Source organism: Urocitellus parryii, chromosome 2, assembly GCF_045843805.1.
Source record: "Urocitellus parryii isolate mUroPar1 chromosome 2, mUroPar1.hap1, whole genome shotgun sequence".
Taxonomy (NCBI): domain Eukaryota; kingdom Metazoa; phylum Chordata; class Mammalia; order Rodentia; family Sciuridae; genus Urocitellus; species Urocitellus parryii.
The window spans coordinates 142,569,480-142,844,704 of NC_135532.1; the positions used below are offsets into that span (position 1 = coordinate 142,569,480).

The 275,225-nt window shown below is 39.4% G+C and overlaps 2 protein-coding genes, 3 non-coding genes and 2 pseudogenes across 6 annotated transcripts; 5 read left to right on the forward strand and 2 right to left on the reverse strand.

The window, feature by feature from the left end:
• Window positions 1–4,153: 4,153 nt before the first annotated feature.
• On the reverse strand, window positions 4,154–240,745 carry Mcf2l2 (MCF.2 cell line derived transforming sequence-like 2). Its single transcript, XM_077795511.1, has 30 exons — window positions 240,206–240,745; window positions 210,189–210,272; window positions 199,208–199,322; window positions 151,971–152,061; window positions 149,585–149,704; window positions 139,578–139,694; window positions 134,871–135,020; window positions 129,085–129,209; window positions 128,390–128,504; window positions 127,778–127,897; window positions 110,359–110,550; window positions 107,222–107,413; window positions 96,499–96,676; window positions 92,595–92,686; window positions 81,286–81,368; window positions 46,357–46,423; window positions 45,238–45,353; window positions 44,043–44,112; window positions 39,261–39,353; window positions 38,563–38,655; window positions 35,209–35,280; window positions 32,606–32,731; window positions 24,619–24,834; window positions 23,634–23,726; window positions 23,381–23,459; window positions 18,088–18,121; window positions 15,989–16,086; window positions 5,107–5,195; window positions 4,626–4,739; window positions 4,154–4,549 (listed from the first exon to the last, which is right to left on the reverse strand). The coding sequence occupies exons 1-30, from the start codon at window positions 240,279–240,281 to the stop codon at window positions 4,154–4,156; spliced, it is 3,606 nt and encodes a 1,201-aa protein (XP_077651637.1). The 5' UTR covers window positions 240,282–240,745.
• On the forward strand, window positions 60,258–76,514 carry B3gnt5 (UDP-GlcNAc:betaGal beta-1,3-N-acetylglucosaminyltransferase 5). 2 transcript variants are annotated; one of them, XM_026382949.2, is made up of 3 exons: window positions 60,258–60,356; window positions 64,021–64,127; window positions 74,784–76,514. In XM_026382949.2, exon 3 carries the CDS (start codon window positions 75,103–75,105, stop codon window positions 76,234–76,236), a length of 1,134 nt encoding a protein of 377 aa, XP_026238734.1. In that variant the 5' UTR covers window positions 60,258–60,356; window positions 64,021–64,127; window positions 74,784–75,102; the 3' UTR covers window positions 76,237–76,514. The 2 variants fall into 2 exon arrangements, 1 of the variants encoding a protein (XP_026238734.1); XR_003300264.1 differs by lacking the exons at window positions 64,021–64,127; window positions 74,784–76,514 and adding an exon at window positions 60,532–60,676.
• Trnat-agu (transfer RNA threonine (anticodon AGU)) lies at window positions 133,303–133,376 on the reverse strand. Its single transcript has one exon. It is a non-coding gene; the product is annotated as a tRNA-Thr (tRNA).
• Window positions 155,515–155,812, forward strand: LOC113178743 (elongin-C pseudogene; annotated as a pseudogene).
• On the forward strand, window positions 211,250–211,574 carry LOC113178742 (V-type proton ATPase subunit G 1 pseudogene; annotated as a pseudogene).
• Window positions 240,746–256,834: 16,089 nt separating the features above from the next.
• LOC113178747 (small nucleolar RNA SNORA81) lies at window positions 256,835–257,017 on the forward strand. The gene has a single exon (XR_003300266.1). It is a non-coding gene; the product is annotated as a small nucleolar RNA SNORA81 (small nucleolar RNA).
• Window positions 257,018–257,343: 326 nt separating this feature from the next.
• LOC113178746 (small nucleolar RNA SNORA63) lies at window positions 257,344–257,473 on the forward strand. Its single transcript, XR_003300265.2, has one exon. It is a non-coding gene; the product is annotated as a small nucleolar RNA SNORA63 (small nucleolar RNA).
• Window positions 257,474–275,225: the final 17,752 nt, after the last annotated feature.

The following is a 275,225-nucleotide window of genomic DNA, read 5'->3' on the forward strand; positions in this document are numbered from 1 at the left end:
TTGGTAGTCATGTTTACTGTTGTTCACATAGTAAAGGACTCTGTGTGCTTTCAATACTTTTTTTTTTAATATGTTTTTTAGTTGTTGATGGACATATATTTATTTATTTATTTATTTATTTATAGTGCTGATAATTGAACCCAGAGCCTCACAAATACTAGGCAAGTGCCCTACCACGGAGCTACAACACTGTTGAATTAATAAGATTCACAAGCTAGGTTGGATTTAAATAGGTTCCCCCTTTGAGAACCACATCCCTGTAGCCTTTCTACCTTTCTATGGTTGCAGTTGTCTAAAGCAGCTGGAGGAAGTCATGAGTGGTCATGCCCAGAGTCTGCCCTACCCTTACAGATTTCCACAGCAGGTTTCCTTTGTCCCCTTTTTCCTCACCTCCTCTGCAACTGACATCATCACCACCTCACAGGTGGCTGGTCTCAACCTTCCTCTTTCCCTACAGATGTGTAAGAAACTGGGATGAGGAGGTGAAGGAGGAAGGGACTCACCACTAATGGACAAGTAAAAATGGGGGTGGGAAAACACTAAAGCCAGTAAGGAGGGAAGATTCCCAGGAATGTAACTGTGATGGGATCAGGAAGAGCAGGAAGAGCACTGGACTCCTGAAGTTGCTTCCCACTCTCTGTTGGTGAGCAGTGAGGATGATAGGAGGCAGGATCTGCTGAGTGCCAGGGCCAGCCCTAATGTTAAGAGCCTTTCTGACTCTTGTGGCCCAGAGGCCCTTAGCAACTTGTCATCCCTGCCATGCAGGGCTCCTGTATGCCTCTGTGCCTGAGCATGTGCTATTCCCTCAGCCCAAGGTCCTCTCCTCCTTCTCTACCTAAAGAAAGCTTTGGCTCCTTTAAACATAGCTCAGATTATCACCCCTTCCCTAACCACATCAGAAGAGTCCGTGACAGTGTTGGTGCTCCCAGAGTATCTGTCACACTGTGATTGTGATTATCTGTTTCTACATTTGTCTTCCCCACTTGATGGATGATTTCTCACTCATCTTTACATTTCCCTGGGCTCACTTGGTTCTTGAATTTCCCTTAGGACTGAAGTATTCTGAGAGCAGGTGTTGAATCAATTGAATAACATATTATATATTTTTATGGTCAAGATGAAACAATGTGGTTTGAAAATGATGCCGATAACAGAATCTAAGATTATAAGATTATGGGTTTGGGAAGAACTTTTATTGTGTAAATAGTCTACAAAATTGAAACACACATTATCAAGAAAGATACTTTATTGTTAGGAAAGGGGGGTGGGAGAAGGTAGACTCACAACATAGTTTCACTTTCTGAAAAGTTTCAAAGAGGGATGAGCCTCTCCCTTATGGCCTGTCCCTTAGTCTCTACTTTTTTGGCCACCTAAAGGGCTTCCTTATGAATAAAGTGAGACACATGATTTTTTTTTTTTTTTTTGATATCTAAAGTGGTTTCCTTGAGACTCACAGGAGAGGCTGCTCTCATTGGCTCACTCCATTCCAGAAACCGTCAGGGGACCGGAGACTCAGCTAGATCCCATGTCTAGGAAAAACTTAAAACCAAATCATCCCTAACAATTCCAAAACAAACTAAATTCAAAAGTACTCTAAAACTAAGTAACTGCAAAGCTAAGATTGCTGGTTGTACACTGGACTTCCCAGCTTCCAGCCCACCCTTCTACTCTCTGCTTTGGAGACTGGAGGAGGGGAAGGGGACGTGCCTCTTCAGCATCCTGCCTGTCTCCCCCTAGCACCATCTCTACCCAGAGAGCCACAGAGTGCTTCAGCAGCACCAGTGATCCAGTTGGATATTTTCCTTAAAAATCCCATAACTAGCCCATCGTGCCATTTTAGAGACACCAGCACCTGCTTCTCAGAGTTCTGCATCTAGCTCCCAAGTTCCTGGGCCATCTGTATCTTGAGCAGCAACTGCTCCTCAGGGGACAAGCCCTAGCCATGGGGTCACCTCTACATTCCTGGATTTTGATAATTCCAACCTCTGACTTTTGTTCTCTCAGCTCTCAGTTTCCATGATATCTCAGTATCACTTCTTCTTATGTTTTAATTCTCCAACAGCTGGTTAACAATTCTTTATATTATATTTTCTCTGTTAAAATAACTAATATAACATTTCTTAATTGAACTGGTACACTAAATTCTAAACCTAAATAACTTGGAAAATAAATCTGAATGAATTAAGAAAGAAAAAAGACGAAAATTTAAGTGGTGAAGGCATAATTGAAAAAAATGACTGAGAATAAGTTGCTCTGGAAATAATTTAAAAACTAAATATATTAAAAACTGAAAAAATTTAACATGTTTAAAATTTAAATAATTTTGAAAATAAAGTTTTAAAAATGAAATAACTCACACAAGAAATAAAAAATAAGTGAATGTAAAAATAAACAGCTCAAAAAAAAAAATAACTGAAGAAACCCTGGAAAACTAAATAACTCAGAAAAAGTCCTACAGTGATAAGAGCATTGCACTCTGAAAATAAATGACTACAGTAATTCAAAAGCTCTCAATGAGTTTCAGTTAGTCAATTGAGTGTGAAAATAAATAATTCAAAATTCCAATAACTAAAAGTAGAAAGCAACTCAGATACTAAACATTGTAAATACAGGCAATGAAAATAGATAATTATAAGCTAATTAATTTAAAACCTACAACTCAAAACAAAATAACTATTAATAAAAATAAAACATAACTGAAAATGAATAATTTAAAAAAAATCTTTTTTTTTTTTTTTTTTAATCAAAAACTTTATTTCCCCAGATTACCAGCATTTGCAAACTAGGTGACTGAGTATACTCATTTTCACCCAAGCAGTAAATTTAAGCAAATCTGTCATACACATAAATTTCTAATTCTAACTCTAAACAGTTTTCTTATTACCCAGTAGAATGTACATTTTGAGGGTAGAAGTATTTTATTCACCCTGCATAATCAGCACCAAGCTCAGTACCTACAGCACACTAAACACATTTGACAAATATCCTTGACTGAGTGTGAATGTGCTGTTTGCAACCTTTGTGGATTTAGCTGAGAATTCTCACTTGATCTCCATTTAATGTCTCCTGGGCATTTTCACTTGCATGTCTTACAAGCACTTCAACACCAAATTTCAAAACATGTGCCTTTTTCTGTTCCTTTAGTTAGTAAATAGTACAGACACAATCAATGTAATTTACTTTTATTATTCTGCATTTCTTCCTTCTTAATTACTGGTTTCATCAGTTTCTAAGATCTATAGATTATCTCTAAATGCCTTGAATTATTTCACTTTTGCAATGTCTCTTGCCATTCTTCAAGCCCTCATCCCTTATTAACTGGATTATAATTATATCCCCATAATTCTACAGACTTCCATCTCATGGTTGCCACAGTGAGCATTCTAAAATGTAAATTTGATTAGCTTTTTACCTTTTTTTTTTTTTTTTTTTTTTTTTTATTGGTCGTTCATAACATTACATAGTTCTTAATACATCATATTACACGGTTTGATTCAAGTGGATTATGAACTCCCGCTTTTACCCCGTATACAAATTGCTGTATCACATCAGTTACCCTTCCATTGATTGACATATTGCCTTTAAAAAAAATCTTGAAAGTAAAATAAATGGTTATTCACAGGTAACTACAAGTATAAAATTAAGTAACTAAAAAGCTAAAAATGAATGAAATGTTACCAATGAGACTAAAAAATAATTGAAAATAAATAACCTGTATTAAAAAACTAATACATCTGTCGTAAATACTTCAGAAGTAAACTTGGAACCAACCCTCTTTGAAACTGAACAACCTTGGAATGAACACACACACACACACACACACACACACACACACACGGACGTTCTCTTGGGGGATGGGGAGGCGCAGCAGCTTCCAGGTGCTCATCCTCGGCCTGCGCTCGCGCTTAGGCTCCAAGGCTCTTCTAATTCCACTCCCATTCCCGAGAAATCTTGCAATATCTGAAGGAATCTTTGATTGTCCCAATTTGGGGATGGGAGGGTGTAGGGGCGTGTTACTGACCTGTAGCTTCTAGAGGCCTGGGATGCTGCTAAACATCCCACAGCCCACAGAACAGCCCCCACAGCAAAGACTTATTCAGCCCCAAAGATCAAAATCGCCAAAAATTGAGCAGCCCTTGGTGAGTCCTGGCGGCTAAGCTGTGGGCTCCCTGCGCCCGTGGAGGCGCGTGCAGGCACACACAGTTCCTGGGCCCCCGAGCTGGGACCCTTGGGGCGCTTCGCCTTGGGCTCCCCTCCCCCCCCCCCCCCCCCCCGCTACAGACCCGGGGCGCCGAGGCCCGCAGACTGCTTTCTGCTGAAGGAGCGCGCGGCGTTCGTCCGCATCACGACAGCCCCTCCCCGGGATGCAGACGGCACTGGCGGCCGCGGAGCGAAGGGAGCCTGCGACGAGGGTCAGTTCTCCGTGGAGGAGGATCTCGGGCTTGCTGCGATCGCCCGTACTGCCTGCTCTTGGACACCCGTCGTCTCCCCCGCAGGAACGGCCAGGCCAGGGGACACCCCAGCGCGCCCCTCTGTGCTGCTGGATGCCCTGAAATGCCAAGAAGAAAGTCAGAGAAGCCCTGGCAACAGATCGGCTTACTTTCTTCCAACTTTCACACTCACGCTTTCTTCTCATCACGTTCTTCTGTTCCTCCCTCGGTGCTTTCTCCTTTCTCCAGGGAAACCGTTTTGGGGGAACAGGTTTCATAACTGTCCTCAGACTGGAAAAGTCCTGAGAGCTGTAAGGGTGGGAACAGGGACACACTTCAGAGTCAGCAGTGGGGGCAGTGCTCCGCCCCGGCAAGGCCCATTGAGCCTCTCCCACCCCAGATCTCCCACCTGGGCCTTTGGGGTGCCCAGCTGCAGCCCCTCCTGACCCCAAACTAGCACATTGCTAGAGACAGTGATGTGGAGACATGCAGGGCTGGGAGGGTGCAGAGACACTTTGAAGGTCCAGTGATCTAGGCTTCCTGATTAGACCTGGTCTTGATGGGACAATTATGAAAAATGAGGAAGAGAGGGAATAGAGGAGAGGGAGAAGGGGCAGGAGCAGCCCATGAATAGAAATGAGGGAGATTAGAAAAGATGCAAGAAGGAAATAATTACACTCAGCACACTGCTCTCCTTGTCCATATCTCCGCCACCTTCACCACCTTCAAAGGTTTCCGTGGAGACAAACTCCCTGCTGGAGCAGCCTTGGGGAGGGAAAGGGTAGGATTTGAGCCCCTTTGAGGGAGGAGGATGATCCCTCTGCCAATAGCAGGATGTAGCAGGCAGTGCCTGTCTCAGGGACACTTCCACCCCATCTCTAACTTCTATCATAAGGCATTGTACCATCTTTCAGCAAAATGGTCATTTCCTCATCCTCACTGTGCTTCTGGCATAAGGGGACTCCAGGGTTGAATAACTGCCCTAAAGAAGAGTCTCAGGGGGTTTTGTGAAGCCTCACCTCAAAAGTGCTGGGAGGCAACCCAAGAACCTAAAGACAGATTCCAGACACACTGCAGGATAAATGGCACCTTGGGGTGAAATAATTATGGGGAGCATCAAGAACTGCAGCCCTAGGCCTACAGCTTCTGTGGCCCTCATGAGAGACCTGGGTTAAAACTTCCTAGCTGAGTTGTAGCTCAGAAACCGAGATAATAAGTGTTTGTTTTAAGCTATTAAGGTTCAGGAAATTTATTACGTAGCTGAACACAACCAGCACACATATGGGGAGTGAGGTAGGAACTGGCTCAGGGATGGGCCCCACCTCCAATATCCAGAGGCAACTCTGTAGGGACTCCCATTACTCCTCTTTAGGGTGGTTGTCTATCCCTGAGTCTCCTTATGCCAGGAGCAAAGAGCGAGGGCAGGAGAATGACTGTCTTCCTGAGAGGTCTGCAAGGGAGTCTTGGAGGGATGGAGGGAGCTGTGTCCTCCATCACCCACTGTGGGAACCAGAGGGGCTGAGCCTCCAGGGTCCAGTGGTCCCAGTGCCTCAGAGGATGCAGGGACTGCCAGGGACCACAGAGCCCTCTGCTGGAAGGTTTGGATGGTGGCCCTGGCCTGGCTCAGAGGCCTGGCTCAGCCTGGAACCCCCACAGCCCAGGTGGGCAGGATGGGAACTGAGAGGCCTGATGAGTTCCAGCCACTCTGCAGGCAGCTGGCACCTGAGGTGAGGTGATCACCTGCCTTCATTCTCCTGCAGGGCCATGTAGCAATCATGTATCAAATCATTTACAAAAGTAAAACAACAGCTTCCCAGACAATATTCACCCTTGGTGTGATGGCCTCATCTATTGCATCCTACTCCATCTCTGTGTGCTCCGGTTCTGCTCTAGAGGCAAAGCAGGAGAGGTGCTGTGGGAGTGGTTAAGGGTCACCAGAGCCTTTCCAGGGTGAGTCCCAAACTGCAGCTGCTCTGGGTGTCCTCACTTGTGGCCCTGGGCTCTGGGCAGCAGTGACAATGCCCTATTCACTCTCTATCCTGGTGGCTCCTGGAAGAAACCTGGAATTCTTAGAACCTGCAAAACTTGGAGAAGGTCCTGGGGGCAAAGTCCTGGGGAGGAAGGTGTGGCTCACAGGCAACCAATTGCGGTAACTGACCTGTGGGGACTTCTCAAGGCCCAAAGTGGGGTCAGGAGCTGTGGGTCCTGGCTCCTAGATGATGTTCCTCCTTCATCCAGGCCCTTCCAGTTCTTGAGCTGCCTTTTGTTCTAGCTTAAATCACCTGCATATTTAATCCTCTCCTGGAGTTGGGTCATGGGGTCAGCAGTAAGGAGCTGGCAGCATTGAGGGTCCAGAATCTCAGATTAGGGGGTCTGGCCAGTCATAGGCATGTGTGTGGGTGAACACATGAGAGGCTCACTGCCCAGTGGTAGGAGAATAGACTTTGGAACCAGCCAGACCTGAATGCAATTCTGATTTTTCCACTCACAAACTATGTGACCTTAATCTCACTAATAGGTTTATTAAAAAATCTGTTTTTTTTTTTAAATCTTTAAAAAAGGAATAATAATGTCTTGGTAAGAGGATTAGCTAACATGTTAATGAAGTAAAATACCTGGTAATCACATGAATTAAAAAAGTAACAATTGTTATAATTAGTGCTAACAATAATTACAATAATACTGAAGAAAGCTTCTCTGGAGCAGTTATGGGCATTCCAAGTATTCTATTGTTACTTAAATTTGGGGACAATTTGTCATTGTCTCATTCTCAGAAATACTCAGGAGAGGAAACAGATTATAAGGTAATAAATAGCTTTAAAAAGAAACAGCACACACACAGTTTTGTTTTAAATTTTTAAAATTATTATTTGTTATATATGACAGCAGAATGCATTATGATTCATATTACACATATATAGCAAAATTTTTCATATCTCTGGTTGTATATAAAGTATATTCACACCATTTATGTCTTCATATATGTATTTAGGTAATGATATCCATCTCACTCCACCATCTTTTTTACCCCCATGTTCCCTCTCTTATCCTTCCATCCCTTTGCCCTATCTAGAGTTCGTCTATTCCTCCCATGTTCCCCCTCCCAATCCCACTAAGAATCAGCCTCCTTATATCAGAGAAAACATTTGGCATTTGGTTTTGGGGGACTGGCTAACTTCACTTAGCATTATATTCTCCAACTCCATCCATTTACCTTCAAATGCCATGATTTTATTCCACATACACATTCTGAAGAACCAAACCAACACACTGGATCTTGACAAATATTCAATTTGATTACAGCAAAAATTTAAGTGATATGTTCCTTCTTGGAAAATGCATAGAGTGACTAGTCCCAGCTGAGGTCCTGCAATGTGTTGGGTCAATGTTCCCTAAGCCTCCAAGGCCCTCCCAGTTCATGTAGCAGAATACATCTAAAGAGTGTGGGTGGGGAAGGACAAGAGTGGAAAAGGTGGCCCATGAAAATTCATGCTGATAAGGTCTGGGGAGTAGTGTCTTTTCCACTCTTGGATGATCTTCATAGCTCACATCACATAAACCCTGCATGAATCTAGTTTTACCATTTAATGTTTAGAATTCCAAGGTTTTGATTTTGCTTAAGAAAATTGAATGAAACTTATGAACAAGAGAACCTATTAGTGAGATTAAGTTATCCTCATCAGAAAACACATTTTTTGGTAAATTATAGACTTCCAAGGCAAAATCATGGCCTTTCCCTTGCTGAACACTGGATGGCACTAACGGACCAATATAGATCCTGCTAGTTCAGCGGCAACTAATACCGTGAAGATATTAAATGAGTAAATTCTATTCTATTCTCTTCCAAACTAGATTTTTCTCTATTCCTTACAATTAGCACAACCATTAAAGCATCATCTCTATCACATGAATGAAAGCACATTATTTTCTCCTGGGGGTCTGGGAATGGTGGGGAGCTGCCCTAAGGCAGTGCCTGAGCCGCTGACCTTCCATTCCCTTTCCTGGATGTACAGTAAGTAGGTGCTAATGATCATATACTAACAGAAAACTGGGCACAGCCTAAAAGCTTCATCTCATTTAATCTCTTAATCTCATTTAATGTGTGTCTACATTTTGTAAAATAAACAATAAAAAGAACTTAAGCCCAAAGAGGCTAAACAATTTATTAAAAAAGATGGAGATGGTCTTGAGCCTGGGTCTGTAAAACCTCAGGATTATGCTGTGCTGCTAACCAAGGTTTCTGTCTTCTAGGGTTTAACTCATGAGTCACCTTCTGCCTGATCATACTACTCACTTTCCAGAGCTCACAGAGGAGAGGGTGCCAGAATGTTTCCAGGGTACTAGGCTGGATTAGGATCTTTTGTTTGGCAGCCCAGAGTGTAAATGTAGGTCAATCAATCAATCCAGACTAGTCTACAGCTGAAGCATCTATTTTATTTGCTAATGGTCTTTGGCTAAGAGGAAGCAAATCATTCCTAAACATTCAGTTAATTGCTTTCAGATTCCTCATAGTCTCAAGGCACATTTTTCCCTCCAAGTGTATTTTCTGTTGTCAAAGTTCTTTTCAGTTTGTAGGGCAGTTTGAGTTGGCAGTCTTAGAGTTTTAGAGCTGCTTTAAGCTGAGATCAAAGAAACGTCCCAGCTAGGAAATCACTTCCTAGCTCAGAAACCAGCTTCCTTGGATATTCAGTGTTGGAAGAAGCCCAATGGTGGGGGTAAGGGTGAAGAACAAGCTGACATGTCTCATTGGGTCTAGTCTAAGCCTTGCCCGTTTCATCAGATTCAATGGGAATTTTTCAATAAGACTAAAATATAAAGCCATGCAAACATTAGTATGGTTCCATTTTTTAAAAAGCATGCATTTCTATGGACACAAAGTTGGAAAGATTTATATAGTGGTTATATCCAGTTTGAATCTTCATCTGTACTTTTCTGTATTTCCTGTTTTTGATAGCCTGAATGTGTATTCCTTTTTGTAACCAGAAAAAAAAAAATCAAGCTAGCTGGTTAGATATCCAAAATAACCCACAATCTCACTAGAAAGAACTGTTTGCTAGAACTTATTTTATTCATCAATTTACAAGAGGGCATGAAATAATTTTGAATCATAATAATAATGATGAAAGCAAATAATTTATTTAGGCCAAAAAAGGAAATGTCACAAAAGTTAGCAAAGAAACAACCCCTATGTACTATACTAGATAACCCATTTGCCACCTTCAAAACCCTGGGGATCTGACGGGGGTGTCGGGGGGGGTGGGTGCCTAAAGAGAGGCTTGAGAGGGGCCTGTAGCTCTCTGGAGTCTGTCCAGAGGCTCTTCCTCGGTTGCCTATGAGGCAAAAAGCTTATTCTCAGTTTGTGGTTTTTCACATGGCCAGGGCTCTGCAAATCCAGGACAACAGGGAATTCAGAGTTCAAATTTTCATTTAACTCCTTAATTTGTATAGTCAGCAGCCAAAAAGAGGCTGTTCAACCAATGGCATCAGAAATAGCACACCCGCTTGTTCTGTGACTGTCCCACAACTGAACTGCATCAGTCCTTATTCCATCTTTCTTCCTTGCCCCACCCAGACTCTTCCCCTAGTAGAATGAGAGCCCTATCACTTTGTCCTCATGCCAGTAGGCTGGCAGGCAAAAAAGTAGCTGTCACACTAGAGGGAGGATTGATCCTGACCATGGGGAGGAGTAAGACTGCTGTCTGGGAGAGGCAGAGAGGTGATCATTGGGACATCTCTCAGTGCTCCCATGCCCACTGTCACTGCATTGGTGAGCAAAAGAACTATAGCCAGGGATGAGTCTCGGACTGGATGCCATCAGTAGAACTGCCTGATGGGCAGCAGGGGTCAGGGTGTCTAGCATGAGTAGGAGGGAAGTGATGAATTGAAGGCAAAATCCAAACTAATGACCAACTGCAGCAGCAGGTGGCAGATGTAACTTTAAGCTAAGTAGGACTTTTACCATGTTCCCTAGTGGAAGTGTTCCCTTAGGATCCAAGATCTCTAGACTCATTGAGGCTAAAGTTGCAGGGATAAGTGGGAACAAATCCCTCATGTCGGTCACTAGAAGTGATAATGAGCAAGCATGATATCTTTGCTCTTGGATTCATATATTCTGCCTACTGGGGCTCAGCCCTGTAATGTAGCCACAGTTCAAGGCACATACTGCATCCAGAAAGATGGCACTCCCTATCCACAGTGCCATGTCCAAATTGCAGCTCTGCCTTGCCTTCAAAAGGCTGTTCCACTCCTCTATCAGGCCAATAACTTCTGAATGGGGTGGTGGGACCATAGTTCAGTGGTCATTTGTCCATGTTGAGTCCCTTGATGAAAGCAATATTACACACTGTGCCCCTGAGCCTGGTGGGGGCTGAAGAAATCGACTTCTCTTAACAGTACCATACTGAGGGCTCAGCATGGATCTCTCTAGCAGGTTGGACATTCAACAGGCTGGCAGCTAGATAGGACTTTTTTTTTTTTAAATAAAGAAAAGCAGGCTTGCTTATACAGACCCTCATTTGGATGAGTCTGGAGTTGGAGTCTTGGAAGTTTGACTATTTTATTAGCAGGGAAGCACAGTTACCCCTGTAACTCTGATTAAAGAACATCTCTCCTCTATGAGAGCAGGTCATCTTTGTCAACTGAATATATAAGGGACACATGTGGAGTGGTGAAGGAGTAAGGAGACACCCACCTGGCAAGCAAGATCCCTGGTGAACCATGTACCCATGGGAACCAGGGACCCACATTGTAGCCAGATGGTCCTCACATCCCAGAGCAGTCCTGATGATAGGGAGCCCCCACTGCAGGGCCCATGCACAGCCTCCAGTTCTGCTACCAAGATTTCTGTATTAGGAGCCCATGGTTTAGGCTCTAGGGTGCCATGAAGGAAGCTTGCTGACATCTACTGTCCAACTTCTCCAGTTGGATTGGTCTTTTGGTACCTTTTCTATGATGGATCTTCTTAGATGGGCACTAAAGCATAATTCAAAGATCTTTGCCTTTGGAGCTCATGACCATAGGTCCATGTGCTTCTACCCCAGGTCAGGTCATGTTGTAATGCCCATCCTAGTTTCTATTCTAGAAAGGGTTTGGAAGGGAGATGTGGAGAACATGAGGAAGAGCAAACATTGTCTTTCATGCTTCATCTATAGGTTCTGTACAGTCCTGGCGGGAGGGATGGGAGAAGGTCTCTCTCTTAATAAGGGGGAGTAGGTCACCACTGCCAGTCCAGGGGATAAACGGTATGGACCCAGAATTCTCATTTCAATGCTTAGGGTCCTTTTTACGTATCATGACCTGACTTTGTCTCCTCATCTACTGGCTAGGATCCCAAAATGACCAAGTGACAGATTTGCCTTGCCTGAAAATGTATCCTTTTCTTAAATTCTGCCACTGGCTCTTCAGCTCAGTCTGCCTGGAGATGAGGAGCTAAACATTGGCAAGGAGGCCCTCTGATTCTCACAATGGGCTTTAAATTGGTGACTAATGTGGGTCTGTTCCTTTATCTTCAGTGCCTCAGTGGTACTTAGCAGCAGACTCTTAATTCCACCATCCTCTCCAAAGACCTAGCACCAGCTGGCGTGTCACTGTCCACCTATATCTGATCCCAGCTCACCACAGGTGAAGGTCCAGGCAATTGAACCACAGCAGTTCAGGGATCAGGACTCTCAGTACTCTGTAACACCACTGATGGGGTCCTTATTACTAATTGCCAGCAGGTGACCCAATACCAGAGTCCCATTGTTTCTTGGATTTCTCCTGTACTGTCTTAGGTCAGGAAGCAGATTGTGCAAGTATGTTATTGAGAAAGGGCTTTCAGATGAAACCTGTAAGACAGTGAGGGCAGAAAACAGGGCGGGGAAGAAGTAGGCGTAGATGTGGGTTTGGCTGAAGTCTAGCATCAGCCCGATCCCCTAGGAAATGCTAGAGCACACATGGGACCACAAGGGTGTTATCTTGGTACAGAGGGTTGGCTTTTGTACCCTGAACTAGTAACCCATTTGTGGGCCACAAGCTACCCTTGGGGGAGGATGTAGCCTCACAGGCATTTCCTGGCTAGACAGCTCTCGTCAGCTGAGGGCAGTTCTTAGAAGGGCACAACTGTGAGATATCATCAGCTAACCTCAAAGCAATTGGGAAGTAAATGGATGTAATAGCCTGATAAAGAGGAACTGGGCAGGTTCCAACACCATCTAATACAATAATGTGCATGTGGCCTATTTGAAGAAAGTCTTTATGAAGGCTCCTACTTTTTTTAAGCAGAAAATGTTTCATAAGAAAATGTGGAGGAAGGTTCAGAGATTTTCCATAAGGCCCCTGCCCCTACACATGCCTAGCTTCCTCACCATCACCATCATTACCAGAGGGGTGAAGCTGATGGACCTACATGGACACTCGTACTCATCCAATGTCCATTGCTTACGTTAGGGTTTGTTCTTGGTGATGCACACTCTATGGGTTTGTACAAATGATATGTATCCACCATTACAGTATCACACCAGAAAATTTTCAGTGTCCTAAAAATCCCCATTCTGTATACTCATCCTTCTCTTCCACACTAACTCCTGACAACAAATGATCCCTTTACTATCTCCAGATAATAAAAAATTTGAATTTTCTAGAATGTCATAAAGCTGGGATCATATGAATTATAGATTTCTCAGATTGGCCTTTTGCACTGAATAGTATGCATTTAGGTTTTTTTTTTTTTAATGTCTCTTCTTGGCTTGATGGCTCATTTCTTTAGTGCTGAATAATATTCCATTGACTGGATGTGCCAGTTTATCCGTTTACTCACTGAAGGATATCTTGGTTGCTTCCAGGTTTGGAAAATGTGAATAAAAGCATGTAGAAATATTTGTGTGCAGGTTTTTGTAGAGACATAAGTTTTCAACTCCTCTGGGAAAATACTGAGCATGCATGCTGAATTGTATGGAAAGAATATATTCTGTTTTGTGAGAAATTACTAAACTGCCTTCCAAAGCAACTAAGCCATTTTGCATTCCCACCAGCAATGAATGAGAGTTCCTGTTGCTCCACAGCCTCACCTGCATGTAGTATTTTTGTGTTTTAGGCTACTTTTCACAACCCAACTGAATTATTTGTGTATTTATTGATTTTTATGGTGTCAAGCAAACTTCTCAAGAGCTGACTGGTTTTCATGAGCCTAATTAGTGAAAGATCATCTCAGCTCAGATCAACACAATGGTCATTCTACTGCCACTTTTTTGTCCCCTGAAACCAGGCAGCCTTCCCATATTGAAAGTTGTGTATGTCTGAGTGTGCACAGATAATACACGAACATGTACAGACACAGTTCAAACCAAGTGCACACTAAAAGTCATCCTTTCTTTCTTCTGCTCACACCATGCCTTTTGGGCATAATGACCTTAAGTTAGTGCAGAGAGAGAGAGGAAAGGAAGGAAGGCATCTGGATAATCCTCATCCTTATGATCTGGGTAAAAGAGGAATTATAAATCTATATCAGTTAGTTCATATCTCCTGGTGATCATATTTGGACATCTTTGTCATTGTTGACCCTTCTGTCCTCAAACAGATCAGCTCATAAATATCTTTTTGTGAAAACACCTCATGAGCATGACATACATTATGACCTGGCTAGCTTTCATAGGTTCAGTGTTTTAAAGTCCCAGTAATCTGAAAAGTCACCTATTAAATCAACAACCTAATAGGTTGGGAACTGAAGTGCCAACATATTTTGTTGGTCTGTTGGGCCCCAGCTGAAACAGGAGCCCAACTCCAGGCACCTTACCTCACTTTGAGTTTTTCAAAGTAAGAGGAAACTAGAATATGACGCCCTCTAACCACCACAGTAAATATGAGACAGTGTTAGAAGATACGACCAGTTACTTAAGAGATATAAATTCAGCTTTATTTTCCTTCAAAAAAAAAAAAAAAGCTTTTCACAAGCCAACTTGAAATTTCCACAGGAAAATAAAACAAAACCTCCAACCTCCCAGAGCTCCTACCACCTCCCATGGAGGACTAGGCCTGACGAAAGATTTACAGACCATATTCTAGAACCAAGATTTTTCTCAATCCTTATTTTCCCAGTTTGTACTTAGAAGAAAACAGGTCGCTTTTCATTTTCTAAATATAAAATTTTATAGCACCAACATACCCTAGGTGACAATTACTGCCTTATTAAATGGCATTACTATTAATATTTGTTGACCAAGTCTGAACATCTGATTTCTCCATGACGTGGACTTCTTCCTGTTTAATTTGCTACTCACGCTCATTAACATCCAAGAGTCCAGAAGCTTAAAGAAGAAACTTATTCAGTCTTAACCTGGGGTAGATGGGAGGTTCTGGGACTGGACTTGTTTAATGACTTTTGTACTTTCTAAGTGCTCAATAAGTGCATTTTGAACTAATACTTCTTCTAGCAGCCATTGTAAAATAGAGTATGTGCCTGAAGACATATTCGTATTGCACCAAGTTAATCACAAATGGTCTGCTATGGGCTGAATGTTCATGCTCCATCCCATTCACATGTTGAAGCCCTAATGCCTCATATGGTGGTATTTGGAGATGGGACCTTTGGAGGTGAGAGGGTTAATGAGGTCAGGAGGGCAGGGCCTTGGTCATATGGGATCAGTGCCCTTAGAAGAGATACCAGAGAGCTGGTTCTTTGCCCTGATCCACTGAACGTGGAAGTCACATGAGCACACAGTGAGGACAGAGCCCCCTGCCATTCAGGAAGGGGACCCCCAACTAGCACCAAGCATTCTGTTACCTAATCTCAGACTTCCAGCCTCTGGAACTGTGAAAAGGAAGTTTCTGTTCTTTAAGCCACTTGGTCTGTGGCATTTTGTTTCTGGCAACCTGAGTTGATGAAGACATAGTCCAAAAGCCCAAACTTTAAATATTAAATTCCCAAGGTTTTCACTATGGGCAGTTTCAGGAAGCATAAAGCAGAAGATTTTAAAAAAATAATTATCTTTAGTTTAAATAGTTAGGAAAAGATAAGATGATAAAATAACATATTCAAAGCCCCATGAACCCATAACCCATGGTGATGTCCTTAAAATAGGAAATATAAAAATGCCTACACACCTGCTTATTTATTTATCCTGCACCCAATTCTGCCTGTAGGAAATTGATGTACAAAGTTGTTAGAGGTGATATCCTATGGGGAAGTACCTGGATCAAGAGCTCTGAATATTTCCATAGAGAGTTTTGGGAAGCAGCAAAATTCAAAATTCAAAATTCCCAGAGAGAGCAAGAAGTAAAGTGCCTCCACACATCTTGCTTCTAAAGCACAGAACTTCTGGCGCTGCTTTTACCTGCAACAACTACTCCTTCACAGAGCAGCTCTTCTAGAGAGGAGTTACCTCTCTATGTGAGACTTCTGGCCTAATGAGAACACCACAAATGAACAGCAGGAAATTGATTTTATACCACATAAAGGGTGTAGATGCTGTTCTTTCTCCTCCCTCTTACTTCTAAGGGAGGGCCAGGACTCGGGTGTCTTCCCCAGAGGCTCAGCAGTGGTGGCACCCTGCTTCTGTGCTCTGCTCTCCATTGGGTCCTACCTTTCATTCCATGAGTGCTGGAGACTGGCTCTTCCTTGCTAGTTGTAGCTCTATCTGTGTTTTCAGTCCCAGGAACACATTCCACTCCATTGCCTTTGCTTTAGAGAAATACAGAGGAGCACTGAATCATGGGAGAGAACAGCACTTGCATTCCTCCTTCTACCAGCCAGAGCAGCGTTGGTTTGTACTAGGTTATCCCTGGTCTTAAATCTCCAGGTGCAACTTCTCTCTCCTCCTTTACCTGTGGTCTAAGATCTGCCCCAACTCTATGGTAACATTCAACAAGGGAACGTTCAAAGGACATCTCTTGTTGAGTAATAAAGTTAACCTCTAACTGTCTGCAAATCTTTTTTGGCGGGGAGGGTGGGTGGGTGGGGACCAAGGATTGAACCCAGGAGCACTTAATCACTGAGCCACAGTCCCAACACTTTTTTGTATTTATTTATTTATTTTTTTAGAGAAGGGATCTCACTGAGTTGCTTAGGACCTTGCAAAGTTGCTGAGGTTAGATTTGAACTCACAGTACTCTTTTTTGCGCGGCTGGGAGAGGTACTGGGGATTGAACTCAGGAGCACTTGACCACTGAGCCATATCCCCACCCTATTTTGTATTGTATTTAGAGACAAGGTCTCACTGAGTTGCTTAATGCCTCACTTTTGCTGAGGCTGGCTTTAAACTCATGATCCTCCTTCCTCAGCCTCCTAAGCCATTGAGATTATAGGTGTGTGCCTTTGCGCCCTGCATGGCTGCAAATCTTAAAGGTGGGGAGGTAAGGAGGAGAAATCCCCTTCTGGATTCCCAAAAACTATTTCACTGGCTTACTATAGTTCCCTCCTCTCCTGATTATTGGTCTGAAATGCCAACGGTTGTACCAAGTCTTTTGGATTACATTAGATCTAACACCTACTAGACACAGGAGGTCCAAGTAAATGAGATGGGCCTAAGCTAAACCTTGGCACTGCCCCTCCCTACAACTTTGTTTACAGAGTAGTTTGCAAGCTTCACTTGATGCTTCAATGAGTTCTTTCATTCACTAAACATTTACTGAGCACCTATACAAGTGACAGGCCCTTGTATATGAGGCCCAAGGGAAGCTAAAACTAACAAGACAACCTCCTTGCCCTAGAGAAATTTATGGTCTAGTAGAGTGAAAAACACATCATAAAATTATAATACGGTCCACTAAATGGTGTAATTAGAGAGTACTTCATAAGATCTTGGGTGCAAAGAGCAGGGAGAGAAACTCTGCTGGTTTCTAGAGCCTTCACTGACTCCCACCTCTGTTATCTCTTTGGGCAGCTCCATTAGGAGCAGGATAAATGAGCCTAAAAATTTAAGTGGGCTCCTGTGTCAAAACTGGATCACAGACTAAGGTTTATTCAGGAAACACATAGTGGGTTCCTCCTTCATGCCTTGGCCAGGGAGAGGAATTACAGAGAAAGTTTACCTCCTGAAGGGAGTGTAAGTGCATCCTCCTGCAGACTAGAGGGAATGAGAGGACAGTGGTGACCAGAAGAACTCTTAGTGGAGAGAGGGAAGCTGTAGGAATTAACGTGAGAGGATACTGGTATCCACTCAGCAAAGAAGGACAGGCAGGCATGTGAAAATAGGAGTAGAATTGGAAGTTCTCATTTGAATATTAAAAACAAACAAACAAATAGATGCAACAGCAATTAAAGGAGGTTTCAAAGTTGCAGGTATCACTTTAATTGATGGCCCAGTGAGTCAGCACTGGAAAAGCTGCCCTTGTCTGGTAGTGGGGTCAGGAAACTGAAATTTTTTTTTTTAATTGGAAATTATTCATAGCATGTTCAATGTTTAAAAAATTCTATAAGAAGAATCATGCAAAATCAATATGAATTAGACATAGCATTTAACATTTCTTAAAAAAAAATTTTAGATGTTGATAGACCTTTATTTTTTTCATTTATTTATATGCAGTGCTGAGAATCAAACCCAGTGCTTCACACATGCTAGGCATGTGCTCTACCACTGAGCCACAATCCCAGCCCCTTGACATTTCTTAAAAAAAAAAAAAAACAAGCAAATAACAACAAACAAACAAACAAACAACAACAGAAAAAAAACCCACTACTCACCCAGTGGTTGCTTCAAATTGTAGATTCCCTTGACCTGAAACAAAGCAAAACAACACTCTCAAATTTAAGCTATTTTGAATGGATTGTATATATTGATTTTTCATACACGTATACATAGAATACTATAAAATATATCAAAGTGTATAGATCTTTTTAAAAAACTTTTTTTAGTTGTAGATAGACACAATATCTTTATTTTTATTTACTTATTTTTATGTGGTGCTGGGGATCGAAACCAGGGTCTCACGCGTGAGAGGCAAGCGCTCTGCCACTGAGCTACAACCTCAGCCCGTGTATAGATCTTAATCTTATTTTCCTACTTATTCAGAAACAGTTTCTGGCTTGCCTGTCCCTGGTAGCCATTGTTTCTCCCACCCATCCTGCTGGGTTCCCTTTGTGCCTGGACTGTGGGTCCATCCATATTTCAACAATTAGCTCCCTTAGTACTGAATTAAGAACTAAACAGTGTGCCTGTGAAGTACTTATTTTTTCCACTTGAACCCAAAGTATATGATCAGGTGAGGGGTAGATCACAAACCTCTGGACAGTAATAAGAATCACATTCTTTATTTGGATGTCATCCTAGGTGTAAGAAAAATAACACATCTCAACTCGAGTGGCTTCCCCACCTGCCTGCCCCTTTGTTGCCTACAACAGCCTAAAATCTGAACTCTTCAGCCTGATATATGAGGCTTACTCTCTCATCTCAATGGCATTTCTTCCAACTCTACCCATGACCTCTCAAGCCAGGATTCAAATCACCACTGCCTATGTTCTCCCTTGGAGGCAGCTCTGTGGTCTTCGAAGGACTCCAGGGGCATCTTTTATTATCCAAGTGACCAGAACATGTTGCCCAGTGACTAGGATGGAACTGTGGACTTGGTTTCTACCTTGCCTTGTATCCCACCTAAGTGCTGCTATCACAAAGCTGCCTGCCCCGTGGGCTTTCCCCACAGCCCCCTAGACCATCCCATCATGCCACATACAAAGACGTCCCAAACCACAGGGCCCATCTCCCTCTGGACCTCTCCCCATGTATTTGTTAAACATCCCTCTTCCCTGACCAAACTCTGACTCCATAACATCCTTTGGATACAATGCCCTCTGCTGCTAGGCTGTCTCCAATCCCTCCCTGGCTCCCAGTGTCCTTCTCACCCATAACCCCAGGTATCTTATGCCTTGCTTATTGCATAGAATTATTAGGCCCAAGAAGCCCTAAGGATGAAAGGTGCTATAGGGTGATAATGGCTCTATTTCAGATCTTTGTGAAGTGCTAGACATATACAAGGGCCCGATGTTCTTGACATTCCTGAACTTGGAACTTGCATACCACCCTCCCCCACTGCCTGGGTGCCCCTGAGTCTCTATTCTGGCCCTGAGAGTCTCATCTCCTCACAGGGTCCAGCTCAAGGCTCTGCCTCCCACTCACTGTGGGCCTTTCTGAGTTCTTAGAGCCCTTGTGAAATGTCACTCATGGTAAAACTGACCCTCAGTTTGCATATCTGTGAATAAAGGGACTGGGACAACTGTGGGGCTTTCAGGGTTTTTTCTTTCTTTCTTTCTTTTCTTTTAATGGAAACTACATGCTGGTTCTGGTTAGCTTATTATCTGGATTTTACCTTCCTGTCATAACCTAGAAGAGCATGGTGCCAGGCCTTGAGGAGGGTTTGGGAAATGTGTGTCTGAATTTTAGCTGAATAAATACATTTTTACCTTCCAAACAAATGTGTCTTTTTTACTACAGGCCAGGGCTAATCAGGAGAGATTCAGTTAAGATTTAAATTGTAGATTTTGCTTAATATTGTGGAAAAAGTCAATTCCAACTCCATAGTTTTGGGGTAGGGACCTTAAAACCTGTATTCAAGTCCTTTAAGTCATTCTTAGGCAGGTGGTCCCTAAACTCCACTTTGAGAAATGCTGATCTAAGAAGTAAGTATTTCTAGAACAATCTTGTAATGAGAATATTGTTCCTGTGAGAAACCAAGTTACTTTTTCCTACCTTTCTGTTTTAAGCCTTAAGGGCACTCAGACTTAATTACCACATTCAATGTAGTATTAATAGCTGAAAAGCAAAAGTAATCATAGTTTCTATGCAAATTAAAATCAACTTATCTATCCTGGTAGAGGCCTAGAGTTTAAATCAAGAACTTTTGTTACTTTCTTGTGACAAGAAACAGAAATAGTAGTTTTCCAGTCCTACTTCTCAGTGTATCTTTTTCCACATCTAACCATATGGAAAACCCCTCTGTGCACATTCTCCACACCTGCCCTCCTGTCCTCCCACTAGATGATGATCAGAGGAGACACAGAAAGAGTGAGAAATGGTCGAATTCTTGCCAAGTCTCTAAAGATGAAATTTATCTTTTCATTTTTTATGCAATTTTCCTTACTTTATACAACTTTATGTGTGTGTGGTGTGTCTGTGTGCGTGTGTGTTTGTCATAAATCATTGCCAGAATAAATGACAGGGATAGATTTTTCACATAATATTGGCATTTCTCAACCCTAGCAATGTTACCTGACCAATTGGAACTTCATTGATGAAGGCTGGTGTGAATTTCCCCTCCCCTGTTATGAGGAGGATTGAGGATCCTTTAAATGATACAAATGTGAAAGGGTAAAGATGACTTTCAATTATTGTGAGTGACATTAGTGAAAATGGTGGGGAATAAAACTTTCAAAAATTCTCTTTACCATGAAAGTGTGGGGGTAAAGCTGGCAAAAATTGTCAGTAACATTTTTTTTTCAGAAAACTGGAAATTAAAGGTTTGCAGTGAAATCTGGAGATCATTTGTTCAAAATGAACCTCAGTCTGAGCAGTGAGATTTGTGGTGTCTTAACTCACCCTGTTCCTAACTTCCCCTTCCTTCTTGGGGTAGCCTTGGAAAACAACAGTCTACAATGATGGTAAATAATAGCACACAAAAATTAGATCAGGGGCTGAGGTTGTGGCCCAGTAGTAGAGCACTTGCCTAGCACAGGTGAGGCACTGGGTTTGATCCTCAGCACCACATAAAGATAGATAAATAAAGGTATTGTGTCCATCTACAACTAAAGAATTAAAAAAAAATTAGCTCAAAATGGATCAAAGACCTAAATGCAAGAGTTAAAGCTATAAATTATTAGAAGACATCTTAGGTATAAACCTTCATCACCTTGGATTAGGCAATGGTTTTTTAAATATCCAAAATATAAGCAACTAAAGGAAAAAAACCAGACAAATTGAATTTCATCAAAGTAAAAAAAAAATTTGTGCTTCAAAGAACACTCCCAAGAAAGTGAAAACTAACGCTCAAATGCAAAATGTTATTTGACAGGAGTTCTGGTATCCAACTAGCACTACAACTCAGCCATAAAAGAAGCCAATTAAAAATGGGCAAAGGAGCTGGGCACTGTGGCACACACCTGTAATCCCAGAGGCTTGGGAGGCTGAGGTAGGAAGATCATGAGTTCAAAGCCAGCCTCAGAAAAATCGAGGTGCTAAGCAACTCAGTGAGACTCTGTCTCTAAATAAAATATAAATTAGGGCTGGGGATGTGGCTCAGTGGTTGAGTGCTCCTGAGTGCAATCCCAGGTACAAAAAAAAAAAAAAAAAAAAAGAAGGGCAAAGGACATAGATTTTTCTTCAAAGAAAATATATACCTAAGGCCAATAAGCACATTAAAAGATACTTGACATCACTAGTTATAGGGAAATGCAAATCAAATCACAATGAGCTATCATTTCATACCCACTGGGATGGCAATAATAATTATTATTTTTTAAAATATTAAAAAAATAGACATAATATCTTTTTACTTCATTTATTTATTTTTATGTGGTGCTGAGGATCGAACTCAGTGCCTCACATGTGAGAGGTAAGCACTCTACCGCTGAGCTATAACCCCCTTCGGCAATAGATAATAATGAGCATTGGAACCTTTATTTATTGCTGGTGTGAATCTGAAATGGTGCTACTGCCTTGGAAAACAATTTGGAAGCTCCTCAGAAAGTTAACTAGAATTAACATAGGATCTAGCAATTCCATTCAATATCCAAGAAATTTAGAAATAAGGACTCACATTTAAAAAAAAAAACTTACATGAAAATATGTAGCACCACTATTTACAAAAACCACAAAGTGTAAATAACCCAAATGTTCATCACCTGATGAATGGATAAACAAATATGATTGCTATAATTTGAATGTGTCCCCTGTGTTGGAAACTTGATCCCCAGTGGAAGGTGGGTCCTAATAGGAGATATTTGGGTCATAGGGGCACTAATCTCATGAATGGGTTCATACAATTATTGTGGGGTGGTTTTGTTATCACAAGAGTGGGCCCTTATAAAAGGACAAGTTTGCCCTCCTTCCATGTACATACATGTGCATGTGTGTGTGTACACATGAGCGCTCTCTCCTTTCTTTCCTTCCTCTCTCTTTCTACCTTCTGCCACGTGGGATGATGCAGAGAAGACCCTGAGCAGATTCCAGCCCCTTAATCCTGGACTTCCCAATCTCTAGAGCTATGAGCCAATAAATTTCTGCTAATTATGAATGACCCAGTCTATTGTATTCTGTTATAGCAGCAAAACATGAACTAAGACAATGATACATCCAAGCACTGGAGTATAATTTAGCCATAAGAAGGAAGAAAGTACTGATTAATGCTACAATGTGGATAAAACCTGAAAAAAAATGCTAAGTGAAAGCATTTTGACAGGAAGAGTTACTTTTTTATAGTATCTAGAGTAAGAAAATCAAATAGAAAGTAGATTAGTGGTTGCCAGCAGCTGGGGGGGGGGCGGGAGATGGGGAATGACTGGTAATAGATACAGGATTTTTTTAGTGAGGTGTTATAAAAATGTTCCAGTTTAGAATTAAAGTTAGGGTGGGGATGATTAGACAACCTTGTACAATTGTGAATAGGCTAAAACACTGGAATTATACGCTTTAATAGGAGAGCAAATTTTATGATATGTGAATTTTATCTCAACTTTGGAAAAAAGGTAATACAGTTTCTGAAAGGCAATGTTGGCTATTTGACTCCCTGTTCATATTTTCTCAGGTGGCTTTTGGGAGCAGTCGACCTTAGCAATTAGGTGTGTGTAGGAACATAACTAAAAGGGACACTTTAGTGCAACCACACACAACTGTGCCCCTCCCCCAAACCCAGTCAATTTAAAGCAAGCACAGGCATGAACATGTGACCACAGTTAATTTTCTGACAAAACATTCTTTGACAACATCCCCAGCCTGCACCCATTGCAATCAGAATAATGCTCCAGACTGAAGTCAGCAGAGATAACCTACCTTTAATATTGTTTTGTTGTTCCATCAATAATTTACTTATTTCTGAAAACCAACAATCTCTGATTTCTTTTGAGGTTGCCTGCAATTACAGGTAAGAAAATGCTATGAGTATCAGATCACCCTGAGTATTAAGCACAGGGCTTTTGTTCTCTGCATGATCTTTAGAGTAAGGAGACAGAAGATCCCTCGTCGAATTACGGAAACACAAGAGGGAAAGAGCAAAGGAAAACCAAGAACGAGGTGTGGGCTTTACCTGCAGGATGTATTTCTCAAGTCCATTTCGGTTGGCAATTTCAAACTTTTTATTGCCCCCCCTTCCAAGTGGGCGAATTGAAAGTGTCACCAACTATTGTAAAGAAAGAAGTGTTCTGTATCAGCATTTTTTTTGACATTTAAATTGTCAATCTGCCCCTCTAATATTTTTCTACCCTTAACAGGTCCCTTTCATCTTCCTTCCAAATGTTTTTTGCTTTCCTCTGTGCATGTCCCCAAGGCAGCATAAAACATAGTCTGGTACAGCATCCCCTGTTCTGTTTGTTTCAGAGATATGCTTTCCCTGAGGAGGGCATAGCACTCCACCTTTGAGTGAAGAAATCACCTCTTCTGTAACACCTACTTCACAAATCTGTGTTTAATGGTAATTGAATGAGTATCCATTAAGAAATATAAATAAAGAAAACTACATGAATAGATAGCTTTAATTAATCACAAGATATAAGTGAGAGTGTGTGTATGTCTCTGTGTGTGTCTGTCTCATAGCTAGCAGGCTATAAAACATTTCCTATTCAGGTGAGAGACAAGACTTGATGTGGATAGGGGGTTTATGGACCCCCACAGTCAGAGTGAGGATGCTGTCTGCATTTATACACAAAAATATAACATTGAGAAGATTAAGATGAGACCCAGCTTGTGCTTTAATCACCAAATCTGCCCAGAGGAAAGATTCCTCTTTACTTTCACTGATTAGTTTTTCCAGACAAGCCACAGAAAGGTCCCTTTTGTCTTATCTAGCATGCAGCCACCCCTATGCCTTCCCCAGCCCTGTAGGGACTGACGACAAGCCCTGTCTAGAGTCTGGCAGGCCTGGGTATGGATTCCAGCTCAGCTGTGAAGCATTTGGCAAGTTGAACTTCCCCCTCAAAGCTTCAGTTTCCTCTTCTGTAAAATAAGGGGAAACCATCTCTCTCTTCTCAGTCCCCAGATGGTGGTGACTCCAGGTATATTAGGATTCCCTTTACCTTCATCCACTTCTTAAAGCTGTAATGAGGAGATGGCCCCTGGTCACCAGGCTCCATTCGAATCTTACAGAACACGATTCCTCTTTCGAATAGATAGATTTGCCTCTGGCTGGGTTTAAATCTAATAAAATCCTTCATTTTATAACGATCCTTGTGAATTGTCCAGACATTGAAAGGGCCGTGCATCAACAGCTTGCCCAGTTTCCCGATATCATCCTTTTGAAAACAAACACACCAAGAAAGAAAGAAATGCCATTAAAGTACTTGGCAGATACACAATGCTTAGGGATTGGTTTTCAAATTATAAAGCACACTCATTTGAAGTTTACAATTCTAGAAATGCCACTTGGGAAAACCCGTCCCTAAGTCAAAACTATAATTTCGAGGGCTTTGCTGATCATGGTGTCATTTTGTCATGTAAGGAAGTAAGTTCAGCTATGCAAGACACATACATAAAGGATGTTAGGAATCCTGGAACTAAAGATATTGCCACTCTGATATTCTATCTTATAATTCACTTTAGTTAGCAGAATTCTGATTTATCTTCTTCATGTTTGATACATGACAGTCTACTTAAAAGGGACAAGAGAGAGAATTCTTGTTGCATATGGACCTGAGATGGTGGGTGTTCTACCTGTATCCTAACATCTGCTTCAGGGAATAGAAGGTTTGTTCTGAAAGGAAAGAGCATAGCACAGCCTCTCCTTCATAGCATTGCAATAGGAATAGTAATTACATTTTACTCTGTGCTTTTCAGAGTGAGGAACAATGACAAAATAATCCCAAATGACACATTTTTTTTTTTTTTAACAAAGCCTGTTTGTCTCCAGGGCACACACCATGGCTGCCTCTCCTTCCCCAGGGAGCCTGCCTTTCCCATGTGTCTGCTGGAAGTCCACATGAGATAGCGCTGTCCTCTCTCAGCTCACTTCCAGGGGAGTGGGAAGAACTAAAGACTGGTTTTCTAGTATTTTTAAAAAATTAAGTCACTTAAACCAGATAATCAAGAATTTACTTCTATGAATCAAAAGGATTCTTTTCAGAAGGAAAAGAAATTATTTGAATGGGGCCATGACAAAGAAATTTCCCTTAATTATATCTAGCTGAGATAAAGCTCCACAGTTTTTGTTTTTGTTTTGGTACCAAGGATTGAACTCAGGGGCATTTGACCACTGAGCCACATCCCCAGTCCTATTTTGTTATTTATTTATGTATTTTTGTGATGCTGGGGATTGAACCCAGGGCCTTGTGTAGGCGAGGCAAACTACCAACTGAGCTATATTCCCAGATCCCTTATTTTGTATATTATTTAGAGACAGGGTCTCACTGAGTTGCTTAGCCCCTTGCTGTTGCTGAACTTTGAATCTGTGATCCTCCTGCCTTAACCTTCAGAGACACTGGGAACCTCCACAGTTTTTGAGAGTTAATAGTAAAAATATATGTACTGTATTTAGAACCTATTGGGCATGTTTGTGATTTACTGTTTATATAGCAAACAAATTGTGAATATCTTTTTATAAAGCATGGCTGTATTTTAAGAGCAATACATTCTAGTCATTTCTATAGTGCTTGTGGCATATTTTCTGGGTTAATTTTCTCCTTTTGTTTTGTAAAGTTGACAAGTACAAACTGAGGCAAATGAAACCCTCACTGAGGAATGGTGAGCCTCAGCTTTGGAACCTTCTTTCCCACAAGCACGAGCCTCCTGTTCTGTATAGCATGGGCTCCACTTGACCACATTCCTGGACACTTTGAAGAGTTTTTCACTCTGACTTCATCCTTCTGGGACTCACTCACGTGTAATCACCCCACTCCTCAGTAAATTTCTCCTTTACAAGCACTCATTCTGTATTCGATAAAAGTATAAGTAGTGCAGAAAGCACATGTTAGAAGTGGGTATTTAATATTTGCCACATGAACAACTATTACTGATAGTTTCTATTTTTAAATGGTCTTATTTCACAAATTTGATATACATTTCAAAAATACATACAACCTGACCATATGGTGCATAAAATCCATATGGTAAGGCCATGTAAACTCATACTAGTTTCGGTTCTGACTTTCTAGTAGGCAGTAGAGAAGAAAAAGGGGTGAGTTATATGATTCATTATGTCCAAAGATGTATACACACCACCTGTTCAGAAAAAGCACAGCAATTCCTGTTAGTACATGTGAAAAATTCCTCCCACAGGATAAAGGGTTACTGGGTCACCGGTCCAGGCTACATCCTCAACTACATCCCACAATAAATAGATGAATGTATTTTAGTCAATGCTGCTACTTAAAATACACATCAGTATTTAGAACATATTTGGTCAATGTGGAGGTATCACTTCACAGCGTAGCTGTAAAAGCAATTCTAAAAGAGACAGGAGGATGGGGATGAAGAATAAGTCCAATTGTACACTCTCTAATGAATGACCTGTAGAAGCCTGGGCAAAGGCAGGTAGGTGTCTGCCAAGGTCATGCATTGGCTGTTGTATAGGAAGCCTTGACCTCAGCCCTGCTGAAGAGGTAACCTTAGGAAGCAATTTGTTTTTGGTACCAGAGATTGAACCCAGGGGTGCTTAACCACTGAGTCACATCCCCAGCCTTTTTTATATTTTGAGACAGGTTTTGCTAAATTGTCTAGGGCCATGCTAAATTGCTGAGGCTGGCCTTGAACTTGTGATCCTCTTGTCTCAATCTCCCAAATTGCTGGAATTATAGACATGTGCCCACATGCCCGGCTAGGCAGCAGTGTTTTTGTGTTTCATCACCTCTGAAATTTCTTTTTTAGTCTCCCTGTAGTCACAGCTACTTTCAGGTTTGTGAATCCAGAAAAGGGCCAACAGCTGACACAGGGCCCTTGGTTGACCATAATAATCCCTCTGTAACTAAAGAAAACTGAGGAGGAGACAGTGACCAGCAGGAGTTGTAGTTGTGGACAAGCTGTGTGATTAACAAGAAGGGAGGAGAACTATGAAGAAAATGAGTCAGAAGAAACTATGAGGAAGAGAAAAAGGCACTAATGGAGGAAAAGAACAGTAATCAGTGGGTAAGAGGAGAGGACAGCAGGTATGGGCTGTACCGGGTACACAGAAGCAGGTACACTTGTGAGAACCTCAAATCCCTCCCTAGGCCAAGATCCCAGAGCTGCTATAGATCCTGGGTTCAGTCCCCCTCTCTGTGAGCCCAGCTATGCTACTGTCCTGACTCTACCTGCAGCTCTGTGAGTCAGCTTTTCTGATAAGCCCACCACCTAAATTCTCTGAAGGGAATCACCAGGTCTATCTAGACTGCTTGAAACTGGTTGTGCATTTTTTGGGTCATCTTGCATAGATGTTCTCACGGGCCTATGAGAGGAGTGAACACCTCAGTGTTTAAGGCCCAATCTTCAGCAGGCAAAGCCACATACCCTGTAGGTACAGTGTTGGGGAAGAGCAGGCACAAATACTTCGTTGTTGGCAGGACACATGTCTGTGTCGAAGCCACCCAACCTCCAAAGGAAAGTGGTGGGGAGATTTCCCCGAGCAGGACCAAGCATGGCCCTTGGACAATTATTTAGCTTCTCTTCTTTCCAACCAGACTGTATGTGGTCTCAAGTGTTTTTGTGTTTCATCACCTCTGAAATTTCTTTTTTAGTCTTCCTGTAGTCACTCCCTTTACATGATCTTTATCAAGGCTTGAGATCACATGCACAACCATTTTCAGATACTTGTCCCCTAGTATTTGTTCATTTATTGTCATTTCATGGCATTTGGGGGCAAGGGACATAGAACTAAATACTCAATACTGTGAGAAAATATTGATGTATTCAAGAAGTTAATTCAGTAACGCCCCTGTACTTGGTTTGAATAGCTTCCCCCTGTTAATTGGAACCTCAGAAAGTGATCTTATCCAGAAAGAGGATCTTTGCAGATGTATTAGCTAAGATGAGTTATACTGTATTAGGGTGGGGCCTACTCCAATGACTAATGTCCTTATAAAAAGAGCACAAATACAGAGATCCACAGTAGAGGGAAGACAGGCATGTGAACCTGGAGGCAGACGCTCGAGTAATGCTACCGTCAGCTCAGGAACTCTATGCATTGCCAGTGACAACCAGAAGCCAGGAAGATTCTTACCTGGAGCCTTCAGAGGGAACACAGCTCTGTTAAAACCTTGATTTTGGCTATCTAGACTTCACAACTGTGAGAGAATAAATTTCTGCTATTTTAAGTCGCTCTGTTTGTGGTACTTTGCTATAGCAGCCCTAGCAAACCAATATAGTCCCGACCATATTCTAACAGTGACAAAGAATTGTGGCTGTGTCAAATGGTATGTTGTTGAAGAATCTGATGCTTATGCATTCAGAGATGAGACCCAGGGTTACCTTAAACAAACAAGCAAGTCAGATAGTCTCCTCCATAGGAAACACCAAGGCAAAATAAACTAGTAAACGCTATCATTTTCACTTATGGGCAATTTGCAAGCAAGAGCTGTGATATAAGAATTTCAAATGTGACTACATGGGCCAACTGAAGAATCAACCCAAGAGAATGAACCAAGTGACACTAGAAAGAGACTTCTTTGGGGTGCTCTTCATCCCTGGCAGTGTGAGCGAATGTGCCCAGGTTCTATACTTCTCACGTAGAGAAGCAGGAACCATCTGGATAAGTGAATCATCACACTGCCTGGTTGAGAAATGAAAAGCAGAAACTGTGGGAGGAGTGATCACAACAGGCAGAGGCAAAGAGCTCTTTCAATCCCAGCCTGATGATTAGGCTCCAAGGAACTCAGCAGGAGGGCCACTGAATCAGCATCTGTGGGGTGCCAGGCAGGTGCCACGTGCCTCACCTGGGATGTAGGCCTCACTGACTCCTAATAGCCACGCTTTGACACAGGTCTCCTGAGGGTGGGAAGATTCTCAAGGCAATCTACTGAGTGCTGAGGTTGTCTACTCAGCCTTATCTCTGTAGCAACATTAGAGTGAGGAAAGTAGAAACTGAAACAGAAATAAAACATCTGGACCTAGCTCACAATGACCTTGTAATTAAAAATATGCCTTTTATTGAATTCTGCACATTTGTTCTGGGAATGAAATTTTTTCACCAATCTTTATTTGTTCCTTGGAACTTGTTCCTGGCAAGTCGGGATTTACATGATCTTTATTACCCATTGGATAATAAACTTTTTTTTTTTTTTGCAATTGGAGGGAAGTAGATTACAATTCAGCATCTATGAAAAAAATCTGCTTTAAAAACTTGTTAAAACTTTTGTGACTTAATTAAACCAAAGACTAAATGAGTATATCCAACAGGGAAAAATGTAAATATTAGAAAGGATTTCTTTTCCTAGTTGTTTTAATTACAAATTGATCCACCAATATTCAATTTCCTTCCTTTTCAAAACCAGGTTAATATTGGGTTTAAAGTAGAAAAAACAAAGAGGTTAAGCTCTGGATTTATCTATGTATACCACAGGTGTTTATAAATACCATGACAAAAAGCTCTATAAAACTGAGCCAAAAGATCTTTGATCTGGTGATCTGAATTAGTAGTAGTTAAGATGTTATGTCAATGCCAAGGAGAACCAGATAGAGGGTAGATGGTACCCTGGATAGGATGTGAAAAAGAAATAGTCCCAGCTGATGCCCACGTACTCTTGGGTTAGTTAACTATTCATTCCATGGATTTGCTCTTGAATCAGAAAAAGTTGAAAATTCCTCCATAATTCAATAGGAGACTACAAAAACTGTCAGGATAAATTTACTAATGTATTAGATATAATAGCAGATGAAGGTCTTAGGAAAGAAATTACAGAGCATATGGCAAAGGTACAAAAACAGCCCTTTGAATTTAGTGTGAAATCTCTAAAATTTTATAAACTGATTCATTTTATTTGCGTACAAGCTGGCTTGGGATGAAATTAGGGCAGATTGTTATTTCCTTATATTTTAATCATTTTTTCCCCAGAACTCCCCCCTCCCCACCATAACACTCAGATGTTATTTACACTTCTTGACGTATATTGTTTCTAGGAAATTTATTTATTGGATTCAGGGAAATAGATACCTAATAGAAGTAGCTAACACATGATTCAAGATAAAAAAAAAAAAGAACAGAAAGATGTGCCAAAATGATTATGCAAATTGTTCCCTTGATGCTCCTTAGTTGAAGAAAGAAAAATTAATACCAAGAAAATGATCCCCTCTCACACACACCTTAATGTCACCCCCTGTAGTTCATGAATACCCTCCTGAATCATGCATCAGTTGTAAGCAGAGAGCACGTTGGTGTCCCAGAGGACAGAATAGCATCATTGTCCAGGATCACAGCAAACCCAGTAGGGCAAAGTTTCTTAGATGCTGTCCAAAGAAATACCATGAGGAAGGGAAGTTAAAGGATCATTTTTTCCCCCTAATTAGTTTGCAAGGTTTGATGTGTGACAAGGACAGGAAAAAAAGATCATTGACTCTTCTGAGATTTCAATAAACAGTGTAGTAAGAACCAGGAGAGAGAGAGAGAGAGAGAGAGAGAGAGAGAGAGAGAGAGAGAGAGAGAGAGAGAGAAAGTATTTGTCTGAAATGTAATTCTCAGAATGCTGAATACTGTTAGGTGAGCAGAATAATGGCTTCCCAGGGATGTCCACATCCTAATCCCCAGAATCTGACACTGTCATGACAAATGGAAGTTAAGGTTACAAATAGATTATTTTGGATTATCTGGCAGGGTCCAAGTAATCACAAGGGTTCTTATATGTGGCAGAGCACAGGCCAGAGTGATGTGACTGGAGAACTCCCCTCCTCCCAACTTCTGGTTTTGAAGCTGGAGGAACAGCTACAAGCCAAGGAATAGGGGTAGCCTTTTGGGGTAGTGGGTGGTACCAGCAATTGAACTCAGGGGCACTCAACCACTGAGTCACATCCCTAGCCCTATTTTATATTTTATTTAGAGACAGGGTCTCATTGAGTTGCTCAGCACCTCACTTTTGTTGAGGCTGGCTTTGAACTTGTGATCCTCCTGGCTCAGCCTCCTGAGCTACTGGGATTACAGGCGTGTGCCACAGAGCCCAACTGGGAGTGGCCTTCTCAAGCTGGAAAACTCAAGGAAACGCAAAGAACTCTAAAGGAGAAAGCAGACACCTTGATTTTATTAGCCCATGAAACTATGTTGAACTTCTGATCCTGGAACTGTAAGATAATTTGTGTTGTTCTAAGCTACCAAATTTGTGGTAAGTTGTTATGACAGTGTCAGGAAGCAAATATATTTGAATTGAAATCTAGAGAAATTCAAAGTGAAAACAGTTAAATATTAACCATATCCCAGACTTGAGATGTTATACAGCTACCGGAGATGATTTGCCTGGACTGGGGCCCAACTGCTCAGGATTAGAGCTGTGCTCAAGCTGACATGGCTCAGTTCCCCAGCATTGGCCTCTCAATGCATTTTCTTTGAGTCCTTTGGATTAAGGGTTGTACAATACTTGTTGGGCCTCTTTTGGACTCTGTGATGTTAAATGGGGCTAGATTCTCATGTAGGACTCATTTTCAAAATACTTTTCACACTGGATTGGGGGTGTGGCTCAGTAGCAGAGTATGTACAGATAAGTATGCACAAGGCCCCAGCAACACACACACACACACACACAAATACTTTTCACAGAGAAACTCTGAAGCAAGAAGGACAATCTTTTAATATTTTAATAGTGAGTTAGAAAAATACTACTCCTTCAGCGCTTTTGCCCTTTGTATGAATCCTGGCCCCTGAGTTTCTGATTTGTTTAGAAGGTGGAATGGCATGACATTCAGGACCCTGAGGAGTATAAACCAAGATCCCTAAGAATGCTAAGGGGCTTTTCACAATCTCCTGGCACAGATTGCTGACCAACTTAGGTGACTTTCCTCAGAATTCAATTTCTTTATTGTAGATGATTTCTCTGAGTGTGCCTCAGCACCTCCCACCTTGGGAATACTGTGCCCACCTTTGATGTGAAATCTTCCAACATTTGCTATGGAACGTACCGGACATCCAGAGACTGCTGCTAGGTCCACCGCCAAGTCACAGGACTTGATCAAATCCTCGATCACTGCCAAAGCTTGTCCAAGCTCAGCTGAGAATGAGGAATTTTCGGTCCTCTTTGGCCCATCCTGTGGAAACAAACGCATTGTTAGAAATCAAAAGTGTACCATCTATCAGGCAAAAACAGAAAACAGGACAGAATCAAGGAACCAAGACCCAGCCAGCACTGACTGGGAGGATGGATGCACTAAACATTCTCCTGCTCCCAAGAGTTGGTAGCTGAAGTCATTTGCTGGTTTAAGACATTTGCAGTAGAGGCAAGCAAAATCATCCCTGGAAGCTTCTGTATTTGTATTAATGAAATTGTAGACATTATTTTCCTGCTGTGTAAGATACAGACAGAAGAGGGCTTTTTTGCTAGGCACTGTGGCACATGCCTGTAATCCCAGTGGTTTGGTAGGCTGAGGCAGGAGGATCGTGAGTTTAAAGCCAGCCTCAGCAATTTAGCAAGGCCCTAAGCAGTTTAGTGAGATCCTGCCTCTAAATAAAAAATTAAAAAGTGTGTGTGTGGGGGAGCTGGGAATGTGGCTTAGTGGTTAAGTGCCCCTGGTTTCAATCCCTGGTACAAAAAAAAAAAGTGGGCTTTTTTAAAACAGGAAAAAACCTAGCCTCTTTAACTGGCAATACCCTTACTTCTTAGGGCTTACTGCAAAAGACAATCTAAGTATCATATTCCCATATTTAATGGCGAAGTCTTATTCCTGTGGGTAAAATTAAACTTAGAACCATCCCAGAGGAGGAAATTAGTGAACTCTGATAAAAGGCAAAGAATTGGCTTCCTTGTGAAGGTTCACTAATGAGTTACACTCAAAGTCAAAACAGTAGCATGTGGCACATTGAATCTTTTCCAGCTCTGCATTTCCTCCCTCTACTTCTTCCCCACTTCTGCCCACATTCCACCACAATTAGAGATACCAAAGAGATAAGCCAGTGCAGTCTGCACCTCCCAAATAGAAAGACAGCATTAAGTGGAAAAGCCATAGGGACCCATGTTCCAGTTATTACCAGGGCAACACTAAGGACAGCTGTGACAGGGAGGATTGTTTCAGCTTGAAAGGCTTTTGTTAGGGATTTCAGTATTTTATTCCCCTGCCACCTACATGGCATATTTATCTGTCACCTGGTAACAGAAACAGAACAAAAAGATTCTGGTTTGTTCTATGTAATTTTTTTTTTTAACATTTCAATTTCTACAACAAAGAATGGATAGCTCTTCACTGTTCCCAGTTGGCCCCACCTCTTTTTGTCTTCAACAGCATGATGTAGGGAAAGGGCAGTGTATTTTCTTAATGTCTACTGAAGCACTGGGTATTGGCAACTTTGGATCAGACATAAATGGCAGGGCTGATGAATTGAACAGATCATGGAACCATGTAGCATGGCCTTTCACCTTCTCACGCATAACAAGTTTCATTTCCTGGTGAAAGATAGACTCTCACCAGAGTTTTTTTTGTATCAGGGATTAAACTCAGGAGTACCCAACCACTGAGCCACATCCCCAGCCCCAGCCCTATTTTGTATTTTATTTAGAGACAAAGTCTCACTGAGTTGCTTAGTGCCTTACTGTTATTGAGGCTGGTTTAAACTTGTGATCTCCTTCCTCAGCCTCCCAAGCTGCTGGCATTACAAGTGTGCACCACTGTGCCCAACCTCACCTGAGTTTTTTTTTTTTTTTTTAAACATCAGAAATAAGGAATCTAAAGTTTGTATGCCAGGCATCTTTCTCCTTACCCAAAACTTCTGTTTTTGTTTTAGATACCTTTCTGCACCTCTCCCCTGTCCTTTCTATTAACCCTTATCTCAAACACATGAGACAACTAGTTTTCCACTGTACAATGTAGGGCCCAGAAAAATAATTACACAATTTACTATACCCCTCTACTTATGGCTAGCTCCTCTTGCCCCAGGATGCAAAATGATTCCTTATACTTCAAGCATCTTCTGATTGCAAGGGGTCCTCATCCTATGCTCTAAGTGGAGAGGACATGTAAATGACTGCTCCCGGACACAACTCAAGAATTTCTTGTTAAAACGAGAATATTCTATAGAAAATTGAAAAGAAACCCTGTTGCTAAGCCACAACATTTCTTTTTAACCTGGTATGGCTACCATTGCCTCCAAGTGTCTTTTAGAATTCACACTCACATATAAACACACACACATACACACACATACACAGAGGAGAACACAGCATTTATACAAATTCGATATGCTAAGAAGTAAAAAGAAGAAACTATAAATCATACATAATCCTGTCATGCCAAAAAAACCACAGAGATTCTATAATATTTACTTCTAGTCTTTCTATGTATACTTAACATCTTCACTTAATTTTGAATTCCCGTTAAAATTTATTTATGTGGAAGGAAAAAAAACACATTAGTACTCCTTATTATGCTGCAAATCCTTACTTCAAAATTGCCTTTTTAAACTATGATTTATGAAATACATACTATTTTAGAAAATTTAGACTGTTAACAGAGGTTAAGTCCTCCTAAGCATTGGCAAACACCATTTTGTAAAAAATGTGATATTTATACATTACCTTGGTAGAGCCTCCTTCTAGACCTCCTGGGTCTATTTCCACATCTTCAGGAGATTCAAGATCCAGCAGACCCTGCATTAACCCAAAAGCCCTGTTGAAAATCAAGGAGTCGATTGCTGACAAAATCTACTGCACAATCTGCAAAGTGAAACTGTCTGTGTGTAAATTTTTAAGAGGGAGAGAATGAATGACATCTTTGGCACAGATTTCTTTCTACACATGCAACCCCATGGTACACACCACTTGTAAGTCTTTCTCACTCTATAGATATCATCAGGAACATTTCCTTATGACCATAGTTTTCTTTAAAACATAGTTTTTGATTGTGGCAAAGTATTGCATCCTACAGATAAGCCATGATTGGATTATGTTTATGAATCACAGTTTTCTCTGCTGTTGAAGGTTCAAGTTCAACAATTTTTTACTATAATAATTTTTGTGCATTTTTCCTGGGAATAAACTCCTAGACATAAAATTGTAAATATTAAGAGTTTTGAGGTGTGAACTATGGTGGTGCACTCTTGTAATCCCAGCTACTTGGGAAGTTGAGGCAGGAGGATCAAAAGTTTGAGGACAGCAGAGGCAACTCAGTGATCCATCATGAAATTAAAATTGGAAAAAAAGGATTGGGGTGCATCATTGTGGTAGAATGCCTGCCTAGTATGCATAAAACTCTCAGTTTAATTTCCAGTACTGCAGAAATAGAGTTCTGGGGCATATTTTCAAGTTTTTCAGAGAAGGACTGTGTTCCTGCCAGCTATAAATGACAGTTTGTTCCTCCAGCCCTTACCTGACATAGGGCATTACTATTTAATCACAAATCTTCACCAGTTGAAGTGACAGATAAATCCTGACTGTTGTTTTAATTTGAATTCCTCAAATAGTATGTCAGGTAAAACTTAAAAAAAAAATGTTTGCCTAGTGTTTCTTCTTCTGTTTTTTCCTTTGGTGCTGGAGATGGAAACTAGGGCCTCACATATGCTAGGCAAATGTTCTACCACTGAGCCACCCCCCTAGCCCTTTTTCTTTTATTTTGAGATAGTGTTTCCCTAAATTGTCCTGGCTGGCCTTGAACTTGCTATCCTCCTGCCTCAGGCTCCCCAGCAGATGGAATTACAGGTGTGTGCTACCACACTTGACTTTTATTAATTTTTTAAAATAAATTTCCTTTATTCTATGTTTTTCTATTATTAATTTCTGAGAGTTCATTATTAATTATGCATACTGACCAACTGTCGCTTATTTTGCTAATATTTTCACAAATTTTCATGTTTCTTTGATTTTGTTGGGCAGACTATCCTTTCTTACCTTTTCTTTTATATTTAGAAAGGACTCCCTATATCAGGTTCTCATGATGCTTTCTAAGCCACAAGGCAATTGGTCCAACATCCATGCCCTTCCAAGCAGCTGATGAATGAGCTTTTTCCCTCAGGTGACAGAATGCTACACAGTTCTTTCTGTCGCCACAGCATGCCGACAGTTAGTACTTCTAATTCCAGGCACACAGCAAGTTTAGCAATGGGAACAACTGGTCTGCCTTGGGTAGCCTCCCATAGACCCATAAAGAATATTTTATAGTGATTCTATCTCATTTCCTCAGTGATAGCAGCTAAGAAAACTTTCTAAGCACTTTCAATCTGTATTATCTCATTTAGTGTTCCCCAAAAGCATACCAGGAAAGCACTGTTACCTTAATTCTACAGTGAGGAATTTGAGACAGTTTAAATGGCTTGAAAGAGTTCATGCAGCTGGGAAGCATCAGAGCAGAGATTCCAACTGTTTGCATTTAACATAGTCACTTAATTTTGAATTTCCATTAAAATTTCATTTATATGGAAGGAAGAAAATGCATGACTAACTACTGAAGCTGTGTTGCTAATTACTGTGTCTATAGCTCTCCTATGGAAGAGAACTCAGCTTTAACATAAATAACACTTGTGGGAAAACTCCAAGGGAGGAAAGACCACCATTATGTCCTATTCTAAGGGCCCAGTTTTAAGACATCCAAAGTAAAAATGACAGTAAAAGGGGATGGGAGAAGAATAAAAGGCCCTTGATGAACACTGTATCCAAATTCATTCATAGCTATTCGTGGATGGAAGCCATCAGTCAGCTCGTTCTTCCTATCCACACTGGTGTGATGGTCTCAGTGTCTAAAATAACAGCTACACATGGTACGAAGCTTCGGGGGGGGGGGTGTCAGCACTGTGCCACACTTTTTATGAATATTACCTATTACCACAGTCTGATGGAGGAGATACTATTCCTCTCATTTTATATAGGAGAAAGCTAAAACCCCAAAGGTCAAGGTTCCAGACTACTAAGCAGCCGAGCAGTACAGTGAGGCTCAGACTGTGGATGGAAGCTGAAAGGGTAACTCCTTCTAAAGGCAGAATGCTGGGCCATGACCTTAACTTCCCTGAGCCTCAGTTTCTTCACACTCTAGCGCCTTGCTGGTATGTCTGATTGTGCAAATGAAACATGAGATACATGTGGTAAAGTACCCATCAAACAGTAGGTGCTTATTTTTGTTGATTGATTTTGCTTTTCTTTAAGTGTCAGTAGCCACTGGACTCTTGTTAATTCAAAAGACATTTTGTAGGGATAGCCCAAACCTTTCCTTTAGGTTTACACATGTGAAACTAGCCTTGATAGGGCCTCATAAGTCCTGTCTGGGGTGTCCAGGAGTGCTGGCCTGCAGATATCCTGGGATCAATGACTCACCACTAAGGACAGGAGAACGAAAGTTGGGTTGGGCAGAGCATGCATGCCTGTGCCACTTAGGGGTGCAGACACAACAAAATTCATGCTGTTGGGCTGCTCTCTGGATAAGATCCTAAATCTAAGTGTGCAGGTTGATGTTGTAAAAGACAATTCCAATTTTGCCTTCTTTCTGCCTTGTTTGAATGCATGCAAAATAGTAACTTTGAGGAAAATCACACCTCTTCTCCGAAGTACCAGTCCTCATCTGTAAATTAGAGCTATTGATATCTCACATATCCCAGAGAAGATCAGAGGGCCACCTCCCTTATCCTCTTAGTTGCCCTCATTGTGGCCACAGCCCTCTCCCCACAATGGTCCCAAAGATCTCTCCTCCCCTGAGTCAGGCCCCTAGAGATTCATGCCCAAGCTAGTTGTCAGACTAGCCAGGCTCCAAGATTCCTTCCAACTCTGATTCTCTGGTCTTTTTCCTCATTAAGGAGGGCTGATTGAGGCTTGGAAAAAGGCCTGAAGGACAGCCATATTTGGAGCCTCAGAAGACCAGACACAAATCCACATGTGTAAGGAGCAGAGCAGCAGAATGCAAGCAATTTGCTTTCCAGGCTCAGAAAAGCACCACCTCAATGACTTTACCTTCAACAGCATCTGGTATTTTATCAGTCTCTGGCTTGGTCCTCTAAGATACTTAAAAAGAGGGAGACTATGATCCAGTTGACGCTGGCATACCTTTAAAAGTCAAACAGAAATTACATAAAACAAAACATATAAAACACACACACACACACACACACACACACACGAGTCATCCCGCCCCCCAGAAAGAGTATGTGAAATGAGAGAACAAGAGAGAAGGGGTGGCTTGACTTGTATTTTTATAGGAACTAAGGAAGCAGGGCCATTTTTCCTTTTCAGAAGTAAATTCAGTAGACAGTGGGTATTTCAAGTCTTTCTGAAAAGGAGGCAGCCCGTCCGGAGGCAGGATGGCATCTATTTGGGTCATCTGGAGTCTGACGGGTAGAGATGGCTTGTTGGCATCATTCCAGGGAGCCACAAAGTATGGCATTCTTGACTTAGTTCCATTTTTAAATCCCACCCAAGAAGAGGATACTGGTTTCTCACCAGACCATTATCTGCTTCTCACACGTGGGGTCCATAGACATCAAGGACAGCATTGAAATTTCTAATGTGTCATTTCAAAGTTTGGGAGGCTTGGAATAAATATAAATCCCAATACCAAATTTCTCTGCCTAGTTCACACTTTTGATTTCGATGCACATAAATATTTTCCAGGAAGAACAACCTGTGGGAGACTTTGTTAAGTTCAACATTACCCCAAAGTAGGCGCAGTCTTGACACTCTTGCCAGATGGCCATTGCTCGGGGCAGATTCCTATGGTATTTAAAATATATTTGGAGATCTTCTTTCTGAATGGGGGAAGAAATAGAACAAATTAATCAGGTAGCATTTTTAAGTCAGTGGACAGGAAGGTACAGCTTCATTTATTCATTCATTCAATATGTATTCATAGATTTCAGTGTGTGAGGAACTGGGAGCACATAGAAAACAACCTTACGTTGGGGTAAGTATGTGATGGAGAGGTGAACAGGGAGCTCAAACAGCCATAAGTGCTCCACACAGACACAAGCAGAGTGCTATGGAGCATGTGCAGGGGCTGTGGGTAAATAAATAAGTAAATTCACCAACAGAATTTGTGTGTATATATGTGGGCAAGTAATTAATTTTTAATTTTTTACCATATTTTTGTTGGTGCATATTTTTGGATTTATTGTTACATTTCGCACATGCACACCATATAACAATATAATTTGGCCCAAATCATTCCTTATTATTTCCCCTCTTCCTCCCTCCTGTCTTTCCTTGGTCCCTTTCCTTTATGCTACCTTTGATTTTCATGAGGAACAGGAATTTTTATCTTTATCTTTCCTTCCTTTCTCTATGTTTAGGACACCAATTTCTCTCACAAACAATTCTGTAATGAGTGATAAATCCAAAAGAAAGAACGCTTGTGGCCAATAGCCCCTCTCTTCTCTGTCACCACCTTCTCTTTGTCCTGGTCATCATGATGCCAACCCTACACAGAAACCTAAGAAACAACTCATAACTGGAAATAGCACAAAAGCAAAATGTGGTACTTTGGACAATAAAACACAAATCTAAGTCATTTGGGCAACACTGGAAGTGACAGCTCTGCCCCAGACATCACCTTTCACCGGAAGTCCAAGACACTGAGACAGGAGAGATTATGGATTGTTTCAGAACTAGAGATCAAGAAGGATTCAAAGTGCTGTGTGGGAGGGAGCAGAGGAGGTAAAAGGGAGGTACTGGGGAACAAAATTGGCCAAATTACATTGTGTCTAAATTATATTGCTCATGTATGAATATGTAACAACGAATCCCACTATTATGTATAATTATAAAACACCAATAAAAAACTAAAAAGAAAAATAACAACAAAGTGCTGTGTGGCCCCTGTTCTCATTGTGTCAAAGCTCTTGAGAGGCGGGCACACATCTGCCAATATCCGAGGGAGAAAGGACAGCCTTGGCCTATGAGGAGCTTGGCAGCTTTGCTGGCTCCACTGGGGGTGCCTGGTCCATAGTAGCTTTGCCCATCACAGAGCCCATGCTGCCCCAGTGGAGAAGCCCATGGGGCCACCTCCTTGCAGATTTCTATGTTCCTCTCCTTCTGCTCAGGCCAACTCTTGATTTCCTTTGAGTCAACATAGGTTATTTTTTTCCTCCTCACAGCTTCAACTATGTCTACTCTGCTTGTAAACACACTGCTGGAGCTAGGAGTGTAGGTCAGTGGTAGTGCACCTGCCTAATATGCATGTGGCCCTGGGTTCCACTCCAGCACCAAAAAACAAACCAAAAATGTAGGTTTGTAGCAAATGATTTGTTTCTCTAGCTCTTCCCCTCACCTGATAGGTCGTAAGTGACCATTTCAGCCAACAACCATTTCAATTCCGACCTAGGCTATCTTTACACACACACACACACACACACACACACACACACATTTAAGAAGAAAAATGGCCCTTGAAAAATGTTGTCCAGATTGACCAGAATAATAATTCAGAGCTTAACTATAAAATGGTCATTATTCATTCACTCAAGGGCTGTATTGAGTGCCTTTGATATCAGACATTGTGTTAAATATGTTTGTTAAATTCAATGTTTCAAATAGCTTAGTGGTTTGGCCATAGGAAACATTCCTGTCATACTAAAGGCCAGACTTGTAAAACACTGAAAATCAATTAAGACATCTTATCTACATTTAGTCTGTCAGGTCATAATGATATTAGATCCTATAAAATAATCCAAGGTTTCATTGCTTTCGACATTCAGTCATCAAAAGATTCTCAGAGTCTGGAGGTGATTTTGGAGTCTAAGCCTCTCATCCAGTACAAGAACTTCAACAACCAATCATCTTTTCCTGAACTCTCTTAGTAATAGAGGGACCTGGTTCTACTGATAGTTGCTGAGTTGAAAGCTACCCTTCTGAAGCCTTCACTCCTTGGTCCTAATTCTGCTCTCTGGGCAAAACAGAAGATAAGTCTCTAAGTATTGAAATACAGGTATTGGCCTAAATTGTTTTTGTAATAGTGAATAGTCAAAAATTCCTTTGAGAAAGGATGTATACTAACTAGCAACATATGAAAATGCTAATTCCCCTCATCTCCTTATAGAATAAATCAGAAGGCTATAAAACTGCTATCAAAAACTCATATTCATACAAGGAGACATGATTGCTATAGATTCAGACTATGAGCTTTGGTGGTAGATGGTCCAGGTTCAGTTCTCTCCTTTGTCAATGATAATCTACATGGCCTGAAGTCAGTTACTTAACCGTCCTTGACTTCAGTTTCCTCATCTGTTAAATAGGTTCATAACACTTCTGAGATTATTGTAAGATCCAATGAGATGATGTACAGAAAGCCTCAACATTTGCCCTCTATATGCACAATACTCAGAAAATTGTAACTCTTGTCAAGACACTTCTTATTTTGTAGAACCCTTGTGCGGCCATTCTTACTTTTGTTTCCCACAATGACGCTGCATATTGGTGCCATTAAGTGTGTTGTATAGAAGAGGTAAGTGAGATTTTGAGAGTTTGCTTGAGTCATACAAATAGCCAGTGGCTCAACTTCCATGAGAAGTTACCTTTTCGGAATCCCACATTCGATCATGTGAGATCTCAGGGCAATTCTAACTCCAAGTAAACTCCTGACAAATACCATTCTACAGAGAGCAGGGTCTCTGGGGGAGAACCTTTTGGATGAGACAGGCCATGGAATCTGATTAAGACACTTGGTCAGAAATAGTTCAAAATTCAATTCCAAGATTGGTGCAATTCTGAAATGTTACTGAGACAGGATAGACTGCTATCATTTTTATTCCCTGTATTTTATCTCCAGCATTATAAATCATACAGGATTAATAGCATGGTTTGTGGTCTAGATTAATGATTTCCAAGGTTTCCCTCAACATGAAGGGCTATACAAGCTTTGTGAAAGTACAGGAGAGGAATTCTTTTAAGAACACATGTTTAGTCAGCAATTTCCTGTCTCCTCATACTTGAACCTTTTTTATTAAAATCATATCTATTTTTCCTTGAGGAATTTGTCCCTTTTTTCATTTAACAATTTAACCTTTGGAAGAATGATATAAGCAACCATAAAGTAGTTCTTAATTCTGAAACTAGATTCCCCGTTAATGGTTTTATGAGTGTAAAAGTGCAACATAGAATAAAACACTAATCATGTTACAGTAGTAATTTTAAAAGGGAATGAATCAGATTGAATACAAAAATAGTTTTAGTGTGTTTTAAATTCTGGCATTTGATGAAACTGTGGGGATCCCATACAGGGTCACAGAGGACTTGGTTTCTCCATTCCATCAAGTGCCTTGAAACCCAGGGACTTTTGTTTGCTTGCTTTTAGATAACTCAAGTATTGCTTTCAGATGTATCAATCATAACTTGGGTATTTAAAATGTGTTATGTCATTGACTTGGGTTCACAAAAAGTAAGGCAGGACTTCTTAGGAAAGAGAAAAGAAATGGGAAAGGTTGAGAAAGTGGAGGACACCAGGGGGCATCCTACGGGGCGAGAAACATGGTGAAGGGGAAGATGTTGGATTAAACAGTCCCACTAGCCCAAAGCAGGGGTAGAGAAACAGGTAAGGAAAGAGGGACCAGGGCTAGCAGGTGGGAAAGGGAGGTAAATAGAGGTATGTTGTTGTAGGACAGGAAATTCACAAATTGGGTGCTAAGCATAAGAAAGGTTATAGAGTTAAAGATTTCTAATCATCTCCTATGATATTAAATAAAATGGAAGAAAATATAATTTCTGAAATTTTCAATTTAAGTTCAGTATTTTGAGAGCATTAATATAACTTCAGCATGGGGCTTTAAGTCTGCTGTATGATTCATGCCCTAAAACACAGCTTAGTCATTCAGAAGAGGATCACCCACTATGAGGACCTTGGGTGGCCAGCCTTCCATTTCACGGGCTTTGCAGGAAGCCAGGTCTGCAGTTGCTCCTCCCTATGAGTGTGAGCCCAGTGTAACTTGGGAGACTAGTAGGGCTACAAAGGATCCCTGCAGTGCATTTGAAAGTCAGATAGAAGAGCTACTCTCTTAGCATATTTCAAGTATATAACATGTAATATTAACTGTGCTATGTATTACATCTCCATAACTTACTCATCTTGTAACTGAAAGTTTGTACCCTCTGACCAACATCTTCCCATTTCTTCCCACCACTTGTACTCTCTGCTTCTATGAGTTTTAACTCTTTTTAGATCACACTCTGACACACACACCATGATAACCATTTGAAATGACAGATGTTAATAAACTTAACTGTGGTAATCATTTTACAGTGTATACATATACCATATCATCAGGTGGTGTATCTCCAATATATGAAATTTTTATTTGTCAATTATATGTCAATAAATCTGGGGATCAGGGAAAGCAGAGATGTTTTTAGACCTTTGGTGTTTCAATTTGTCCTTGTCACTTACACAGAAAAACAAAGACTGACTTTAATCACATGGTTATTTTTGTTCACTGGGACCACAGACTTACTCTCTTGAGAAAACAACAGGCCAGAAGTTCAGGGTTTTCGGTGCACTTTTCCAATTCTTTTAGAAAAGTCCTAAGGAAATAAAAAACATAAGGATGTCTTGATTGCTACATGTGTGGGATTCAAATTGTTTAAGGTAAAACCACATAAAGTTTTAAGAAGTGTCTAGAAAAATGCTATTCTCTAGGCTTTATTGCTGCTGACCATCTTCTACACATTCATTTGTGAGGGAAAAAAAAATGTACTCTGAGGCATTACTTATGATGACCATGAAACCACCACAGCTGTTCTGGTCATTCTGAGCATCAGCTGTGGACAGATGGGATACGCTGATGCTACATGACGGTAATGTTCATAGCATCTGCCACTGCTCCCGCCGCCGCTGCTGCTTCTATCAACATCTTTGAGACCTCACTATCAGCCAGGCACAACCAAGTGCTTCACAAACAAACATTTCATTTAATTCTTGACCAAACTCTGCAAGACAAGTTTCATCAGTGTGACACCTGAGGCTCAAAGAGGCTGAATTACTTCTCTTGGGAAAGTAGCAGCCATGGGATTTCATTTCAGTTTTGTGTCTTACCAATGGACAAAGGATGAGGTTAGGAGTCAACTATGGTTCAATTTGCCCAGCAATCTTTCCTTCTCCATTAATCAGGTGAAAGTAGTCAAGGAGCTGCAGTTTACTCATGTGTGAAATGGGAGGGTTGGAAGTGTCTTCTCCTTTCTTTCTCTAAAACTCAACATCCAAGCAACACTGGGCTAGAGGGACAATTTATTTGGCCAGTTAGCATTTTCTAGCACCCCTTGCCATTCTATGTTAGTGGGCATGTGGGTGTGTATCTTGGTCATCTTTGTATTTCCAATGCTGAGCACAGGGCCTGGCATAGAATAAGTGCTCAATAAATGCTGATGCATGATTAAATAAACAAGCAAAGGAACACGGCTAGTACAGCACTGATGCCTGACACCTAGGACACAGGCCAATGGTGTCTTTCCCCTTCTTTATTCCTCAGGGATCCCTTGGAGCTTCTTTCCCCCTCACATGCCCATCCTACTCCAATCCAATCCACAGACTCCAAATCACTTGCTCAGGCTAGACCATATGAAAACACTTTGATCTCCAAATTCCATCAGTCTGATTTTTGCTCTTCTTTTACTTTTCATTTCTTCCCCATAATGTGACTTATTATGTACCTGCTATGAAATTCATAAAGTTCTTTAATATTCCCAAAGAGAAAGTCCTTGTTATTCTGAAGAGCATCTGGAATCAGATGTTTCAACCAGATAAAATCCATTGGAGTGATGTATCCCTGCAGAGGTGGAAACAAGGTAGGTTTTACAGATATTATATGAGATGATCTGAATCATCTACTTCAAGAACCAAAACTTTAATGAAATAATTAGGCAATACAGTACACATGCTTCTTGAAAGCTATTCTATTAAATATGTTCTTTAGATATCAGTTTCCTTATGTGTCCATCTTCAGAAGGAGATGGCTTAATGGCAATGACAACAAAGTGGCGTTTTAATTGGAAGAAATAATACATATTTTTAAATGTGTATAAGTTATACGAGTAGAATGTGAAAGAAAGGAAAAAACTTACCCATCATTTTATGACCTGCTGCAATTACTGTTAAGTTTTATTATATTTACTTCATAACTTTTAAAAAGCTTATTTTATATGGTTATAATCACGATACATATTTATTTGTACTTTTTTCAGGTGCATTACAGACTCAGTTTATAAAGCTCTCTCAAGAGATTTTCTTAATGTTGCCACTTATTTTCCAAAAGAATCACATTTTTAAAACAGTTGAATACTATTTATTCAGCATATATATTATATTTTATTAACCATTCCATTTTTTAATTGCATATTTTGATTGCTTCTGATTTTCTTATTGTGAAAAATGTATAATAAATAACATTGTACATATAATTTTTTTCCTTAAGATTACTCCTTTAGGAGAAGAAGGAAAGTGTACATTTTTACTCTTAAGAAAAAAATACCTTAAAACACAAGAAAGAATCTTCCCTTCTTAAGCATCAAAAGTACTTATATTATAATACCCTTTGTTGGCAAGCATGTGGTGAGCCTAGTTGGGTATTCCTGGGATCGGTATGAACTGGAACAATCCTTTGGAGCTATTTGGTTACAAGGACCCAGAGCCATAAGGATGTTCCTTTTCAAACCGAGGAGATATTGTGCTGTTTATTATAAGACTGAAAACTTGGTGAGATTCTAGAGACAAAGCAACTATTTGCAGTCTCTTTGTTGCATCTATGCTTAATACCCTCCCAATCTACTTACATCGATTATGCTCTCCATTTCTTTTATGTACACTTCTTCAGTCTCAAGCAAGTCACGTACAATGCGTCTGAATCACAGCAGCAGGTGGGAGATTGAAAGAAAAAGAAACAAAGGGAGGGAGGAGTGCTCTTTGAGAGTTCTTTTAGAATTATGCTCATCAACACCGGTCCCCTTAGATCCTGGTCAGTTCATCCTGTTCTATTGAACTCCGGCATCTCACAAAAGCACACTCTGCTCACACTGATATCAAGAAGAAACAGCAAGGTTAGAGGGCTCAAAATCCATGAATGAAGCCTGTCCTCTGGGTGGGCTATGTGGCCTGAGGGTGTCAAGAGAGCAGATGCTGAGGTGGGGAATATCACGTTTGGATCTTTGGTCAAGAAGGTCTGCCTGACCTTCACATTGTACGTGTGGTTTCCTAGATTTCCTCTAAAGCTTTCTGCTGTTCCATTGCTCACATCAAGATCTTTGACCCACACGAATGTCTTTTTCCATCCCTGGGTTAGACAGATGCTAATCATGGCCTTTCCTCCATCATTGAACAAACCCTTTCCCTAGAAAGAGGTAATAGAGGGTTTGGTGGGCAGAATTCTGAGATGGCCCCCAAATTCCTGGTCCCTGGTATACAAACACCTCTTCAAAGTGAGTCAGTCAAACACTGATTTAAGTGCTTCTGTAAAGAGATTTTACTCCTTAGTTGACCTAAGATAGGTGATCCAGTGGGGCCTGTCCTAAACATACAAGTTCCTTAGATCTGGGCCTTGACATCACAGAGATTCAAAGCACAAGAAGGATTCAGCATGGGAAATTTCTCTCTCTCGGCTTTGGAGAGGTCAGGAGCCATGTGACAAGGTACAAGGGCAGCCTCTGGGATCTGAGAGTGGCCCCCTGGATGGCAGCCAGTAAGGAAGAAGTTGGCCCTATAGTTGCAGGCAATGGGATCCCACCACAACTACATGAAGTTAGAAGAGGATCCAGAGCTCTCTCTGAGAATGCAGCAAGTCAACTCCTTGGACTTTACCTTTATGGGACTTGGAACAGAAAACCCAGTCCTGCTGTGCCTGGACTCCTGTCCCAGGGAAACTCTGAGCTAATCTGCCAAGTTTGTGGTCACTTTTTATACAGTAATAGAAAACCAAGTGAAAGAGGGAGGCCAGACCCCACATCTATCCCAAACAGGCTGTTTTCTCTCACCTTGGGCTATGAGACCACATTGATGCTTCTTTTTTTTTAGGGCTTCAAGTGTTTATACAAGTGTTCATGTGTACAATATATACATTTATGGTTTCCTGTGAGCTGTTAGTGGGTTATATATTAAATGGAAGCCTATCTCAGGGAAGGATTTTTTTTTTCCTCTCTTAAAAATGGAAAAGGCAAGGGATAAATAGGAAAAAAATGGGGAAAAGACATGAAATGAGAAATTCACTCAAACAAACAAATGATTGTTAGTCTTATGGGAAAGAAATACTCAATATTCACTAATCCAACAAAGGCATGTTTAAACAGGAGTAATCATTTTCATCTTTGAGGATGGTAGAAATTTCAAATTCTAAAGGAAGATGAGGATATGGAAACACTCTCAGACAATATGAGTGGAAATGTAAATTTGTGCAAGCATTTCAGAAGATAACTTAGAAATATCACAGCTGCTTGAAGCTGTAGCTCAGTGGTAGATTATGTGCTTGCAAATGCAAGGCCCTGGGTTCCGTCCCCAGCACCACCAAAACAAAACAAAACAAAACAAAACAAAACAAAACAAAACAAAACAAAACAAAACATCCCATGATCCTGACTCACTAATTTCATTTCTAGGAATGTTCACAGTCACTCAAACAGTATAACTTCAAAGATAACCAGATATTAACTGGAAATTACTTAAATACCTGTAAAAAAAAATGATGGCACATATATAGTGAAATGCCATGCAGTTGTTAAAAAGAATGAGATCAATTGGTACATGCCAACATGACAAAGCCCAGGTATTTTAAGAAAAACTAAAAAAGCAAAATGCAGACAGTAAGTATGCATAAAAATCAATGTGTGTTGGAAAAATATGAGAGCAAATTATTTTTATTGTTTTAAGGCATGAATAAATTCTTGATAGTCCAAATTAAAAAAAATAAATGTGTGTATGTGTGAGTCCGTGTGTGTAAAACTACAAGTAAAATTATAAGTGCTTCAAAAACGAATGCAAAGACACTGACGATATTATTACAGGGATTGCATTTGGAGGGTAGAACTGAAGACCAGAATATAAAGAGAGGAATTTCTACATTTTACTTTACACCCTTGACAATGTCTGACTTTCTTAAATGGATGAAACATCTACTGCTTTTATAATTTTAAAAAAATGTCTTACATGGCATTTTAAGATGAATATTACTGGAGGTAATGGCATGCAAGCCCCATTTGAGAACTATAAATAAGTCATATAGTTTACAAGTGTTATAGCTCAATAAGTCATTCTTAAAATGGGTTTTTGTATCTATTTATCTATGCTTGTTATAAGACAAGACTGATAAAGTATATGCACTGACAGAGGATAAAATACTTCTTGACAAGAAGTATATGAGACTACCAAAAATTACCTTAAGACCATACTTAGCTAAGAGATTCTTGGCTTTTTATAAACCATCCTGAAACAATGACAGTTGCTATGTCAGTACCAATCTGTTTCCATGAGCCACGACATCACTAGAGCCACAGCACCAATTCAGTGTTCATAGCAACCAGAACACATCCAGCCTCCTCTGCTCTCACCAAGCACTGGGCCTGAGAACCAGCAGGTCAGCTTAAGGATGGATTGATGATGATTGAGTGAGATGGTAGAAATAACTCAGTGGTAAGTGGAAATAAATCCTATTATCCAATAATCATATAGGAACTTAGAGATCTTAGGAATTTTTAGGAATCTGATATAGGAAAATAGTTACAACTCACAAGAAGAAGAAGAAGAAGAAAATCCCTTGTTAGGTCATGTCCCAGTTTGTAGTTTGGAAATTAGTCTATAGAAATTAGTCTATATTCTACTGCTTCATTTTACCTTTTGGGGTGTGACAGATATAACTCCAATGACAGGAAGTCCTCTGAAAACTGGCAGCCTATATTTCAGTTCAAATTTTTAAGATAATAATAACCCTCACACCTCCATGAAGCTATTATTCTTTCTTTTCTCTCCTGTTTCCTTTAAAACAGAAGAAAATTTATGTCTCTTGCTGAGGATTGTCTGCTGGTATTCCAAAGTATGTTACTTTGCTCACAGAAAAGACTCTCAAGGATTTACATGGAAAATCATAAAGCATATATAGTGCAAATGACCAGAAAGTATTGGTAGTACTCAAGTCATTTAAAAACACTGAAGCACCTACAGCAATTTATATCTGGTGGATATCTACCCAGAGGCAGAGGACTGTAATTAGGAAACCACCCGAGTTTATGACACCTCTGGCAGCTTGCATTAATGTGTCCCGCACTAGTGTCCTCCTGGGATTCTAGCATTCTGTTTCAACTTCCAGATTTCTTTTTTTTTTCTTCCTGTACTGGGGATTGAACTCAGGGGTGCTCTACCATTGAGCTACAACCCTAACCCTGCTCCCCTTTTTAATTTTTTTTTTTGAGACACTAAGTTGCTGAGGCTGGCCTCAAATTTGAGATTTTTCTGCTTCAGCCTCCCTAGTCACTGGGATGACAGGCTTGAGCCATCTGGTCCCTGAGCACTTTGTTTTACATTTCAAAATGGATCCACTGTCTCTTAGAACATTAAGGGGGAAATGGTGACATAATGTGTTTTAAAGGAACGTTTCTTCTCTGAAGCCATATTTCATGGTGATTACAAAAGCAGAACTTTGGATGTACAGTTCCATTCTGTGACAACTCCTGCTTCTTTCAGATGACACCATAACCAAGGGGCAAGAATGGAAGAATCTGCCCTTGAAAATAATAATGCAACCCTGCTTGGTGAGCAGGACCACTGAGGTACATGCAACATATGCTAGATTCCCTTCTAAGTTTCTTCTCTGTCCATGCATCCTCATCTGCTCCCTTTGGACACTTGCCCCTCACCTCCATTACCCCCACTTCTCAGCTGTTTAACACAAGAATATCATTTTAGAAACCAATCTGCCAGAAGTCTGTTATTGCTCATTATTGTCAAGCAATTTGCCATCAAGACTTTTCTTTTCTTTTATATGTATATATTTTTAGTTGTAGCTGACACAATACCTTTATTTTATTCATTTATTTGTTTATATGTGGTGCTGAGGATTGAACCCAGGGCCTCCCACGTGCTAGGCAAGTGCTCTACCGCTGAGCTACAACCCCCAGCTCCACCAAGACTTTTCTTTATTCCTGCTATTCTATGACATGAACACATGTAAGAAAGTAAAATCAATTTTACAAATCTGAACTCAGGTTCCCAGGCTCCTTTCCCCTCTCTCCCTCCTGCTGCTGACTCGCCTACATCTTTCTCTTCCTTCCAGGCCTTTGGTCCTACTCAAGCCCACATTGCCAATGGATTCAACATCATAAACTGGATGCCTCCCAGACACCTCAGTCCCATCAAGCTGATCTAGAAGTCACTGGATGGAAATGCCATGCGTATGGGGGGAATTGCTATTTTTCTAGGGTCCCTAAAACACAGGTGTTGTTTCAAGCTCCCCTTTGCCATCATACCTTCTATTCAACCTGTCATTTCACCCTTCATCATGACTCCTGGTGTCAGTTTGTTTTCCACCTTTGGTGCCATCACCATGAAGAAGGCTCTAAATTCCTCACCTTGAACACTTTGGTGCACTCTTAGGGGCTCGCCCTTGCCTCTGAGACACAGCCAACAACTTATTTTGCACATCACTGAGCTACACTCTTCCTAAAACTTCATTTTCATTGTGTCATTGTTCTTCCTCTTCAAGAATTTACATAGCTTTCAGTTGCCCATTACTGCCTAAGTAGTTCCTTCCAAGATTTTATGACTCTCCATCCATGTGATAAAAATATTTATTAAAGAGCTGGCTGTAAAGGTAAATCCAGACTCGTACATTCAGAATGAGAGCAGTGTCTGGGGGCTACAGGTGGAATCTGTAATTTTTGCAAGGACCCTTGCTAGATGAATCTAACTGGACTTCCTATTCAAATGAGTAACACTGATATCACTAACTCCTTGGTTACCCCCATCTCTTTAGTTAGGCAGATGTTATCACTATTTGCCATTTCCCCTGCCCCACAAATTCTAATCATCCTTGAAATCCCTAACAGCTGCAGATGAAATCTGTAATACAATCTTGTTCTTGGGGGTATTTTATCCAACACCTATTGACTCCCTGCTATGACTCAGGCACAAAAACAGGCTCATGGGATAGAGAAATGCACCACAATCGTAGCTTGAGTAACCTCCAAGTCTAATGGAAGAGACAAGAAAATAAATGATTTCAATAAGGTAACAGGTGTACAGTGAAGGGCATCAAATGTGTTGGGAAGACACAATTTTGAGCTGAGAGAAATTTTTAAACAGAGTTTTTGTTTTGTTTTTCTTTTTTTCCATTTTCTTTTTTGCCATTGAACCCAGGGCCTTGCATATAGTAGACAAATATTCTACCACTGAAAAACATCCCTGGCCCTACTCAGAGTTTTGTTGTTGTTCTTTATTTGTTTGTTTTTTAAGTGAGGGAGTAAAGGAGAGGGAATATGTCCCAGGCTGAGAAGAACATCATACTGGCTGCAGCAGGGAGAAGAGGCACCAGTGTTTGCTGTATCAAGTACTGGCAAATTCTTTGGAGGGGCTAGACTGACTCCCTAGTAGGTTCATAAAATGCTAAAATCAGATATAACTTTAAAGGTAATCCAATTTATCTCTTTCTTTTACAGATGGAAAAACAACCCAAACCAACCACAGAAATAGTCAAAAAGAATGGAGGCCAGAGCCATTAAGGTGACTTACCAAAGATCTATGTCTTTGGCAAAGCAAGTGCTCTTTCCAATCCATTATGTGGTCATTCTTGGCCTACATTTAAGTGCATCTAAAGACTATTTACCAATTATTAAGTAAAACATAATTAGAATGAAACCTGCATGGTGTTATAAAAATATTGGCTTTTGGAAAACTGAACTTTCAATTCTATTTATTCTTCTAACATACAGGATAAATGACTTCCTTTCTTAGGGTGTTAGTTTCTTATGGGCCAAAGGACTGGATTAAATAATCTTGACGACCCCTCCTGGCTCTCACAGATCATTCTATAAGTGTATTATTATTTCTAATAAAAATCTTCTATGTGATCTTTGGTTTAATGGCCCTTGTTTCTCATTTCTCCCAAGAAATGAAGCAAAGGTCATGAGGCTTTTAATTCATTTACAATCTTCATTAACTAATAAATAGTTAATGTGTAACTGAGGTGTTAAATAGGGACTGCAGGAAGAAGGGGAAGGGAGGTGGGCTGCAGAGGTCTTGGAGAAGATGAAATCTGCTTCATGTGAGCGGAGCTGGGCTTGGCCAGGAAGTTGGGAGAGGGTTAGAGGAAGGAGACAGCACAGGGGCTGTTTCATGGAGATTTCAGTTTGGGATGATGAAAAAGTTCTGAAAGTGGGTTGCACAATACTGTTGACAAACTTAACACTCTGAAAGACACTTATAATAGTTTAAATGGTAAATTCATGTTTATTATACCACATTTTTAAAAAACTTTATAACTACTAAAATGTTATACAAATGCAAGGATTGTTAACTTCAATTAGAAGTAGAGGGATTGTGTTTATAATCAATTCATGCTTTAAAAAGTGCTGTATGCATAAAATTATTTCATCATTATTGATGATATTGAAAAGTATCCATACAGATAAAAATTATAATTACTAAAATGCTATACAGATGCAAGGATTTTATAATTATACAATTTTACAATTATAAATCCTTGCATTTGTATAGCATTTTAGTAATTATAAAGTTTAAAAAAATTGTGGTATAATAAGCATGAATTTACCATTTAAACTATTATAAATGTCTTTCAGAGTGTTAAGTTTATCAACAGTATTGTGCAACCCACTTTCAGAACATTTTCATCATCCCAAACTGAAATCTCGTCTCCATGAAACACAGCCTCCCCACGCTCCACCTCTCCCCAACCCTTGGCAACCAGTGTTCTGCCTTCTGTCTCCATATACTTTTCTACCCTGAGTTCCTCACAGAAGTGGAATAATACCATATTTGTTCTTTCATGTCTGGCTTATTTCACACAGCATTTAATTTTTGAGGTTCATCTGTGCTGTCACTGTATCAACTTCATTTCTCCTTTGTGGATGAATATCTTCTGTTGTATGCATATACCACATTTTATTTATCCATTCATCCTTTGACAGACATTCACATTGTTTCCACTTTTTGGCTATTGTGACTATTGTTACTATGGACATAGATGTGTAAGTATCTGTTAGAGTCCCTGATTTCTACTTTGGGTATATACCTAGAAGTGGGATTATTTAATCACAGGATAAGTCGATTTTTTAAACATTTATTTTCTAGTTATAGATGGACTCAATATCTTTATTTTATTTTTATGCGGTGCTGAGGATCGAACCCAGTGCCTCACGCATGCTAGGTGAGCACTCTACCACTGAGCCACAACCCCAGCCCTTATAATTCTATTTTTAACTATTCACGGAAAGGCCATACTCTAGTCCATAGAAACTGCACCATTTTATATTGCCACTAACAGTGCACAACGGTTCCAATGGCTCCACATGTTTATCAAAACTTTCTTTTTTTTTTTTTTAAAGCTAACCTGATTGGTAAGAAGTAAGGAGTTTTAAAAATCATGTTACTATGCACTTGAGTTATTAAATCCCTGAACAGGAGCTCCTCTGAAGCATATGTACCGTCTCATCTTTGTCCCCATAGCTTTATAAGCAGATAAAATGTCAATATATGCTAATTAACATATTTGCCAACACTTATTTTTCTTAAAAAAGAAAAGCTAACTTGACTGGCATGAAGTAATATTTTTTTAAAAAATTGTGTTATTATGTACTGGAGTTATTGAATCCCTGATCAGGAGCTCCTCTGGGGCAGATATATTGTTTCATCTTTGTCCCCATTGCCTTACAAACAGATAAAATTTCAATAAATGTTAATTGAATGGATGATTAATAGATTTATGGAAGAACATCAATTCTGTGAACAAGAAGAGGAACCAATTGTTAGTTTCATTTCACAGAAGAGGAAATTGGGACTCAAAGCATTTAATGAGTTGACTGAGGTCAAATTGCTGGTTAGGGGCTGCTAATAAGGTCAAGTTCAGTCCTTCTAAACTAGTGATAGAACATTGATGTGCCATGGGGAATTGAGTACACTGGAGTAATACCCCCTTTTCTAATCCTGCCACATAGCTCCATAAGACACTGGTTATCTATAGCAAGAAAACAGGTTAGCAGGCTGGAGAAGAAGAGAGGCTCAGACATTGTCTATCTGTCCTTAGTATTGGAGGAGTATGACTCAAATCTACAGCGCAGTGCATAGGTATATCTGTGATCTAAAATATACCAAGGTATCCTGTGAGGGATTTCTGGCCCAACAAGGAGATTCCTGGAATACTGCTGATAGGAAAACTGTTGTTATTTCAACTGGTAGAAAAGAGTAGTATTTACAGTAATAATCCTTTAAGGAGTATTCAAGAAACTCAATAATCTTCAGTAAACCAAAGAAATAGTGAAACAATTACTAGGCTTCCACCTCATGAAAACAGAAGGATATCTATTACAAAAAAGAAAATTCCCAAAGGGGAACTTGTCTATGAAATAGTCAAAGAGCAACAAAGGCTGAGAAGAGATAATACTGTTTTCTCTGCCCTGTTCTCCTTTCTGCATAAAACTCTTTATCCAAGTACCCTACTACTCTACTGGTTCCTTTCCTCTTTTCTCACAGAGTTCCTTCTCTTTCTAGGATTTCTTCACCTTAAATCTACAGAGCCAATTAGGTGTTAATACTGGGTTTTACCACTATATCAGACCAACCAAGATGGATTCCTGGAATGTATATGGTTTCAGATTACACCAAGGACTTCAAAATTGGCTTTTCAGAAGTGTTGTTTAAGACAAATCTTAGCAAAGCAAACCATTTCTAAATCTCAACTAATGATCTACTTATGTTAAATAATTCTCAATATAAATCCAAGGCAGAGTTGTAATTGCCTTTTGGAATTGGTTGGTTTGAGTGATCATATAGCAGGCAATGAGCATATAGTAATGAATATCTATTCAAAAAAGAGAGGGAAGAGGATGTAACTCAGTGGTAGAATGTGTATGTGAGGCCCTGGTTTAATAAGACCCCTGATCTGAGCATAGCAGGGCTTTCCATCTTGTTCATCAATCACAGAAACAACATCATCAATTTGGTAATATACTCCCTTGTGGAAGATTGAGTCTGCAGTGATTATGGTGGAAATAGACTCGGGAGCTTTGATGGGATTTCTAAATTTTAAAATGTCGATTCCCTTTTCCTTTTTAGTAGAAACTTTCTTTTCAGCAGCAGGAGCAGATTTGTATTTAGTGTTTCTGAGCCACGCAGACCTTCTGTGAATTTCTTCCTTCTCCGCCTGCCGCCTCGCCCCCGTGGCTCTGCGGGGTGCAGCTGAGGTGCTGGCGAAGTTCGCCGCCCCAAAGCCCCGGCCACCACCCATCCCAGTCCTGCCGGCCGCCCCCAAGCCGGCGCCCCCCGGCCCATGCAGTGGTGACAGAGGATCTCCCCCTGCGGGCCTTTCTTCCACTTGGAGGACGACGTGGTCTTGCAGCCTCTGCTGGTGGGCTTCAGGCTCAGCGGCACGGTGGCCGGCTCGAGCGGCCCCCCCCCCCCCCCCCCCCGGGCGCAGACACGGGAATGGCGGCCGCCTTTCTTGACCGCCCACTGGTCGGCTCGCCACCCGGGCGACCTGAAGAACGGCGAGGGCAGGGATGCCAGGTTGTCGACGCAAGGACCGCCAAGGCCGCTGCCCCCTGCAGGCCCGGGGTAGGCTCTGCCCGTCCGCGCCCAGCACCAGCCCAGGGCTGTCCACAGCGCCCTGGGGGCGGCCCGCCAATTACCTTTTAAATGTTAATCAGACAGAATTCAAGAGTGTCCCTACAAAAATGTCACCTATTCACTCAAGTTGATGTGCCATCCTGCGTAGGATGAAGATGAGGTAGAGGGAGACTCCTGGGAACCTATGACCCTATGTGCCCTGAGAGTATGAAGTGTATGTTCTACCAGTGGGAATAGGAGAAGAAATGCTGGAAGGCCCACTGTCAGGAAATGGTACCAGGTCATTGTCACAGGGGCTGCTTGAGCATTTGCAGCATGGAGGGGAAACGCAGCCAGTCTCACCCCTCCCCTGGATGAGTTATATCCTATCCACAGAACAGCTTTATTGGACCAAAGGAAGATCCCAGCAAGCAGGGCCTGATCCTCCAAGATGGTTCCTGACCCTGTAAGGGCCCCACTGACTGCCAGCTGGCACAGGAGAGGGACCCTCATGTGTTAGTGGGAAGGAGAGGATCAGTTATAGGAGGCCCCCTTCCAGGGCAAGAGAACCTGGAACAAAATGGATTCTTAGAATGGCCTGTGGTGAGGGCCTCTTTGTGCTGTCAGTTCTCGTCATTGCCAGTTCTGAGTGTACCCAGTACAGTCTCATCCAGCTGCTGAGGTCCTGGAATTGAGGGAGGATGGTGATGGTGCCAAACCACAGGCGAAGCAGGAGAGCCGCAGGAAAGGGGCTAGCATGCCTCCAGTGTCAGCCTTGGGGCCTTGGTGGCATCAAGGAGAAGGACACTGGGCCCATTGTACAACAGATGGAGCTTCTTGGAATGCAAGTTGAAAATTCGATGAACGTGGAAGCAGTCAGCAAAAATTTAGTTCAACCAGCAGTTATACGGTGTGCATTTGCTCTGTGCAAGGCGTTGTGGGGGGGGGGGGGTTGGAGGAAACTGGAGATGAGCAGGATGTGGTCTCCACCCTCAAGGGGTCTGAGGACTCTCAAAATAGGAAAATAGATCCAGGCGTCATTTAGGAGTGACAAAATGCTATCAATTATTATTGACAAGTAAAAATACTGAGTCTGCTGGCCTTACGGGCATTCAAGTCCCATCCATTCACTGTTTCCCAAGCATGTATTTAGATATTCCAGTTTAGACATGCTAAACTAAAGACTGATGTGACATACCTAAGTGAAGACGTGCAAATGCGGAGCTTGGAATCTGGCTTCAAAATACAAATCAGGATTAAAGGCACAGAGAAGATCACCAAGTAACAAGTGTGGGGAGAAAAGAACAGACAGGAAGGATGTGCGTGAGTTGGAGGGGGCTGGTGGGTAGTAAAGGAGGCAGCCAAAGAGTTGAGGTGTTATTTTAAAGGGTGATGCTGTGTTAACAGAAATGGAATTCCCAGAGACGTGAAATGCATCCCATCCTTTCTGGGTGGAAGTATTGGCACAATGAAGCCTCCTCATCCTTCTCTCCAGATGAGAGGAGCTTTCTGCAGCCTGTGGTGGGTATGAGGATGCTAACTGTGCATCCTGCCCTTAGGACAGTCCCAGTCACTGTGCACAGCACTCCACATGTTATCATTGGTACACACTCCTTACTCGCCCTGCTGTTAGGTGTTTCTCACTGTAAGGTACACATGAATTGGTCAACTTGCCTGAGATCCCAGGTAGGAAACTAAGCCAGGATCCCACCAACATGTCTCTAACAGGCCTGGCCTTGCAGGAACAGTGGCTGGTTTCAAAATACAAAGTCTGTGGTGTCTGAATTCACAGGACAGGGTCTATATAGGGTCTGACCTGATAGAATCTAGACAGAGCCAATTAAACTGAACTAGTTGAGCCTGACACTAGTTTGACATAATTCACTTGTGTTAGGTGTGAAGTCAGCTATCAAACCTGCTCCCTCTTCAGGATTTCTTAAACACTGGCCTCTTGCCTGCTTCCACAGTTTCCTTGGTTCTCCTGTTCTCAGGGCTTAGTATTCGCTCCACAACTGATGCTGCATGCCTTACTGCCCCACCTTCTGGTCCTCTCTCCTAAATCTGCTCTATCTGTCTCTTCTAACATGCAAATTTCTCTACCACCACAAGACTCACTTTTCTATTTACCATCTTGATGATAGTTTCTTTTTCTACTCCTTTCCATAGTTCTCTAGTGCTATGCAAAATGTATTCTTAAGGATGGCATTCAAAGTCAGCTATAAACTGAATCCCAGGGTTCTCACAACCAGCTACTGTGGACAAGGAGAGCACCCTGACACTGTCCTCATTCTTCAGGCTGGCCAAGTCAGTGTCTTTATTGTCAGCATCATTGCTGTTATAGAATTTTATTTCCCACTCATCTCAAAAGTTTCATGTACTCTCTCACAATGAAAGTAACTGAGTTCTACACATGAAATCCAACATTCTTGTCCCCTTTCTCTGGAGTGGGATTGGGAGCCAGTCTGTTCCAGGAAATTTTCCCAGATGGGCAAAGGGACCTCCCTTTCCTGTTCCCTTCTATATAGAAGGGAAGTATGTATGTGTGTGTGTTGGGGGGGGGGGTTGGGGGCCAGCACACAAGAGTGGGCACTCTGGACCACTGACCCCTTCCCTTACTCTTCCTCATGCTCTCTATCACCGAAAGACTGGCATCTTCTAGAATTATTTCCGGGTTTATTCTTGAAATCATTCATCTGTTTTGTCTAATTTTACAAAGGATGATGTGAATATGTGATTTTTTATGTGTTTATCTATTTTGGATATGTTCCTATTTCTAGTGGGTACAGTCTTATGTATTCCTGTATGTAGAGCATGCACATATGCTGATGGGTAGGCCTACTGTTCCAAATGACCCGAAAGGAATAGTCAAAATTGAATATTTCATATGAATACAGCATACACATATGCTGATGTGTGGTGGTGGTGGGGCTATGTGGGGTTACATTCAGGATTTTAGTAGGGAAGGAATGTGATTGGCCCTGTAGTAATAATGAATTGGCTTATTTCATGGGTTACTATCAGTGACTTCCTTGTGAATCACATTATGGGAATATTTTTGCCTGTGGTCTGATGTGCATGTAGCACTATCATCTCTGAGGTGACAGTGGGTGCAGAGCCATGCCCTCTGAGAATGATATACAAAAAGAATTTCATTAAAATATGCTGAAAGGCTTTTTTTTAAAAGCAGTTACAAAATGTTCCCCAAATCTAGTTTGCAATAACAAATATAATGTTGTATTTACTATTTACAGTTTTAAATTCTGGTTCAGTAAACTGTTTTGAACACATCACCTCTATTCCTTTTACAATAATAAACCTGAAACTTTTATTTTACTGAATTGGGGGTACTCTTATTTTTCAGCTATGTTCTGAAATATGTGTAACAAAAAAAGAGCTCAAAACACGATCTCCATTGAATGGTAATGTTTTGTTCTATATGGAGAAGGATAAGGCAACATTTGGGGAAAAAGAAACCCAAGGCATAAAGGATTAATTTACTAGCGCTTTCCCCAAGTAGACGTCTACATTCTTCTGATAATGTCTAGTTTCGTGCATGGGGAAAACACTGAAAGAGAACATTCATGTGGACCCTGGCTTACATTCGGTCGTCTGAGCAAATGAGCCCAATTACCTGAAGAGGCGCGGAGGAATCACTTCCTGGAGCCTTCCTTTGCAGAAAGAACACTTTCGGGCGGGGCCCCTCACCTTCACCCACAGGCCGGGGTGGTGGCACTTGGTCAGGCGGGGTCGGGCTTTGGCAGTGACGCCTGTAGGTGCGGGCGACGCGCTGTGAGGGAGGTTCCCCCGCCCGGGCCCCGAGCCCCCTGATTGGGCCCGCCCCACTCCGCCCGCTTCAGCCCCGCTCCCGGCGGGGAAGCTAGCTGAGCCATCGCTGGCTGCCTGGCCCTGGCCAGAGATTTAAAGCCCGCAAGTTTTGTTCTTGAGACCAATGACTTTGCTCCGCCGTGAGGTGGAAAGCAGACCTCCGATTTGGACGTTTAGGGAGCTGGGCTTGCACTTGGTGAGTTTTTTTTTTTCTTTTAAATTGCTTTTAAGATTAAACTTGAGTTTGAAAGTAAACCACCGGTGAAACGGCCGGTGGGGAGGGGGGGAGAGGGATTTATTAAAAAAAAAAAAAAGACTGCTGTAGTGCAGTGTTATTTGATGTAAATTAGTTTTCTTCCTTTGTTATTCAGGCCCGCAGAAGGTCCAGGCATAAGTGGTGTGACTAGAAACCTCTTAACAAGTCTCGCCTGCCTTTAGAATTCTTGCTGGAAAACTAGAATAAGTTGATCCGACAACCGCAAGTCAAAACTTATCCGTATATGAGTATCTGTTACGTTAAAGGAATGGGTCACGATCCTGGTGAATAGTGTACCGAGGCCAGTTGTTTCTTTGATATGGAATAAATATACATGTGATCAGCTGCATGATAAAAACCGTGCCCAGCAGCATATTGCATCTTAACGTGATTCGAGGCCTCTCGGTGGGTTTGGAAATGTTGCCTTTCCTTTCTGATCACTAAATGGAGACGTTCTCGCACTGTTGGCGGGATAAGCCTCCCGTCCCGGGATGGGTTTTCTTTGTGCGGCGGAGCAGAGACGCTTGCTCCCTGGGTCCCGGGCAGGGCGGCGGGCGCGGGGGGCTACGAGCCGCCCAGCCCCCGCCCCGCCCCTGCCCGGCCGGCCGCGCCGCGGAGCCGCACCTCCTGGCCGGTGCAGCTCCCTATGCAGCACAGCAGGCTCGCCTCTGCCGGCTCTGGACCGGACGAGGTTTCCACAGGGCGGAAAGGGAAGAGCGGCTTGGAGGTGAAGACGCGTTCGTTCACATGGGTGGCTCCGGGACGTCGGGTTGGAATGTGCCTTCGGGCTTGGGACAAGCGGCTGGAGCCGAACCCAGGCCGGGTGCCCAGCATCGGGAAGCTGGGGAGGCCCTTCCCGGAGTGGGCTCGGGCTGCTCGGCGTCCGAAGGCGCGGCGAGGAAGGAGGGCGCGATCCCTCCCCGAAGCGCCTTTGTTCTGTCCGGCCAGTCTGCGCGGGCGCCCGGCGGCCGGGACCCGGGGCCCAGCCGCCTCCTCGGTGAGGCAGGTAGGCTGGGGTCCCCGGAGGTCCGGTGGGGCAGTTTCCCAGGACCCAGCGGGCTTTCCCTCCTGGAGGGGTCTCCGGCAAGGCGGCCGCGGTGTTGCGCTGCTGAGACCCGCTGGAGCGCGGGAGGCGCGAGGCAAAGAACGCCGCGCCCACAGCTTTGGTTTCCGGCGCCGGGTCCCAAACTTGCCGCCACCCCCAGGGCGGAATTTGTACAGACAGCGTGGGGTTGGAAAAGGGGAAATTGGCAGACTTTCAGCCGGCTACAGGCTGGGGAAATGGAAACAGGGAAGTGGGCAGGCAAGGGAAGCTGGGAAACTAGACCTCTTCCTGGAGAGGGGAAATCTTTGCTCCTCTTTCTATTGACAAATTTTATTTTGCGTCCTGACTTGACAAAGTAAGTAGATTTGCCCAGATACCAGGTAGGTGAAAAGTTAACAACTTTAAATTTGCATTTCACTACACTATATTCGTTTATAGTGTTGGTTTTCATAGGTTTTGGATCACGTTAAAGAGACACCAGTGTTGTGTCCGCAAAGCATCTGGTGGGGGCATGTAGTTTATATTTAGAGTAATTTTCTAATGAAAGTACATCCATTAGAATTGGATTTGTTCCTCTGTGTCTTTATTTTGGGAAACCTTACCTGGTCCCTGTGGGGGGAAGGGAGATGGATGTGAGAAGCTGAAATTGACCCAGAAAAGGACGATTGAAGTTAGATGTCTTAAAGTAGTGGCGCAGAAATGATCCCACCCGGAGCACTCCTAGGATGTTTAGTGATTAGCAGCAGATGTTTTTGACTTTCTTAAAAAAAAAAAAAAAAACCTTTGGTAGATTTTATATCTTGTCACAAAGAAGAGGGGAAACCTGCACTTGGGAGCCCACTCTTTGCTTTTTAAAAAAGCAAGATAAAGTCAGTACCTTAAGGTTTCCATTATATACTTAAACTGTTGGGCCACTTGTTCTTACTCCCTACTCATGACCCCACTCTCCAGAAGTTCACTGAGCCCCCTTTGAAGATGAGAGACCACCCTTTTCCACCTGAGCCTTAAGATGGGATGAGTGTTGTATCGGGAAGTTCATAAACCTAGAGAAGCTCTTCATAAGGAAGTGAGATGAAGGATGAATAGGTAGTATAGATAATTGCTTTGCCCAAAAAGAAAACTCAGAAGATAGGGTTGAATTTTCAAATGAATTCCGGGTCCTATTGAGTAAATAATGTCACATTGTATTTCATTAAAATAGAGCCATATTTCCTTTTTTTTTTTTTTTTTAAAAAGACATACAAACAATGAAACTGTGGTAAAAGAAAGTAACTTTGCAATTCTCAAATATAGAACACCTTGAATAACTCATGGGTTTCAAAATGGGTCATCTTTTTTAAATGGGTCACTTTGGCCAGAATCATTGCACTTGGTGACTTTCAAATTTTAAGGGATTGAGTTCTTTTTGAGGCCTAATTGCATTAGAATTTGCATTTCATAACAGATTGCCGGATAAATTCAGAAGTAACAAAATGTACCCTTTTTTGGGGGGAGTTTTACGTATGCTCAATGGAACAGATTTAAGCAAATTATTAAAAGAGCTTTGCCTTTCGACATCAAATTTCTGCCAGCACAGATGTAGCCAGAACAGTGTGAATCTAGAATTACTTTCCTTACAGTATGCACTATCTATTATGTATTAATTTATAGTGAGAGAGGATATAAGAATTTTCATATATAAAGATAAAAAACTTGATCAGGTGAGATGTGAACTTCAAATAAATAAAAGTGATTTTTTTACATTTTGATGCCATGAATTCAGATAATGGCTTTAATCTGTAACTTAATAAGGTTTATCTTTTATAATGAAGGCTTTAATACTACAATCCAGTTTATAGAAGAGAATGTTCTACGAAGTCTGCAGGCAAGAAAACCCCCAAGAGCCAGGTGCAAAATTTTTGTAAAACAACCTAAGGTCCACTTATGATTTCATATTTTATCTCTTTTCTTCTTGTTCCACAACTTTTTCTGTAACTTTCTGAGAATGGCCTAAGCGAAATAAGCTAAAAGGATGACTCAAGTCAGATTTCCTTCTCCATAATTTACAGGGTCTTATAGTCTTATTATCTGTCATCTTCATTGATAGGTCTTTACAGTGCTTGTGGGAACCACAGTGTTCTTTCCTGTCAAGGATAATGAAAGAACATATTTAGTCAGTTAGGATTGGTATTTCTGGTCTCATGGTAACAGTAGTCATGTGTTAAGTGGCTCTTAGCAATCAAATTAGTTTTTTTTAAACTCCTATCTAATTAATATCTTTATAAGAAGCATATTAATAGTATATCTCAGATTTTTGAAAGATAAGTAACCCCTAAAAAATGTGAGCTACCTACCAATTAACCAACTGTAGTAGATACCTGGATAGTAATGGAATATCTGATGTGGACCATACTTTGTCAATAGGTTATCTCAAAAAGAATCCTCAGAAAGCAGTGCTACATGGTTTACAGTGAAGTCAAGTGCATGTGGATGGTAAATAGAAGAGGCAGAACATAAATCTAGTTTTTTTTTTTTTCTCATCCTAAAACTCTTGGCTTTTCTCTATCTCACCTCCAACAGGTCCAGATTCCAGTTTGCAGTGGAACATTTATTGATTTTTGGTTGAGGATCTACACCTGTAACATCTCTGAAGTCTTCCCAGCATCCTTCCCCTGGCCTCCTACACAGTATGTGATAAGTTAATCTTTGTTGATTTAATTAACTGTAGCTTTTACTTTCATTTAGGGCTATGCAGTGCAAGGCCTGGAATCAGGCTGGTGCTTAATACATGGTAGCTAACTTATTATAATCATTGTCCATCAGCTAAGATAGGAAAACTTATATACCTGCTATATCCCAGGTCACACCATCTTCTGCTTCTTGTCCTCTGTGTGTTAAATCTTTAATCCAAAGCTGTTTCTAGCTACAATGCCTAAATGAGACAAATGAACTGCCACCGAATAACAGGCATAAATGGTTACTGTCACCCTATTTCTGATCACTATTTTACCTACTAGTTTGACCTCAGCTCTTCTTCCCCCCCCCCCCCCACCTTTTCCCTTTACCCTAGCTTCTGACCAAACCAAGTTATTTGACATTTCCCACTGTAGCCACAACTTTTTCTCTGGTGTGCTTTCAAAAATGCCTACATTAGGTTCTCTTGGGATGTCTACTCCTGCTCCCTCCACCCTACCAGTAACTTCTGTCTGTTATTCCCTTTCCTTCTGAACTGTCACTTCTCCTTTCCTCCCTGAACCCATGCTTGAATTGCAGCCATTATTATAGGTCCTGCTTATTTGCCATCTCTCCCACACAGGGGTTCCCCATTTCCATCCTCTTCCCCTACTCATCTCAGCATTCTTTGTATAGTAACTGGGTTTCCAATATCAGATATCTGAATGAATTTTCCAGAGCCTCACCTCCTCCTGACTTAATGCAGCATTTCAAATTTACCTTGGTAATTTTTCTGGGGCAAAGCCATCCTAAAACAATCTCAACAATCACTGCTGGAGTGAATGCTGATCTTTGTGTGTGAAGAGTCCTAGAGGGGTGGCACAGGTAGGATTTGGAGTGGTGGCAATTTTTGGCATATTTTATATCACCTCAAAGGGGATAGGCAGTCACTTGTTCTTATTGATAGGAGAACACACACACACTTATATGTTGTTGTTTCACTTTATTTTGTTTGGTACTGGGGATTGAACCCAGGGGGGCTTAACCACTAAGCCACATCCACAGCCCTTTTTAAATTTTTTTTGGGCTGGGATTGTGGCTCAGTGGTAGAGTACTTGCCTGGCATGTGTGAGGCACTGGGTTCGATTCTCAGCATCACATAAATAAATAAATAAAATAAAGCTATTGTGTCCATTTACAACTAAAAGAAAGAAAGAAAGAAAGAAAGAAAGAAAGAAAGAAAGAAAGAAAGAAAGAGAATTTATCTAGAGACAGGGTCTTGCTGAGTTGCTCACAGCCTTGCTTAGTTGCTGAGGCTGGCTTTGAACTTTTGATCCTCCTGCCTCAGCCTCCTGAGCTGCTAGGATTATAGGCATGTGCTACAGTGCCCAGCGATATTTATTTTTGATTCATGCACTGGCTATAAACCTTAAGCCGGATGCCTGGTTTACATCTATTATGTCATGTTCACTTTTTGCCTGTCATTTTATAAGCCAACTTTGAGTACATCTTCAAGTTTTTTCTGTTATTCATGAAAAAATTTTCATACAGCTTTTTAATAAAAGAATGATAGCTTTTCTAGGGCTAGTGTATGATTCCCTGTGTGTATGACTCCTTAGTTTACCCAGTACTGTTAATCAAATACTCGCATCAAACATTTTGAATTTTTTCTCCTTTATTTTTTTCCTCCTCTCCTTTTGTCTTCCCCACCTCTCTTCCCTACTTCTGCCACTTTGGATCCTTCTCCTTAGATCCCTAGTTATCTTTAGAAAAAAGATTTTATGTACCCAGAGTACCCAGACAGATGGGGTCATTTTTACTTATTGTCTAGTGCAATTGGGACAAAGGAAAAAAAAAAAGGAAGAAGGGAAAATTGAAAATTGAGCCCAAGGAAGGTTAGGAGAAGGTTATGTTCAAATAGAAAATGAATACAAGTGTTGGTGAAATGCAGGTGGGATCAAAACATAAATCACTCCAAGCTTAAGACAGAGACGGAAATTCTTTGGCTTGGTGGATCATGGCTCTAGTTCCTGCTCCACTCACTTCCTTGCCCTCCCATCCTAATGGGAACTTCAGGAAGAGCTGTGCCGGGAAAGGCGTGAATAGCTCAGGGACTGAACAGAACAATCATCTGCTCTGAGTTGCCATAGCGTCTGGAATTGATGGAGGTGAGATAGTTAACCCTAAATCTCAATGCCTCACTTTCTTCTGCAAAATGGGGGAGATAATTTCTCCCTTATGGTTTGTTGTGAGGCTTATAGAGTAACAAAGGATGTGAAACAATCAGAACAGTGCCTGGTATGCAGTAAACATGCCCATGTTGGAAACTGTTGCTAGAGTGGGTAAAGAAGTTTGTTTCTTAAGTAGGAAAGAAAACAAAACAAAACAGAAAACTGAAAGAATTGTATTTAAAAGAGCAAGCATTCTTGTCAAGGCAAACAACCATTTGCAAGAATGAGTCCAGGGGGCAGGCTTACTACAGCAAATGTTTGACCTCCTTTGTATTTTTATCTTTTGTCTTTCAAATTTCACATAATCAAACTGTCTACTGGGAGATTTTAGTGACTTAGTAGAACTGCATTAAAATATAATACTACTCTAACCAGTTGTCAGAGTAAAGACTTAGGGCTTGATTTGCTTATTCTTTTGATATTTCTCTGTCATTATTTTCCCTACAACCAGGAAACAAATCTGTATCCATATTTAACTTATAAAGAAACATAGAACTTAGTTTATGTAGGTGAGAATCTTGTAATTGGATTCACATGGTAGTTTATAACCCACCTTCCCCTCTATCCTTCTATCCATGCTTGCTGAATTGGAACTTAAAGTTTTTGGACTAACACTGAATCAAGAACTAACTCTGTAAATATATTCTTAGTGGAAGGATAATAGCTCCAAATGGCTTCTACATTTTGCCTGTGGCTTAAGATAGTTTTAAGGTTAAAGTCACAGCCATAAAAATACCTGAAGACACTAGCTATGGGGTAAAGTTTTTCCTTTTTTATAGGACTTATGTTGGAAACACTCAAACTTTGCTTGAATTAAAGAATAATATAACTTTTGAAAGAATGTCTAATTTTTCACTCAGAATAGGAATTGTAAATTCAAATTTCACGTTGTTTCCTTTCTTCTTGAACAAACAGAACAGGCAGTTACCACTGACTGGTATCTGGTTGTGCGGTCACAGAAAATTTTATTTTTCTTCTTTGAGTTAGGCCTGAGCAGGAACCCAGAATTGTCTCTTAGTTGGGACTTTAAGTCTTCCAGAAACTTAAATGATGGTATAAAGTATTAAGACTTGAAAGAACAAAAACCTTTGACTTACTGAAGGAGGCTTATTAGTGTATAGTTTATGAGTGTCACTTTTAAAAGCATCATTAATATTTGAATGGCTTATGGGGATAGTCTGAATACTAAGTTGATTTTTAAAATGAAGGCAATCATTAATTTGGTCCTACTTTCTATGAGACCATTCAGGGACAGGTTTTTACTATGATATTTTATTTCTCTAACAAAGAAAAAACTAGAGCTAGGAGACAATGGTTAAATTACTTTTCTTCTTTTAACCCAGTAGCTTTTCCTTCAAATAATATTGTCTGCTTAAATAGAATTTCAGGGTTTATTTTTGTTTGGGAGAATATTTGAACTAAGAGAAGGCCATTTTATAGTGTTGCTTTGATTCCATCTTGATTGGTGTTTTCAAAACTTGCAGGTCACAGTCTATGAATGGTTCATGTAGCTACTTTAGGAAGTATAAGTGTAGCATTAAAAATAAAAGAAAAATGAATAGAAGTGTGCATTGCATATAATAAGCATTAGTACCATTTTATGATATAAATATCAGAAATATATTCTGACACACACACATCCATACAAGTGAATGAAAATATGTCCATGGAAGTCAGCCACACTTAGTACCCAGGGAGTTTCAGTGAGTAGGACAGGGATAAGGGTATCTTGTGAGACAGGGATGTTTAAGCACAGAAAGGGATCCTGTCTCTGTTTATAATTTTGATATTTTGTTCATCATGAATTTTTTCCTTAATTTCAACTTTTAAAAAATATTTAAGGGCTGGGGATGTGGCTCAAGCGGTGGCGCGCTCGCCTGGCGTGCGTGCGGCCCGGGTTCGATCCTCAGCACCACATACCAACAAAGATGTTGTGTCCGCCAAGAACTAAAAAATAAATATTGAAAAAGATTCTCTCTCTCTCTCTCTCTCTCTCTCCCTCCTCTCTCACTCTCTTTAAAAAAAAAAATATTTAAAATATTACATTGACTACCTTATTTTTAGTGCTCCCTTAAGTTTTGCATCCCAAGTGTCTACCCTGCCTCCCCGCAGTCCATATTCTGATCAGTATGTTTCATTGAGGGCATGGAGACTGTGGGCAAACCTGAGCAACTTGTGACATGGTGGCATATGGGGAGGAGGAGGTGATGATTGGTGTCTTCTCCCTTCTCTAGGGAGCAAGCGGTGGAACAGTCAGAGTGAGGGGCCAGGCCTGGGTTGGTGAAGGGGCTGGGAGAGGAAGAAGGTAAGAGGGTGGTGACATAGCAGTGAAGGCTACCCACAGGCAGAGAGTGCCATTTGTGTGACCCATTAGGTTTCTCCAGCAGCCTGTAGGTGTTGTGGGAGTAGAGATGCATTAGGTTTCTCCAGCAGCCTGTAGGTGTTGTGGGAGTAGAGATGGGAGCAATGGCTACTGAGACAGGCAGAAGGACAGGAACCAGGAACTGAGGGCAAACGTATCTTAGGATTCTGCATTTGAGGCAGGGGGTAAGGTGAGGAAGGAAGGTTAGGAGGTTGCTGGAGGGCAGTGGGACTCCTTGAGAGTAAATTTCCTGGGATGTAAGAGCTCTGAGGAAATGCAGTTCTAAGTGAAGCCATGTAAATGACTTTCTTGCCAATGAGTTTTCTTGAGTATGTGAAGCAATCATGTGCTGTTGGCTTGGTGATATAATATAATATAAATATCAGAAATATATTTTGACACACACACACATCCATACACATGAAGGAAGACATGTCCATGGAAGTCAGCCACTAGCAACTGTTAGCATGGGATTTTAGAGTAGTATTACATTTTAATGTGGGAGGTTAATGTGACCAAATGATACCCATATCATAAATAAGGTTTCCACAGACTTGGGAGTATTATATGTCCACGAAATAAAATGAAAACACTAGCTTCCCTAAAGATTAGATGTTATAACTGTGTTCATAACAATGGCCAGAAATGCTCAAGAAGCACCATTGTTTCTAGTTAGCATCACTTAGCCCTCAGGTCTGAGATTCAGGATGGCTTCTCTTTATGGAAGGTGTCTTTCTTGACCTTAACTCAGTCCCACCTGGCAGCTGGGTCTGCCTTTAGCCCCCCTTGTTCCCAGCACAGTTCTAGTTGGTGCTCTAGAAGGACATTTCCTTCTCCACTTGGAGCTCCACATTGAGAACCTTCCTAGTGCTGCTTCCCATTCCAGCCATTTGTTAACTCCATCTTAATTTTCTGAGCTAGCCCTTTAAAGTAGCTCCTATTTTCCTTAACGCCTCCCTCTTTTTCTCCTTCCTCTGAGTTTATTTTTCTTCTAGATTTCTCTGCTCATCTCTCCCCGAGGCAGCTCACACATATGCATGATCAGCCATCTGCTTGCTAAGTGCCAACCTGGATTTCAGTCCTGTCTGGCTTGGATTACCCGCTGGTTGTTTGTACCTTGTTATTGCTCCATCACCTCAACCTCAACACAAGTCTAAGACCAAATGTAACTAACCTTTACCACTGCTAACTCAGGAAACCAGTTTTCCCATCCTTGTTAGCAATACTTGAAATTACATTTCACTCCTCCTCATCTTCCTTTCTTCCCCATCCCAGGTCATTCATCAGATTCTGCTAGGCTTTTGTTTTCCTCAAAAGTGTCTTTATCCCTCATTTGGTTTGGTTGTGGTTTGTCCCCCAGAGGTTCATGTGCTGTAGGCTTGGACCTCAATGTGGCAGTATTAAGAGGTGGTGGAGCACTAAAGAGGTAGGATCTAGTTCAAGGTGAGTAGGTCATTGGATGTGCTGCCCTCTGCGAGATTGTGAGTTGGTTGTTATGAGAGCTGATTGTTGTAAGGTAAAGTCATTCATGTTCTAGGACCCTTTTGTGTATAGCCATTTCCCTTCCCTTTTCTTTACACTTTGTGATACAATTAAAGGAGCCCTCATCAGAAGCTAAACAGATGGGGATGCTTGATCTTGGATTTTCAGCCTCCAAAACTGTGAGCTAAATAAACTTCTTTTCTTCGTAAGACACCAGATCCAAGTATTTTGTTATAGCAACAGAAAATGGTTGAATACACCTTCCTTCCCTCCTCACTTTCACCACCCTGAACTCCATCAACTGGAGGCCCACCTGTCCTGATCTTCAGGTACTGCTCTCTATCCTGCAATACCTCTCTGCCTTTAACCCCTTTTGCTCAAACTTAATAAGTATCAAAAAAGGGAATGATCATCACAAACACAAACAGAAACTTCTGTGACTTTCTTCTGGTCTCTCTACAATCTAAGACTTGATTTTCAAGGTTCTCCATAAGCAGGTACCTACCTCCCTGCTTTCAAATATATTCCCATTTCACAAATATTTGCCCCAGACAATTCTTTCCTTTCTCTCCTGAAACAAAGACTGTTCCTTGTCCTTCAGCCACCTCGATGTTGGTCCTCCTCAGGCCCTCCTGAAATCCTCTGACTAATCCTCGTGGATTTCACTGCTTAGCGACTCCTCTGTTGTGTGACTGGAGTTGGTATCACCTGAATGATCTCTGCCATGCTGTTTGCACCTTACCAGTGTTTGCCATGGGAACCAAGTTCTTATGTGGAGATAGTGAGTCTTATCTCACATTGATTATAAATGCTTTGAGATTGGAAACCATAAAATACTACTGTATGATTTTTTACCATGCTTGACTCACATAGCAAATACTCATATCCTTGTACGATTAATTCAAACATCAAAAGTTGAGGTTAACTTGAATTTAAAATACAGATCTCACCATCTTGATTAAAACTTTGAAATTTCTAGCAAGTTTTGCATAACTTTCCAGGATCACAAAAGCAAACACCACAAGGAAATGAGTTGACAGCTGGTATGAAGTAGAGAAACCTCAAGGGATATTTTAGGGAAGTGAATAGCCTCTAGCACACTAACCCTAGTTTTTTCCAGAGAAGTTTAAAGAACTCTTGTGAAGAAATACATTGTTGAGTAACTGAGGGGCATGTCTCTCAGGTTGTAAAGTATTTGAGTTGGGTTTGTCACCTTTTCTGATATCCCTCTTCTATTCTTTACTTTTCTGACTACTTGTATTACAAAAGAGAATACTAAGGTTAGCAGTTCCATTCTCCCAGTCCAAATAGAAGAAAACCAAGTTATATTCTGAATATCTGCATATTTCCTCTCAGCAATTCTTTGTCCTCTTCTCTATAGTGCTCTGTGTCATATTTTTTAGTAGACCCTGGAGTCATCTATAATTTTTACTTCCCTTCAGTAACATTACATTGATATTCACCTCTGATGTGCAGATGAGATTACCAAATGCAATAAGGTGAAGCCAGAGGTTACACAATAAATCTGGTCCTAAACAGAGGTGACCCTTGAGTTTCCAGTCTGTTGATTGGCCACTGAGCTGTGCTACAAGCATACAAAGGAAGCTGCATCCACAGCAGAATATTCTGGGTGGTTGCTGAGCTTCACATTTGTTATTGCTTTATGTCCCATAAGGCCCAGTGTTTTCTTCCACCACATCAGCTAGCTCGATTGGGCTTCCCCAGTCCCCTCCCCACACCCTGAATATGAGGGTACAGCATGTGATTTCAAGCAGTGTTAGGATGCTCTGAGAAACCAGAAGAGTGAGTGCAAGCTACTTTTTGTTGTCAGAGCGAGGCTGTGTAATATAAATGAGTAGTTTACCTTCCCTAAATCTTCCCCCTACTGTATCCATATTATTTGGTTGTAACGTGTGTAAATAGTGGCTAAGCAGTTGAAGTGGCTGAATGGGAGAAATCTCATTTTGGAATTTCACTTGCTGTACTGAACTAAATAAGGAATGTGGGTTGTTGGCTTTGTGACAAGTTCTCGGTCATTTTTCAGAAATATTTGGACTCACTGAGGCCTATTTAGAATCATTGGAAAAATAGGGGGGATATAATGAACATTATGGGTGAGCTGCCAGCTTATAGTAGCAGCAGCAGCAGCGTACCAGCCTGCTGACTCACAGCCCTGGCTCCTGAGAGGTTCTAGCGCCCTTGTGAGTCAGGTGTGTCTGTATGCTGGGAAGTGGGGTGGCAGGCTGTTAAGTCTAATAAGAAGTGCAGGCTTGTAAATAGTGGTGAACATGTACAGAACAAGCTCAGAGATGGGAAGTTGGATTTGCATGCATTCTGTTGGATTTCAAAGGTTATGCCCACCTCATTAAGCCTTTGCCACGAGCCTTTGGAGTAGGGACTGCAGATTGGTTTCAATTGACAGTTTTCTTTGAATTCTTAAACACTGATGCTGTCTTAGACCCTGCCATCAAGAATTCTCTGTTACCTTGCTTTAAACCTTCAGGTCCTTCAAGATGTATTGTAGAGGTAGAAGAACCTTCTTTTTGGTCTCCAGAGGGTAATCTTTGAGTGAGAGCAGTGGAAAGATTGAGAGGAACTGGCAGCTGAATCAAAGTGTATTTTGCAGTTTTGGTAGATGCCGCCATCAGGAACTGATGCTTCCTGCTGTCTCTTTCACCCTCCTCTAGAATATTGGATCCAGACAGTGAGCCTATCCAAGGGGAATGCTGCTCTTATCAAGCTGTTCCTTAGAACAGGGTTTCTGCCTTTCTGATAGTCAAGCGCATACTAATGCATTTGACATCACATCCCTGGATTATGCACACAAAGACCTCAGTTTTACCACATGAGTCCACACTGTTGTTCTGGTTTTTCTTTTTTTTAAATGCTGGTTGTGGCTCCCTAGGTAGTGCTTGCAGGTGTAAAATCCATGCCAAAGAGGATAAAGTGCTACCTATGCTGATTAGCTCTGGACAAAGACTCAGTTGGGCTTTCTCTAATCTCCTGTCCTTTTTGAAACTTCTGCATGCCCAGCCTTTGCAGTTATCAGCCTGAAGAGGAGTGATCATAGGGGATGGGAAATATATCAGAATCTAAAAGCCCAGTGGTCTGGATGGAGATACCATAGCCAGAACTGATTCCATTTGGCAGAGTGCTCAGTATGTGCAATTACTTTTACATTCAAGGCCAAGGGTCGGGGTGGGGGACGTGTGGAAAGGTCTCAGGGCACAAAGCACAGCCTTCGTCCTGGGACTTGTGATGTGGATTCACGATGACCTCACCTGCATTGCCTTTTCCCTTCCAATCCTGGCCAAAGCCCAGGAGACAGATGTGTCACCATGATTGAGAAAGTTGACTTTTCTAGGCAAGGAAGTATTTATTTGTGGCAAGCAGTGGGGACAGAATTCTTGAGGAAGGAGGGTGCTGTTTCCTAGTAGTGGAAGAAAAGGGCAGTATGGCATGGACCTCATCTGAGGTGGCTCCTAGCTGGTCTTGACTCTGAGTTTTCCTGAGTAATCAGCACTTTGACACTTCAGCATGATTCTTGGCACCCATATTTGGTAAATGCCTACTGGATGCTGAGGGTAGAAGGTCTACACCACGGTGCTTGAAAAACCATAACACAGTAGGTCAGAAGGTGCTCACTAGAACATCTTTGAATGAGTGGGGGGCCAATTCAGGCTTCTGGAGACAAATACCTATAGGACTTGGGGTGAGCATACTTCATACTTGCAGGGAGGTGGGGCGTGCCAGGTCCCAGCACTGCCAGTGCAAAGGGCAGAGCATATGCAAATGCCAGGTGGCTGAGGTTTCAGCCAGTGGTTTGCTGTGTGACAGAATAGCTGGGAAGGCAGAGCCTGAAGGGTCCTGGGTGCCCTGCAAAGCCATGACTTAAACTGAATCTTATATGTCATGGGCAGACTCTGAAGGGGTTTGAAGAGCTCAGCTGATCTCATGGTTAAGTCTGAGTTTTGGAAAGGAAAACATTTAAACTATGATTTTATAAAGCAAATCTTGACTCTTTGTTTTTGAACCTTGATTTATAAAAAACAAACAAATAAAAAAAAACAACTCTTACTCCTGCCTTTTCTGGATCAAGTGTTAATAGATCTTTGTTGCTATGTACTTTATTTTCATCTGTGTAACTACTTTCATTGTGATTATATTCAAGTTAGTATTTTCACAGATATACTCGTTGAACTTTAGTATATATGTTGGTCACCATTTTGGAGGTGCTTTTTTTTTTTCTTTTTTTTCCCTGAGGGTTGTGGGTATGTGGCTCAGTGTAGAGTACTTGCCTAGCAGGCACAAAGCCCTGTGTTTCATCCCCGCCACTGCCCAAAATACAAAGCAAAAACAGTGAGAAGAGGAAAGGAATGTCTATATTTTGAATGGGAAGATAGGATCAAGCAGTTTTTCTGCTTTTTTTCCCTTTATATTCCTCTAAAAAAATAAACAGCTGTGTGCCTCTGCTAAATACTAACTGCTTTGTGAGTCAGGTTACATTTGGTTTTAAGGAATTACCAGTAGCATGTCTATTTTTGTACTCAGTAACCCATTCACTTGTTATTCTTTTGTCTTTTTGATTCTGATAGGTCAAAGTTCATGTTCACTGAAAGAAGTATATGAGCTAGCTGTTCATGAGGCCACCCACCAGACTTAATGAAGGATGCCAACGTGGAAGAATTTTGATGTTACAGTGTCCTCACTGGATAGTGTATTTCATTCTTTTGCAATCCTAGAAAAAATGGTGTTATTTCACACTATTGTGTGAAATAGAAGATCCTTTTCTATTTTTAATGACTAACATGTATTAAGATGGACATTAATTCAACAAGATACCAAGTTCTATGGTGTCAAAGCAGCAAGCACCCATTTGAAACTGATCCCAAATAAAAACAGACCTGAGTGGACATGAGAATGTTTGTTAGTGGCAGAAGAGTAAAAAAATGTCAGTTTATTCAGTTATTTGCCACTTGTTTTATACTAAGCCTCATGTTTTTTTGGGGACACATTGATAATCACATCGTGAGCCATATGAAGTCCTACTCTTACAGATACCTCATAAATAGCTATGACTTTGTGAATGATACCCTGTCTCTTAAGCACAGCTCAGAGGGGGCTCGCTACCCATACTTGATTAACCACAAGGAGAAATGTCAAGCTCAAAAGGTCCTCCTCTTGCTGTTTATAAAGACCGCTCCTGAGAACTACTATCGCCGATCTGCGATTAGAAGAACGTGGGGCAGTGAGGAGTATGTTCGGTCTCAACTCAATGCCAACATCAAAACTCTGTTTGCCTTAGGAACTCCTAATCCCCTGAAGGGAGAAGAACTACAAAAAAAACTGGTTTGGGAAGATCAAATATACAATGATATCATTCAGCAAGACTTTGTTGATTCTTTCTACAACCTTACTCTTAAATTGCTTTTGCAGTTCAGTTGGGCAAATACCTTTTGTCCACATGCGAAATTCCTGATGACTGCTGATGATGACATATTTATTCACATGCCAAATCTTATTGAATACCTTCAAAGTTTAGAACAAATTGGTGTCCAAGACTTTTGGATTGGCCGTGTTCATCGTGGAGCCCCTCCCATTAGAGATAAAAGCAGCAAATACTATGTCTCCTATGATATGTACCAGTGGCCAGCTTACCCTGACTATACTGCTGGTGCTGCCTACATCATCTCTGGTGATGTGGCCGCCAAGGTCTATGAGGCATCTCAGACACTGAACTCCAGTCTGTACATAGACGATGTGTTCATGGGCCTCTGTGCCAATAAAATGGGGATAGTACCACAATACCATGTATTTTTTTCTGGGGAAGGGAAAGCTCCTTATCATCCCTGCATCTATGAGAAAATGATGACATCTCATGGACACGTACAAGATCTTCAAGACCTTTGGAAGGATGCCACAGATCCTAGAGTAAAAACTGCTTCAAAAGGGTTTTTTGGTCAATTATACTGCAGGCTAATTAAGATTCTTCTCCTTTGCAAATTGACCTATGCAGACACGTATCCTTGTAGGGCTGCTTTTCTCTAATAGCACTTGAATGTTTTTACTGTCACTGAGCCAAACCTGGATGGAAAACCCATTAAATGTTTGTCTGAATGCAGAGTAAATGAATATGAAAGTCAAAGAAATATTTTGAAAGCCCAGTCTATCAGAATGTTTCTTTGATTATAGAAGCCATTCAATATCACTTATCTGCTTCATGGCCTAAATTCATTTCAAGGAGTTCATATTTACAAAAGGGTTATATCATGAATAGAAACAAAACGAATGAGAAATTCACCTTCTCATTTAATGCCACATGTATATTGGAGGTGTGAGTTGTGAACCTTGGTATTAGAATAACAACTTTTTAGAGACATTAATATATTGTTAGATCTGGTGTTCTAGTTTATTTCTGTTCCCTGCTCCACCACTTGGCAGAGGCAGTGGGGCAGGGAAGGGTTGGAATGGGAGAAAGTATATGAATCTGGCAAAAGAGTCTCTTGTTCTTAAAAGGTGTAGAATGATGTCTACTGTTTCATGAAAAACAGCTGAATTACCTAATGATAATATCCATGTAGCTATTTGCCTAGATACTGTTGGCATCATTTTAAATATCTTTTTCTCAAAGTTTAATGTGAACTTTGAGAATCAAAATCATTGGCTCTGCCCTAACTGGTACTTCATTTCTTTTTCCTTTCCCCCTAATATTAGAGAATGGCACAAAACATGGGCATTCTCATGTTTGATTATAGGGTGCTAATTTAGGGAGAAATGATCGTCAGTTCCAATAAGCTGATTTAATGAATTTTTCAACTGGTTTTTAAGTATTCAATATTGTTTAAGGTAGTTATTTAAATGTTTTTTTTGCATAGGTGAATATATTACTGGAGGAGACTTCAAAAAGAAAAATAGGGCTGGGGTGGAGCTCAGTAGAAGAGCTCTTGTAGCTTGCGTGTAGCCCTGGGTTTGATCCCCAGCACTGCAAAACAAAAAGCCTCCTTTCTCTCTGATTTATAAAATAAATCTTAGTTTGTAAATCCTTGTACTGATTATTAAATATAACCCACCTCTTCCCAGCAAGGTCTCAGAAACCACACTATTTTGTTCTAAGTTCAGAGTCAATTTTAAATTGAGAGTATTAAATGTCAAATCAAAGCTTTCGTATCTACAACAATCTATTTGATCAAATAACTATTAGACATGAGCTTTATTTTTAAAATATTTTAAACTTGAAAGCAGAGTAAAAGTGGTAATAGAGAGTTGCCAGATGAGATTGAAAGTGTTTGTAAAGCTTCAGGTTCCTTTGTGATCAGAGATGTGGTAAAGTAAGTTACATATATTTTACAAAGCAGGATAAAATTGTGGCCATGATGCAAACAACCTCCCCTCACTACAGAATTAGGTTATATGCATTACCAGGGAGATTATATGAAGGCCAAAATAGTGATTTCAGCAAAAATAGTTGAACTGATTATAAAACCTTTAGCTGCAGAGAAACCTGATGGGGACAACTCAGATGTCTCATGGGATAAGATGATTTCTGAAACATGCAAAACAAAACTAAAAGATTTCTCAGTATACACAACTGGATGATGATATTTATAATTTGTAGCAGGTAGATTTTTAATGTTTACAGGAATTTTTTGTTAATTTTTTCTCATATTTTGAAAATTTGAGGCTTGTTTACATTGCTTAGGTAATTACACTAGTGTCAAACATTGTAGGTTGTAGTCACTGTATTTAGAATAGACTCAGAATCTTAGATCATTACAGTTTCAAATTTCTGACCAATTTTAAAAATGGTAGAGAACAAAAGCACATTTTGACAAAGCAAGTTTATGAGTAACTTTTATTAGTTGATTTTTTAATGACTGTTTGCCTTTGGGCCATATATACCCTGTGTGTCTTTCTATTCTAGGAACTATTAAAATTTGCCATTGGTTGAAAACCTCAGCATCTCTCTGGCCATCGAAGTGATCTTGTTTACAGCAACACTTTTGTGAAACGGTTATTTATTTGTTGAAAGAGCTCTCTGGAACTGTGTTTATCTTTTTTTTTTGCTTAGAATAGAATGGAACAGGTTTAAATTTTAAGGAAATATGAAGGTACTTTCTTTGTTTTAGAAGAAGGAAGCTGCCTGATGATTCCTTCATCAGACTTCAAGTACTGAGGAGAATATTTGTAAATAGAAGTGTTTTAACCTTTTAAAAAGGAAGGGAAAACAAAAACAAAAACTTCATGGTGCTCCAATGCAGGGTTGGTTTTTTTTTTTTTTTTAAATGTCAACAAAGGGAAAATAAACTATTAGTGTGGATGGTCACTTGAGTAAAAGATGTTTGTACACAGTGTTACTGTTAAAAACTTTTTACCTCTTACTGATTTGCATCTTTTTTCCATATTATTAATTTTATACCAAAATGTTAATATTTATATTATGAGTTTTGCTCTTGTACAGCAAAATAATTAGTGGGTTAAAAAAAAACCCTAAGATTTCCAATAAACAACTTAAAAATTGTCAGCAGGTGTGTGTTTAGACTCTGGTGTGGACACCATTTGTTTATATGATCAGCTCCTGTTTCATGGCAGAGAGGCATGACTGTGCCATCTTAGTCCTCTTCCCATTCAGGCTTGCTGTTGTACCCAGGAGTCCTCTGGTTTATGGAACCACCTAGCATGGCTTCGTTAAAGGACAGGATGCAATGTCTAGGTAGGGGAATGTGCTTTTCTAATAATTTTTTCAGGAAGGGATGACATAATAACCTGCAGCCATAGTGCCTTAAAAACCATTTGAAAAGGTTATATTTTCCTTTTATGTGATACTGTTCATTAGCTGCCGGAAAGTAGATCTGAAGTCTGCCCCCATCTCTTACCATCAGCAATGCTTGTGCCTAAGCTGGAGTGTTTTGTGCTTTGGTGTATTTGCATATAGGAAGCACTCATCTGTCTTTCACCTGGTTGCTGTTCAATTCTTAGTGTAGTATAAAAGGTAATCCAGTCTATGTATTTTCTAAAACTTGGAAGCATCTGAATTACTCAGTTGTAGTAGAACATGCAAGGAATGGTTAGGATGTTTGTGGCCAGGACTAAAGTGAATATTGATTACTTAGAAGAGTTAATTAACTTGCCCTATATTTGGAGACTACTTGGACACCATAGCTGCACTGAGAATGGGACCAGAGAACTCTGGATGCAGGGTTATCCATTCTGTTCTAACAGAGGAATGGTCCATGTTTGCCTGACCCAGTAGGTTCTTCATTCTGCAGCAGGACAAGGCTTCATCACAGCTAGCCTTATAGTATTCCTTTGTAAGCCTCCATACTGCCTCCAGCATCTGATGCAAACTCTTCTATCTGGTTTTTGAGGCCCTCTGTGACCTTCCTTTCCTTCATCCTCTGGGGCTTGATTTTTCCCACTGCCACCTTTATGCATCATAAATCTCATTGTGCCCTGTCTATGTTGGCTTTTTTTTTTTTTTTTTTTTTTTTTTGCCAGGAACACCATTTCTTCTGCACTGGTTGAGATCTTAGAAATCCAACCCCACCTTCACTTCTTCAAACATCTCCTACCCTCCTCAAATTTATACTTCATCACATATATTATTATATTATCTACTAATTGTTCCATATGTTTTCTCCTAGCTATAATATAAGTTCTGAAGGTGGGAACTCAGCATATCCTAGCACATAGTGTTCAAAAATCACCTTTCTCCAAATAAAATAAGGCAATGTTATTCTACAAGCCATCAAACTGTGAAGAGATTAATTATTCAGAACTTTTAATCGGCACTATCTGGTATAAAATTTTACTAATACTAATTAAAAGTTGATACTTTATCCAAAAATGTCTAAATGCTTCTCTACGTCAAGCATACTGTAATATCAACTGTAGTGCCAACAAATTCATATTAGTTATATATCAAAACTCAAGTCCAAAATTAGGGATAAATAAGAAATACACATTAAACTGTTATAACAAAGACTGGTGATCTTAAGGTATTTAGGATGGTAGAACAAAAGCTAATCTCACAGATTCTCCTGTCTCCTGATTTATTGATGGATTAGGTTTTCATTTTTTCAAAGTTTTTTGCAAGAACATTTTTGTTTCATTAGTTACATGCTGTAAATTTTTCCTTTGTCAATAGTAGTATGATTTAGTGATCTACTGTAAAATAATACAATAATCAACTAACTTATAGAACACATTTAGACTTTTAGAATTATAAAGAAGGTATGGGTTTTGGTAATAGAAAAGCCCCAAAAGATAAACTCACAAATGGAAAACAACAGAACACATCACTATCAAATGGTGCTTTTCAGAGACCACCCTACTAAACACTTTCAGAAATGCTGAATTGGGCCATTCACTGTAACTCAAGGATATATTTAGTAAATAAACCCACATCTGTTTCTTTGAGTATATCTTAAAGTGAACGAATGAAAATAATAAATGGCTTTTGTCAAGGGGGAAGTTCTTAAAGATGTTTGCTCATTCATTTCATAGGCATTTTTTATAGGCCTGTCAAGCCAATCACTACGAATGACCCCAGGGACAGAAGCAGCTCATGAGTCAAATGACATGGGTAGAAAGATGTGACTACTGCCAGAACAGGGGTTATGATGGGGATTCGAGTAGGAAGGTTTTTATTTTTTATTTTTTAAATAAATTCCCCTTATGCTTCTGGTTTTTACCTCCCTAATTTAGGCTAAGCTGCTTTCACATGTGTGCAAACACCTTCTTGAAGACCAAAAAATAGCATTGGATTTGTATAAATTGTGTCCTTTGAGAATGAAGAGCTTTTAAAAGGGTTAAAGTCAATAATTCAGTCAATATCAACATTAGTTTACATGTCATATTCACTTAATACTCCATTTTTGAAACAGTGTACCCTTGGAAGTTTCGTTTGTAAGATGTTTTCAATTCTCTTGTTGCTTTTATGAGATGCATGAGTTTTGTTCTCAAGTACATAAGGAAGGTTACTACTTATAGTAAATGCTGTGACTTTCTCTGGGAAAGATAAGGGATGAGATTTAAAACAGAGGATTCCCACCCCCATAGATCTATAAGAGAAGCCGGCCCCCAGATCTGCTGACTTACTTTCGAGGGGAAAGGTCTTCTCTGTCAAGCCGCTCCAACTCAGGGTTCCCGTCATCATGACTCCTTGTAAATATTTCTTCATTCTGAAGTGAAAGAAATTTTGGTGAGATCTTGTTTCAGGAGACTTTTACTCTATATTTTTCTTCCCCCCAATTTCTGTGTTTGATTCAGCTTTGGTTTTTCTAGATGAGCAGCATGAACAGGTTCTCCTTCAGTTCTTTAACTTTTTTGGGTTTTCCCCAGCCACTCAGATCTGTTACAGTTCACCCTTCAGGCTGCCTTTAGGAAGGTCAGAAACTCATACTCAAAAGCAGGTGTCCTTTTTCCTTACTTGCAAAGGGCTAGTCCCATTGCACTCTTCCGTGCCCTAAAAACAATTCAGAGTTTCAGCTAGAAGGAACAGGAAAAGGATCACTTACTCAATATCTCCTTGTTTTTGTCTTTGCTTTTGATAAGAAATCCAGGTATGGAGGTATGACGGCTCAAGGCCAGAATGAGCTAGAGGCAAAGATGAGGTAAGCCATTGTGGGCCTCCATGGACTGGTGGTCGGAAGTCACTTTGTCCCACCATCCTCCTGGGCAGTGGGATCTTTAGGTGGCATGGAGGAATGATCACCAGTGTGCACTCCTAAGCCAGCCAGTGGTTGGAGGCCCCATTACCCCACTTGCCAGATGTGAGATCCTGGGCAAGCTCACTTGGCCTTGGGGCCTCCATTTCTTCACCTAGAACGTGGACCCCATACACCATCTGCCCTAGGGAGCCATGGGAAGAATTAAGTGAGAGCATGTGCAAATGCTTTTTATAGTACATGATACTGGCTAATTATTTACTTGTTCCTTATTAATTAATAATTTTATGATACTCTGTTTACTATCAATATTATACAAATCCACTTCATTGTTAAAATTGTTTTCTCTTTCTTCTTCTTCCTTCCTTTCTCTCTCTCTCTCTCTCCTCTCTCACAAGAGTCTCACTGTGTTACCCAGGATAGTCTTGGACTCCTGAGTGCCAGTGATCCTTCATCTCAGTCTTCCTAGTAGTTGGGACTAAAGGCAGGTGCCACTGTACCTTTAGAGTAAACTGAGTCCTGCCTCTTTTTGAGAAATGCCCAGTGTTATTATGAAAAAGAGCCAGGCTTATGTAATTCCTGAGAAGACACTATTAGTATAGATTCATGTTTGCTTGAAAAGTACTAAGTACTTACTTAGAATATAGTGATATATTTCCTGGGTGTTTTAAAATCAATAAGGAGGTGAATTTTTAAAGCCCATCTTCATAAGACATTTTTTTAATAAGTGAAGATCTAAGTCTTTGAAGTTGTATTCATCATACTTAGGTTTCTCATTGAATTACTTTTTTAAGTTCAAAAATTTCTCAACATTTGTTATTGGGACCATTCAGACAAGTATATTACACAAACTAAGATAGTCTAAGAGACTAATGAAAATGAATATTGATGAAAACCTAACATTTTGTGTGTGTGTATGTATGTGTGGATGGGCAGGGGTACAAAGACCTAAGACCTACCTCTAAAAATTAAAAACCAAGTAACAATGCTATGGAACTTCTTAATGATTTTTATTGCTAAGAAATATTTTTTGGGGTTGGGAATGTGGCTCACTGGTAGACTCTTTGCCTTCCATGTACCAGGAACCAGATTTGATCTCCAACATCACAAAAGAAAAAAAAATTAGATAAAAGAATGTTGTTATTCTATAACAAAATATCCAAGATTTAGATATTTTAGATTTTAAGATTTATGTGAAGTAATTCTTTATTTTCCTTCTGGTTTATGACCAAATTAAGTCCCTACGAGTCAGAATAGAAAATTTACTCAAGGCCAAAATTTTTAATAGTGAGTGAACAAAAATTAGATGATGCATGTTCTTAGATCTGGAATAGCATTTTATTTCAATTAAATTTTTTTTTTTACTTTAATATTAGGTTATTGGGGTTTAAGTTATATACCATAAAATTAACTTTTTAATATGTATCATTTATTGATTTGACAATTAATTGTGTATCTAGCTGTGAACCCTCCACAATCTCAGGTCCCCTTATGTTCCTATGTAGTCACTCTCTTCCCTCTGCTTCCACTCCCTGGCAACCACTGCTCAGACTTCTATCCTCTGGATTTGCCGTTTCCAGATCACTGTGTGAATGGCATCCTGGAGCACCTAGCCTTTGAGTCCAGCTTCTCTTACTGGCAAGTGTTTTGGTGATGCATCTCTGGTGCTGCCAATATCAATAGCCATGTTTTATTGCTAAGTAGTCTTCACTGTATGGACATACTATACTTTCTTTATTCCCTTCAGTAAATATTTTAATCTGATACTATGTAAATATTGTTTCAGCTATATAGATCAGGTTACAGTTCTGTTCCAGTGAGTTATTTATATTCGGTAAAAGGGAATATAGATGTAGAAAAGGCCCTCTTACAAAAGTATCGTGGAGGCCAATTTAATGGAAATAAAAAAGATTCCTTGTAAATGATAACTGAAAGTTAAAAGATGAGCTTTCCCCCAAGAATAGGTGGAATATGTTGGATGTATCCTTGTAAAATAGGGGAGAGTGACAGGCTATTCAGCCAGTTGTTGACAGTGCACCTGGGCTAATAGAAGGAAGTTAAGGTGAGGCAGTTTTATTATCTGTCATGCCACCCAGAGCAGGCATTTTAAAATGTTCAGTAGGGGGATGGAAATAGGAAAGACAGTTCAATGAATCCGATAGAACTTTCCCATGTTCATATATGAATACACCACCAGTGAAACTCCCCATCATGGATAACCACAAGAATGGGATCCTAATTAGAATAAATTATACTCCATGTATGTATAACATGTCAAAATACACTCTACTGTCATGTATATTGGAAAAGAACAAATAAAAAAAAAGTCCATTGGACTAAAGAAAGTTGTGGGTCATTAATATTTTTTGTAGATAATCTTTTCCAATCTGGTATCAAATCCAGAAAGCAAACAGATATCATCAGATATATTGATTTAGCCAATTTATCTCTAAAATAAAATGTTAACCTTATATTCCAATAAGATGCCATTCTTTTAAGAGTCTAAATTTTAGTTTGTTGTTATATACATCTGACCAGGGACTAAAAAATATTTTTTTATAAGTTAATGTAGGGAAGTAAACACTAGTCCCAGGATTAAAAAAACCCCCAAAGTTTTCACCACACTATCCAAGCTCTTTCTTCATACTTTTTATAAAAATTTAACCAGTTAATATGGCAGTTAAAGTTATACTATATTCCTTTCTAGATCCATATCCTGTGTCTGAATTACCCACTGGACTTTGAACTCCAGTCTTATTCATCTTTGCATACCCACCATGTAATACAATAATTGAACTGGCTTTCAGAGGAGTAACCAATGCTATTGACAAACCTTTCTCTCACTGTAAAACTTGCTTCTAATTATACAGTGAACTGTGCTCTTTCCCACTCCAATGATCTATTGTTTGTGGGGTGGATTGTAGAGTCTTTTGTTTCATAATAACCTAGTGATGAACACTTTGTAACAGTGACTCAAGGCATAGATCTTGACTTCCTCACCTTGTACACTGAATGATGACACATCTCCAATTTATGGGATTTGTACACTTGAGACATCCTCCTGGGCTTACAGAAATGCCTTGGCCTAGACTCAGCAGTATCATTCCGTGTTGTTACCACATGTCAGACAGTCCGGGTGGAGCAAAGGGAGACTCCTCTGCCAATCAAGTCTGATGGACTATAACATGGGTTCTGTGGAAAGGTCCTCAGTAATCTGGAACCACTTTAATAAGAGCCTGCTGTGAGGTAACTGCCCTGTACATCCATTTTTGGTAAGTCTCAGATTAGCTGTGTTGTAGTATAGTGGCTTCCAAAGTCTGACCACAGCCCACAGGCAGCGCACATGCCACAGATATGGAAACCTTTTTCAGTTATATTGTAACTGATGTAATACATCTATTTTAAAATTATGCTATTCATTTTCATTCTGCTTCTTATTAATTAATTAATTTATGTTGGTGAATCTACCAAACTGAATTTACATTCACCATTATGACTTATAATTCAAAAATCTCTTATAAATAAAAAGAACACAAGTTTGGATATGAGAAGTAGCCCTAGATGGAAATTTCTGGCTACTCTCTCTATTTTTTTTTAAAGAGAGAGTGAGAGAGGGAGAGAGAGAGAATTTTAATATTTATTTTTTAGTTATCGGCAGACACAACATCTTTGTTTGTATGTGGTGCTGAGAATCGAACCCGGGCCGCACGCATGCCAGGCAAGTGTGCTACCGCTTGAGCCACATCCCCAGCCCTGGCTACTCTTTATTTAAAAATAAAAATACCTTGGTACCTTAGTTCTCTCATCTGTAAAATAAGGATAATTATGTTCACATCAGAGGGTTGATAAGGCAGTAACAGATTACATTCTAAAATGCTTAGCACTAATGGCTCAATAAATGGTAGTGGTGGTTGACTAATACCTACCTTCTAAGGATTAAATGAGGTTCTGCTTGACTTTCAGTAAGTACAAGGCAATAACTACCTTCCTATGTAAATCATGGACCCAAATTTTTAACCATGAAGAGCTAGCCAAGCTACTCAATTTTTCTGGAATTTTCTTGTGTATAAAATGAAGGAGATGTGTGATTTGGCTATGAAACATACCTCTGCTTATAATATAAAATACCAAGATAGGTGCTGTTGTTTCTGATTTTGAGATGAAAGTTGAATTGTAGCTGACCTGCTTTTGGGGAAAATTTAAATTGTAATAGGGGGAAGAGGCTATATTCAAGTAAAAGCTTGCTTATCAAATACACCAAAGAAATTGACCACAGGCCAATCACCAGTGGCTACTTTATTTCTTTGCTAGCAACTCCTATGAGCCTCATGGAAGTATGAAATGATACTCTTTTAGAGTAGAGCCTAATAATTTCTTGTGAAATCGAGTCCTGGTTCCCTTCAATTATCCTAAGAGTTGTCACAGAGCTACATAAAGGGAGCCAGGTTCCTCAGCTAACTAGTCCTGTAAGAGGAACCAACTCAAACTACCCCCTCCAGAAGCCAAACAGGTGGTGCAGCCCTCTCCCTTTATAGTCATTTTGTCCTCAAGAAAAAAGGGTGGCAATGGAGGAGGCAGGCTGGAAACTCCTTTAGGCCTTCAACCCCAGCTTCATCTCAGCCTCTCTCCAGTGTCCAAGTGCCACCAACCAACATACGGGTTCTGCAGCAGCATCCTAAAAGTTGATTCTCATATTCTCAACAAATGTAGAAAATCTAATTGTTCCATCTCCCCTATATTTTAAAAAAGTACATGCTTTCAAAGTTAAAAACAAACAAACCAGAAAATAGGTTAATTTTGAGCCTGAAAGAACTTTGTAGAAACAGCCCTGATAGCTGCAGCCCACTGGAGCTTTGATTGAGTAGGGAGGGCCGTGGGTGGGAAGGCTTTGGGACATTGCATAGACTAAAGCCCTTTGGAGGAAAAGGGCAGACTTGAGGAACAAGCGCAAGTGGTCCTGAGGTTCTGTGGACATGGGAAATGATTAGAGAAAGATAAGGAATGGAACTTAAGTGCACACTTTGCCTGTTATGATTCCTCTCTTATACTTAAAACCTCAAATTTCCCAGCTAATATAATTTAATTAGTTCAGTTTTCTTATGGATAAATTAGCGGGACTAATACTTTACACTATTGGCAGTATTTTGTTTACAGGGAAACTGCAAATGCTTTTTAACATTATTTTGAAGGTCTAATTCTGTTTAAAGTATCAAAAATTTAGAAATATGTCATAGAATGCCTTTTTCCCATTCCCAAACCAAAAAAATAAAAGGAAAGGAAATAAGCCATGCCAAGAACACTGAAAAAAAAATTGTCCATGTGTCCTGAATTCTTTCAGGGGGGCTGATTTCATGTGATTGTAACCTCAATACACAGATTTTAATGCAACTTAATTTTATACCTGTAAATCGTTTTAACTGATTAATAAAATTACAAATCAGTAAAGGGCTTTATTAGGTCAAGCTATAGCTGAGCAAACGTGGTCCCTAAGCTGGTTCACAAACAGTTTCTACATATAGCTGCAAGGTCAATGGATTGACTGGCCTAGAATTAATGGTGCGGGGAGGGCTGCAACCACCAGGCAGCGTTAGATTCACTGAGAGAAATCGAGAGTGTAGGTTGCTATTACAGATCTCTGAAATGATGGACTCAAACTTTATCAGTCCTAATTCCTACTGCCTCTCCTGAGTATTTCATCTGGGCCAAAAATTTTATCCTATGAGGAATTCAAGATGGAAACCTCAGAGGTATCATTGATATCTTTCTTCCTTCCCTATTAAATTCTGCCCTTGTCTTCTCTGCCTTGATCTACTCCTTTGTGCACCAAACTTTCTCTGTGAGTCTAGTGTGTTCCAGCCATGGGAAGAACACTGGGTCAATGAAATTTCTGTCCATTTCCCTTTTTGCTGCTGCCACCACTGAAGTTTCACCTGAGCTGTGACAACTGCTGCCAGGTGTCAGCCTGTCTGCCTGTTAGCACCTTCCTCCTTCCATCAACAATCCTCTACCAAAGTCTTCAAAATCTTTTCTCTGGTTGACCTTCTCTGCATTCTTGAACCATTCCCAGAATAGACCATATCCCTCAGACTTTGGAGACTTTATATCCTTCCCATCAAGGAATGCCCTTCTCTGTCTAACTTACCTTTAAAAGTGGTATTTATTCTTTAAAGATGGTGCCACTCCTTGGAAAACCATTCCCAATATCCTTATTATGAACTGCTCCTTTTCTGCCCTCAAACACATTGTATTTTGTTGACTGTGAGCAAGTCATTCTATTTTATATTACAAAGTACTGAATATGTGTTTCTCCCATGAAATTTCCATGTTTTCAAGGTTAAGCCCAATGACAGAATGATTTTCATATAATGCATCAAATTGCTTCAAACAATATTAAATTGAGCTGAGTAAACTGCCAAAACTGGATCCATCAAATGTTTTAGTCATGTTGATTTTTATATTGGTATTAATGTCATTCTTTTTTTCTGATTCAGTTTCTTTGGTGAGCAAAGTGTAATTGACACTTTTCTCCTCTAAACTTTGAATTCGATATTAGCTAGAGAGATCTAGATCCAATTTTTTGAGTCCTCCTTTGTCCAAGTCCCCATGGCCTATGAATGTGGATCTAGCACAGTGTTTCAAAAGTGTGGTCATTGTATCCTGGTCACTCTTGTCACTAAATGTGCAGATAGAAAATTCAGATTCCTGGATCCTACCCAAGACCTCCCTAACCAGAATCTTTGTGGTAGAGTCTGGGGATCTGTTTTAAGGCTCTCAGCATTGGGGGTGGGGGTGGGGGTGGGTGCAGGAAACCTTTAGATTCTTCCTTCTGGAAGCTCTCTGGAGAGCTTAGTTGGGGGTGCCTCAAGAATTTGGTGAGGTCCCTCAATTTCCTGTCAAGTATCAGAAGGAGAGCACCAAAATGTGTTTATAGTTCACACAGGTCTCTTGTTGAGAATCAGAAAGCTTAAATAAAACTTTTGGGACTAAGGAACTAAATATGGCTCCTAATCTGTTCTCATTTGGCAAAAAGGCCTGCATATTAGAATTCCATTTAAGGCCCAAATCTAACTTTCCTTCAGCTTCTTTTCATCTTTTACACAGGACACTCTATCTATAAACATAGGATTGTGTGAGAAACTAAAACTCCCTAATAGTCTGCTGTGTGTTGGGCATCATGCCAGGTGGCTCTACAAGTTCCTCATTTACTCAACTTCAACTCATCTACCCATGAAATTGCTAATTATTTGTTATTTGTCCCCATTTTGCGAAAGAGGAATTTTAGGATATGAGAAATTAACTGCTTGCTAGGTAAATTAGGTAAATAATCAGATAAGTTAGGTAGCCAAGGACAATGTCAGATTAATAAACTGCTGATTCAAGTGTCAGCTCCACTGTTTATGAGTAGGATGGCCATTGGAGAACTCAGCATCTCTGAGTCTTTCCATCACTGCTAATGAAATCAGGGCTAACAATCTCCTCTCAAGGTACTGAGGAATGGAGCTGAAATCAGGTTCTTACAGCTCCTAGCACAGTGCCTGGCCCACACTCCCCTTGCCTCTCCAATTCTCCTTCTAGCCTTTGTTTTAAAAATATTTATATTTTTTAAGTTAGGGAGCCTATTTACTCAGAAGCCTGCAAAGCCTCTGTTTCTTTAAACAACTTATTAGGTGACCAGATACACTGTTCACTCTTCACTTTGCACCTTTGTGGGTGCAATTCAGGAAAAAGCCCTTGGTCAGCCTCTGGCTTCTGTCTTCCGTAGAGGCTATGATGTGAGCAGTGGGGGAGGCGGCTTCCATGAGTCATGCTTTCAACTTCCAGTTAAGACAGGCAGAACAGGAAATGGCCACATCACTATTGCCAACAACCACAGTGAATCTCTTCCACCTCTGGGCTTTCCCAGTGAGCTGAGGGACAGTCTCAGCTGCCTTGGGGACAGCCTGAGCTGCCTTGTCAGGTTTGGCTTATCATGTTGCAGAGAACTGGCACAGCAAGGTTCACCCCAGCAGCGAAGAGCCTTTTGGGGCAATGATTCTTCAAACAATTTCAAACCATATCATGGTTTTAGTTAAAGGTAATCATCAGTGACTCTAGTAGCAAGTATAAACAGCTTTGATTGACAGATTTTTTTTCTCTGAATATTTACTGTTCAGGGAAAGGGGTAGCATTTATCATGATGTTATGACTCACTCTGTCACACTGTGAGTGACTTCATTTCAAAAATCTTTCAGTTCTAGAACCAAGGCCAAAAGGATGTCAGAACTGCCACTCAGGTTCAGAGGCATGCCTGCTCTATCCAGCCAGGTCATCTGTCTTGGACAGTGGCACTAAATGTAAATAACAATAATGACTGCTCTCTCCTTCTTTCCCTTTTAATAAGCAGAGGTCCATGCAGATATTCATTACATGTTCTTTCCTATCCTGTTTCTTACTACATTTCTTGCATATTCTGGAATAACTATTTCCCTGATTCTACTACCCAGCTTATAATTGCACTTATTGGTTCTAGACTTCTCAGTTTAGGATTTGGGGATTTTGTGCATAATCCACTTTCTTCCTATTCATGTTGTTCAAGACTTTGTTTGACTCTGCTTACAGTCCTCTCATAGCATTGGTCTTTACAAGCAAAAGTTTAACTAGCTTGTCTTTACTTCATCCACCACCTTGACTGTTAACATACACACATTTCTGGGAAAAGCCCTTATTATACACACAATTCAACAGTAAGGAAAAAGGCAACTAAGTGTAGAAGCAGGATTTAAACACGCACATGTGCTTGCTTAACAGTACCCAGGCTGATGGTGATCTTCCCACACACATGGAGGGAGCTAGCCCCTTAGCAGAATGGACTTAGAATCTGAATGAAACAGCAGCATAGCAGAAGGAAGAAACCAACAGTCTAGAGGACAGAATCTCTTGGGTCCTACCCAATGCTTTCCAAGCCCAGAGGCCTCTGATTCTGTACCTACCACCCCTGCTCCTCATTTTTCACTTACAACAAAAATAGGTCTTCTATTTAACACTCACAATTATTAAAATAATTTACTTCTAATTTGAATTCTTTTATAGAGAACCTCCATGTACTTAAAACTTTCATGGTATCTTTAAAAAGTGTGTAGATCAGGGGTTGGGGTTGTAGCTCAGTGGCAGAGTGCTTGCCTAGCCTGGGTGAGGTGCTAGGTTTGATTTTCAGCACTACATAAAAAAAAAAAAGCATTATGTCCATCTATAACTACAATTTTTTTTTAATTGCGTAGGTTATAAATGTGTTGTCTGATGACAAGCAAAGTAAGTCACAAGAGATGTAAGTTCTAATCATCTTATGAGTCAATGGCAACATCATAAGAGTTTAGGGGGACACTTTTGGGCTAGGGATGATGTTCCCCCAGAAGTCTAGGGTGCAGAGAAGGATAGGCTGATGGTGTCCCTTTTTAATAATCCCACAGACTTTAAGGGTGTCAAGTCAGGTGAAGTTTCACTGTGTTTACATATTTTAAAAAATTACCATTTACTTTTTTAAATGACTGATCAATATAGTATGAAATGCAAACTGTTTCCTTACTCAAAAGACAAGGATGATGCAATTCCTCCAACTAAGTGAGATTTGGAAACAGATAGCAAAATCCTGATCTGCCTAGAATACAAAGGATGACTAATTGGCAGAAGAATGTAGTTTGCTCTCTCTAAGAAGTCTGCTGGGAACTTTAGTTTCCACCCTCTTTCTGCTTCCAGGAAAAAAAGCCTAAGACTTGCTCTCTGCTTGACTCCTTACTGGTCAGTGGAGTTGCTATAGGTCCTCTATTCAGATCCTTCAGGGACTGATGATGGATCCAAACTGTTACTGAAGTTCATCTGAGCCCATAGTCTGCTCAGGTTTCAGAACCATTCAGCCAGCTGATTATTTAATGTATAAACTCTTCTGTGTTTGCCTTGTAGCAACATATATTTAAAATTCATTTTATTTGTGTTTTTAAATATAACGCTCCTTTACAATTGTACATACATTGCTTGGCCATTTTCCAATTTTCATGTGATGCTCAAAACATTCCCAGGAAGTAGCTCTTGTTATCCCCATTTTTACAGACAAGAAACTGAGGCTTATATAAGTTATAATGCTTAACCCCAGGACTGTCTGATTCCAAAGCATATGCTTTTCTTTTCCCTTTGAAATAATTACATAGAGTCACATGAGGTTGTAAAGAAATATATAGGGCAGTCCCACATACCTTTTTCCCTACCTCCTCCAATGTTAACATCTTACATGCTATAGTGTAATATAGAATGGACTTGAGGTGCGACACAGAGCTTATTTAGGGTTTCCCAGTTGTTCAGGTGTGGGTGTGTGTGTGTGCATGTGTGTAGCTCTGTGCAACATTCATGCTCTTTTTCTACACAAACCACACACCATTCCACCCATCTTAAATATGAAGTCAGATTACAAGAGTAACTAACATGACTTCTCCCTTAAAACATTGTCTAGCAGCAAGTACATACAGGATCAAACAGGATTCATTTCTAGCTGCAATTGAGATGAAAGGAAAGGAAGAAAAGAAAAAATCCTATAAACACTAGCTCTTGGAGCACTACTTTGTGCTGTGTGCCTTCATGGGCACATCTTTTGGAGGTGATGATAGGTACATCATAGGGGAGCACAATTTGTTGATTTTTTGTGGGGAGGGAATTACATTGGCAATCCTATCCTGTTAGAAATTTCTACCAGTGAAAGAAAAGTAATTTTACCTTGACTTCGAATTTAGTTCCATCATCTTCCTTTTCCAGGGAGTTCAAATCTGTCTCTGTGTGAGGTTCCTCAGATGTTCTTGGAAGAGGAGCTAAAGCAACAGAGAAAACGTATCATTGATTTGGTTACTCCACTTATAAACTATATCTCAGAGGACTTCACTGACTTGGATGGGCCCTGTCCATGCGGATGACTGACAAGCTTTGTGAGCTGCTGAACAGACGTTCTCCTGGGTGGATGCGATTAAAGGTGAGAGGAAAATGCAGAATATAAACAGAGTCCTTAATCCCAGGGATTTGACACGTAAGCTAAAGAAACAAAAGTCACACTCACACCACTTGAAACAGCAAACTATAAGGTATTGGTAAATACAATGTGGTAAGAACAATAGAATTTTATCCATTCTTTTCCATTTTATCATTCCCATTCTTAACAGTCACCTCATAGACCACCTGCTTCATGAAGACTTTCCAGATTAGCACAATTGTATGAACTTTTTTATGCTAAGCATAAAAGAATTATTAACATGCTTTGAATTACAGAATGCTTTACTTATGCTGTATAATACTGCATTTGATAGTGTTCTTGAATTAGAAGACTAAATTCTAGGAACCACGTTTGATTGAATATCTTTTCATTTTAAAAAATAATTAACTTGTACTTAGAGAAAATTTGGAAAATACTAAAATTTTACTATTTAAACACAATCACTTAGCATATTTCCTTAGAGTTTTCTTTAAAATGCTTTTTGCCTCTACACACACACACACACACACACACACACACACACACACACACGATATCTCTCATACTGTGACTGTAATGGGATGTCCATGCCTGGCTTAACTAGAGGAAGTTGCTGCTGATCTGATGGTGTAATGGTTGAATTTCAGAACCAATGGATCCATGCTTGTGTGATAGAATCAATTAATTGAGTCAGGAAGGAATGGGGCTGTCTTGCTCTTTCTTTCCTCTTTCAGTCACTTTATCTGCCTTCTCTCCTTCCCACAAGGCTCTCAAGCACCTGGAGGTATACTTTCTTCATGCTCCATGTTCATTGGTAGTAAGACTGGCACTTGGGGAAGAGAAGCCCTGGACAGGCTTTCTAATTTGCTTTATCCAGTGTTGGGAATGATGGCCACAAGGCTAAAAAGTGAATAGTACTTAGAGTTCTCGTCACTGTCACTATCTTGGAGTTACAGAATACATGGATTAACCAGAGGCAGAACTTGAACATTTCTATGTCCTATACCAACATGCCATCTATCTAATGCCACTAATATTATATTATGATCAGAGAAATCTCTGAACCTTAACTTCTTCATCTGTAAAAGGGGGGAGGTCATGAGAAAGCCTACAACATAGGGTTGTTATGAGGCTTTAATGAGTTAGTAGATGTACAGATCAGAGTTAGGACTCAATACATTTTAGCTATTATTATAGCCACAGCATTAAATTTTTTTTCACATTCCTTATGAACTTCAGAGGTTCAGTGTTGCACCAAAGGCACTCGGCTGAGATGGTAGCTTTCACCTCTAAGCTCCACCACTCACCTCCTTTATGTTATGGAATACCACTGTTTATCTTGGCAAAAACTCAGTTACTAAGGAATCAGACAAATGTGTTTGAAAATCCCATTAGTAAACCACTGGAGTCCACATATAGTGGTTACTTGCCAAAAACAAAAGTGTAGGATTATTCTGCAAAATGAGCTGGTTGCCTGCCCAAGGTCAAGGGCAACCTGTGCAGACATGAAGATTTGTTTAACCTGGAACTTTTTCTCTTTTTCTTATATAATTATCTAAACTTTATAACACCAGGGCTGGGAGGTGTGTGGCTCAATGTCAGAACATGTACTTAGCATGTGTTGGGCCCTGGGTTAAATCCTTAGCACCTAAATAAGTAAACATTTATTTATTTAGGTGCTATGATAGAGCACATACTTAGCATGTGCATAGCTCTGGGCTAAATCCCAGCACCACACACACACACACACATACACACACACTCATATATAATATAAATATACCACAAAGGAAGCTTAACATATATAGATGTAATATTATTTATAATAAGAATAGAACAGAGGATGATCAGTGGGGACAGGTGGAACTATGCTAAATTAAAGATGCATATGATAATTCCTACAGAAATATCTAGGGTAAAACTAAGCAAAAAAGTAGGCTAAAAAATTAATAGAGGAATTAAAACTGAATATTAAAAAATATTTGGTAAGACGGAAGAAGGCAGAAAAGGAGGAAAACAGGAACAAGAATACATAAGACCACTAGGCAACCGAAAACCAAATAGCTATTCTGAATCCAACTATTTTAATACTTACTTTGTATGTAGTTGGACTAAACATGCCACTTAAAAGGTAGATGTAGGGGCTGGGGACATAGCTCAGTTGGTAGTGTGCTTATCTCGAATACACAAGGCCCTGAGTTCAATCCCCAGCAACACACACACACACACACACACACACAATGCATTAAAAGGCAGATGTGAAAAAAGTGTATTTAAAGAAAGGCATAACTGTATGTTCCTATAAAAACCATACTATAACTATAAAGAAAGAATAGAAAAAGATGCACCATGCAAACATTAAGTGTAGGAAAGATGAAATGATTACTACATTAATATTAGACAAAATAGACTTGAAGAATATTACTAAAGAGAAGGAGGGGAGAACAGATATTTCACAATTTCAAAAGAGCTAGTAGGTCTGGAAGATATGAAAATTATGAATATGTATGTGTTTAATATCAAAGTTTTACAATGTATGATGTGAGAAATGACATACATCATGTCCACAAGCAATTTATCCCAGCAATGTACAGTTGCTTTAACATTTGAAAATAAATCCTTGTAATCCACTGTCATAAAAGGGAATCACATGGAGAGAAGCCACATGATAATCTCAATGTATTTGTACTCACCACGAGGAGTATCTGAAAAATTCAGTACTTATTTGTGAGAAAAAACTCACAGAAAAGTAGAAATCAAAGGGATATTCCTCCATTTGATAAAAGGCATCTATGAAAAAGTTTGCTCACATGATCATTAAAGGTGAACCATGAACTCTTTCCCCTAATATTGAGAAAAGACAAGAATGCCTGCTGTCACTTCTATAAAACACTGGGGGGTCCCAGCCATTCCACTGAGACAAGGGGAAAAAGGGATAAAGATAGAAACGAAATATATTCTTATTCTTAGTTATATATGATAAACTTCATTGTCTACAGGCTAAAAATAAACATGAAATGTCCAAGACTTTTACTCTCTTAACTACTACATTGTTAAGAGAAATTAAAGATGACTAAAATAAATGAAGACTTATAACACTCAGAAATGGAAAGACTCAATAGTTTTAAGATGATAGTTCTCCTCAAATTGGTTCATGTATCTGTATGATCCTATTCACAAGCCCAGCAGAATTTGAAACAGCATTCTGAAATTTATATGGAAATGAGCAGAACCTAAAATAACCAAAAGAATATTGAAAAATATTTACATTACCTGATCTTAAGTCTTACTAATAAGTTATCGTAATAAAATTCTGTGGGATTGGTGTAATGACTTACCTATTTTTTTTTAACTTTTCCAAGAGCCAATCTTACCACTCCATTACTAATTAACTATGGACTTTTAAAGGCTTTTAACAGAGTCTGCTACATGCTAGTGTCATTTGTGCATCTGTATTATTCCTTTTCTAGACTGGGAGCTTCTCCTTGTATGTCAGCACTCAGTGTCATCTAAGTGCTTACAAAAGTCTTCAGGGTCTGCACCATGTCATTTGATGAAACAATGACCTCAATACATCTTAGGCAACTGCAATCTCAATCCTCAAGTTCACTGATGAAACACAAAAGCCACAAAACTCCCTTCTCCCAAATAACCTACCCAAGGCAGAGGGCTGGTTGGTTTTTGGTGACACCCACTTTGGGGAGGACTCAGGATGGGGGGCCACATGTTGCACTGGGCGAGTCTGTTTGGCTGCCAATTTCATCAGACTCACTTGCCTCTTGTGAAATATTTCCTGCACATCACTCAGCTTCTGCAGAACTTTCTGGGCTTTGGCCTAGAGGAACAAAAGCAAACCATAAGTAGGTCTCTCTGTACCTGGTCTGAGAACATGAAGCATTTTCTTTCTTCCTTTCCTTCCTTTTTCCCTTCCTTCCTTCCTCCCTCAGGTGCCTCTCCTTTGGGTATCCTTATAGAAGTCATTGTGTGTCTTGCTGAGCTCTAGAATTGTGCTTCTAAAGAGTCTGTGTCTCCCACTTGAGATCTTTGAAACTTTTGGGTCCTCTTCACTACTGTCTCTCCAGGGCTCAGAACTCTTCCGGGCATAGGAGAGTGCTCAGTAAACATATGTTGAGTGGATAAGTCATGTCCATTAATGATAGAAAAGGATGTCACAAGGCCACAGATAAAGGACATTAGGTCAATGCACAAAACAGGAGGATATTGAAATTGGAAAGATATCCTGAATAAAGATCCTGATGGAGAAAGAAGATAGTGCTCCTAGGGGAAACAGTGGCTACATTCTGAGGCAGGATCAAGGAAATCACGAAGCACCTGTAATAAAAAGGATACACATTTAGTTTTTGTTCTGCATGACCCCTTCTCTCTAAGTAGGAAAACAATACACGGAAGAAACACCAGGAGAAAGAGCTCACAGACATTCCCCGACTATACGCTCTATAACAAAGGCTGGGGAAAATAAGGAACAAGCCTCAAGTTCCGCCAAGGTCTGCCTGCATACAAAATGTTCCTCCAGCCTCGCCTCCAGTAGGATGTCCCTCTAGCTCTGGTGGGTTTGGGGAAGTGGGGTCACACCTACTCTGACTTCCACGTCCTGTATGATCTGAACCACTAAAGGAAGGACTCTGAACGAGAGAGCTGAACCACCACAAATCACACAAGTGGCTCTAAGGATGACTCATTCTGAAAGTGTAGGCTCAGCATAGCCCCTGGGAGGTTGATGCAGTTTATAACTGGAAGGCACATTCATTTTCTGAGAGAGCAAAGAGCCCTGAGGCAGGACTTGGAGCAATCAGGTTTCCATGGCCCAGGAGAACTGGCTGCACAAATGTTCCCTGCAGCTGAAGACCCTATCAATGCTGCCCTTAGGACCAAGATATGGGGCTGGTCTCACTCTTTGGAGGGTCTCAGAGTTCAGAGTTGTGCTCTTTAACACAGTAATCACTAGTCAGTGGCTGTTGAGCACCTGAAATGCAGCCAGTTGGATTTGAGATATAGTACTATAAGTGTGAAATACACACTGTATTTTGAAGACTCAGTTTGAAAAAAGAATGTAGGGCTGCTGGAACACTTGCCTGGTATGTACAAGTCCCTGGGTTTAGTTTGCAGCATCACAAAAATAAAATAAGAAAAATTAATCATTTTTAATACTGATTGTACATTGAAGCAATATTTTGGATACTGGTTAAATAAAACATGATTCAAATTGATTTCGCCCATTACTTTTTGCTTTTGCAAATATGGATATTAGAAAAATATAAAATTACATTTGTAGTTTGCATTACATTTCTATTGCGAAGCATGGTCTAGATCAAGGCTCATTAAACTTATTCTGTAAGGGACCAAATATTAAATATCATAGGCTTTGCACACCATGGTGTCTCTGTTGCAATTACTGAGCTCTGCTGTTATAGTATAAAAGCAGCCATAATAATATGTAAGTGAGCAGATTGACTGTGTTCCAATGAAACTTTAATTACGAAAACAGGTGGCAAGCTTTGGCGCACAAGGCTGCAGTTTGCTAACACCTAGTCTAGACTAAGCTCAGGGTCTTGTGTTCAAAGGGTCTCTTTGGAGAATATACTCTCTGGTGTCCTAAAGCTCACTTGTACAATAGACTAGAAGTTATAATAATATAACTAAGTCTAACTCTCCTCCCAAACCAAATTTCAGGGATGGTAATAAAACTTGGTGATCAGCAACTACCATCCTGCCATTTATGATCTTGAAATTGAGACATGGGTGTAACTGCTACACAAAGATCAGGAAATCAGACTGACTGAACAATTGTCAAATGAGTGATGTAGGTGGATATAAGGCATGAGGTCACCCCCACAAGCCAGAGCGCAATGACTCAACACTTGGATTAGACCCGACTTGGGTCACCTTTGTTCTCTTGCATTTCTTCCTTAACCTTCCAGTGAGAGGCTGGGGATGTAGCTTAGTGGTACAGCATTTGCCCAGCATGTATGAAGCCCAGCACCAGAGTATGTGTGTGTTGGGGGGAACCTTTGAAAACAGCTCATCATCAAGACCTCAGTGTGAACTCTGGAAATGGTTTAACTGTCAGAATACTCAGGTAAGAGGGAAGTTTATCCATCTGTACTCTCCCCTGTCCTTTTTCCTCTTTTCACTTGCAAATCCATCCCCATACTACAATTGAAATTATCTTTCTAAACTGTGTATTTGATGTCAAATTCCCCATTTTCTTATTTTTTAAAAGTAAAAACTATTTAATTTCAATTTGCATATTTACAACAATAAATAGAATAGTAAACTAAGACTTTAGAGAAAATAGATCATCACTGCGAGTGTAACATCCATGTGTTGATTTTTTTTTTTTTCAGAACAAAGATCTTTTAAAAATGCCACCGTTTAAGGCTGGGGTTGTAGCTCAGTGGTAGGACACTTGCCTAGCAAGGGTGAGACACTGAGTTTGATTCTCAACACTACATATAAATGAATAAAATAAAGGTCCATTGACAACTAAAAAAAAAAAATTTAAATGCCACTGTTTAGACTGTACTGTTTCTGTTTTGTATCCAGAGTTTGTCTGTGCAACAACAAATGAAAACTCCCTGTGTAATAAACCTGAATTTAAGACCTAAATATTAATTCCAATATTCCCAACTAACATGTTTATCACACGAAATAAATATTTTTTACACAGTTCAATTCAGCAATTTTACATATGAAAAGTGATACCTACTTAATATTATTGTATAGTCTCAAAAAGTTAATTCAGGAAAATTAAAAATGATTTACAAAAGGCACTGAGGTTGGCGAGAGCAGCAGCAATTTTCATTTTGGATCAAACACTGGACATGTCCACAGAACTGCTGTGTGGGAGTCACTGTCCTGACACCAACCTGTTGCAAGGCCATCTTGTCTCAGGCACCCTGGCGGCTGGTGGTGTTTCCTACTCCCACGTGCTATGTTGGACAGGCCCTCCCCAGACTGGTGCCAAGGGAAATGGCTAAAGTCAACACCACATTACTTCCCTATTCAAAAACGTTTCATGGGCTCCACTGTGCATCAGGAGAAAGTCCTGACTCCTTGTCCTGGAGCAGGAGGCTCATCATGACTCCACCTGATTTCCCTCCAGCCTCACCTCCTGCCAGGACCACTCACCGCTGACCCATCTCCACATTCCCCAGATGCGGAAGCTCCCCCAGTGCACCTCTGTTCCTTTTGCTGAGGTTCCTGCCTCTTTGTTTCCCTGAAAAATTCCTACTAAATCTTTAAGCCTTGATTTAGGCATCTTCTCCTCTGTGGAATACCCTGGCCTCCCCAGGTCGAAGTGACATTGCCTCCCCTGGGTGCCCCCCTGTCTCCTTCATCTTACATACTTTCAGACTGAGTAGCATGGATTGGGAAGACATTTGTCCCCCACTAAACAGTTAGCACTTTATCACAAGGGTCACGACTTCCATTGTTATCTTCCCAGAAGACAGCTCAGTTTACTTGGCCCAAACCAGGCACCCAGTGAATATTAAAGGATCAAAATTTGCTGTTTGCAACTGAGATTGTTTTCCGTCTGTGGATTAGGTGGTGAAAGTGAATGAGGTGGCAAAATCCAAGCAGCAGTACTAAGAGGGAGGACAGTGGTACTTAAAGAGAAAGCACTGTAAGAGCCTCCCGCAGTGATATGGCTGCTACTAAAAGAACAACAGCTTAATTTCTGAGGGGGTTAACAGTCACCATGTCTTCAGTGTAACAGATTCAACTTTAGTCATAGAATGCCATTTAAAAAAAATAAAATTCTTTTATTTATTTTGTTTTTGAGACTGGGGCCTCCCTATGTTGCCTAGACTGGCCTTGAACTCCTGGGCTCAGGTGATCCTCCAGTGATCCTCCTGCTTCAGTCTCATGAGTCGCTGGGACCACAGGTGTGCACCACTCCCTGGTTATTTTTTCTTTTTTTAAAGGAGATCTATGGCAAAAGTGCAAAGCAGTACAGAGAATTCCCATATATCCCACATCAGTTTTCCTTTTATTAATATCTTACCTTGTATATGCTATATTTTTTGTAATTAATGAACCAATTTTAACATATTACCATTCAATAAAGTTGATGCTTTATTTTTATTTCTTAGTGTAAACATTTATATAAAAACACAATTTATTTTTCATATTGTCTTAGGCTCCTTTTGACTATCACAATTTCTCAGATTTTCCTTGTTTTCAATGACCTTTACTATTTTTAGGGCTGTTGGTTACGTTTTGTAGAATGTTCCTCAACTGGAATTACCTAGTATTTTTCTCATGATTAGACTGGGGTTATGGGATTTGGAGAAGAAAACCACAGAGGTAAATTGCCATTTCCATCACATCATGTCAAGAAACATACTATCCATATGACTTGTCACTGATGTGTTGACTTTGATCACCTGGGTAAGGTAGTAATTGTTAGGCTTCTCCACTCTTAATAGAATTACTTTATTAATTTCACCTTTCTATACTCCTTGGAAATAAGTTACTATGTGCAGCCTTTACTTAAGGAGTAGAGGAGTTATATTTCCTCCTTATCATAGTTAGCTTTCTATCACTGTGACGAAAAACTTGAAAAACTTGAGAAAGTCTACGTGGAGTAATAATGATTAATTTTGACTCATGGTTTCGGGAGTTTCAGTGCATAGCCATGTGGCCCCATGGCTTGTGATGACGCAGAACATCATGGCTGGGAGCACGTGGAAAAGCAGAGCTATTCACCTCATGGTGACTGGAAAGCAGGATGGGGCCAGGGACAAGATATATCACCCCCAGTGACCCACTTCCTCCAACAGTTTTCACCTCCCAACAGTTTCTACCACCTCCTAACAGTCCATTCAAGCATGAATCCAACAATGGATTAATCCATCCATGAAATCAGAGCCCTCATGATCCAATCACTTCCTAAAGCCCCACCTCTTAATTAGGGCTTCACTAGGAACTGTGCTTTCAAAACACGAGGCTTTGGGGGAACATTCCTTAAGGAAAGTATCTACATAAGCAATCTGAATTTCTTCTGCATGGGAGATAAATTTCCTCTTTCCTGTTTATTTATTCCATCATGTATTTATATCAGTATAGATTAATGGATACCTATCTCATACTTTGGATTGTAATCTTGTACTACTTTGTAATTCTGTTGCTCAAATGTTCCAGCACTGGCCACTGAGTGCTCTTCCAATTGGCTCATGTCCCTCGTTGTGGTGTGTTGTTTTGTTTTGGAGTACTCCTTACTTTCTAGCACTATAAGATGCTCCAGGATCTCCTTAAATACTTCCTACCCCAGTCCTAGAAGCAGCCATTTCTCCAAAGCACCCTGTTTTGTTTTTCTTACTGGAGAATGATATTAGAAAATAAGATCTTAGCTGGCCATGGTAGTGTGCACCTGTAATCCCAGTGATTCAGAAGGCTGAGAAAGAAGGGAATGCAAGTTTGAGGCCAGCCTTATCAACTTATTGAGACCTTGCCTCAAAATACAATTTTAAAAAGGGTTGGGGATGTAGCTTAGTGATGGAGTGTTTGCCCAACCTATGTGAGGCCCTCAATTCAATTTCTGGGGGTTGGGGGCAGGGGGAGAAAAGGAAGGAAAATAAAGAAGTCTTTGGTTCTAGATGTGCTCATCATACTGTGGTCTCATTGCTTACAGGCTCTTACAGGCCCTCTCAACTGTCAAAGAAGGAAATGCATGTTCTTATACTAACCCATGTGTATACATATATCTATGTATATTTCTATATGTATAGAGTACCAGCAATAACAACAAAGTCATTGCTCCCCAATGGACAAAACTCACTCTATGACAGAACATATTTAAATCCAAGCCAAAGTAAGAAAAGAGCAATGTCTTAGTCTGTTTTCATCTGCTGTTAACAGAATACACAAGACTGGGTTAATTTATTTAAAAAAAAAGAGAGAGATTTGTTATAATAGTGGCCACCCCTTTGTGTAGTTGTCCTTCTGGCATTCTACATTCTCAAGAAAAGTCACATCTAAATGATTAAGGTGTCAATTGCTAGCAATCTTTCTTTAGATTTACAGAACCCAGAACATCAGATAACATCAGAATGGGTAGCACCCCTCTTTATTCCTTTCTTTTTTCCTTTTTTGGTATTGGAGATTGAACCCAGGAGGGTTTAACCACTGAGCCACATCCCCAGCCCCTTTTAAAATATTTTATTAGTGACAGGGTTTCACTGAATTGCTAATTGTCTCGCTAAGTTGCTGAGGCTAGCTTTGAACATGTGATCCTCCTACCTCAGCCTCCTGAGCTGCTGGGATTATAGGTGTGCTCTACTATGCCTGGCAAACTCCACCCCCTTTTAAATGAATTTTTTTTCTTTAGTTGTAGATGGACACAATGACTTTATTTTTATTAATTTATTTTTATGTGGTGCTGAGAATGGAGCCTGGTGCCTCACATATGCTAGGTGAGCGCTCTACCGCTGAGCTACAACCCCAGCCCCAGCAACCCCTCCTTATTCTTTATTTCTGTGCATCTACTAACACAAGACATATACATTTCTGTGAGGCCTATCTCTCAGAAAAGTAGTGTTCATCTACAGAATTATATGAACTAGTCCCAGGTTGAGGTCAATTTCAATGTTCTGGCCAAACAGGAAAGAAAGAAAAAGAAAAAGACATATACCCTGGACGACACAGACCTTGTACACCATATTGTCTATCTGTCCACTGACCCCTGTACCTTTTTAAAAATCCCTTTGGCCAATGGAAAGTACTAACAGAAAATCAAAGAGAAGGACAGAGATGAATACTTGTGTTAGTCGTTTCCACTGTTACCGTAACAAAATGCCTGAGATAAAAGCCCTTTCACATGCCTGAGTTCCCCAAATAATCTTTTTTTTGGGGGGACACTAGCCCCCATCTTCTCAGGATGCCAGTGCATGAATAAATACTATTTCCTTTCTAGCATTTATCGTTTCTTGAGTACTGGGCTTTCAAGTGGTGAGCAGATGGACTAGGGTCTGGTTACATTATTTTTACAGTTCTGGAGGCAAAGGTGTGCTAGAGCATTGTGCTAGAATCTGGTGAGGGCTTTCTTGCTGTGTCACAACATGGTAAAGGGCATCGTAAGAAGAGAAAGCATGCATGTGAGAGCGAGAGAGGAAGGGTAGAGGCTGGACATATGCCTTTTTCAGGGACTCACTACTGCAGTAACTAACCCACTCCCTCCACAACAGCACTAATCCATTCATGAGGACAGTACTCCATGCCCCAATGACCTCTTTATAACTCCACCTCTAATGTATTACTATTAAACTTCAACATGAATTTTGGAGGGGCCATCAAACCATAGCAATAGGCTTTGGGGTATTTTGGTCCATTGTACATACAGGATTTATTAGTAGTAGTTCTTTTTCAATCCTTCCATTCACTCATGTTTCTACCTATTACTCAGAAGTGGTTTATTAGGTTTTATTCATTTTCTGGCAGGTGATGTGGTGGTGGAAGGATTTGCTGAAGGTGGTCAGAACTCAGCTGCAACTGTAAATCTCCATGGTTGATTTGCTGCACCTGTGTTTTTGGCTACTAGAGGTGGAGCTTGGTTGAAACTGTTCTGCCTTAGGAATTTGACCTGGGGCTAATAGCAGCACAGCAGGTCAGTCACCAGATGGGCCTCTCCTTGTCCCTGTTCAGGGAAGTAGGAGGATCCCTGTACTGGGGGAAAGTCCCATCCCACCTGGAGATCATATCTGAGGACACAAACTCAGTGAGGTCAGGGAGAGAACATCACGAAGGTAAAGTGAACACCAAGCTGCCCCCACTACTCTCTGCCCATGCTGCCCCTCTTCAGGATGGGCAGGATGGATGAGGCAAAGGCCCTGCCCTTAAAGAGTTCCCACTGTAATAAATGAGACAGACGTTCAAAATAAACAGCTAGAATACAGTGTAATGTGCGTCATATAAGAACAAAGGTTCTTAACATATGGGCCTGAGTACAAGGATAGATTTTAGGGTATTCCCTAAAATTACTTATAAAAGTCATATATGTTGTATATACTCTGTTGATCCATAACAATGTCTTTCTTTGCTCTGTACCCCAAGAAGCTGACCTCTATGGACTTCACCAGATGAGCTTATGGATTTTTCAATTGGCTTTGGCCAATGGAAAGCACTAACAGAAAATCAAAGAGAAGAACAGAGATAAATATTTGTGTTAGTCATTTTCTCTGTTACTGTAACAAAATGCCTGAGATAATTAATTTAAGAAGAGGAAAGATTATTTTGGCTCACAACTTCAGAGGTTTCCTTCCATTGTTTTGTTGGCCCCATTTCTTTTTGGCTTGTGGCAAGGTGGGGAGCACATGGCAGAGCAAATTGCTCACCTCATGGTGGCTGGAAAGCAAAGAGAGAAGAAGACAACACAACCCCAATGATCAAGGACTTTCTACTTGGATCCACCTGGTAAAGGGTCCCATAAGCTTCCAAAAATGCAAAGCTGAGCAGTGAGCCTTTAACATATGGGCCTTTGGACAACACTCCAGATCCAAACTACAGCAGTACTGCTCTGGAAGGGACTGTGTCCCTCCACGGAAGGCCACATTCCTACTGGCTGCCCTTTCTCACAGTCACAGCTGTAGCTCTTCCTGAGTTCCCCTTGAAGTAGGATGGGGAAAAAAAATAGGTAAAAAGGAGACATAAAGGAAGGAAAATAAAATAAAATTTTAAAGTTCTACACACTTTTCTAGTACTTTCACTCTCCAAATGGTCTCTTTTTCAGGCCAGTTGCTCCTAAATTCCTGGGAAATCTGTAAATGTAACCAAACACTGTTAACTAAACCCACCTAAATAAATAGAGACATGACATTTTAAGATACCTACAACTTAGGGGACTTTCTAGCACCATCTATTAATCAGAAAATGAAGACCATATCAGCCTAAGGATCTATAGGTTGACCAGACCACCATGACCCGTCTTGAGATCACCAGACTGATATCATCCCTATATACCCTTCCATACCTACAGCTCACCAGGTTTCCTTTAAAAGAAGGGCCAGGAACTTCCAAACCATATCTCTCACTCATGGGATAGCCCACATTCTCTCTCAAATATGTATTCCTTGCTTTATCCCCAAAGGTGTCTCTCTCTTGAGACTGCCAATTCTCCTTTAAATGTGTATCTGTCTACTTTCCTAAATTAATCACTGTCTATGCCTCTGATTGGTGAATACTGAAATTCTTTCCATCACACAAGCCACGGACCCCACTGGTCCTTCTCTCTGGGAACTCCTCAGAACCTTCTTTATGATATCCTGGTACTTCAGACTTAGGAGTGGTTACTGCTTCCTGTGTCTTGCTAGCTCCAGAGCCCTTCACCAACCCTGTAGTACCCCTAAAACCTGTCCATATCTTTACAAACGAAGCCAACATCAAACTACTTTTAGTCACTTTTGAGTGAGCAGGACCTGAAAATATGTGAATCAGATTCTGGAGAGGGCCCATTACTCAAAAAGAGGTAGAGGAGCCCCTCAAGCAGAGATACACACAAGGTACTATGGATCTGAGGAAGGTGTCATATATAACCCTGCTGGCTTCATAGAAGAGGACTCTTCTCAAAATGGCAACCCAGTGATGTTATCCTCTGCTTTAATTCTTACCAAGGCTTCCCACTATTCTCAGAAAAAAGATGAAACTCTTTAACAAGGCTCACAGTGTCTTACCTCATCTGTCTGTCTTTAACCTCAGGCCAAACGTCCTTCCCTTGCCCTCTAGACTCACCTTGACTTGGGTTCTGCACTTGTACAGGTTCCCAACAGCCTTGTTCCTTTCAACTGGAAAGACTCCCCATCTTCTCATTTTCCAGACCTTGGCTCAAGTGACTCTCCGCAAAAGACTTCTCTGACACCAATCCATGTCGAGTTCCTCTGTCACATGCTCAATAGGGACCCTGAATCCCTCTGTCAGAGCACTTACCTTGTAACATTTTTGTGTCAATATCTTATTAATGTCTCACTAAACTGTAAGTTCAGTGTCCATATGAAGAGTGGAAATCTATTTCTGCTCATCACTGTGTCCCTAGCACTCAGCATGGAGCAGTATACAACAGAGATGCTCATAAGTACGTGAAAAGAAATGAATAACTAAAGGTGAAATTTGAGTCAGACCTTGAAGGTGTTTGCCAAGACATTTAGGTCAGGAGTCTGAGAGGACACCTAAGGGTTTAGGGCCTCACTAAGTTGCCGAGGCTGACTTTGAACTCATGATCCTCCTGCCTCAGCTTCCCAAGCTGATGGGATTACAGGCATGTGCCAGCACGCCCGGGTCTTGCAAGAACTTTATAGGCAACAGACAAATATTCCTCCTCCCGCATTCCTTTCTAAACCAAAGGATCAAAATAACTCAGAAACATTACCTTTATGTCAACAGTGAGTATCAACTCAAACTTGTTGTAAAACTCCTTGGGGTTGAGTAACCGGTACTCCTTGGCAGTGCCCAGGAATGCTTCAATGTCATTCAAGGCAATGTCGACCCCCTCTCGAGACTGGCACTTGTCTACAGCTTGGGAAGCCAAGAGGTAGATTCCTGCTTCACACCACTGACTGACCTTTTGGAAAGAAAAACAATGCTCTGTGCAGTTAACCTGACCTCAACTCATAGCCACCACCACCCCAGGGGCAGAAGTTCTGAGCTCCTGAGGGGTCCACAAATATTCTGGGACAATAGGAAATTTTCATGGGCTGGCATAAAACTTAGGCGTCAAACCTCTGTTCATAAAACTATGAGGTGGACAAGCCTAAGCTGATTCCACAGGGTCCACTTCTCAGGGAAGTCATTCAATCAATAAAATGAATCGTATAAACATTCTTCCTGTTTCCACTGACAACTGTTGCTATATCTCTTGGAGATGAAAGATCAGTCATTGTAAGTCACAAGTCAGCCACAAGAGAAAAGCAGTCAATGGCTTTTCAGACTCACCTGCTAGCAAGTCACCGTCTTGCATCCAAATAAGTTACAAGAACCTGGGGTGATTAATGAAGCTTAGACTTGGCCCATAGATAGCTTCCTGGGGAGGGAATGTCCTTTAACAAAAGCACCACTTTCCTCTTTGTAGTCCCAAATGATTCACATTTCCATTTATTGGTATTTGTCTTTACTACAGAAGCATCCCAAAATGCAAATCTTTGTAACCCATTAACAGTAATACTCAAATTTTCTGGATGCAGGATGAAATCAGATGAAGGATGAATTCTAATATCAGAGGGTACTGGGATGTTGCTCTACCACTGAGCTACATCCCCAGTCCTTTCTATCATTTAAAAAAAAATTTTGACACAGGGTCTCCCTAAATTGTCCAGGCTGGTCTTAAACTCACAATCCTCCAGCCTCAGCCTCCAAGTTGCTGGGATTACAGGCCTGCACCATCACACCTAGCTAACAATTCAATTTTTTATTTGTTCTTTCGAACTCCACTGAGATACCTGGATAGAAAGACAGGGGGCCTGAATATGTGAAAAAAAAAAAAAAACTTCTAGGGCAAAAACATCTGTTTTTACATTTATCATATGAACTGAAGAGCAAGGTAAATGATCAAAACAAGAAAAATGATCAAAAAGGAATACTCCAAGCATGATGGTGCACACCTGTAATCCCAGTGGCTCAGGAGGCTGAGGTAAGAGGATCGAAAGTTCAAAGCCAGCCTCAGCAATTTAGCAAGGCCCTAAGCAACTTAGTGAGATCCTGTCTCTAAATAAAATAATAAAAAAGGATTAGTGATGTGGTTCAGTGGCTAAGGGCCCCTAGGTTCAAAACAAGCAAGCAAACAAAAAACCACTCCAAATGGTTATTTCTAAGTGGGAAAATCATAGGCAACTTAAATGTGTATCTTTACTTAATTTTTCTAAATTATTTACACTAACTTCTGGAGCCTGACAATGACAAAAAAAAAAATGACAAATAAAAGACTTTTAAAAATGAATAATTCCCAATGTGTGAGGATGGGAGGGGGGGATTGTGCATCGTGATGAACATTTCCCTTCCTCCATCCCCCATTTTTGGATTTTCAAAATAACATGACGTTGTGAAACTGTGAAAACTTTCTCTTTATACATCATGCTTAGATCTGCAGAAATTGTTAAAATGGAATCTGCAAAGTCACAATGGAGGTTGGAAAAGAGCAGCTGATCCTGCAGTGGGCTCAGCACACAGGACAGGCTGCGCACCAGCCCCTTCTGAGCCACTTGTTTCTGGAACAACTGTATTTCATTGACATTAAAATCCCTTTGGCAATGGGATGATGTAAACAGGCTGAGTGGATGCCCAAGCCATGGGACAGAAGCAGCTGCTGGAATGCAGTGTGCTGACTCATGGCCACTGGCCACAGGCGGCCAGGGAACAGCTGACAGGGAAGGCTCCAGAAGTCAGTGTGTTAGTGCTGACTAGGAACTTACCCTAGAGGTCATCTCTGAAGGACACCCGTGTCCGCACATCCTCACCTATGAGGACCTGCACACACAGCCTTGCTCACTCGCTTAAGAAGCCAGGGTTTGGAATCTGGCAGTCCTGGCTTCAAATTTGGCTTCCCCTTATTTATGACATGGGTGATCTTAGCAGTCATTCATCCCAGGGCTTTTTAAAGTTGTCCCTGGTACCATGTGAACCATTAGCACCAAAATCACTTGGCACTTGACTAAATGACTAATTCCTAGGCTTTATTCCTCACCTGCTGAATCTGAGTCTTTTGAGGTAATCCACCAGGGACTCTGCAATTATAACCAGCTCATTAGGTGATTCTTGGGTACCAAGTTTTGAGATCCATTGATTCATTGTGCTATTACTTTTTGCCTCTGGACAAAGAAGCCCTTAATACCTTTCTCATTGGCTGTCTTAGGGATTAAATATATGACATAATTATGCTCTGTAGGAACAAAGTAGGTGCTCAATAAATGGTAAGGGGGTATAATGGTCCTTATTACTGAAGCTTCTCCAAAAGCATTCACAATCCTTGGCCTCTGCATGAGGAGGACACTTTGAAAATATGGTGCTTGATTCTTTGTACACCTGCAAGGAAATCAAGAAATGTCCCCAGAAGGCCATGACAAAACATACTCTTCAAAATCTGCTTCCATGGACTTTAGTTAATTTTAATGGTATGGAGAGATGGCTAGGACACTTTATATATCCTATACCTCTATGACCTAGTGTCTGCAGTTTTTAATGGCTCTTGAGCACTTTTCCACATAAAATTCTGGATACTCTCAGTGATCATGTGAGGCGGGGAGGACAAGTATGATTAAAACCACTTTACAGTTGGGCATTGTGGTGCATGCCTGCAAACCCAGCTGCTTGGGAGGCTGAGACAGGAGGATCGCGAGTTCAAAGCCAGACTCAGCAAAAGTGAGGCACTAAGCAACTCAGTGAGACCCTGTCTCTAAATTAAATACAAACTAGGGCTGGGGATGTGGCTCAGTGGTTAAGTGCCCTTGAGTTCAATCCCTGGTAACCGCTTGACAGAAAATCCTGCAGACACTTTCACAGCTTTGTTTTGCTCACCTTGTCCAGCTGTCTATGCAACTCCAAGGACTTTCCCAAAGTGTCATGTTTTTTCTTGTTTTCATTGATGAAGTCATCACAGAGGTGCCTGAGCTCCACACACTGGGGCCTAATGGAGTCCACTGAGTAATGATGGTCTTGGATGAGCTGGTCTCCAGCCAGTGCAAGCAGCTGGGCCTTCTCCAGGGACTCCTGCAAAACAAATACCCACAGCTGAGTATGAGAGGCTTGAGCCAGAGCATCATGAAGCTGGTAAGTGCCTGACACTGTGTGCTCTGAACTTGGAGGAGGCTATGCAGGTGCAGCTGATTCAGGGCTTTCTCAGGAGAAAGTTGTCATTCATTCAAAAATTTGTAGAGTTCTGAGTGGCACACTGAGGCTACAGTGTTAACAAGCCAGGAATTTTCAGCTTAATGGAGAATTGAGATAGTACCTAAATGCTTATAATTAAATGAATATTACTATGACAAACTCTAGGGCAGAAAAGCATTGCATATTATTGCACATATACTAAGAGACTTTTAACTAAAAGGGAAAGGAAGATAGATGCTTGGCCCTGAGGAGAGTGGTAGTGAACTGAAACTGAAACTAGTGTGGGCACCTCTATGGAAGTCATGGCACTTACAAACATGCCTGTCTAAACCCCTTCCTGAGGTTTCTGTCTACCCTTACCTGTCTGCTCAGCAATTGCATTTTCTCTTTGTGTGTGTGTGTGTGTGTGTGTGTGTGTGTGTGTGTGTTCCTATCAGTCAGTCTTATCCCTGACAAGAATGCCTCACTGGGGGCTGTATGTGCCTAGCATGCATGTGGTCGGGGTTTCATGCCCAGCACTACAAAAAAAAAAAGAAAAAAAGAAAAATCCATATCATTATTCCTAAATGGTTTGTGCAAACAATATGGTTTATGCTGAATACTTATACTTGTTTTCTTTCTGGGAGTCTGGAACTTCAGTACCTGCCAGGCTATGTATGTGACCAGTTCCCGTAAAAACTCTGGGCAATGAGCCAATGAGCCTCCACTGAGCATCTCTGATAGACATTTCATGTGTTGTCACAATTCATTGATGGAGGAATGAAGTGTGTCCCGTATAACAGTGGGGAAAAGCATCAGAAGCTTGCCCCTGGTCTTCTCTGGACTTCACCCCATGTACTTTTTCCTCTTCCTGATTTGGCTGAGTATCTTTTTACTCTAATAGGTTGTAATTCTGAATATAACTATATGGTGAGTCCTATTAGTCCTCCTTACAATCTTTGTATCATGCAATTTTTGGAACCCTTGACATACAAGCTAGGACCTGAGTAAGGGACAAGCCACACAGTCTTTGGTCTTGAGACAGGGATGTATTTGGCAGGTTAGAGAAGCATGAAGGAGATGGGTGTCGTTGGAGCAGAGGGAACAGGTAGAAAAGGAGTGGAAGAGGTGATCAGAGAGGGAAGAGAGGGTAGGACTGGGGAGGGCCTTGCTGCCATTGTAAACACTTTGGTTTTTACTCATTGTGACATGGGGAGCCTCTGAAGAGGGAGATGTCACTCATATTTTATAAATGATTACTCTAGCTGTACTATCAAGATGGCAGATCAAAAGGGATAGAAGGGAGACCAGTTAGGGGGCTACTGAAGAAATTCAGGCAAGAGATGGGGCTTAACAAGGTAAGGCACTAATCTAGCTCCTGCTCCATGGCCTTCTTCTGGAAAGTTCTTCCCTGGGTCATTTAGGTCTAAGCTCTGAGTTACCTGCTCATATCACCCAACCATCACTTGGCCCTCTCTCTAACTTCATTTATCTGAAAGCTACATTCTTTGTTTTCTGTAATGATTATTCCCTTCCTTGCTCACTACCACCAAAATGTAAGTAGTGTAAGAACACTTAGTAGGCATCCAATAAATAACTGATCAACAAAATTAATGCATGAGCCAGCAGATGCAGGGGTCTACTTGGAGGGATTGTGTGAATCGGCATTGACCTTTGAGTCCACAGACGACTGCCACATTTACAAAGGTCTTCAGGAGCAGAGCCCCAAAGCACCCTTGCTGACCACGTTGAGCATCAGGGCTAACCACATTGGCCCTCATTTTGTTTTTTTATGGTAATACAAAGAATCATTTTAACTCCAGGTGAGGTCACTTGCCCCTTTTAACTTGCACTAGTTTATGATTTTGACAGTTTCAAAGCCTCTGTCCTCCCACCCTTACATATTCTCCAAGCCTTGCAGTGCCCACATACTTCTGAACACCTTTTCTGATCCTGCCTCCTCTACCTCCTTGTTACTACTGTCTGTTCAGGTCTTTATGCTTTCTCACAGGGACAGCTGGTCACCTAGATTTCCTTCATTTGGGTTGACTGGATTTAGGGATGCCCAGAAAACTGGCAAAACAGGGTTTTGTATGTGTGTTTGTGGGCGTTTCCAGAGAAGACTGGTGTGTGGTTCAGTGAACTAAGTGGGCAAAACCTGCTCTGTACGTGGGTGGCATCAACAAATAGGCTAGGAAAAAGTGGATGGCATGAAAAAGTAGAAGAAGGAAGAAACTTGCACACGCAGGCACAATCGACCCTTCTTGAGCAGGTGTGTTTTTTGTTGCTGCTATCTCCCATGGACATCAGACTCAGATGCCAGAGGCCTGTTAGGGGACTCTGAGTTCTTGAGCCTTGGACCAAGACTGCATCACTGGCTTCTCTCTCTTATTCTGAGCTTCCAACTTTTCTTGAACTGAGCAGCTATATTAATCTCTAGCATGCAGACAGTTACTACTGTCTGTTCAGTCTCTGATCATGTAAGCCAATTGTTATGATTTGAACCTTTAATGTCCCTGAAAAGCTCATGTTCTGAGAACATGGTGCTCCAAACAGCAAGATTCGGAGGTGGGACTTTCAGGCAATGATTAAATCATGAGGGCTGTAACCTCATCAGCAGATTAATCCACTTGATGGATTAATTATTTGAATGGACTGAGTGGTAACTGTAGTCAGGCAGGGCATGGATGGAGGAAGTAGGTCACTGGGGGCATGGCCTTGAACTATATCTGTCCCTGGCTCCTCTCTCTGTCTCTGCTTCTCAATCGCCATGAGCTGGGCAGTCTTCTTCTGCTACCCCTTTCTACCATGTTATGCTTCTCAGGCCAGAGCAACGAAATTGGTCAACCTCTGAAACCCTGAGCCCAAAGTAAACTTTCTCTCTTCTAAGCTGTATTGGCAGCCATTTTGATCGCAATGACAAAAAGCGGACTAACACACCAATCTAATAAAATCTCTTATAATTACATATATTCTATTGGTTATGTTGCTCTGGAGAACACTAATACATTTTTCTTTAAATCATCCAGACTGGCAGAGCAGCAATATCAACACAATGCCTTAATATGTCTATGTCATTCCTAAGCTTCAAGTCTTTACAAGTCCCTCAAGATCTTCAGGAGCAAGTTCAGACTCTAGAGCAATGCACATGCCTTTCATTATCTGGCTCATAGCTTGGTGTGCCTCTTACTAACTCTGCTCTATGTCCCTCAGCTCTGTTCTCTGCTGTAGCTGTAATTATGACTAATTTGCCCTTTTCCCAGTATTCAGGTAGCTCCAGGCTTCTGTGGTTTCTCCATCTGTTCTCTGGGCCTCGAAAAACCCCATCCTTTCCTTCTCACACTCTTCCTGACTCTCTACTGCTCCTATATCTCTTTGAAGCTAACTCTATCTATATCACCTTTCCAGGAAACTTCTCTGATTTTGCTATCTTATGTTCTTTCTCTTCGTTCCCCCCAAACCCTATGGTTCTCTTGACCAGAGCTTACCTTTCACTGTATTGAGATCACTTAACCATTGTCTGCACTGTGCCAGCTCTTATGCTACTTAAATATAAGTGGGACATAAAAGGTGCTTAAATGACTGTTGTGCAAAACAAAAAGGAGTGATGATATGGGAATAAAGTGACACAAATCAAGGTGTGACTAGTTTAAAGAACTCAGAGTCAAATTTTCAGTTTTCTTGTTTTGAGCAAAGACCCAGCCAGATGCAATGGTCTCCAGCCCTGGGAGGAGATTAGAATGCTAATTCCCTGGGCAGTGAGTTTTGACCTTTTTGTTCATAGCTCAGAATTTAGAATAGTGCTTGGCCTAGTAGATCAATAAATATTTGCAGGATGAATCAAGAGTGAATGAGAGACCTTTATTAGGACTGTTTAGTCCCTGCAGTACTCACTGCTTAGTCCCTACAGACTGAACCTAGGGAATGCTCTGTAGCACAGAATCTTCCCTACTACTCCGTGATAAGAACAACAGCTATTGTTTACTGAGCACATATGAATGTTTTACAATGATTATTTGTCTCTTCCCAACAAAACTTCCAGTATAGGTACTGTTTTACAAAAGAGAAGTGGAAAAACTGAAGTTGACCCAGGTAGGAAAGAGAAGGCCAGGCTTCCAACTCAGTCAGCCTGGCTCCAGAATCTGGCTCTGACCAACAGAGAAAAATGGCCACACTTGTTCTGCCTAGGCTTAGAGACCTCATCTGGTTGCTCAAACTTGTCGGACTTTGGTTAAATATAGAAATATGAAAACTTGGCAGAGAAGTCTGTTGACATTTTTTTTAAGTCCAGCTGCCTAATTTATTAAGCATAACACAGAATTTTCTGGGTTCAGGGAAATTCAAACAAGATACCTCCTAAGGACCCTAGAGCAATCACAGCCTGACCTTCACTTGGCATGCAGTGTCTTACCCTTCAGTCCTGTTCTTAAGATACCCGAGGTGAGGGATGGGGATATGGCTCAGTTGGTGGAGTGCTTGCATCACATGCACAAACTCCTGGGTTCAATCCCCAGAACCACAACCACCACCACCACCACCACAAAAAACAAAACAAACAAACAAAAAAACCATGAGGTGGTAGACAAGAGATGTGAACAACAGGTCCAATTGGATCTGCAGGGAAGGTCCATAGAGATAACTCAGGATCTACCCTGATTCAGCCTCTGGATGGCTAGAAGATCACTATTATAGAAATGAATGGATGATAAAAATAACCTCAGAGTACTGACCACCTATTACATTCCAGGCACTCAGTAGGTTCTTAACCATACATCTAACTCATTTAGTCTTCACAGATTCTGCAAGGTACAAATTATTACTTGTTTTATAAACAAGGATACTGTGTTCAGAGAGGCTAAGTAATTTGGCTAGGGTCACAGCTGGTAGTTGTTAGAGCCTAGATTTGAATCCAGCTCCCACCCATGTTCCTGTCACCTTCTAGTTCACCTGTGCTTGCCAGGCATGCTGAGAATGCGGACTGCACAGCTATGATTATCACATCTTTGTGGTGCCCACCAGGAACTTTACAATAAAACCCCCAAATCGCCACTTATTGTTCAGTTTATACAGCTCCTGCTCAAGATAAATAATAAACAAAACCTCCAAGGTGAAAAAGAAATGATGATAAAGGGCTAAAATCTGTTTTTCTGACCACAAGCCTATCTGGCATTTTTCAGATGCTGAAAATTCCCTAAGACCAGATAGCTAAATTGTAACATGTAAATCAGAAATCTTTATGGTAATAACAGCTGCTTTTCCCCTCAGGACACAACTACTAAGACAGAGGGAAAATGGCATTGTCTACCATGGAAGGAAATTGTCAGAAAGAGGGTGATGCCACCCTGTCAGGGAATCCACACAGGAATGGGGAGGTGGGACAGATGAAACAAGAAAGGCAGAAAGTTAATGGTACAATATGGAATGACGACCACATGGGAGTCCATTTTATGATTCTATCTGCTTCCCTATATGTTTAAAAATTTCACACTTAGACAAAAAAGCCATAACCGTCAAGCTAGATGACATCTTTAGGAAGTTAATGGCCTGGATCCCATACCTTCTTGGGCATAGTAGCTGTGTAGGGAGAGGATAGCCTTCGGGGCGAGGTCAAGGCTGAAATCATGCTAGTTCCACTACTAGCCCTACTGGCCCATCCCCAAAGCCAAAGCACTTTAGTAAATTCTGCTTTTATAGAATATAGTCCTTGTGATCATTATTTTTCAGAATCAGGAAGAAGTATTCAATGATTGCTAAACCCTCAAACTATAAGAGGATAAAGAATAGGCTTAATTTGCATGCGACGTGAGTCTGGTTAGTGAGTTGGTTCAGAGGTTACCTCATGAGCATATTGGTAACAACCCAGAACCAGTTTTTAGCTGTGCTGACAGGGAAGTTCACCCCTTGGTGCTGAGAAGAGGATGAATCTTAACCAGATGTTTGATGAATTCTGGCCAAAAACTGTAATATAGAGACTTAAAGGCTATTTTTGCTAAAAGTGTTGACTATGCACTGAAGCCTGCAGATGCCTGCAAATGCCCAGCAGGTAACTAAAAGCAGCTTACAAGTTTGGCATCTCTACCTCAATTTTGCATGTCTCTTTTGATCTGAGTCATTCCCTCCCGAAGTCACCTTGGACTCCAGGAACAAGTGTGATGGATAAACACCTTGGGGTGAGTTGTAGCTCCTGCCCCCACCCCGCCCCCCGCCCCATCACAACAACTTTCCCATAGATGTTAACAAGGCTCTGCCTGGCTGTCCCTGAGAAAATGACCAACCAGACCACAGTTTGACCAAGGCTGCTTGGCTATGCATATTTCTAGCCCCATTTTGCTATATTATCTGGGAGCTCATGTCAGTTACCGTGAAAACAGAGCCGAGGATGCTTGATCCCTCTTGTCTTTCCAATATAACTGTATTGAGTAAATTCCTTTCCTGCCTTTAACCATTACTTTTTCCATTTTGCTTCTGGGGTGAGTGTCTGAACCTGTAATTTTTTTGTGAGTGCACTGGAATTATACATAATGGTGGAATTTATTGTTAAATATTTATACATGCACACAATAACACAATGTAACAATTGATATACACCATAATGCTACAGCATTTCCCCTTTCCCTTCCTTCATTCCTTTACTCTAGTGGTCTTCCTTTGATTTTCCATGAAATCTCACCACCCTCACCACCTTTCTTTTTCTTGTTCCTCTCTAGTTCCACATATGAGAGAAAAATGTAAAACTCTTGACTTTCTGAGTTTGGCTTATTTCACTTAACATAATATTCTTAAGTTCCATTAATTTTCTTGCAAGTGACTTAATTTCATTCTTCTTTACAGCTGAATAAATCTCTTTTGTGTATGTATATCACATTTTCTTTTATCCAGTCATTCACTGGTTGCTGGTTCCATAGTAAGTTGTACTGCTACAAATGTGGTATGCATGTATAGCTATAGTATGATGACTTTAATTCTTTTTTTTTTAAAGAGAGAGAGAGAAAGAGAGAGAGAATTTTTAAAAAATATTTACTTATCAGTTTTCGGTGGACACAACATCTTTGTTTGTATGTGGTGCTGAGGATCGAACCCGGGCTGCACGTATGACAGGCAAGTGTGCTACCGCTTGAGCCACATCCCCAGCCCGACTTTAATTCTTTAGGGTAGATACTGAGGAGTGGTATAGCTGGATCATATGGTGATTCCATTCCTAGTATTCCTCTATACTGATTTTCATAGTGATTGTACTAATTTACAATCCCATCAATAGTGTAAAAGGGTTCCTTTCCCCTACATCCTCATCAGCATTTATTATTGTTTGTATTTTTGATGGCTGCCATTGTAAATGGAGTGAGATGAAATCTTAATGTAGTTTTAATTTGCATTTCCCTAATTGCTAAAAATGTCGAACTTTTATTCATATATTTGTTGCCAATTTGTATTTCTTCTTTTGAGAAGCGTCTGTTCAGTTCATTTGCCCATTAATTTATTGGGCTATTTGTTTTATTGTTGATTTTTTTGAGTTCTTTATATATTCTGAATATTAATCCTGTGTAGGAAAGTAGTTAGCAAAGATTTTCTCCCATTCTGTAGATTCTCTCTGTACATTCCTTTGCTGTGCAGAAGCTTTTTAATTTTATGCCACCCCACTTATTAATTTTGGTGTTGTTTCCTAAGCTTTGGTGTTGTTTCTAAGTGTTAGAAGTCCTATTGAGAAAGTTGTTACCTGTGCCTATTTGTTGGAGTGTTGATCCTATATTTTCTTCTAGGAATTGCATAATTTCTGGTTTGACTCCTAGATCTTTGATCCATTTTGAGTTTACTTTTGTGCAGGGTAAGAGATAAGGATTCAGTCTCACTCTTTTGCAGATGGATAACTAGTCTCCCCACTCCCCACACCATTTTTTAAAAAGGCTGTCTTTTTATGTTTTTGGCACCTTTGTCAAGGATTAGATGACTGGATCTGTGTGAGTCTGTGTTATGGTTTGGAAATGAGGTGTCCTCCAAAAGCACTTATTAGTACAGGTATATTCAGAAGTGAACTGATCAGATTGTGAGAACTGTAACCTATCAATCCATCCTAATTTGAATGGACTAACTGTGAGGTAACTGTAGGCAAATGGAGGGGAGTCACTGGGGGCATGCCCTGGAAGCATACTTCTTCCCTATGGCCCCTTCCCCACTCTCTCTATTTCTGCTTCCTGAACCTGCTTTGAGCTGAGTGGCTTTCTTCCTCTGGACCTTTCCCCCATGATGTGCTGCTTTATCTTGAACCCAGAGCAATGGAGTCAGACATATATGAACTGAGACCTCATAAGCCCCAAATAAACTTTCCTCCTCTAAGTTGTTTGTATTAGACAATTTGGGGACAGCAATGCAAAAGTTAAGTAAAACAGTTTGTCTCTGTGTCTCTATTTTGGTTCTTTGCTCTATATGTCTGTTTTTATGCCAATACCGTGATGTTTTTGTTAATATAGCTCTGTAATTTAGTTTGAAGTCAGATTTTGGAATACCTCCAGCATTTCTTTTTTTGGCTTAGAAGTACTTTAGCTATTCTGGGTTTTTCATTCTTCCAAATGAATTATAGGACTGTTTTTCTAGTCCTGTGAAGAATACCATTGATATTTTGACAGGGTTTGCATTGAATCTGTATATTGCTTTCAGTAATAAGGCAATTGAAACAATAGTAATTCTACCTATCTATGCCCATGGGAGGTCATGCCATCTTCTTGTGTCATGTCTTCTTCAATTTCTTCCTCCAGTATTCTGCAGTTTTCATTGTAGAGGTCTTTCATCCTTAGATTTATTCCTAGTTTTTGGTTTTCTTTTTTGAGACTATTATGAATAGAATTATTTTCTTGATTTCTTTCTCAAAAGATTCATTATTGGCATAGAGGAAAGCTATTGATTTTGTATGTTGGTTGTGTAACCTGCTACCTTTGTTGAATTTGTTTATTCGCTCTAGCAGTCTTCTGGTGGAGCTTCTGGATCTCGTAACTATAGTATCATAGCATCTGTAAACAGTGACAATTTGACATCCTCCTTTCCTTTTCTTGCCTAATTACTCTGGCTAGAATTTCTAGTACTATTTGAATAGGAGTAGTGAGAATGGACATCCTTGTCTTGTTCTGGATTTTCAAGGATGCTTTTAGTTTTTCCCCATCATAGTGATATTGGCTTTGGGTTTGTTGTATTATACCCTTTATGATATTGAGGTAAGTTACATCTTATCCCACGTTTCTCTAGTGTTTATATCATGGATGGGTGTTGAATTTTGTCAAAGACTTTTTCTGCATCTATTGAGATGACTGTGTGATGAGTGACATTTATTGATTTGCATAAGTTAAACCATCCTTGCAATCCTGAAATAAAAACAAATTGATTATAATATATAATCTTTTAAATATGTTGTTGGATATTATTTGCTAATATTTTATTAAGGATTTCTGTATCTAAATTTATCAGGGATATTGGTATGTAAATTTTTTCCCCTTGATGTGTCCTCTCTGGTTTTGGTATCAGTGTGATACTGGCTTCAGAGAACAAAATTGAAAGTGTTTCAATTTATTTCATGGAATAATTTGAGAAGCATTTGGCATTAGTTCTGCTTCAAGATCTGGTAGAACTCACCTGAGAAGCTATCTGGTCCTGGGCTTTTCTTTCTTGGAAGGCTTTTTTATGACTGCTTCTGTCTATTGTTACTTATTTATCTGTTTAAGTTTTCTGTGCCCTCTTGATTTAATTTTGGCAGGTCATATGTGTCTAGAAATATATCCATTTCTTTCAGGTTTACCAATTAATTGGAGTATATCTTTTCAAAATAGTCCCTAATAATTCTCTAGAATTCTGTGATGTCTGTGGTAATTTTACCTTTTTCAACTCTAATTTTATTAATTAGGGTCTTCTCTCATTTTCTTTTGGTTAGTTTGGCTAAAGGTTTATCAATCTCTTTACCTTATCAAACAACCAACTCTGTTTCCTTTGTATTTTTTTTATTCTCTCTTTCATTGATTTCAGCTCTGATCTTAATTATTTCCTTCCTTTTGTTGGTTTTGGAATTGGTTTGTTCTTTTTCAAGGGCCTTGAGGTGTATCACTAGGTTTTTATTGGGATCTTTCTGATTTTCTTATGAAGACACATTATAATTACAACAGCTAACATATAGAACAAAGGTAGAATTCTAAAAGCATATGGAGCCCACAAATGAGCAGGAGTAGCTATGCTTATAGCCAACAAAGCAGGATTTAAGCCAAAAATAATCAGAAAAGACAAAGAAGTTCACTTCATACTGGTAAAGGGAATAATCCAAGAAGAAGATATAAAGATAGTAAATATTTATGCCCCAAACATTGGTGCACCTAATTACATAAAACAGATACTACTAAATTTAAAGACCCAGTTAGACCCTAGTACAATAATACTGGATGATTTCAACACTCCTCTCTTACCATTAGATAGTTATCCAGACATAAACTCAGTCAAGACTTTTTAGACCAAAAGAAATGATAAGTCAAATAGGTTTAATAGATATCTATATAATATTTTAATTGGATAAAATAATAGCTATAAAATAATCCTGCTTATTTGTGGGCTCTATATGCTTTTGAAATTCTACCTTATGTTAGCTGTTCTAATTATAATGTGTCATGGGAGGTTCTTTTTTTATCTTTTTGATCTACTTGGGTTTCTAAATGATTCCTATATCTTAATGTCCATCTCATTCTCAAGATTTGGAAAACTCATTACAATTTCCCTGAAGAGTTTATCCATTTCATTAGTCTGCATCTCTCAATCCTACTTGATTTTCATCCTTTCACTTTCAGCCTGTAAATGTCTTTGCTTGTAAGGTGCATCTTTTGCAAACAGTATATAGTTGTTTTCAATTCATCTGTAAGCCTATGTCTTTTAATTGGAGTGTTGAGACCATTTATGTTAAATGTTATTATAAAGAGATGTAATTCTTGCCATTTTGATTTATTTCTAATGTTTAATTGGGTCCTGTTTCTCATTTGCTTAATTGCTCACTTGTAAGCGCTGGATTTTGTTTTTCATTTCTTCTGTGTGTAGTAGCCAACAAAACAGTGTCAGCTTAGTAGCCATAAATTCCTTTAGTTTTTGTTTATCTCAGAAGGTTTTTATTTCTTCTTCCAGTCTGAAGGATAGCTTTGCTGGACTACAATCATGTTTGACAGTTATTATTTTTTAGGGCTTGGAACACACAATTCTAACCCTTCCTGGATTTTAGAATTTTTGCTGAGAAATCAGAAGTAATTCTGATTGCCTTACCTCTAAATGTGACCTTATATTCATCTCATGGGGCTTTTAAAATTCTACTCTTGTTCTGTATGTTAGCTTTTCTAATTATAATTTGTCATGGGGAGATTCTTTTTTTGATCTTTTTGATCCAATTGTGTTTCTAAATGATTCCTGGACCTTAATGTTCATCTCATTCTCAAGATTTAGGAGACTTTCTATTATAATTTTCCTGAAGAGTTTATCCATGCCATTAGTATGCATCTCTCAATCCTCCTTGATTTCAATGATTCTTTAAATTTGGTCTCTTAAAATTGTCCCAGAGTGGCCATGGTTACTTTTTTTTTCTTTAATAATGTCTGAATGTTCAAGGCCAGCACTTTGTCTTCCAGTTATAAAATTCTGTCTTCAGCATAGGATACTCTATTAGAGAGACTTTCAACACAACATTTTATTTTATTTATTGTGTCTTTCATTTTCAAGATGTTTTTGTAGTTCTTTTTCAGTATCTTTATTTCCTCATTGAATTTCTCATTCATATCCTGTACTGACTTCCTTAATTCATTCAATTATTTTTCTGTGTTCTCTTGGAATTCATTGATCATTTTTAAAATCATTCTTCTGAATTCTTTATCTGTTATTTCATCCACTTCAATATCTTTGGAGTCCCTTGCTTGTGAGTTGTAAACTTTAGAAGGTGATGTTACCTTGTTTTTTCATATTTCTTGTATTCCTATGTTGGATTTTATTCAGCTGTTGTGAGGGATTTCTCTTCCACTCTTATGTGTTGGCTTTTTTAGGTCACAGCATTTTCTTGACAAAGTGTTCTGGGATATCAAATTGTAGTGAATTTTTCAATTTATTTCTAAGTGAGTTTTAGTATAGTTTCCCTGCTCAAACTTTGCATGTGGAGCAAAATTAGTGTATTTTGACATAGTGTATATTGTGTCAGAGCTTGAGGATCTCACTTTCCTCGTAGGTCTCAAAAGAATGGGGTCCTTCTTGTAGATCTGGTTATTGTGTTGTGTATAACAGGGTATGTGGGTTCAACCTCTGTGATAGCTCTTCTTAACAATTCTGTATATTGTAAAGAGGCATGGGAGAGATCTAGATTGAGACCCCATCATTGGTGTGGTATCCAAAGTCATTGTGTTAATTGTCTTTGTTTTTGCTGTAGGAGTGAATGTCCATGAGTGGGTCCTGAGGAGTCCCCTCTCACCATTCCTTCTTGGGGACTGGTTATTAGTTTGTGTTTTTGTCTCTTCTATTTTTTGTATTAAAGTATCATTGATGTTTGAGCATGGTTGGTTTGCATGTAGAGCAAAGTGTGCTGTTTCTCAACAGCCAAGTCTCTAACCTGTGAACTCATAGTGTCATAGTAGATTCTCAGCACCTCACAGAAAAGAGACAAACAACAACAATAGTAATGAACAATATATAGTATTAAAATAAATACACAGTGCCTAATATGACATTTGCAGGACTAATAACCACAAAAACAGGAATATTCAAGAGCAAGAAGAATAAATAGCTGTGAACTAGATTTGGCATTAAGTTAAACAGCAGGTGTCAACTACATAATACACAGTACTTATAACCACAACAACATGACTATAACTATATACATAATACACAGTACTTATAACCACAACAACATGACTAGACTATAACTATATACATAATACACAGTACTTATAACTATAGAAATCAAATAAAAAATACAGTTCATTAAGAGAAAAGGAAATGTGATAGAAAGGTAAAAGAAACTTTAGAATGTTCAAAACGAGAACAGAGAGAAAGCAGAAGAGATGTAGCAAGTAATGGCTATAAAGAAGGAGAAAATAAAATAAGTACAGAAAAAGAGATAGAATAAGACAATATGGCTATGAGAGGGAGACTAAAGCAGAGAAAGAAGGAAAAATCAGATTTTAAAATGAAAAAGAACCACAAACTCTAATGCTTAAAAGACAAGAGAAAAAAAAAGGAAATGAAAATTGCTAATGAGGGGGCTGGGATTGTGGCTCAGTAGTAGAGCGCTTGCCTAGCATGTGTGAGGCACTGGGTTCGATTCTCAGCACCGCATATAAATAAATGAATAAAATAAATGTCCATCAACAACTAAAAAAAATTGCTAATGAGAAATGAGAAAAAAGAAACAAATATATATATATATATATATATATATATATATATATCTCCACCAACCAATCAGCACAGTGAGAACACACATGCAAAGAAAAAAAAAAGGGGAAAGAAATTGGAAAAAAATGAAAAAATAATCTCCACTGAAGTGGTCAAAACTGTCCACAAAGATAGATGTTCCATGCCCAACTGTCCTTCTTTCTGTTTCTCCTTGGACTATGTACTGCTTACAACAAGTGCTGGGTTGTTAAATCCTTCCTTTTTTTTGTGTTGCTCACCCAGCTGCCAGCTGGAGTGGCCTGAAACTGAAGCTAGTTAAAATCACCTTCAACTTCCCTTCTCACCAGTGTAAGATAAGGCAGAATGGGAAGTACTGTGCATTGGAGTTTTGCTGGACAGACCAGATCAATGAGTACAGAGTTCTAAATGGGGAGTTCTGGTAGCTAGGGCTTAGCTCAAATCAGGCCTTTGGAGACTTTGTTGGGTGGTATCTTCTCTGGGGAGATTAAATCAAAATATCCCTATGGCCAGGGAGATGCCAATCTCTCTTCTGGGGATCTGGATCTCCGGGAACTCCCAAGAATTCTAGTTGTAGGGAAGGGGAGCCAACCTTCCACAGGTCTTGTGCACTCTATTGCCTACAAATATGGCCTTCCCAGGGTCAATCCCCAAGTGTAATCATGTCCACCTCTTGAATTTCCCAACCCTCTTCAGCTGCTCATGGGAGCTGCCAGACTCAAAAGGAAATCAAGTTGCACTTCCCTCCAAATTCATTCCACCATGTACAATCTTCTCTGCGCCTGTTTTAATCTTGATCTACTAGGCATACCCTAGGACACATGGTGGGTGCTTTCTGGGACAGTTTGACAATATTTGCTGTGCTCTCCCAGGCTCCTCCTGCAGCAGTGAGCTGAAATGTAGTCTTCTCAAAATGGCTCTCCACCTGAGTCTGAGCTCTCCACTTGCTGGTTGAGAAACACAGAGCACTTTGTAAACATCAGCTCACTGTGCAGCGTATGGTTCAGCTAAGGTTGGACTTCTTTTCTGTTCTGCCAAATTTGTCCATTGTGTTTCTTTCTCCATTTGTGTTATCCCCCACGCTGAGGTGAATCTGTGACACTGTCACTTTTGCACCTGGCTTGGCTCCCATATACTCTTTCTTGTCCTTTGTTCAATACTTCCAGGTTTCCGGGTTTTTCAGAGTCACTGACTGTCCAATATTGAATTTCAGTCAATTTCTTCAATCACCCTCTTCACTGAGAAGCAGTACTCCTATTGCTTGAATCCCAAGCCATGATACAACTGGAAATGCAGTCTTCCTCTAATCCACCATCTGGAATCTCCTGAAACTGATTTCTTGGGACTCCTAACGTCAAGCCCCCTCTGGCTTAGGACTCTGGGAACACCACCACCTTGTTCCTTTAACACTTTACAGGACAAATGGGAAGACTAGCCAAGCCCTAATTATCTGAAAAAACAATTCCTCTTAGAAACATGACAGAAGACATGTTGAGGAAGATCTCAATTTTGTTAAGATAGCTTTGTTCGGTATACCCAAAGGTAGCGGATTATGTATAGTGCATCTTAGGGAAAGTAGATTTTATAAACTGGAAAGTGAGGCACAGGATGGATGAAATCCATCCCTGGACACAGGTCACATCCAGTGGGTTAGTCTAGTTGGTTCAAGAATTTTGCCCATTAAAAATGGATCATGGAAAAAATAAATAAATAAAAATAAAAATGGGTCATGGGTTCACAGAGCATTCCTATGTTCCCTGATCATATGCTTCATCTCTAGGTTTGATCAGCCATTTTTAAAAAGTATGTATTAAGGTAGACAGAAGAAAGAATGCAATGTTATTGTGAAGATCCATTATCACTATTTAAAATGTAATCAAGAACACCCTCCAGTAGCTTTCTGTTATCACTGAGAATAAAATCCAAATCATCAGCAAAGATCTCAGGCCCAATATGACCATGGGGCCCTGTCCATCTCTCCCAACTCACGTCCTCACTGTGCTCCAGGAACATTCCTTGACTCACCAACCCCATTCTCATGTACGACCTTTGCACTTGTAGCTTCCTCTGTCTTGATGCTAGTCCCCAAAGCTTTGTGTGACTACAGATATCTCAGATCAGAGGCCACCTTCAAAGGCCTTTCTTGACCATTCTAGCAAAAGTAGCACCCCAGTCACTTTCTCTTATATCCTGTTTTCTCTTTATGTCACTGGTCACTATCTGGTATTATTTTATTTGACTGATTTTAATCAACTCTCTCTCCTTAGTAGAATGTAAGTTCCATGAAGACAGGGTCTTGAGTGTTTCTCCACACCCACAACACCTAGGACAAGGAATACCTGTTGATTAATTAACATTCTCCTGGTTGGTCAGTAACCACCTTCATTTATATATGAAGGTATTTTTTTTATTGGTGAGACATTTTTTCCTAATATATAAATTTATATAAGCAAAAATACATGGTATCTATATTTAATAAAGAGTTCTATTAAAAAACTAGAATTATACAACATTGGGGCTGTCTATTCTAGAGAATTTGTGACACGTCATTATCATATATGTGAAGTTCAATTTCTAATGACTTGTGTGTTTTTAGCATTAAAATACTTAGCTATCAATGATCACTGATAAGAGAAGGTGCTCACTAGAGCAGGATGGGATTCCTGAGAGAGGAGCTGGGTGCACAGGTGGGTTTGTGAGTTCACACATGCCCAGGAACACCCTCAGCTTAGCATGACCTTCATTTTGTAGTCTTTAAGGGTACGTCTTTAACTGTAATGTACTTGTCAATTACCTGGGGATTTCATTAAAATGCCAATTCTGAGTCCTAGATAGGGCCTGAGATTCTGCATGTTTTATAAGTTTTCACTCAGGTGGCACCTATGAGACTAGCTAAGGGCTCACACTTCAAGAAGCAATCTCCAGTTCTGTAAAATTATCATCTGGGAAACATCCCTCTAGATTAGCTCAGAAAGGAAGTACTAATCACAGGGGACTCAGTCCCCTGGAGAGAAAAATATAGAGAACTTAATTAAGAAAAAGCAGAAAGGCACTTTCCTGGAAAGAGATGACTCATTTTTTCTAAATCTGTAATAAACTGAATCTATAAGAACTTAGAATAGAATTCCTTCTGAGTGCTGACTGGTGTGCAGATTTGGGAACTTGCTTAATTCTGATATGGGAATTGTAAATAAATACACACTCCTTTACAAATCTGAAACTTACAACTTTTGGGGCATGGAACAGGAGAAAAGTTTTGTCAATTCTGTGTAGCAGAAGAACTAATATGAATCCATTTCCCCCGCCAATTATTGTTTTTTCTGGTTTCCCCTTTTAAAAAATTTCCCCTCCTTGCCTCCAACCCTCACCTCTACATGAGGAGCTCTAAACTGTCTATGCTAATTGACTTGGCCAGTGATTCACCCACTGTGACCTTCTCCCACTTGGCTGCCGATCCCATGAGAGGTACACCTGAACTTCTACCTTCCTCCATATGCTTTAGAAGCTTTAGTAAGACTCTGCTACGGGTCTTATTTCATATTATTTGTTATAGTTGTTAACATGCCTATCTCCTTGGGGACCTGGTGGTAGGGGTGGAGTGACTGAAGGGCAGGATTTGGGCATTCCTGGGTCATTTAGCAACCCTCTAACAGCAATGATTGAACACCATTTGTCATTGTTCATAGCAACTTCCTTCCAAGTACAAAAAAAACCTCAAAAAACAAACCTGGCCCTTTTCCTCCAGTTTTTTGTGTTCCTTAAGAAGTTGTTCCACATGCATCACGCTGTCTCCAATGCCCGTAAACTCTGCTAGCTCTTCCAGCAAATTTTCCAGGGCAAGTTTAACCTGCAGGACACATTAGAACTGTGCATAAGTAAAACAACAAGCACCCATCTGTAAAAGTATAGGTTTGTTATGTGCAAGAAAACCTAAAAAATCTAAAAGGATCAGGACTTGGGTGAATCAATATATGCCTTTCTTCTTTCTTCTTTTTTCAGCTTAGTACCTTTCAGATTAAGCTGGGGATCTAGAGGCACTCATAGTTAGAATGTTAGAACTACATTCAACAGCTCATCAATCTAAAAGCAACTTAAACCAACACTGAAATGCTACATATGTCAACAGGAAAATGGGACAATGGGATTCTAGATTGCTGTTACTCCACTGCAAATGTGGGGGTCTATGAAATAGTAAGGATGTAAAGAGGGAGCTGGATTAGGCAAAAGAGGAAATCCCAATCCCAGAGCATCTAAAGGGAAAGAGAAAAATCAAAGGTCTGTATGAAAAATGGAAGTTATATTAAGAAAAAGGAAGTTATATTAAGAAAGAAAACAATACCTTATAAAAATTGTGCTCAAAGCGCTGTAGTTGTAGGCATTGGTTAAGTTTCAGGTGATGCTCAGACCAAAACTGACTAAAGGCTTTTTCTGTTTCATCCAATTGAACTAATAGCCTTTTAAGAAATAACGAAAAAGCAACTTTATGTTAGCATTCATTTCTACAGGTGTCTGCATAGGCCTATGTTATGTACCACCTATGTCTTCCATCAATGTTATTAATTGTGACATTCTGTGTATTATTAAAGACTGTGTCACCTGTGTCTTTCTTAGGGTTTAGTGGGTCCCACACATTCAAACACCTGCAGTACAGGAAGAAACTTAACTCCAGATGCAGCTACTGTGCTTTAAAAATGTGCTTCAGGTGACCCAACCTTTGTGCCTTCTTCTTTTTCCACCTGAGACTACACATGTGTAAATAACAGCATCAAACCAATTTTTTTTTTTTTTTTTTTTTTGGAAATGAAACTCAACAAATACCATCATCTCTCTGGAAATCCTGGGATTAGAGCATATCATAAGAGGAGGGAATGGAACTCTCCTAAATATTATTTATTTCCCCCTTTAGTCCCAAATATTATTCTTTCTTGGCCTCACTAAGACCCAGTAGTATCTATTCCAGCCTGTTCTTAGTTGTTTTAGAACATCTAGGTCTACATTCTCTCCTGAGAAATCAAAGTCCACCTACTCACTCACCTTTCCATGGTAGCTACATTCTCAAGTTCACTGATATTGAGTTTTCTGGTGGGATTTTTGGTTGTTGGTTCTTGGATGCATGACAGTAGGGTGGTCCCTTGTTCTCCAAGTAATTTCAGCTCATCCTAGAAAAGCAAAAATATAGACTTTCTTAGAAGGAATCCACAAAAACAAATTCACGGTATTTGGGAGGTGAGGAAAAAGGTAAATCCATATGTTTTTCATTTAGGATGTTAAATGTCAAAGAAGTCAAGATGCAGTCAATTAACTTAAAAATTAATTTATCCTTAATAAGTAATGCATACTCATGATACAAGATTCAAAACATACAAAAGGGCGTGACATGAAAAGCAATTCTTTTGTCCCCAGCCTGTCTATTTTCCCTCTCCAAAAGCAAATATCTATTAAGATTTTTGTGTAGATCTCAAGCTGTTGTTGTACATTAAAAGAAAACCTAGTTAATAAAAATCTGTTTCTAATCCAAGATAGTGACCAGAAACAAAAAAATAATGACAGGAATTGAATGTTAAGTGCTAGACATTTGCCAAACAATAATAAAACAATAACTGCTAGTGGACCATGAAAGTATTTTATCTGGTCTCATTAGTAAACACTCCCCTCTGCTAACTGTCCCCTAATTGTGGCCTGGTCCTAATTGTGGTTCAAGAAGTTTATCAGAAATGGGCAGCAATTTCAGTTTGACATGGAAAGATTTGGACTTCCAAGGCAACTACTAATTCTATAATACTCTTTTAACATGGTGCTTTGCAAGCTATTTTTGAAGCTATTTTCTTTCAAATCCAGTAGCTCAGAGACTTCACCTTGGAGGTCACCTCTCATTACCACAAACTTTAATCATAAGGGCCAGGCTGAAAGCCAAAAGGAGCATATTCAGCCTGAGAATTTTACTCTTCAGAATTCTGGGTTTGGTTCCTGGGTTACCGGGGCTGATTTGATATGCTCTTGAGGATTAGAGGAGGCCCATGATTCTAACTGAAATACTGAAATACTCTTGTGCCTGTGAGCACTGAAACTGTTCTTCTAGGCTAAGTGACCTCTTCAGCCTTCACACAGCCTCCAGGTAAGGGAGGAATCTACCCCCACACCCCAACTATGTTCACATAGAATTCCTGGGTCCTCTCAACCTCATGCCTTTCTTCATTGCCTCCCATCTCATTCCAGTATTTCCCTTAAAGGGTTACTTTGACCATACCCAACTTCCAACTTGTCCCTAGATCTGTGTGATGTCTAGACAGCTCCTTGGATTCCGCGACTCTGTCCAATTCAGACAACGCCCCAAGTCAGCAAATGGCAGTCTCCCCTGCCTGCGAATTGGATGCATCCCTTCTTTTCCACTCTCAAGCATGGGCCCTCTTTTCTTCTTATCTCATCAATGCTCATTAAATATTTGCAGAGTAGCTAAATTAGTAATAGTCTAAAAGAAGACAGGTTACAGATGAATAAAGGTACATCAGATATGATGGGAAAACATAGATATGATGTATACTTGTCCTTACCCTTTTTTTCCTCCACCCATCGAAGAGGGTCCTGGATTTTCCCACTCAGTTTCTTAACTGAACCTCAGAAAGGATTCTGGTATTATTTTACAGGTGCTCACACGCACACGCACACACACGCACACACACACACACACACACACACACTTTGAAATGCAGATGGGAAGGAGGGTGGTGAGGCTAAAGGAAAAGAGGCATATAGCTTAGTACAGAAGGAGATATGGAGACACTGGGAGAGGGACTGAAAGGAGAGACATATTCAGAGAGCTGCAGACATGAGGGAAGTATCTGAGATAGGGAAGGTGGATCTTAATAAGTGATTTCATACCCTGTGTATCACCTTCACACTGTTTAAAACAAAACAAAAACCATAGGCAAAAATCATGACCTGGTTACTGCTTTGGGACTAAACCACATGGTCAGCTTCAGTAAGGTTACAAAAAATCTGCCATAACAAAAGGGAAAGATGGAGCAACTATGGTTCTCAGAAAGGGTAAAGGTAAGGAGCCTAATCCCAAAATAGTTTCAGTTTCCATGGAAAGATAGTGTCCTTCATCCTTTTGAGTATTTAATTTTTTTACTGCCTGCACTCAGTGTGGATGGAGGAGCTCACGGCACTGTCTCTGGACCTTGTGTATAAATTCATGCTCCCTTCCAGAGAGTTTCCTTCCTTTGTATCCACCAGTGGCGGCAGAGTGAGTACTGCTTGCAGAGTGAGAGAGCCCACTGCCTGTCCAAGTCGCCTGTACTCAGGAAACGGGAGCCTCCCTGTGGAGACGGGGCAAGCACAGAGCTGGGCGCTGTGCCATGGGCTGAGTCCAGCCTCTAGTTCATCATCCAGCGGAGACAGAGGCAGTGCATGGGCAGTGAGCCAAGCTGTGTGTACTAGTCTCATTCATCAGGAACAGAACCCCTCCCGGGGAAAGCTATGTGCACACGTGCTCTTCCTTCCTGACTCTCAGATGGGAGACTGAAATCACAGAAAATAGAGTTTCAAATCTTAGCACCAAGCCCAGTGGCCATGATCTCATTGGATAGAAAATTACACATCCTGTACCAAAATTGGAAGCACTCTTGGACTGTAAGGATGAATTAAGAGCCAAATTGCGGTTCACACTGGGGGAAGGAATTTATGTTACTAAATAAGAGCCTTCTTTAAAGTCATTGGTTTGTTTAAAAGTTTGATAAGATTGTTCTGCTGTGAATGTTTTCAGATTTTGTTTTTCCTGTGTGAACAGATTAGTTTGATATCCAGGATAGCCAAAAGAAAGAGGTTATGATAGTGTTGAACAAAGTAGTAACAACTCCACAGAGAATTAGCAAATGAGGCTATAAAAACTCTTGAATTCAATAGCTCTAGTATTTTGACTGCTTGTCAAGTGACTGGGTGGTTATAAGGATCTAAGATAAGGGATCTCAAAGATCCCAGGAGAAGGTAAATCAGTCAAGCCAAGTATCCCAATGCCATGCTAGCTGTTTAGAAACTGTTTTAGAAATTTTTCTCTTTAGGGTGAGAGAAAAAAAATAAATCATACACCATAACTTTTATACATATTAAAACAGATTTAAAAGTTCACCATTCTGAGGAATTAATCTTACACTATACTGGCTTTTCACTTAGGAAGATGTTTTCTAAATGAAAAAGAACTCATTTTAATTTCTTAGAGAATGTTTAGTTAAAATGTAGGTAAGGGCTAGGGATGTAGCTCAGGGTAGAGCGCTTGCCTAGCATATATGAAGCCCTGGGTTCAATCCCCAGCACCGAGGGAAAAAGAAAAAAAGGTAGAGATGTAAAATAAGATATGTGTAAATAACCATAAAAAGCTATTAAGTTATAAATAAAAATTCAAAAAGTATTTCCTTTTTCTAATATAAATCATTTTCTTCTTAATGCATTTTTAGTTGAGAAAGAGGAAAAATATAACTCCAGTTTAATAATTTCGACATTCTTGCTTCTAAGTTATAAGGAGGAAAGAAATAAATTTATATTTGGCCAAAAATTAGTCATCACAAAAAGGAAAACCTTCTGTATTATTTTTAAAAGAATATTAGTATTACTTGGAAAGACAGAATATTTTAAATCCAAATTCATTTAATATAAATAAAATTGAGAATTTTATCCTCAAATAGTTACAGGTCTTGTCCATGACCTTGGGACAGCATGGAATAGAAACATAAGCATGATCTTCAGTTTATGCAAGGCTGCATTTATTTTCTTACTAAAAGGAGAATTCAATGGAATCCCCTAAATTCTTTTTAATTGTCTTACAGGTTATATAGAGATATTTAACCCAATTGAAATATGATAATTAGAGTGTAAAATTATTTCTTTATAATTGTCAAATAGCATTTCACATTCTGTGGATCTAAAAAGTTACTCCACGGCATAAGCAGAGTTGTGTGTTCTAAGTCTGAAAATAGCTGGTCACTATGCACAGGAAAATGCTCTTCCCCCATCTTGTAGACTGGTTCCTTCCCATTCTGTTACCTCTGTGGAACTCTGCCTGTGTCAAAACTATACAGTGCCTGCTCATTTGACTTTCCCAGAGTATCGCTGCTGCACAGACAGCAGGACTTATCTGATTGGTTTTCACTCCCTAGGTATGTGTCCTTGTATAAAATCCAAACTTTTAAACTTTTTCCCCAGAGCACTGTATGTGCCCTTACTACACCTAACTTGGGAGGGTCTGAACTTTTTTTTTTTAAGTGCTAGGAATTGAACCCAGGGCCTCCTGCATACTAAGCAAACACTCTACCACTAAGCTACATCCCTAAACCAAGCTGAATTCTAATATGTACCCAAAAGTTGCAAAAATGCTTTGCTTAATGGTTGCCTGAGAAGTATCTGAGTGACAGGTTGTCATCTCGGGTACTTCTGCTCCGCAGCTGCTCCTTGGAAGAAGGCTCTGTGCTCTGTGCTCACGACCGCCTGTGCAGAGCTCTGTTTTACAGTTCCTGTCTGGCAGCCTGCCATGCTCAGCATCCTTCCCATTACACTCTGTCCTACTAACTGCTGCTCTGCAGACTCCTAAAGGTCTTAGTCTGTGCATCTGCAAACTCTTTCCTTAGCAGACTTCACCCAGGCACTCCCAACCCTGCTTTCTGCAACCTGGACCTCACAGGAATCAGGGGAGGTGAGCTTGGCCAACTACTTGGAACAGAAAAAAGGTCAAGCTTCTCAGAGGCATTTCCTGGGAAAATCTCCAAGATGCTGTCAGGATTTCAGTTTCATTCCAGATCTTTGGATCACTGGAAGTAGGCTTGGGAATACACTTTGAGCTCTTTCTGGATGACAACTCCCCGAAAGGTGGAGTTCAGCAATGTTCTCTGGCAGAAGAATTAATTTCCCTAAACCACTAGACTCTGAGACTCCCCTAGCCAGACTTCGTGTTTCTCAAAGTTGCATTTTTGGGTTTTTTCTTGGCCCATAGTGGTGGGTCCTCAATAATTAACACCGAATAAGTGAACAAACCAGCCATCTAGCAAAAAGTTTTGCAATTATTGAGTTACAGATAAGAGTGCAGCAATTTCAAATTTGATGTATCAAAGATTCAAACAATGTTAAGGTGTACCAATGCCCAGTCCTTAGTTTGCTGTCTACTGAAAATGGGTCTTCTGATTAATAATGCATTCAGTCTGTTTGTGTTTCCCAGGGCCTGACAGACATGCAACGAGAAACTCCAGGAGGACTTCTCTTACTGCATAGTCTGAAAAATCTGCCAAACTCCCTTCTCAGCAGGTTCTGACATGCTTTTGTGAATCACTTAATAGGCGTCACTCCTCCTCCTAAAACCCATTTCAGAGCACCTCCCACAGTCCCTTTTCTCAAATTAGTCTTCAAATAAAACAACACATCCCTGAGAAACTGAAGCACTTAGTCAGTTTATTAGTCCAACCCCAAACTTCAAAACAGCTGCTGGAAAGCTCAGATTTGGAATCAACTCTCTTTCCTCTCCACCCTGGCAATGCCATGCCATCTTGCTGTGTTCTAAGCAGAGTCATCATAAGAGATCTGCCCTTGGACGGGTACTTATACACCTCATCTTGCCAGCACAGTGCTGGAAGGGGTTTGTCTTCCCTAGGCTGCTTTCCCTAGATCTCACATTCAGCAGCTTCCAGAGATTTTTCTCTTCACATACTGCCTATATGGAAGGTCTCAGATGGACAATGGCTGCCAAGTGACTGGAGAAGAAGCAAAAAGAGTCTTTACTCTAATTCTGCTATGGTTTGTGCCAGGAGCTGGCCTTTGAGAGGCCACTGACTAGTTACCTGCAGTTTGTCCTGCTGTCTTGTGTGGGACATGAGAAGGTCTTCAGTGGAGAGCATGCCTCTGGGCAGCTCTGTCATGGACAGGCAGGACCCAAATGTCTGCAGCATCTGAGCAGTATTCTTCAATGTCAAGGCAAAGTTTTCTATGGCCTGGAAAATCAGACAATTATAATAACACGGAGCAGTTAACATTCACCAATATACTTTCTCAATGGAACAACACTGAATTAGCTATGCTTTTCTCAGTGCCACATATTGTCCCTGATACTATATTTATCTATCACCTCAATAATATAGAGTTGGAGGCATTTGCTGTACTTTAATATGAAACTCCAACAAGTTAATTGAATTGCCCAAAATCATATTACTTGGGCAGGAAGGGAGGAAGGGAGGATACAACTAAGATCAGCGGGTTCAGGGCTCTGTTCATTACTCCAGGGTAATAAACATTAAGTCTGACTCCAGATTTATGCAGGTGCAATGCCACAAAGGGCAGAACCACCCCACTTTCTTTCTTAAAAAAACCTCACCTTCTCTTCTAAGTCCCTGCAATACCTTCTCTTTTTCCCCATCCCTCCTCCAGCTTCCTGCTGCCTCTGAGAGGCCTGTCAAATCCTGCTGAGAGGATATGAAAATTGGGAGGGGAATGAAGATAATGATTAGGTCACTAGTGACCTTTATGAGAGTTATTTCCATCTATGGGATGGATTGGGGACGTCTTCCTGTCCCATCTCTTTTATAAAATTTGCAAGCACCGTGTCACACTCTTCTCTGTACTCCCAGGGTGTGGTACCAGAGGGTGCCCATAAACTGTTATTGAGTTAATGGAAAAAACAAAAAGGTTCTACAGAATTTTCATTTGGGAAGAAATGACCTCTGTTCCTACATTATCAGAGAACTGTTTCTGAAAACCCAAACCCACATCATAAAGAATGTACCAGATCTGACAGGGCCTGTCTTTATGCCAGGGCCTGGGGCTGGAGCTGGCATGATAAAGCTTCCAGAGCACTGCCCACTCCCTCTACTGTCTGGACCCAAAAGGTTCTCTACTTCAGCTGTTTTCATACATGAAGTATTGCTGTGGGAGGACATCTCCCTGTTAGCATTTGAACAGCCACAACTTTGAGCACCTTAGTGCTTCTGGCTTAGAAATCCAAACTCTTTTGTAAAAATCTTTCTTTCAACTACACTAGTTTCATTATATTGAGATAACTATAATATATATATATATATAAAACTCTCTCAATTGTATTCACTAATAGCCTATGATGAATAACAGAGAAAAAAACACTGGGAGGAATAATAACAAATATTAAGATTATAATATATTTTGCTTTATATGCACGATTTCTTCTAATGCATCTTAGTTATCATTATTATCATCCCACATTATATAGATGAGGAAACTAAAGCATGTTGAGAATAATTTCCCAGAAGACATATCAAAAAATACATGGCAGAGGTGGGATTGGAGTCAGATGAGATCTGGCTCCTGAGCTGTACTTTTAAGTGCCATATTATCTTACAACTTGGCATTCAAAGCTATATTTAGCAAAATTAGATTTAAAACTAGATCCTCAGAAGATCTCGGCCTTGAGAATTGAAGATTTGAATCAGAGTTCAGATCCTAATCTTCCCTAATCGTGTTATTTGGATAAGCCATGTGGTGCAGTTGAGTTCCAGAGTCCTCACTTGAAAAATAGGAGAAATACTTTCTGTTCTGTGGGGATTTTTTTTTTTTTTGGATAAAAAAGGATAGCAACTGTGAAAGGATTTTGGTGACAATAAATACCTTACAACTATGATAAGAATAACAGTGACCACCCTGAATGTCAGGTGTGAGGCCTGCAAATGTCATCCTTGAAACAGAGGAGAGGTCACCTCTTAACAAATTAACTTGATTCCATATTATTCCCTGAATAATCACCTTGGAAATGGGCAGAGGACCTGATTCTAATATGGGAATTAAAAAGAGGTTGGTTTAGTTCTTTTTAGTTATAGTTCTGCCACTACTTGACCATTTGACCTTAGATAAGCTTCTTTTTTACTCTGAAGGTCACTTTCCTGTATAAAGTGATTGAAGTAAATGATGTTAAGGTTCTTTGAGTCCTAACCTTTCTATGCATTTCTATGCATTTGTCAATAACCTGATATCCAAAAAGCACAAAATAAAAAAGAATCTATATGTTTCAATCATAAGATATACAACAATGTGTATGTGCTTCTATACTATTCTACTCTAAGTTTTTAACTAGATGTGTGTATTTATAAAATTATCTATCTGTGGAAAAGGCATGAACAGAATATCACTGGTCTTCTAATACTAGTTGCATTTTTTAAAGTTCACTATCATGTGTTTAAGACCTGCACAACCACAAACAAGGTGGCTATAAACTAGATCTAGTGGGGAAGGAAGTGTGTGAATGTCTGCCCATGCCATCTCTAACCACTCTTCATGACCTTGGCCTTTTTTAACTAAGTTTTCAAAGACCTATTTTTGTCTCTGAAACAAAAAGGTCAAGGTTTATCTCTTTAAAATGTATTTATCACAAATTTGTCTGACTTGAGGTAACTTGAAAAACATGAATAGCATGATAAAATAAGTATCTGGTAGAGAAATCAGAGCAAAGGGGAGAGCTAGTTAGCCCAATAAGGCTGAGTGAATTCTTTTTGATTATCTAGGAAGTTGAGAAATAAAGCCTAGAAGCACTCCAGGTTCCACTATTTATATGGTCTAGCATATAAAGAGGTCTGCAGCCTATGAAGACCCCCTCACATCCCCTCATTTATAACACTCTACATTAACTTCCCTGACAACTTTCTTAGTTAGACTTATTTAGAATTATATGTACATCATGAGATTTTCACCATTCTTGTGACCAAATTGATGAGAAGTGTAAAAGGTTCTGGCCCAGGTTGGGGGACCTTTCTTCAGGTTTTGGGAAACTTCCTTGGAATTCAAAAAGAAGTGAGGAAGGAATTGGAATTTGTAGCTTTGAAAGAAATACAGTGTTTAATTTCTAAATTTCCTTTTTTGTTTTTTAGAAAAAAATCACAAAACATTATATCTGAAATGCACATACCTAATATGTACGTGCAGTTCAGGTGTTCACTGGTAAATATTGAGCAACATGCTTCCAAAGTGACCAGATACAAAGAAAAATGCTGACATCACAAGCTGTGAAGGGAGGTGAAGGAAGAGTGGGTTTTGCTGTGGAAACCTAATCTTTTCAAGGTTAGGGGTTAGGAGAGTGGGGCAATGGGAAAGAAAGTATAGGATCATATTTTCTGGTGACTGTCTTAGCCTGTTTAGGCTATTAGAACAAAAATACCCTAGACTGGGTAATTTATGAACAATAGAAATTTATTTCTCACTGTTCTGGAGGCTTGAAGTCCAAGATCAAAGTGCAAGGAGGTTTGATGTCTGGTGAGGGCCTGTTCTCATAGGTGGCACCTTCTCTGGTCTGCCCAAGGCATGGGGCAAGGCAGATCCCTTCACCTCTTGTGAAGTCTGACAGAATCACTTCCCAAAAGGCCCCACTTCTTAATACTGTCACATTGGGTTTCAACATATGAATTTGGGGCAGGGGATAAGATACCAACATTCAGATCATAGTAATGTATCACTGAAACTTCTATTTTAGCCCAACAACCACCAATACAAGTAGGAAAAAGTAAAATACTATATATCAGGCACTTTCACAGACCGTATTTCCCCTCCTTCCCCACATCAAACTTCCATGTAGCTTTTGGCAGTCCAAGGTTTCTCAACATTGGCAGTATTCACATTTGGGGCTGGATAATTTTTTTGTGGTAGAGGCCATTTTGCACATTGTAAGATGTTTAGCAGGATCCTAGGTCCCTAGTCCCTAGATGCCTTAACTACTCGCCACCAAGTTCTGACTACAAAAAATGTCTAAAGACATTAACAAATATCCTCCATGGGACAAAATTACTTCTAACAGAGAACAGCTGTGTTAATCCTTTTTTTTTTTTTCCTTTCTCTCTTTTGCAGTGCTGGGGATTGAATCCAGGACTTCACATTTACTAGGCAAGTGCTCCATACGGAGCTACCTCCCCAGCCTTGTTTATTTTAAAATTTTGAGACAGAGCCTCCCTAAGTTGCCCAGGCTGACCTTGAACCTACATTACTACTACCCCAGTTTTTTGTGTCTCTGGGATTACACATGTGTGCCACCATGCCTGGTGTTAGTCCCACTTTAACAGAGGAGGAAACAAGCTTAGAGAGGCTTAGGAACTCGCCAAGTTCAGGCAATAAGTAATTTTGGCAATATTTAAGTACAGCTTCTTCTAACTCCCTGGGTTTCAATCTGTACGTACATTTAAATCATCCAGGAAGATTTATGAAATTTTAATGTGTGAGATCCATTCTAGAACACGTAAAAAAAATTAATTCATGAGATATATATAGCAGGGTGTTGGTTTTTTAAAACTCCCAGGTGCACCCCAAGTTAAGACTGCCAAAGCCCCTGCACCAAAAGATACAGGGAGGTTCCGTGGTCAGCGGGGGAAAAAACTCAGCCTTTACCCTTACACCCTAGTTCTTCACCAGTCAGTAGCTGAGAAATCCCAATATTCCCAAGGCCAGGCAGCCACCTGCAGTGATCTCACAACTGCCGATCTTTAATTGCCCTGTCTTCTGGAAAACAAAGAGAGGAAGAAAAGCCCAAACAAGTCAATACTCACAGTGCGATGATTTATCCACTGACTGTGGCGGTATTCCAGAGTTCCCCCTAACTCCTGTGTCAGCTGACTTTTGTCAATGTAGCCATGAAGGTCAGAAACTGAGTTTAACATGATGATCTGTAGGGGGAAAAATTATATTTTTCATGGGTCCTCACATAGCTCATGTAGATTCTACTTTTAAATAAGACTTTGAACTTGAGTTATTAGGCATTTATATCCAAAGATGGTTACTATATATAGCAGAGAACTATTTTAAAGTCTCTTTCCACTTTTCCCTTTGGAACAAGGAGTACCAGAGTCAGACAGCCTGTGACAACCTGGTGACTTGGGTCAGGGAAATCAGTTCCAGGCTACTCACAATCGGGTCTCACTTTAGGTAAAATTTTGTCCCAAATTCCCAAGCTAATAAAGTATATACCATAGCCATCAAAATAAAGGACTGTGCTGAGGCCTAGGATATCTGTGATGAGAAGCCCAATAAAGTGTGGTCCAGGAATATCAAAATACAAGACAGAGACCTATAAAGTTTGTATTGAAAAGAGCCACACCAATGTAACCTTCATGAAGAATGTTTGTATGCCCCCAATTTATCTTTTAGGAGAAGACATATGGAGGCAGTTGGGAAGGGGGTTATATCCTAACAATTCTGCTCACGAATGAATACCCACACATTTAGAGGACACTGACATAAACCAGATGGCCCCTCTCTACTCCTCCATGGCAGTTCTGACCTCATCATGGTCCTGAAATAGAAATTTGGGGATACAAAGAGAATACTGAGTCTCAAAAGAAAAAACACTTGGAAACCATTGGAATGCGGAACAAACTACTTGGGAGTGACCAGCCCCTATCCCTTTCATCTGAATCCTTGCCTGCAGCTTGATGATTGGCTGATGAAAAAGCAACAAAACCTCCAGCAACCACAAGGCAACTACAGGAACCATTCCTTCAGAGACTATGTGCATTGAAGACTTTGGTGACCAAGAAATGACCCTGGCCTCATTATGACAGTAGGACACACACCCCTGAAGATTCGAATGAGGCGTGGCATGATTGGAACGTGCAAGGACAGTGCACCAGCACGAGGAAAATTAGCACAAAATTGCACAACTCCATCCTGGCCCCACCTCCTTCAGCCCCCTAGCTACTGTCTCTTTATCAGCATTAAAACCCCAAACCAAGACAATGTGTCCCATTATTTTTTAAAAATTTTAATTAGGTATATATGACAGCAGAATGCATTTTGACTCACTGTCCACAATTGCAGCACAACTTTACATTTCTATGGTTATACACGAGGTAGTGCTGCACAATATGTGCAGTCATACATATATCTAGGGTAATGAGGTCCATTTCATTCCACCATCTCTCCTGCCCCCATACTTCCTCCCCATTCCCCATCTCTCCCTCCCCTTTGCCCCATCAAAGTTCCTCCATTTTTCCCATGTCGCCCCCATTATGAATCAGCATCCACTTATCACAGAGAACACTCGTCCCACTCTTAAAATAGCCTGAGCTCTGCTCTGAGAGCATTTACCTTCGCCTTTCACTTTCTAGAAAGCTCTTCCTCTCTTTGCTAAAACCTGATGCATTCTTAAGTTCTCTTCTGTGATGTGGTCAAGAATTGGAGGTCTGAGTGGAGGTCTCCTGAGCTCCTGCAGACCTCCTCAGATCCCCTTGTGGTGACAGTCTGAGCTTTCTGACCCAGGGGCTGGAGAGAACCCTGGCTCTCCCCTAGCCAGGGACAAGGGCTCCTCAACCCTGTCTTTGAAATGCCTTCCACTTGAAACCTTTAATTAACAACCTTATTTTTTTTTTTACTCCATGTTGATTATTTTGAAAATTTATTCTTGGTCAGATATAAGAATATGTACTTTCTTATATTATTATATGAGTCAAGTGATAAATTCATTTTGGAATGAAAAAAATATATAAATAAATTAAGGTCTAAAAAGTCTATAGGAGAAACAAAATTAGACAAAAAATGATTTATTTATTTACTATGTATTAAACTGCTAATAAATGCCAAGAACTAAGGAATAAAATCATAAGTACAATAGACCCTGCCTGAGGAACTTGGGTTTAGTGGCATTTGATGACTATCTCTCCTTATGTTAACCCCAAGGGCCCCAAGACTTTCTCTTTCACCTTTGAAAACTGTTTGGGAATTTTACAAATACAAATTTTAGTAACATTAGAGAGGAAAAGAAAACAAACAAACAAACAAACCCTAAATCCATCTAAGCTTTTTTCTCCTAAAAATGTTAAACCACTTATGGGAGTTTGAAAAAAGATTTACAGGCTTTCTAAATTAAAATTATAAGACAGGTAACAAGATATTATCTAGTTAAGAATGTATTTTGCTTCTGGGAATATCTGTTCGTTCCTATGGTAACATTTAGTACTGAAAAAAAAAAAAACAACCCAAAAACCTATGTACAATATTGTGTTAGACAGAAATAACTGCCCTGTAGCGAAGTGTCAAAACCTATCCTGCCAGGCTATGTATTTCCAATTCTCCTTATCTAAACAGGGAGGAAGGTGTGATTTTTCACACTTGCCAGGACTCTGTTTTCTCATCTTAAGCTTTAGAAAGGACCAAGAAGAATTTTAAATTGAAAATTAAGAATAAAAGGAGCATATTAGCAGAAGTGTTGTGCAAGTCAAAAAAAAATCTTAAGGTAAAATCTTTGGATTAGGCAAAGAGTTCTGCATTATGACACCAAAAGCATGACTCATAAAAGAAAAGTTGATAAGCTAGATGTCATCCAAATTTAAAATATTTACTCCATAAAGTCACAGTTGAGAGAATGAAAATATAGCCCACAATTGGGAGAAAATATTTGCAAGTCAGCTGACAATGACTTATATCCAGAATATATACAAAACTCTCAAAACTCAATAATAAGAAAATAACACAGTCAATAATGGCAAAAGATTTGAACAGAAGCTTTGTTACTGGAATCCTAGATCAGAGGGGGCTTGACTTCAAGATGTCCCAACAAATCAGGTCCAGCCACCCATCCCAGAAACAAAATGGAAAAAATAACAGTGAAAGTCAGGAAAGGAATTTATTCAATATAGCTATATTGGGAAGACAAAGGGGATCAAGTGTCCTTAACCCTGTTTTCAGGGTACTGACATGAACTCTCAAATTAGGTAGCAAAGTGGGATTAGAAGTACACATAGCCAAGCAGTCTTGGTGAAACTGTGTTCTGGTTGATCATTATCTCAGGGCCAGCCAGGCAGAGCCTTGTTGGCAGCTATGAGAAATTTGCTGTTGCCTGGGGAGTAGTTGCAACTCATCCCAAGCTGTTTAACCATCAGACCTGTTGTTCCTGGAATCCAAGGTAACTGCAGGAAGGAATGATTCAGAGAAAAGGGCAGGTGGGAAAGCAAGATGGTGTCAGTTCCTTCAGGTTAGGTGCCACTGGGTGATGTGGAAAAGGATATTGTAAAAGCTGGCATATGACAATCTGTTAATTATGATGTCCCTGCAAACCTTGAAAATAGCTTAGTTATTTTTCTAATCTTGCTGCCTTCTGCCTTTGAGGGAGAGGATTACCAGCTTTTCCCAAGGGTTAAGGTAGCAAAAGAGGCAAATGCAAAATGAAGGCAGAGATGTCGATCTTTTATCCTATTTTAGTTACCCTACAGCTGCAGGCCCAAGTGAAGATTCAGTACTTTTAGCAAAAGCAGCCTCTAAGGCCTTGTTACAGCTTCACCAAAAAAGATATACAAATCGAAAATAAGCACATGAAACGAGATTTAATGTCATTAGTCATGATGGAACTGCAAATTAAAACCACAGTGAGATACCACAATACAAGCAACCAGAATGACTAAAACTTTTATTAATTACCAGTTTTTGGCAGGGTGGCAAGAATATGAAGCAGCTGGAATTCTCATATACTGTTAGTGGGAATAAAAAATAGTAGAGCCTCTTTGCAAAACAGTTCAGCAGTTTCTCGTAAAGTTAAACATATACCTACAATATGTCAGAGCAAAATCCTGCATGATGTGAATATTTATAGCAGCTTTGTTCTTAATCACTAAAAGCTAGAAACAACTGAAATGTTCTTCCCTGGTGAATGAATAAACCCATATCTCTATAACAAGCGACAATATTCAGCAATATAAAGAACTGTGATGTGATACAGCAATCTGTATACGGGGTAAAATTGGGAGTTCATAACCCACCTGAATCAAACTGTGAAATATGATGTATTAAGAACTATGTAATGTTTTGAACGACCAACAATAAATAAAAAAAAAAAAAAAAGAACTGTTGACACATCCAACAACATGGGTGAAACCCAAATGATTCATGCTAAGTAACAAAGTCATACTCAATGTCTGCTTAGTATATAATTTAATTAACATGATTTTCAGGAAAAGACAAAACTGTGAGGACAGAGAACAGATCAGTTTGCCAGCTGTTTGGGATGCGAGAGGAAATGACTAGAAAGAAGAGCATAAGGAAATCTGGTGGGTGATAAAACCATTCTGTAGCTTGACTGTGCTGGGAATTAAATAACTCTGTGTATTTGTCCAAACAGAACTATGTATCAGAAAGAGTGAATTTTACTGCACGTTAAATTAAAAAATGAAAAAGGCAAAGCAGTTTCAACACAAAAATGTTTTCCTCCTAATCTACTCAGGATCAAGAGTTTAAAAAACAAGTTTAAAAATTTTATATAGGAAAGGAAAATAGCAAAACAAATCTGCTGGTCAAACTCACAGGACATACTGAGCATGTAAATCTGACCTTAAAGTAGTTGTTGTTCTTTGTTATTTCTTTGTTTCTGTATTTGCATATTGGGCATCCTTTATCACAGGATCAATTAAACAAACACTATTTTCTTATTTTCTGTGTTCTTGATGCCCTGCATTTGTGGCCTCAGTGATTGGCCAGAGACTGTCCCTGCCATGGCTAACCCATAACCCAGAGATGGCCAAGGGTTGAGCAGGGAGCATGCTTTTCATATGCAAACCAGCCAATCCCCATCCAAATCCTCATCCACATTTATCAAACTCATATGCACAGACATTATTTCCCCCACCCCGAAACTAGCCCGGAGCTAGGTACCAGATAACCAGAGACTACTTGTGTAGCCCAGAGGAATTATTCAAACTAGCCAATCATAAGCAGTTTCCCCTGGCCTGCCTGGCCTTTCCTGCAGAAAGGCTTTGGCCTGGGTTTCCCCCTTGCTTCCGCTTCTGCCTCCTGACAGTGCCTCCCCTGTGACCTATGCAGCATTGTGATGATCCCTTCCCTGGAACTCTCTTGAGTGTAACAAACTTCTTTCCAAGCATTCCCTTCTCTGGATCCAAGAACTTTAGGATAACACGTACCACTTGCACATTCTTGGAACAGTTGTTATACATTAAGCATGTCTTTTTTTGTTTCCTTTTCTGTATATATTTATGTTCTTACCCATTACTTGCTTAAAGCTGTTCCTGCAGAAGATGTTGGCTCTTTCCATTACAAATGTAAACATTTCCTGTTTTCTGCCACAGACTTTTTTTTTTTAAAGAAACAAATTTTCATGTCCATGATAACCTGCCTTTTTGTGAGACTGCCTTAATAACTTCACATAACAGTTTGGCAAGGCAGCTATGTGTCTAGCTGTTTCAGAATGGCCAGCAATAGGTGCTCAGAAACTTTCACTACATTCAAGTACTCTGTCTCCCTTGACCACAATTTTATCCCTATGCCAGGAGATCCGTATGCCAACTATGCATAATGAACTTATTTCCCCTTCAATTTATAGAAATATAATTATTACCTAACTAGAAATGAACAGGGAGATATGATAATAAGAGAGGCTGAGGGCTACAAAAGTACTAACATCACAACCACATTTTAAAAACAAAGTAAGGAAGACTAACAGCTGGATCTGTCATTTAAAAGGCAAAATGTGTTTTGAAGTTTGTTTCAAACTTGGTAACCTAAGACTCTGGATTCCACAGAGCATCAGACTTACCTGGGGAGAGCAAGGTTGTGTGTGGGTCAAATGCAGCCTACAAGGCAAACTTGTACTGGAGAATGATCTAGCAAATGTGCCCAGGGTTCAGGTGGCCGAGAGCTCTCTAAAAAGTTGATTTTAAGTTTCAAATCAAAAGTAGACTAGGTAGGGAATCAACATAACTACCGGAAATAGCTAAAGACATAATATTGAGATAATGTAGATGTCCTGTCCCTCCTCAGTGTAGATGCACCACATGAAAAGCAGGTCATAAATCACATAGGGATCTGTATATATGCTCACTCAGAGGCATGTTTTATGTATAACCAGGGCAATACATAGGACATTGAGCAACTGATCAGTTAAAACAGAGTGGCAAGAAACAATTAATTAGTCTTCAATAATGAAGGGTAAAAAAGCTCATGAGGTCTGTGACAGGTCATTTGCTTCTAGTTAGTTGTCATCTCTTCCCAAATATCAATCATTACTCAATTCAGGAAAATTGAGTAAGAAACTCACAGCTTGTTTGATTTCCCTTAAACACTCAAGCTTTTTTTTGGGGGGGGGGTGGTACTGGGGATTGAATCTAGGGTAGCTTTACCACTGAGCTACATCTCCAGCCCTTTTTATTTTTTTATTTTTGAAATAGGTCTCACTAAATTGCTTAGGGCCTTGTGAAGTCACTGAGGCTGGTTTCAAACTTGTGATCCTTCTGCTGCAGCCTTCCCATCCACAGGGATCGCATGCACGTGCCACCACACCCAACTCAAAACTGCTGTTTTGATTTTGTATCACCACAGCTTAGTTTGTCCTATCCTTGAATTTTACATAAAAGGAATCATGAAGAATATGCTCTTTAGCATATAGTTTCTTTATCTCAAGAGAAATTTTTATAGCCTCTTTAGGAAGCATTTTATTGTTGATTCATGTTTAAGAATTTTCACCGATGATGGAAAATCAACACTTAAGATACTCTCCCACATAGCCCGGTTCAGCTTCTGAATCTTGGTTTATGCACACATATCAATATATTTCTCTCCAATACAATCATTCCACCTGTGATTACTGGATCAGATTTAACCTCCAATTTCAATTCTTGGCCTTAACTTAGGAAGCTCTTCAGGACTATCTTTAATTCAGAGAGCACAGCTTTATCTACACAGTGGTCAAGGGAAAAGTACTTCTCCATGGTGTACACTCACAATGGTAGAAAAGGCAGTGATGATGCCATGGATACTGAGTATTCTCAGCAAGCAAGTTGATCATGTTGGATGTGATGGAGGAATCCTCTTTTGCTGCCATGTCATTTAGGCTTTTCATTTTGATGGAATGGTTAACACAGGAATTCAGAATAGAAGCAACCACTTTGGGTTCTCAAGAGAATATTATTGAGTTGCTTCCATGTTATTGTATGTATTTGTACTTCACTGCTTTTTTTAGGTTTATTATTTTTTATAAATTTTTAAATTTACTTTAATTAGTTATACATGAAAATAGAATGCATTTATGCACTTTGATATATCATACATAAATGGAGTATAAATTCTTATTTTTTTGATTGTACATGTTGCAGAATCACATTGGTCATGCAGTCATATATGTATATAAGGTAATACCATCTGTTTCACTCTATTATCCTTCCTATCCTCATATCCCCTCCTCTCCTTTCACTCCCCTCTATCTAATCTGAAGTAACTATATTCTTCCCTAGAGCCCCCACCATTGTGAATTAGCATCTGCATATCATATTTGGCCTTTGGTGAGAGCCTACAGATTGTGAGAAAATCTTTATCACATGAACCTCAGATAAATCATTAATCTCTAGGATATATAAAGAACTCAAAAAACTTAACACCCAAAAAAGCAAATAACTCAGTCAATAAATGGGCTAAGGAACTGAACAGATACTTCACAGAAGAAGAAATACAATTGATCAACAAATATATGACAAAATATTCAACATCTTTAACAAGTAGAGAAATGTAAATCATAGAGAATAGGACAGACAGCAGAATACATCAGACACTAGAAAGGCAATAGGTCAATCAATGGAAGGGTAACTGATGTGATTCAGCAATCTGTATACGGGGTAAAAGTGGGAGTTCATAACCCACTTGAATCAAACCGTGTAATATGATGTATTAAGAACTATGTAATATTTTGAAAGACCAATAATAATAATAAAAAAAAGAAATGTAAATCAAAAATACTCTAAAATTTCATCTCACTCCAGTAAGAATGTCAATCATCAAGAATACAGGCAACAACAAATTTTGGTTAAGATGTGTGGAAAACGGCACACTCATATAATACTGGTGGGACTGAAATTGGTGCAACCACTATGGAAAGCAGTATGGAGATTTCTCAGAAAACTTGGAATGAAACCACCATTTGATCCAGCTATCCCACTTCTCAGTTTATACCCAAAGGACTTAAAATCAGCATACTACAGTGATGTGGCCATGTCAATATTCATAGCAGCTCACTTCACTGCTTTTTATTGCTTAATGTTATTCCTTTATAGAAGCATGGCACAGTTTCTTCATCCATTCACCTGTCAATAGACATTCTTGTACATTTTTTTGGTAGATATACATTTTCATTTCTCTGCTGGGTCACAGTTTGAGTCTACATTTACTTTATAAGAAACTACTAACTATTTCCAACGTGGTTGTACCATATCTTACCATTTTGTTGGCTGAAAAGTATTTCACTGATTAGGTAGAATATAATTAACTTAACTAGTTGCAATAATTAAGTTCTTCCCAGTCTTTATCTATTAAAAACAACTTCGCCTGGGAATGGTAGTGCACATTTATAATCCCAGAGACCTGGGAGGTTGAGGCAAGAGGATTTCAAGTTCAAGGCCAGCCTCTGCAACTTAGACCCTGTCTCAAAATAAAATATAAAAAGGACTGGGGACAGAGCCCAGCAGTAGAGTACCTCTGGGTTAAATCCCCATGTTATGGTTTAGATATAAGGTGTCCCCTAAAAGTTTATGTGTAAGACAATTGAAGAAAGTTTACAGGTGAAATTATTGGGTTATGAGAGCCTTAATTTAATCAGTGTATTAATCCTCTGATAGAGATTAACTAGGTGATGACTGTAGATAGCTCCTCCAGGTATACCCTGCCTGCCCACAGTCACCTACCTGCCCACAGATAGGACCTTCTCCAGCATACTCTACCTATCCAGTCACCTACCTGCCCACAGATAGGACTTCCTCCAGGCATACCCTACCTTCCCACAGTCACCACTCAGTTAATCCCTACCAGGGGATTAATATCTCATAACCCAATCATTCCAACCATAACTTTCTTGATTGTCTCACACATGAGCTTTTGTGGAACACCCCATTATCTAAACCAGAACATATCTGTAGAATAATTCTTATAGAGAGTTCAAAGAACATTTACATTTAAATTTTCTATAAATACTGATAATTAGTCCTTCATATTGGTTGTTACCAACTATATTCCTACCAGCTAAGCATGAGAGTGATTGTTTCCACACCTCTGTTTACCAAACTTATGCATACAATTTTGAATCTTTTTTTAAAATTTTGTTGGTTTTTCACTGTACAGATTTTTATGTCACCCCCATGCTTTAGAGTCACATTTTCTTTCAACTTTACCCTTTATCTTCCTCCTCTATTATCTTTCCTCAGTTATATACCACTCCCAGATCAACATAACTCTAGTACACCATTTCACCATATCACTCCCCAACTAGAAAACCTTTGCTGGACCCTCATTGTCTACTGGATAAAAACCAGACCCTTTATCCTCCTGCTGAAGATACTATTTCATGTTTCCTTCCTTTTCTTCCAAAATACTATTTTCTGTGTGCTCCAACAAAACTGGGGATTCCCACAGACTTCATAAGAAGTGTGTGCTTCTTGCCCTGTGCCTTTGTGCAGCTGTTCCCTAGGATGCCCTCCTCTCCCTCTGTACCTCTTGAGTCCCACCTTTCTTAGCAGCCCAGTTCAAATGACAGATGCCCCTGAGAGATGGAGACAAGGTGAGAAGTCAAGCTTACCGGCACTTTCATCTTAAATTCATCTCGATAGTATTTAATGCCAATGTCAGTGAATGTTCTCTGGATAAGGCGAGATGGACGAAGGATGAATATGAGCTGTAAGTTTCCTGGAAATGCCACCTGCAAGCATCATGACAAGTGTTAGGGTAGTGAGAAAATGTCACATCCATTACCAAGATCTACTTTACTCTTCTCCTGCCCAAGATCACAGAAGAAAAAGTTAAATTGGAGGCCATGGATGTCAAAGAATTAGGATAAATCTCAGAGAATTTCAGAATTAAAAGAGCCCTAAAGGTCGGGTAACTCAAACTACCCTTTAAAAAATAAAGCAAATCAAACCAATGAGCAAAAAAAATATTCTTATTATAAAAATAATTCCTACTCTTTATATAAAAATTGTGAAATAGAATTACATTATAAAAAAACCACCCATGGTGTCACAGGCATTATAATTATATAATTAGTTTATATAATTATAGTCTATTTTGTTCGTTAAATTGTCTATATCATAGTTAGACTTACACCACAGTTACTTTGTAACTTGCCTTTCCACTTAATATACTATGAACTTTTATTCCTGTTATTTAAAGAAGTCTTTGGAAATATTTTTATGGGTGCATGATTTATCTAATCAATAACTTTTTGCTAATTGTTTAAGATTTTTTATATTTTACTATTATAAATAAAACCCAAATGAACATCTTTATACATACTTTGGAACATTTTCTTAGGATAGATTCCTATAAGAATTACTGAGCCAAAGAACTAGCATTTTAAGGGTTCTTGGTAGGACCCTTTGTTTTTATTGCCAAATTGCTTTTGGAAAGTACTGGCCTCATCTTGAGGTGGGTCCTGAGCAAGGAGTTAACTCGGATTCACAGAACTACTTAGTGACAAAGTCAGAACCCAAGTCTCCCACTACCCACGGATTCCTGTTCTTCCAGTGGTTTCCCAACCTCTTAAAGTGAGAGTTACAAGAAAATCTGGTCTTCACTCCTATTCTGATTCATTAGGACTGATATGAATCCCAGGCATCTGCATGTTTAACAATTACTTGAAGAAATTCTGATATATAGGTAGATTTAAGGACTCCTGCACCACAGCATCTTTTACACATAAAGTGATGAATATAATTTTGGCACAAATAAGGCTCATTATCATATTGTTCGAGTATTGTCTGTGGCCCCTAGGAAAGCAGAACTCCTCAGAAGCCAGATCTCTGGAATAGTCATGGGCAGCAACAATGATGGTAGTTATCTTACAGATAAGGCCTGTAGAAAAACTAAACGGACAAAACAATTAATGTACCAAGGGAAGCAGTACTCCCTTCTCCATCTTTGAAACACAAACTCCTAGACAGGACAGCCTTGCATTTTGTTGTATCATGTTATGATAAATCAGCTGAGGCAAAATGTGTGTATCTGGATGACGTTCTAAAGCAATCTGAGAAGACTCTATATGGGTACACGTCTATATGTATGACTGCTTCTGTATGAGGGTGTATGCAAGGCTTCAACTGTCCTTCTCCCATCCTAATTCCAGCACTCACATTAACACCCTGACATTTTGCACCCTCTTTAGTCAGGCTTCACTGTCCTTATGAGCCTGGCCTAGGGTAAAAGAACTGGTGTAAGTGGCCCTGTGACCACATGGCTGGGTTCACAGGTCTGAGGTCCCAACAGAGAAAAGATGCATCTACTTGCTCAAAGGCAACAGTGGTTAAAACTGACTAATAAGGAAAAGGAAGCCCATCGAAAATTGTTCAATTTAGTGCCAAATGCAAACATCCCTTCAACAAATGTATCTAAATACCATTTTGTCTGGTTTTGCCACTGTTTTTCTACTTTGTGAAAAAGTAATTTGAATAGTAAAATGAAGACTGTCTTAAATCGGGCATCCTCCAAAGCAAACAATCAAACAAAGGATTTGGGTACATCTGGAAGCACAGATGAGGGAGTAGGGAGGTAGACAGCAATGCATAGACAATGCATAAATGATGAGGTTACTTTTATAGGTAAGGGAGGCTGAGAGCCTCTGAGATTTTGTTTGCAACACAGCTCAGAATTGTTCCAAAGAGAGACATGGAAGCTGGTGTTTACGTATCAACTCCTGTAACTCAATGGTTATCCTGTTAACTTCCCAGCCCTTCCTGCCTTCCCTTCTTCAGTAAGTAGAGAAGTCAGTAAGGCAGAAAGACTCAGAGGAGTCTTTGTGATGCTCAGGAATTGTCTGTGGGAGACCTTCCATGGTGCAATAGCACCTGTTACAAAGACCTTCTCAAAATTTGACATAAAATAATTGCCTTTTCCTCATAACTTTGATATGAAATATTTGAAAAGACTATTTAAATGACTTTAACTATCATAGCACAAAAATAAGTATTTACTGCTATTCGTGTCAAGGATGCCTTTATGGAGCTCCACTTGTCCCTTCTTCTGTCAATCACAATGACGAATCCAATGTTGGCAGCCTCCACACTGAAAAAAAGCAAGGTCAGTGTTAGGAGAGACCTAAGAATTTGGTATGGTTCCTACAGCAGAACACATCCTGCCCAGCTCAGGCAAGTAACTAGGTCTGATCTTCCCACCAAAGAAGCCAACTCCCTCTCCCAGTCTGAGCCTGAGCCCCAACAGTGCAAGTACTTTGTTTCTCAGACCCTTTATAGGACTCAGATTCTAGCTGGCAAATCCATGCAACACCAACAGAGGACATGTGCTTATGTCTGAAGGAAGAGGCATGTGTCAGTTGAGAATCTTGTGTCCCTAGCATAGCAGAGGACATCAAGGTTGAGCTCCGTCCTCTTTCTTTCCTCAAGTGGATATTAAGGGAGATATCAAAATCCTTCTCCAGGAGTCAGTCCTATAGGTATTCAGAAATAACACATGCCAGTGGGAACACAACCCCCTCCCAGTGTGTGGCCATATAGAGGCTAATGGACCATATACATGAGAAGATATTATCTTCATTAAGACTAGAAGCCCTCCCTGCCCACCACTTAAGCCTGCACAAAATTCTCACAAGGTCCACAAAATAAAAAAAAACATTTACTTTGTCTCCTTTGGGATAAAGTGTAGTGTAGAGGAAAGAGCAAAGACTTTAAAGCCCGGATCAAACTCTATGGCTGTTACTTCCTAGCACTGAAACCTTGGGGACATCTAATCTTTCTAACATGTGGTATTCTTCTCTGTAAAATTAGAATAATATCACCAATAAAGCAGTTGTTAAAAGCACAAATTCTGAAGCCAACCTGACTAGATGAAAATTTCTGAATTCTAGTGTATGTGTGTATGTATATATATCTCCATATATTCTCCCTTGGGAGGGAAGGAGTTACTTAACCCCTCTGGTTTCTGAGACATTTCATTTTTAAAGCAGGATTAATAAAACAGTGCCTATTTATAATATTCATGTGAGAGTTAAAAGAGCATGTAAATGTATAAACATACTACTATATAAGTGATGACTATTATTTCTATGTGATTATTATGGAGATTAAAAGAAATGTAGGACATGAAAAATAGTTGGCCCACAGTAACCCTTCAATAGCTTTCTAAATTGGAAAAAAGGTAGGCTTTATCCTAAAAAGTACCTGTAGGTGAATTAGGTAGAAGAGCTAAGCAAAATCTGAAAGAAAATATAAGTAGCTCACCTGAATTAAGCATCACTGGGTTGACCCATTATTGTAGGCCTATATTGACAAATGCAAGGAAGCAAGGAAAAGTGACTAAAAAAATCAACTGATAAAATACTCTGTAGATGTAGGTTAAGAGAAGTTCCCATTGTTGGCAGACAGAAACTTTGGAGTAACTATGATCCATATGTTAAAAAAAAAAAACAGAGGAAAAGGTAGACAAATGATGTATTGTTCCAATAGAGAATTAGAATCTACAATAAAAATAAATGAACATTCTAAGTTTATAAAACACCAATATCTGAAATTAAGAACTTGTTGGATTTGTTTAATAGCACACTGAATACAGCAGAGGACAGGATAGGTGGAACTGGAAACACACCAGTTGAAAATAATCAAAGTAAAGAATAGAGAGAAGGGGAAATAGAATAGGATGTAAGAGATATGTGGGATGTGAACAAAAGTCCCAGAAGGAGAAGAGAAAGAATGTGTTGCAGAAACAAATTTTTCAAAAATGGTTAAGAATTTTCCAAAACCTGAGAAAACATCAACTCACAGATTTAAGTTGTTCTCCCACTTCCACATAGAATAAAGCAAGGAAAACCCTGCTTTAATGAAAATGAAAGATCAGGAGGAAATCTTTAAAAAGTGAAAAAAGACTCATGACATTCAAAAGAACAAAATTAAAAAAAAATAATCACTGACTTTGCAACAGAAACCATGGAAGCTGCAATCCAGTGGAATATGATCTAAGAGAACTTACCTGGAATTACTGAGAATTCTACACCCACTGAAAATTCATTCAAAATATTGAGGTGAAATAAGGATATTTCCAAGCAACTAGAGTTGACAGAATTTATCATTATTAGTCTTAAACTTGAATAAATATTAAAGGATATTCTCCAGGCTGCGTGAAGTTGGAAGCATAGAAATGAAAGAAAAATAAACAGCTTGAAAAGGATAAATTTCTGGGTAAGGAGGTTTGGCTGTGGGTCAAGAAGACTTTCATTCCTGTGAAAAGCAGTACTGGTTGTATTAAAAACCCATATTTTTCCTTATATATGAGAGAACTCTGAAGACAAAAGAATTTAATAAGTGAAGAATTTCTAGAGAAGGGTTAGACTTCCCATAGTGAGCAACTTCTAGAGCAGACTTTCCCACCAAGTGGTGGGTTACCTATTCTGAACAGACAAGCAAATGGATGAACCTGAAAAAAGATAATCCCACCTGGTAGTCTGACTCTGAAAAAATCAATGAAGACACTGCAGATACTAAGCATGTGGATAAATATTATCAACTATGTGTCTTATTTCACTAAAGACTATTGACCACTCAAAGAAAAAAATAACAAGGTATCATTAAGTATATTGCCTATGTGAAATAAAATTTCTCAAAACAGCATTCAGTATGAGATGGAGTAAATGGAATTTTACTATAGAAATTAAAGTTGATTGAGATGGAATTATACTATTTATGTTGTATATAAAGTAATGTAAAATTAATACAGGGTAGATTGTATTAATTTAAGGGCACACACTGTCAGATTAGAGAAATCATTGCTAAAGACTCAATAGAGGAGATAAATGGAATATTGAAAATATTTGAGGGGTGGGAGTTTAGCTCAGCAGTATAGCACTTGCTAGTATGCCTGAGGCCCTGGGTTTGATCCCTAGCACTGAAAAAGAAAAGAGAGAGACAGACAGAAGGGAAGAGAGGATGAAATGAAAAGAAATGTGAACAATTCAAAAGTCATTACAAAAGGAGAAATAAAAGGACCAGCCACAGATGACATAATAGCAAGACAGTAGATTTAAACCTAACCATTTTAATAATCACAGTAAGGGGAAATAGTTGATATCACTTCATTTAAAAGGCAAATATTGATAGAGTAAATATATTGGTTACAAGAGATACACCTTAAACCTAAGGACAGAGATAGATTGAAAGAAAATGATAGCAAAAGTTATACCATGCAAACAACAATCATAAGATGGCCAGTTTGTCTATATAAACAGAAGAAAAAGTTGTGTTCAAAACAAGGAGTATTGGCAGGGATAAACAATTAATTCATAAAGAGCCAACTTATCAAGAAGATGCAGAAATTCTAAACGTGCATAAATGCAGTAACAATGCTTCAAAACACACTAATAAAAAATAAAATTTAGTGGTGTGGGGGGGGTGGCCCTGGAGTAGGGGCCATGGCGGTATGAGGGGACCTGGCTGCAGTAGCTAACGTTCCTGTGGAACATAATGGATGGAGAAGAGAAAAACCTATGGTAGCTGTGAAAGCCCTGATGCCATGTATGTCAAATTGATATCTTCTAATGGTCATGAATTTATTGTTAAAAAGAAAAAAGAACATGCACGAACATCAGGAACAATAAAAGCCATGTTGAGTGGCCTAGATCACTTTACCGAAAATGAAACTAATGAGGTCAATTTTAGAGTGATCCCCTTCACACGTGCTATCAAAAGTAAGCAAGTATTTTACCTACAATGTGCGCTACACTAACAGCTTCACCGAGATTCCCGAATTCCCAATTGTACCTGAAATTACACTGGAATTGCTGATGTCTGTGAACTTCCTAGATTGTTAAATAAAACAAATTATAATTAACTGTTAAATTTTTTCACAGTATTTAAGACCTGTAGTTCAGTTAGTAATTTTTTCATATATAGCGTGCTGCCTATATGCAATTGAACTACAAATTGAATTGCAAAGCAGATTTTCTTCTGTTTTTCGACATAGCAATCAAAGTTGAAAATTGTTTCCTACATCAACAAATTAAGAACATTTCCACAAACTGAGAAATAAACATTTGTGCCAATTTTTAGGTGGTTTTGCTTATCCTTTGGATGGTAACTTTAAAAATTAGAACAATGATGATACAATAAATGCTGAAATATAGGCATAAACAAACATGTTCTACAGGTAAATAATGGGGCTATGTATTTTTTTTAAATCTGATCTATAGCCACTGATAGTATTACTAGAGTTGTGCAAGTAATTACATAATAAACATGTTTATAACTTAGCCAAAAGTTGACTTTTTAATTCATTCTCATTTGTTATACATGATGGCGAATGCAATTCATTTCATATTACACATATACAGCACAATTTTCAAGAAACTGTACACAAAGTATTTTCACACCATTCATGTCTTTATACATGTACTTAGGGTAATGAGGTCTAACTCATTCCACTATCATTCCTACCCATTTACCCTCTCCTTTCCCCTCCTTCCCCTTTGCCCTATCTAAAGTTCCTCCATTCCTCCCACGCTCCCTCTCAATCGCCATTATGAGTCAGCAACCTCATATCAAAGAAAACATTCGGCTTTTGGATTTGGGGGATTGGCTTGCTTCACTTAGCATTATATTCTCCAGCTTCATCCATTTACCTTAAGATGCCATGATTTTATTCTCTTTTCATGCTGAGTAATGTTCCATAGTGTATATATACCAAAGTTTCCCTATCCATTCATCTACTGAAGGGCAACTAAGTTGGTTCCACAGTTTAGCTATTGTGAATTGTGCTGCTACAAACATTGATGTGGCTGTGTCCCTATAGTATGCTGTTTTTACGTCCTTTGGGTATGGACCGAGGAGAGGGATAGATGGGTCAAATGGGGGTTCCATTCCCAGTTTTCCAATGAATCTCCATACTGCTTTCCAGATTGGCTACACCAATTTGCAGTCCCACCAGCAATGTATGAGTGTGCCTCCCCCCCCCCACATCCTTGCCAACACTTATTGTTGTTTGTATTCTTGATAGCTGCCATTCTGACTGGAGTGAGATGAAATCCTAGAGTAGTTTTGATTTGCATTTCTCTAATTGCTAGAGATGTTGAACACTTTTTCATATGTTTGTTGATTGATTGTATATCCTCTTCTGAGAAGTGTCTGTTCAGTTCCTTGTCCCATTTATTGATTGGTTTATTTGTTTTTTTGGTGTTAAGGTTTTTGAGTGTTTTATATATCCCAGAGATTAATGCTCTATTTAATGTGCTTGTGGTTAAGATTTTCTCCCATTCTGTAGGCTCTCTATTCATCTCACTCATTGTTTCTTTTGCTGAGAAGAGGCTTTTTAGTTTGAATCCATCCCATTTATTGATTCTTTGTTTTAATTCTTGCGCTGTAGGAGTCTTATTAAGAAAGTTGGGGCCTAATCTGTCATGATGGAGATTTGGGTCTACTTTTTCTTCCATTAGGTGCAAGGTCTCTGGTTTAATTCCTAGGTCCTTGATCCACTTTGAGTTGCATTTTGTGCTTAGTGAGAGATAGAGGTTTCATTTCATTTTTTCACATGTGGATTTCCAGTTTTCCCAGCACCATTTGTTGAAGAAGCTACCTCTTCATCAATGTAAGTTTTGGACGCCTTTGTCTAATATAAGATAACTGAAGTTATGTGAGTTAGACTCTGTGTCCTCTATTCTGTACTATTGGTCTACAGGTCTATTTTGGTGCCAATACCATGTTGTTTTTATTACTATTGCTCTGTAGTATAGTCTAAGGTCTGGAATAGTAATGCCACCAGCTTCACTCTTCTTGCTAAGAATTGCTTTGGCTATTCTGGGTGTCTTTTTTTTCAGATGAATTTCATGATTGCTTTTTCTACTTCTATAAGGAATGGCATTAGGATTTTGACTGGGATTGCACTGAATCTGTATAGTGCTTTTGGCAGTATGGTCATTTTGACAGTATTAATTCTGCCTATCCAAGAACAAGGTAGACCTTTCCATCTTCTAAGGTCTTCTTTAAATTCTTTCTTTAGAGTGTTGTAGTTTTCATTGTAGAGATCTTTCACCTCTTTCATTAAATTTATTCCCAAGTATTTTATTTTATTTTTTGAGGCTATTGAATATACTTCTTTTCCTACTCATATCCCTTTAATTTCTTTCATCTGTCTTATTGCTCTGCCTAGAGTTTCAAGAACTATGTTAAATAGAAGTAGTGAAAGAGGGCATCCCTGTCTTGTTCCAGTTTTTAGAGGAAATGCTTTCAATTTTTCTCCATTTAGAATGATGTTGGCCTGGGGCTTAGCATAGATAGCCTTTGCAATGTTGAGGTATGTTCCTGTTATCCCTAGTTTTTCTAATGTTTTGAGCATGAGGGGATGCTATATTTTATTAAATGCTTTCTCAGCATCTATTGAGATAATCTACAAGACCTTTAAAGAAGAACTAACACCAATACATCTCAAACTATTTTATGAAATAGAAAATAGAAAAAGAGGAAACACTTCCAAACACATTCTATGAGGCCAATATCACCCTGATTCCAAAACCAGGCAAAGACACATTAAAGAAAGAAAACTTCAGACCAATATTGCTAGTGAATAGAGATGCAAAAGTTCTCAATAAAATTCTGTCAAATCAAATACAAAATCATATCAAAAAGATAGTGCATCATGATCAAGTAGGGTTCATCCCCAGGAATGCAAGTTTGGATGAACATTCAGAAATCAATAAATGTAATTTATCACATCAATAGACTCAAAGTAAAAATCATATGATCATCTCAAAAGTTGATTTTTATAATTCAAAGAATGAGAGTTGAAATTTCTTATGTTTTTTGTTAAACTGCAATATTATTTAAGTGTATCTTGTGTTTTGTTTATTGCTACAATTTAAGAACTTTATTTAAAAACAATTTGGAAGATCACTAGGTTCAACTTTAAAGTAGTAACTGAATTGTAAGCCATGATCAACAAGTGAACTTCACGACTTAGATCCTGTTCATTGTGCATTTGGGGCAATCCAAAGTACTGTACTTTCATGCTTCCTTTGCAATTTTCATTCTTCATGCATTCCTATGAATATACTTCTTGTTTATGCATGTTTTAAAACATTCATTATGAGTTTTATTTATAAAATTAGATTTTTTTGAACAGTACCAGTCTTCCTCCATCAAATGTTATAAAGTATGAAAAATGTTGAGCAATGTAGTAAAAAATCTTATAATACACCTAAAAAATAAATAAATAAATTACTCAATATTGGGATTTTATTACTTCTTTCTTAGAAACTGATAGAACAAGAAGTAAAAAAAAAAAAGTCAGTAAGAATGTAGAACTGATTTTGAAGAACTCAACTGTGGCATTCCACACAACAAAAAGTCACTCCAGAGGAATTGGGCTGCACAAAATAACCACACAAGAGACAGAAATACTTTTTTCTTTGGGGGTGCTGTGAAGGCTCCTCTGACGTTAAGGGTCCGAAGAAAAAGAGAGCATGTGTGCTGACCCCTTTTATTGAGGAGAAGCCATTCAAATGAGGCAAGGGGTCAGGTTTCAAGGTATTGAGTCTAGCTTCATGATGTCTGCTGTCAGCAGGTTGACTGACATGTAGGAAGGCCACACCCAAGGGCAGAGTAAAAGAAGAAGACACACAAAGGGTGCTTCCATGGAACATTCTATCCCAAACAGGGCAAGGGGTAATATCACAAAGGAACAGGTGAGCTAGCTCGATCCCTGGGGATGTAGGAAGGCACACCCCTACACGAAGACACATTTGCGTTTTCTCTACTCTCAAGATCGGGGCTACCGTCTTCCGTTACTTAAGCAACCAGATCATGGGGTGATCGACAGTGTCACGCAGATCAGGAGAGGAAGCAAACTCTGGTCACATGCTATGTCGGTCTCCCACACTCAACATTTAACAACTACAGAAACACAACTTCTCTTCAAATGCTCATGGAACATTTATCAAAACAGACCATTATCAGGCCATAAAGTAGTCTTAATAAATTGTACGGAATTACAAGTCATAGAGTGGAACTTTATATTCCTTATATTTTCTTTCATTTATTTTGATCTCTATTGTTTTTCTCTATAATTCATTTATTCCCGTTTCCTTGGGTTTAATTGCTATTATGGTTTGGATATGTGGTGTCCCCCAAAAGTTCATGTGTGAGACAATGCAAGAACATTCAGAGGTGAAATGATCATGTTGTGAGAGATGTAACCTAATCAATGGCTTAATCCACTGATATGGATTAACTAACTGGGTGATAACTGAAGGCAGATATGATGTGGCTGGAGGGGGCAGGTCAGAGGTGTGCCCTTTGGGGTATATATTTTGTTCCTGGTGAGTGGAGCAGTCTCCCTCGGCTTTTCTGTTGTCATGTCTGATATGCTTTCCTCTGGCATGCACTTTTGCCATGATGCTCTACCTCATCTTGGGTCCAGAGCTATGGAGTCATCATCTACAGACAGAGACCTCTGAAATTGTGAACCAAAATAAACCTTTCCTCCTCCATGTTATTCTATCAGGTCAGAGTGATGGAAAAATTGACTTAAACAATTGCCATTCTAACTTCTTAAGATGGAAGATAAGATTCTGATTTAAACTTTTTCTATTTTCTAATGTAAGTACTTAAACTTACAATTTTCTCCTAAGCATTACTTTAGCTATTTCATGGACACAAATATATTTTTTTATTATCGTTTAGCTAAAAATGTTTTCTTACTTCCTTTGTGATTTCTTCTTTGATACATGGATAATTTAGAGGTGATTGTTTAGCTTCCCAGTGTTTTGTGATTTTTCTAATTGACAACAATAAAAGTCAAAATTGTGGTCTTCTCATGGGAGAGAGGCAAAGAAGTGAGGGGTTAGGTAGATTTATTGATGGAAGAGAAGCAGGAAGAAATCCTCATAGAAATAATTCTAGACCCTGGCTTCAAGAGACAGAGTAGAGAAAGGATACACTTTCCACTAGCTCTGCTGTTTGGAATAGAAATGATAGGAATATTGCTTTATAATAAGTTTTGTTTGTTTGTTTGCTTTGGGAGGGGTTGCTGTTTTGCTCTACTTGTTTCCTTGTTTTGTTACTCTTACTTTCCTTGCCTCTTCCTCTAACAATAGCAACATATTTGGTTCTATCTGTATTTCTCCCCCTCCCCCTCCCCTTCCCCTTTTCCCCCTTCTTCACTTTCTCCCTCTTTTATGGCCTTCATGTACTACTTCTCTTCTACTTTCTCTCCTCTCTACTTTTGAATTTTCTAACCTTCCTTTTGCCCTCATATCCCAATTTCTTTACTCTGAATGACCTATATTTTTAATATCCTTTAAATTTACTCAGTTAATCATTTGAGGAAAAGGAATAAGTGGATCAGAGGAAGTCACATTATAGTGGCTCCCCAAGAGTAATTTGAAACAGAAATTCAGCATGACAAATTGAGTCTACCAAGTTGAAAAGAATAAAGAAGCCTTTCACAGGTGATCTGAGCTCTGGAATAAGGAACCTGGCTGACACTAAGAGTAGGGGAAATGCTGAAATCAATTAAATATAGACCAAATCTCGTGAGCCCTGAGTAATCTTTTCTAAGCCTAGAAGGTGCTGGAGGATAGTCTGATGCATCTGTTCTCCTCACCCCAGCACATGGCCTGAGACTCCCCAAAAGAGGGGTGTGTCAAAGTTGACAAGCTAAGGAGGGAGTGAAGCTCTGCATAGAGACTCCCCTAACAAGTTTTACTACTTTAGGCCAGAACTGAGAATAAACAAGTAGCACAATAGCTAAAATCCCAGAAAGAAAGGACTATATTTCAAAAACCTCAGCAAGTAAAACAAACAAACAAAAAAACAACAAAATAGACTCCAGAAGATGATGGAGAGGAAATAGGCAGTACTTCTTGATCCTTCCACAGCACAGAACTGAAGCAGTGAGTGAATAGTTGACCTTAAAGCCAAATATAGTTTAAAAGCAATTTCACTTACTTGTTATCTAATCTCTCTACCAATTCAAGAAAACCACTCCCATTTACTACTCAGATTAGTGGACTGACATAGAACATTTTTGGTAAGTTTTTCAAAAAGATTTATTAGTATATGGCTTTGTTCTGAAGCCATATACTAATAAATTATTAGGGGATTAATGTCTCCTCTCAATGTGGCATTTAGAAACTGGACATTGTAGCAAGTTCAGATTGTGAAATATTGAACTCTAAAACATTTGCCCAACCCAAGGCATATAGTAAAGAAAAAGCAGCTTACTAAAAAGTCCCTTATATTAAAGTAAAAGAGATAATCATCCCAGAAAAAGGGTGGAAATACTAATAATATGAAAAAGCAAGGGAGCAAGTCACTCCAAATAGCTCACAACATGACGAAAACTGATCCCATTGACACCACAGTGGACAAAATGCTAGAAAAAGAAAGTAGAAAGTTGATAATTAATGTTCAAGAAACTGAAAGAAGCTCTAAGGAATGAACTAATGGAGAAAATACAGGAAAGGAAAGAACATTTCAATAAAGAGAGATTCTAGAATCAAACAGAAATCCTGAAAATGAAAGACTAAGTAAAGCAAATTAAAAGGTCAGTTGAAAGCATCATCAATAGATAGGCCACACAGAGGATAGAAATTCAGGCCTCAAACAAATATATAAGATAATCTTGAAGTATATAATCTTGAAAACAAACTCAACAACAACAACAAAGATGGGAAAACATTAAGAGACCAAATCTAGGAATCATTGGAAGAGAAAAAGGCACTTAGATAAAAGCTAAAGGAATGCACACCTTTTCAGTAAAATTGTATCAGAAAAATTTCCAAAACTTAAGAATGAGAGAGAAATCCAAATACAAGATGCGTTTAGGACCCCAAATAGACAAGATCAAAAAAATCTTCACTAAGACATGTTATAATTAAAATGTCTAGCAAGGATTTTAAAAGCTTCAAGAAAAAACAGTAGGTCATATTTAGAGGCAAGCCAATTAGATTTTCTGCTGATCTCTCAACCAAGACTCTAAAAGCCAGAAGGGATTGGAAAATTATACACTAACTCCTGAAAGCTAATGGTGCAAAGACAGCTATATCCAGCAAAATCATCCTTTAGAATTTAAGATTAAATAAAAACCTTTCATAATAAGCAGAGGTTAAAAGAATTCATAACCACTAATCCAGCACTACAAATATACTTCATAAAATATTACAAATAGAAAAAAGGAAGAAGAAACATCAGAGTCAGGGAACGCATAAATCTCACTAAATAAATAGTCAAAGGAGAATCATGTAAATTAAACATCAGGAATAAATCAAGGTGGCAGGAAATAAAAATCATCTCTCTATGACAATTATGAATATAAATGGTCTCAAACTCTTCAATCAAAAGACATAAATTGGTGAAACAGATTAAAAAAGAAGATCCAATCACACATTGTTTACAAGAGATTCACCTTACAGGCAGAGACATCTACCTGCTGAAGGTGAAAGGTTGGGAAAAAAAACATATAAATGAAGACCAAAAGCAAGCAGGAGTAGCTACTCTTATATATGACAAAGTGGAATTAAAGCTAACATTAATCAGAATGGACAAAGAAGGTCACTTCATACAGGTTAAAGGAATCATCCAATGAAAACATATAATGATTATAAATATTTATGTCCTAAGTGTGGGTGCAATTATGTACATAAAATAAACCCTACTCAACTTAAAGACGCAAACAGACCCCAATACAATAATTCTGAATGGATTACACATTCCTTTCTCACCAATAGATAAGTGACTCAGACATAAACTAAGTAAAGACTCTAAGAACTAGAAAATATCTGATCAAATGTACCTAACAGACACCTATAGAATATTTTATTCATCAACAATCAAATTCACTTTCTTCTCAGATGCACACAGAACTTTATCTAAAATAGACTATATTTTAGGACAAAAATAAAGTCTTAGCAAATACAAAGAAAATTCAGATAATTTCATTCATCCTATCAGATCGTAATGGAAGTAAATTTAGAAGTCAATAACAAAGATGAAAAAAACAAACCATTTTAGGAGGAGAATCCAAGATGGTGGTCAAGAGGGAGGCAGCGTTCTGTGTTGCTCTGTAACCCAGGCCTCAACTAGTGGGAATACTGCTTCTCTGAGAGCTATACAGGACCCCTATACAGCTGCTCTTGTGCAGAAATCACCAGCACTGTATCCCCACACAGGGCTCTGGGCCTCAGCATTAGAGCAGGACTCCTAGCTCCCGACACTCAACCCCTGAAGTTTTAGCCAATGCAGGGCTTGTGGGCACCTTAACAGGATCACCTATCACCACTACAGAACTCCCAGATGCCACTCTGCTCTATGTAGGACACTCAGCTGCTACCTATCCACAGGAAATCTAGCTGCCACTCCTCTGTGGACCCCTATCTACCAACAAGGGGTTCCCCTTGTCGCCTCCGTCTTGCAATAGCTACTGCCATAGTGGTACTGCCTATGTGAAAATCTGTCTACCCCTGGGGGCATCTTACAAGCTCTGAAAGCAGCCAAAGCTGCTATACTAAATGTCACTGAGCTCATCTCTGAACATATCGCACAATACCATTGCCTAACTCACCCAACTCCACCTGACACCCATCACTGGAAGCAGACTGCATTCATCTTGGCTCAACTTCTTTGCCACATTTGGTGGGGGCAGCTCCCAGATCAGAACTCCAGCTGGCCAGGTACCTGGTTTCCAACTCCCTCCTCTCCCCAGCAGCAGTAACCCAGCACAGTAGCTGCCCAACACAAAACAGCTCTCTGTCGGACAAGTGTGCAGTACAACCAGGACACCGCCCACGCGAGCCCGGGTGAGAAACTTCCCTCAACTGGGAACTGCTAAGGGAGAGGGAAATGGGGCAAAAGTTTAGATACTAAAAGAGAGACCAGGAACTGGGAAATCTTCAGGCAAGATAGGGAGATAGGACTGGGTACTCAACTCAAACGAGCAAACCCAAAAAGAGACTCTTGAGGTGCAGTCTCCCTGCAGGGACTGTTGGTTGCCACTCCTTGCTTCCATGGGCTCTGCACCAGAACCAGCCTTCCCACCCTGGTTACCTTCACCATCCTGAGGGCAGAAATATCAGCTAACAACAGACAACCCCACCTAATGGATGAAAAGAGAAGCAGGAAAGATATAAATCTCTAAAACTAGCAACAATCCTGGTTTCTTCCTCTGAGAATTTTTTTTTCTTTTTTTCTTCCCCGTCTCTATCTTCTGGCCCTCACATCCCCAACATCATGAAACTAAGAACTTTGCATGAATTAGGATTTTGAGGACTGGGGCATCTGAATAATATAATATCAATATGTTGTATATGCTCCTTTTTTTCTTTTTCCCTCCATTTTTTACTATTTTAACATCCTTTATTTTTCTAAATACATATGTGGGTTTGTTTAATGTACTCTACTGTCTTTCCATGTACTTTTCCACCCAAAATTACTTCCTGTATATCTCTTGCTACTAACTCTCTTCATTAGATTTCTCTTTCACACTTCCTAAGATATATTAACTATTTATCCTCACATCCTACCTCCTCAGGAAATCATCCTATGCCTCACCTCCAGTTCATTGTCAATCATCAGAAACTTTAAACCCTTTTATAAACCTACTGATTATATTATAGATAATAATAGAATCCAACACTTCTGTTCATTTGACCAAACTGTAAACGTCTTAATAGCAACAAATTGTACATATGTGGTATATTGTTGGTATCAAGATCTGTTAACATTGTCCTTCCCCACAAAGGAGAAGTATTGGAACCCTACGGGAGCACTACAAACCTATAGGGTAAAAACAATAATACCTCAGACCACAGTGCTAGAATAGAAGACACATGAACAACATGAAAAGACAAGGGAAAAAATTGCCTCCCCACAAATAATGATATCACATTATTAGAAACCATGGCGACCACAACAGAAGAAATTATAGAGAAGGAGTTCAGGATGTACATGACTAAAATGTTCTGTGAACTGAAGGAGGATATAAAAGAGCAAATACAGGCAGCAAAAGATCATTTCGACAAGGAGCTACATAAACAAATACAAGAAGCAAAAGATCACCTCATCAGGGAGACAGAGGTTCTAAAAAACAAAACCAAAAACCCCCAGAAATCCTTGAAATGAAAGAAACAATAAACCAAATTAAAAGTTCAGTTGAAAGCATTACCAACAGAGTAGACCACTTGGAAGATAGGACACCAGACAATGAAGACAAAATATATAATCTTGATATACCACACAGTGAAAATGGTAAGAAACTGTTAGCAAAATATTCAAGAAGTATGGGATAGCATAAAATGAACAAATTAAAGAGTTATTGGTATAGAGGAAGGCATAGGTTCCAAACCAGAGGAATGAGCAATCTATTCAATGAAATAATATCAGAAAACTTTCCAAACGTGAAGAATAAATTGGAAAAACAAATTCAAGAAGCCTACAGGTCACCAAATGTACAAAATAACAACAGATTCACACCAAAGCACATTATAATGAAAATGCCCAACATACAGAATAAGGAGAGAATATTAAAAGCCACGAGAGAAAGGAATCAGATTACATAGGGAGAAACCAATTAGGGAGAAACCAATTAGCAGATTTTTCAATACAGACCCTGAAAGCTAGAAGACCCTAGAACAACATATATCAATCTCTGAAAGAAAATGGATGCCAACCAAGAATCTTGTATCCAGCAAAATTAAGCTTTAGATTTGATGATGAAATAAAAGCCTACCATGATAAACAAAAGAATTTACAGCTAGAAAACCGGCACTACAAAACATAATTGGCAAAATATTCCATGAAGAGAAAACAAAAAACAATAATGAAATCAGCAGAGGGAGGCAGTACCCTAAAGGAAAAACTAATCAAAGAAGAAAACAAGTCAAGTTAAAAAACAAACATAAACAAATTTGGCTGGGAATACAAACCATGTCTCAATAATAACCCTGAATGTTAATGGCCTAAACTCACCAATCAAAAGACATAGGCTAGCAGATTGGATTAAAAAAAGATGCTGCCTCCAAGAGACTCATCTGATAGGAAAAGACACACACAGACTGAAGGTGAAAGGTTGGGAAAAATCATACCACTCACATGGACTGCGGAAGCAAGCAGGGGTTTCCATTCTTGTATCAAATAAAGTAGACTTCAAGCCAAAGTTAATCAAAAGGGATGAAGAAGAACATTTCATACTGCTCATGGGAACTATACACAAACAAGACATAACAATTATAAATATATATGCCCCCAAACAATGAAGCAGCTATGTTCATCAAACAAATTCTTTTCAAGTTCAAGAGTCAAATTGACCACAACACAATAATCTTGAGTGACTTTAATACAACTCTTTCACCACTGGGTAGATCTTTCAAATAAAAGTTGAATAATTTTGACTTAACTGACATACTGCTTTCTTCTCAGTAGCACATAGATCCCTCTCTAAAATAGACCTTATAATCTGTCACAAAACAACTCTTAGCAAATATAAAAAAGTAAAGATATGGCCCTGCATTTTTTTCAGATCATAATAAAATGAAATTAGAAATCAATAACAAAATAAAAAATAAAAATTACTCCAACACCTGGAGACTAAACAATATGCTACTGAATGAACAATGGGTTGCAGAAGATAGCAAGGAGGAGACTTAAAAAATTCCTAAAGGTAAATGACAACATAGACACAACATATCAAAATCTCTGGAACACTATGAAAGCAGTATGAAGAGGAAAGTTCATTGCATGTAGTTCATTCCTTAAAAGAAGAAAAGTTGAAAAATAAATGACCTAATATTATATCTCAAAGCCCTAGGAAAAGAAGAACAAATCAACCCCCAAAGCAGTAGGAGACAGAAAATAATTAAAATGATTCAAATGTATGATATCAAGGTCATTGTACTGTCATGTGTAACTAATTAAAATATTAAAAAATAATAATAAATAAATAAATAAATTCCTTTGGGGGGAATAAGAGTTGAAATCAATGAAACTGAGACAAAAAAAAATTGAAAAAATTAGCAAAAAAAAAAAGTTGGTTCTTTGAAAAAATAAATAAAATTGACAGATCCTTAGCTACGCTAATGAAGAGAAGGAGAAAAATCAGATTACTAACGTGATGAAAAAAGGTAATATCACAATGGACACTACAGAAATGTAGAAAATAATTAGAAATTATTTTGAAAACTTATACTCCAATAAAATAAAAGATATTGAAGGCTTCAACAAATTTCTTAAGTCATATGATTTGCCCAAATTGAATCAGGATGACATACACATTTAAACAGACCAATAACAAGTGATGAAATAGAAGATACCATTAGAAGCCTACCAAATAAGAAAAGTCCAGGACCGCATGGATACACAGCCGAGTTCTACAAGACCTCCAAAGAAGAATAACCAGCACTCTTCAATTTATTTGTGAAATAGAAAAAGAGGGAGCACTTCCAAGCTCATTCTATGAGGCCAATATCACCCTCATTCCAAAACCAGGCAAAGACACATCAAAGAAAAAAAACTTCAGATGAATATCTCTAATGAACCTGGATGCAAAAATTCTCAATAAAATTCTGGCAAATCAAATACAAAAACATATCAAAAAGATAGTACACCATAATCAAGTGGGATTCATCCCAGGGATGCAAGGTTGGTTCAACATATGAAAATCAATAAATGGATTAATCACATCAATAGACTCAAAGATAAGAATCATTTGATAATCTCAATAGACACAGAAAAAGCATTTGACAAAATACAACATCCCCTCATGTTCAAAACATTAGAAAAATTAGGGATAACAGGAACATATCTCAACATCATAAAGGCTATCTGTGCTAAGCCCCAGGCCAACATCATTCTAAATGGAGAAAAATTGAAGGCATTCCCTCTAAAAACTGGAACAAGACATGGATGCCCTCTTTCACCACTTGTATTTAGCATAAAGTTCTTGAAACACTGGCCAGAGCAATTAGACAGACAAAAGAAATTAAAAGGATACTCACAGGAAAAGAAGGACTTAAATTAGCACTATTTGCTGACAATATGATTCTATACCTAGAAGACCCAAAAAGTTCCACCAGAAAACATCTAGTAGTTCATTTACTATAACCGTCTAGTATATGAATTCAGCAAAGTAGCAGCATATAAAGTCAACACCCATAGGGGATGGGGTTGTAGCTCAGTGGTAGAACATTGCCTAGCATATGCAAGGCCCTGGGTTCAATCCACAGTATCACATATAAATAAATTAAATAAAGTTATTGTGTCCAACTTCAACGAAAAAATAAACATTAAAAAATGAAGTCAAGGCCAGCCAAGCCCACACTGATCCTTGGGCCGAGTACGGGATTTCAGAAGGGGAAGGAAGCGGTACAGTCCCATCCCATCCCCCACAGCGGACACTCCACCGAGGCAGTCAGCGGCCACCATCCGGGAAAGCTGAAGGATACACCGCCACTCTCCCACAGAGTGCAACATCAAAACAGATTTGTGTCAATCAGCTCACCCCCCAGACATCGAGAATTCGAATAAAATCTCTCCTAGGCTTTCCGGGAGAGGGACTATCAAGCTGAGCCTCCATAAAGACTAGGGGGAAACTAGAGACACCTGACCTCCAACCCCTCCTCCCAGTAGCAGCCAAAACGAAACCTGGCTACCCAGCGCTGGGGGAGGGGCAAGCAGAAAAAATCAAAGTGATAGAGTGCCGGGGATCCCAACAGCCAGCAGCAGGACCCTGGAGATCCAGGCCGACTGACTTGTGCGGCCTGCCCCGTGGCTACAGAAGGCGTGGTGCTGCAGAGAAGCCATTAATTAGCAAGCAGGGAGATTAGGGACTACCATTAGGTGGAATCCCGCCAGCCAAGCCCACACTGAGCCTTGGGCTGAGTACAGGATTTCAGAAGGGGAAGGAAGCTGTACAGTCCCATCCCCCACAGCGGACACTCCACCGAGGCAGTCAGAGGCCACCATCTGGGAAAGCTGAAGTATCCACCACCACTCTCCGACAGATTGCAACAACAAAACAGGAGAAATCAAGACTAACAGGAGAAACCAGGAGACTAGAGGCAAGACCCTGGCCAGTGGGCGGCTGGAAACCGCAGGCCCGCCGGCAACAGTTCACTCACTGCCTGCGTAACTGGGCGGTAGGAGAATGTTGCCTGCAGATGACCGATCACCCGCCAGCGGCCTGTGATACTGGGCAGCTGGAGACTGCCTGCCTGCCGTGACTGGGAACCGAAATCAAACAGAGGCAGTCCAGTCACACCCCCCTTTAGGACACCCCAGCAAGGAGCCTGGGGCCCGCCATAGCAGAGCAGTGTTGTCACTGGAACTCGGACGTCAGAATTCCTTCCCAGCGGAATCCACGTTAGCAGGCATAGTTTAACAACACAAAGGAGAGACATCAGAGTAATACAGAACCAAAACAAAGCTATAGAAGAGAGCAGAAACACGACAATCAAAAAGAGCTGGGAAGTAACGTGGACAACATGAGAAAACAAGGGAAAAAAGGAGTACAAACAATGCAAGACAACTTAATGCTACAGGAGGACATAGAAACATCAGAAGCAGGGATAGGGAAAGAACTCAAGGCATACCTAATCAAATGGAAAGGAATATTAGAGAAGAAGTGAGACAGCAAGTCCAAGAAATAAAAATATATTTTGAAAATGAATTAAACAAACAAGAATTTGTTTGGCAAAGAACGAGCTCTACCAGGAGATAGAGATCTTTAAAAAAAATCAAACGATAATCCTAGAATTGCAGGAAACTATAAACCAAATTAAAAATTCAAACGAGAATATTACAAATAGACTTGATAAAGTAGAAATCAGAACATCAGATAATGAAGACAAGGTTTATCAACTTGAAAAAAGTATAGTCAACACAGAAAAGATGCTTAAAACCCACGAGCAATCTATTCAAGAGATATGGGACGTCATAAAAAAACCAAATTTGAGAGTCATTGGGATAGAAGAAGGAACAGAGATTCAAACCAAAGGAATGGACAGCATATTAAATGAAATAATTGTAGAAAACTTCCCAGAGATGAAAGATAGAATGGATTGCCAAATCCTGGAAGCCTACAGGACCCCAAGCATTCAAAATCATAATAGACCAACTCCAAGACACATAATAATGAAGATAGCCAACATACAGAACAAGGAGAGAATATTAAAAGCTATGAGAGATAAGAGGCAGATCACATTCAGGGGTAAACCAATTAGGTTAACGACTGATTTCTCATCACAGACTTTGAAAGCAAGAAGATCCTGGAACAATGTATTTCAAACACTGAAAAATAATGGATTCCAACCAAGAATACTGTATCCAGCAAAATTGAGCTTCAGATTTGACAATGAAATTAAAATCTTTCATAATAAACAAAAGCTAAAAGAATTCGCAGCAAGAAAACCAGCACTGCAAAGTATTTTGAGCAAAATACTACAAGAAGAGGAGTTGAAAAATAGTGCACAAAACCAATAGCAGGAAGTAGCTCAGTAAAGGGGGAGGAAAATAACCAAAAAATAAAATTAGCCAAACTAAAATAAATAAATAAAGAAGCATGACTGGAAATACAAATCATATCTCAATTGTAACCTTAAATGTTAATGGCCTAAACTCACCAATCAAGAGACATAGGCTAGTAACCTGGATCAAAAAAATAAATCCAACAATATGCTGCCTTCAGGAGACTCATATGATAGGAAAAGACATTCACAGGCTGAAGGTAAAAGGTTGGGATAAAGCATACCACTCACATGGCCCTCGGAAACAAGCAGGAGTGGCCATACTCATATCGAATAAAATCAACTTCAAACCTAAGTTAATCAAGAAAGATAAAGAAGGCCACTATATACTGTTAAAAGGAACCATCCACCAACAAGACATAACAATTATCAATGTGTATGCACCAAACAATGGAGCTGCAACGTTCATAAAACAAACCCTCCTCAAGTTCAAGAGTCAAATAGACCACAACACAATAATTATGGGTGATTTCAACACACCACTCTCGCCATTAGACAGATCCTCTAGACAAAAATTGAATAAAGAAACTATAGAACTCAACAGCACAATCAACAACCTAGACTTTACCGACATATATAGAATATATCAACCATCATCAAGTGGATACACGTTCTTCTCAGCAGCACATGGATCCTACTCAAAGATAGACCATATATTATGCCATAAGGCAACTCTTAGTAAATATAAAGGTGTGGAGATTATACCATGCACCATATCTGACCATAATGGAATGAAATTGGAAATCAATGATAAAAGAAGGAAGGAAAAACCTTACACCACATGGAAAATGAACAATATGTTATTGAATGATCAATGGGTTACAGAAGACATAAAGGAGGAGATGAAAAAATTCTTAGAGTCAAATGATAATACAGACACAACATACCGGAATCTATGGGACACAATGAAAGCAGTTTTAAGAGGGAAATTCATTTCTTGGAGTTCTTTTCTCAAAAAAAGAAAAAACCAACAAATAAATGAACTCACACTACGCCTCAAAAATCTAGAAAAGGAAGAACAAAACAACAGCAAATGTAGTAGAAGAAGAAATAATTAAAATTAGAGCAGAAATCAACGAAATTGAAACAAAAACAACCATTGAAAAAATAGATAAAACTAAAAGTTGGTTCTTTGAAAAAATAAATAAGATAGACAAGCCCTTAGCCATACTAACGAAAAGAAGAAGAGAGAGAACTCAAATTACTAACATACGGGATGAAAAAGGCAATATCACAAGAGACACTACAGAAATACAGAAGATAATTAGAAAGTATTTTGAAACCCTATATTCCAATAAAATAGAAGATAGTGAAGATATTGATAAATTTCTTAAGGCATATGATTTGCCCAGATTGAGACAGGAAGACACACAAAATTTAAACAGACCAATAACAAAGGAAGAAATTGAAGAAGCCATCAAAAGACTACCAACCAAGAAAAGCCCTGGACCGGATGGGTATACAGCGGAGTTCTACAAAACCTTCAAAGAAGAATTAATACCAATTCTTTTCAAGCTATTTCAAGAAATAGAAAAAGAAGGAGCTCTTCCAAATTCATTCTATGAGGCCAACATCACTCTGATCCCCAAACCAGACAAAGATACTTCAAGGAAAGAAAACTACAGACCAATATCTCTAATGAACTTGGATGCAAAAATTCTCAATAAAATTCTGGTGAATCGAATAAAAAAACATATCAGAAAACTTGTGCACCATGACTAAGTAGGATTCATCCCTGGGATGCAAGGATGGTTCAATATACGGAAATCAATAAATACTATTCACCACATCAATAGACTTAAAGACAAGAACCATATGATCATCTCGATAGATGCAGAAAAAGCATTTGACAAAGTACAGCATCCCTTTATGTTCAAAACACTAGAAAAACTAGGGATAACAGGAACTTACCTCAACATTGTAAAAGCTATATATGCTAAACCTCAGGCTAGCATCATCCTAAATGGAGAAAAATTGAACGCATTCCCCCTAAAATCTGGAACAAGACAGGGGTGCCCTCTATCACCACTTCTATTCAATTTAGTTCTTGAAGTACTAGCCAGAGCAATTAGACAGACAAAAGAAATTAAAGGCATAAAAATAGGAAAAGAAGAAGTTAAATTATCGCTATTTGCGGATGACATGATAATATACTTAACAGACCCAAAAGGGTCTACAAAGAAGCTGCTAGAGTTAATAAATGAATTCAGCAAAGTGGCAGGTTATAAAATCAACATGCATAAATCAAAGGCATTCCTGTATATCAGCAACAAAACCTCTGAAACGGAAATAAGGAAAACCACTCCATTCACAATATCCCCAAAGAAAATGAGATACTTGGGAATCAACCTAACAAAAGAGGTGAAAGATTTATACAATGAAAACTACAGAACCCTAAAGAGAGAAATAGAAGAGGATCTCAGAAGATGGAAAAATGTACCCTGTTCATGGATAGGCAGAACTAACATCATCAAAATGGCGCTATTACCAAAAGTTCTCTACAGGTTTAATGCGATGCCAATCAAAATCCCAACGGCATTTCTTGAAGAAATAGATAAAGCAATCATGAAATTCATATGGAAAAACAAAAGACCCAGAATAGCAAAAGCAATTCTAAGCAGGAAGTGTGAATCTGGAGGTATAGCGATACCAGAGTTCAAACTGTATTACAAAGCAATAGTAACAAAAACAGCATGGTACTGGTATCAAAACAGGCGGGTGAACCAATGGTACAGAATAGAGGACACAGAGACTAATCCACAAAGTTACAACTATCTTATATTTGATAAAGGGGCTAAAAACATGCAATGGAGGAAGGAGAGCATCTTCAACAAATGGTGCTGGGAAAATTGGAAATCCATATGCAACAAAATGAAATTGAATCCCTTTCTCTCACCAGCCACAAAAGTAAACTCAAAATGGATCAAGGAGCTAGATATCAAACCAGAGACACTGCGTCTGATAGAAGAAAAAGTTGGCTACGATCTACATATTGTGGGGTCGGGCTCCAAATTCCTTAATAGGACTCCCATAGCCCAAGAGTTTTCAACAAGAATAAACAAATGGGACTTACTTAAACTAAAAAGTTTTTTCTCAGCAAGAGAAACAATAAAAGAGGTAAATAGAGAGCCTACATCCTGGGAACAAATTTTTAGCCCCACACATCAGATAGAGCCCTAATTTCCAGAATGTACAAAGAACTCAAAAAATTAAATAATAAGATAACAAATAATCCAATCAACAAATGGGCCAAGGACCTGAACAGACATTTCTCAGAGGAGGACATACAATCAATCAACAAGTACATGAAAAAATGCTCACCATCATTAGCAATCAGAGAAATGCAAATCAAAACCACCCTAAGATACCATCTCACTCCAGTAAGATTGGCAGCCATTATGAAGTCAAATAACAATAAGTGTTGGCGAGGATGTGGGGAAAAGGGTACACTTGTACACTGCTCGTGGGACTGCAAAATGGTGAGGCCAATTTGGAAAGCAGTATGGAGATTCCTGGGAAAGCTGGGAATGGATCCACCATTTGACCCAGCTATAGCCCTTCTCGGACTATTCCCTGAGGACCTTAAAAGAGGGCACTATAGGGATACGGCCACATCAATGATTATAGCGGCACAATTCACAATAGCTAGACTGTGGAACCAACCTAGATGCCCTTCAATAGATGAATGGATAAAAAAAATGTGGCATCTATATACAATGGAGTATTATGCAGCAATAAGAAATGACAAAATCATAGAATTTGCAGGGAAATGGATGGCATTAGAGCAGATTATGCTAAGTGAAGCTAGCCAAGCCCTAAAAAACAAATGCCAAATGTCTGCTTTGATATAAAGAGAGCAACTAAGAACAAAACAGGAAGGAAGAGCATGAGGAAAAGACTCACTGTAAACAAAGACGAATGGGGGGAGAGAAAGGGAAAGAGAAGGGAAAGGATTTGCAAATGGTAGGAGACCTTCAATGATACACAAAAGTATAAGAGGTTATGATGGGCAAGGGGGAGGGGGGAAAAAGGGGAGAGAATTGAACAACAGCTGAGGAGGCAGAGAGGGAAGGTGGGAGGGGAGGGGAGGGGGGATAGTAGGGGTTAGGAAAGGTAGCAGATTAAGACAGTCAATAATATGCCATTATGTAAAAATGTGAGTACGTAACAGATGTGATTCTGCTATCTGTATTTGGGGTAGAAATGGGAGTTCAAAACCCAATAGAGTCAAATGTATGAAAGATGATTTATCAAGAGCTCTGTAATGTTTGGAACAATCAATAAAAAAAAATAAAAAATAAAAAATGAAGTCAACACCTATAAATCAAAGTAATTTCTGTATATCAGTGACAAATCATCTGAAAGGGAAATGAGGAAAACGTCCCCATTTACAATAGCCTCAAAAAAAAAAAAAGACTTAGAACTCAATGAAAGATGTGAAAGATCTATACAATGAAAACTACAGAAACCTAAAGAAAGAAATCAAGAATACCTTAGAAGATAGAAAGATCTGCCTTGCTTTTGGACAGGCAGAATTAATATTATCAAAATGACAAATACTACCAATAACACTATAGAGATTTAATGCAATTCCAATCAAAATCCAAATGGCATTCCTCATAGAAATAAAAAAAGCAATCATGAAATTCATCTGAAAAAATAAGAGACCCAGAATAGCTAAAGCAATCCTTAACAGGAAGAGTGAAGCAGGTGGTATCACTATACCAGACCTTATACTATACTACAGAGTAATAGTAACAAAAACAGCATGGTACCGGCACCAAAACAGACTGGTAGACCAATGGTATAGAATAGAGGATATAGAGAATAACCCACAAAATTACAATTATCTTATACTAGAGAAAGTTGCCAAAAACAAACATTGGAGAAAACAGAGACTCTTCAACTATTGGTGCTGGGAAAACTGGAAATCCATATTCAAAAAAATGAAATTAAACTCCTATCTCTCACCATGCACAAAGCTCTTAAAGTGGATCATAGTCAAGGAGTTAAACCAGAGACACTGTGTCTAATGGAAGAAAAAGTAGGCCCTAATCTTCATCATGTGGGATTAGGCCTCAACTTCCTTAATAAGACTCCTACAGCGCAAGAATTAAAATCAAGAATCAATAAATGGGATGGATTCAAACTAAAAGCTTCTTCTCAGCAAGAAACAATGAGTGAGGTGAATAGAGAGCCTACAAAATGGGGGCAAATCTTTACTACAAGCAAATCAAATACAGCACTAATCTCTTGGATATATAAAGCACTCAAAAACCTTAACACCCAAAAAACAAATAACCCAATCAATAAATGGGACAAGGAACTGACAACACTTCTCAGAAGAGTATATACAATCAATCAACAAACATATGAAAAAGTGTTTAACATCTCTAGCAATTAGAAAAATGCAAATAAAAACTATTCTAGGATTTTCTCTCACTCCAGTAAGTATGGCAGCTATCAAGAATACAAACAACAATAAGTGTTGGCGAGGATGTGGGGGGGGAAAGGCACACTCATACATTGCTGGTGGGACTGCAAATTGGTGTAGCCAATCTGGAAAGCAGTATGGAGATTCTTTGGAAAACTGGGAATGGAACCCCCATTTGACCCATCTATCCCTCTCCTCGGTCTATACCCAAAGGACTTAAAAGCAGCATACTACAGGGACACAGCCACATCAATGTTTGTAGCAGCACAATTCACAATAGCTAAACTGTGGAACCAACTTAGATGCCCTGTAGTAGATGAATGGACTAAAAAATGTGGCATATATACACAATGGAATATTACCCAGCAATAAAAGAGAATAAAATCATGGATTTTCAGGTAAATGGATGGTTGGAGAAGATAATGCTAAGTGGAGTTAGCCAATCCCCCAAAAAACAAATGCCCAATGTTTTCTCTGATATAAGGAGATTGATTCATGGTGGTGTAGGAAGGGGGAGCATGGGAGGAATAGATGAACTCTAGTTAGGGCAGAGAGGTGGGAGGGGAAGAGAAGGAGTAGGGGGTTAGAAAGGATGGTGGAATGTGATGGACATCATTATCCAAAGTACATGCACAAAGACACAAATTGGTGTGAATATACTTTATATACAACCAGAGATATGAAAAATTGTGTTCTATATGTAATATCAATTGCAATGCATTCTGCTGTCATATGTAAAAAAATCAATAAAAACATTTTAACATGTGGAGATTAAATTATATGCTTTTGAATGAGAAATGAGTCACAGAAAAAAAAATCAGGGGAGAAATTGAAAATTTCTTAAAAACAAATAAGAGCTGAGATACAACAGATCAAAATCTCTGGGACAGCATGAAGGTAATTCTAAGAGGAAAGTTTTTAGCATTGAATGCCTACATTAAAAAAGAAAACACAAAAACTAGAAAGATACCAAATAAATAATCTAGTGATACACCTCAAGGCCTTAGAAACACAAGAACAAATGAATTTCAAAATCAGAAAATAATTAAGATCACAGCCAATATTTAAAAAATTGAGAAAAAGCAACAAAGAATAGATTCAAAGAGAGAAGATGCAAGGCTACAAAACTAGAGATAAAAAAGGAAGTGTCATCACAGACATTTCTGAAATCCAGAGAATCATTAGGGACTATTTTGAAAATTTATACTCAAACTAGAAAGAACAGAAGATATTAACAAATTTCTAGGTGTATATGACCTACCTAAATTGGGCCAAGAGGACAGAAAAAAACTAAAAAGACCAACCAATATAAACAATGAAATGGAAGCAGCAATCAAAAACCTTCCAACAAAGAAATGCCCAGGTCCAGAAGGATTCTCAGCAGAGTTCTAACAGACCTTTAAAGAAGATCTAATGCCAATATTCCTCAAATTATAAGTGAAATAGAAAGGTGGGGAGAACACTCAAGTACATTGTTGGAAGCCACTATAACCTTGATACCAAAATCAGACAAAAACACATCAAGGAAAGAAAACATCAGACCAATATCCCTGATGACCACGGATGCAAAAATTCTTAATAAAATAAAATATTAGCAATCCACATTTAAAATATTAGCAATCCACATTAAAAAAATATTAAGAAGATTTATGCCATGACCAAGTGGGTTTCATCCCAGGAATACAAGGTTGGCTCAATATACAAAAATCAATAAATGTAATTCACCGCATAAATAGAATCATGACAAGAATCGCATGATCATCTCAATAGATGTAGAAAAAGTCTGACAAAATCCAGCATTCATTCAAGTTTAAAAAGCTGAAGAAACTAGGAATAGAAGGAACTTACCTCTATATCATAAAGCCTAAATTCAACAAATCCAAAGCCAACATCATAGTGAGTGAAAAAAAATTGAAAACATTTTCCTCTAAAGTCAGAAGGAAAATAAGGATGTCTGCTTTTACCACTTCTATTCCACAAAGTTCTCAAAACTCTAGCCAGAGCAATCAAGCAAGAGAAAAAAACTAAAGGGATACAAATAGAAAAAAAGTCATCAAATTATCTATTTCCTGATGACATGCTTAAACAAAGAAGACCCAAAAACTCCACCAGAAGATTTCTAGAGCTGATAAATTCATCAAAGTAGCAGAACAAATACCAACATACAAAAATCAATAGCTTTCCTATACTGCATTAATGAATCTGATTTTCAGCAGATTTTCAGCAGATTCTGTTCATGACAACATCAAAACAAAAACAAAAACAAAAACTTGGTAATAAGTCTATCCAAGGAGGTGACAGACCTCTGCAATGAAAACTATAGAACACGGAAGAAAGGAACTGAAGATGACCTTAGAAGATGGAAAGAATTCTCCTGTTCTTGGATAGGCAGAGTTAATATTGTCAAAATGGCCATATTACCAAAAGCAATACACAGATTCATTGCAATCCAATGAATCAAAATACCAATTACATTCTTTACAGAACTAGAAAAAAATATCAATCCTAAAATTAATTTGGCAGAATAAAAGACCCAGAATAGACAAAATAATCCTGAGCAAGGACAGAAATGCTGGAGGCATCATATACCTGATCTCAAATTATACTACAGAGCTATAGTAACAAAAATAATATGGTATTGGCATCAAAACAAACATGAAGGCCAATGGAATAAAATAGAAGTGAGAGACAAATCTATATCCATACAGTCATCTGATATTAGACTGAAGTGTCATCCCCCGCAATATATTGGAGAAGAGATAGCCTTTTAAACAAATGGTGCTGGGAAAACTGGGTATTCATATGCAAAAGAAAGAAACTAGGTCCCAATCTCTCACCCTTCACAAAAGTCAACTCCAAGAAGAATAAAGGCCTAGAAATTAGACCAGAAACTTTACAACTGCTAGAAGAAAATACAAGGTCAACATACCAATATACTGGCACTAACTCCCTTAACAAGACCCTTAAAAATCAAGAAATGAAACCTAGATAAGTTAAATGGTATCAAATTAAAAAGCTTCTGTACAGCAAAGAAAACAATTAAAAGGATGAAAAGAGAGCCTACAAAATGAGAGAAAATCTTTGCCAACTACTCCTTTAACAGAAAATTAATATCCAGAATATATAAAGAACTCAAAAAATTTAAGAGGGAAGAAATTAATATCCCAACAAATAAATGTGAAAAAGAGCTAAATAATATTTCTCAAAATAAAGAAGCATAAATGGCCAACAGATTATGAAAAAGTGTTCAGCATCCCTATCAATCAGGGAAATACAAATCAAATCTACATTGAGATTTTACCTTACTCCAGTTAGAATGGGAATTACAAAAAACACAAATATTAATTAATGCTGGCAAATATATTATAAAAAGGTACAATTATACATTATTGGTGGAATTGAAAATTAGCACAACCACTTTGGAAAGCAGTATGGAGGTTCCTCAAAAAACTAGGAATGGAACCAGCTGACCCACTTCCTGTATCTATCCCAAAGAACTAAAATCAGCATATTACAGTGTTACAGGCACAATGATGTTTATAGCAGTGCAATTAACAATAGCGAAGTTATGGAACCAGTCCAGGTGCCCATCACTAGATAAATGGACAAAGAAAATGTGGTACATAGACACAATGAAATTTTACTCAGTCATAGAGAATGAAATTATAGTATTTGCTGCTAAATGGATGGAATAGGATAAAGTCATGCTAAGTTAAGTAAGCCGGATGGAGAAAGTCAGAGGTCAAATGTTTTATCTCACATGCAAAAGACAGAAAGAAATAAGAAAGTAAAAAGAGAGATCCCATGAAAATCAAAGGGTGATCAGTGGAGTAGAGGAAGAAGATTGAGGGGGACAGAGGAGGGACAGGAAAAAGGGAGGAACTGAAATTAAATTGACCAAATTATGCTGTGTACATATATTATACACCACAGTGAATTCCACCTTTGTGTATAACTATAAAGCACCAATTAAAAAAAACAATAGGGCTGGGGTTGTAGCTCAGTGATTGAGCACTTGTCTTGCATGTGTGAGGCACTGGGTTCGATCCTCAGCACCATGTAAAAAAATAAATAAAATAAAGATATGGTGTCCATCTACAACTAAAAAAAATTTAAAAATAAAAAACAATAAATAGAAGAAGGAAACTGGGGAAGGGAGGAAGAGTAGGAAAGTGGAACTGCTGGGGATTAAAATGGAACAAATTATAATCCATGCAAGTATGAATAAGTTAAAACGAATCCCATTATTATGTATAGCTATAATGCACTAATAAAGACATTAAAAAGAAGAGAAATATTCTTTACACTTATCAGCATGATTGTATAAACAGGTATATATTCATAAAGCTATATAATTAAGCTTTGTGTGCTTTATGTAAATTATAATTCAGTTTAAAAACCCAAAATTAAAAAGCCAGGAGTGGTAGCACACACCTATAATCCCAACTAGTTGGGAGGCTAAAGCAGGATAATCTCAAGTTCAAAGCCAGCCTCAGCAATTTAGTGAGGGCCTATCTCAAAAAACAAAAATGATGGATTAAACAAATTCAAGATGTGACAGAGGAAAAGTATTAAAGTCTTAAAACAAAGACCTATACCTCTTGAGTGCTCAATATGGGCACTGATCATAGGGGATAAAAGATGAACACAAGTTCTGTAATATTAACCAACATAAACTGACATTTACAATGACGCTTATTTTAAGTAACCATAGCTACTATTTATTGAACACTGGTCATTTGTCAGACATTAATTTTTTAATCTCACTTATTAATTTAAGAAAAAGATGTCATCTCCATTTTACAAATAAACAAAGTAGCTTCCTGGTATCACACCAGCAAACCTGGATTTTAGACTCAGTGCCTCCTGATATTAAGGCTCATGATCTGAACCTTATGCCATTGCTCCCCTTCAATTTTTGTTCCACAGCAAATCTCCCTGTACCTTGAAGAAGTTTTATTTTGTGTATTTTTTTCTTTAGAGAGTAATCATTGAATGAAGTTCTAAAGAAGCTACCAGTGCTCCTCAACAAGGTAGAGCTTAGAGAGGCTCAGCAAATATAATATAGTACATAAACACAGGCTGGTCCTTGACTATAAAATCAGCAGCTGCCAGCATCTGTGGCCTCCCCAGCCAAAACAAGTACATGGCATCCACAGCTAGGCTCCTCTCAGCTCCATGCAGACCAAGACTTCAAACCAAAACCACAGCATCCTGGTAAACAGACTGTGGGACCTACTGAGACAATACCTGTGTACATAAAGGGCTGTGCCATCTGACATAATTGTGTATGGGTCAAACGTTGGAGGATGTGTATGAATTATGGGTTTGTGTGAGCCATCACAAGCCAGGGGGTTGCTTTTCTGGGAACTCCTGGGTGAAATCCCCAGTTTGAGAATGCCCAGATTATGCTGACACCCTGCCTTAGCTCACAGTCCTAGGTTCAAGTGCAGCCGACCAGAGGTGGGCATACCTGCTAGGTAGCAAATAACTTGTTTCTCCCCATTTTCATCCTGTTTTTCTGACGAAGGTCCTAACTGAATCCCATTGGGTTTCCCACCCATTTAAATAAAGCCCACAGACTCCATTTTGGGGAGTTAGACCCAGACTCTATCAGAGCTGGTCCCCATTGGATCCCGTTTTTCACGTCTTATCTTTTTCTTAAATTTCTCATACATTTAATATTTCTAATCTGACTCACCTGCCCTAGCCCTGGGAAACTGAGTAAACATCACATGGATCAAGACAGTCCCAGTTCAGAAGAAGAAAGAATGAGTCATGATAATGATTTTGAAGCTAGCCCTCCCATAAGGGGTACCTGCTAAACAGCACTCAGAAGTATCAACTACTTTTTTTTTTTTCACTCTCTCTTGCTCAACAAAGGCATCCAAACTTCAACTTAAGCCAAAGGCACAGGAAATAGGATTTCTGACCAAGGAATTTCTTTAGGTAACATTTGGTTGTTTTAATATATTTTGTTCTTTTTAACACTAAGGTCCTAAAGTGTGCTGGACAATTGCACATATACTGTTTAATGTGATCCTCACAGTCACTCTCTAGGGTTCGTGATGACATTTTCAGTTTATAGATAAGAGCCTGAGAGATGTTTAGAAAAAAACAATAACTTGCCCAAACTTATATTCTACTATGGAGAATTAAGACTCAGCTAAAGTCTTCAGACTCAGACCAATGTTAAAGTCACAAAATTCATGCAGTCTTTTTATGGAAAACATTTTAACACTAGATTCATTTTTCAATCTTGGTAGTTCCTCTATAACAAATACAAAGGACCTTTGATAAACCAGTGTGACTTTTTTTTTTTTTTGGTAGTAACAGGTTACGCAGTATGGGTTATTGAAGCCATGAGCTTTGCTACTGAGCTCCACCCCAGACCTTTTTATTTTTTTATTTTGAGACAAAATCACACAGAGTTACCCAAGCTGGCCTCAAATTTGCAATCTTTCTACCTCAGCTTTCCAGATTGAGATTATAGGCATGTGCCACCAAGTCTGCACTATCTGACAATCTCACCAAATGTGAATATATACCTGTAAAAGATTGAGCTAAATGTATTCTGACTCCAAAATACCAGAGAAGATTTGTGGTGGGTCAGGTATTTCTTTTCTTAATTAAACTCTGATATTAACATATTTTCCTATGCTTTGACTTTTTTTTTTTTTGTAAGCTAGGTATAGACAATGTTCTGGTTAACTGAAATCTTACTGTATTGTCATAAGAATTGAGTCAAATGTGGTGATGAACCATCTCGTGTGACCTGGACTGAGGAGTTCCTATGACACACTCCTGTTGATGTTAAATCCAAAAGTCTCAAGAAAACCAAGATGACTGGTAACCCTTATTCAAACACCTACTTCCAAGCACTATCATGACTCTACTGGCATACTGCCTGTGGAGCTTCTTACTGAAGGAAATCAAACTACTATTTGCATTTATTGACAGTTACTCTGTGATCTTAAGTAGATGTAAAAATTACCTTTTGAGTAGTGCAGCTCAGTGTATAGGAGTTAAAACAATTAGTGTACAATTGTGTTTTTTTTACATGGTGTTTTTTATTTAGTTATTTTTTGTGGTGCTGGGGATTGAGCCCATGGCCTTGTGCATGCAAGTATTATTTTTTTAAGTATTATTTTTTAAGTATTATTTTAATTCAGAAATAAGGTATTCATCATGCTTTATAGTCTTGTGGGATTCTCTTGGAATCTTCATTTGCAAAATGATGTAACAACACAAGCCAGTTTCAAATACTCCTTCAGAGTTGTTCTAAACTCGCTAATTCTATCTAGTAACTTCAAGTCCCTAGGGATCATGGATGTTCTTCTACAAATTCAGCTGAACATTTTAGAGTTTGGAAGAGATTATATTTCCAAATTAAGTGTGGAAGACACAAAGGACAATTTTTAATCTCTTGAATATTTCAGAATCTTCATTTTACCTTGCCTTTTCCCACAACTTCAAATCTTACCTTACTTTATCTTTTGCTATATTCTTCAATGTCTCATCCTCAGTGGAGAGTGACTTCCCACATTCTCTGTAGGAGAACTAAAGGACTTGACTTAGAATGGCCTAAAGGCTGTGACTCCAGTGTTCCCCTCGTAGTAATGGCATTCCCTGCCCAAACCATTGAAGAGATTTAGATGTGCTCCTGCTGCACAGGCAAACCAGAAAGAAAATGCACTGAGGAAGATCAAAAATTCTTGGGGAGCTGGGGTTTCGGCTCCATCAAAGAAACTGTATTTAGATACATTAGCAGAAGAGAATATTTTTGAAATAGGAATCTTGTAAACTATAAAATCACCAACCTTGACCACTAGATGCAAGATACAAGCAGTAGCTCTATACAAAGCTACAGGCAGTGGGGCTGGGGAATAAGAACCAAAAAACTTTCAGCTTCAAGAAGATAAGCCACAGACTAGGAGAAAATACTTGCACATGACATGTCTTATAAAGGATTATTATCTCAAATATACAAAGAACCCTTAAAATCTGGCAATAAGAAAACAAACAACCCAATTAAAAGTGGGCAAACGATATGACCCTCACCAAAGAAGTTATACAGATGTATGAAAAGATGTTTAATATCACATGTCATTTTGAAACTGCAGTTTAAAAAAACAATGGTGGGGGGGAGGAAGAATAAAAGTTCATTGGTTAGACAGACAGGAAACGAAGGGAAAGGAGGTGGGAATAAGAAAGACAGTAGAATGAATCAGACATAACTCTCCTATGTTCATATGTGAATACACATTATCTACAACCATAACAATGGGGCCCTAATTAGAATAAGTTACACTCCATGTATGTATAATATGTTAAAATACACTCTATTGTCAGGTATATCTAATAAAAAGCAACAACAACAACAACAACAAAACAATAATGGATACTACAACGTACTACTAGAATGGTCAAAATCCTAAATACTGACACCACCAAATGCTGGGAAGGATGTGGAGCAACAGGAACCCTCATTTAGTGCTACTGGGAATGCACAAAGGTACAGCCACTTCGGAAGTTTCTCACAAAATTAGACATACCATATGATCCATCAATCAGGCTCCTTGGCATTTACCCAAATTTGAAACAAACAAACAAACAAACATGTCTTCACAAAAACCGGCATGTGGATGTTTATAGAAGCTTCACTAACAATTGCCAAAACTTAAAAGTAACCATGATGTTCTTCAGTAGGTGAGGGGACAAATAAACTGTGGCAACTCAGACCCTGGGAAATTACTCATCACTGAGAAGAAATGAGCTCAGCCACAAAAAGACATGAAAGAAACTTAAATGCATATAACTAACTGAGAAACTTACATACTACATAACTCTAAATTTATGGCATTCTGGAAGAGACAAAATTATGGAGACAGTAAAAGAATCAGTGGTGGCTAGGAGTTGGGGGAGGTAAGGATGAATAGGCAGAGCACAAGGGAAGTTTAGAACAGGGAAGCTGTTCTGTATGACTCTATAATGGCAGACACATGTCATTACACATTTGTGAAAACCTAGAGAATATACCTCACCAAGAGTAAGCCCTGTATAAACTAATGGGCTTTAGATGGTGTGTCAGTGTACCCATCAATTGCAAAAAGTGTACCATTCTAGTGGGGGATGCTGATGGTGGGGGACTTTGTGCAGGTGCAGGGGCAGAGGGTATATGAAGAATCTCTGCTTTACACACATTTTCCTGTGAACCTGAAACTATTCTGAAAAATAAAGCATATCTTTTTTAAAAAAATTTTTTAGATAATGAAAATTCCTTCAAAAAATTAGTCATGAAGGGGAGAAAAACCCTAAAGCAAAGCTCTTTGACCTATTTGTTTTAAGAATTACACATCTTCAAACATACATTTGGAAGTAAGGGGAAGTGGTGAAGTAGACAGCTTAAGTTGGAAGCTAATAAAACAAGAACAGAAACGAACTTCTTAACATATAAAAAAGGAAAGAGTTGATTGGAGACAAAATTGTATGATAAATGTAATCTAGATTATAAAACAGCCAAGGGATGACGTATTTGAACAATAAAAAAATCAGGCAGTGAATAATACCAAGAAAATAAATAAAATAACAGGGTGTGGTGGCACATGTCTGTAATCCCAGAGATTCAGAGGCTGAGGCAGGAAGATTGCAAGTTCAAAGTCAGCCTCAGCAACTTAGTGAAGCCTTAAGCAATTTGGCAAGACACTGTCTCAAAATAAAAAAAATAAAGGGCTGGCAATGTATTTCAGTGATAAAAGACTCCTGGGTTCAAGCTCTGGTATCAGAAAGAAAGAAAAGAATAAGAGAATGAAAATTAAAAAGTGAAAAGGATCAAAAAGAAAGTGGTTCAAATGGAAGCAAGACAAAAAAGAGCCAACAGACATATACTTGGGTTCCCTAAAAAACTAAAATAAAACAATGATACAGAAATAATAGTTAAAAATCCAATCCAAGAAAACTTTCCCCAAACAAAATCTACTCATACCTGATCTAGCAAGTATAAGGGAAAGTCAACCTGAATTGACCAACTCTACTATGCATCTAAGTAAAATTGTTAGGCCTATCCTGGGCACCTCCAGGTAAACGATGAAATAATTTACCAGAATAAGAAAACCAGGCATAGTGCTTCTCAAAGCAACATATAAATTATGGCAAGGATAGGACAACATTCCAGAACAACACACAAAGTCTGAATCAAGAATTTTATATCCCAATAGATGAATTTGACCTTCAAGTGTAGGGGTAATAGAAAAAGTTATAATATGCAGAAACTCCAGGAATTTTGTGCCTCTGAGCCCTTTTCGAAGAATCTAGTAGAAGCCAAACTTCAACCAACAGATAGGCTTGAAGAAACATCAGCAACATTATCAATTTAATATAATGGCAGGTCTGATGCCAAATGTGACAGAAGAATAATAAACACAAATAATGTAAGTTAAAAGACTGGAGGGGAAAGGCCAGAGGAAGAGAAAAGCATAAGTTCATTGATTATTGCACAGGCAACAGGTGGAAGTCAAAAAATATTACTGAACCTGAAAAAATATTACTTTACCAGATAGGTAAAGTTAAACATAAAAATAGAGATGAAGGGCATTTAAAAACGTTTAAATACAAGGACAAAATTTTGAATCTCCTTAAACACCAAAAGAAGTTAAAGGTAAAAAAAAAAAGAAAAAATATATAGAAATGTAGTAATAATAACATATTTAGTAGTCATAAAAGAATGACAAAATTGAGGCCAAATGTATCTGTTATATCAATAAATATGCAAGGGTTTAACTCACTTGTTATAAGAAAAAGATTTTTAATTTAACTCACAAAGTAAGACCTACAACATATAATAGAAAGATCCAAAGAACAAGTAATTCAGAGGGCTGGGAATGTACCTCGGAGGTACAGTGCCTGCCTACTGTGTACCAGGGCCTGGGTTCAAACCCCAGCAAATAAAAACAATAGCAAGAGGTTTTAGTCTTGATATCAAATAAAATTTCAAGCCATAAAGTATTAAACACAATAAAAACACTTTCAATGCTAACAACCACAATTTACAATGATAATACAACAGCTAGAATACCTATATATCAAATGACATAATAACCAACTTTTTAAGGCAAAACTATAAGAGGTACAAGGAGACATATAGAAACATAGTTTAAATAGGAGATTTTAATATACCACTTTCAGTGAAAAACAGAGCAAATAGATATCAATAAGGTTGTAAAAGACTTAACACAAGGAAGTTCTAATGAATATATTATGCTTTACATCCTCATAATAAAAGATTCATCATTATCTAAAATACACATGGAACCTTCACAGAAAATAATCACTTGAAAACACTTCAAGTTTAAAAGACTTCTATTAGACAACTCTTCAGCAAGACAAAGCAAAATCTTAGCATCTCTAAAATAGAATGATAACAAAAGCTCTAAATATCAGAATTTATGTAAGAGCAGATTTAAAGCAGCAAGCAGAGAAAATTTAAGCCTTAAACACATCAATAAAGAATGAAAACACGAGGCTGGGGATGTGGCTCAAGCGGTAGCGCGCTCGCCTGGCATGCGTGCAGCCTGGGTTCGATCCTCAGCACCACATAAAAACAAAGATGTTGTGTCCGCCGAAAACTAAAAAATAAATATTAAAAATTCTCTCTCTCTCTCTAAGCAACTCAGGGAGACCCTGATTCTAAATAAAAACAGGGCTGAGGATATACCTCAGTGGTTGACTGCCCCTGAGTTCAATCCCAGGTACCACCTCCTCTGGGGAAAAAAAAAAAAAAAGACTAAAAACAGAAATTATTTAATAGAGAACAGAAAAATCAGTAGGTATAATTAACAAATCATATTCCCATATCTTTAAATTTGCAAAAAAACCTTCTAGATAACTTAATAAGGAAAAAGAGGATGGAGATTGAGAAAGGAGGATAAGAGAGAGAAGAGAGTAGGCAAGGGAGGAGAGGGACCAAAGCACTGGTATACAAAATAAGAAATGGCAAGGGGAACTGAAAAACAAGAAATTCAAAATTCCCAAGAAAGTCCTTTGCAGACCTCTATGCAAATAAATTTGAAACTCTAGACATAAATAATTTCCTTTAAAAAAAGTACTGTTTACCAAAATGGACCTCATCAGAAATGTAATGCTTAAACAGTTTCAATTTAAAGGAACGTCATCAAGGCCCAGAAGGTTTCACAGGGGAATTCTACCTGATCACCAGGGACCACAAAAAATTATTTCAGATCTTTAAAAAAAAATTAAAAAAATAACTTTAAGATACTATTTATGAAGCATATATGAGATTGACATCTAAACCTAATATGGCAGAAAAAATAGAATTGTTAGTTCAAGGACATAATGGTAGAGAGATCCTATTTATAATAGCAACAAAATATATAATACTTAAAATTAAACTTAACAATAAATGTACAAAACTATGCCAGGAAAAATTTTACCCACTCCTGGAAGATATAAAAGTGGATCTGAACAAACGGGAAGACATTTCTTCTTGATAGGGCAATTCTAACACCAGAAAGATGTCACTCTTTCCCCAATATATAAATTTAACAATGACAAGACCAACAAGATGTTTCCTTCTTTCTTCTTTTTCTTTTTCTTCTTCTTTTTTTAAAAGTGGAACTGTACACATAGAAAACAAAAAGGACAATGAGAGAAACACTGGAAAACTAAAGCTTAAGGGGGTGGGGAGGGGCCAATTAATCCTATCAGATATTAAACATAATTAAATCCTCTATAATTGAAATTACTCATGAATAGACAGACCAATTGACTCTCGAATCACTGAGGTAAGGATTTTTAAGTTAATGATGCTCCAGTAACTGAATAGCCATTTAGAAAAAATTACATACACTCAGCATTATGCTTCATACCACACACAGAAATAACCAAGTGTACCAGAGCTAACTGCAGAAAAAGCAAGCACTCGAAGACACATGAAAGCATGGATGAACTACTGCACCACCTCAGGGTGGGAACTTTCTGACAATTACTCAAATTCCAGATGTAATCAAAGAAAAAAATGACACATTTGATGACAAACATTTCACAGGACAAAATATATCCCTAAGTAAAGTAAAAGTGAGATAAAAATACATGTGACAGGCATCACAAACAACATGTTGATGTCTGTAGCACATGAAGAGCTTTTAGAAACTCAGAGGAAAATAAAGCTCAAAAAGGCAATCAAAACAGGTAAGAATATTGGGCTGTGGCTGTGGCTCAGTGGTAGAGCATCTGCCTCGCACGTGTGAGGCACTGGGTTCCATCCTCAGCACCACATAAATAAATAAAGATTTTTTTTAAAAAGCAGGAATATAAACAAATGACTATATATGTATATATATATATATATATATATATATATATATATATATATACTAGACTGGATACACACACACACACACACACATAGGTGTGTGTGTGTGTGTGTGTGTGTGTGTGTGTATGTGTGTATTGTTGGAGGGAAGAAATAACCAAAGAGAAAAAATATAATCTAAACCTAGAGAAAATTGAATCTGGGTTGAAGGCTTATGAGAAAGAAGGAAAAGGTTTGGAATCGCAAACTTATAAAGCATAAAAACAAAATTCTAAAAGCTTCCCATGGGGATAAAGAAACAGCTTATGTATGTAGGAATGAGACTCAGATCTTTGTGAGAATGATCCACCTTGTTATCAGTAACATCAGATGCTACCAGTCAATGGATCGGTGATATTTTACATAAAAATTTCCATACCAACCAGATTGCTGTCAAGTGTGAGGACAGAATGTAGCCTTTTTCAGACATTCAAGATCTTGTTAACTGCATCTTAACCATATGCCCTTTCTAAAAAAGAAATAAACTAAAAATATTTCAATAAAATGGAATAACAAAAGAAAGGACCTTACTAGAATGAATAAAAAAGCAATCCTAGGTGAAAAACTTGCCACAGGTCTAGACAAGAGCCATCCTGAATTATAAGAAGATTGTCTTCAAGGGCTAGGTTGCAGCTCTGTGGCAGAGCACTTGCTTAGAATGTGTGAGGCACTGAGTTCAATTCTCAGCACCATGTATAAACAAACAAAATAAAGGTCCATCGACAACTAAATATATATATAAATATATATATATATATATATATATATATATATATATATACTTTTTATAAAAAAGAATGCCTTCAAGAAGAAAGTAATACACCACATAAATCCTATAGTAAGTAATACTGCAATGAACACACATGCTATTCCTATAGATAAGGAAAAAAGAAAGGCTACTAGAAATGCCAGGGGAAAAGGCACCTAGGAATGTCAGTCTGAATCTGAAATGAAATAAATTATGGCATGAGTTTGAGCAACTGATAAAGCCTAAGAAAAGAGAATCCATTTTACCTGAACATTGGTAGCATCCTCCATGAGTGACATAGGTTCAATGACACTGAATTACCGCTCTCTCAAGAGGTACACATAATGTACATCAGATAGTGTGTATAAATGTATTTTACTGATTTGGGTTATTCAGAATCAACTGATTAGCCGGGTGGGGTGGAGCACACCTATAATCTCAGCAATTTAGGAGGCTGAGGCAGCAGAATCACAAGTTCAAGGCCAGACTGGGCAACTTAGAGTAACTTTGAAAGTTAAAAAGTTGTAAAAGGGCTGAAGGTATAGATTAGTGGTAGTGTGTTTGTCTAGCATACATAGACTCTGGGTTCAATCTTCAGTACTGGGGCAAAAAAAGGAATTAATCTATGGTCAAAGAAAAATCCATCTGTAGAATAATGTAAATACATTATAAATCTTTGCAGTGAAAAGAACATGCTGCATAAGAACTTGGAAAATGTGCATACAACAAAATGGAAACACACAGTTGAAAATCAGTAGATACTGTCTAAGGTAAATGGATCATGAAGAAGAGGTTTAAATTTTAATGGTAAAACTAATAATATAACTAACAAAAATCAGGGATAAGCAGGTAGGAGGAGAAAGAAAGCATCATATTTTTGAAAGCGCATTTTTCAATCTCAAGATATTGTGTAAAGTTGATGAATCAAGAAATACAGACATAATGCAAGTTAGCATCACAGAGAGAATCACTATCAGATCATCTGAAAGCTTCGTGATGCGGTGGAGTAGCACTGAGACTGGAACCAGAAAATCCAAGTCCTCATCTCAAACCTAAACTTCGTCCTTTAGCAGCTTGTGCATTACTCGGGTCCCTCCTTCTTTCTGCCTATATCCACTTTTGTAGGTGATATTAAACTACATCAGTAGTTCTACAAATGTGGTTCCCCAGACCAGCAACATCTCCTGGGAATGTGTTAGAAATACAAGTTATTTGGCCACACCCAAGACTTCCTGAATCAGAAACCCTGATATTTACTCTCTCATTTGGTACAGGAAAAGTCTGTTGACCTTTGATCTAGACTACTCTGATCAACAGCACCAAATGTACATCTTTACTAAATCAATGCAATGTTTATCATTCCAGTGAAGTATGTAAAGGTAATTCAATCAGAAAGGTGCTTGCGGTAATGCACTGGCCCCTTTAATAAATGTGTGGACTATCTGCAACAATGGTACAAATATCTTCCTTCCCCATTATTCTTGGGACTCCATAATGATAATAAATAATAAGTAGTAAAAACATATAATAACTAATAAATAAGTAAACAAGTACTGTAAGCTAAAACATAGTAAAAGATCTAGTCTCTCTGGCTCACAGTCTTGGGACATTTTATTGACCATTCAGTAACTGGTATATTTTTAAAAAAGCAACACTGCGCAGTTTTATAGCTAATAAATCACTTAATATCTTTCTCAGTTGCATCTCAATTCCTCAGACCACCTCATCATCATAACTGCTCACATCTCATACATAGGAGAGGAGGCTGATTGGTAGTGGAACATAGCGATTATGTTCATAACTGAAAACGCCACTAAGACCAAATCCCAGATACTCACGATCCTCAGCACCCACAAATTCAAGGAAAAGGTTGAGCTCTGAATTTCTAAAGAAGCCTAAATGAAACATGTCAGAAAGGGGAAAGCAGGTTTCTATCCCAACAGGACGGGTGACTCAAAGGCAGCATGCGGTGAAGGTCTTCCAAACACAACTGCCTGCAAAATGAACAAAGAAAACTACCATATGCTCACAGGTTATTCTACTAGGAACAGTAGGTGAAGACCTCAAGCTCTTTCTGCTAGGACAGAAATCTAGCATATTACATTTGTTTCTGCCCTTTATATAATTTACTCAAATTCTCGGTTGCCAATGGCATTTATTCATTATAGACCCATGGGGTGCTCTCTAATTCAAGCCTCAGTCAGGTACTGAAGTCTGTCCTCTCAGGCATCCTTTCTGAGGCTACTAAGCAAATCTGCCCACTTTGGGCTATGCAGCAGCCCAACAAGACGACCATCTCTAGACCTCTATCCTCAGTTCTCTAATGAATTAATCAGTCTCCCCAACTTTTCAGAGTATAGTTTCACAGCCTGTCCCAGGAAAAACATACTTCACCCTAGCCATTCAATCAAAGCAGCACTTTTGCCCATTAGTACTATTCAAAATGACTTAAAAACAGGGGCTTTTCCATGGTGTTCATAATGGTAAAAGGCCCAGACTGATCACTTCTCTGATGAGAATGGTTTCTAAAGCTGAGAAGGTGTTATAATCCCATGCAGTCTTTCAATACAAAGGAGAAAGTCTTAGTATCAGAGGTCAAATAGTAGCACTGCTCTCCTAGCCTTTCCTAAAGAACAAATATCAGACCACATTCTAGGCCACCTGTCATAAAAGAGTGAGAGATTCATCCCAAAGACTATTCATTATACTTTATGTGGGGAAAACACATGAAGGAAAATTGTTCTAGCTTAAATAGGTCCTTGACCAGATTCATTATAGAAAAAGTCCTTGTGAAATAGCAAATGTTATGGTTTGGATCTTAAATGTCCCCCAGAGGCCTAGATGTCAGAGGCTCAGTCACTGGCCTGAGGCCTTATTGGGGGATGGTAGAATCTACAGGAGCTGAGACCTAGTGGAAGGAAGTTAGGTCCTTGGAGGGAGATATTGGACCCCTGAGCCTTTCCTCTTTCTTTCTCAGCTGTGAGGTGAAACCTCTTCTGTCTTCCATGTGCTCCCTGCCATGATGTACTGCCTTGCCACAAGCCCAAAGCTACATGGTCAAGCAACTATGGACTGAAATCTCTGAAACAATGAGCCAAAATAAAGCCTTCCTCCTTATAAATGGTTTACTTCTAGTATTTTGTCACAGCAATAGAAATTTGAAATGGCCAATAATGAAATTAACAATGTAAAGAAATATGACTCTTGTACTGTCTAACAAAAGTAATTAATCTAATTCCTAATGATGAACTTAAAACTGTGAATAAAACAAGGACACTGAATAGAGAAAGAGCAATAAAAACCCGTACTTAAATTATACTAATGCTGATTGGGGGACAAACAAATGTGATTTAAAATAGTTACTATTGCTGTGGTTCAGAATGTGTTTCCAATTTTTTTAAACAACCTGGCTACAGATGTAGCCCCAGGCTGCATGTTCTTAAGTGGCACTATCTTGCTTGTTGGTGAGCTTTTAGTTACTGTAACAAAATACCTGAGATAACCAACTTATAAGAAGAAAGGTTCACTTTGGTTCACAGTTGTAGAGGTTCCCCACATTCTCCACTACCCCACCTTATCCAGAAGCTAAGTCTGATTCCAAGTTTTCTTCTCCACAGATTTTGAATGCCTGTTCCATATCACCACAGCTTCTCCTCTCCAAGCTCAATGACCCTCACCCTGGCTGTGCAAGGGAATGGCCTAAATCCAGAAAGCATGATTTAATTGTTCTGGATTCTGGTCTGGGAATCTGGAGTTTTTAAAAAAACCCAGGTGATTCTAACATGCAGCCAAAGTTGAGAACCATTGTCCTAGGATGACTTTGATAAGGGAGAGCCAGAAATATCAGTAAAATAAAACATAGTGAAACCATCAAAACCCAAATGAGGCCTCAAATCCACTCACCCAGACATGTAAAGGCAACAGATGCAACTGCAGGACTCCTGCTAGAGCTTCTCTCCCTCCTCCACCACGTCCCTCTCACCAGTACCCACCTTTCCTGTCACTCCTTTCAAGCCAGTCTTCTGGCCACCACCTTCCATTCTGCACCTATCCCCATGCAGAAGCCCCTAGTTGTCCTCCCTGCCTCCTTATCCTTGCTCCCTCTGGCCCATTCTGAACAGCACCACCAAATCAGTCTGCTCACGGCTCCCTCCCTGAACCCTCCAAAGGCCTTTTCTTGCTCCTGTGCCTCAGTTCCTCAACTCGGTGGTAAAGACCTTGCCCAATCTGTTCCCGGCTGTCTTCTTGGCTCTAATGTCTCACTCCTATGTAAGACAGAGCCTCATCACTCTGTTCCAGTCAACTTTGGTGGGCTGTAATTCCCCCCCATAATGCTCTTCAAACTTCAAAATCCAAGGGAGACAGAAATACAAGGTAAGCCACTTGTCCCAGATTATAGTTAGTAAGCAGTAGGATTTGGATTTCTTCCCCTCACCCACTGGGGTTGAACCCAGGGAGACTTAACCCTGAGCTATATATCCCCAGCCCTCTTAAGACAGTGTCTCACCAAGTTGTGGAGGCTGGCTTTAAACTTACAATCCTCCTGTCTCAGCCTCCTGCTCACTGAGATTACAGGAGTGCAGCACATGCCCAGCCAGGATCTGGGTTTCAGTCCAGGTTTGGTCTGTATCCAAGCCTTTTAGACCCATTCTCTTTTTGGAATGTTGCCCTCTGTATCTACCTGTGGAGACCATTCCATCCTTCAAGGCCATTTCATTCCTGAAGTTTTCACTGTTTAAAGAGACTTTTTCTGTCTTCTGAATTTCTATCTTAAGAGATTTTTTCTGTCTTCTGAGTTTCTATACTACCTTAATTACAATTTTAAAAAACATCATGACTACAAGGTTATATGATGAATTTCCAAAGGCTGAGGGCACTGTCTCATGGTCTTTTGGTTTTTTATAAAACCATGCATAGCTCTCCACACCCTGGGCACGCAATAGAGACCTGGTGAAGCCTTTCCACATTCTCCACGCCAACCACAGTGGGAGATCCTTACTAACTTCAGGTACAGAGACCCTGTCCCTGCCCTGAGCACCTTGCTACTTTCCTATTCTATTGTATCCATTTTCCCATTCAATACCACGAGTCCTCTGCCAACTGCCTATAAAATATTTTGCAACCTGGGAAGGGCTCTGCCACCTGGTAACTAGGCAACCACCAGGAAGATGCAAATCATGATAAATAGGAGTCATAAAACCAAGGACAGCGGTTTCATTCTCTGGAGCCTGAACCATAAAATGGAAATCAATGTTTGGGTCAAATTCTCCTTTCAGGCCTTCTTCCCTGTGTCTCTGCTTTATGTTGAAAGGAACAAGAGGTGGGGCCACAAGCAGGAGTGAGCAAAAGCCAGGAAAGGGACAGGGGCAAAACTGGTCTGATGGCTACTCTCTCAAGAGACAGCATTCTAGGAAATAATAGTCCTCGTTTACAAGAAATTATACAAGGAGCACAAAGCAGAAAAAAGAAGGGAGGCAAAAATAGTAGCCCCTTACTTGGTCACCTCTTCTACCTCTGCAAGGAGGCAGTTACAACCCTCCTTGCTTCTCTCTCTACCTGGGTTCAGATGGCACTAACATGCTGTCCTTGGCATGATTTGCAAAAGGTGGCAAGTACAAGATGAATTTTACCCATTCAGTTTAGCACTGGATATACCTAGGGAATTAGGAAAATTGGAGGGTGAGTCTAAAACAAACAGGAGAGTGGGGACCCCTTTCACCCAGTGCCCACATAGCTGGCCACTCTCATTCTTATTGCTCACATCAAAGGAGAAGTTGCTAACAGGATGAGTCATTGTCCTGAAATGTAACTGGGTCCAAGAGGAAGTCCAAGTTCAACTCCCTAAATCCCTGGGAGGTGAAGGAAGGAGTGAGGAGTCAGGGTGTCCCCTTTGACCATACAGCCAATGCCTTCTTTTTTCTCTCTCCTTTTAAAAATTTGTTCTAATTAGTTATACATGACAGCAAAATGCATTTTGATTCATTGTACACAAATGGAGTGCAACTTTTTATTTCTCTGTTTGCACACAATGTGGAGTTGCACCATATATACATATATGTACCTAGATATCTCATTCTACCATCTTTCCTACTCCCATCCCCTTTGCCCAGTCTAAGTTCCTCCATTCTCCCCCTCACATACAACCATTATGGATCAGCATCCACTTATAAGGGAGAACATTCGGCCTTTGTTTTTTTAGAATTGGCTTACTTTGCTTAGCATGATATGCAAATGCCATCATTTCATTCTCTTTTAAAGCTTCTTTATCCATTCATCAGTTGAAGGGCTTCTAGATTACTTCCACAGTTTAGCTTTTGTGAATTGAGCTGCTATGAAACATCCAACGCCTTCTGTTTGGAATGAGTCATTGTCAAAGCTGGAAATCCCACCAACACTACTCCAGAAGCTATCATGTGTCAGACACTGTTCGAGGACTGGAGATCAAACATGAAAACAAAGCAAAAAAGGCACTGATCCCACTCTTGAGAAGTTTACAATCTCATGGGAGATGTAGAAATAATTTCCACTGACTACGGTGTTCTACAGGCAGAAGCTCAGATTCTGTGGAAATCAAGATAAAAGAGTCTATGAGAGCAGAAATGAATCAGAAGAGACAAGCTCTGAAGAGATGAGGTCAGAGCTGAGGGCCATGAATGCGGAGGAGTCAGTATCTTGGGGGAGGGAGGGGGAGAGGGAGGGTGTTCCTCACTGTGAACCACGGTGAGTGAAGCCCAGAAGCTATGTGACACCTTCTCTCCAAGCAACAAAGGATGTCCTCAAACACTCTTATGTCTGCATTAATTCAGGGTGAAGGATGAAATGGTGAAATGCAATTTAAGTGTTGAACTTTGAAGAAGTATATTAAAAATAAACCCATCACCACCTCTGAAGAAGAAAGATGGATAAAAGAGAACAAAGAAAAAGCCATTTGAGAGTGGGTTTCATTAAATCAATCAACATTGCACTCTCCATGGTGGGATCAGACTCCAGATGGCCCTCCAGTCACAAAGCTGGTGTTTACCCCTAAATCATATATAAGGCAGATGGGAAGCCAGCGCAAGAGCACATACATGTCTGTTGTGTAAATTCTTAACAACCCTCATTAAATAAGAGATGATGTCACAGGCAATAAATCTCAGGAGGGCAGGGCCTTTCCTGGCCAGGCCGGCCATGCAGGACAGGGCACCCAATGCTATCTAGAATCAGGTCTTGGACCTCATTCCCAGCTGTGCCTCTGTGAAACGCAGCGATCAATATGAGCTCCTTCCCAACCCTCTCCCTTAAAGACTTGGGTACATGGGAGGCCTAAATGTGAGACCTGGGCAGGAGGAGGCAGAAGTAGCAGATGCCAGAAAACATTTCTGTCATGAACTGAGAGCAGTTTTTATCATTATCTTTTTCGTTTCCTTGCTCTATGACTTAGTTTCATCATCAGACAATGACAGTGATCAATTCTGCCCTAATGCTCTTATTTAGGAAAGAAAAATTAAACAGCTCCTTATCATGGTTTGTGCTCCTCAGCAATGGTCATGTGTCCCGGCAATGTGATCCAGAAAGCTAGAATAACCCTCTGCTGGAGTAGAGGGCCTGAATCCACCCAGGGAACATGGGCGGATTCATCAGTTTTTCATTCATTCTACAGTGGTTTTAAGGACTGCCCACAGGCAGCACAGTCAACACTAATACCTGTTCAACTTTCTTTTTCTTTCTTTATTTTCTGTTTCTTTCTTTCCTTCCTTCCTTCCTTCCTTTCTTTCTTTTTTTCTTGTGTGTGCCAGGGATTGAACCCAGGAGCACTTAACCTCTGATCCACATCCCCAGCCCTTTTTATAATTTAATTTAGAGATAGGGTCTTTCTAAGGTGCTTAGGGCCTCGCTAAATTGCTGAGGCTGGCTTTGAACTGTGATCCTCCTGCCTCAGCCTCCCAAGCCACTGGGATTACACACATGCACCACTGTGCCCCACTTGCCAATATTTTCTAATTTCTTTCCACATCTGTTGTTCCTAATTGATGGGCCAGAGATATTGGCCTAGTTACATGCCAATGCAAACTGTGCTGTTGGAAGGCTCCACCTCATTCCAGGCCTGCCACATGGCAAATGTGGAGCAAGGCCCATGACTGAGAAAGTAGCAGAACACCATATTCAGCTCACCTGGGGATGCTAGTCAGGTAGGTCATGACATTCAGGAAGTCCTCCTCTGGGATGTGTTTAAACCCCACAAACTCTGGAAAAGTGATGATGGGGGCACCATCCTTCCCTCGGCCTCCTGCAACAAAAATGAGTGGTCAAGACATTAGCAAAATGTGTTCATGTCACTCCTCTGCAAGTCAGAGACGTCATATCAAATCAGGAGAGATAATGGTGGCCTCCCCCTTTCTACCTATGTTATCTCAGACTGGAATTTGGAAGAAATTAACACTGAACTATTTTTTTGGGGGTGGTTCAGGAATTGAATCCAGGGTTCCTTAGCCACTGAGCCACATCCCCAGCCCTTTTTTATATTTTACTTTGAGACAGAGTCTTGCTGAGTTGCTTTGGGTCTCGATAAGTTGCTGAGGCTGGCTTTGAACTTGCAATTCTCTTGCCTTAGCCTCTCAAGCTGCTGGGATTATAGATGTGCACTACCAGGCCTGGCAACACTGAACTATTTTAAGTAGGTCTCTCTTCCCCTTCATGCTTGCTCAGCAGCACCATAAGAATTCAACTTGAATCCTTTAAAGATACTATATGTAGAAAAGGTAATATTGATGATGTAGAACAGGGAATAATGCCAACACGAATACATCACATTGCTCTTCATTTTTATAGCCAGTAAATATCAAAGGTAATATTGCTTGGTGGTTAACAGAACTCTAAAATCAGATAGCCTAGCTCAAATACTACTTTGCCACTTAATTACTATATGATTTTGAACAAGACACATACATATGTTGCTCTCTATGGATACTTGTTCCATGTATACTTCCTATATACATCCCAAATATATTGTTCCTATTATATGTGTTTAGGAAGCTTTTGATATTGGTCTAAGTATTATAAGTGTAAACACAAACGAAAAGTGCCTTAGTAGAGTGCTTATTACACATTAGTGCTCAATGAATGGTGACTTGTTGGAACTCTTATTATCATCATCATTATTATTATAAGGAGGAAATAAGCATCCATGCTTGAAGAGCTTGTAAATAAGGATCTAAGACATCCCTATGAGAACAAAATTATAGAAATTGACATCTAATTCAGCCGTGCAGATACTACCAGGTTAAACTAAATAGATTGTATTCCTGATCTCCTTGCAGCTACATGTGGCCACATGACCAGGTTCTGGCCTCATAGTTCCCAAACTGGCAGGTACCTCGGAAACCATAATGAACTCACAGGAACACCATGAATACAGAAGAGAGAAAGTCAGAGAAGCAGAGACCATGTTCTGCCAATACAATTCTAAGGAGAGCAGGGTGGAGACCTCACCGTGAGGATCCAAGCCACATAGCCAACCTCATTGATGGCACCCAGGTACCATCATCCATCCCACTCTCCTGCAGTCTCTCTCGCCTGCTCAGCACCTTCTACTTATAATATGACTTCTCAGGTAAATGTGTGTGAAGAGGAGTATGCTGCCTGGCAAAGCAGAAGTCAGCAGTGTGATTTTTCTACCCGAGTCTCTTGTAGATGTTATGGATGTGGCTCTCAGAAACCAGTCACTAGGGATGGAGGTCACTTTGACATCCTTGTCATCCAAGGAAGGCACGTTGACATCGTGTGAGATTTGTCTGGCATCCTTTTCCAGGAGGTATCTCTTCATTATTCCCATTATTTAAACCTCCCAAAGCAAAGCCTGGGATTACATGTTTGTAGAGGCTTCACAAAAACACTGAACTACCTCACTACACTGACAGAATAGGATGTCATCAGCTTTTACTTAACTATTCTTCCTATTGGCAGTTTCACAACTAAGGAAGTTTCAAAGGCATGAGAGTTTAAGAGCATTTGTATCTTTACTATGGCTAAATGTAGATGCACTTTAATACTGCACTAAACCAAACAAACTAAGATATTCATTAGGATGTGATTCAATTGTGCTATTTAATTTTTCTTTCTTTCTTTTCTTTCTTCTTCTTCTTCTTCTTCTTTTTTTTTTTTTTTTTTTTTTTTTTTTTTTTAGGTGCTGGGGAAGAACCCAGGGCCTCACAAATACCAGGCAAGTGCTCTGCTACTGAGCTGCATCTTTCATAGTTTCTAAACCTTTTATAATTGGCTGAAATAAAGCTTTTTCCACCTAAATGGTGAAAGGTAGGTGGAGTTTTCTTCTTCTGAACATCAGAGAAGCCCCTGATTAATTGTGAACACCTACTTGCTATTGAACACTCATTTGAAGAGGCTCCTGCACTCAGGAAACAAAATCGAACCTACACAGAAGCCCTGACCACCAAACAAGGCATTTAGTGCCACCTTGCGAGAAAACGTGGTAATGCAAGGGGAGAAAAAGACTAGCACATGTCTGGGGATGGATGGCAATAGGGTACCACTGGCAAAGAAGATCTCTAAAGGAAGAAATTTTATGGATTAAAAAAAAATGTGGCACATATACTCGATGGAATTTTATTCAGCAATAAAAGAGAATAAAATCGTGGCATCTGCAGATAAATGGATGGTATTGGAGAAGATAATGCTAAGTGAAGTTAGCCAATCCCCAAAAAACAAATGCCGAATGTTTTCTCTGATATAAGGAGGCTGACTCATAGTGGGGTATGGAGGGGGAGCATGGGAGGTATAGATGAATTCTAGATAGGGCAGAGGGGTGGGAGGGAAAGGGAGAGAGCAGGGGATTAGAAAAGATGGTGGAATGTGATAGACATCATTACCCAAAGTACACATATGAAGACACAAATTGGTGTCAACATACTTTATATACAACCAGAGATAAGAAAAATTGTGCTGTATAAGTGAAATAAAAATTGTAATGCATTCCGCTGTAATTTATTTTTTTAAAACAATAAAAAAGAGAAAAAACAAAAAATAAAATAAAAAAGGAAGGAATTTTATGGGCAATTTTGGAACATGTTTTATGTTTATTAAGATGAAAAAAAGTCAGGATTTCAGGCTAATAATGAGCAAGAAATTTCCCTTCATCTTGGAAGTTTACTATAAATCCTTTGGATGGTCTGGAATATATGGAGCAAGATCAAATAAATGGTTGGACAGCAAAAAAATAAGACCAGGCATCGTGTTCAGCCTTCCATAAGCCTTTTGAGACCTTTGAGAGGAGAAGAAAGATGAATATATCACACCATAGACTCTGAACTACCACAGAACATCCTATCCAATGACAGGAACTTCAGATCTGGTTGCAGATCAGAATTCACCCTTAAGAGAAATACCATAGGATCAGAAGAGATTAAAATTCCAGAATTGACGTGGATGGGCTTTGGAATATTTAAATAATAATATTTCAAACACAAATTTTAATTTAGAGTTCAGATTTTTTAGACTATGAAAATGTTGATGGAGGGATGTTCATTTTAATTTTGGGGTATACTACTGAATAAAGAGGTTCACATTAAAAGCTTACATATTTTTTAAAAGCCTACAATTTTAAATCTATTTTGAAAATAGCTAAAATATCAAAAGACTTATTTTTAATTAATTTATAAGTTAATGCTTATTTTATTAATTTAAATGTATCCAATACTAATTAAAATGCATATTAACTAGAATGCTGTTTTTATTCATTCTCATCTTTCCTAAAATAATGTTTTTCAAACTCTGTGCATCTTTGACATCAATGTCTACTAGAGGCCATTTCTTTTTTAAATGACTTACTTTATAAAATTCAGATGCTTTAAGTACATTAATTCAATGTGTTTTAATAAATTTACAGAGTTGTTCGACCATGACCATAATCCAATTTAGAACATTTCCATCTTACTCTAAAAGATCCTCGGTGACTATTTGCAGTCATGCTACCCCACTTCCCTTGAATTTACCTTGTTTCTGATTCACCGTTTCTGGCTATTTCATTCAAATGGAGTCATGATATGTGGCTTCCTGTAATCAGGCTTTTTTTAATCTGGTGTGACATTTTTGAGACTCATCTGGGTTGTAGGATATATCAGTACTTCATTCCCCTGTCTGGATAATATCCTGCTTAAGGACATACCATACTCTCTAGCCATTCATCAGTCAGTGGACATTTGGGCTGTGTTCACTTGGGGGCATTAATTAATAATACTGTTTGGGGCTGGGGTTGTAACTCAGTGGTAAAGCACTTGCCTAGCACATGTGAGACACTGGGCTCCATCATCAGCACCACATAAAAATGAATAAAAATAAAATGTCCATTAAAAATAATAATAATGTTCATCTACAGCTAATTTTTTAAAAATAATGTTGTTTTGAACAATCCTGTACCAGTCTTTGTGTAAATATATCAGGGTAACTTTTTGATAAAATTTCTAAAGCATTTCTTCTTAATTTTTATTAAGGTGAAATGTATATTATGTAAGAACTGAGTAAATACTACACAGTCCTAGGAAGGACTTCTTATTTCTCACTTGTACATACATATCTGGGATCTCTATGTGTAACTACATCAATACTATCTTCTTAAAGTTTTCTTAGGGTTGTTTTGTCTTATTTTTGAAGTGCTGAGGATTGAACCCGGGCCTTGTGCATCCTAGGCAAGTGCTCTACCACTGTGCTATATTCCCAGTCCAAGATTAATTTATCCTTAATGATATCTAATACCTGCATTTGTATGATAATACCCCAGGATCAATTACTGAATCCATTTAGAAGAAGAAGAGGAGAGGGAGGAGAGGAGTGAAAGGGGTAGGAAGAGGAGGAGAAAAAAAGGAAGGAAGGAAGGAAGGAAGGGAAGGAGGGAGGAAGGAAAGAAGAAAGGAAGGGAGGAGAAAATGATTATTCCAAAGTTCCATTCAAGGAAGACAATGAACCCCAAATTCTTTGGTAAAAATGGTAACCTAAATAAAGTAAATGCCATGCTTTCTAGTATGATTTTTAACTGTTCATTAAATGAAATACAACTAGCTTGACTGCAGCAAACACTTGTAAGTGCTAGGGGCACTAGTGGTTCCTGAGAGGGCCTGAGTGGAGAGTCAGGAATGCTGGGACATTCTATAGGAGGGTGGTGAAGACCAAATACCAGGACAGAGTTTGGCAGCTACTGTTATTGGCCTCCCCAGTACTTATTTTCCTTTTCTCTTCCCCCAAGGAACAGGTTTCAGCTGGGAAAAATGACACAACCATTCCCAGGGAGGTAGTTTGTTTCATTTACTTATTTATTTATTTAGCAGTACTGGGGATTGAACCCAGGGCCTGGCATGTGCTAGGGAAGAGCTCTACCACCAAGCTACATCTCCAACTCTTTTTATTGTTGTTGTTCTTGTTTAATTTTTTGAGACAGGGTCTTGCTAAGTTCCCCAGGCTGGCCTTGAGCTTGTGATCCTCCTGATTCAGCCTCCTGAGTCACTGGGATTACTGGAGTGTCCATACCTGGCTTCTTGGGGTGGGTGCACTTTGGAAATCCCAGAGCCTGGGATACTAAATGGCCCATTAAAAAACAAAGAATTGAGCCTGGCACAGTGGCTCATGCCTGTAATCCCAGTGGCTCTGGAAGCTGAGACAGGAAAATCGTGAGTTCAAAGCCAGCCTTAGCAATGGCAAAGTGCTAAGCAACTCAGTGAGCAACTCCTGTCTCTAAATGAAATACAAAATGGGGCTTGGGATGTGGCTCAGTGGTTGAGTACCCCTGAGTTGAATCCCTGATACCCAAAAGAAAACCCAAAGAATTGTCCACATACTTTTTGATTCCTAAATGTCTTACTAGGTAGAGATTTAATAGAAGTGAAGACTCCACTTGTAATGCTCTGAATGTAGACTCTGTTTTACATATAATCATAAAGCATTTTAAAATAGTTTTAATAAATACTGACTTTTCCAGGGATGCAATTACCCTATAAATTAAAGGAAGATAGCATTTGTTCAGAATTTAAATTTGACATTTGTTTATCTTTCAGAAAAAATGCTAGCGTCACACCACTCTGCATGTCTACATGGTCTGATCACCCACACTACAACCAGAATTTGCAGCAGTCACATCTTCTTGGTTACCCAACTACAGGAGTACTATTTCCTCATTACTTCTTTTGAAATACATATTGTTGAAATACATGCTAATTTGCTATAATTACTTTCCTTTATTTCCTCTTTACATGGCAGTGGGGACTCCACAAGCCTAAGAATGCTTTATGCTTTGATTATTCATCATTATTAAAGCTACTATAAAGCCAGGTACACCTGTAATGCCAGCAACATGGGAGTCTGAAGCAGGAGGTTCACAATTCAAGGTCAGCCTCAGCAACTTGGTGAGGCTCTCAGCAACTTAGCAAGATACTGCCTCAAAATTAAAAAAAATAAAAAGGGTTGATGTGGGAGCTGCCTATCCGTGAGCTGAGCATCCCCTCTCAGCCTTGAGTAAGGGGGTGTTGGTCTGGCATCACATACCATGTGCTGTGCCAAGCAAGTGGCCTTCACTTTTGCTCAGTAAAGAAGTTTGCTTCAACTCTGGACTTGAGCATTACCCAATGGGATTGGGCAACCCCCTTGAAACCTTATCCCTGCCTTATTTGGTACAGAATATTCTATAGAAAATCCTTTGTTGTCTTTTCCCTATAAATAAAGGGACTCTGGGTGCACCCACTCTCTTGCCTTCCAGCATGGAAGAGGACTCTTGAGGTCACAGAGCAGTCCCACCCTCTATCTGTAAAACTCATTTATCTGTGTTGTATGATTTCTTGGCCATTTTCTTAGTTTAATGTTGCAGCTAGCTCTTTTACACCCAGTTCATCTCATCAGTGCTGGTCGCTGGTAAGGGGCTGAGGATATGGCTCACAGTAAAGCATAGCTAGATTTAGTCCCCAGTACCCCCCGCCCCTGCAAAAAACAAAAACAAAAACAAAAACAAAAAAACCATAAACAACTATGAAGGGAGGGTTCAGGTACAACGATTCTAAGGGAGAACTAGCCATTAAAAGAAATATTAAAGAATAATTCCTCATAATTAAAAGAAAGGCATTACGGCAGACACTGATAAATGGCTAATTTTTCATAGCCCCCCTTTCCCAAACCATTATGGCAGTTAGAAGGCCAAGTTCTTGCCTTCTCAGATTCACTTGCAGCTAGGAATGGCTATATAACATAAAGTTAGTCAAAAGCTTCTGGAAGAGTTCCTACTATCCTGACAAAAGGAACAAAGAAAGCAAGCATTGTTCCTTTTCATTCTTCCTCCTTTGGATATAGCATTGATGTCTGAAGCAGCAACTGCCATTTGTGATTAAAATTTAACAAACAAGGAAACATTAAGAGAATCACAAAGATAATGGCCTTAATATCATTAAACCATGATCTAACACCAGGAATTCGTACCTTCAGATATCATATTATGCAGTTTAAAGTCCTGTGGGCTAAGGTCTTTCATAGCCAGATATCATGCTGGGCACTTTCCTTTAATATAACCCATTTTACAAATGATAACCTACTAGTTGAATGTGAATCCAGAACAGTCTCAATCCAAAGTCTAGAGTGTTTGTCCCATACTAACCTGCTTATGTTTCCTAGTAAAGCCCCAAACTTAGATATATCCCAAGTTCCCTGTGAACAGGAAGGGTGTCTGCCATGCATGAGCTGGATGGTGCCCGGGGCTGGGGTCCCTGGTGGTTCTAACCTTAGAAGAAACCATGGTGAAGGAAAGGAAGGAGCCTCTGGATGGTGAAACCATCTGGCCATAAGTCTGGCCACAAGTCAGGCTTCCAGCAGTGAGTCTTTGCTCCCCTACCAGCCAGAACAAGAGCTGACTAGAGTCTCATGGAGAAAAAGGCTACATCCTCACTCCACAGCCTTCCTGGTTGATGGGACCTCTGGCTCTTTCCAGAGCTCAGTGAAATCTGGAAAATTCTGCAGCTGGAAAATATTCACTCTGCTTACCTGAACCAGGAAAAGAAAACTGCTGTGCCTCTGAGCAGAGGCTGCAGCCTTAGGACTGCCACAGCCATGGAAAAGACCTCATCACAGAGATCTCTGCTTCCTGCCCACAGCGTCCTCCTTGCTGACATTTGCTGTCGATGCCAGGCCGAGAGGGATGGGTAGACTGAAGAGCTAGCCTCTGATTCCAAAGAGCTAACTCAGGGCTGGTAGTCTGAGAACCTGCCATCTTGCAAGTGCTTTCACAACAAATCCACACTTCTCTCTCACCAGAGGGGCAAACTTGATGAACAAAAGAGACTCAGAAATGAAGGGTTATCTTTGCCATGGTCAAGTGCCTTTCCTAAAGGAAAGGTGGCTCTTGGTCCAGTGTGTTTTCACAGTTCTGTTTCCACATTCAGGAGTGACAATTATCTTTATTCCTGACTTAACAGTGGCATTCTACACATATTCACTGTGACCATGATTTTGATTCCTTGTAAAAACTCTATCATACTGAAAACTAGCTTTGGTGACACAACCCCAGGATAAATATTTTATGGGAATTTAAAATGTATCTAGATGCAGCCACAGCAATGTTTATAGCAGCTCAATTCACAATAGCTAAGTCATGGAACCAACCTAGGTGCCCTTCAACAGATGAATGGATAAAGAAAATGTGACATATATACACCATGGAATATTACTCAGCTATAAATAAAAATGAAATTATGGCACTTGCTGGTAAACAGATGGAACTGGAAACTATCATGCAAAGTGTAATAAGCCAAAGAACCACAGGCCAAATATTCTCTCTGATATGTGGATGCTAACACACAACAAGGGACAGGGGAGAAGAGAAGTTCATTAGATTAGACAAAGGGGAATGAACGGAATCGGGGGAAGGAATAGGAAAGATGGTAGCATGAATCGGACATAACTTTCCTATGTTCATATATGAATACATGACCTGTGTAACTCCACATCATGTACAACCACAAGAACGGGACTTTATACTCCATATATAAATGATATGTCAAAATACATTCCATTGTCATGTATAACTAAAAAGAACAAATAAAATAAGTGGAGAAAAAGATGAACATTTATCTGGCAGTTACAGCACTATGTATCTGTCATGCATTGTGTCATTTAATCTTAAAATTTATGATGACCCCACTGTACAAATGAGAAAACTGAAACTTCAAAAAGTAAAGTGACACTGCTAGTTAGCAGCAGAATCCAAATCCTTATATAGAGCTATATGGTGTCTGTTTTTCTCACACTGCCTCTAAGAAATAAGAATGAAGGCCTGGGGCTGTAGCTCAGAGGGAGAGCGCTTGCTTCTCATGTGTGAGGCACTGGGTTTGATCCTCAGCACCACATAAAAATAAATTATTAAAATAAAGGTTATGTGTCTCTCTACAACTAAAAGAAAATAAAAATAAAAAGAAGAATTTTTTAAAATGCTTTAGTAATACTCAAAAGGGATAAAAATGAACCATTAAATTATAAATTAATGGGGCTGGGGATGTGGCTCAAGCGGAACTCGCTTGCCTGGCATGCGCGGGGCGCTGGGTTCAATCCTCATGCACCACATAAAAATAAAATAAAGATGTTGTGTCCACCAAAAACTGAAAAATAAATATTAGAAAATTCTCTCTTTCTAAAAAAAATTATAAATTAATCAGTCACTGGACTCCTGTCTGAGATGAGCCATGGTGTAATGATAAATGTCAGAATCATATATTGTGCCAACAGAGTTTCCGGTCCAAGGCTATAGGAATCCACCCCAGCTGCTCCCCACCATCCCTGCAGACCCTGATGCAGGTGGGCCCTGGGGCCTTCTGTGTTGCAGGGTCACAGCTCCAGTTTCTAGGAACCCAGAAGACAGTTTCCATCTTGCCTTTTGTCTTGCACAGCCTGGACTCGCCACAGGAAGCTGAGAGCACCTTCAGGGGGCTGGTTAGGTGCTTCCCAGGGCCATTGCTAGGTCCTAAGCTGGGCATTGAGGAGCAGTGAGTCCACTAACCTTCCAGGGTAAACCAGAGGACTTAGATAATTTTGTACTGAGCATCTTTTATGTTTCATTCTCTGTTCTAAAGTCTGGCAATACAGAAACAAGAAAAAATGAAGACCCTGCATTAATGGAGTTTTCACTTGAGCAAAGATCGGGCAATGTTCTAGATTGTATACAATATTCCCACCCAGGATGTAATGCTGGAATGGAAAGAAGTATCCCAATAAGTGAAATTACATTTTCTTCATATTAGTGGGCTGAGGCTTTGAAGCAGATTAAATATGATCTGAGAAAGGGAAAATAATGTGACTTCCTCATATTCCCAGTCATGGAGTAAGATTGATACCGACTGCACATTCTCTCCATGATGTAACTAAGATGGTTTTAGGTTTATTTTTTGCTTTTTCCAGAACAGGTGTAAAAGCTCAAGAGTGACCGGCCACCCTATTCCTCTGTGTGGGAGTCAAGGGCCTCATCTCACTATTGTAGGTTTTCGAGTTTGGTTTTACTATAATTTATTTATAATAATTTGGTGTCATCCCTAGTTTCAGGAATTGAAGTGATGTCAACCTCAACTAAATGAATGAAAAAGAATGTTCTCAAGTGATAATAACTTTCCCAGGATTGTGGATGAGCTCAGGAAATTTCTAGTCTCTTACTAGACTATATCCTCTTTAATTCCAATCTAACGCTGGATGGAAATCTCCTTAGAAGAGATGAGAATAAAAGACAAATGTCTCAGAGAACAAATAACCTCAACAATGCTCATGAGTCCTTTCAGCAAGACTCCCCAGGTTGACTCCTGGGAGAACATCAATAGGACAATGGGAGAATTCACCCTGGTGGCTGATCCAGCAGTTATTTCTTTGTTCTTCTTCAAGATCTTTCCAACTCTGTTCTTTACAATCTCAAGGCATAAACTCCCTTGGGAAAGATCAAGATTGTCCCCAACAGAAAAGACAACCACTTCCATGAGCTCCTGGCTATGGCCAGCAGGATATCCTCACTACATTCCAGTCCTGGCTGAGGCTTTAGGGGTGAGTGAAACACAAGCCTAACATTCATCAGGGTTCCAGAGACTGGGCTCTTCCTATAGGAATCCCAACAAAACGTGCAAATGAATTTGCCCCTTACCTGAAAGAATGGCAAATTGCCGGTGAAGCTGTTCTATTATGTCCACTGCCACCAAAGGTCTGACTTCCTGTTGCATAATTTCATCTGTACAAATGAAACACAAATCAGGTTAAACCCTTGCATATTACAAAGAGGAATTAAAACACACACACACACACACACACACACACACACACACAGGAAGGTTCCATGACTGGGGAAACCTGAGACTTATCAAGATATGGCTATGGGCACATTATTCTCTTGATCTGCAGGAGCTGCAGGGCTGTATCCGGGTTTTGTGTGGTGGGAAGCTTATACACACAGGCATGGGACACGTGCCTGGAGCCCCTCCCAAGGAGAGGGAAGTATAGGAAAAGGCCATGAAATTAAGGCTCCCACAACATCACAGTAACCCTGCTGGATGGATTCATTACCCAGGCAGCCAATTGCCTATTCCTTTGGGTCCATAGAAGGACATTTTAAAACCAAAATCAGTTACCAGAGCTCCTCTCAAGCTGGGTCATGAAATCAATCTGGAATTCATTGATTTTTATTTCCCTCCCTTTTTCTCTTTCTCTTTGCCTCCATTTCTTTTTCCCCCTTCCCAGAGTAAGGAGCCTCTTCCCACTGCCAAACAGGGCAAAGGAGGCACTCTTCAAGTTGCTATTTAAATATTCTCCTTACTAAATAAAAGTATACAGGTTTCCATTGCAAAAATTCAAACAGTTCAAGAATACACCTACAACTACCCTCTAATCCGAACAAGTGACTTTTAAGTCTATAAACTTAATTGGCATTTATAGGGGCTCCCAGACCTACTGTGGAGAGTCAGCCAAAATAGCCTAAATAAAAAATATGGTAAATGAAACCTGCCTCTCATATCATCTTAGCACTGAATCCTATGGAGTATGGCTTGTTCACTCTCCTCATGTGTCCGACTGGGGACTGCAGGCAGATGCCTCTGCCCAGCATCATAAGAGATTGTTACAACCCAATATCATTAGTTTAGCAAAAGATGGACATTCAAAATACTGTGGGCCATCGCATAGAGTTAGGCTGGGCCTCTGAGTCGCACAGCCATGACCAGTCAGTCACAGGGGATCCAGCAAAAAGCAGGCTGCAGAGAAGATGTCCAAAGCCCACAAGTGAAAGAACCAGAAGCTGAAGCAGGCCAAAGCAGCCTCTCAGGCTGAAACTGAACAGAGGGAGAAAGAGTTCAATGTCAAGGAAGCTGTAGCACTGACATCCTGTGGCAGCTCTGAAGTGAGAATGAGACCCAGGAAAAAATGACTACCCCACAGACCTGCTTCCAGCAGAACAGGGGGATGCAGTCTTGAATAATCTCTTGGCCTTTGTCTGCAACATGCAACCGAAATCCATGAAAACTACCATTTAAATGGATAGGAGGAAAAAGAAGCCCGTTTCCTAGATAGGCACTTCAGAACATGAAGAATATGAAGCTTCAGCAGAACTTGAGTTCTATTCTTACAAAAGGCATGAAATTATTTCTCTGTGAGATAAAAGGTCCCTTTTGGAGAATAGCAAATCTAGCTTCTTTGTATAGCCTTAGTCCTTATCCAAAGGTGTTATCTTTTTACTTCATCCTTCTTAGAAATTTAATAAGTATGTGTTGTCTGTTTTCCTATGCCTTCAGCTCAAGCAATGGATGTATCAATGTTGAGCTTTTCTTTCTTAGATTTAGTAGGGAAAAACAATTATTTACAGAAAGAAAAGGATTAAATATTTTCCCCTTATACTTTCTTGAAGGTCGGGGCTTTATCTATGAACAAGTAGTAAATAGTTATTTGTAATTTATCTGAAGCATCAGCAGCCTTAAATTCATCCATTCTGACTAAGGGTTTGAACAACAAATACTAACATACTTGTTAGGGCTACTGTTAGTTTATTTTAATCAAAATTACTAGATAAGAGGATTCAAGGACTTGTTACATGTTATCATTTGGAGTACTGATAATCATTTAAAAGTAAAGACTTTGCTATACAAAAAAAATTTCAAAATACTGAATGAGTATCACTTTACCATCATTGTTAAGTTGAAAAATCCTAAACCAAACTATTCTAAATCAGGAACCATCTATATATCCATTTGGGAAAAGGGAATTAGGGAGAAGAAGTAAGCCGAATCTCTTAGCCTGGGCTGGGGAGAGGAAGGCATTTTCATGTTCTCTCTAGAAAGAGAACTCTATTATCCTTAGTTACATATTTTCCAGGGACTCTGGCTTTATCTATTTATTTATTTACTGTACTGGGAATTGAACCCAGGGGCACTTAATCACTGAGCCACATACTCAACCCTTTTTATTTATTTTTAAATTTTGAGACAGGGTCTCCCTAAGTTGCTTAGGGCCTCTGTAAGTTGCTGGGGCTGGCCTCCAACTTGCAGTCCTCCTGCCTCAGCCTCCTAAGCCACTGGGATTATAGGCATATACCACCACATCTGGCTTTCCATGGACTCCTAAAGAATGAACTAGTTAATGTTTCTGTAGCAGTTAAACATCTGGGTAGATTAAGGTACAAACCACACAGCCTTGCGTACTGATTCTATTTGGAAAGATTTCCTACTGATTCAGGAGGGAGTTTTGGAAGCATTATGATATTGACCAATCAGAAGGTGATATTTGGGAAGCTCCTCCTGGCACCTTGGTTCCTATTCTCAGCTTTGGTGTGAAGGATAAAAGAGTTGATTTTTGTGGAGATGTACACAGTAGGTACTCAGTAAATGCTAATTACATCTGTTACTCTGAACAGACAGGTCTTTCCCACATTTCTTTCAGAATTGTGTAGGAGTGGGCCCACTACCAGCTAAAACCCTAGGATCCTCCTCAATGAGTGAATTCCAACTTTTTTTTTTTTCTGGAAGAAAGGACTAAATCCAAACTAGAGCTCCTTCATCTTAATCCCCATTCCCTACTCAATTTGCCAAAATTCAAAGAACTTCTGCATCATTAATTTGGGTGGGTATAATAACAATGATATTACTGTTAATTTGGGTAGGTGTAGCTATTATAGCTACATTTTACAAAAAGGAGGACTTCCTCTGTTAGAAACACAAATGAAATGATTTCTGAGATTTGCTTTAAATATTCCAGTATTCTCCTCTGCCAAAAGTGTTCCTGGGGTGGGGGAAGGCAAAAAAACCAAGATTGACAAAATGTGCATATTTATTGAGGCTGGTTGAGTCCATGGGGGCTCATTATACAATTATCTTGCATATGTTTCAAATTTTCCATCATAAAATGTAAAATACTAATGGACAGTAACATAATTTCAGCAGAAAAAGAAGTTATATGACTGAAGAGTTGCTTCAAATGTAATTTTACAGGGTCCTAGGAAAGTGACGTACTCAAAAATAGAGCTTGGTTGTCATTTTTTCATACCTGAAGGAGCATATTTAAGAGATGATAAACCCAGAGGAAAGCAAAAAATCATAAAGTGCAACTTATTATTCTTATACCTCTTAATTGAGATATCCATTAAATTAAGCATCTTAAAGAGATAAAATCTGAAAAGATCACAGAAATGAGGGAAACAAATCATGCCCTTGCCCCATTTCATTTTCTAAATGAAGAAGTGGAGACCTAAAGAGATTCTCAACTTGCCTGTGGTAACACAACAAATGAAGCATAGAGCCTGGGTCAGTCATGGGTGATCCAAATTAACCAGACATAATGAAGTGCCTTGACCCTTGGCCTTCAGGTGCAGAGGCCCCTCTCCTCCCCACCTCTGACAGGCTGACTAGTAGCCCTTAGCCTGGAAATCTGAGGTTCGCACAGATCTTCTCAACAGCCTCATGTGGCTATCTAATTTACAAGATTAAAAGTTATGATTTCTCTTTCTAATAATAGAAATGAGCTGGTGCGTCTCTGGCCCAGGTTTTGCTGATCATGCCTGGCCCCCAGTCTGGCAATGATGTTACTTACTCTTGAAGTCTTCCTAAAACAGAAGCCATGTGACCCAAGTTGGCCACCTGCAATAGATCAGGAGCTTTCTTAGATTTGGCGTCTGACTCAGAGGTGAGGACTGCCAATACACTCGACTTTAGTGATGCCTGGGATTTGTGGGCCTGCTGGAATAGAGGCATGCTCAGTACTGGCCTTCTAAACAAGGCCTGTTGATGCTCTGTACCAATAGACACAGGGCTAGCCCTGCTGTTGGCAGGACTTACCCTCCCATATAGGTGGAGTCAGGAGAAGTACCCAAGTTCCTTGGTCCTAAAGGAACTCGTCCAGCTGCAGTGGAAAAGTCCTGGCTTCAGATACAGACATCCCCGAATACAAAGACCCTCTCTGTCACCTTCTAGCAGGGCAACCAAGTCAAGAACACTGTAAGTCTCGTTGTCCTCTCCTGGGAATGAATTTCCTTCTCTCAGGAGGAGCTGAACATAACCAAAGATGATCCTCCAGGGTTGGGTGCCTGCTTCACATCTACCCTGGCCTTCTGTCCAGCATGCAGGCTTCTCGCTTGTTTTTTGATACTTTTGATGGACGTGGATTAGGGGAGAAACCTGTCTCTTTATAAGCCACAGGAGACAAAAGGGAAGCATTAACTCAGATTCAACCCAATTTCTATCCTGGGCAAAGTTACAAATATACTAGAAAAAAATGCCTTTTTCTATCTCCAGTAAGTGTATAGAAGCATGACTGTCTTTTACCCTAACTAAGATTTAAGAAGTACAGAAAGTATGAAAGGCCCTACACAGCCTCTGGCCTCCTAGATGACAATAATAGTGCAGCATGTTCCATGGGAATCCAGATGTAGGCAGCGAGCAGCAGCCCTGGGTCACCCACTTCTCAATCTGAGATGGAAACATGAACTCTGAGCAGGACCTTTGTTTACTAATGATGAAACCACACTGCTCACAGTAGAGGGCAGGAAACGGGCTGAGACTATCTAGGTGCTGAGTGATGTGACTGGAAAGGAATGAAGGGCAGTGAGACCCTGAGCCTCCCACTCTTCATGTTCTCAAATTCTTGTCTCATTGTGATCTAAAAGACACAAGTATGGTGGTGGTGGTGTGTGGGGGGGATTAACTTTTTTTTAATAATCTGGACCAGAGAAGAACAGTAGCCCCAGATGTGGCAGATCCAGTGACATCCAGTGCTTTGCCCAGAGAATCAGGTGGACAGACGCAACAGAAGGGTCTGTCACTTAGGCCTCAACACCTGCATCTGTAGCAACTGCTAATCAGCAGTGGACCAGGATCTCCATTCCTAGGTATTGTGTCACTCACAGTCCTCTGTTAATAGCACCAATACAGCACCAGCTGTGAGCCAGGCACTAACAACACACTTTACAGATTAACTGGTTTACTTACTTAAATAATGGCAGAAAGGGGATAAACCTAGCACTCAAGTGAGCCCCTCCCACCAGCCCTGCCCTCCCATGCCCAATACATCACACCTGACTGCCCAGGAAACATCTGGGGACAAGAAGCTAAGAAACCAGCTGCTGGGCTGGTGCAAAGCCACTTGAGGGCACACTGCCTCTCACTTTTCCATCTTACTGATGGAGAAATACATTCCCTTTCTGGACTTTGTCCTGTGCTACAGTGATGCTAAACCTGATCCAGACCAACAACTTCAGTGTCACAGTCTTGTCCACTAATTAAGAATGAATAAAATACATTTGAAAAGTAGACAGAAGAATTTTTGGAGGAACTTTAAAGTTTTTAAGAATCAAGAACACTAAAACAATATCCAATTCCCTAGCAGTCAATTAATGGAATTTAAAAAGCAATTGAATACAGAATGAACATCCCTAATCTGAAAATACAAAATCTAAAACATTTTAAGCACTGACATGACACCACAAGTGAAAAGACCCACACCATGAAGCTTTGTTTCATGCACAAGATTATTTTTAAAAATTGTATGAAATTAACTTCAGGCTACATGTATAAGGTGTATATGAAAATAAATAAATTTCATGTTTCAACTTGGGTCCCATCCCTAAGACATCTCATTATGTATATGCAAATCTTCTAAAATATGAAAAAAATATGAAATCTGAGACACTTTCTAGTTCTAAGAATTTTAGATAAGGGATACTCAACCTTCATCTCATTTCTTTGTTTCCTTTTCCTTTTTCTATTTTTAGTACTGGGGGATTGAACCCAGAGCCTTACACATACCAGGCAAGCACTCTACCATTGAGCTACAATCCCAGCCCCCTTGTATCTTATTTCATCCATAAAATAAGTTGAGATTCTAACATACATTGCTGGATTTATGTTGGAAAACTAGTACTTCTGTATAACTCAAAAAATGAGGCCAGCAGTGTCCTTTCAGAAAATAGTTTTACAATATTTTACCCTGTGATTATTGAACACTTATATAGTAGATTCCATACAAAACACTTCATATTCATTTCTCCCTTCACCCTCAGAACATCTCTAAGGGTGTTAATGAACAAGCTCTGAATGGGTTTGTCCAAAGGCAAGCAGAGTCCAAACTTGAACCCAGCTTGTTTTGAACACCAAAGCCCAACATCTTAACCAATGCATACACTTCTTCAGTATATAGTCATTTAAACCTTCATCATTTTTTACCCATTCATTCTGTATCTTAAAAATGTATTACAAGAACATAATAAAATAAAAACATTCTATGTAACAATGTAGACTTGTAATATTATTTTTAACAGTGAAAAAATGGAAGCAATAGTTTGTACAGTTATGAAGTCCACATCTACAGAAAATTATTTAAGATACAATGCCAAGAACACTAAAATCATTGAAGCCAGGTTGAAGAAAAAAAGTATGTGGTACGTTTGTACACGTGTGCCCAGGTATATGACACAGTGTGTCCAAGTGTTGGAACCACATGTGGTTCCTCCTCTTTAGTTTACAAGCAGAAAAAAAATGTGCTCTGATAACCTATATTTTTTGCACTAGTATATTTATTGAAGAATAATTTACATGCAGTAAAATGCACAAATCTTAGGTGTACAGCTTGATGAATTTTGACAAATATATACACTGATGTAACCTTATTGCAAATCATGATACAGAAAATTTTCATCCTCCCAGAAAGTTTCCTCGTGTTCCCTGCCCCAGGCCCTGCCCTATGGAGGGCTCCACACAGCACAATCTCCCCCCATAAACATTTGTATGGAAGACCACACAGGTTCTTCTGTCATGATCCAGAGCTCAGCGCTGGCAGGGGACACAGTAGTCCTGCATATCCACCCTCTTATACTGCTCAGGCCCAAGGAGGAACTCCACATCTCTTGGTCTATGTCCTCAAAAGAAAAGATGACTGCATCCAAATGTTATGACGGTCTGTGGGCTGTGCCACCGCTGACATCATGGACACACACTGCTTCAGAGGACAGGGAGGATCTGAGCACCGGAAGTGCTTAGGTAAGAGAAAAGACAAAGTAATCAACTTGTGAAACACTTCCTCTCATGTGACATGAATGCTGTAGATTCTTGTACAATAAAGTATCATGTCCAGTATTTCCAAGCATCAACGTTCTCACTTTTCTTTTTCTTCTAATTCATGATGCAAATATACACAAATTTTGAACTCATCAAATACAATTGTCTTTTACTTAGATTACAGCTATTTTAGATCACTGTTCTCAACAGAGTTAAAATCATGTGAAAAATCTCAAATTATAACAGCATAGCAATTTTGCTGACATGAAGGCAAGAGAAAAAATATTTTAGGGAGTAACTGCTAACCTTATTTATTCAAGGACCACTGATGCATCAACAACACCCACAGGCAATAATTCAGTTCAGTCATCTTTGATATTTTCTGATTTTCAGTCATATAAAAACTATATATATATATATATATACACACACACACACACACACACACACATACATACACATATATGTACATTGTATCACTCTGGTGGTATTTTTGTCAAGAGAGGAAAATAAAATACATTAAGCTATATAAATAATATCATATGGCTATATGAAATAAAATATACTAAAAATATATTCCATTTAACAGTGAGAGTGCTATGTGGCTTTTCATTTGCACTCTTGCCCCAGGAATTCCAAATCTTGGCGAGGAGTCTATTTAAAATAGTGCTTTCAGAATGGGTATGTTATTAGACATATACAGGTCTGGTTTTTAAATATGTATCCACATCTCTTTTCTCCTTTTTGCTCACTAAAGTCAAATTTGGTATTTTTTTTAGAGCTTCTTAGTATTTTACATTGTGACCTTATATGAGACCTGAGGTAATATTTCCCTGAGGCTGAGGCCGTTGTTTCCATGTGCTACAGTGTCTACACCCCCCAGTGGTCTGTGTGTTACAGGCTAAGTTCCCAGCTTGGCGCTATAGGGAGATGTGGGAACTTTCAGAGGTGGGGCCTAGTGGAAGGCCTATAGCCACTGGGGGTTTACACTCAAAGGGAATAGTGGTACCTCAAGTCCCAGTGCCAAACAGTGCCAAACAGAGGAGAACTCTGTTTCCACGTTTTTGTGTCCCACCACATGCTCCCCTCCTTGATGTTCTGCCTTGCTACAGGCCCAAAGCAGCAAGGCTAATCAATCACAGACTCTAACCTCTAAAACTGTTAGGGTAAATAAACCTTTCCTACTTATAAGCTGATTATCAGGTATTTTCTTATGGTAACGTAAAGCTGACTAACACCCTATGCAAAGAGGACCTTTAGCAGCAATAACTGGAAGCAGCATTCTGGCCACTTTGATAGCAACCCTATAATTCCAGAATTGGCAAACAAGCCCCACTGTCTAGGTAATAAGAAGCAATCAAGGCCCTGGAAGAGATTGTCAAAATGCCTAGTCCCTTCAGAAAGATTTTCTGTTTTATCACTAGATATCAAAGTGCTCCATCTGTATTTTATACTCCCCCAAAGCAAGAGCTTCAGAAATCATTATGATCTTTAAAATGCAGATTGCTTCATTGGACCTTGAGGGGGGCCAGAGATTCTACATTTGTTATAAGCTCTCCTAATGCTGCTGTGTGAACCTGGAAGCAAGTATCCACTGGATACCAACTCCCTAGACTATTTTTCAAAAATTTATGTTCAATTAGTTTGTAAGTTTAACAAGTCGTGAATAATCAGCATTATCTGCCAAAGCCATTAATTTACAAATTTCATTTATCTGAATCTTTCAAACATTGTATGTATCTAACAAAGAAAAGTTAAAACCTAAGTAATATCTTTCTCAACACTTCAACTGTTTTAAATCCAATCCAGCATCCTTGCAGGATTGGCTCCAAGACCCCCATAGATACCAACATCTGCAGATGCTCAAGGATCTCATGTAAAATGGTGGTGTGATGCCAAGCCTGTTCTTGATCCTTACCTATTGCTTATGAAAATGGAGCTCACGGGGAAAACTGTTGTTGGGTTGTTCACTAGTCTGCTTCTCTTACTGCCCAAACAAAATAATCCTTTGTTCTTGAAACAAAGGACTAGAAGGTGTGAACTTTTGGTTTAACATTTTCTTCTCTGCTGATGGAAGGCAATAAGGCAACCCTGGTTTGAGACTCTGCTTACCTCTCCTTCCAGAACACCTCAAGCCCTTCCCACTGCTTATCATGGGCCCCCTTACAGTCTATGCCCTCCATTCTCCGCCCACGTCCAGCCCTGTATTCCAACAAGTCCATTGTCTGGAAACAGTGCCAAGGGCCAAGTAACAAAATGGTGAGAAGAGTAGGGAGACTGAACCAAGAAACAGGGGAACAGAAATATAGAGGCAACCAGATAAAGACTGAGATAGATACTGCAATGGTGCACCTAGAACCACCAGAGATAAGAAACTGAATCTACCTTGGAGCCTCTAGGAAGCTGACTGGCCAATAGCCTGATTTTAGACTTCTGGCCTCTGGGATTCTGAGAAAATAAATAAATGTCCATTGTTGTAAGCCATCAAGTTGGTGGTCATTTGTTACAACAGTCATTAATACAATAACAACAAATTCAAAACAGACAATTCACAGAAGAAACACAGCCAATGAATATATATCTCAGGCACATTTAGCTTCATGTCTCCATCATTTCTGCTGCTAAACAAAATACCTTAGATTGGGTAATTTATAATGAATAGAGCCAAACACTGTGTACATCCCAGGAGCTTAGGAGGCTGAGGCAGGAGGATCACAAGTTCAAAGCCAGCCTCAGCAATGGTGAGATGCTAAGCAACTCAGTGAGACCCTGTCTCTAAATGAAATACAAAATTGGGCTGAGGATGTGGCTCAGTGGTTGAATGCCTCTGAATTCAATTCCCAGTACCCCAAAATATAAATAAATAAATAACAGAAATTCCTCACAGTTCTAAAGGCTGGGAAGTTCACAATGAAAGCACCAGCATATATGATGTCTGGTAAGGACTTGGTCTCTGCTTCCACGATGGTGCCTTCTTGCCTCATGTGGTGGAAGAGCAAAAGGATAAACCCTATATCCTTATGTGGCAGCAGGGACAGAAAGATGAGGCTTCTTTTAGATGGACAGTAATCCTACCTCACAAGGGTGGAGCCTTCAAATGATTAACACCTCCTAGAGGCTCCGCCTGCTAATACCATCACACTGGGGCTTAGGTTTTGACTTATGAAATTTGAACATATGTTCAAACCAAAGGATCAAAACAAAATTAGACATTTCACTGTTAGAGTCTGTAAACAAGTCTGGATGGCGCCTGGCATTTTGCCAGAGGGAGTGGTTTGTGAAGTAACCCCAGCGAGCCATTAAGTGTGGAGATTCCTTATTGGTTGACTGCTGTATCCAGTTTATGTTAATTAAGATAAGCTGTGTGGAATGTATATATACCCCTCCTGTCCTACAATAAATGGCCCCCACTCCTGCTGTATCAATCTACACAAGTTGTTCGTCACCCCCCGCCCCCGTTATTTTGCTGCAGCCGGACTGCGGCATTTCACTTTTTAAAATTTAATAAAATGAGACATTTCTGCCTAATGGATTTGTTATTATTTTAAAGATTAATAACATATAGGGTTGGCAAGAGGGTAGGCAGGTTCTCTATGGGTAAAGGCAAAATTGGTAAAAATCTGTTGATTCTTTTGGGGATAATATTAAATATGCAGTCTTCTAGCTAGGAAATTCTATGTTCATGAATTTAATCCATGATAATATCAACAATAGTGCAAAAATAAGTATGTACTAAGATATTTATTAATTTTTTTGTCTATAACAAATGTCCATTGGTTAAATATATAATGATACAGCCATAAAATAGAACACTGTGGAGACATTAAATGAAATCAGACCTACCTGAATGCACTAAAGAAAGGAAGTTCAAACTACATTAATTGTTTTTTCAATTTTAGATACAAAATAGAACATTATCGTTTGTGTTAAGTTAATTCATATGTTTATATGAAGTAACTTCTTAGTTGAATATTTTTACATTGAGCAATTGAGGCAGAGATAGCTAGCTGCCCACCAGAAGGTCTCAGCTCCTATTCCACACAGTAGCATTATCACTGTAGTTGTCTGCCCAGCCAAGGACTCAATCTCCCACCCATTGTCAGTCATGGTCATGTGGCCAGTGAATACCAATAGGTTGAGCATTGCTCCTGAGTCAGAGTGTTAAAGAAATAGGTGTGTCTTCGCTTTCTTTTCCCTCTTCTAAGCTACAAGGTGTCAGCTCTGAGGTGAGATGGCAGACCCACAATATAGTATTTATATTATATATTATACACGTATAAGAATACAGTATGAGCAGCTAGGGTCTCTCACAGGGTCTCTCATAGTAGGAGTAGTCAGGATCTCCGAAACAATCTGAGGGAAAACAGTCCTCTGACCAAGAATAGTGTATGAGTATATACTAATCCACTGAAATCCAGGTCTTTATCCCTACTATAGGTATGCATTCATTTTATGTTTTACAAACTTTTTTTTCCTTTAAAAAGAGAATAGTTAATGGAAAAGCAAACCTTTAACTACTGACTCTCCCTGGCCTCCAACAATGACATATAGGTCTTATTAAACACATAAATCAGTGGATCATTTCCTGAGTTTCATTCTCCTAAAGAGGAATTAGTATTATTTCAAAAAGTCTACTGACAGCATCCCATTAATTTAAGACGAAAGTAATATCAGAAAGGCCATTTAGATATCCACAAAGCATACATTGGTTTATTCATTGCTGTTTTGAGTCACAGATAAAATAAAATAGTTGAGCCAGGTGTGGTGGCACATGCCTGCAATTCCAGTGGCTCAGAGGACTAAAGCAGGAGCATCACAAGTTCAAGGGCAGGCTCAGTGACTTAGGGAGACTCTGAGTAACTTAGTGAGGGCCTGACTCAAAAAATAAAAAAGGGTTGGGGATGTGGCTCAGTGGTTGAGCACTCCTGGGTTCAATACTTGGTATCAAATTAATTAATTAATAGTTCAGAACCAAAGCAAATACATGAACATTTCACAGCCTTCTTCAATGGGGGGTGGGGGGAGAAAGTGACAATGGTGTCTGTAATGTTGCAAGCTTAGGATTCAGAAACTCTTTTATTCTTTCAAATTACATCTTTTCCTCACTATTAACAAAACTGGAGGTGTATAATTATGATTTAACTTTAGTAAAATTTGAGGAATAACTTTTACCTAAATTCAAGCCCTGTAAAGATATTTGTGTGTACAGTTGAACACGTTTTAAGTATGAAATAGAAAATCTGATTTATAATTTTCCTTTCATAAGTAGCAAATATAAAGCATTGCTTGCTCTTGAAAATATAGTATTTATATTATATATTATACATGTATATGAATACAGTATGAGAATGAATCATATGTCAATCAGAATTTATTTTAAAAGCATACTTCTCCATTTAGGAACCCAGATTTCATATGTAAATAAAGAATAATGAGAGAAACAATGAATCCTACTATTATATATAGTTAAAATGCGCCAATAAAAATTATAAAGAAAAAAAGATTTGAAAAAAATAATGGAAGAGACAGAAACATTTGCTTTAATACCTCTTGTACCCTATAATCCCAGGGAATAAATATATTAAAATATTTTCAAGGCAAAAGAAAAAGAAAAAAAAAGAAAGAAATCTGGGAGTATAGCAATAAGACCATACACAAAAGAAGTAGCCTGATTACTTGTTCTAAGAAACAAGTAGTTGTTTCAGCTCTTAGAGCAGTCTTACTGGCTTGCAATGCATGGAAATTCCTACTCAGACCAAATCTGTTACTAGCTCATGAATCTATCGCGAAGTCTTCTAGACTTAATGATTTTTTTTAAGGAACACGAATTCCATAACCTGGATTCTTATTTTCGTTTTATAAAAGCGCTATATGTTAGTTCCTTTTTAAAATAGAAAATACAACTGAGCAAAAATAAGAAGACATCATTGTTTCACCCAAAACAAATCAGTTATTGTATGTAATATCCAATATGTACACCTCTATGTACACATATATCTATGCTTTTAAAATAAGCTCACGCCTATACACTCTACAGCCTGACTTTTTTTTCAGAATATTTGATCATCTTTTATTTACTATGACTCTATCTCAATAAATATTGTAAAAGCTGAATGATACCTTTTTAAAAATCATTTTAGACTCAGCAAGAAAATTACAAAGTTAATAATTTTCAATATAAAATTTCTTATCTCAAGCATTCATCTGCTAAGATGAGGATAAATGACCAAACATACATAAAACAAATGCCTCCCCACCCTCCAGGTACCTTCTTGTGCCCTACATTCTAGCCTGACGCAGCTTCCTAGAAGACGGTGATATGCTCTCATCTCTGCCTCCGTTATCCGCACCAAGGTGTAAGGTAAGCATATGGGGTCTGGCTTGTCACATCTTGCGCACCGGGCAGCCATGGGATGCCAGGAATCAATAGCCCCTTGCTCGCTCTCCATTCTGCTCCAGGCACTGCATTCACATAGTGTGTTTAATCCTCTCTCCTGGCTAATCTCTCTGAAATTCACTCAAGGTCATTTCATTGCTGAAAGCTGATCCTTTAGATTGGTGAGTGTTCACAGGATTACAGTCCCAACAGATTACCAGACTTCCTCATTTGGAGACAAAAAAGGAAGTGAGAGGATAAGGATATTGGGTTGGAAAGTAACATGCCAGAGCTGCTGATCATAGTTTTTTATTTTTCTATTTTTTAGAAGTATCACAGCATGACACATTAAGATATTTGAAATACAATAATAGGGATAAATTTTTTAAAAATTTAAAAATGTTTAGTCATTCATTCAGTCATTCATTTGCAATGCTGGGCATTGAACCCAGGGGCTTGTACATGCTAGGCAAGCACTCTCCCACTGAGCTACATCCATGATCCTTTTTAAATTAATTAATTTTGAGACAAGGTCTTGCTAAGTTGCTGAGACTGGCCTTAAACTTGTGATCCTCCTACTTCAGCCTCCCAAGTATCTGGGATCACAGGTGTGTACCACCAGTGTCCCCCTTAAATGATGCTCTTAAAATATAAACATATATGTAATTTTTTCCAGGTCACAATTCTGTTCTTCTTTCCTTTCTACCTCTCCATGATGCTAAGAAAAGAAATCCAGACAACAGAGTTTACCATCTCAGTAGGAAACTAGGTAGGCACAGAAAATGAGGTTCAAATTCTGAAATGGGATTTACAGTATCTCTCACACTACTCCTAAGTATCATGACAAATGTTCTTTGCCTCCCATGATGTGAGCAACATTTCACCTGATATCATGTGAGGAAAAGTGAGTTCACCTTTTACAACTGTACTGTGCAAAGCAGATAGTGTGTACTCAGAGACAGACTGTTTTTTCTTAATTCATTTTATGTAGGTTCTTCATGTGATTATTATTGTGCTCCAAGATTTTTTTTAAAGGACCACAATGTGAAATAGCCATTAAGCAAGTAATAACTTTTGTATACAATTGCCTTGTGAACTACAGTTCTCTAAAGAAGCCATATCTATACTGAAGAGCCTGCAGAATGTCTGACGGTGGCTCAGCAGGATACCATGATTATGAAGAGATGGCATGCTGCAGATCAAGAGTCAAAGTTACCTAGCACTATATTTAGTCCCTTTAATAGCTGCTTACCATCAACCTCTGTATCTGCCCTAACATCCTGGTGACTACTAGCTAAAACTAAATTTGACATAGCCTCCACCAACCCTAAAACTACAAGTGAGATGATATCTGAATCCTATAGAAAAGATGTCCCTGCTCTGCTGCAGCCCACCTATCTGATGATCCTACCAATGTGTTTGGTAAATAATTGATTCAGGACTTTCTTTTGTTCAGTGACTGAAAGTTCATGCAACTTTTCCATGGAGCATGTAATTTGGAGTAACCTGAATTCATGGTCCCCAGCTTTGATCATTCAAATTTGGCTCAGAATAAACTATTATTTCCTTTGAAGCAGAATTACTTTATTTTGATAGTCTAGTTTTTATTAGTATCATTCAAGCTAAAATTTTACAGTAAAGTTTGCAAGTGGCCAAAGAGATATTGGAAGATTGGGGTTTTTAAAAAATGCTATTCATTTTATTTTTACTGAGGGGGTTAAAATAGACACATATTGAAATGTTTATACCTAGAGTATACATTTCAGACAGTTCTGACAAAAAGATATACCAATGTAGTCCATTTTCTGTTCAAGACATAGACCATTTCCATCGCCCCAGAAGTTATCATGTCCTCCCAGACAACCCTGGTTCCTAACCCCTAAGCAACCACTTTGTGATTTGTTTGACTGCTTTTTCCAGTTATATCCATTTACATTTGCAGCAGCAATATATAAAAGTACTTGATTTCACACAGCGAGATTATCTTGTGGTTTGTTTCCACCAAAACTCATGTTGAAATTTAATTGTCAATGTAACAGTATTGACATGTGGAGAGACTTCAGGAGGTATTTGAGATTCATGGGGGCTCCATCCCTGAAAGGATTAATTAATTCCCACTACAGTAGGTTCATTTTCATGACAGTGGGTTATTAAAAAGCATCTGGCCCCCTTTATCCCAATCCTCTTTCACACGTCTGTGTGTTCTTCCACTTCTCATCATGAGTTAAAGCAGCTTGCGGTCCTCATCAGAAGTCAAGTAGATTTTGTTGCCATGTTCTTGGACTTCCCAGAATCATCAACCTCTTTCCTTTATAAATTACCCTGTCTTAGGTATTGTTATAGCAGCTGAAAATGAACTAAGGGTATTGTTATAGCAGCTGAAAATGAACTAAGAAAGGCTTTCTTTCTTTTTTTTTTTTTTTTTTTTTTTTTTTTAGGATATTCAGTCTTTTTTTTTTTTTTTTTTTTTTGCATTTTATTTATTTATTTATTTATTTTTTTCCCACTCTTTTTTTTTTTTTTATTGGTCGTTCTTTCTTAATAGATGTTAACTTCTTTACCCTTTGTTTTAGTCAGCTTTTTCACTGCTGTAACCAAAATACCTGATAAGAACAATTTTAAAGGAGGAAAAACTTATTTGGCTCACACAATTTCAGAGGTTTCTATCCAGAGAGCCAGTTCCATTGCCCTAGGATTGAGGTGAAGCAGAAAATGGTAGAAGAGTGTGGTGGAAGAAAGCAGCTCAGGATACCACATCCTGAAGCAGAAAGAGACTCTGCAGATAAAGATGAAATACAGACCCCGAAGGCATGTCCCCAGAAACACACCTCCTCCAGCCACACCGTACCTGACTACTGTTATTACCCAGCTAATTCCTATCAAGAGATTAATGCACTGACTAGGTAAAAACTCTCATTACCCAATCATTTCACCTCTAAATTTTCTTGCATTGTCTCGTGCATGAGCTTTTGGGGGACTCCTCATATCTAAACCATAACACCCTTTCATGCAGATATGAATACACTGGAAAGCTTGGTGGTATCATAGCACTACTGAACATAAGAGCTAGCTTTGCCAACTGTGTAAGCTCACAACGGTAGTGTCCATATAACTGCACATACCCAGCAATGACCATACAATGTCAGTTAACAGACCAGCAGGGAGAAATAGACTATAAAATTTTGGAAACTCTCCCTGTTTGATTATACTTGAATCTATTATATGAATAAATAAATTATAAATCCTATATTCCATGGATTGATCTTTATCATTTAACCCAGATAAAGTAGCCATTAAAGGACTAAATTTTCTTTGTTTAACAGTGGATTCTGAAACAAATGGGGAACCGAGTAATTGCTTAGGAAAGAGTTGATTATTCAATAGTAATGGCCATGAGAAAGGACTATCTGCTCTCTTTCCCCCCAAAAAACTAGACACACATACACACACACACACACACACACACACACACACACACACCCTCTCATTTTTAGCATTTTTGAAATGTAGTTATTTATCCTTGCCTAGTCTTTTGAGGGTTAGGGCTTTGGATTTATATATTTGAGATTTGTTTTGCTTTGTTTTCATTTGTTTCTTTTTTCTCTTTCTTTTCTTCTCTTGTTAACAGACAAAATTATCTTGTTCTCTCTTTCTCCCTTTGTCTTTCTCCTATTTTATTCTTCTCCTTCCTTACAATCATCACCTGCTACATTTCTTCTGCATTTTCTTTGTTCATTTTTTGAAAATTTAAACTTTCTTCTACCTTCCTAGCACATTTTCTTTTCTCTTAATTTATTGTATTTTTACCATCTTTTAGAACTAATTGGCTCCTGTAACTCCTGCCCCCACCATTCATGCTGTTGCAATTATTACTGCTCTGGATGACAAGTTGGCACCTGTTGTTTAATTTAATGCCAGATCTAGTTTATGGTTAGTTATTGCTTTTGCTGTTGGCAATTGCTGACCCCACCATTTCTGTTTTTGTGGCAATTAACATTGTAGATATCGTAGTAGAACTAGGTATTTATTTTAATGATGTATATTGTTCACAGTGGTTGTTACTATTGTTTGTTTCCCTCCGGAAACCTACAGGGACACTGCAAGTTCAGAGTAGAGACTCTGCCACTGAACTAAACTCAGCCAAAAAAAGCATAACTTGCTCCACACACCGATTAATGACAAACTTCAGTTATACTTTAAAACAAAGGAAAAAAGAAACAAAAATCCAAACTAATGACCAGGCCCCAGAGAGAAAAGGTCCCACTCACAGACATCCACTGCAAAAACAGAGAGTTAATACAAAGGCTATGGATACAACACCTACAAGGTGTCTCAAGCTAGATCACTCTAGGACACTTTGGCAAGTGAAGACTGTGCCCTAAAAAGGCCCACACATTAGAAAGGAAGAGAAATCCCTCCAATACCTGCATAAAACCCAACACAGGAATAAAAATGGTATGAAAAAACAAGGTAACATGACACCTCCAAAAGTTCATAATTCACCAGCAACTGACCCCAAACATATTGAAGTGGATGAAATGTCTAATAAAAAATTCAAAAGAATGATTATAAGAATGATCAATGATTTCCAAAAGACCACAGAAAAACAACTGAATGAATTAAGGAAGTCAGTATGGGATATGAATGAGAAAATAAGGAGATTGAGATAATGTTCAGTTAAAGTCTCTAGTAGAGCAGACCATGCTGAAGACAGAATCTCAGAGCTGGAAGACAAATTGGCAAGCCTTGAACATTCAGACAATATTAAAGAAAATAAAAGAAATAACCATGATCAGAATATAGAAGGACAACATTAAGAAACCAAATTTAAGAATCTTTGAAATTGAGGAGGGTTGTGAGATGCAGGCTAATGAAATGGACAACCTCTTCAAGGAAATATTATTAGAAAAATTTCCAAACCTTGAGAATGATATGGACATACATACATATAGGATGCATTTAGAGCATTAAAGAAGATTTAAAAAAATGAACTTCTCCATGACACATTACAATTGAAATATCTAACATGCGGAACAAGGACAGAATTTTTAAAGCCTCAAGAGAAAAACATCAGAACACATTTTGAGGCAAGCCATTCAGAATCACTTTGGATTTCTCAGCACAATCTCTAAAAGCCAGGAGGGGTTGGAATGATGTGTTCCAAGTTCTGGATAAAAAACAAAGAACTATCAACCAACATTGCTACATCCAGCAAAGACATCCTTCAAAACTCAAAGAAGAAATAAAAACCTTCCTAGATAAGCAGAAACTGAAAGAATTCATGACTTCTAAACTGGCATTATAGAAATTACTTAAAGAAATATTCCACACAGAAGAAATAAAAATAAACCCCAGAACTCACAAACAAATCTCACTGGAAGAGAAGCTAAGCAAATGAGAAACAGGATCAAATTAGATATTATAAATAAGTCAAAATGGCAAAAATTAATAAACAACTCTCTACAATAACATTGAATGTAAATGGTCTCAAATTTCAAATTTAAAGACACAGACTCACGGAATGAATTAAACACCAAGACCCAATTATATGTTGTTTGCAAGAGATGTACCCTACAAGCAAAGACAGTCAATGGCTGAAAGTTAAAGGATGGAAATTGATATACCTTGCAAAACAAGCAGGAGCTACTCCCATATCTGACAAAGTTGACATCAAATTAAAATTACTCAGAAGAGACAAAAAGGTCACTTTACACTGCTAAAGGAAACAATCCAAGAAGAAGATTATAACAATAAAAAATTATTTATGCTCCAAACATGGGTGCAACTAATTTCATAAAAGAGACACTGCTCAAATTGAAGCCTCAGATAGACCCCAGCAGAATAATACTGGGTGATTTCAACACACTACTCTTACCATTAGATAAGTCATCCAGACATAAACACAGAAAAAACTCTTAAATTTGAAAATTATGGACTTAACAGACATCTATAGTATATTTCATCCAACAAAATTAATCTTAAAATATCAACTCTTCCCAAATTAAGTTAAAGTCAATAAAATTCTATTTAAATTACATTCTTTTGAATTTTTTTATCAGACATTTCATCCACTTCAATATGTTTGGGGTCAGTTGCTGGTGAATTATGAACTTTTGGAGGTGTCATGTTACCTTGTTTTTTCATACCACTTTTATTCCTGTGTTGGGTTTTATGCAAGTGTTGGAGGGATTTCTCTTCCTTTCTAATGTGTGGGCCTTTTTAGGGCACAGTCTTCACTTGCCAAAGTGTCCTATAGCTTGAGACCCCTTGTAGGTGTTGTATCCACAGCCTTTGTGTTAACTCTCTCTGATTTGCAGTGGAAGTCATTGAATGGGACCTTTTCTCTTTGGGGCCTGGTCATTAGTTTGGGTTTTTGTTTCTTTTTTCCTTTATTTTAAAGTATAACTGAAGTTTGTCATTAATCTGTCTGTAGAGATAAAGGGAATTTAAAAAATGATTATAAAGTTTATTTAAAAGAATTTTAAAAGATTTTCAGTTAAGAAATTTTTTTTAAAGTTCATGAAAAAAAATGAAATTTCACCTAGCATATGTTTAACTTTGTTAGAAACTGCTGACTGTTTTCCAGAGTGATAGTACCATCTGACATTCCCACCAACAGTATGTCAGACATCCAGTCCCCCCTTACCCTTGTCATGGCTTGGTATTATCACTTTTAGCCACTCTACTAGGTATGCAATATGATGTTGAGCATATTCTTGAATATGTATTTGCCTCTGTGTATCTTCTTTAGTAAAATGTCCTCTCAATTTTTTTGCCCTTTTTTAATGTTTGGTTATTTGGCACAGTTATTGTTAAGTTTGAGAGTTCTTTAAATATTCTGGATGGAAGTCCTTTGTTAGATGATTCACAAGTAGTTATTCCAGTTGAAACATTGTCTTTTCATTCTCCTAACAGATCTTGTATCAGAAAAATAAATTCTGATGAAGAATAATCCATCAAATTTTTCTTTGAGGTACTATACTTTCAGTGTTGTCCTAAGAAATCTTTGTCCAACCAAGATCACAAAGATTTTCTTTTATGTCTTCTTCCTGATTATAAACTAGGTTTTACATTTAGATCCATAATCACTTTGAGTTAATTTCTGTATATGAGGTGAGGCATACATAGAATGAGGCGCATTTTTTTTTTCTTGCACATAGACATCAAGTTGTTCCAGCACCATTTGTTGAAAATGGCTTTATACCCTTCCCTAGTGAATTACTTTTGTGCCTTAGTAAAAAATCAATAAGTCACATCTGTGTGGTATTATTTCTGGATTCTCTCCCTTGTTCCATTGATATGTATGTTCATCCTTTTACCAAAACCATACTGTCTTGATTACTCTCTGCCTTATAGTAAGTCTTGAAATTAGGTGGTATAAGTCCTCTAAATTAGTACTTTAAAAAAACCTTTGCCTATTATAGTAGCTTTTAGCTGGTTCCATGTTTTTACAAAAATGTTTAATAGACTTTTTGATTAGAGTTGTATTTAATTTATAGATCAATTTAGGAAGAATTAACATATTTATATTGACTCTTACAAACACAGACCATGTATTAATTTTGTGAACACGTTTTTAAAGCCTTTATGAAATACCACATAATGTTCATTCTCCTCCCTATTTCTTCTGCTTCTCTAAGATTATACAAAAATCCTCAGAAAATAACCAGGAAACATGATCTTTCTCTTTAAAATCTGGGTTAGTTATCTCAAGACACTGAAGGAGAAAATGCTTGCCCCGTACATGAAGGGCAAATCAGGTTGTAATGGAATTTTCCTTCTTACTTCTGCACCATATGTCAAGGTCTAAAACTCCATTTCACAGCCTCTGGGCTTTTCTCTCCCTTTCAAGCAAAGTTTCTTTTGCTTGCTAGAGGGATAAGTAACACATTGGAAACAAAACAGAATAAAAAGCAGAAGCCTGAAAATGCAAAAGCTCCTGAGGCTCATTTTTCCAGTAACAACCAACCCTTCTTCACCAGTGGAGAAGGAAAAAGAGGAAAAGGAGGTAGGAGAAGGAAGTCAGAGAAACCTTGAAAACCCTTGAAACCCTCAGCAGCTAAGGTAGCCAGAGGACACTTTTAGGACAGGAATCCCTCCAGTTGCATTTCAAAGTGTCTGTGCTACTAGATCATAAGATTTCCTCTTCCATCTTTAGAAAATTCCCCTGCATCTTCCTATCTTCTGGGTAGATGGTTTTTGAGTTACTGAGGAAGAGTTGGGTTTTGCTACTAAATCAATCAGGTGCCAAAGAAAGACAGCAGCTGTGAAATCCCAGAAGCAGAGAGGGCAGCGGAGCACAGAAGATAAGTCCAATGCTGGGGGTGAGCCTGGTGCAGGCTTGGGATGAGGAACTGGGGAATGAATGGTGGCTGACTTGGTCTAACTTATGTTTGCTGGATGCTTGTCTCCCCCATTAGATTGCAGGCTCCAGAAGGACATTCATTCATTCATTTCTCCAAGCCCCCAGCACATCTAACGAGCCATGCAGGGCAGCAGTGAAGGCAGAGGCCTGGGCCTAAACTTCATAGAGGGCTGTGGCCACAGGCAGGGGTCATGCCCACTCCTTTATGCCCTGTCCACAACCCTGGCCAGAGCCAAGCTCCCAGAGGCCCTTGTGAATGTTGTTAGTCATAAATTAGGGGTTAAATAAGATAAAACATGCACAAGTATCTCTTTTCACTCAGTGAATTAATTATAGTTTCCTGGGGAACAGAAAACAAAGCCTAAAATGAATTTAAATTGATCTGATAGCAGGTGAAAAAAACCAGACACTCAAACCCAAACTTGGGCTGGAAAAGGGTCTGGGATCAGATAACTGAACAAAGAAATCCACAATTAACTAGATTCTCTAACCCACCATGTTCAGATATTAGGACCTGTAGTTGTCCACATGTATATGCCCTGCATTTGAATCTCCCTCACAGTAAAAGTCCTTTAAATACAGAGTCTTCTTCACTAAATAAAAGTGCATCATAGAGCTGTCACCTTGCCACTGTAACAAGAGGTTACAACCTTATGACTTTTTTTTTTTTTTTTAAAAACTCTGGTACTTAGTCTAGAAAATGAAAGTAAGCAACACTCCTAAAAATTTCTTCCTTAATAAAGACTTTTTTCTTTTATTTATTATTTCTGCATGTTTAAAGGCTACAAAACAAACTCTTTAGTTTAACTGACAGTGTTTCTTTGGAAGAAAGTAACCATTAATAAATCAACATTTCAAGTGGCTTATAAAATACACTAAAGGACTAATGCTGTCAGCTCCGTTAGGCTTTTGAAAAAAAAACAAAAAACAAAAACTTTTAAATTCACTATTAACACTTCTTCCATTTACTGGTTCATATGTGGTTCTGTAATGGAAAATTAAGCCAAGTGTGATGATGTACAGGCCTTAAAGCCAGCCAGACCTCCTTCAATTTTTCCCCCTCCACACTGAATTACATTGGGAGAATTTCCTAACCTGTTTAAGCTTCCAATTCCTCCTCCATAAACATGGGCTGCACTTCTAATTAAGTTTAATTAAGTAAAAAATGTATATAAATCATAATACGTGATACTGAACAGGCAGGAAATGAACAATAGCTATCACATCATTTTAAATATATTTTTTTCATGTCCCTCCAGCCTCTCCTCCCTCTTTACTCCAGAAAATGATCTGTACGAAGATTGGCTAGAAGGTAGATCTCTGTTCTCTCACTTTTCTTTCTTCTTTCTTTCTCTTAAGATAAAGCTCAGGGTTTCTCAGTTGTGCAGGAAAGGGTCATTGACCTTGGAGGCCTGAGCAGAGAATAAACCAACCAGGACAACCAGTACAGGAAGACCAATGCAAATTACCAAAGTGGCTGTTCCCCTCCCTTCCCTTATTAGAGAGCCTCACCGCTCCACCTGCCTGAATTCTCACCTTCCTTTAAGATCCAGCTCAAGTCATACATCTCGAAAAGAGTTTTCTTTAGCCACAGCAGCTCACAACTTCTGCATCCAAACTCTTAACGGAATTGCCTGTATTGGCGATTGACAGGGGATCAACTTAACTTTTGGGTCTGTCCCTTAATAGCATAGATTGAATCTCAAACTCTCCTCCTATCTGATAGTTCACAGGCCTCCTTGCCAACCCCCACAGATCCTTTGTTTCTGGGGAAGAGAGAGGATCAGAGGACACAGGAAAAGACCCACAACAGGTAGAAGAAAGAGTAAAACAAAACGGACAAATCCTATTTCTGACGGAGGTGTGGAAGACTCTCCCAAGAAAATCTGCCAAAGTTTCTGATTCAAATTACTTTAAAGCAGTTGCACACACAGTCCAGATCCAGAGCTTCATATGACTCAAGCTATCTATACAGTAACAATATAGGACAGCAGCCCTCTCCCACGATGGCTTTACTACATCCACGAACACAAGAGGTATGTATTTTTTAAAATATTTTACTAGTTGTTGATGGATCTTTATTTATTTATATGTGGTGTTGAGAATCAAACCCAGTGCCTCACACATGCTAGGCAAGCACTCTACCACTAAGCCACAACCCCAGCTCCAAGAGGTATGTTCTTAAAGGCCTTGAACTACCCTCTCTGCAGTGCCCCTGGGCAGTCCCAGTTTCTAAAGGAAGAAGCAGGGAGAATGGTAAGAATTTCCAGGACAGATTATTCCACACTCACTCCAGGCAGCTTCTCACAATTACTGCTGCGGCCAGGGTCAATCAAGGCCAGCGACCTGGGGTCTTTTCATATACTCTACCAGCCTTACCTCACTTACTCTACCCACATTGACCCTGCTCAATCTTCCTACAGGCAGTCAAGCCATTCTATTGCAATTTGTGTTCCTGCAAAGACAAGCACATCTGTTCAGATAGCAATTTTTAGTAAGAACTAGGGGGAACCAGGGAGAGTAGGCCTCTTAACCAGATTGGCAGAATAATACAACACTCCTTTCACGCTTCCCCTGCTAGTCCACAAAGCAAACAACTGAAGCCATTCCAGATTCCCGAGTTCTTTTTGCAATAGTCTCAAAGTTTATTCTGAACCACTTGTAACTACATAGCACAATTCCAACTTGTGAAATAAACAAAGGGACTGGCTTAATCATCACCCTGCTTTACAGATGAGGAAATTCAGGAGACATTCTGAGACTTCTTTTGCATTCAGTTAAACACCTGATTCCTAATCTTTAACTTTTATATAGCTGATTTAACCTACAAGGTCACAAAGCAATATTAGTTGTGACACTTAGTAAGACATTGTCATGTTGTAAGAAAAGACTGTAGTATGAGTTCTGTCAAGAACCAAACAGGTATCAATATTTGGAACACAGAAATATTTGAAGCCAGACTGTAATCAAACACTGAAAAACACACATGATATAGACATCAACTATTGCAGCTACTCAGAAAAGGAGGGAAAACTGGTGTGGGGGTGGCAAAGGGCCATTCTGCTAAGGGTTCCTGGTGGCAGTGGTGGTTGGGGGGACGGTGGGGGGGGGAGCTTGGGATACACCCTGGAGGTTGAGAAAGCAGGCAAATGAAGTACTGCTAGTGAGAAGAATCACAAATGGAATTGAAACCCAGAGAGGCTAGTAAGTAGATTGGGTAGATTCCAAAGGGGCCCTCTCCAACCCATTTCAAATCAAACAAACAGAAAAAGAGCTTTTTCATTTATAGAGCCAGTATGAGCTAGATCTAGAGACTAAATATGAGTTTGTGTCTCTGTCCTTAGGGAGGAGACAATTGTGTGGGAAAGCAGAAATTTTTCCTCAATACCAAATTAACATAAATACTCTGTAAAAATTAATTATTGACAGGTAGCAGTAAAATTATTCATTTTGATACAATGGAGAACACATCAACTGTAAAACAAGACTTGAGTTCAAATCCTGACTCCCCCTGTTGGAAGCACTGTGGCTTTAAGCAAGTTCCTTAATTGTTTTTTTATTCTTAGTTTTGTCATCTATCAATATACGAGTAATAGTACCTACTCTCTGAAGTAAAAAAAGATAAAAAGGCACATATGAAAGGGCCTGATGCTCAATAAATGTTCACTTTCTTTTTTAAATACCTTTAAATACCTTTCAGTAGAAAACCAACACAGAACAGAGAAGCTGGTTTCATTGCATCTCCCACCCTCTTATGTCTGGTTGTAGTTTACATCTAAGCACTTGCCAGCGTATTAGGTGATGTATGTATCTGTCATCCCAGAAAAGACCTATTCTAGAACCAAAGGAGAAAGTGATCAAGGATTTTTCTCATTGGTACTTTTAAATGGCTAAAATTTAAATATTTAAGCTCCTGCTGGGAGTGTCTAGCATCTTGCTTGGAATCTGTCCCCTTAGACAAGCTGTTAACCCCACAGGCTTTCCTAAAGGCAGACAGTAAGTGGAATTCTGGTTTGTGTAGGCCAGCATGCTACACTGGACCTTTAGGAATGTTTAGTTAAAAGCAAAAAATCAAAGCCTGGGCTAAAAGGCTCCCTCCTTCACAACCTGCAGACACCTCTGAAATGTGAAACCTTCAGTGGGAGGTCCTCCAGGAGAACAGGAGAGTAAACACCATGGTTAGCCCCAAACACTCCCCTCCTCCATGTTTTGTAAGCTGTCACCAACAATGGGAAAGCCACATCACAGTCGGCCATGCTCAGCAGCTGGGTTCCAGTTCTCAATGTCTGTCTTCATCACTGTAGTGGACAAAGAAGAAGTGTGACTCCAGTGGTGAGAATTCAAACACTTCTCCAAAGAGCTACCACATTTGTGCCAGGATTGGCCTGCAACCCTGTCAATGCATTAACATTAACTATGGACGTTTCATAAAAACTGTTCATCAGGTTGTGGAAACTCCCCTCTATTTCTAGTTTGTTGAGCAATTTTGCTTTTGTTGTTGTTGCTTTTAATTTAAAAAGTTGGTGGATTTTGTCAAATGCTTTTTCTGCCTCTACTGTGGGTTTTATCCTTCATTCTATTGATATACATCATTTGATTTTGAGATGTTAAATCAACCTTGCATTCCCAGGGTAAGCCCCACTTGATCATGGTACATAATCATTTTATATGTTGCTTGGTGATAGAATTATGCTGGGGCGTGTGTGTGTTTGTGTGTGTGTGTGTGTGTGTGTGTGTGTGTGTGTGTGTGTTTTGTACCAGGGATTGAACCCAGGGGTGCTTTACCACTGAGCCACATCCACAGCCCATTTCTATATTTTTATTTAGAAACAGGGTCTCACTGAGTTGCTTGGGGCCTCACTAAGTTGTGAGGCTAGTTTGAACTTGTGATCCTCCTGCCTCAGCCTCCTGAGCCACTGGGATTACAGATGTGTGCCACTGTACCTGGCCTTGTGTTTATATTCCTAAGAGATACTGACCTGCAGTTTTCTTGTGTGTCTTTGTCTGGGTTTGGTATTAGGGTAATACATAAAATGAGTTGGTACCTAATTCCAACCTCTTCATGAAGGAGTTGTCAAAGAACTGCCATTAATTCTTCTTTAAGTATATGATAAAATTCACTAACAAAGACATCTGGTTCTGATCTTTCATTGTGGGAAGGGTCTTTAAAAAATTACTAATTCAGTATCTTTACTTGTTATAGGTCTATTCAGATTGTTTTTCTTTTTGTGTCAGTATCTCAGTCCATTTTCTGCTGCTATAACAGAATACCACAGACTGGGACATTTATAAAGAAAAGAAGTTTATTTCTTAGCATTCTAGAGGTTTAAGTCCAAGGTTGAGAGGCCCCATCTGGTGAGGACTTTCATGTTCCATCATCCCAAGGCTGAATGGCAAAAATCAAACCCACAGTCCCAAGTACTTTTGTAATTAGTATTAATCCCTTCATGAGGGTGAAGGTCATGATCTAAATTCCTCCCATTAGACCTCAACTCCCAACTCTGTTGCACCTGCTTTTTTTTGGGGGGGGGGGACATTCAAATCATAGCACCCTTTGAGTTGCAATTCTTTCATTTCTAAGATGGTGATAAAAATATATATCCCACCCATTTCACAGGTTTATGGGATTATACATGAGAAGACAGAATGTTGCAAAGCACACATTTGCCAGGGGCCATTGGGAGTTCTTTGGGAGCAAAAACTACAACAAATTCATATCTATATCTGGCATGGAGCTGGCTAGGGAAGAAAGGAGGCAGCAAAAAGAGCAAGAATACCATAGCCTGAACACCACAAACAATCTGGTGTTAGTCAAGGAATACTGCCTACCAGATCTTCAAGAATATCCTACATCTGGAGAAATGGGGGCAGTCTTAATAAGATTTAGTAATCATCCAGATCATTCTCTGCATTTAACTTTAGATTTCACTTGGAGAGAGGCCTAAGATCTGCCCAAGATCCTTCAGTGGTAAAGGGATCAATGATATGACCAGTAACTGAAACATATGTGTAATCACAATTTAGATAGTATTTTTTACCCACATCTTACTGATCTTCAAAGCTATGCATTTCTATTTTTCAACTTGAGATTCACTAATGAAAGTGAAAGCATCCAAATCTGGATGGTCACACCACTAGGACACTGCCATTTCCCTATACCACAACCTCAAACATTTACCAATATAGTCATGTACCACATAAATTTTGGTCACCAACAGACTGTACACTCCATTTGTCCCATAAAATTATATGGCCTAGTGACCTCATTGCCATCTTTGTGTTTGTACATATATGCTACATGGTTCCCACAAAAACAAAATTACCTAACATTTCTCAGAACATATTCCCATCATTATGTGACAGGTAACTGTGTTTAATAGAGCATTCAATATATTTTACAGCATATTTGAAATACCAAATTCTATTTTATTAGATTTTTTTCTTCTTTCATCCTGCTTTCAGCAATATTTCACATTCAGTGGTCCCTGGTAGAATTATTCTAACCTTCTATCTTAAGAATTAATTGGTCAGCCATGCACAGTGGCACACACTGTAATCCCAGCTGCGGGGGGAGGCTGAGGCAGGAGGATCTCAAGTTCAAAGCCAGCTTCAGCAACTCAGCAAGATCCTCTCTCTAGATAAAATACAAAATAAGGGCTGGGGATGTGGCTCAGTATTAAAGTGCCCCTGGGTTCAATTCCCAGTATTAAAAAAAAAAATTCAGTGGTCACATTTGGCATCAGAAATATTTTTTAAAGCTCAATTCTTAAAACTAAGCCTTTCAGTATAAAACATATCTACAAAGTATATCTCCACAATTCTATCACTTGAGATATGCATCATTATTGCACCAAACACATTGGACTAGGTTACTCAAAGAATAAGAGTGGTTCACTAATAGAAGAAATATTTAACATACTGGAACCAAAGAAACATTTTAACAAATGTATAGAAGGTTGAGGCAAACCCTTTCTAGCTTTATCAATAAAAACTGACTTGCATTCACAAACGAGTGTGAAAGCAGTCAGCAACAGAGAACGTTACCCAGATAATTGAAGTTACCCACATCCAAAAGTTCTGAACCTGTATATGTGTCTTTATTGGGGGAGGCTCAGGGCAGTGACAAAGGAAGAAAATGCTGAGAAAGAATTAACTGACAACTGTCACAATGTCTTCTTTCGATTACAACATAGGGCCTGTCCTTTCAGCACAACCTGTATTTCGGGGACAAGGAATGAGTGTTTTGCTTCCCATTTTAGCTCATAGAAGGAGATCAGACTTGCTTGATCTCCTTTGGCTTGAAGAGGTTTCTTAGAGGGTTCACTGGCAGGGTGCTTACATCTCTGGGCAGTGCAGTAACAAGGAGGGTACAGTAACAAGCAGGGTGCAGTAACAAGCAGATGCAGGCTGCGATTAACCGGCAACCCCCTGCTCTTATTTATGAACAAGCCTTCAGTGACTTGGCATATATTCGTCTGGAACGCACCAGCACACGTTTTCCTCGTGTATCCCCCCACCCCAATGATCTCCCCTTTTTAGATACAAATAAACCACCAAACAACTCCCCAACCCTGACCCCGCTGGGTCAAAAGTGGGTAACCGATCGCAATAGTCCAGAAGCTCTCGGTTTAGGGCTCAACCGACTTGGCAACCACCTGCCTCGCAGCCTCCGCCTCCCTGCCAGATGTGAGGGCCCTAGAGTTGCCAGCGACGCGCTCCCAGGCTGCCTATCACTGGCCGCCCCACCAGATCCCGCGGCCTGAAGCCCAGATGCAGGTACCCACCAGCACCAGCCCAGGGAGGGCGCTGCCGCTGGGCTGAGGGTAAGCAGACAGCCCAGAGAGTGCGCCCCCACCCTCCATTAGTAAAACACAAGGTAAAATAGCTCCATTTACCGACATGAGTGATCACTGTGGCCAGTCGCTGGGTGAGCTCCTGGAGGGCCATTTCTTCTTTTAACAAAAATAGCATTTCACTGAAAACAAAACAAAACTACTCAAAAAAAAAAAAAAAAAGCCAAACAAAACTGTTTCTACCGCTGCTGTGGATGAGTTTTTAAAGGCATCCTAGAGAGGATGTTCTACCCTCCCTTCTTCCTCGCTGTCTTCAGGCACAAAACGGGAGTCACTAGCAGCCCAGGCCAACTCTTAAGGGCCGCTCCGCTACAGCACTCCGGCCACGCCCTGCAGGGACTGATTTTAGGGATGAAGTCTGGCGGCTTTCCCAACGTAACGGTTGGCATTTATAGCGCAGGAAGGGGCCATTCAGGAGGTGAAGGAAGCAAGTCGCCCCAATCTCGCCAGGGCGCCCCGCGGGCTTCTCTGACCAAGAAGGAGAAAGGCTTTGTGGTCCGGGACGGTGGAGACTCTGACCCCTCCACAGAGGATCGGGATGAAGATGCACGGCTGGCGCCAAGGGATGGCGCGGAGCCTTCTTGCTTGCTGGGCTGCGGAACGGAGGAGACTGGCGGGCCCCAGTTCCTCCGCCCCGCCCTCCCCACGCCCAGTCTCCCGCCCGGCGCGGTCCGCCCAGGCGCCCACCTCTCCCTGCCCGCGGGCGGCGCCTGGCACTCCGGCAAGCGCGCACGCGCCCCAGCTATGCCTGTTTTCGAGATCGCTGCGCCCCTTCCTCTACCCAGCGCTCCCGCCCCAGGAACCGTTGGACACTGGAACTAGCGACTAAGGCGCTCCGCCTAAGCAGGGGTTCAGGATGCCAGATGCGCTTCTTCCTGGTATCGCTCACTCCTTCATCCCCGCCCAGAATCTGTGGAGAAGTCCAGGAGAGAAAGGGGCCAATTAGTAGAGGTGTAGTTCTTCCCCCAGGACGGGGTGGGGAAAGCTGAGAGGCCCTTCTGCCTGCTCTCACATCCATACTCCAGTCTGTGGCCCTTAGGTAAGGGTGGGACGGTGCAGTGTGTTTTCTGTTCAATGGTTGTTTTCACACCGTTGTCATCTTCCTCTGGGTACATCTGCACTGGAGCCCAGCAGGCGGGTTGTGCCTATGTTACAGGGCAGAGGCCTACCATGAAACTGAGGCAGCAAAGGGGTTCTCCTTTACCCCATTCTTGAAATCATGCCACAAAGGCTTGAGACACGTTGCTCAGAATAACAGGCATGAGTTTATTAGAAAGGTAGAGAAAGGGAACACTCTGAATGGAGAGTGTGTCTTCTCCAAAGAGAAGGAAGGCAGGCCTCTACTGCCCTCCAATTTTATTTGGAGGTTCCAGGGTGGTTTCTAGAAAGTCACAATCAGGTCAACCTCTTGACTTTTGACTGATAGCAGGATGATATGAGCCTTTCAAGTCCCAATTGTGCATGACATCTCTAGGTCGCTTTGACCCACGAGGACTGTTTCAGTTGGAACCTGTTCTTACATATTTTATGGTTAGGGGGAATTATCCTTATCTTCCTAAGTTCTGGGATCTGGTATGTGTGTGAGTCACAAAAGTCTCCCCTTTTGAGGTAACTTGTGTTCTTTTTAAACAGCATTTTGGTCCTGCATTTCTTATGCAGATAACAGGAATGTAAGGTAGCCTATCAACTTAAGGCAGACAAGGCTGCAAGTAAATTGCTTTAAAAAATTTTTTGTTTCGGTTGTAGTTGGACACAATACCTTTATTTTATTCTTATGTGGTGCTGAGGATCGAACTCAGTGCCCCACACGTGCTAGGAGAGCGCTTACCGCTGAGCCACAACCCCAGCCCCCAGGTACATTGCTTTTTAAAAAAGAAAGTATATGGAGGTCAGCTCAGTGGACCCAGTATATAGATTTATTCCCTTAACCTCATGTTCCCACTGCTCAGATCTTTTGGTTCCTTACCACCTGGACAAGGCTGGGCACTCATGTGTGCACTCAAGTACTCGCCATGTGGGCCTTTTCCTTTGTGCAACTGCTCCCTTGTATTGTCAGCTGTCAGATGAGCCAGTGCTCCTTTCTGAAAAGGCTCTGGGTCAGCCTCCATGTTGGCCCTTCTTTGCATCTGCCCCAGAAGCATCTTTAGTAGATGCAATGTCTATTTTCTTCCATGGGTCAGTACTATATGATAGGCAGCAAAAGACTAACTTGGTTCAGCAGAACTCCAGGAAAAGTCTAAGCAAAAGCTAATCTGGTCAGGATTTCTCCCAATCCATTCTACAATGGAGGACCCTCCCACGTATTCTGAGCCAATGCTGGGAATCTCAGCTGTTTTTTTCTTCCACATGTAAAAAGCCAAGTCCCAAACACCCTGGGTTCAATTTGGAGGAGCAGTCACTCAAACTAGTGGAAGGAGGACATTTCAAATTGCTTTCTGTAACGCTTGTGAACTATGACTAAGAGATAATGTTAGTTCACCTGAGACATGAAGAGAGGTTCCTGCTTCCCCAGAGGTTTGGGTATTTTGTACTGTGCCCACACAAGCAGAACAACCATTTTCACAACAACTTCTTGCATGAGTTTCAGAAAAGGGTTAAAGAACCAAAGGAAGTGAGACTGCTTTGGAATGTGTCTATTGTGGTTCCTGGATATTCAAGGGTCACAAGTATTTTCAAATAACCAAATGAGGTGTTTCCTGTTGATAATATTGTACCCCATGCCTAGCCAAAGCCAGTTTTGAGTTTTGGAACACAGAAACCAGTGCACTGCCAAGAAGACAGGTAAGGTGGGTGCATGCTGGGCCGGGAAGGTTGAAAGCCTCAGCTTTCTGGATTAGGCCAGGTCTTCATGCATGAGAATCTTATAAAGATAGGAGGGAAAGATTGGAAAAGAAAAAGGAAAGAGGAGAAGCTTGTGAACAGGAACAAGAAAAAAAAAAGAAAGAAACAGATTGAAAGGAAATAAATTACACTCAGAGTGCTGCTCTCCTTCTGTACTTTCACAATCTTCAAAGGTTTCCATGGAGATAAATTGGCTCAATTTATGGTAAGATGCAGCAGGCAGTGCCTATCCTCAGAAACTAATTCTACTCCCATTTCTTAACACTTGCTGTTCAGGCAGGGTTTGGACTGCTTTACCTGGTTGATGAGGAAGTGAGTCTGATTTCCAAGTTTCTTTTCCAGAAAGCTCTGAAATTCTCTAAGAAGAAATGACCATGTAGTATGATAGCCTATTCCACCTTATTCTTCTGAGAAAATGATCATTGTTTCCATTATTTTTGTGAGTACCAACATTCCTCCTCATCCTCCCTCCTTCATTGCCTCTTTTTCTGCTTTCTAATTATGATCTCTTTCCTGTCTACTTGACTGGGAAAATCAAAGAATAAGCCAGAATGGTCTGCTTCCCTCTCCAGTGAATCAGTAACAATCAGTTGCATCTATTAACATCTATTATGCTTGTGATAAGCAGTGCCAGGTACAACTACCAACACCAAATAACAAGTGACTGCTCTGCTCATAGAAAGGTGAAATATAGGTCTTTCTGATGTTACTAGCTCATTTTGGTGTTATCAGTTCTTCCAAAGATTGTTTTGCTTAGTTTGAGATAGAAATCACAAAATGGTAAGCAGTATCATCCAAATAAAGCTTTGTTGGGGGTTGTGTTCAAGCACAAGGTTGACAGTGTACAGGGTAGAGTTCCTGGATCAGCCTTCTGAGAATGCAAAGAGCAAAGTTTATGTAGACAAAAAGGGTGGGCTAGTGCAGGCACACAGTCAGAAGTTGCACATGATCTTAGGACTTCTGCACATGTCTTGTCAGTTCTTTGCTCCCAGCCATGAGGTTTGCACTTGGTGCTGGATCTTCACAAGTACATTGGTTTCCTCTGTGCTCTGCTGGTAAAATATGGTGGAGGTTATCACTGCCACCTCCTCAGGAAGACTACATTTGATCAAGTTCAAATGTATTGAACACACAGGTGTTACAGGAAAGCTTGTGGGGGTGGGGAGTGAAGTCAGCAGTTCCTGAAGCAAGAAGTATGGCCCATGGTGGAAATATATATATATTTTAAGAAGCTTGCATTAGGCAGGAAACCCTGATAGGGAAATCAGGGCCCTCCCTGCTTTGCTTCAATAGGGTGTCAGGAGTGTCCTTTTTTTCTTGGGAGAAGACTCTTGGTGGACCTGGAGATAGCTTCAGCATAGGGACTAATCACTAGAAAGACCAAACCTTGGTTAGAAACTTGGCACTTTGAGCATCACCCACCAACATTCAGGGAAAGGAAAGGGGATGGAGATTGAATTAATGACCAAGAGCTAATGATTTAATCAAGAATGTCTATGTAATGAAACATGTATAGAAATTCCTAAATTACACAGTTCAGGGATCTTCAAGATCGGTGAACACATTGAGATTCTGGGAGGGTGGTGCACTTGGAGAGAGTATGGAGCTGTATGTACCACCACCTCCTATATCTTACCCTATGGTTCTCTTCCATGTAACTGTTCCTGAGTTGTATCCTTTAAGCTAAACCAACAACCATAAATAAAACACTTTTTACTGGGTCCTGTGAGTCACTCTATCATATTACTGAAGCTAAGGAAGTCTTTGTAGGACTCCCAGTACAAAGCTGGCCACAAGTATGGAGCTGAGGACTGGCAATTAAAATTTGAAGGGTGAGGAAGTCTTATGGGTTTGAAACTTTAACCTGTGAAATATATGTTAACTCCAGATAGTTCATGTCAGAATTGAATTGAACACCCAGTTGTTGTCAGAGAGTTAGAAAAATGATATTAGCAAAGATACAACCTACTCTGTAGCTGATTAGGTAGACAAACCCAAAAAGTGAAAGGTCACCTGTGCTCACACCATCCTAAGTCATCCTTTCCCTTTCCTGAAATCAGCTTGTCACCCTGAGCAGTATATGTGTACACATATTCTGTCTGCCTCTACCTCTGAAATATCACTCTCCTCCCCACATAGTTCCTTTCTTGATTTAATTTCATCTTGCAAGTGACTGAATTAAAACACAGATTAATTTCCAAATACATAGGATGTCTACTTTTAAAATCATCACATTGGTTGAGAAGAATAGGATCCTGAAAGTTGAAATGGAAATATATGAGAAGACTCTGTTGGAGTTCTGGGGACAATGAGCCCCTAACTTCTGATGCCTCTTCTTTACTAGTAAAAATGGTTTCTCCACCCCCACCTGAGAGGATTAGCCCTGCATTGGCTGAAGAAACTATGATGGCCTCCCATGATTAGTTATTTGCAAAACAGTATTTTTTCTCCTCAGGACTCACCCTGACCTTCCCTTTTAGACCTACAATCAGGTTTGGGTCCCAGCAGGTCTTTAAACATGACTTAAGAAGTATGGCCCATGAGGAGGAATGCTGAAAAATAATTATTTGAGTTTTCTAACTTATACAGATAAACCATCTGGGGAATCTGTGTGGAAATGGACATTGATGATGATGATGATGATGATGATGATGATGGAAGGAACATCAAGTTGGATTAGGCTGAATTTACTGATATAGGCCCACAAAGCAGAGAAGTTACATTTAAGCTGACAGAGATACAAAGAGCTCTACTGGCTGGTTAGCTGAAGCATGGATCAAAAGTTTGCCCACAATGGGTGAGTTAGAAAAGCCAGATCGGTGTCCATTTAATGTAGAGAAGGGGATTCAAAGGCTTGAGGAGATCAGGATATTAGAGCAAATTTGTCATGTAATACCTACTCACCCACTCTGAATGATCTAAAGGACACACCTTTCACCATAACTATAAGAAATGAATTTGTGAGGAGAGCCCTGACATCCTTAATAACTCTATGATTATTCTTTTCTGTATGCCAGACTTTATAGTGGGAACAACAGTCACCAAATTGGGAAATTCTGACATGAACTATCTGGAGTTAGCATATATTCCACAGGTTAAAGGTTCAATCCCATAAGACTTACACACCCTTCAAATTACAAGGATAATGGGAGCAATTAGATCTCAAAGGGGCAAGGACCAAATAGCAGCACTCAACTGACAAAGGCATGGTGAGCATGGCTACCATAATAAACAGAAAGTTTGAAACAATAATTAGAATAGTTTGTTTGACTCTTGCAGACATATGGCATTGGCTGGTCGACCATGGTGTTGAATATAGAGTAGTAAAAGTGATATAATAGAGACCAACTAGATTCTTACTGATTTGTGTCAGCAAAAGGTTCCAGGTCACATGGACAAAAGTCTAACTTCAATCATAAAAATTGAGAATCCTTAATCAATTCCCACACTTGAGCCAGTTTATAGACTCAGAACTCAGGAAGGCTGGATCCCTTTTAGATAAGATCCCAATAAACTGCCAACAACTTATAGTGTTAACTTTTCTTTAGCCTTCCCCAAAGAATGGTATGGCCTTTTTCTACTGAATGTTATACATTAGGGGGAAAAAATAGAGACCTTTGGGCATCACTGGACATGGGCTCTGAACTGAAACTAATTCCAGGAGACCAAAATGTCACCAGGCAGGAAAGGAGCTAATGGAAGTCAGGTGACCAATGGAGTTTGCTATGGACTGAATGTCTGTGACTCTTAAAAGTTCATATGTTGAAATTCTAAGCCATAAAGAGACAGTAGTAAGAAATGGGACTCTGGGGAGGAAATTGAGTTATAATGGCAGAATCCTCATTAATAGGATTAGTGCCCTTGTAAAAGAACTCAATTGACCCTTCTGCCATGTGAGAAAAGAGAGAAGTCAGCAGTCTGCAATAAGGAAAGCAGGTCCTCACCAGACCTGACCATGCTGGCATCCTGATCTCTGACTTCCCAGTCTCCATAATTTTCTGTTGTTTATAAGCTATTCAGTCTAAGATATTTTGTATGTGTACTCCAACATTCATGTATTGGAAATTTAATCCCCAATGCAACAGTGTTGAAAGATGGGATTTTTAAGAAGTTATTAGATCATGAGGGCTATCTTCATTAAACACGAGTTCAGTACCCTTACTTTCTCCCTCTCACCCATGTGACAACTTCTCTTACAATATGACACAGCAAGAAGGCCCTCACCAGATGTAGTCCCTCAAGTTTGGTCTTCCCATCCTCCAATTGTGAGCCAAATAAATTTCTGTTTATTATAAATGACCCAGTGTAAGGGATATTGGCATAAAATGAGTTAAAATGCAGCCCAAAGATAGCATTATAGTCCTAGTCCATCTTAGAGTGGGCACAGTGGGTCCCCATCACCCCTGTGGTTATTTTTCCAACTCTAGAATACACAACCAGAATAGATAAACTCATTGGTTGGCAAAATCTCCATGTTGTTCCCTGATCTGTGGAGTGAAGAATACTAAAGTGGGAAAGATTAAGTGGAAGCCATTTTTTTAAAATATTTATTTTTTAGTTATAGGTGGACACTATGTCTTTATTTTTTACTTTATGTGGTGCTGAGAATTGAACCCAGTGCCTTACACATGCTAGGTGAGCACTCCAGTCCCTAAGTGGAAGCCATTTGAACTGCCTCTTCCTATGAAAATAGTAAACCAAAAGCAATTCCTAGAGGGATAGCATTGATTAGTGTCACCATTAAGGACTCAACAAGTGCAAGGGTGGTGATTTCCACTACATCCTCATTCAGCTTACCTATGCAGCCCACGAAGAAGATAATAGATCTCAGAGAATGACTGTGGATTATCATAACCTTAATCAAGTAGCAATTCCAGTTGCAGCTGCTGTGCCAGATTAGTTTTGTTGCTTGAGAAAATTAACACAGCTTCTGGTAGCTGGTATGTAGCTATTGAACTGTTAAGTGCTTTTTATCTTCACACTTAAGAGAAAAAAAGACTACCAAAGCAGTTTTCTTTCACTCAGCAAGGCCAGCAATATACCTTCACTCTCCTACCTTAGTGGTACATTAAATATACAGCCCTATGTCATAATTTAGTTCACAAGGACCTTGAAGGCCTTTCTCTTCCACAAGATATCCTACATTAAGTTAATGACATTATGTCATTAGTGAACAAGAAATAGAGCAATTATCCTAGACTTATTGATAAGAAATTTACATGTCAGAGTGCGTGAAATAAATGTGACAAAAATTCAGGGACCTTCCACATTAGTGCATTAGTGAAATTTCTAGGAGTCTCTTAGTATAGAGCACAACCAGGTATCCCTTCTAAGGTAAAGGATAAGTTGTTACGCCAGAAGGGCTTATAACCAAAAACAAGGTCCAAGACCTAGAGGGCTTCTTTGGATCTGAGTGGCAGAATATTCCTCATTTGGGTATGTTACTCCAGGCCATTTACCAAGTGCCCTGAAAAACTGATAGTTCTGAGGAGAAAGATCCACAGCTGTATGTGCACATCATCAAATGGGAGTGATATATATGTGATCAGCCCTGAGCTCTGAAGATACAAGTTAGATATATAAAGAAGGGACTCAAACACTCATTGTACCAACTCGTGCTACACTCCCTTCTCTCTGCCAGCCTAAACCTATGGCCTTGTGGAGGCCAACAACCAGTTGACAGGAAGAGCAAACTCAGGTCTGATTTATAGATAAAAAGTACTATATGCAGGCATGACTCAAAAGTGGATAGCTGCAATGCCACAGCCCCTACTGCAACATTCTCAAAGGACAATTTAGTCTGTTTTGCATTACTATAATGAAATAGCTGAGGCAAACTACTTAAACAAAAGAGGTTTATGTTGGCACATGGTTATGGAGGCCAATGGTCAAGAGAAGGTTCTAGTGATTATGACCTTCTTTGCTGGCAGAGTCTCAAGATGGTTCAGGATATCACATGACAAAAAAAGGAATGTGTATATATATATATGTGGATATATGGAGATACCTCTGGCTGGTCCCTCTCTCTCTCTCTCTTAAAAGTCCCAAGTATTCAATCATAGGACCTCCACCCTTGATGACCTTATCTAATCCTAATCACCTAGATAAAGTCCCACTTTTAAACACCATTGTCAGATTAAATTTCCATCCTCTTAATACCTCAAAATAGGGATAAAATTTCAGCACAGGAAGCTTGCAGGATGCACTCAGTGGTGACGGGAAATCCTCTTCGAGGGTGGAACTTTAAGCAGTGCACTTAGTTGTTGACTTTGGATGGAGAACTGGCCTGATGTGAGACTGCATACCAATCTATGAGCTGTGGTCAGTGGTTTAGCTGAATAGTCAGGGATTTGGAATGTACATTATTAAAAATTTAATGACAAGGAAATTTGGGGAAAAGGTCTATGGATTGATCTTCATAAATAGGCAAAAAATGTGAAAATATTTGTGTCCGCCATGGATGCTCACCAAAGGATGACCTCAGCAGAGGAATATATTAATAATCAAGTAAATAAGAAGACTTATTTTGTGGATAGCAGTCAGTCTCTTTTCTTAGTCACCCCTGTCATCACCCATTGCTTCATGAGTAAAGCAGTCATGGTATAAAGGATGAGATTAAACCTGGGCTCAGCAACATGGATTACTGTTTACCCAATTTGCAATTGGCAAAGTGCCCAATTTGCCAGCATCAGAGACCAACATCGATATGCCACCATTCCCTGGAGCAATTAGCCAGCTACCCAGTGGTAGACTGATTGCACCATACTGCTTCCATAGTGTGTTTTATTGGAATAGACACTCTCAGCATAGATCTGCCTTCCCTGCACACAATGCTTCTGCCAAAATACTATCCAGCAAGAAAGTTTTATCTAATGTAAAGGTATTCCACACAGCATTGCTTCTGATGAAGGAATTTACTTCATAGCCAATAATCATGGGATCTACTGGTCTTATAATGTTCGCCAATATCCTGAAGTAACTGGCTTCATAAATGGTTGAATGGCCATTTGCAAACTCAGTTATAGCATCAGCTAGGTGGTAATATCTTGCAAGGTTGGGGCAAGGTGCCCTAGGAGGCTGTATATACTCTGAATCAGCATCCAATATATAGTGCTACTTTTCTCATAGCCAGGATCCATGGGTCCAGGAATCAAGGGATAGAAATGGAAGTGGTTCTCATTAGTATTGTCCTTAGTGAACCATCAGCAACATTTTTGCTTCCTGTATCTGTGACTGCATACTCTGCTGGCTTAGGAGTTCCAAAAAAAAAAAAAAAAAGGAATGTTTCTACCAGTAGATTTAAGATTGCCACCTGTCACTTGAAGCTCCACGTGCCTCTGAAACAATAGGAAAATAGAATTTTAGTGCTAACTGGAGAGATTGAACTTGAATATTAACGGGAAATTGAACTATTACTTCACAATAGAGATAAGCCAGAGATCTCTTACAGTGTCTCTTAGTATTGCCATATTTTGAGATTAAGGTAAATAGAAAACTACAACAACCCAATATAGGCAAGGCTACTCAGAAACTATTTGGTAAACTTCATCAGGTAAAGAACTGTGACCAGGGTTGGGGCTGTAGCTCAGTGGCAGAGCACTTGCCTGGCATGTGTGAGGCACAGGGTTTGATCCTCAGCACCAAATAAAAATAAACAAATGCATTCTGTCCATTTACAACTATAAAAAATGATACTTGTCTATTTAAAAAAAAAACTGTGACCAGCCAAAGTTCTTGCTAAAGGCAGAAAGAATAAGCAATGGGCAGTAGAAAAAGCTAAGTTATAAAGATTAGTTACAACCATGTGTCCATTTACAAAAATGAGTACTGTCTTATGTATTTCCTCCTTATTTTGTTATGAGTTTGTGTGTGTGAGCATGTAACAAATATCTTGGTTTTCTTCCTTTTCATATCCCCTTCTCATGTATTAACATATGCTGCCTATGTATCATAGTATTTAAGTATTGTCATCTTTTAAAAAATATTCATTTTTAGTTGTAATTGGACACAATATCTTTATTTTATGTATTTATTTTTATGTGGTGCTGAGGATCAAACCTGGGGCCTCCAACGTGCTAGGAGCGCTCTACCGCTGAGCCACAATCCCAACCCTTAAGTATTGTCATCTTTACACCACAGTATTTAAGTTATGGGATATTAAGGAGAAAAGTAAACATCACTTAGGGACTTTACATCTTCCTAGGAAAGGTTATTGTGTTTTCATTTATACAAAGGATAGTTGTGTCATGTCAAATGGAATTATTATCTTGTAACTATAATTACTTGGAGCTTAAATATAGTTTAAAGAGTTGTCTATGGGTACCAGGTTGACAAGGGTGATTATGATGGTTAATTTTGTGTGTCAATTTAACTGGGCCACAGGATGTCTAGTTATTTAGTCAAACATTATTTGGGGTGTTTCTGTAACTGTATTTTGGATGAAATTTAGATTTAACGGGCTGAGAATATAGCTTGAAGGTTGAGTGCTTGCCTAGTATGAGTGAGGCCCTGGGTCTGACCCCTAGTACCATGCATGCAAAAGAAGGAAAAAGAGAGAGGGAGTAAGGGAGAGATTTAAATTGGTAGATGGAATAAAGCATATTGCCCTACATAATGTAAAACTCATCCAGACCATTGAAGGTCAGAATAGCAAAAAAGACTGGCTCTACTGCCTTATGACCTTCAAGATGAGACATTTTCAATTCTTGATTCTACAGCAGCCTGCTGGCATTCAAACTCAAACTGAAACTGGAACATCAGTTCTGCAAATTTTAGACTTGCCAGCCTTTATAAATCACATGTGTCAGACATGTGTTTGTGTGTATATTTCTCCTATTTATCTGGAGAAAACAGGAATAAACTAAGTCATACTAAGTATTTCATGTAAAAGGTGTTGTATTTTTAAATTTCAAATCTCAATTATTCATTGCTGGTACACAGAAAAATTCTGACTTCTTAATATTAACCTTAAATCCTACAACTTTGCTATAATCACATATTAGGGTTTTTGTTATTACTTAGGATTCTCTATACACACAATCATGTTATGTGTGAACAATCATGTTATGTGTAAACAAAGGCAGTTTGGCTACCTACCATCTAGGTTGGTGTAAATATGTTCTATGACATTTGCACAATGATGAAATCACCTAATGCGTTTCACAGACAGTGTCTCTGTCATTAAACAACACATGTATATGCATTTCTGCATTGGTTTTTCATTCTTCAGTATATTTTAGATATAACTCCACATTAGTACATATAGAGCAGAAACTCTAGAATTTTATTATTTTTAATAGCTGCATAGTAATCCACTGTATGTTCTGCACTGATGGGCTTCAATCTCTATTATCTTTGCTATTAGAATACTGCAATGAACTCTTTAAAAACCAGTCATTTCAACATGTACCTGTAAGATACACTCCTAAAAATAGAGTTTCTGGGCAAAAAATGTTTATTTGCAATTTTAATAGATATTGTGATTGTTCTTCATGGGCTATTGTCAATTTGTACTTCCATCAGTTAAGTATGATAATGCCATTTTCCTGCTACCTCACCAATTAGAGTATATTTTATGACTTGTGATATTTTCTAATATGATAGGTGAAAATTATATTCTATTATAGTTTCATTGTAATTTTATTATTTTGAATGAGCTTGAACACTTTTATTATGTATTTGTGTTTCCTTTTTGTGAACCATTGGTACTCTTTGTCATTTTGCTAATGGTTGCTGATGTCCTCATTAGTTTACAGGTACTTTTTATGTATTAAAAAAATCAATTCATTGTCTGTGGTATGAATTGCAATTTTTCACCCAGATTGCTCTTTATTTTTTTTACTTGAGATACTTTTGCCACTTTTAAATTTTTTATGTACTTGAGCCATCAATTTTCTTTTATAGCTTCTAGGTATTGCTATGGAATGTTATCAGGATTACTTTAAAAGCCTAAAGCTTTGTTTTTTCCCCATTTACTCTTTAACCTATCTGGAATTTATTTTGATTCAAAGTATGTATTGTTAATTGTGATCCAACTTTTCTTTTTCCAGATGGCTATCCAGTTGTGCCAACAATATTTGCTTAATTTTTATTGATTTAATAAAAAATATGTTGATCTTTATCAAATGCCTTTATAGCATTTATGAAGATGACATATTTTTCTTTTTAAACTAATTATATCATTTCATTTCTGAAAATAACATGTTATTCTTTTCATGTTATAATAATTTTTAATTGTTTTCCTTAATACTGATATTCATGAATAAAAATTTCAATGGTCAATGTATATGTGCTTGATGCATATGTTTAGTGAGATTTGGTATTAGTGTTATTCTTACTTCATAAATAAAATTTGGAAAGTTTCTTCTTTTTCTGTGCCCAAGACAGAATCAATAGCAACAGACTTTATCTGTTTCTAAAAGTTGCATAGTAAACTTCTCCTGTGAAATAATTTGGTACTGACACCTTTGTGGATTTAGGTGTGGGAAAAGACAGTTCTCTTACATATCAATTTCTTCTATGATTATCGTTCTACTTAGAATTTCTACCTCTGGAATATTTTGGCAAATTGTATTTTCTTGGCATTTTATCTATTTCACTTAGGTTTTCAAATTATTACACAGAGTTGAGTCAAATCTCTCATAAAATCTTTTAACTTTTTCTTTATCTATAGTTATCCCTCTCCCACCCTCTCATTGTTTTGCATTTTAATTGTACTCACTTCTCTTTGTTAGGTCAACCAACCATCCTACTGTAGCCTTTTTTCCCCCAAAAAAATCTTTTACTTAGTAGTGTCCTGTTTCTATTTTCTAATTTCTTCATTTATCCTTACATATTCTTTCCTTCTGCTTTCTTTGATAATTTCTTCTCAATTTTTGAATTGGACATTTAATTTACTTCTATTTTGTATTTTCTTTTTGAGCACTACCTTAAGTACATTCCACAGATATTATTATACAGCATTTTATCTTTTCTTCGTTTTTAAAATATTCAGTAATTTCTATTTTGAGGGAGTTAAGGAGGATTTTTTTCATTGCACGTTTTTTACAATTTGAAAATGCTTTACCATTTCCAATGGTTCTCACTCCCCGCCCTTTATCCAACGAGAGCCCGGGTCCTGGTTCTTTGCCTCAGGTGCTCTAAAGAACAAAGATCCCAACACTGGGCAGACGCCCGGCGGAGACGGCGCAGGCCCTCAGGAGACTCGGAAGCAGGGACCTCTCCCCGCCTGCGCTAGAGGATCTACCGTCGTCCGGGCTTTAGCGGTGACGCCCCCTCCCGAATACCTCGCTAGGATTGGTCTGTTTTTCGGACCTGGACGGTGGCCAGAGGAGAACAAGAAGCTCCCGTTCAGCATCAGAGAACGAAGCGATGCAGTGGGCAACTTCGGAGGCTCAGCTTCGCATCTGTAAGCATCAGGCCTCCCTCCGGCGGCATGGCGGCGGCCTCACCGTGTCGCAGTTGCAGGTGGCAACGTAGAGGAACCGGTGGCGACGTCTCCCGAGCCTGCTGCCGCTGCCTGGGTAAGAATAGGTGGAGGGGACGTGAATCAGCGCGCGAGCGCGGCGGGGCGGTGACAGGTGCCGAGGGACCCGGGCTCTAAGAAGGGAAGGACAAGAGGACAGAATCTGCTTCTCAGGGAATCCGCTTTTAGCTCCACTGCCAGGAGGGACCACACCCAGCTCCCTCTTCTCCTCCCCACATAACAGGAGCTACAGAATGCTTTTCCGTTTCCTATATTTATACTGCAAGAGGAATCTCCCCCCATTAATTCATCCATTATTTATTTGTTATCTGTGAACTCATCGGTTAATTAATATTCCATGGATTATAATCCGTCAGTATTTATTTGTGGCTCAACTGGCCCAGTTTCTGTCCAATGGAGTCTCTTCAAGCTGGTTCCTTTAACTTTTTTCACATATCCCCTTCATTCCCTATTTTCTAGAATAAGGTGTTCCAAGCTCAATTTGTTCTTTCTCCTCCTGTCCACAGAAGTAGCCATTTCTCCAAAGAGCCTCAATTCCTTTTTTATACTGTGTATGCACACACACACACACACACACATATACACACACACGCACATAAACACACAATATGTGATACATAATATGTATTATATACATAACATACTATTATATTACACATAGTAATATATCAATACATAATAAATATAAATAATACATTATTGTTACACCTATATTAACATATACATGATATATGATATATTATATATCATACACATATATTCATAGTATATACATATATCAAACCAAATATAATAGTTCAATATTTATCCATGGAAGTCAGTTGTTGGAGTCTGTATTTCTATAGCATAATAATTTAGAATATTCTCTTTTAGATCCAAAAGCTAATTCTGGCACTTGAAGATGATATGGGAGCAACTTATGTCTGCATTGTGAAATTGGTGTTCTAAATGAATTACAAAAATGCAGGATGAGGCAGTACATAGTACTCTTGGCATATAGGAGAATTTCAATGTGTTAAATAGAAGACATCTTTGTAAGTATTGCTGTAGTTTTCCTATAGCTTTTTTTTTTAAACCAATGATATTTAGGTTATATATTTATTTGGGGAATATAATTAAACTAATAAAGCCAGTTGCTATACACTTTGATACAGAGACTTATAAAAATAGATTTTATTTTTTTTAGAACAGTTTTAGGTTTACAGAAAAACAGAGAAGATAGTATAGAGTGTTCACATATACCTCATACCCTGTTTCCCTCTTATAAGTATCTTATGTTAGTATGGTAATTTTATGGTACAATTTTAGGGTGATTAACAGTTAATGAACCTATACTCATACATTTTTTTGAACTATAGTCCAAAATTCATTCAGAGTTCCTTAGTTTTTTCCTAATGTACTTTTCCTGTTCCAAATGCCATCTAAGATACCACATTATATTTAGTTGGCATGTCTCCTTAGACTCCTCTTGGCTGTGAAGGTTTCTTAGTATTCCCTTGTTTTTGGTGACCTTGACAGTTATGAGAGTATGGTCAATTATTTAAATAGAATGTCCCTCTATTAGAATTTGTCTGATTTTTTAAAAGAGAATTACACAGGATTTGGGGTTTTAGGAAAGAAGACCACAGGTATAAACTGTCATTCTTGTCATTCTATATCAAGAATCATAAGTATTGACATTGATGTCAGTTACTTGGCTGAGGTAGTATTTGTCATCTTTCTCCAATGGAAAGTTACCCTCCTCCTTCCCTCCCTTCATACTGTACTATTTGGAAGGAAGGCACTATGCACAGCTCCCACTTAACTAAAAAAAAATTTGAACTATCCAAAATGGATCAAATAATTTATTTTGAATGAAGTAGATTAAAATGTTGGGCTGAGATTAAGGATCAAATTCATGAGATTTACTACAAATTATGTACAAGTATTCAGGTGTACATGAGATTTTTCTCTGGCTGGCAGGTTGGGTATGTGGCACTATAGCTGCAAAGTGCTATATTGTCCTTTCCTCCTGCTGAGAGCAATTGCTTCCCACAATCTCTGTCTTACTCAATTCTGTAGTAAGACAGGGACGCTTGGTCTCAAACATGCTTTCTGTAGTAATTTTAAGAAAACTGATTTATTTGCTTAATTGATTTGACAGTATAATTAATGCTTATCTCTTTTTAAAGGTTGTGTTGCTTTCTGCTGCCATGCTAATCAATATGTTGGAAGTTATCAAGAAGTTCATGAGAAAGCCAGTTTCAAATTCTGAAGAAAAACGAAGAGGCAACCCTTGGACATGTCAGTGTTTTACAGAAATTTTGGAATAGGGTAATATTTTTGTCATTCGTACACATAAATGTACCTTCTCTAAGGTCTGTACTAAAATTTCAGAAACTAGTATCATGTCTTGGTATTTGAAATAAAGCTAGCAGAGTAAGCACAAGAATCAAAAAATAACTGAACAGCTGTAACAGAAGAAAAACTGAGATAGACCTCTTCTAAGACACCCAAATTCCCACCTTCTAAGAGTTGGTATAATAATATCTGTACTTAGGCATGATTAATAGAATGAGTGGTCTCTTCCAGTGGTAGGGGTGAAAGTTAGAAATCAGATAGCCCTTCATTCCCACTATGATAGAAATTAACATTTCCTCTCTGAAAAAACATAAGAAAGGTAATTATATTCGCTTTGTGACAAATGAGAGACTAACAATCAGGACATTCTTTGTAGAACACAGGAAAAGGGTATACTGGCTTCTAGAAAATGCATGTTGGGGATTTCAGTTTTTGATCTGATAAGAGCTGTTCTTCCCTAGTATTATTACTAATTAAGATGTTGTTGATATCTAGTTATTTCCATAGAAAACTGAAGCAGGATCTAGTTACAATGTAGCCATGAAGTGCTTCATTGTGTTTTCCCCTGCTCAAAATAAAACTGTTACCTTCCAGGCCCTGCCTGCCTTGGTGCCCTAGCAGCAGGGATGCTTGGTCCCATACATGCCTACCAATATGAACACTGACTTGGCAAGTGACTCTGAAGAATCAGGATTTGTTAATATTTTGTAGATGGTAACAGAAGGAAAAAGATGCTATCAGGAGACAATTCAAATAAGGGAAAAACTATTTTGATTGCTCCTGACTTGCTGGTAAGTATTTTAATTTCTTATTTAATTACATTATTTATCTATCAAAGGTTTGTTTGAGAGGAAGATTTATAGTAACCCTGTCATTTGAAGCTGTGGAGGAGTAAATATCATACACAACTGGCTGGAGTGGCACATGCCTGTAATCCTAGCCCCCTGGCAGGCTGAAACTGGAAGATCCCAAGTTCAAGACTGGCCTCATCAACTTAGAGAGGCCCTAAGGAACTTATCGAGGACCTGTCTCAAAAAGTTAAAAGGGGATGTAGCTCAGTGGTCAATTGCCTCTAGGTTAAATCCCAGTACCAAAAAACAAAACTAAACTAAATTAAACTAAACTGTACCATTTCACGTAATTCAGTACAATTTTATGCCATACAAAAGCATGCAGTAGTTGCTTTTTGAATACATACTGTCATATGGCAGATTTTTTATTTTTATGTACAAATTCAATCTATGGTTATAAACTGTGATCACTAATTGTGAAAATTATATTCTCAGTTGAAAATCTGTTATGTGCTTTGAATTCCTTGCTCTTATTTTGATGAAGTAAATTCACATTTTGGTTTTCAAGGTGATTTTTGTCAACCAGATAACCTTGAAAATCAGGCAAATAAATCAGGAAAATAATCTTATCACCTTATAACAAGATAAGATTTATTTAAATTATACTTGGCAGGATTCTGGTTGGTGAGCATATAGTGGGAAAGCAAATGTGAAATGTAGCCGAGATTTTGGACTTTATAATGTTGATTTGGAGAGGTAAAAAAAATTAAAGATGCTGTTAGATCTGATTGTCTTTAGCTTACATGTAAGTCTTTTATTTTGTTTTTAAGTTACATTGCTTCTATTTTGTGTTTTCTTAACAATTCCTATATATTTGGATCTTAGCATTTTCTGATAGCAGTTCTCTTGACTTTGTCTTAGTTCTAGTGGCTTTATCACCAAATAAATTAAATTGTACCTTGCTACTAATGTAAAAATGACTTTAAAAAAATACAGTTGATAATAGTAAGTGACAAGGTGGTAGTCAGACAATGTCATTGTCCTGATTTAGATTCACATGTGAAACAGAATGCTGTTTGAATAAAGAATGGTCAGTATTTGATTTGTTTTTCTCTTGATTTGGTTATTTTATATTTTATTTATGTGATTTAGATTCACATGTGAAACAGAATGCTGTTTGAATAAAGAATGGTCAGTATTTGATTTGTTTTTCTCTTGATTTGGTTAATTTATATTTTATTTATGTGATTTAGATTCACATGTGAAACAGAATGCTGTTTGAATAAAGAATGGTCAGTATTTGATTTGTTTTTCTCTTGATTTGGTTATTTTATATTTTAACTTGCTCCAACAAGGACATTTTTCAATCATTGTGCTGTTTTGATAGAGAGCTGTGGTGGCAAACATATTTCAATCATTTATGTTACAGTGTATGTGATGATCTGAGCAGAGAGCAGTCATAAATATGGGTCAGACTAATAAATCTTTAGAGGTTTTCCTTATTGGAAAAAGTTTCAAGTCCTGTACCAAAGCTATCCAACAGAATGTTCTATGATGATGGAATGATCTTTATCTGCACTATCCAATACAGTAGTGACAGATTACATGTGGATATTGAAATATGGATAATGCAATGGAGGAACAGAATTTTCTATTTTATTTAATTTTAATTAATTTAAATTTGAATCTCCATAAGTGGTTATTGACTGATATATTGGACAACATAGTCCTAAACAAATGTTAACTATTGTTAACAGTTGTAAAAGTATGTCCAAATGGATTATATAACTGTTCCTTTTGTTTTGTCCCTGACCTTGACATCTGTCCCAGGGTGACATCCACACTTGATTTTAGTATGGGCTTTAATTTTAAAACTGCAAACCCAATACTGTTATCTGCTTTAAAAATAGTAATGCTCAAGATACCTGATAAAAATCTCATTTTTCAGCCAAATGAGTCTTGAATGCTTTCATACTAACTATAAAAATCTTTTCTTATTCTCTAGAATTTTTTGGGGTGGTGGTGGTGTTGTAGCACCAGGGTTTGAACTCAGGGGGCACTTGACCACTGAGCCACACCCCCAATTTGTATTTTATTTAGAGATAGGGTCTCACTGAGTTGTTTAGGGCCTCACTAAATTGCTGAGACTGGCTTTGAACTCTTAATCCTCCTGTCTCAGCCTCCTGAGCCACTGGGATTACAGGCGTGCACCACTGCACCAGGCTTCTCTGGATATTTTTATCAGTGTCTGGTGCTCCAATTAAAATCACTCCTTATACAATTTTGGCAAATAAGCAGCCATTGATGGTTAACAAGTAGCTCATATTGTTCTGTAGTTCATGTAGTACTTGATAAAATTCTGATTAATAGTTTCTTTTGTTCAGATTTGGCAGTGGGAATCAATTTGAGAAGAAAGCTGTAACCATAAAATTAAAGACAAGAGGATTCCATAGCTGATCTTATTTTATTTCTGGGATTAGATAGTTTTAAATTAAATGCTCATTGTCGCTAAACAGTTGATCACAACATGAGTTGTACTTCTTTCTTTGGGAATGTTTGAATTTTGTTTTAATGCTGATAGTGGATCAGAAATAGAGATTTTGATACCAAAGCAACTATCACTATGATTTCATGTGAGGAAATTCACTGGTTTTATCATTTATTAAGACTATCATGGTTGGGTATAAGAGATGAGATCTGCCTTAGCAGGTAGCTCAGTGGTAGAGCACTTCCCTAGCACACATGAGTCCCTGGATTTGATTCCTGGCACCAAAACAAAACAAAACAAAAATCCAAAAATGGGGCCTATAAAAATCTTGCTTAGAAATTTATTTACTGGTTTTATTGGATGTTTTCTATTTCTTAGTAATATACTTATAGTATAAAAGATATGTGCTGTGTAAAATTAGCCAATTATGTAATACTAGTATGTTTGTTTGCCTTTACTGTGTTAGTCATTAGGCTGAGTAGAACAAACTTTAAAATGATTTTTAAGGAAAAAAATTGAATTCATTTTGTATGGTATTTTGTCTTTAATGTAGAAAAGCAAGTATTAAGTGTGAACTAAAAGCCTTTTGTTACATTCCAGCATATTAACTTTAGTTAAATCCCAGAAAAATTGTCATACTGTATGTTAAACATTCAGTAAATTACATAAAATATATTTTTCTCATTCCTGAAAGAATTATACTTTTTCCATAACTCCATATTTTCAAATGAAGATGAAACAGAGTTCCATAGTAAACATTTTATTCCAGTTACAAAATTTCATACTGATGGGACATTTCATTAAAAAGTTCAATAGTTTTAAGTTACCTGCTGCCTGGCAGTAGCATAGAGACTGATCAATGCAGGTGTTCATAAGCATCTGCCAGTCCTTATCTCCTTCTTAAAAGAAAAAGGAAGCATTTACATATATATTTCTCCCTCATCTTGTTAGCAACATTTCTTGTACATGGAAGGTAGCTACTAACAGCAAGGTTTTCTGTGTTAATCAGTTGAAGTTATTTTTCCATAACAAAACATGGAGTACTATGGTTGTCCTATAACAGAAACAATGGCATTGAATGTGATTTTTAAAAATTTTAATACACTATATTTAGAATATTTTAGGCTTAGAAAAAAGATTGAGCAGAAAGTACAAAGATTTCCCCTAAACTCTCTTGTTGGGAGCTGCCACATAGGAGCTGAGCGCCCCCTACCTTTAAATGATGGAAATGTGGAGACTGGCTTCCCTGACTGGGAAGCAGGTGGATCCCCATTTCTGCTCAGCAGAGGAACCCCGCTTTGGGAGTGGGCGTTACCCAGTGGGGGTAGGCTGGCCCTTGTAACCTTACCCCTCTGCCTTATATGAATAGAATGTTTTTTGAACAGCCTCCCCCAATAAAACGGGTTCAAGGTGTGCTCCCTCTCTTTCTTGCCTGCCTTGCCTCCTTTGTGGGAGCTGGGTCAGAGTGGCATAACACAACCCAAAGAGAAAGGTATTTTCTCTGTCTGTGTGTCATTATTTTGTACCAGCCCAGTTCTCCTGGAGTGACCCTGACTAATTTAGTCTTGTGTCACTACGCTCCCTGTTCTCACACATGCATTGCAGCCCTCACAATCTCCTTGCACCAGAGTGGCATATTTGTTGCAGTCAGTGAATCTACATTGACACATCTTTATCACCTAAACTCATTGTTCATATTAGGGAACATTCTTGATGTTGAAACCCTAGGGCTTTAGATAAATTTATAATGACATTTATCTTCCATTATGGTACCATGCAGAATATTTTCACTGCCTTAAAAATTATCTTACTCTATTCATCCCTCTCGTTTCCCCAAGTCCCTGACAACCACTGAACTTTTATTATCTTCATTGTTATATAGTTGGAAATATATAGTATGTAGTCTTTTCACATACTATATATTATCTTAGCAATATGCTAAGCTTAGCATATTCATTGAAACATAGCAATATGCATTTAAACTTCCAATATGCTTCTTAGCAATATGCTAAGCTTAGCATATTTATTGAAACATAGCAATATGCATTTAAACTTCCTTCATGTCTTTTCATGATCTGATAGCTAATTTCTTTTTCATACTAAATAATATTTCATTGTCTGGATATTTCAGGGTTATTCATTCACCTACTGAAGAACATTTTGGTTGCTTTCAAGGGTTGGCAATCATGAATAAAACTTATACAAACATGTACAGATGCTTATCTAGAAATAGGTATTCAATATCTTTGGATACATAATAAGGAAAGTAAGTGATTGTTGAATCATATGGAAAGAGTATGCTTGGTATTTTAAGAAACTACCAAACTGTCTTCCAAAGTAGCTGTACCATTTGCATTCCCCACTAACATCACATGAGAATTCCTACTACTCCACATTTTCTCCAGCATTTGATATTGTCAGTGTTCTATGATCCTTATATTTTCCTACTCACAATTACTTATCAACCTGTCTCTTGACCACAGTTTAAAATTTATCAAAATAACTGCTCTGAGTGAATTTCCACCAGTTGTTTCCATCAGTATCACCTAGAAAATAATATGTTTATGAATTTATGATGAGAGCAACCCCCTGTCCTTTCTTGGTGTTGACATCTACCTTTATTCATCGTGGAACTATTGTTATGAAAAGACAGATGCTAGAATCCTTGGGAGTAAAATATTAATTAAAAGCCATAAACCATCTTCAGTAAGTCAAGGTAAAAAAGAGATCCTAATGAATAAAACAAAGGGGGTGACAACTCCCCTGATGTCCACTCCCTACAGAGATTGGAATGCTGGTGGAGATAAATACATACAGATAGGACAAAGAACATCTTATAAATTTTAAATATGTTGTATTACATAATTTTCTAGATGCCTTGATGGCCCTGTGTTTTAGCCTATTTTGCCTTCTATAACAGAAAAATATATACTGGGTGGCTTATAAAGAGCCAAAACTTATTTATCACAGTTCTGAAGGCTAGGAAATCCAAGATCAAAGCACTGCCAGATTTGGTATCTAATGAGGGCCCACTTCCTGATTCATAGATAGCCCTTTTCCTGCTATGTCCTTACATGGTGGATAAAGAACAAGGGAGCTTTCCATGGTCGCTCTTATTGGGACACTAGGCCCATTAATAATTGTGGAACCCTCATAACTTAGTCAACTACCAAAGATCCTACCTCATAAAACCTGACATGGAAGGTTAGGTTTTCAAATCTAGAGTGACACAATATCTAACTTGTATCATTTCACCCATGACCGGCAGCTATCAAGAATACAAACAACGATAGTGTTGGTGAGGATGTGGGGAAAAAGGCACACTCATACATTGCTGGTGGGACTGCAAATTGGTGCAGCCAATTTGGAAGGCAGTATAAAGATTCCTTGGAAAACTTGGAATGGAACCAACATTGGACCCAGCTATCCCACTCCTTGGCTTATACCCAAAGGACTTAAAAACAGCATACTATAGAGACACGGCCATATCAATGTTTATAGCAGCACAGTTCACAATAGCTAAATTGTGGAACCAACCTAGATGCCCTTCAGTAGATGAATGGATAGGGAAACTTTGGTATATATACATAATGGAACATTACTCAGTATTAAAAGAGAATAAAACTGTGGCATTTGCAGGTAAATGGATGGAGTTGAAGAATATAATGCTAAGTGAAGCAAGCCAATCCCAAAAAACCAAAGGCCAAATGTTTCCTTTGATATGAGGATGCTGACTCATAATGGCAATGGTGGGGGTGGGGGTGGGGAGTGGGGAGGGGGAGCATGGGAGGAATGGGGGAACTTTAGATAGTGCAAAGGGGAGGGAGGGGAAGGGAGGGAGCAAGGGGGTAAGAATGATGGTGGAATGAGTTAGACATCATTACCCTAAGTACATGTATGAAGACACGAATGGTGTGAAAATACTTTGTGTACAATCAGTGACTTGAAAAGTTGTGCTCTATATGTGTAATATGAAATGAATTGCATTTTGCCATGGTATATAATAAATTAGAATAAATAAATAATTTAATAAAAATAATTAAAAGGATAAAAAATATATTCATTACATTCTAATAGTCCCCCAAATCTTTACTCATTCTAACATCACTTCTAAATTCTAAAAAGTCTCATCTGAATATCTAAATTCAGTATGGGTGAGAATCAAGATGCAACTCATCCTGAGGAAAATGGCTTTCCAGTCATGAACCTCAGAAACTAAACAAGTTCTGTGCTTCCAAAGTACAATGGTAGGACAAGCATAGGATGATCATTTCCATTCTTCAAAGGGAAAGGGGTAACAGATCTCAAGTATATCCAAAATTAAAGGCAAACTCCATGAGATGAGATCTTAAGCCTCAAGGATAGTCCTCTTTGGCTAGATGCTCTGTATTCAGGCCCAGCCCACCAGGAAGGAAACCTTGCCTTCCAGTCATGCTGGGGTGGTAGTCTAGCCCCCAGATTTCCATCAATCAAGGATTGTGCCCCACAGCTCTTAGTTTCCCTTAATTCTTAGCTTCTGCCAAATCTCTGTCTCTTCAAGGCTTACAGAGCTTGCAGAACTTGCAAGACTTAAAAGGCTTGCAGAGGGCCAATTTGAGACCAGAGGGAAAAAATGTTGTTACTTTTATATTCAAGCTGCTGTGGGACCTAAATGGCTAGCTATCTTATCTGCTTTTATACTCCAGGACTCTGCTTTCTTAACAAGTTCCTCCCTAAACACTATAGCACAGGAAGGAAAAATGGAATGATCTCATATATACAATCCTTCTTTACCTTGAGAATCTTTTTTTTTAATATTAAAGTTCTTTTTTTTAGAGAGAGAGAGAGAGAGAGAGAGAATTTTTTAATATTTATTTTTTAGTTTTTGGCAGACACAACATCTTTGTATGTGGTGCTGAGGATTGAACCCGGGCTGCACGCATGCCAGGTGAGCGCACTACCGCTTGAGCCACATCCCCAGCCCAAACCTTGAGAATCTTTACCTGAGGATTTCAGCACTCTCACATTCTTTAGATATCTAAAGAATCTGAGCCAAAAAGTCTACCTTAATCTTATAAAGATGTTTTTTTTTGATATGAGGATGCTGACTCATAATGGCCAAGACCAAATCCAGTATGGCTACTCAAAATGCTCCTTTACTAGAGTAATTAAAGCCATGTCATGTTTTGGGGGACTACTGTTTTCTTTGTGTTTTTTTTTCTATATTTTTGAGCTCATGGTTATGGTAAATTCACATTTGAGCCTGCATGCTTTGGATCCAGTTTCTATGCTAGGGCTGTAGCTCTGTTTCTCTTGCCTAGCATGCATGAGGTCCTGGATAAGGCTCTGGGTTTGATCCTGAGCTCTGGGGGAGAAAAAAATTGTCATCTCAGTGGGATTTTGAAAACAAACTGAGGTACATATGTTCATCTTTCTAGTTTTGTTCTTATAGAAAACTGATACAGAATAAGGAACTATCCTCCCCTGGCCCCAGGCTGGGAAAAGTTTTAATAAGTTGTTAGCAAGATAAAATTAAAATATTGATTTCTATTAGTCTAGTATTTCTTTCACTCCACCTGTAGTGGTCGATGCCTAAAACCTTTAGTAATATTAGAGCTTACTAAATTGAGGTTAAATCATGTTTGCTTTTAATTGCCATTCATTCCCATCTCCCATCTCTTATCATTGTGTTTCTGAAGTTCATTTGTGTATGCTTATATTGGTTCTTGTTCTCTATATTCATTTGAGAGCCAGAATAAGTGTGAGAGCACCTGATGGAATCATTTTCCTACATGAGTCCACTCAGAAAGTCTTGGATTGACCAAGAAAGAGGAGCCTGGTGTCTCTCTCTTGAGATACTGATATTATGTATTGATGGAGTATCTACCTGTGGATGACTCTACAGAGCAAAGGTACCTGCCCTTTTAAAATTTTGCTGTATGAAACAAGTTGTTTTGCTATGGGCAAGTTATAAATAAATTGATATGGGGGCTGAGGATGTAGCTCAGTGATGGATCACTTACTTGGCCTATGTGAGACCCTGGGTTCAATCCCTGATATGTCAGAAAAACAAATTAAAAAGTATATGGAATTGGTCTTAAGTGGTATTTGGTTCCCTTTCCCTTTTCTGATCTTCATTTTATAAATGAGAACACAAATTTGAATGACTTTCTTAATGTCACTTAGTTAATGAGAAGCAGAGCTGACACTTAGAAATTCTCTTCTTACTCCCTACCCTGTGCACTCCTTTAGAAAATGACTCCAACCTGAAAAATTATTTTTGAAACTTATTTCTACCAAAGGCAGATTTATGTCAAATGGGATCTTAATAGAATGCTCATGTCTTCTCTCTTCTCCAATTTTCACTGTAATTAAAAGCTTGCTCGGTAGGATTTCATTATTCAGTTGTCTTAAATTGAAGTATATATGCTCTTTTTTCAAAATTTTTTGCCTTAATTTCTGTGAATGCCATCATGACCTTATTTTGAGATTGATACGTAACATTTCTTTACATTTCCTTCTTTGTAGCTATATCCAGATCTCATTATGCATCAGAAAAATGAAAAAAAAGAGGAAAATTCTATGGAGGAAAAGGAACCCGCTTAGATTCTTCTGAGAAATGGAATACTGGGTCTGGAGGCTTTAAGAAGTTCTACTTTGATCAATACTTATGCATTCATAAGAGGGGAATCACCTGGTTTCCCTCCTAAGTGGGAGTGTACAGAGCTGATTCATGACATGCCCTTGTCAGAACTTCATTCTAGTAAAACATTCACTTCAGAAACTGAAAAAGAAATTATGACTCTGAATCAAGGAAAATTGGACAAGCACTGTCAGTGATGACAGAGTAAAGCCATCAGTGACTGGAGCAGAAAAATCTGTGAGTAGTGTAGATGTGTCTGAAGAGAGTGTTCACAATGAGAACTCCTACCAGATGGAGGATAGATCTTTCAAGCAGAACACTCTTAGTTCTAAGTTGCTGGACCACTCTCACTGTAAAAGTCCACTGGAAGCTCCCCTGGTGATCAGTGAACACAAACTAGAAAATCAAGGAGGTGGTGTTGGGGTTTGAGTGTGCAGAGTTTAGCTCCCTCAGGCCTGACAACTTGCAAGAGCTGTGGCTGTGATTTAGGTCAGCTGAGGCAAACCTCAGCTAGGAGGAGGAAAAGTTCTCTTCCCCTTATCGCAAGTCACAAGTTCTGCATGGTTTGGCCAAGAGGAAGAAGCTTCCTGCATACTGGACCTGGAAACAGTACATTCGGGGATTAGATAATGTCTACAAAGAACTTTGGGAGGGTACTTATCAAATGAACAGGAACAATCTGAATTTAGCTCTGTGTACCCGCTGAGGCATGATATTTGGGCAATGTGGGTGAAGTGTTACTGAAGAATTGCTTGCTTTGTTAGAAGAAGAATATAAAAGGAACTTGCAAATAAACCTCAGCATGCAGTTGCAATTGCTGCCTTGGCTCTGCATCCCCTGTGTCCTGGTTATTTCGCGACCCTTACCCAGGGACCCGAACGCTCTAGACGTTCACAAGGTGGGAAGAATAATCCAAAAGCATCACCAGTGGACGATAAACAGCTTTCACTCTGCCTTTTGGTAAGCACTCTTCCTTTATTCTCCCCCAACCTCTGGCCTCACTAGCTGTCCATTAGCTTTTCTTAGAAGAATCCTCTTTTCCCCTCGAATATGTGGCTTTCCCTTCAACCACTTGGATATTTTCTTAAGACCTTCTATATTGCTGTATTATGTAGAGCTCCACAAATTATTTTATCAATTTTGATTGCTTGATGGACATTTAACATTTATTTATAATTGTTTTTTCTATAAATGAAATTCTTGGTACTTACACATTTCTTTCTGTAAGTAAGTTAAATTCCTGGTATTAGAATTGCTGGGAAAAGAATATTCACACTTAAATTTTTAAGAGAATTGTTAAATTACATTTCAAGAAGTTTTACCAGTATTATAGACCATATGAGAGTTTTAATTTGTCATTTTAAAGTTTGGACATCTTTTTATGTGTTGAACATATTTTTATTTGTGCATGGTTTTTCTGTGTCTGTTTTTCTATTAGAATGTTCCTATTCTATTTATTTAATATATAAGAAAGTCCTATGTACCAGCCACTATGCTGGTTCTTAAGAGTGTACCAACAAACAGGATACACTGATTTTATTCTCCACCCCGACCGCTACTGGGGATTGAACCCAGAGGTGCTCAACTATATCCCCAGCCGTTTTCATTTTTATTTTGAAAACAGAGTCTTATTAAGTTGCCAAAGCTAGCCTCAAACTTGCAATCCCCTTGTGTCAGCCTCCCGAGTAGTTGGGAGCACCACTATATCCAGCTGGATATACTGATTTTTCCCTTCATGAACCACAGCATTATTTTAGTTGTAAAGATATTAAATTAATTACTAGCTACAAATGTCATGAGAACTGTGCCTCCAAAGGGTAAAATTCTTCAATACCCCAAATTATTTGTGTTTTTTGCTTTACAGAAAATTTCATTTCTTACTTAGTAAAGTATATTTGTCTTTGACTTTGTGGCTTCTGGTTTTTACACCTTATTTTTAAAAAGTCTTCTTTTGTCAAAATTTACATCAGGAAGTAAATTGTCTCAAACATTTTTAGGAGACAATATAGCAGTTAGCAGTCTTTGATCCATTCCCCTACTTGAAATTTATCCTAGATATAAAAGAGTACTAATATGCTTATATAAGGGTATTAATACCCTTATATGAACTTATATTAAAAAACTGAAAACAACCAAAACAGGTTTCTATTGAAACATATATACATTTAGGCACAATTAGATCATGCTAAGTTAAATATACCAATCCCCCAAAACCAAAGGCTGAATGTTTTCTCTGATAAGTGTATACTGATCCATAGTGGGGAGCAGAGGTAGGGAAGAATGAATAAACTTTGGATTGTGCAGAGGGGAGTGAAGGGAGGGTTCTGGCAGTGGGGTTGGGAAAGATGGAGGAATACATTATTACCCTATTACATGTATGATTACACTACTGGTGTGATTCAGCATCTTGTACAGCCAGAGGAATGAGGAGTTATGCTCCATTTGTGTACAATGTGTCAGAATGCATTCTACTTTCACATATAATTAGAACAAATAAAAAAATTTTAAAGAAGTTTAGGAAATGATATACATCATACAACTGTTTAAGAACATATTTTAGGGCTGGGGGTATAGCTAAGTGGTAGAGGGAGTGCCTAGCATATGTTAGACCCTGGGTTCAATCCCCAGCACCACCAAATAAATAAGCCTGGTTTGTATCTTGATACTGAAAGATGTCTATACAAAATTTTAAAAGCAAGCTAAAAAAGTAGAGGGCTAACAAATCATTTATTTATTTAGGTCCTGGGGATTGAATCCAGGGGTGATTTACCACTGAGCTACATCCCCAGTCCTTTTTATTTTTTATTTGAGACAGGGTCTCACTAAGTTGCTGAGTTTGGCCTCAAACTGAAAAATCCTCTTGCTTCAGCCTCTTGAGTCACAGGGATCACAGGTTTGTGACACCATGCCTTGAAGCAAATCTTTAAAAAAGAACTATTTCTGTTGTTTATATTTTCTTAGAATGAAAATGAATTTTCTTAATAAAAGGTTAGCAGAACCATAATTATTTTCCCACAAAATACTAATCAACTTTTATAAATGTAACATTTCAAACTATGAATATGCATGTAATAAAACTGTAGCATGACCTGTGGAAGTAGGAATTCTTACAGAATACCCATTTAGTGACATACACTCTAATTTATTATTTAGCAGGCTAAGGGAGAAAAATCATGGCATCTTAGTAAGTCTTAAAAAGCCTGTTTATGAGACTCAGCTTCCCTTGAGTTTAAATCTTTTAGAACACTAGAAATAGCTAAGCATTGTGGTGCATACCTGCAATCCAAGCAACTTGGGAGGGTGAGACAGGAGGATCACAAATTTGAGACCAGCCTCAGCAACTTAGCATGATCCTGTCTCAAAATAAAAAAATTAAAATGGTTGGGGATGTAGCTCAGTGGTAAAGCCCCTCTGGGTTCAACCCCCAGTACAGTACCACCAACAACTAGGATTCAAAGGAAATGTCCTTCACTTAGTAAAGAATATTTGTCAGAAACACATAAAATTTCCAGGTTTAAGAGGATGGAGTCAAATACATGGAACCTGTTCTTCCTACCCACTTCATAGAAATTATGAAAAATATACAAAGCACATGTATCTCCATGCCCCCAGATGAGGAGCATTTTGGTGAATGAGAAACTCAGAAGCTTCCACAGGCAGAAAATAAAGGGAAGGTCCAGAGGGGCAGAAGGAAAATCAGTGTGCAGAAATGTGTTTATTTCCTGGAGTGGATATAAGGACAGACACATATTAGAAGGCTGAATAGTTGGAAAATTTCTCTCTACCTGTGCCACATATTGGCAAAGCAGACCACCGATGTCAAATCAAATAAGAACAGGAGATAGGACATTTGCCCCCATCTCTGTAACACCTGCCAAGTATCACCACTCCCTCTGAAAGCAGTCCAGGACAGAGCAACAGCTACTGCCCATCACAGCCCCTTGTCCTCAGCAAGTACTCAAGTAGAGATAAGCTGCTTGTGAGATAATAATTGTGAGATAAGCTCACAATCTTATCTATCTGAAAAGAGTCAACCCAGTCAAAGAGACAAATTTACCACATGAAAGAAATGAACCTGAATAATCAGGATTAATAGAACAATCAGAATAGGAAACATGAAGGGCCATAGGAACAGCAGATACTCCCTGAACTGACTTCTGTAGGATTAGCCAGAATTGCATTCCATGGGACACTAAATGCTGGTTCTACCATAATTGTCACACTCCTTTCAGTTAATTTATGTGTTTGTTTAGTTGTAGTCATGGGAAACTTATTGCCTCCCCCCATCCCCCCCAGGAAACAGGCTTCTCTGAACCTAGAACAGACAGGGAAGCCCATAAAAAGTAGCAGAAAATATATTTATAAGGATTAAACAACCGTGGTGGTCATGGCACTCCCAACAGGGGTGTGAGTGAGGGCTCAGCCCTGTGAGGCCTCCAAGTGGGGCTCACATCCTGGCATCACTGGGTGGGATGGGGCCTCCTGCTACAGCACTGGGCTGATGGGAAGATAAACACAGAGTCAGTACATGGGGCTCTCCCTAACTTCCACTCTAGAGCTCACAGTCAAGTCCCTGGGCCCCTGGAAAGAGGACAAAGGAGAGGGCTGACACCACAAGTCACTGAAAGGGCCCTTGGGGAGCACTGTGGGTTACCCAACCTACTTCACTCCTAATGTTCCACTCAATATGTTTCACATGGGACTGAGTAAAGATTTCCAAAAAGAAAAAAAAAAGAATCTCCTTTAAAACATTATAAATTACTGGACTAGTCTCAGTCCTCATTAATGACTAAGGAAGTTAAGGGCCTAGCCCAAAGCCAACCAGCTAGTTAGCAGTGCCATCTTTTCTCTTTGTCTATCCAGGAACACCTGAGTGTGTGCTGAAGCCCTGTGACCTGGACCCTGTGCCTTCCAGGTCCATAATCCTGCTTTTTTTTTTTTTTTTTTTTTTTTTTTTGAGAGAGAGAGAGAGAGAGAGAGAGAGAGAGAGAGAGAGAATTTCAATATTTATTTTTCAGTTTTCGGCGGACACAACATCTTTGTTTGTATGTGGTGCTGAGGATCGAACCCGGGCCACATGCATGCCAGGCGAGCTTGCTACCACTTGAGCCACATCCCCAGCCCCCATAATCCTGCTTCTTAGGCTCCAAGTGCTTCAGCTCCAGGACTAACCCCACCTCAGGAGCTTCCCCAACACATGTGCAACCCACAGACACCCCTCTTCCAATACACACCTGCTACTACTCCTCACCCTCTAGATAGCTGTAGCCTCGCCACTCCCTGGGGGTCCCTGTCCACATGAGTCAAAATCCATAGTTTGAAAGTTGGGCCCAGGGAGGTGTGTAGGATGGTGTGCTGGGGAATATCTGGGTGACTGCAGGGCCCCCATTGGAACCCACTCAGTCCCCCCCCCCCACAGCTTCTGCTGGTACCTGAAGAGCCACAAGCCAAATGCAAAGGGTCACTACCACCTTGGCCTGGACTCCCTGACCACCCTCACCCTCAGCTTGGAAGGTACAGAGCCTAGGGCTGTCAGCAAGGAGCCTCATCCAGGCTGAAGTTCCCCTCTACCTCATTTTTGGGGGACAAGACACTAGAAAGGCAAGAAAGGGAACTTCCCAGAGGCTCCCAGGGCACCCTGGAGAAAACCCTAAAAGAAAGGAACAGTGAATATCAGAGTCTAGAAGCTGGAGCAAGGGACCAGGTTAGAAGAGCCAGCTTCACCCCACCCCACCAGCCCCAGGGTCCACCATTTGAGCCTCTGGTTCACCAACCCACTTGGGTCCCAATGGTGTGTGGAAGGTCACATAGCAATTATTGACACAGCCCTTGTCAAATGGGTTGTCCCCTTGAAGGAATTGGCCCTGGAGAGAGACAAGGATGGGAAGAGGATCTCAGAACCAGTAGGACTGGGCAAATCCATCACCCAGAGACCCTCCCTAAGTTGGTCAGCTAATCCAGGGCTCAACCCAGGCCTGAAGCAAGTCTCCAAGGCTAGGGAAGCCCAAGAGTGACCCAGGGCCTCCTGCCTTCCTGGGCTCCTAGGAAGAGTGACTTCCCTGACCCACTTGTGAACAGCTCTCCCCAGACAGTGCTGACACTGCACCCACCTCTCCTGCCTTCTCAGGGCTCCTTCATCACTTTGTGCCTCCCTTTGCAGGATCCTTGCTCTATCTCCATTGGCCACACAAGTCCTCTCACCACGTCCTTCAAGATACCTATAAGCTCTTCCTTGTGCTGTACAACTGCTCCAAGGACAGTGTCACCACCCTGCTCCCACTTCACTTTCCCATCTCTTATTTTTTCCTAAACATGTGCCTTCATTGAATTTCACTATCTGGGAGAGCAGTGGCAGTAGGGGATGGCCAATCATAGTTTCCTAGACAAAAATCACATGGCCCAGAAAAATCTGGATTGAGAGAAACCTGATACCCCGATCCCTCTCAGGATAAAGGGAAGAAGAAAAGGCAGCAGGAAGTTGGGCAGAAGATAGGGCAAGTACACAGAGCAGTAAAGGTTAAGCTCAGAGGACAAATCCTCCTTTGGACACTTGTCTGGCTTCTCCTTTCATTCCACTTTCTCCTTCTCCTGACTCCATCCATTGGCCTCACCCTTTGCTCCCCTGTAGACCAAGTTGAGTTTCATGCCACTTAATAAGCTTTAGTTAGCAAATATTCTGTCACAATGGGAAGTGGTCCAATAGCACGTTTTCCACCCCTATGGCTCATGCATGAAGACTTTGATCTTCAACACTATGTTCCGCTAGAAGGAACTAGGATTCCACATCAGGACAGCTCTGGAATATCCCACAATGTCCAAAAGCAGCATGAACCATTGTGCTCTATGAGGTTCTGCCTCTTTTAAGGTGTTCACAGCACTTAACTAGTATCTGGCCAGGTACAGTGGCACATACCTGTAATTCCAGTGATTTGGGAGGCTGAGGCAGGAGGATTGCAAGTTCAAGGCCAGCCTCAGCAACTTAGCAAGGATCTCAGCAATGTACAGATATTCTACCTCAAAACACAATATAACAAGGAGTGGAGATGCAGCTTCAGTGGTAAAGTACCCGTGGGTTCAATTCCTATTACCAGAAAAAAATTAATTAACAGCAGAGCATTAAAAAAATCAGAATTTTTTAAATTTGAAGAAAGAAATTTTGATTAGGTGTTTATAAAGTATAGAGAATGTTGATTGTACATAAGGTCTAGAAAAATCCTTAAAGAAATAATAATAATATCTAGTAAGAACTAAGCTGTAAATTTGAATACCTTTCTCACCCCACATGGAACCCTATTAGACACAAATAGAGTCCAACAGCTCTGAAGCACCCAGACCAGCCTCTCTAACTGGCTCCATTGCTGGGGCTCCTGCTCCAATTCTGTGTCTCAAATTCCCTCACACTCCACAGGACCAAAATCAAGTGGCATCTTCTTCTTGCCCCATCTTCTGCCCAACTTCCTGCTGCCTCTCCTTCCCCTTATCCTGGGAGGGATCGGGACATTTAGCTTCTCTCTGTTCCTTTCTCTCTTTCCTTCTATCCTCAAATGTTCTTCTGTTTACTGTTTCACTCATTTATTCAGATTCCTTTCTTTTGTTGGCTGGGGATTGAAGAACCCAGGGCTTTGCACATGCAGAGCACACACACTACCACTCGGATACACCCCAGCCAGAAATATTTCAAGGCATCACAAATGCCTCAGTCAAGCCAGGCATGAAGGTGAATGTCTGAGATCCAAGGGACTTGGGAGACTGAGGTAGGAGGAAGGCAAGTTCAAGATCAGTTTTAGCAACTTAGTGAGACCCTGTTTCAGAGTATAAAATAGAAGGGACTGGGAATGTAGCTAAGTGTTAGAGTGCCCCTGGGTTTCATTCCCAGTAGTAAAATAAATAAATAAATAAATAAACAAAGTCTGATCACTGCATTGGGGGTTGAAAGCACACTGCAAAGAGCGTGGCCAGCCTACTTTCAGGGTGCTGAGGCAACTACAACATAAGACCTTGAGCACTGTGGAGAATGACCAGAGTAGAGGGGAGAGGGGATATCATAGGAAAAGAGGAGTCAACGCAGCCCACAGCACCCAGGTACATGCAGAGAAGAAGCCCAGAGAGTTAAGTACTAAGACATGCAAGAGGGCTATTACCGCTACTTCATCTTTCAGAGGTTGTGTCCAGTGCAGAAAGAGTAGTCTGAAGACTGTCTGCTGGCTTTGGCCATTGATGAGAGCATCTCATGACAACAAGGGAAGGGTCTGGTCTGATGTGGGCCAGGAAGTGAAGGATAGAGCTAGTGAGCAAGGTCAACCTTGAAAGTTCCAAGAACAGTACAATATGTGCACCATAATCTATATACTTTTCTATATATATATGTGATATGTCAAGCAAAAATGAAGATTACTATGACACCCATATATTATTCAGCTAAGTTCATCAATTTTAACATTTTGCTACAAATAGGAAATTCTCTATAACCACCATACTAATATCACTTTGAGGAA

Excerpts from the sequence above, each read along its gene's own strand:
- B3gnt5 (XM_026382949.2), top strand. The coding sequence starts at position 75,103 with ATGAGAATGTTTGTTAGTGGCAGAAGAGTAAAAAAATGTCAGTTTATT.
- Mcf2l2 (XM_077795511.1), bottom strand. The coding sequence starts at position 240,281 with ATGCTATTTTTGTTAAAAGAAGAAATGGCCCTCCAGGAGCTCACCCAG. Across the intron at positions 128,505-129,084 it reads AATGTAGCTACCATGGAAAG|GCTATTAGTTCAATTGGATG; the intron begins GTGAGTGAGTAG and ends ATTTCTTAAAAG. Across the intron at positions 107,414-110,358 it reads TGCATAGACAGCTGGACAAG|GTCAGTCAGTGGTGTGAAGC; the intron begins GTGAGCAAAACA and ends TCTTTCCAAAAG.